The sequence below is a fragment of the Typha latifolia genome, chromosome 1 (genome assembly GCF_019914945.1).
Source record: "Typha latifolia isolate L0001 chromosome 1, TyphaL0001v2, whole genome shotgun sequence".
NCBI classification, from domain to species: domain Eukaryota; kingdom Viridiplantae; phylum Streptophyta; class Magnoliopsida; order Poales; family Typhaceae; genus Typha; species Typha latifolia.
In genome coordinates this window covers 15,815,686-16,098,246 of record NC_133086.1, presented here as the reverse complement: position 1 = coordinate 16,098,246, position 282,561 = coordinate 15,815,686, and the positions used below count along the sequence as shown (strand labels likewise).

Sequence of the window (282,561 nt, the reverse complement as noted above, 5' to 3'; positions counted from 1 at the left end):
TTTCCCTACTCTCTCTTTCTCTCCCGAGCCGCCGAAGTTTCCGTCACGGGCAGCGAGTCACCGGAGCGCCGGCAGCCAACCAAAACCCCTCACCTCGATCGTCAGATTCAGCATTGTGCGGGAAGGATCTTGAAATTCAAGAAGAGCCGACTGAATAGGAGAGTAAGACGGATTCTAGAAATACCCCAGGCAAGTATAATTTTATAATAGTCTTTAAAAATGCATGCTTATGTCATATCTTACCTGTGATAGTTAAATATCGTTTTCTTATGAATCTTATATGACATCTCATATTTGCATTTAATTACATGTCAGTTCTTACTTGTATTATTTATCACTTAATGCACATCTATGATAGACTATATGTTTGTTTATAATATCTGTTATTGTGATGATTATGTTAATTAAATAATAGAAGTCATGGCACCACGTGCACGTATCACTATTAGTCAAGTCCCAGTTAGGCAGTGCCCTTTTACCTACTCAACCTGGGGTTAGGGGTAGAGTGTATATTATATAGTATCATATTAGCGGCCTACACCCGAGGTCGGTAGCGGTGTGGAGCATTCGGGTGATTACACCGCCATAGTTGGAGACTTGACTAGTATGATATTAGAAAGATGATTGAGAGGAAAGGATTGTAGTTCTAGCGGTACCCGAGGACGCGGGGTCGGGCGTCTATTGAGCCGTGTGCTCTTACCGGCCGTATGTGATGATTTCGCTACGTGCGATAATTACTAGAACGGTGTTGATGGGCCTACGACCGGGGTCCTTAGTCGATGATGGCCACGACAACCGGTCATATGCGGCGTCGCCGAGCATGTATGGGCGATAATACCGCTAGTTGACTAGTCCCCCTCGATTTTTATGATGCTATGTGAGATATGTTATTGTGACTCGACTCTGTGTGGATTTCTATGTAAAATAAGCTATACCGATGAAAACTATTAAAAGTCATAATGTACATTTTTCCCGACATGTTATGAGTTGCATTTTTACTTATCATGTAATATTCTTAGATTATTATTAGATTTTACTTGCTGGGCCCCGTGCTCACCGCCATTTTTGGCGGAAATATTTCAGAGATGATTATAGAGGATGCGGACATCGAGGAGTAGCAGATTCATTCCTTATTTTTAGCATTTGTTTATTCTATCATTTCAGTTGGACTTGGCCCCTGTGAGGGTATTTATGTTTTAGCAAATTTGTGATGGACTTGTATTCCTAGAGGCTTGTTGAGGCCTGTGATATTATAATTCAGGATTATTGTTGAATTATTATGGTATTTCTTGACTTATTCAGATACTTGGTGAGATTATTTCACTGACCGATCACGTGGGAATCACGTGGACATGCTCCACGTGAAGAACACGTGAATTTTTGGAAGTGGGTGTTTCACTAACCCTCTCTAGATACATAGGCACTTAGGCTCCACCGAGCTTTTAGCTGTCTAGTTTCGGCTTCAAATCATATGTGTTGCCGAACAATTGCTTCAAACTAAACATCGTCGAGACTTATTCTAAGCCGTTGTGCTGCTGAGCTGTTCCTCCTACCTAACTGTACTGTCGAGCCATCAATCAAATCGAAGCCGCCAAATCACTAAATAATTTTTCCACAATATTATTTAGGGTTGGAGTTGAACGCTTGACTCCTTGATCATAAAAAAGATACCTACCAACTTTACTCGGTATTTGTAATTTTTTTTCTTCCTCAAAATTTTAATTGGATCATGGTCCCCATCTTCTCTCAAAAACAAATTGAGAAATATATGATATGTCATCCTGCGATAACTTTTTTATCTCATTTCTTTTTCTTTCTTTCTCTCTTGAGAAACATCGGCAATAGTACCCCAATTAAAACTGCAAAAGAGAGTGATGCAATGAGAGGACTTCCCCATTCCAACCAAACATACCCTTAGTAGCTATCTTTCCATAGGCATATATAACAGTTTTGTAACACTTTGAGTCAAAGGAACATTTATTAAACCATGTCTTCTTCCTCCTTCCTCTCTCCCTCTCTCTCCCTACATAAACTAAATCTGGAAGTAGGAATTTGACAGAGATAAGCATGGTGGAGTCCAAATGGAAACTGGAGTCCAATAAACGAGCTAACTTCTTATATATCAAGTTTACAATATACCTCCTATCTTGTGGCAATTCCGCGGTTCTCATGAACTCCGATGACAATTCATAATTTTTAAATATAAGTTGCTGAACCGAAAAATAACTTCTGTGAAAATTAATTTGCTACATAAACAGTTAAGTAGATTCGTTGAAAAGAGAAAAATTATTGAAGTACAGATAATTTTTATATAAATCGTTGAACTAAAAAGTAACTAATCAGTTAATTATTGAGTAAAACAATTTGCTAAGAAAAATTATCCATCCAATTTAGTGGGTTTATTGAGCTAGATACAATATCATGATATTTACTTAGGTTCGTATTTAAGATTTCAAACGAACTAAACCGTAAAGAAAAAGTTTTTGACTATTTTAAGTTTGCTACTAATTTTTTATACATTTAAAACTTAAATACGGGACTAGATATGTTCCAATTTATATAAAATTAAAAATATATATATATATATTAATTATTTTCTGAGATAATTTATTTAGAGATTATAAAATTTTCATATAAGAAATTGTTCACTAACTAATGTTTTTTCCAGCACACCTAATTTTATATTTAAATTATAAAATTTAGTGGACATGTAAAATAAATAATTTAGAGGGCTATTTTGGTAAATAAACTTAGAGAACACAGGGGAGATTAGTGAACCCAGCAGATCATCACCTCTCGAAACCGGAGCCAAATGGCACTCTCCCGTTCTAGAAGATTCACACGTGTCCTAGTTCGATTGCGTGGCTATCTAGTGGACGATGCGGAGGCTTCCCCTTTTGCCTTGGATAACCGATCCGTTGGCGTGAGGTAGTAATAAATTAGTAATACGTAAACGGAGTGAGAGCAATGGGTTAGTCAAAGAACGTACCCAGAAGTTTAACAAAGAGATTGGGTTGGTTTGGTTTGGTTTGCTTTAGAGAGAGAGAGAGAGAGAGAGAGAGAGAGAGAGAGAGAGTCTCAGTAGTGGAAAGTGGGAGTCGTCGAAGAGAAGGACTGAGGAGATATTATGCGAACGGAAACGTAACCGAAAGGTGACCCGAAAAAGTGACACAAGAAAAAGAACCACTGACCGAAATTTCATGGGTCCCACTAGTAACTCCCTAGACTGTCCTTCTTTTCAGTCCCCATAAGAGTTTCTCTAATGTGTTTTTTTTATGCAACGGTCCTTTATAAAACTGAGAATTACTAACAGATCCTTTCTTGTTTCATCCCTTTCTTTTCTTATTACTGTTCTCTGCTCTAGTGCGCTCTCTTTCTCTCTCTCTCTCTCTCTCTCTCTCTCTCTCTCTCGATCGCCTCGGAGCTACCTTTGAGGCGATCGGTTCGCCCAATTGGAGACACATTGGCCTGCGTCATCTTGGGCACCTCCATGGATGTGGAGTACGTTGCCCACAATCCAATTTGGGTGTTGTTTTCTTCGGATTTCATCTACTTTACCGTATCTTGGTTTCCCTTGTTCTTACTACTTCTAACGATCTCCATGAGCAGGCAACGGAACTCTGAAGAAAGCACCTCGGGCGGGGACGTGGATGCCATGGACGTCGCCTGGAGCTCGTCGAAGCGCATGAGATTCCAGGTGCTGCTCCAACTTCCTCTTTGTTCTATTTGTTTGCCTTCCCGTTTATGCCGCGGGATACTTCTTCCTCTTGTCTCTTTGTACGTTTAATTCCAGATTATTCGGTTAATTTTGTTCTCAAGAAATCCTTGTTGGGTCTGTAATTTTTGACTGTGGGTGGTATACCAAGTCGCGAAAAATTTGTTCTTGATGTGGGCTGAGATCATTTCCGGTTTCTCCTAAATTGGTGATCTGCATGATTGATTTGGTGCTTGGATTTTTGCTGGAATCAAATTTAATTTAAATTGATGCGTAAAAGTTGTAGTCGTGAGTCTATTTTACAGAGGAAAGATTGTTGGTAGCAGAGTTAGTACTATTTGTGTTGCCATCATGATCTGATTCTTGTAAAAAATTTAGTTGTGGTAAATCATGCATGCATGTGGGCGGTATTTTAGGTTATTTGTGTTCTTGATATTCATGGGAATAAATTGTTAGAATATAAAATATAAAAATCACTGTTCTCTAATAATTTAAGCTTTTAGAGTAATTGGTGAGTTAATATGGTATCAGAGCCAAAGGTCATGGGTTCAAATCTTGTCGTGCCCACCTTTGTTTGAAAATATAAAACTCCACTGATTTAAATTAAATCCACTTTTTGGACCGATCAAAATGATTCAACCCAGAAATAAGGGGGAGTGTTAGAATATAAAATATAAAAATCACCGTTCTCTAATAGTTTAAGTTTTTTTTAGAGTAATTGGTGAGTTAATATAAGTTAGATGAGAAGGTGGAAAGTTATTCTAACTTTGCAAGTCATAATTGAGCTCTGATTCTTTGGTTATTACTTAACTGAAAGTTGAAATTTGAATTGGAGAGTTGTTTATCCATGGAGAAATATAGGAATAGGAGAGAAATATAATCAAAGGGTGCTTCTTTTTTATATTCCCTTTTGGTCTTTGTGGACGTCTGTGTGCTGTGCATTTGTTGTGGATGCATTTTCTGATTTTGTATGGGAATGTGTGTTAGTGTGCATGCATCTGTGTGCTGTTGAGAGAGGTGAATGTACTATATCAGGGCTATGCTTCATTTAGGGGTCTCCAGTTAAGGTTGGAGAGTAAAAGAGTGGATCCTACCTACTTGAGTAATGTTTTTATTGATATTTCCATTGTTAAATGTCGAAAAAGAAAGTTGTTGCTTCAAGATGATTGAGGAACAGCTTCTAAAAAGATTCATCATTCATCTCGTAATATTGAGATTTTCCTCTATATCATCTTGTTCGCTATCATCAGATCTTTTATTTAAATTTTTCTATACTAATATGATGCACAGAATTCATGCAATGAGACAATTAGGACCGAGCAAGTAGCAAGGTTCTGGCTCTGTCTATGTATTGCCGTCATGAGTTCAGAGTTCAGTACCATCTTCTTCATTTGTAGAATCAACAAGATCTGTTTGTAGTAAATACAGACAATGGATTGCTTGTGGGCATCTGTGTGCCGTTGGGAGTGTGCGTAACCCTTCCCCACTAGCTTGTGAATGCCATAGAAGAAGGAAACAAGGGAATAACAGAGGGAAAAGAAAAGATGGGGTATCTCTTCCAGTAAATGCATTTATCTCAGGATAGTTTGCTCTAATTAGGACATAGGGATCTATTTTTGTTCTTTTGTACCACATGGAGAGTTATTCATGGGCAGTGGAAATGGCTTATCCATTATATTATGCCAATTTATATTCCATTTTTAGTGGGCTGAAACCAGAAATCTTATCTTGCTTTTGCCGGACACATGCACCCGTGTCCATGTATTACATGCATACATAATTAAATACAAAAAAAAAATTGGACGATACGAGTGACACTAACTTTGTGAAGCTTGATTTGAAACCTTCACAAAAACTAATATTTGGCAGATTGAGTGGAATTAGTTCAATATTAATCACTTGATCATCTGTATTGAACCTAGACTAGAATATTAGCCTTCTAAGAAGTAAGAAGGCTTTTACTCTTCACTGGTTCACATGAAAATAAACATTATAAATAGCAAAATGATAATTGTCCTTATTTCCCATTATCCTTGAATAAATGAATAGTGTTATACGGTCTTATACCTCAAGCAGAGTTTGGTCAGGTACAAAGATAACTAGTGTAAGTAATTGTGATCCTTGGTCTTTGTTCCATTATCCTGAGATACCGGAGCTTTCTTTTGTTGCTGAATGCATGAAACATTATAAAAATCAGTGGGATTCTTTACATTCTAACAGGATAATAATAATCATCACCAATTCTATTCACTTCTTAGGAACAAAGTAAGCTCCTATTCACTTCAAGAATTTTTTTTTTTTTTTTGAGGAATATAACCAACCCCTTATTCTATAATAATAGGTAAACAATAAAATAATTTTTTTCTAGAATACAAATACTATTTATCAAAATTATATTTTCTGTCATACAATAATTTAATTACCAATTTATCCTAAATATCTATTTCATCAATCTATTTGTTATCAAATCAAAGGGTATCTTAATTTTATAAAAAATAAAATATTTTGTTTTTCATTTTTTTTTCTTCACTTTATATTATATCAAAGGTAATTATTATACTCTTATTTCAGAATCCAATGAACATATGAATAGTTATGCCTAGAATAAATTCCTTATTTTGGCAATAATAAATAGGAATTGTTATTCCTATTTCAACCTAATTTTGCATATGAGCGAGGTCTACAAGATAGTCGTTGGGACACTATACTTCCATCAATTTAATATTGTTTAGTATACAATGCGTTCCTCCACTATAAAGTAACACTGTACGGAGAAATTAGGATAACGTCACTATAGTTTTCAAGCTAAATTCTGCTTTTTAATTGAAAGTAAGGGGTGTGCATAGGGGTGAAAACAGGTCGGATTAACTCCGACCAACTCGTTATCCGACCCGATTTGGATCGGGTTTAGATAAAAAATTTCTATCCAATTCGGATAGGAATAGAATTTTTTTTAAAAACTCTGATACGGATTCGGATATGGGTCGAATATAATTTTTAGATTCTGATACGAATATCGAATATCCGTTTACTCACATATTTTTTTGAATGATTTACAATTTTTAGTTTGCTTATTTAAATAGTGAATATTGATATTGTTACTAATTATGTCTTATATATTATTTGTAGAGATTATTTTTTCTAATTTTATATGTATTTGACATATAAATAATTTATTATTTTTGAAACTCTTAATATTTTTGTATTAATTATGTTTAAATAAAATATCGTAATTTGTCTAAATTCGATCAACATCCGTTTGAGATTCGATCCTCTATCTGAAAGTTATTTGTATCCGTTTAGTTAGGATGTGGTATTAGACATGATCATTGGGGGGGGGGGGCGGGCCGGGTTCGGACCGAGCTTTTCGGGCCAACTGAACTTAAGTATTTGTTCATGGTTCGACCCACCAATCACTCGAGTCAGGTTGGGCTAGAATAGTCTAGCCTATTACCGCTTGTTGGCCTGTGAGAGATCGGGCTAACCCGACCCACCAATCACTCGGCCCAACCCACCTTTTAGCTATTTTTAAAAAAAAATTTACTGTTGGCTTATTTTTTTAAAAAAAATTTGTTCCTCCATTTAAAAATAATAATAATAAATTTAAAAAAAATATATAAAATGGTACAGCATCAAAGTTTCTGTTGGTTTTCACTGTAGCAGAACGGGTGGGCTACTATAACAAAACGGGCGGGCTTAGTTACTGGCTGAACGGGCAGGCCGAACATGGGTAGTTTGGACTCGGGCTTGGCTGGGCCTAAACCGGGTCCGGGCCGGGCACGGGCGGGCTGAGCCATTTGATCAAGTCTATATGGTATTAAATTTTGCTATCCGTCCAATATCCATATCCGGACTAAAATTATGGATTCGGATGTGAATTGAGCATTATCCGGTCCGTATTTGATCTGTTTTCAGCCCTAGGTGTGCAGGTTTTATCTTTGTTATACTGGGAACAACTTTCTACTCAAGGATACTGAAAGAGCAACATTGGGTTCTCAAGTTCTATTTGGCTACAATTCTTTTCTATTATTGGGTTCAAAACTTCAAATACTAGTAGTAGGAAAATTCAAGGTTGTATTTTAATTGCCTCTTCATGAGATGACTAAGAATTTATATTTCCTACTTTATCGATAGGACAGACAAGGGTTGAAGATATAAACAAGTTTGTCTTATAAAAAAGGTTGAGGATGTATTTGTCCTTTTTTCATACTTACATTTTACTTGCTAAACAAGTTGGTCTTATAAATGTGGCCTGGTCATTTCAGAAATAATGTACTTATCATCTTGTTTTATGTTAAAGTTAGAAGAAATATTTAGTCCTAACTCCTAAGCAGTTTACAGTTGGACAGTTGGAGTTTTTATGTGCAAGATAGGATCCTCAATTTATTTTTTTTAGGTCTACATGATTTTCCATTGAGCCCTTTAACAATATCTAAATTATATTTTCAACTTGTATTACCATTTCTAATGATAATTTTACATTTTCCCAAAATTAATCGTACTCCTCTCTTCGTGATAAAATTTTATTCCAGATTTATCAAGTAAGAATGTGGGCTCCGTTACTTCCTATAGAAGCATGGTTTTGCATCTTAATAGTACTTTAGTCAACCATTATATTGCACCTAAGCATATTTAGGGTTATCCTTCAGGTTCACATTCGGGATATCATTGCTGGGGGTTGTTGGTTTTCTGTTATTTCTGAAAGTTGATAATAAAATAAAATAAAAAAAACAAAAAATACCTGCCCTTGCTATAATCTTTTGCTTTCTTACTTTAGGTTTTTATTATCTTGGCAATAGATTTTATTTTTCTTTTTCTTTGTTGATATATTGACTATATGTGTAGATGTGTAGTTTAGGTTGGTACTTGACTATCCAACCTTGGAATATTTCTCATTTTTGACGCCTCATGCCAAAAAACTCATAATAAATGTACTTGAACAATTCCATCGATTGAACAAAACATGTGAAGTTCAGGTGTGAATTTAATGTAGTCCATCTTATACGAATGCTTTATTATGAAGCGAACAGTTTGATAGTGATATATGATGCCAATAATCAATAATCAAGCAACTCTTTAGAAAGCTTTTGGCGGGCACATGACAACCGGTTAGGCTGGTAATAAGTAATAACTAATAGCATGAAGCAAAATTTAGCAATGTCAATATATGATATGAATTTAATTAATTCCAGTATCTAATCTAGACTAAAAATGAGAAGATGAACGGAAGGGTCATAATTACAGAAGTAGTTATAAAACTGAAACAAGAATTCAATTTAGACCAGAAGAAATCACAAAGTCAGGTGCATGCCCTTTTGTATTAGCTCTTTTTAGTCATATCGGAAACTAGCCTTGAAGACAAAGTATTGACACTGAAATCAATAGAAACATAGAAAGAAGATGAAATACCCTGTTTAGATTACCTGCTAGATCAGCAAAAAGAGGCCAAGGTTAGAATAAATCAATAACTACAACATAATGCAGAGTTATTTTCCACAATTAGAGTAATGTCAGTAAAGGAAGCTGGGATTTGATGGCAGATTCTTGGATGATTTGCTGCAGATCTCAAATTCCTGCAGTACATCAGGATTTTTCCTTCAAGAGAGGTCAAAAGGGTGGCAGCGACAACATAAAGCTAGCCTGCAGTAGAGTTTAAAGATGATAGTTTTGATAGAACAGTGTTCTAGGATTCTTTTCCATTTAATAAGAAAATACTCCTGACTCTAATTGAGCTTTAGCAGACGAACTATATCACGATGCCCTAGCTCAATTGTCATGCACAACTATACACTACAATGCATCACTTTCTTCTCCATCCTGTTTCGTTGCATGTGGAATTGTTTAGTGCAGCTACTCCTGTTTATTATCATGGCCAATTAGAGTACATCTGGATCATATATATGACATGCACCTAGTATTACTATAGTATCATATTTTGGTTTGCTTTCTTACTTAATCTGCTCATATAGTTCCTTTGAAAGTTTGAAAAATGAATGGACTTCTGCAGTTGTTCAAATATTATTGTGCTTATGTATAAGGCTAACATTTTGGGCATTTTAGGCTGTTCATCTTGAGGTAAATTATGATTTGGATCTTCTGTTCAGTGGTGAAAGTTCTTCAAATCACAAGAATAAGCAAACCGTAGCAGCCACTATGGATTGGCAAAGCCAAGTAAGGGTGCTGATTTTTGTTAGACTTTAGAAAAGAACATTTCATCCTATGAGCTAACTTCTCTTTTTGGAAAATTTCTATCATCATCTTATATGGCTTTTCTTACTGTAATATTTTTCAGGGCTCATCTTCCAATGATCATATTGGTTCTAGTGCAAGCAATGGTTTGGAAATTGATGCTCTGATAACTAACTCAGAAGCTTCTGAGCCAGAGTTACAAGATATTGACTATTTTGGTGAAGATGAGGAATATAAGTATAATGAAGATGAGGAATACAACTATAATGAAGATGATGAAGATTACTATGATTATGATTCAGAGTTGATTGAAACAGATTATAACTCTATTTTGGCTGCTAAATTTGATGATTTGGATCTACCTCCAGGTGTGGAGGCCATTGTACCATGGTTGCAGGATTCTTCCTCTGAAGGACCAAGTGATTATAAGCCAAGAGCAATAATTCAAGATGAAATTGATTCAAAATTCAAGTTATTTAAACAGTTCGATATTGTTCAAGATTTCTCAGATCATCATTTTGCCAAGAAATCTGCAGTGAAGAAGGTAAAAGTTAAGTTTTCATCCTCCTGTTCTTACTTCATTTTTTGTCTTTCCGTACTTAGTTTTCTTGTTGGCCTGTAAAATTAGCCATTGAAAGATTGGACAACTCGGATCCAACATGAGTGGAAGCTCCTGAAGAAGGATCTGCCAGGTTAGTGCTTTCTATTTTTGATGCAGAGTTGTTTACTCTTTTTTAATGTTGTCAACCAGTTGATATTGCACTCAGCCAGTTTAAGTGATTGTTAGTAGCAAATTTAATTTCATATTGATCAAAATTATTTTATACAAATTACAATAACAATATTTGTTTATTTATAACTAATGAAAACCTTTTGCATTTTCTCCCTTTTTACAGTATAGATTGGATAGTATAATTATTTATTTACCTTGAGTCTTTGTTACATCTAGGGAAAATTATTATACACTTAATCCCGGAGTAGATAATCAAACATGTTGTCATGACTGGAACTGCCTGCAACTGGAAAATGAATTGTTGTAATATAATCAGGTAGAACTCGACAGGAAGACAGCAGACATATATATAGCAGAATCCTTTTCTAATCTAAAGCAGCTAATGAACCCCACTTTAGAAGAACAAAACTGTCTAGCTCACATAGTCACATCCTTGTGGCTAGTACATATTAGATGAATATTATGATGGCCTTTTTGATATCCCATTGGAGTTGAGTATGCACAAATGCGCCTGCGCCCAACATTGGAGAATCAGAGTGTAGCTAGAACAACTTAGAGAGTCACTTAGGATTCACAAATGTGGGTAGCTTTGTTTTTGTTTCTGTTCCCCTAAAATTAGATCAGGGAGGAAGAATTCGGGCTTTGGGATTTGGGATGTTTCTCTAACAATTCTATATTGTGATGGAAAATCTTCAGGGGTTGAGGAGGCACTTTGAGATTTCAGAATATGTGGTGGCATGCATATGTTTCTATGTAATAACATTGGTTTGCTATGTTTCTTAGGTGGAGAGCTTTAGGAGAAAGCGCATGAACTGTCTCTCAACTCACAGGCTGAACTTTCATAAATTAGATCTGATATGCATGAAGTAACTCTTCAAGATTTCCTTTTTTTTATGTTTAATGTCTGAGCATGTCTCTGGGTCTCAGTTGTTCCTATAGTATTCTGCGGAACATCAACAAATCTTATGAGTGCAAAGAAAGTACATTGAAGTGATTAGTTCAATGATATTTTTTGCTATGATTATCCACCAGCTCTATTGGATTTGGGTATGAATTTCTTTTTCCAAGATCTGTCCAATTGGAAAAGTATAACTAGATAGAGTAGCTTAGTCTTAATCTACAAGATCAGTGTGTTAATTGCACCATTGCAAAGTTAACTTTATAGCATTATCCTCTTACTTTCCAGAATATTCTTGTGTAAGCTGAATATTTTTGCTGATGCTAGAAATTCCTTTGGGCTAATTTATTTACAAACGTCAACTGATAAAATTCCTCGACAGAGTCCATTCATGTTAGAGCTTATGAAGAAAGGATGGACCTGCTTAGGGCTGTTATAGAAGGACCTGCTGGAACTCCATATCATGATGGCCTCTTCTTTTTTGACATCCGGTTTCCTTCCAATTATCCTGACTCTCCTCCTGTGAGTGATTCCTCATATTCCAGGCTATCTTTTCCCCTGCATTTTGGTTTGCATAACTTTGATTTCTCTTCATTAATACCTTGTAGTTGGTGCATTATCACTCTGGTGGACTTCGACTCAATCCAAACTTGTATGAGTCTGGAAAGGTCTGCCTTAGCCTTCTGAATACATGGAGCGGCAGCGGCTGCGAAAAGTGGAGCAAATCAAATTCAACCATGCTGCAAGTACTGGTCTCTATTCAAGCTCTTGTTCTGAATGAGAATCCTTATTTTAACGAGCCTGGATATGCACTGCAAGAAAATACTTCTCATGGAAAACTGAAGTCCTTGGCTTACAATGAGGAAACCTTCCTACTATCCTGCAAGACAATGTTGTACTCACTACGAAGGCCTCCAATGGTAGGGACTATTCCTCTATTCACCAATGGCATCTAATGTTTATGGCCTTGTTTGCTTTGAGTTTGGGGATCCCTAATTTGGTTTAATAACTAAATATATTTTTATCCTTTATAATATTTAACTAAGTTCACTCTCTAAAAAAATTAAAACTAAAAAATAAGACTAACTAATCAAATTTGGAGCTTAGCTTCAAAACAAACAAGGTCATATAAGAATGAAGTGTCGTAGGTCAACTAAATTGGTTCTGGACCACGAGCTTCGTACATTTGTCTTCAGCATTATAAGCTTTAGAAAGACTCATAGCAAAACTTATTTGGCTTAATGCAGCATTTTGAGGACTTTGTTGCTGGACATTTCTGCAAACATGGGCGTGCTATACTTGTGGCATGCAGAGCATACATGGATGGTGCTCGCGTTGGGTCCATCATCCAAGAGGGGGAGGAGAAGGAGAAGCTAGAGATCAGCAACCGCTCTGAAATGTCCAACACCTTGCCTGGCAAACGTTTTGAAAATTTCAAGGCCTCACTAAAGAAGCTTTTTGAGAATCTTCTGATGGAGTTCAGCGTAAAAGGAGCTAACTGCAAAGAATTTTTTGCTCAGGAAGTCGTAGTAGATAAACAAGCTGCTGCTGGAGAGCCCTGAAATACTACATAAAGACTATTACATTTTTGCATAGGAAAACTCTATAGTTCACATCTTGTTCCCATATAATAGGAAATAATCAACAGTGTGGTGATCTGTTAATCAAACTTTAAGTGTCTGGTGGTAGTGTATGTAAATATTTGTAGCCTTGGTTTGATACTAACGAAGGATAATGTAGCAACTAATTTACTTTTAATCTGCAATACCTTTTCTGGTGGTCTTTTGAATATGGTAACAGAGCAGGAGTCCTGAGTTCGAGTTATGGGTAGACTTCCATTCATTTAATTTCATACTTCATGTGTTGTACCTTGTTGAAGAGTTATCGCATAAAGATTACGTCATAACCAATCTTGGATGGCTTATGAATGTTAGTTAACATAAGTAAACACCTGACTACCAAATTTAGAGGTGCAATTTTGAGTAAAAATCTAGAAAAAACTATTCTATATATTTTTTGTTTTCTTCCTTTCAGTTTATTTTTGGAGAGAAAAAAAAAGGTGCAGATACTTTTTATCCTCCGTTCAGTTTATTTTTCCTTTTCTTTTCTTCTATTCTCTCGTATTTCCTTTTCTTTTCTTCCAGGCTTAAAGTTATCGGGTCATCATTGGAATTGGAAGACTTTGTGGATTTGGTCCAGATCTCGTAGTTGGCTTTTATTCTAATTAAGTTCATGATGTTATCTCTTTTTCTAATTGGATTCACGTGTAGAATGACCCGCATGCACTCTTAGATCTATAGTTTGATCCCCCAAAAAAAATTGATGTTGAACTATTAGTCACATGGCTAACATCAATTTCATTCCTTTTTTTTCTTATTGAAAATTACTAATACCATAGTTGTTCATACATAGGCACAGGAACTCTCATTTTAGTAACATTTCCAAGGCCAGGGACTACTTTTTTTCCCCCTCGCAAGCTCTAGCTTTGCTAGGGTTTGGCTCAGGTCTTCCTTTCCACTAAAAGGGATTTCTCCGCTTGCCATTGCCGCCGGCAAGGTTCTTTCACTCCCCTCCCTTAGTCGACGGGCTAGGGGAGGGGTGAAACCTCCTTTTTCTTCTTCCCACTTTTCTTCTTCCTCTTCCCACTTTTCTTCTTCCTCTTCTTTCTTTCTCTATTCCCAAAAGCTCGAAATGTATTCCCTCTCAGCATTTTATTGCCGCCCCTCACCATCCAAGAAACCCCCTTCAAGCTGTTGCCGTCGTTTCCTTCCTAGCCAGCGTTTTTTTTATAGATCCCACCCTTATCGAATCTGAGGCCACTGCAACTACCCCTCACCGCTCCCCTTGCCATATCCGGTCACGCCACCTTTCCACCTCCTTCCCCTCTTGGAGGATCGGCTCAACCACTTCCTTTCCACATCTCCCCTTTTCTTTCCCTTCTTTGTGGGTTGGCTGCTACAATAGTTGTTTCGCTGCCATTAACCTATTTGGACTATTGGTGCTTGTTTGTCTTCTAGCATCACCGACATGCCATGTCAGTGCGGCTACTCTAGATGGGGAGAGGGTCCAAGACCCATTCACAATAGCAGCCTGTGCTCACAGACGTCTATGTTTTCGGTGATCTTCTGAAATTGTTTGGTTCTAGATGTCGTGTTTTTTGAGGTCTATGATTGTGTTATTTTATTTTGCCCTACTATAGATTTAGTGTTGTTCGTTTTTCTTTAACTTGTTGTTTCAGGCGGGTGATCTTCGATCTTCCTACCTTAAGAATTCTTAGGGCCATATCTTAGACTGCTGAATTGACAAAACCTATAGGTTGACTCGAGGCTCTTCGCTCCTAGAAATTTCTTGGGTTGTTTATCATTTTAATTTTCTATTATGCCCCGAGATTGATGTTCTATTTTAAAATTTTGTATAGTCTATTATAGATCAAGTGTGAGGCTTGAGCCATCGCTCTATTCTCTATATTTTTTGTGTATCAAATTGTATTGATATAACTCTTAAAAATTAATAAATTAACCCCTACGGGCTTTCTCTAAAAAGAAAATAAAAAGCTCTCATTTAAGATTGTATTCCTAGGTAGCTTGAATCATTTTACCTTAGAATTTTATATTTTCTTAATGGCTAAGTCTCTAACTATATTGTTAATTGAATTATAACCATTAAGTTTTCTAACGAAATTTAAATAGAGTTTATTGGATTGATAAGATTAAAAGGGGCCGTATTATATGACTCTATAAGTATTTTGGATTCGAATCTCATCGACATCAACTTAATTGGGACATGATCATCTCCCACTACTCTTGTGTGCTAATGATTCATGTAACCCACCATTAGAGTGGAAGCTTCTCTCTTCTGCTATCATTTGACCAAATTGCGACAAAGACTAGCATTGAGACCCACAAGTAAAGAATGCATCAGTTGTGAGATTTTTTCTTACAGAAAATTTTCCACAAAGAAGACAATAATTAAAAGATACGTTACAATAAATTATGGTTGGATTGGATGACTTGGTTTTTGGGCTGCTCATCTTTATCCTGACAGGATGCAATTGAGTCAAGTAGTGGTAGCAGATGGGAAGAAGCTTTGACTTCTAATGGTGGGTTTAAATAAAAAGTAATTCTATGAAGACATTAGAATGGAAAAAATGGGAGTCAAATAGATAGGAAGGAGTTCTAGTAAATTGGATAAAAGTCTTTAATTCAAGAAAAACCAACAAAAAACCCAAAATTATTTTAATTTTTTTGTGTTTAATATTGTTTGCATCTGCATTTTAGACATATTCCATTTTCTGTTTTAAGAACATAGTTTTCAACTTATATTACTGGTTTAAAATGGAAGAAGAGATCCAGTCAGGAGAAGCATATTACTCTCATTACAATGATACGTCATAATTAAGATAAATCCATGAACATCTTATTGTTGCACTGACACCAAATCTAGATACTATCTACCTAAAGGAGCAAGCTCATACTCCCCTTCAAGGCTTCTCCATCTCATGGGAAGCATGCAACGCCCGCCAAATCTTTGCTGCAAGTAGATCACCACTACAAAGATCACTCCTCCACAAGAAACTACGATATCCCATGCACCAGAGTATAGATCATAAACTGGACTCGCATAGACATAGGAAGAATCCCAGTGATCACCCATGAAATGCCCAGCTCTGTAAGCATCATAGACGTGAGGCATGGCTCTAAGAATTGTAGTGCCAAAATAGAAGACAGGAGTTAGAACTACATCTTTGGAGGATCCAAACAAGTTGCATATGATCTGAGGGAGAAGGAAGGAGTCGAGAACTAGTCCTGCATAGGAGATCAGATCCTCCCAAATGGAGTGGTGGTAAAGTTTTAGTTGAGCAAACCAAGCGATTAGTCCTCCTGCAATGTACAATGGCAAGCTACTTTTGAGAGCTCTCTTTTGAGCCACCCACATGGTAGCATCTTTGATGTCCGGATTTGATCTCGAAGACGAAGACCATGAAGACCATGCAAGTTGGAGCAGTCTGAATTGGAGCAGGAAAGCTATCATGGTTACTAGCCTCACTATGGTCTCATTCGATTCAAGCCACCCTCTGTTCGATAGCAGGATGTTGGATCGCTGGTCTCCGGTGACGAAGAACAAGGCCTCCAAATTGAGCACTAGAGGGATCATGTGGCCCAGAGTGAGAATTACGAGCATGGCGATCGATATCGAAGGAAGAACATGGGGATGCTTCTTGACATGGCGGAGCTGCAACCAAGTAAAGAGGCAGAGGAGGGTGAGAGAGACCGGAACCATGACGATTTCGACGCCCATTCTCTCGGCTATTGTCTCTGCCATAGATACGTACATGACGTTAGAAGAGATCGACAAAGGATCAAAGTAGAGAGGGTCTGATTTTTGTCTCGTGCTAGTGACAGTGCCGTAGAGGTTCTCATCCTTGTCTGGATTTAAAGGAGGGATGCTGAATTTGATGAGGATTTCGCAGTCGATGGAATTAGTACTCAGAGTTTTGCATCCTACCAAGCAGACCTTTCCGGTTCTCGCGTCGTAAACGCCTTCAGCCGAGATCTCAACTGATCTAGTGGTGTTAGAAATTTGCCATAATGTATAGCTTAAAGCATAGCCCACGTTCCAGATGCTGTGATCTGTATCAAGGGGAGGGGCTTGTATTTGAGGCGCAGCTTTTGGTATAGATATTTGATTGCCATTGTATGTCTCGTTTAGAGAGAATTGACTCAAATGACCCCAACCAGATGTATAGTTAGAATCTGTAACAGAGATCTCGAATCTCATATCCATGGATGGCCCATCTGGGTATCTCTTCTTCCCCACACTAGTAGCAGCGGCACCACCCATGGCGACGTCGCAGTGCTTTCTCACAAAGTCCAGTTCAGTGTACCTGTACGTAACGCCAGGAAGTGGGTAGAGAGTGGAATCTCTGATATCGATCAGAGAGACCATCTTGAAGTAGTTGTGATCTTTCGTGTCCTTCTTGTTGCTCCACATCCGGCCGACGATGGCGTGCCGGCTCTTGATCGAGAAGAAGGCACGGAACCAGAAGCTAAGACCAACAGAGCAATCGCCAAGAGAGGAGCCTGAACCTCCATGTACGTGGCATGCCACGAGGCAGAGGTGATTCCTCTTGTGATCCCAGAATCCCTCAGCGACCATGGATTCCTGTGGCAAGAATGGTTTGTCGTAGACGTAAGTCCTGTTCTTCGACAGAGAGATGAAGAGACGAACTCTTCCTTTGTCTGAGCAGTGGATTGACATCAAGGACATGGAGATGAAGCCTGAGAAAGGAGTTGGGTTGATGAGAAAATAAGACCCGTAGCCAAAGTAGTACTCCAGATGGGAACAGAGGGAAGTGGGCTCGAGGCCTAGTGACTCTTGATCAAGTTTGAGAGGAGCGCAGGACTCGTCTGCGACGGAGATCATGGTGTACTCGTACTCCTTCTGGGCATAGGCGAGGAGCGGGATTGAATCGAAGTGTCTCGCCGAGCCCACGTCATCCAAGATCTCGACCGTCCCTCTGACAACGCTGGTCGAGATGTTCGATGTCTTCGGGTAGTGGAGCTTCATAACGACGGTGAGATCGAGAAAGGTGGAACGGAGGAAGCCATGGCCAACCATGCAGAGCTTGCTGCTGGATTGAGACCAGAAGCCTGAAAGCGCAAAGATGGCTCGTTGGAGTCGACCTCCTCTAGTAGAGCTTGCTGAGCGTAGGGCGTGGCGGAGCACGGCAGAGGAGTTGCGACCGAGGGAGGAGGCACGGCCGCCGGTGAGGACGAGAGTTCCGGCGAGCTGGAAGGTGTCGGCGTCCCGGGTCTGGTGGAGATAGCGGACCGAGAAGTGGAAGGATCCGGGGGAGGAGAGGGTGGAGTCGTGAAAGAAGAGGCTGCCGCCGCCGCCGGAGAAGTAGCCCTGGGAGATGTCGAAGGAGTAGTAGGAGGAGTGGGAGCGGGTGAGCAGGGCAGTGGGAGTCGACTCGGGGACGATGGAGTGGCAGTGATCGCTGTAGGTAATCTTGGTCGGCTTAGAGGAAGAAGGAGAGAGGGAAGTGAGGAGGGGGAGGAGGAAGAGGAAGAGAAGCCATGGAGTTGCCATTGGAGTGTTTTAGGAGTCTGAACAGAGTTATTGGTGTTTTATATGCGAGTAGAAACTAGTGGGAAATCACATCTGAATTCATTTCATACCGAATAGTTAAATTAAAATTAAAATTATATTATTTTCATTATATATTTAATAATTTGAAAATACTTTAAAAAATTAGAAATTTTTTTAATATATTTATCATATTTTTATTATATGAAATTCTATTAGTACTTTTCGAGATACATCAAAAAGCTTATTCATTTTTTTTATAATTTTATCTCTTATCATAATTTTTAAATTTGACCTATAATTTGATTAAATGCATTATATTTTAGTCTAATTTAATGAGATAAATTCACACAAATAAAACTACAGAAGTAGGGGTGAAAACGGGTCGGATTAACTCCGATCCGACCCACTATCCGACCCGATTCAGATCGGATTCAAATAAAAAATTTCTATCCGATTCAGATATGGATAGAATTTTTGAAAAAAATTAGGATACAAGTCAGATATAATTTTCAGATTCGAATACGGATATTGGATATCCGTTTACCCACATATTTTTTTGAATAATTTACAGTTTTTAGTTTGCTTATTCAAATAGTAAATATTAATATTGTTACTAATAATATGTTATATATTATTTATAGAGATTAATTTATCTAATTTTACATGACATACAAAAAAATTATTTGTTGTAAAACTCTTAATATTTTTGTGTTAATTATATCTAAATAAAATATTATAATTCTTTTAAATTCAATCAATATCCGTTTAAGATCCGATTCTCTATCTGAAAATTATCCGTATCCGTTTAGTTAGGATATGCTTTTAAATTTTGCTATCCGTTCAATATCCATATCCGAATCCTTATCCGAATTAAAAATAAAAATCCGGATATGGATTGAGCACCGTTCAATCTGTTTTCGCCCCTATAAAGAAGCTTATTAAATTTAGACCTAAGAAAAAGGGAGTAAGTAAAATATAATTTCAAGTAGATATAGATTAAATAAAGAAATTAGTCATCTTCTATCAAGAGTCAAGACACAAATCATAACTGACTTGAATCATACGCATATTAAAAGAATCAAACGTATGTTCTTAGATTCTCTCAACATTCTTGTCCATTTCCAAATTCTTCCAAACCCCACTAAAAGAAAGAAAGAAGACGATGGAGTATAAGTTGGGTGACTTTGACTTTGACTTGGGGATTGGGGAAGCTTCCACTTCCGCAAATGGGGATAAAAGAAATCATTATCTCAACGATAATTAAGTTAGATAGAAACAGACCACAATAATCCACAATCATTTGAAGTTTCTTCTCATACAACAAGATGTACTTGTCATACCTCCAAGTGTACATCTGGACTTGGATTCCGACAGTTTATGTTTGAAAGAAGAAGGCAATATATTTTGTGCTGGTGGGTTATATCATGTTTTGATAGAAGGTTTGGGCTGTTCTTGTTTACTTGGATGTTTGGTAGATTGTGTTTGGATCTTGTTCTGTTTGGAATGAGACTTGATGCACTGCACATTATGACTTGATTGTTTATTAATCTATGTGAAGAATATTAATATATATATATATATATATATATATATATATATATATGCACCATTTAGTGAGTAGGAAAAAGAATGTAAACTATAAGTGATTAGGCTTTAGGCCTTAAACATATGATTTCTGGCTATATCATTAAACCATCTAAACTTTGTTTAATAGAATACACTGTTATTTAACTATAAGTTCACACGAGCTAAGCGACAGAAAAAAATAAAGTTTAGTGGGATAAAATAATTTACCTTGACCTACAAGATGGCAAGATAGATTAATGCATCAATTGTGAAACACTTGATGATTTATTTTTTTATTTTTTATTTATTTTAATGAGGATTTCTATTTATTTTGCCTTTGACTTTGAGGAGGATATGATTAAGGTTCTAACACAAGAGCTTTGGTTAGGGGTGAAAATGGATCGGATATGGACCGGATAATATTTAGCCCATATTCAGATTCATATTTTTTATCCGGATACAGATATTGGACTGATAACAAAATTTAAAATCATATCCGAACTAAAAGAATACGGATAATTTTTGAATACGGACTGAATCTTGAAGGATACAAATACAAATCAGAAACGAATTGGATCTTAAACAAATACGGATACATATTGGATATAAACTGTCATATCTGTATTCGCATTGGGATCCAAATTTTTTTATAAAAACTCTGTCCGTATCCATATTCGTATTTAGATCAAACAGGGTATTTTACCTAAATTCGATTCGGATCAGGTCGGTTAGCGGGTCATAAATCTGACCCGTTTTCACCCTTAACCTTGGTCAATTCGTGATCAAGTGCCAAACCTCATTCATGCCTAACTTCCATGTTTTGATAGAGGTCATTGAGAGCCCTACAACTACAAGCATCTCGGAGGAACCTTAGCTTTTTTATATCCCCTTCGCCTTCAAACCTATGTTTGTCAAAGTTAGCAAGACCTTGCCTCGTAGGAAGATTGACTAGCTCATTCATAACCAAGCCAGAGCTAACTTTGGTAAAACTCTCGGTGATTGCATCCTTTTACTCGGGTCTTTGTTATGAATGTGTGGATATGGACTCCCAAACCTATGGGTACGGTACGCCTACTTCTACCTTTATTACTAGAATTTTTTGGAGATTTTGGGGCAAGTAGTTCAGATGCCAGGGTTGGCTTCCCAGGAATGCTTATCTCCACTTCATCTCTCTAACCCAAAGTACTTCTTGCCTACTTTGCTTCATGCAAGGCAGTGGACTGTGGACCACATTCTCACCCGATGCCTTGGCACAACAAAAGGTGGTGCCAAGGGGATTAACCTATCAAGCTCATCAATTTTCGTTTGATCGCCATGACCATGGACCTCCATATTTGCTTCCATTAGCCTGGGCTTAGTCTAAGCCTACCTAGGAGCTTGACTGCTTGGACCAGGTTGTCTGAAGGCACTATCAAACCAATGGCAATGGTAGATAATAAACCATTGGTTTCTCATAATTTTAAAGGGTTTCTCTTAGAATCGCCATCCCCTCCCGGTTGGCTTTTTGCCCAATATTCAATGACTAAAATTTCTTTAATCTTTTTAAGTTTAGAACATAAAATATTTATAAGTAATTTCTCTTATCAAATAAATAAGGTTTGTTTTGCACTATGATATTGGAAACAATACATACTTTAGAACAATTTTTAACAATTTTTGTAAGGGTTACGGTGATTAATTAGATTTAACCGACAGGATGATACTTTTGATGATTTCGGTGGTAAAACTGTTGAAGTTTCTTCCTGATACTCCAAAATGCACTTCTGGATACAGTTACTCACTTGGATTCCGACAGTCTATGTTAACATTTTAGGGTCTCAACCTGTGAATATTTCAGCTCAGCTGTTCGATAATATGAATGGATAGATATAACAATCAGATATTAACATCCAACAAGAAATATATTTCATAATAATCAGAGAAATCTCTCTTTGTGATTGACATTCACAATGCTACAAGGTGATTGTAGGGTGAAAGTACAAAGGTTTCTTCTTCATTTTTCTATAAGACAATCAAGTTTATCATGGGGAGGCAATACCCCTGATACAGATTCTATACAAGTTCGTACGTTAGAAAAGAATTGAATACAATTTTGACGTGCATGTATTCGACATTGCAGGTAAAATCTTCACGGATAACACGCCTCTCGGTACAGCATCAAAATTACGATCAAGCATTTACAACATGAAAATCCACACCTGGAGAACTTTGTGAATTAGAACTAAACCAGAGACTCCACCAAAATAGCCTGAAGCTGCAGAAGAGTGAGTACATTTGCTACGTCCTCATGAGGAGATCATCAAATAAACCTGGGGGAGACATAGGTGGAACAGCATCCTCGTGTATGCTGGCCATTTCCAAGACCTTTCTTGCAGTTGCTTGAGATTCGCCACTACCTCCTTTTCTCAAAGTACTAGTGTTATGTGCTTGGATTCCATGAGGCCTCGAATTAGGAACGATAGAAGTTCTGTTCTGAAGGTTTTCCATCGAAGATAAAAATTTCTCTTTAGAGAGTGACTTTGCAGAAGTAACTGCAGAGCTAAAAACACCAGACTCCTTAAGACCTCGAATAATGGCCTGAAAGTAAAGTAAGCAGTTAACAATTAGTCAGAAGCAAGCAGCAATTGGGTAATAACACTACCAATTATAAGAGTAGTTACCATGGGTGCATATATACGGGTTAAGATCCCCTTCCTCATAAGCTTCAAGTTTAGCTGTTTGTCAGTCCAAACAACACGGTCACGGAACCTGAAAAGGAAACATTTATTTTACTTTTTGCAATAGGACCAATCAAGCAATTCTCCGGAAGCAATTTAGGTAGTTCGACTAAGTTTCAAGTCTTACTGAAGAAGAAAACCTAATATAATCACCTTCTAGTTTATAACAGTATCATAGCTTTCAACATTTGCACATCACTAAACACATATCATCAAATAAAGACGAGGTACAGTGGTAAAGATATCTATGTCAAATAGCAAATACCTTGGAAATGGAGCTAAGCTTATGACAATTCAATAAGTTATCAAAATTCCACTTCAAAATGAATCGACTAGGATGTGTAGATCCAGAGAGCATGTAATGATTGAGCAACCCTTCCAAGAACATTCAACATAACTGAATCATAATGCTATTGACTGTTCAGGAAATTACCAGTTTCGCATTTCTTCCTCCGTTGCAGTCGATGCAATGATGAAAGCCTATCAATAAATTGTTCAAGTTGTTAGGTATTACCATGGATAATGGACACAAAATCTTCTGAGAATAAGAAGGGAAAAAAAATTGTGTTTTTCCCCGTCCGCTGTTGGAATTTGATGAGATTTATTAATGTAGCAAATTCATCGACTTCTTTCACAAGTAATTCATGAATATTGAAGCTCCCCAGTATAAATTATTTCTTGTCACGTGATTGCAATTGTAATAAAGTCAAAGTGCAGCATATGTGATGAAATTCAATGAATACATCTTTTGTGATCTTGTAATGACTTTCACTTCTTTTTTTAATTTAAACAATGCCTTTACCTTGAATCTGATAAAGGAGTACAAACAAAAGATTGAGCAAGAAATCGATCAAATAATGTGGTATGAGAATGGAGTAATACTTGGAGCATATGTTGGCACAAGAAAATATCTACCACTCACTAATTCATCTTAATATCTGAAAATGTTAATTATGAAATTGATCGTAAAGAACAAAATCACCAATTATGTAATAAGAATGTCTCACAACATAAACTTATGACTGCTGCACCTTTCATGTGGGAATTTAGAAAGAATTTCTCATCAGAAGATCTTTCTTCTGTCACTACTGCAGATTCAAACACTACTGATTAGAAAGTGCCACACTATCCAAAATCTAACATAATTAAAAAAAAAACAACAATCTTAAGGTAAAGCTTTCTTGAATATTTTAATGATTTTCACACAAGCAAAATTACATAAACCAAAGCCACAAAGGAAATCTGTAGTTTTAGTCAAAACTACAGATATTACCAAACATTTAGTTTTGGAAACTGATAGAACTCTTAAGCTCAACAAGTAGGGTGCAGCCTTTGGGTTTTGAGTGCAACTTCATACTTTTTGTCTTGCTTAATATTTAAGATAGGTTGATAGACTGAATTATTAGTGAGAGAAGCTAGACAGCAAAGCATTCTGTAACATATATTTATCTCACCAATACAGTGAAATGGAATTCTTTTTCCCTACAAAACTTATATAAATATCAACATAGAATTATAAGTAGTCACACTTCAATTTGAACTTCAGATGAAATATAATTTCTTGACTCCAAAATACAATTTATTTGCATAATGATAACTGCAAAACCTATTCATCAAAAAGAAAAAAGGAAAACTGCAAAACCTACTATTAAGAAATTAAGGAAAACTATCCGAAGTCACAAAAATGATTGTACAAGAACACTTACAGATCTGTCAAATTCCAACATAAAGCATCTCTTGACATCTTCTTTTGTTGGTTTACACCCACATCGATCACGTCTTGAAGTTAAATCCGAGAACTTGGTGTATGTATAATGTAAAATTGCAGCCTCCTCCAGTTTGATTTCACTAAAAATAACAGAAATAAACATTGAATCAACCTTCAGAATGCACTCAGTCTCATAGAACCAAATATTCTTGAATGGTTAACATTATAAAGCTCAAACATACTCTCAAAAGTTGTGTGACTTGAGAAAGCTAAATCTATCAAGGTCGAATCCTATAATTTAGTGACAAATAAAGCTTAAAGTGAATCTTGTTACTTTGGGGTCTTCATATAATTGTGCCATCTATGTGCACCATTAGGACGAAGATATTCTTGAATTCTTGCAGCTGATTTCCCATTTCCATAAGTAAGAAAGTAATTTGGATTATCACGTGTTGCTTCCTTGTATAAGCCAAAATATGTGTCCTTTGGGAGATGGTCATAATTCTTCTTAAACATAGACACCTGTAGGCATTAATAAATCTGGCATATCAGAAAAATAAATAGCATAGTTCTATTTTCATTGGTTGCATAACTGAAGACAAATTTAAATATAGAAAAACATGGATGCACACAAATTAACATACCATAGCAATTAATAGTCGAATATATAGTGCTGATCAACCGGTGGCAAAGCTATCGAAATGCTGGAAATTAGTTGAATTCAAGATAAGATTTCAAACAAAAACCAATTTCATCCAAAACTGGTGATGATTTTCTGCTACTTTTGGTTTGTTCCAGCTAGTTTTGGGCAGATTTGGTAGTTCATACTTCATAGGCTGCAGCTTATTGAGGAATAGTTCAAATAGGCTACTTATTATTTATTAAGCTTATTAGGACCTTCCAATGGGCCAAATTATACAGGCTTGTATACAAATAGAATTAATGATAAAAAAAAGATGATGGAATTGGTTATCTTTGGACCAGATCCATACAGGATGGAAAAGGCTTATATGCTACTTGATTTTTGACGCTATGCAGAAAGAGTCAAGAATATCACCCTGATGCAGACTCAAGGCAGGTAGTTACACAACACAATGCCATTGATGATTAGCAATATGTAAAGCTCTTCATGGACATCTTCCTTTTATTCCAATAAATAACATGATATCATAATCAAATAATCAGCTGAAAATTAAGATTCTTCAACAATGTTGTGCTTTTCCTTTCAACATCATCTCAAATAATTGAATTTGGATTGTATAATAGCGGTCAAGAAATTCTGAAGATTTTCAAAAGATGTCGCCAGATTCCAACTTCCAACATTCATGTGGTTTTATTTCGTAACCAAAACATTGAAAAAGAACGAAATCCTCACAAAAATTTCAACACTCTAAAGCTCCAGGCCAGATGTGGGGGTGGAAGATGATGGCTAATCAATTCTCTAGTAACAAATCTTATGAAAAAAAAGATAGAGGGAATTGAATACTAGCTGATTAAGAGACTAAAACTGAAGTAGCAGATTGCAGGAATAAAAAAATAAAGAACAATATAAAAATGGAAAAAAGAAACTTCATGGTACTACAAATATAAATATTTCTATCTGGAACTTCCCATTCTTTTGCAGATAACATGTCAAAACATAATGCAAAAGTGACTATAGTATTGGACAGATTTAATTGATGAGGTCATCAAATCTTTCTTACCTCGGTAAATGGATTTTTAATATCATCTCGCTCAATGCTACTTTCCTGAGGAAGATAAGAAATCAGATCCAAAAGTGAGATAAAATGATATTATCTCATGTAACAGGAGTTTAAATTAACTTACATAATTTGGAAAGATAACCATATCAACATTGCTAGGAACATCTGAAAGCAACCGCCTCAGAGAGTACTCTTGGGCACCGGCAGGATGAATTAACTCGTCCGTGTCAAGATGAATGATCCAATCCATGCCAGCATCCTTAAGAAACAGTAAATAATAGCACAGGTTCATGTCTTAGAAGCAGATCAAAATACAAATTTAAGAAGGTTTACAACCAAGAATGTCAGCCAATATATAGAGAACTAACTATCTTTTAGTAGAAGCAATGAAAGCTCATACCCGTGCCATAACAATAGCCATCTCCATGTTAAGTGACTGTTTCACAAATAGTTCGTAATTGCATGGCTTGTAGAAAAATCCTGACAGCCAAGTCTCATTCCAAATACGGCTGTGAACCACCAAACACAAACACAATAGAGAGTATTCAATGTAAGATTTTAGAAGATATGGCAAGAACTCTTCATTTTCATAAACAGATTTGAGTATCTATTTAAGATGGCAGATCCTTCTGGAAAGTTCATCTGTTGAAAGCAAATGAACTGACCAGAAATCAGAAGCTTATATGGAATATAGCAGAATGCCATATATCCCTCTATGCAAGTTGCTTCAAGCATAAGAAAAGTGATGTACAAGTCTCTATCTTCTTGTAAAATGGATTGATATATCAATCTAAAACATGAGATGCTTCTGAAATGTTTACCCAAAGAAGCCAATGATCCGGTGTAGATACATGAATTGAAAATATATGCAGTTATATAACCTTGGGCAGTTTGCTTTGGCTCAAAGATAACCAAAACTTTTTTACAACCAATGTTGCAAGAGTCAGCCATTGTAAGTATATGTGCAACGCACTGACACTGCATATGAAATAGGCAGGAAGAATAGGCGAGCACACAGGTGGTCCATGTTAAGTACATTTTAAATCTTTGACAGATACAAAAGGTTATGAGATAAATAAAAATATTTCTAGATATCAAGGAGGATAAAGATCTTGTCAAAGATTAAGCTAATGCACGAAATTAGTATAACAACTATTAAAGTATTAAGTCATGAATAATAAAAATATGAAACCATAAATTTGGAAATGAAATGTTTAGTGTAATTGGTCATAAAAGTGGCAAGTTCCTATTTATTTTGATCCAATAAACTTAAGATTCAATCAATGCATCATGTAACACCACAAACATGAAATCATACTAATTCATATAATGTACTAGGCATGAGAACTAGACTATGTAACTACATATAAATAAACAGATTATAAGAAATTGATTTGTAAATGATCAGTTCAAAACTTTAGATAATTTTGAATCAACAACATGAGCATCCCTAAACTTAAAGCACAGTATTTGGCCAAGTTTTTGTCTTTATGACATGATAAAAAACTCTTCAGCACTCATGAAAAAATTTCTCAAGAGATTTGATCTTGTCATTTTGATAGTAAATCAAACCTTTTGGCCTGCCTCTCCTCAAGATCACTAGTTCTGAAGATAACTTTCACGCCCTGTCAGAAAAAATACAGCAACAATATTTCACTTACAATCGAAATACTGTGCTTAAAAATCTTCTTTGCAAAATAGCATAACAAAGTGACAGAAAATTTTTCCTTACACGAATAGATTCAAGAACAGAAGACACAGTAGGTTTTGCAGCCTCTCCTTCAACGAACAGAAAAAAGTTTGAAACACCAATGACCTTATGGTAAAATAACCATGGCAGAATTTGCTCCAGACCAGCCGAAGTGCTTGTTGTGACACATATCTGCATTGCCAAAAAGAGGACATCAGAGCCATCCTACTAAAACACTTTCTAAATAATGTTGCAATCGGACTTTATGGATTCTATCTTAATGCTTAACTGTTGCAAAAGTCCAAGAAAAGTAGCTGAATTTTCAAATTCTAAGAACTAATTATAGACTAAAGAACTTATTAAACTGGAAGGTTTAAGATTTAATACACTATCATGGTGCAAAGGAAAGATCAATTGCATTGATAAGCCATCAAAACATGATAGTACCGACAAATAAATAGCTGGTTCCTTTAATTGATAAGCCATCAAAACATGATAGTACCGACAAATAAATAGCTGGTTTCAGCGTTTCTTTTAGGAAGATTGCACTAAGCTTCTACTAATCAAAGACCAGATCCCCAAATTGTATTGCCCCTTCTACTCCCACCTACCGAATAAGTCCACCAAAAAACACCTAGATCCCACCGCAAAACGTCAATTAAAGGAAAAAAGGTACCAATTTTCTGGTAAAAATCCTACCTTTGGCCGAGGATCTGAATCGAACTCGAAGCTCCAGCCGCGGTAGAAAGGGAAGGAAGGCGACGAGCTCCTCCCGAGGATCTCCGAGCAATCCGAGGACGATGAAGAGGACGATGAAGTGGAGAAGAAGGAGGAGGAGCCGATGGGGCTGTTATCCATTCCCGGGAACTTCTGGGTGTCGGTGGGCCAGCTCGAGGCCGGATCGTTGAGGCCGCCGCGCCATTGGAGGACGAAAGCGAAGGCGGCGAGGGCGAGAGGGAGGACGGTGAGGAGGAGGAGAATTTTGGCGGCCAAGGTGGAGAAGGAGGAGGCGGACGCCTTGAGAGGGGCGTGTAGACCCGCCATTGTCGATCGAGAGAGGAGTCGAGAGTGATGGACGAACGACGAGAAGACATTTCTATATTGAGTTTAAATAAAAGAAAATACTAAACGAGAAAAGGTAACTTACAAGCTTTTTTTTTAATATAGTAAATAAAAATTCATTAATAAAAATTAAAAAAATTATAAATAAAAAAAAAAGAAGAAGAAGAAGAGACCAAGAAGTGACTAATTTGACGCCATGACTACACAAACACTTAGCGGCATTTTACAAAGTTATTTCGCAAAAGTAAAGATAAATTGGTACATCAGATGTTTTATATGTTGAAGTTAGCGTAATTAAAGCAAAATTAGCTTCCCTAAGATATGAATTAAAGTAACTTTGCTAAAAAGTTAGTTAATATAAATTTGATATCATTGATGTTCCTAGTATTCTAAGGGTAACCCCCTCCTTTTGGTGATAATATGCACAACAAGCATCTACGAATTGGTTTTTATGTGGAGATTGCTTATTCGGTATTGAGGTTGTATGACCCAACGCCTTTCTAAGTGCCCAAGCTTCATAAATAGTCCACTCATAGTTGATAAAAGAACCCCTTGTAAGTAGGGGTATCAAAATAGCTCTGCGGCTCGCAGTTGCTCGAGCTCGTTCAAGCTCTAAATAAACTGAGTTAAGTCGAGTCGAGCCAAGCCAGCTCACTCGAGCTTGGCTCAATTAGGGTTCAATGTTGTAGCTATATGTATATATATATATTTCTAAAGAGTAAAAACTCTAAACCCACCTCATGAGACCTCACCTAAATCTCCTCTTTCAATTGCCTTCGCTAGTCAAGCTATATGCTAATTTCTTGGTCAAGATTATCGAAGAAGATGGTGTGGCATAAATTAGTGCTAATCAATTTTGTTAGTTCTTCGCCAAGTCAAAAGCCTCCACCAAAACTTGGATGAAGTACAATGCAATACTTTAGCTCCCCATTTTATTCCCTCCTCTCCTCTTTTTTTTTTAATCTCAATTTGTTTCTTCTCGCTTTGATTTCTTTAGCTTCTCTATGGACTATGCTACTATGAAACAATTTGTTGAGCTACTTAGCCGAGCTCAAGCTATCTTGAGCTTGAGGCAATTTGATTTAAGCTAGCTTTATTTAGCTCATTTCGAGCTCAAGCTGAAAGAAAAACTCTATCAAGTCAAGCCGAGCTAGGCTTAGCTCACTCTGGCTCGACTCATTTACAACCCTACTTGCAAGTAGAATATTGACATTGTGAATTTTTGAAATTCGCCCTCCTCCACCGATATTGTCGAATGAATTAAATGAGCCATCACAATTCAGTTGAATCCAATTAGGCTTGGGAGGGTTTTAACCATTGCCCACAAAAGATGTAGATATCTTCCTCCAAATTGTCCATGAGGACATTATAGGTATACTTAACAGTAGACATGATCATCGGGCGGGCCGAGCTTTTCGGGCCAACCAGCCTTAAGTATTTGTTCACGGCCCAACCCATCAATCACTCGGGTCGGGCCAAGTTCGGGTCGGGCTAAAATAGTCCAGCTCGTTACCGCCCGTCGGCCTGTGAGAGATTGGGCTAGCCAGTCGGGCCAAGCCGGCCCGACCAACCAATCACTCGGCCCAACCCATATTTTAGCTATTTTTAGAATTTTTTTAACTATTAGCTTATTTTTTAAAAAAATATTTATATTCCTCTATTTAAAAAATAATTAAAATTATTTAAAGGTGTGTTTAAAATAATGTAAAACGGTACAATACTAAAATTTTTTTATTGTAGCAATGGTAAATTACTGTAGCAGAATGGGCAGGTCTAGTTGCGGGCCAAACGGGCGGGCTTTCGGGCTGGGTCAAGCGGGCAAAGGGCTGACCCGTGCCGCCCATGGATAGTTTGGGCTAGGCCCGGACCGAGCCTAAATCGAGTCCGGGCTGAGCACAGGCGAGCTAGGCCCTTTGATCATGTCTACTTAACAGTAGCATGCTCATGTGGGTCATGCACCTAGACCAACAAGTCCTGCCTAGGGATTCTAGGAAGCCGGATTTCCTAAATGATTTTACTTACTCCCCAAGCTTATATTTATGTCGATAAAAGTAGGTTTGAGAGATTTTGACGTAGAAAAACTAAAGATTATAGTAAAATAGATGATAAATTTACCATCACTGATGTTTTTAATGAAACCATCACGAAGCTTGCAGCTTGCATTAAGAATATCAAATATGATTATAAATCTCAAATAAGACTTTTCCTTTCTTCTTCATCGTCCATAAATTATATATCAAACTTATGTCTCATTAAATTAACCCAGAGGAGGTTAGGTCTACACTTAGCCGTTCTAAGAACCTAATATTTAGATCCCATCACAATACTATCCACAAGTTAGGCAAAGCATTAAAAGTTGAATTTATAAGAGTTAATATTCCCGCTTGAGAAAGAGTAGTCTTTCTTCGACCTATAAGTAATAGTTCCATGCATATCTAAAACATGTTTGATGGCAGCATAGCTAGCCGCAGAATATAGATTATGTGAGCAAATTTATATCTTCTAGAAATTATTGTAATCTTATTTTAGAGAAATATTAGAGAATAAAATTTATTATTTATTATTTTATGTTAATGATACTAAGAAGAAAATGTAACAGAACACTTGGCATTATATGAATGGTTGACTATGATACACCGTGTTTGGGCGGTCCAGCTTTTTAAAGGCAACTCGGTACATTTGGCGCCAAACGAGCGTCTTCCCGCGCAAAACTTCGTTACCCCTTTAAAGCTCTCAGCCGCAGCACCGCAAGAGATCTACAGATCGAGATCGAGAGAGAGAGAGAGAGAGAGAGAGAGAGAGAGAGAGATGGATGCTTTTGGGGGCTTCTTCGTCGACGAGAAGGCTGTGCGAGTAGAGAACATCTTCCTCGAGTTCCTCAAGAGGTACTCAAAGATCATCCTCCCTTCTAATTATTAGGGTTTCAGTTCATTCTCATCTTTTCCCACTCTTATTACAAGATTTAAGGTCGATCCCAATGCTGTGGAGCCCTTCTACGAGGCGGAGATCGAGGTCATGCGGTCCAAGGAATCCACCACTATGTTTGTGGATTTCTCCCACGTGATGCGGTTCAATGACCTCCTCCAGAAGACCATCTCGGAGGAATATTTGAGGTAAGTTTATCTTTTTCTTGGCCCCTTTGTTTTGGAAAATTCGGTTTTGATTCGAAGAAATTGTGCTAGATTCGAGCCCTATCTGAGAAACGCGTGCAAAAGGTTCGTAATGGAGCACAAATCGGGCGAATATAGAGCGCCGATCATCTCGGATGATAGTCCTTACAGAGACATCAATGTTGCCTTCTACAACTTCCCATTGTTGAAGAGGTGAATTAAGCTTTTATGAATTTACTCCTTTTATCTGGAAAGATGTTCTCTTTTCATATGTAATAAGGTGGGGAATCGGTTGTTTGTAGATTAAGAGATCTCACGACGTCGGAGATTGGGAAGCTAACATCAGTGATGGGGGTTGTGACACGGACCAGTGAGGTCCGGCCGGAGCTCTTGCAGGGGACCTTCAAGTGCCTCGAATGTGGAGGTGTTATAAAGAATGTAGAGCAGCAGTACAAATACACTGAAGTCGGTAACAGGGTCTCCTTTACCATTTCTACTTTTGCTGCAACATATATTATGTACTTATGATGCTGAATTTGTTCTTAACATGATTGGAAATTTGTATCTTGTATAGCCGATTATATGCACAAATGCGACCTGTTCAAATCGAAATAAATGGGCACTGCTCCGACAAGACAGTAAGTTCACAGATTGGCAGAGGGTGAGGATGCAGGAGACATCAAAGGAGATACCTGCTGGGTCTCTTCCTCGTTCCTTGGATGTCATCCTACGGCATGAAATTGTCGAGAAGGCCAGGGCTGGCGACACGTATGCCAACTTGCCTCCAAGTTTCTCTTTTAATAATGACCTGTTGTTTTTTAGTAACTTTAATCTCTTTTATTGGGAAATTGTAGGGTGATTTTTACGGGCACTGTGGTTGCTGTGCCAGATGTGATGGCTTTGACGTCACCAGGTGAGAGAGCAGAGTGCCGGCGTGAATCTTCTCAACGCCGCAATGCATCTGGTGCCCAGGAAGGTGTCAGAGGTCTGAAGGCTTTGGGAGTAAGAGATCTCTCATATCGCCTTGCTTTCATTGCAAACTCAGTGCAGGTTTGGATTCTCTTTTAGCTACAAGTTTGGAAATTCAACTTATTAGAATTCCTATGATTTAGTGGATTGCTTTCCTTTCATTTTTTCATTTCGAACTTAGGTGGCAGATGGCAGAAGGGATGGTGACATTAGAGATCGGAAAATTGATGGTGATGACAATGACAAACAGGAGTTTACTGTAAGTTTTAATATTCCAATAATTTCAATTTTCAGTTAATTTACTTTCTGATATTTGTGGCGTATGTCCAGAAATTTGTTGAATGGTGATTAAAATGCAGGAGAAAAGGAATTCTAACATTCCTGTTGTACTTCCAGAATTGTTTTTTTGTATGTTAGCTTTTGGACATTTAACAACCTGTCTACCATAATTTCCATCCAAATATGATGTCAACGGACAATTTCACTTTCTGATTAGCTTTTACTCCATATCATTCTCTGCATGGTGCCCTTATTGCTAGATTATTCAAAAACACATGAAAATTAGACTTGATCTTCTTCTGCTACCTGATCTTGCTTAATTTATCTTGCTAATTGCAATATTTCCTGTTGGCAGCAAGAAGAGGAAGATGAGATTATGACAATGAGGGACACCCCAGATTTTTTTAACAAGTTAGTCGACAGCATATGCCCCACTATTTTTGGTCATCAAGAAATAAAGAGGGCAGTCCTTCTTATGCTATTGGGCGGTGTGCACAAGCTAACACATGAAGGCATCAACCTCAGAGGTGATATCAACATGTGTATTGTTGGAGATCCTAGTTGTGCAAAGTCTCAGTTCCTAAAGTACGTATATTTTTCTTTATTCAGACTCTTCTTCCCCTTGAAATGAAAATCAAAGTCATGATGAGTGGAGTTAATTTGTATGTCTTGAAGCTTCACCAAAATGCAGTTGGATTATCATTATGATTTCCTTTTTCTATCAATATAACATCCCATCAGCTTATCCATGGCTAATAGAAAGAGTATCAGATGATAAAGTTCAGAGGAAAGATTTATAGGATGGTTATAAGACCAGCAATTCTTTATGGATAAAAATGTTGGGTTTGAGAGAACAACTTATTGTTAAGTATAGCCAAAATGAAGATGTTAAGTTGGATTTGTGGCATTACGAGAAAAGATAGAATGAGGAATAATAATATTCAACAAAAGTTAGGGATAGTATCCATAGAAGATAAATTACGCAAGAATAGAATAAGATGGTTTGGATGTTGGACATGTCCAATGTAGACCACATAATGCAGATGTGAGGAGTGGCTACATTAAAATAGAAGGCTCCTTAATAGGGAGGAGAAGACCGAAATTATCATGAGGGAATTAGTAAGAAAATATATCATACAACTTGATTTGGCATAAATTGATGCACTATATATACTTATATAGACAAATAGTGATGAAGAATCCATATAGCTGACCCCAAATATTTGGGCTAGAAGTTTGGTTGTCGTGTCAGATGATGAGTTTTGATTTGTCCATATAATTGGATGCGCTAATAATGTCCTAATGGTTGAAACAGCTTGCTTGTACTATTGTGGCACCGATGAAATGTTTGATTTGGCTAACTTGATTTTAGCTTTGTTGCACCATGGAATTCTGTTCTATTTGGACCTGGATGCTACTTATGGCAGATGGGAATAGCACAATCATTTTTCTTCCCTTGTTTGCTTTTTGTTTACCTTTATTGTCATTTATAATATTCTGAACTAATTGATTGTTTTTTCATTTCTGATAATCATTGAACAGATATACTGCTGGTCTTGTCCCACGATCTGTTTATACATCAGGAAAATCTTCCTCTGCTGCTGGTTTGACTGCGACAGTGGCTAAAGAACCAGAGACAGGAGAATTTTGTATTGAGGTAATGGTGCTTATCTTGGATATTTATCTCTTCATTCTTGATTAGTCATTTATCAAGAGCATTTTGCAGCTCTATTCAAGTGAAGTGACTTTCTATAAGAATTATATGGTTTAGAAAGGGTACATATTTGGCCGTACCTGAAAGGTATCATGGATCTGCTAGGTGTTGTTTAGGTAATTTTAACTCCTAAATGAGGAACTTGTGGTTTAGATTGGCTTTCCTAGAAAGCATGTTTGATTTTCTTCTGTCTTGATTTGACATGTTACACCAGTTTATACAATATATCCCAACAAACTGTTGGTTGTGTTCATATGTAAAATGATGCGATCATTTGATTGTTAGTTGTTTGCTTGATATATTTACTAAATGTACAAATTAGAATATTCTCAAGTTGTACCACTCTTTAATTCATTGTGATGTTACAGGCAGGTGCTCTTATGCTAGCTGATAATGGTATATGTTGCATTGATGAATTTGATAAGATGGACATTAGGGACCAGGTAGATCTCTACTACATGTACTTTATGAATCCTTGACCACTTGAACTGTGGAGATCTGACTTGCCTTATTATTATTAAGGTTGCCATACATGAAGCAATGGAACAGCAGACTATCAGCATAACAAAAGCAGGCATACAAGCTACTTTGAATGCTAGAACCTCAATTTTAGCAGCTGCAAATCCTACTGGAGGACGCTACGACAAATCAAAACCCCTTAAGGTAAGTCACTATAACTGGAAGGTTTGGTTCTTTTGTCTTTAGTTTGAATGAGGGCTTTCTTGTTTCCTAAATTGCAGCAGATAATATTATAATTTCGTCGTTTCAAATATAGCTGTCCAATTCCAATAAATTCTCTACTGTTGAGCTAAGGCTCGATAAATGATATCAACTTTCTACCTTTTGTATCAGTATAATGTGGCCCTCCCTCCTGCTATTCTCTCAAGATTTGACCTGGTGTACATTATGATTGATGAGCCAGATGAGAACACTGATTATCATATAGCCCACCACATTGTGAGAGTTCATCAGAAGCATGAAGATGCACTTGCCCCTGCATTTACCACTGCAGAATTGAAACGTTACATTGCCTATGCCAAGTCCCTGAAACCTCAGGTTTGTAAGTTTTTTTTTTTTCTGAGCACTTGCGTTGCTGTCAAAAACTCAAAATTGATCAAGTATCTTCTGATTACCGAACTCTTAGTTATGCTATGTTACTTCAGCTGAGCCCAGAAGCAAGAAAAGTGTTGGTTGACTCATATGTAGCCCTACGTAGGGGTGATACTACTCCTGGAACTAGAGTTGCTTATAGAATGACGGTCAGGCAGCTAGAGGCATTAATCAGGCTTTCTGAAGCCATTGCTCGCAGTCATCTGGAGAGAGTTGTAAGTGAAGTTGCATTTTTTATGATATAATATTACATGCATATTTCATGATCTCACGTGAGTTTTCCTTCAGTATTTACATGAAACCATATTAGGTATTAGGCTTGTAGCATGAATGTTATGCATTCTAACTTTTTTTGGTACTCCAATTTTTCTAGGTGGTTCCAGCCCATGTTCGCATGGCAGTAAGGCTACTAAAAACATCTATTATCAGGCAAGAACCTTTCACTTATTTGTACTGGCACTGCTCCTTTCTCTAGAACAGGAACTTATTCTTTCATCATCTTATGCAGTGTTGAATCAAGTGAGATTGACCTTTCTGATTTCCAAGATCATGAAGATGGTGATGGAAACAGAGTCTCTGATCAAGATGCTGTGCAACCAACTGAAGCAGATGCTGGTCCAGCACCAAAAAGTGAAGGTAGACCGTTACACAATGTAATATGATTTCATTGTTCATTCTCATTCAGGAAAGTGCATCATTTCTATGTAATATATTATAGGTAATGAAGAGGGGCCTGAGAACCACCAGAAGAAGAAATTGGTTATAACTGAAGAGCATTTCCAGAGAGTTACCCAAGCACTGGTCATGCGACTGCGCCAACATGAAGAAGCAGTGTTGCAAGATGGTACTGCACACTTGTTATTGCAATTAGCTTGTCCTTTTTGAATTTTGATGTCATTTCTCAGTTTTAGTCTCATTTCACATGTTTTACTCTAATTAGGATCTTAGTATATTTTTGGGTTCCATAGTTGAAAGTTGAACCTGAACTAAACTATTTCTAAACATGAAGATGACATTCAGATCATTCACTGTTGTGCGGGGTCAACTATTGTACCTAGAAAACGTGCCTTCATGCTACAAATAAAATTCTGCTGTATGAAGTAAGCTATTTTACCTAGAAAGGTCCCTTTGTATGGCATTCTAAGAGATTCATGAAAGTGTGCTGATCTTGTTCAAATATTAAATTCTGTAGTTGTATTTGTCAGAAATTTAGAATACAAAATGATGCAGACAAAGATGAACAGAGTATTCTAGATTGCCTGCACTGCACGTCTGCCTATCCCATGCATAAGTTAGTGCATCTAACTATCGGAGTCACTTTAAATTACACAGAATATACTAGAGTTCACATTCAGGAATGCCACTAATAAAGGGGCAGCCCGGTGCATGAGGCTCCCACCGGGGTCAGCTTTATAAGGGAGATGTTCGCAGCTTACCCTCAGTTCTGAGGAGGTTGTTTCCGAGCCATCTTTTATATGACAAAAAAAAGTAGACACTATGACGTGGGTTCTTTCACTGTGTTAGGCTCCTTTCTAATTTCTGCCCAACAAAGATGACAATAATTTCAGAGGGTTTCAAGTGTGCACCTTTCTAAACTCAAAATAATGCCAATTTGAAATTTTAGTGGATCTCAGGCTATTGGAAGGTAAGAGCCAGCGGAAGCTTTAAAGAATTATACTCCCAAAGGTTCATGTTGATCTCTGGAAGAGCACATCTAATTAATCTTCTGATCAAATATATACTGTTGTTGAACAATGTTAAATAATAGATATTTGACTGCAAAAAGTGAGAAAGATTGACGAGTTTATTTGTCAGTAGAATCAATGAGCTTCATCTGATACTCATTGATCAAGCCTCAAGAATCAGATAAATTAATGCTTGCAAGTTGCAAGTGATGATTTGATTTGAGTTAAATTAGTACTGTTGTGAGGTGGTTCTTGGCTTGACTTGCACTCTATTCGGAGTGCATTAAGTGCTAATATCTGCCTTTAAGTGCAATAATGTTTATGTCCTTGGGATCCTTTTCTAGTTTAAGTTAATCAGAAGCAAGTTAAGAGATGATGTCCTGTGGACTTGAACAAATTTTAATCTGATGAATTTTTTCTGTGATACAAGACTCGTGTAAATGTTATAGTAGTTCTGATACTATAGCTATTTCATTTGGCTTGATCATGCTTTCTGTCACATTCACCTATGCATAGTAAATAAATGTATTCAGTAAACTCCTTTATTTCTCCGGCATCTTACCTACCATACTTTTTAGAAAGTGATATCAACTTCAATGTGCCTCATGTCATGCTTTCTTTTATTTGGCTACTTATAAGTTTGTGTAAGAGTGTGGATACTTGGTAAAGTAGTAAACTCTTTCAAATCTCTAACAACTCCCTGCCAAACTTTGTAGGAAGTGGTTTGGCTGGCATGAAGCAAAGGGAGCTAATTGTTTGGTATGTTGAGAAGCAGAATGCCCAAGGTGCATATAGTTCCACTGATGAGGTGCGAGAAGAAGTCAAATGTATCAAAGCCATTATAGAGGTAATGCCTACCAGCATATGGATGGAAGACAGTAATTCTTGTGCTTCATAGATGTTTTATATACTACTCTTGGTTAGGATCTCCCTAAAGCATGTAAGAATGATGTCAATGCAGAGATTGATACAAAGGGAAGGTCATCTGGTAGTTGTTGATGATGGGACTAGCTCGACTGCTGATGGTGGCGAAGGAAGACGATCTTCTATTGAGAATAGAATCTTAGCAGTGGCCCCAAATTATGTTATTGATTAATATCTAACAGGAGTCTTGTTCCATTCACAACAATATGGAAGTGTTTAACTGCGATCAATGACAACTGCTCAGTGGTATCTGGAAAGTATCAGATTTCTGTCCTACTTTGAGATGCAATGCTGCAGTCTATTTTCTTCACAAGAGCTTCCAAAGTACAACTATTTTGGTGCAAGGTGAAGGAAAAGCTTGTGGTGGCTTTAACAGTGTGATACCTAGGGCCTCTGATATATGTAATTTTTGATTCTTTTAATGTTATTTGTATGATTGCTGTGTAAACAAGCTACAAGATTAGCTACTCCTTGGTTTTCTAATGTTCATCTTTCACTAAGGCCTGCTAAACTTTGCTCAATGTGCAATGAGATTTTCAATTTTAGATGGGAGATTTCTCATTTCATTAAATTGGAGGAGCAATTTGGATAAAACAAGAGGCCTTACTGAAACTACAAGATGTCTTGCTGATATGGACTAAATTCGCCACCTAACTGCAGAAACTAAAGAAAGCCACAGACTTACTTTTCTTTAAAAATTGCTTGAGATTTCTTTCAGCATCTGATGAATAATTTGCAAGATGAATTCAAATTATAGTTATATCAGTAAAAATGCACTAAAGTTATGCTGCTTCCAAAAACCTCTCATGTTTAGAAGATAAATTCAAGTGTTATTTTAAAACTGAGTTACTTAAATTTTAAGTACATTATGAATATGTGTCAAATTACTCTCTTTTTCCCTGTCCTTAGGATCATATCATAGTCCTCAGCTGGTTTTCAGCGAATCTGCTGGGTCAACTATTTTTGCAACATTACATAACTATTCTTAATATTTAATTATTTTATTATATATTCTAATGATATTTTAGTCTTAAATTTTTTAAAAATATTTAGTTTATAACATATTTTATATTAGTTTTTTTTGTGCATATATACCCCTTTGAAAAGTTTCTTATTTACTTGTATGTCTATCTGACTCTCAAGGTATAAATATTTTGCACGTGTATCTTCTAAATACTATTTGAAATTTACTCTCTAATTATAAAAAGACAAAAATATCCTTATTTTTATTTTCAAGTATTTTTATCTTTTTATATTAGATTACTTAACTTAAAAATAACTATGAATGTATCTTTATAATAATATTTGTTTTGAGAGATATACATGAAAATATATTTATTTATTTTAAAATTATTTAGATATATTTATATATTATTTAAATATTTAAAAAAATCAGTAATTCGACCGGATAAACCACCTCTTGAACTAATAACCTAATAATCTGACCTCTGACCGAGTCAATGTGAAGTCCAATTCTAATAACTATGGATCAAATATTAGATTTAACAGCTCCATGATTACCAAAGGCTAAAGAGGGGTCTAATACGCCTTCCCTCATGGGATTTTTTTCATTTCACAACCTGCATTGTGAATTTGTTTTAGTTTATATTTTTCTTTTGTTAAGGGGAAGCCCATAGGCACATGAGATGATGAGAATAATGAAAATATAAGGTGTAAACTGAAATAAGCACATGTCGTAGGGTCTGAAATGAAAAAGAACACATAAATCAAAATGACGTTATAAGAGAAGATCAAGTAGTAGCTTTCCTTTATGCGGCAATACTCGTCTCTTCCCTCTTGATCTCAAACTCAATGATGGAAGCAGCCACACTCCAAAGAAGAGTCCAAATCCTATCCGAGTCCGGCCTCTCCCATCTCCCACCCGAGTACATCCAACCCCCCGATCTCCGTCCGTCCCCTCCGGCCTTCTCCGGCGGCATCCCAGTCGTCGACCTCGACCCATCCGGCGACCCCCTCCCGGAGATCCGCCGCTCCTGCCTCGATTGGGGCGCCTTCTACGTGGCCAACCATGGCGTCCCCCTCTGCCTCCTCGAAGAGATCAAGGCTGCCGGCCTCGCCTTCTTCCAATCTCCGATGGATTCCAAACTTCGGTTCGCGTGCGACCCCAACTCGGCCGCTTCGGAGGGGTACGGGAGCAGGATGCTGTCGAAGGAGGATGGGGTGTTGGATTGGAGGGATTACTTCGACCACCACACGCTCCCGGAATCGCGGCGGAACCCTGGAAGGTGGCCGGACTTTATCCCTAATTACAGGTGCGTGAAAGGTAGTTTTTTTTTTTCTTTCTTTTTCTTATTTCTAAATTTTGATGTTTGTGGAATGGTTTGCTGATTGGAATGGCCAACTTTTACGTATTCTTTGCAGTTGCTCTCATGTTGGTTTAATTTCTTTCTTTCTAATTATGTTATTCGGTAGCGATTTTATTATGTTAATTAGACTCAGACTTGCTTTCTTTCAGGGCCAGTTAGATATGGCAAGTTTCGTTAGATGATTGTCTGGAGTAAGTAAGATTTGTTTCTTCCATGAACACGAAGGTTGAACTGTGTAACTTTTTGTTCAGTATTTCAACGGATTTTTGTATTATCGTTTACTTATTTTCTTCTTTGAATTTTTTTATTTCATATATTAATCTTTTCTGCTCCTAAATTCCTTAAATCAAATAAGCATCAGTTGGGTGTATTCTTTCTGGATACATATACATGTTGAAAGTTGAAACTTTACAATTCAATTCATCAAGGTTTGACATTACGTACAACATGCATACTTCTTGATCCAATATCAAATGCAACTTTTTACCACATAGGTTAGTGATGAAATTTCAAAAATTTTCCTCGTTTTCTTCCGTCAACAAGAAAAACTTGTGGTTCTGAAGTTCCTCATGTGGTATAATTGAATGAAGATGTTAAACTCAAATTTTTACCCAGTTCTATCAAATATCTTTTACTCAAGCAACCATCTTCTGTCTTGGGTTTTACTCGTTGATTCTTGTTTGCAATCCATAGAAATATGGTTAAAATTGTCTCTATATTTAAAATGTAAGTATAAGATCTTTTAACTTTTTCAAAAGAAAAAGTATAAGATTTCAACATGTTGATGGCTCATGTGTTTCCATCCTGAGTATGCGCTAGTTCTTCCCGAGGCATGTACCTTATCTCATCTATATACACAGGGATGTTGTGGTTGAATATAGCAACAAAATGAAAGAGCTTGCTCAAAATTTGCTAAATATGATCTCAAAGAGTCTCAATTTACCACCTTCATATATTGAAGAAGCAGTTGGAGAAGTTCACCAAAACATCACTATTAGCTACTATTCGCCCTGTCCACAACCAGATCTTGCTCTTGGTCTGCAAGCTCATTCTGATATGGGTGCCATTACACTTCTTATACAAGATGAGGTGGGAGGACTTGAAGTATTGAAAGATGGTGAATGGGTAGCTGTGCAGCCTTTATCTGATGCCATTGTTGTCATCTTAGCTGACCAAGCAGAGGTACTTCTGGCTTTCTGCTAACATTGTTTCTTGGTATAACATATATTGTGCAGAAATTTTTCTCTAATTCATCAGTTTGCACTACTGATTTTAAATCGAGTGACTATTATGATGTCCAGATTATTTCTCTTCTAGTTGTTATTGATTGAATTTGTTGAATCTCAATTCTTGACAATTCTAAATGACTTGGTTTCTGGTCCAAAATGGGATTTTCTTATTAATTATAAATTTATTTGTAGTGTGACAGTGTGGAGACCTCAATACATGTAGAGACCCCAAAATTCCTAATAATGCACTACTGATGAATGTTGTGGGCAGTTTTTGTTCATTCCTTGTCCTTTAGTGCAGTTTGATAACTACTACAAGTTTTCTATGTACTCATTACAAATGATTGTCGTGGCATTGGCATCGGGTTTATTGTCCTTAGCTCGGCACTTTACATGATGCTGGCATGTGCCATGCTAATACAGAGTGTTGTTGACACGTTGAATAATTTTGGCATGGTAAAAAGTGATCTCTAAATCTTTCTAGGGGCTTAAAATAAGCTTTAGGTGCTAAATTAAAGTCCTTCAACACTCTAATCTCATGATTTTCCTCAAATTTCTTATATCCTCTTTGTTGGGGTAAATAACTTGGGGGAAAATCAAAATGTTTCTTTGATTTCTAAAACTTGAAGTGTAATCGATATAGATGATGCATCAGAATGCATTTAAGGTATCAAAAGGATGAAAAAAACCTCAAATTAGATTCTTTAAAGTAAAATATACTCAATTCTACTGGCACATCTATGAGTAGCCATGAAGGAGTTTCAAGATACTCTCTAGTAGCTGTGCCTATAATTCACTGGCACATATGTATCGATTTGTGCCAACCGTGCCGACCAGCATGGCAATACATGCTGAATACTCTAAAGGACATAGAAGGCCTAAAATTGATTCAATTCTGAATCTAATAAACTGTTGCCGTATGCCTATGTAGAATCTCAAAGTAAAATTAGGAAACGAAAATAAAAGAAGAATGATTTGATAATTGGAATTGGTAAACCTAATCCATAAGAAAATTTATGTAATTTAGTTGTAGGACTCAAACTCCTAGAGTTCATTTTACTTTAAGGTTACGTTGGGCTGAAATTATGTTAATGGTGAATTACAATATCTGAAAAGTGCCAGCTATATTACGGGCAGTCAAGCCCTGCATAGTGCAATTGCAGTATCCAGGCACTTATGCAGTCTAGGAATGAAATCTTAACAATCAATATAAATATATATATAATCCAAGTACATAGCATATAGAAATTTTCAGGTAATAAACTTATATATAGGTAAGAATAAGATTACCTATATAATATAGCAAATGTGTCCGGAACACTTGATCAATACCTCATTTAATTACTTGCAAGGATTTCTTTTAGTGGTCCTCATGGTGAGCAGTTGCTACTTCATTTGTATTTTCTGCTAATGAGGTAACTGGAATCTAGTCATAATCAGTTTTCTGTCATGGAAATAGAAATCATATTTCCTTTATATCTTCAATTGCTCTGTGCCATTCTTTAGAATTTTGTACTGAACAATTCACCCTGCATGTATTCTTATTATCAACTCAATCTTCTTCAGATTATAAGCAATGGGGAGTACAGAAGTGCGCAGCATCGAGCTGTTGTCAATGCTAATCATGCTCGTTTATCTGTTGCCACATTTTATGACCCACCGAAGACCAGGAAAATATCTCCTGCTCTACAACTAGTAAACAAGCAACAACCGCTGAAATATCGCGAGGTTCTATATGGGGACTATGTTTCATCATGGTACAGCAAAGGTCCGGACGGCAAGCGCAACATTGATGCCCTTTTGATAGAGGAGAAATCTTCTTGAATTGCCATTCATGTATGCTGTCAAAATTTAAGTGCCAGCTAAAACCACCCAAGAAAAATTCGCTTCAAGTTATGTAACACTGAAATATGTCAATTCAATAAATATATCTTTCTAGGATTATAGAGTCACATCTCCTTGCTTATTGAATAAATATTATCCTGTGTTGTCTCAGAACACTATTTATTTGTTTACCCCTTCAAGAACCTTTGGGAAAAGGGGTTGTATTAGCCAAAAACTTTTGTCAACACGAATGGCTAGTTGATGTACATTGTACTAGCGTTATAAAGAAATTTGTACTGAATTTAAAGGAAATCCTCTGCCTTTGATTTTTAAGCGAGACCTGGATGTTGGTTGTGACAACAAATGGCCATGTTGCTGCTACTTGATAATTTAGTGCTCTTTCTCCATTTCATTTATTTATTTTTAATCTGAGGGGTGAAAACTGATCAAATAGTGGTCAACTTATATTTGAATTCATATTTCTACTGTAGATATATATTCGAATATCAATATTAATGTTAAATTGGTAGCAAAAAATTTCTGGTAATGCTGATAGGATACAAATTATATTTTAAATGAATATAGATATAGATCGAGTATTTATTGAATCTTTAATAAATTTAGATATTAATTAAAAAAAATACATAATATAGTCTAAAAAGATAAGTGTTTAAATATTTTTTTTTCTCTTCATATCAATGTGACCCAAAAGTAAATAGTAGGTAGGATCTTCATTTCGTCATTCATTACATCTTAAAGTGAAAGAAACTATGAAGTAAAATGAACTGAAAAATAAATAACTGAAGACAGTCAACTAAAAGAAATATGAAATAAAATGAACTAAAAGGAGGAACATGAAACAAACCATTTCCTTTCCACAAAATAAAAATGAAAGAAAATAAATGATAAATTGAGATCGGTAATTACATCAAGTACAAGCAAAATATCATCTTTTCCACTCTTTCTCTTCCTCTTTCCCTCTCTCATCTCATGCAAGTCCTTCTGCCTTCATGTTACCTTCTGTAAGTGGGACATTAACAACAATACTTGTTAGCCCTTACGGAAGTTGAGTTGATGCCACTCCAGCTCAGCCCCGTTCATCTCCATGACTAGTATGCCTGCCCACTTACTCCATTCAGCGGGAGATGGAGGCAGATAGAAGAGGTGGTTAGTGGAGACATTCTTTATGAGTTAGGGTTAAATTGGGTTAGTGGTCAGAATAGGTCGAATCATGTTGACTTAATAGAATTAGTTATATTTCTATAGGTAAATGGATATTCGATATTTGTATCTCGATTTATATTTATTCATATTCATGTATGTATAATTTCTCATGATGCTATCCTAACCTATATCTAGATATGAAATCGAGTTGGGTCGGACTAAATCTGACTCATTTTCACCATTTAGTTTTAAGTATGTCCTTGTATTTTTCTAAAACATTCAAATGACACCTCAATAATAGTTTTGACTTGTTAATTTTAGGATAAAGAAAACAAAAGTATGTTACAACTATCTATATTTAAAAAACAATGCCGTTAAAGTTTACCAACAAACTTTAATGCATGATGGAGTCTCCTTCGCTTTGCATATGGCAAAGACCCTCTGCTAGGGTTTGACGAGGAGCTAACTCTGCCTCCTCTCTTCTCTATCTCTCATTTTCCTTCTCCCTCTCCGTCTTCGTCTCTGTCTCCCTTCCTCTGAACCGAACAATAGGTTTAGGAGGGAAAATGTCATTTTGATATAGTTCATTTGCTAATTTCATAGCCTATGCTATTTCTTTCTCTTCCTCTTTCTTCTTTTTCTTTGCCCAAAGAATTTGTTGTCCCCCTTTTCTAACCTTAAATTTGTCATCTTCTTTTACTTTTGCCCTCATGTAGGTTGAGATTATTTGAGGATTTTGAAAATGGCTTGAGAATTTGCCTTTTACTATGGTAGAGGATCTTCTTCTAAGATTTCATGATGTATTTTCTTTTGTACCCTGCTTGGATGAAGAATAAGAGGGAAGGAAAAAGATAGTTTGGACAAAAATTTTAGGGATGGAAGGGAAAATAAAGAGAGGGAGTGAGAAAAAGGGGCTTTGATGATCACTTTTTTCTCTTAAAAAATAGAGAGAAATGGAGCAAAAATTATTTTTTTAATATAATTTCTTCTCTTCTTAGGTCTCCATTTCTCTTCTCTTCCTTTTCTTTTATTGTGTATTATGCTATGATACCACCTTTTGGAGAACTAGTCAAAAAATTATATGCAACTCACAATGTGTTTTAAAATATTTTAGAAATGTGTAAAAATGTCTAGAATATTTAATATATGAGTATATGCACAAGTCCTACGAAGGTCTATGGAAAAATTTAAGAGAAAAATAAATTTTTAGAAAGTGGTTTTAACAATTCAAGACATAAAATTTAATACAATATATTAGAAGAGTGGTTCTGAGAACTCTATAAATGGAAATGGAGAAAAATCAATTTTGACTATTGTGTGTTTGAATACACTCAATAGTATTTAAATACGCTTACGGGATTAGTAATATTTAATAAATAATAATTGAATGTACTTACATAATTTTATTTTTTTCTATTGACTCTGCGAACAATTTTTTAGAGCTATGAGGAGAAATTTAGATAGATGTATAAAAGTTGGTTTTAACCTAACGATAGGGCATGTCTTCTATTATCTTTGGAGCAACTTGTGGAGATTATATCACAATTTTGGATGCTTCGTGAAGAACATGCTGAATATGTTATCTATATTTTTCATATTCTTAAGATCTTGAAGAATTCTCTAAAGTTACTGAGGTAATTTAGTTTCTTGTATTTAGAAATATATGTGTATTAAGATATTTTTTATATTATATCTAGAGAAACAAATGACTAGCTTAGTTGATTGTATTTCATAATGCTCTATTTGTTAAATATATATTTGATTAGTTATATTTCATAATGATGTATTTAGTAAACAAATATTTAATTAGAGGAGAATATAAAAGAGAAGAGGAAATATGAGTTAGGGTTGAGAATGAAAATGAGAGGAGATAAGAGAGTTAGGTTGGACCTGAAATGACAAGAAAAATACGGATCAAGTTGGGATGGCTATTACATGACTGCATCTATTTAATCACAGTGGATACTAAAAGACTGCATATGAATCTCAAAGTCATATGAATCTAATTAATTTTTTAAAATACTATTTGTCGGACTTGGTGCACCAAACTAAACAGTGAATTTTGGTTAAATACTACATCTTTTTAACGCAGCATTTAGAAAAGCTCTTAACTAAATAACTCCTAAGATAGTAGCATTAATCTCAAAGTCATTGAGGTTGGAACCAATCATGAAAAATAATATATCACAGGCTTGAACAAGCAAGACCTTATAGATCTAAAGGCTTTGTCCTTCAAGAGCCTATTTGGACAGGTAAAGAAGGCTTTGACCTTCGTAGGCCTCTCCATATATCTTGCCTTTTGATATCTGAAGGGAGTGTGAGGATCTCCTTCTAGTCACCCTCTTAGATGTTCTTTGATAATTTCTCTACATTAATCGGCCTAAATTCTCCTCCTTCCCCACTTTTATATCTTCCTCTTTCTTTGAATAAAACTTATTTCGGCTCTGCCCACTTTTCTCAAAATTGAACTTTAAAACTTTATTAGGTTTTGGCAGATTAGATGCACGTTTTGACGGATCGAGTTTAAGCTAATAAAATCCAAACAATGAAAGGTAGAAATAAGTATGTGTAGCCAACTCGATCGGACTAGCTCCACTCGCTTTTTTCTGAGTTGAGTCAAGATTTTTTCTTTTTTTTTTGAAAAAAAAAGTCAGTTTTTTTGACCCACTGGGTTGGGCTAGGCTAAAATTTTTAAACCCGATTGAATTGCTAGTCGAGATTGGGCTTGACGACATCTTTCATAGGCTTGACTCGACCCAACCAATTATTATACATTTTTATAAATAATAAAATCAAATTATATATTGCCTCAGAGTCTCGGACCTTTTAGCAGAATTTTGTAAATTATTTGATCTTTATCAGCTCTTTATCAGGTAAACGGGTCGGGTCTAAATAGGCCGGGCTTGGGTCCGAAGTAACTAAAACTACACTGGGTCGGGCTTGAGCCTGTTACAAAATAATCGGGCTTCGAATTAGGCCCGACCCGTTGTTTGCGCAAGTCTACTGAAAAAGCGAAAGTCGACCTAAACCCTAATCTCCAAGTCGGTTCGTGCCTTCCTCCTCTTCATCTCTCTCGTCGGCGAAATCGACGACGACGGTGGTGACGGTGGTCGGTGAACTCGACGGCGGCGGTAAGGTTAGTACTCTTCCTCTCTCTATGTCACTCCGACTCTTTCCCTATTGCAATCTCTCCCTCAATCACTCACTCTCTCTCGCTCTCGGACTCCACCTCAACCACCCGCCCCCGCCACCGCCACCGCCACCGCCATCATTCTCTTCCTCTCCTATGCTTCTTATAAGGTGTGCTTCCATCTTCTTCTCTGCAACATTGCCACCTCAACCACCGCCGCTTGCCCAACTTCTCCCTCCCCCTCCCCGCGGCCACAATCTGCACAGTCCGCGCGCAGTGCACATCACTTTAAAAGCGTAGAATCTGTAGATCAGTGTGAAATTTTGAATTAATAGATAATTACTTATCATTTACCGATTATGTTGCTGTAGATTTAAGTCGTAATTACTGATAAGTAATTACTATCGTAATTGACAATTATGTTACCGGGAGTTGTAATTATCATTTATAGAGTAATGCAAACTATACTAGTATACATTATATATCATATAATTGTTTCTATTTGTATATTAAAATGTTTGACTGCATAGGTGGCGGCATATTATCTCAACACTATGCTGTGGGGTCACAGGCTGACCGCCTGCATACCGCTAGCACTTTTCAAAACATTGTTGCTGTGTACTCTTCAAATTAAATCAGTTATGCAAGATCTTCCATGACACTGTAAACTGGCTTTTCATATCCTAATCTCTCAATTTAATGAAGAAGTTTCCATTAGGAGGAGTTGAATGTATGAAAGTGATCCTAAATAGTTCAATATCATGGGTCATCATTGTTGTTGCGGCTGTTGTAGTCCTAACAAACGATCCACTGATTCTTTTTTCAAATAAATTATCTTTCTAAGAATTAAGGCTTCAATCTAGATTGGAGCATGCTGGTACTAAATTTAGTATGATATGTTTTTTCTTGCTTATGTGTTGGTAGATTAATCAATACTTAAGATGCATGCATATTTTATGAGATTTAACCTCTTTTCTAGGCTCTCCCCCCTCGGGAATATATGCAATCTGGCACTCATTCCATTCTTTTTATTACCACTTTTCTCTTTGTGTTCCCACAGATAGAGAGATGGCTTTTCAGTTGACACCTTCAAAGCGACCTTTTGAGCGGAATCCTTTAGAACCCAATGGACGGGGCAAGTGGCAAAAGACCACAGGTGCGCTTGCACAGCAGAGTCAGCTGAAAGTACCACCAGGCACTATCGTTTTCCGTGTTCTTTGTCCTGCATCCAAGTCTGGAAGTGTGATTGGTAAAGGTGGTGGTATTGTTGCAAAAATTCGACAAGAAACTGGTGCGAAAGTCAGACTTGAGGAAATTGTACCTGGATCAGAAGAGAGAGTGGTTGTTATAACTGGTTCGGAGAAAGATGTGGAAGTTAGCAATGAACAGAATAAGGAAAAAGATGAAGGTGTTAGTGCTGCTGGAGATGGTGATAATGACAAGGAAAGTGATGAGAGCAATGATGATAAAGAGGATGCTTCTGCCACAGCGAGTCCAAAATCGGAGAAGGGAACATCATCAGCAATAAAGGCTCTTTTGCTTGTTTTTGAGAGAATTGTCGAGGGTGAAGAAGGGAACGATGGTGGAGATGAAGTTATTGAGAAATCTTCTGTTTCTTTCAGATTATTAGTGCTATCTAACCAAGTTGGTTGCCTTTTAGGGAAAGGTGGAAGTGTAATAAAGCAAATGTCAGCCGACAGTGGTTCTCAGATACGAATACTTCCTAGAGATAAACTTCCTTTATGCGCTTCACCCAATGATGAAATAGTTCAGGTTAGAAATTTCTCTCTATACTTCTTCTTGGTGGCTGAACATCTAATGTTTTTTTACTATCGTTGTTTTTCATACAATGTGTTTGTATTTCAAATATTCAATGACAGCATTTCTGTAATCCATCTTTATTTTATGTTATTGCTGGTGAATATTTTTTTTTCTCTGCTGCTTTTTGCTGCAGATCACTGGAGGCGTTGAGTCAGTTAAGAAAGCTCTACATTCGGTTGCTCAGCAACTACTGGATAACCCACCTCGTGATCGTGATTCCTATCTTGCAACAAATCCTTCTGGTTCATCATCTCATCCATTTAGTTCTGCTCCAAGGGTAGATGGTATACCACCCATGAACTATCATCATCCTATTCATGGGCAACCTTTTCCCACTAGACCTTATGACATTGCTGATGCTCCACCTTTTCCAAAGTTCCATGAAGGTGTTGCTCCTCAAGTTGCCCCAGAGCTACTCACATATCGGTTATTGTGTTCCAATGAAAAGGTTGGAAGTGTGATAGGAAAGGGTGGAAGCATTATTAGGTCTCTTCAGATTGAAACAGGTTGTGAGATAAAAGTTCTTGAGACTGCCCCGGAGTCGGAGGATCGCATTATAGTTATATCTGGTCGTGCGGTAATTATTTTATCCTTTTCTTTTTACTGCAGTTGGGAGATCAAATATATTCTCTTTATTTGTTGTTTTTTTTTTTTTTCTTTATTTCCTTTTCATATGCTTCTTTTCATTATGCTCTTAGGCATTTACATGTTGCAAAAATAGGATGGGAATTAATATCTTCAAATACTTTATTCCTTCCCTTACTCTTTTGTTGTGAATCTTAAAACACAAGATGAAATCAGTGATCATTGCAGCTACCATGATCTTCGGATAGCCCATAATTTGTCTAAATCAATATGTGGAGTGGCACAAAAAACAATTTTGACCGTGTTCTCTCTTTTCCTTTTACAGGAAATTAGTCATATGGTCTTCATTTGAGTTATCTATAAATTGAGTAAGGTAGCAAGTAAGCAACAAGGTGAAAGGTAGACCTACATGAACATAGGCCATTCTCCTATCTCTTAAATGAAAATTCCGAGGGATACAGGTTTACAACCTCATAAAAAGGCTAATGAGGTGATTCATATGGGGAACGCTCCTCCCATGGGAACTTGCAACTTGATTTGATCAATTTCTCTAACTTACATAAAAACTCGCTTGAGGACCTATGTTGGCCCTTTTGTAATTGAACAACTGTTTCTCTAAATACTTCACTGATTATACTTTCTTAGTGCCATCTTCAGTAAGGAGGCTGTGCACATATTCCCTCTTCAATAACTGTTGCTCTAAATACTTCACTGATTATACTTTCTCAGTGCCATCTTCAGTGAGGAGGTTGTGCACATATTCCCTCTTCGATCCTGCACTGGTTGGAGCCGTGTGCATTGAGATAACATTTTCTGTTGTACTTTCTTAGTGCCATGATAAGAGTCAAGAATTAATCATTGCATTCTTTTCAAGGTGCTGGTAACAAGTGCAGTAAATTCCCCTTTAAGTTTTAATATGCTTATGCAGGTGTGAAAAGAATGGTGGTTGTTATTCCACTTGTTTATCATCAATCAGTTGGAAATGGGATATTGCGTACCAATAGGTTGTTAGTTAACATGGATATTGTGCCAAACGACATTCTTCATTTACATAGTTCTTAGAACTTTGAAGTACTCATGCGACCTAATCTGTTACCTTATTCTTCTTGTTGTGATTAATTTTTCATGGTGGAATCAGGGAAACTCACCCATGTATCTAATTTCTCTTTGTATTTTTAGCACCCAAGTGATAGGATCTCTCCAGTACAGAATGGAGTTTTTCTTGTGCAGCACAGGATAGTGATGGCTACACCTGATCATAAAGGGAGCAGCGTAATAGCTAGAGTTCTAGTTGCTTCAAACCAAACTGGTTGTCTTCTTGGTAAAGGAGGTGCAGTAATAGCAGAAATGAGGAAGCTTTCTGGAGCTCACATTCGCATATTGGGTAAAGGTCAGATCCCACAATGTGTGCAGGAAAATGATGAAGTAGTTCAGGTGCGTTCTTTATTTGTTGGCTATTTTGAGATGATATATTGATATGCATGTTTGCAAATGTTGATACTTTCTTTGCTGGCTCCCCTCCTTTTCCCACAATTATATAACAGAAATTAAAAGAAAAAAGAATGAAAAAGAAAAAAAGAAGAAAATATGCACGAAATAGTTCTGCTATTTCATTTTATCTGTTTAGGAGGTAAGAACAGTGACTTGGCATTTGAAACTTTTCTCTGCAGATAACTGGTGACTTTGAGGCCGTCCAGGAAGCTCTCCTTCAAATAACTACAAGATTAAGGCATCATTTTTTCCGGGATAAGATGCCGGCCGTTAACCCTAATATGCATCCTTTTTTCGGTGAGCAAGTCCCTCCCTTTGGTCCATACATAGGAAGGCAGGATTCACCTCCAAGGCTATTCTCTCATTTTCCTTCATTTCCAAAAGATTCTCTTGGTCGTCCCTTTGAGGAAAGATCTGCCTTTGCTCACCCAATGCATGGGTCTGGTGTTCCTCATGGTATGGAAAGAATGGCACCCTGGGGACCTCAGGTATCAAGCAATCCCATTTTCAATACAATCAAAAGAGATCTCTTAGGTTGTATAGATTATCAATATTTCTAAGTTTACTGAATCCTCCCTGATCATTATGGAAACCTAGTAAATAATGAGGGAATGTTATCAACGAAATTATAATCACCATTTGTTTAATATAATTATCACCTGTACACTCTTTCCAATGGATAAATTTATGAAACTAGATTTCCTTTTGTGGTATAGTTGTTGATATCCTTTAAATCTTAACAAGATTGAGAGATTACTTCTCTGCCTATACTTCTCTAACCAGAGAAGCATAAGCTCCTATCCAAATCCAAAGATTTAAGTTTTGCAGCAAGCTACATGTAATATGAAACAAGAATGGGTTTTGTTCTTGGTCATCTCCACCATGCGCAGAAATTAATATGGCTGCTTGGGCTTTGTTCATAGGGAAAGGTTAAGAGGACGAGTCTATTGGGTCAAATTTCATTCTTAATTTGACCAACAAACCATATCCAAAATCCAAAATTTAACTAGTTAAGATACTCCTAAGTTTTGGATTTTGATCTGTTTTGGAGTTCGTTCATGCCTGAACCTGACCTGAAGAGTCAATTACGAGTTTATGAAAGTAATGGATCCTTGTTCGGTTTCAGGGGTCGGATCAAGCCCAAGCCTCGGCCTTATACACTCATCTTCTTCTCTCCTTATGCATATACGGCACCACTTGAAAGTTGAAACTCTAGCCTGAGAAAATAAACCTATTTCCATCTCCCCCTGTATTTTGCAGCTTGGTCTCCTCTCTTAGTTTGCCTTTTCCTGCATTTGCCTTGACGGTGGCACCACACTAGTGCCAAGTAGCACAAGCCGTCCTGTCCGATACGTATTGTATTAGCATATCTGAGCACTCGTGTCATGATCCATAAATCCTTGTAGTACATATTATGTTGTCTAAAAGTTTCCTCTAGGCATCAGCATGTGGGGTGACTCAGATAAATGCATCTCTTCTGGTCAGTAGGATATGAGTGTATATAAGTTGGTGGTGATTGAGTTTGTCTAATGCATTTTGATGGTCTGATATGTAAAGTTAATTTTTTGGTATTATTGTCTATTACAGTCAGTCTGTATAATGGTAGTTTCATTTTAAGTTGAACTATAGGAGAGCAGTGCTCACAATTGACATCATATAATCTTTTCATTCTGTTAAATATGTACCATATACAGTTATCATTGGTACAAAATGGCAGCACTTAAAGAAAAGTTTTTCTACAAAATTCCCTACGTATTCTATCATATATTCTTTTAGTTTTCAGTTCAAATATCAGTTAGTTTTTTTGCTATGCTTTGAAGTTCTTTAATCCCTGGGATGGAGGGACTGATGTATGAAGTAGCTAGATATTTCTGTTGTACTTTGAGTCATTTGTTTTTGTTTATTTCAAGTGACATAAACATCCAATTAAAAAAATATCAAATGATGATTATTAAGCAGGCACCCGTTAGACTGCCTTTTTACTCTTTTCTTTTTGTTTTTGATTCTTTTCTAGGCAGCCTTATTTAGGTTATCTAGATGCATCAAGTGTATAATTATGTGTGTTCTTGCTTAATCCTATGAATAAGCTGCCTAACAATATTGCTTTTCTTTGTTCCTTCATGCTAATTGCTAGGGTATGAGGGAAGCTGGCGGTCCCATGGCTATGGCTGATTTTGCAGGACCACCACCACCACGAAGACATGGATTTCCAGGGTTTGCTTTTTCCCTCACTATTCTTTTATTATTTTCTAAGTTCATTTTTAGTTTACTACTGTGTTGTTTTTGCAGTGGAAGTCAGCCAGCTATTATTACAAATACAACTGTAGATGTGGTTGTTCCGCGATCTCTTGTACCTTCATTATATGGAGAGGATGGAGGCTGCTTAAGAAGAATCCGCGAGGTTTGCCAGAATATACTTGCTTAGTTATTTGTTACATGCATTTTTGATAGCTACATAATTAAACATCTGATCTCAGATCTCAGAGGCTAAAATTACGATCACCGAACCAAGACCAGAAGCTACGGAGACTGTGATTATAATATCTGGAACACCTGAGCAAACACATGCTGCCCAAAGTCTTCTTCAAGCTTTTGTCCTTAGTGAATCAGGTGCCCCTTGATGCGAACCAATGGAAATGTGATATGCTCTTTTTGCTCCATTCCCTTGTTCTGCATCTAAACTCTTGTTCTTGTGAGGGTGGTCCTATTGTGTAATCATAAGTAATGTCTTACTTCTATTTAATGCCATTTTAGAGCTTGAGAAGGCTGAAGATATTCTATCTAATCTTCGCATTCATTTTTTTGCGTCGTGTCTGCCCCAGGTTGAAGGATAAGATACCGAAGAGCGCGATGTCATGGAAATATTACTAGGTTCTTTCAAAATATCTTCAGATACTAGATCTTTGGAGAAGAATTTATTATATACTCATTTGAAATGGCAATTCCAATCTACTAGTTTGTAAACCACATCTTACATCCCATGAGCTTCAGAGAATGAGAACCAGAAATTGAAAAATAAAATAAAAAAACATTGCAATTCTTCTAGGACCAAGTTCTAGCTATGACAAGTGACTTACTTGCATAAAAGTTGTCTATTTGGACATTGTTGCTGGTGGTGGTTGCATATCATCTTTGCGTAACTAAGAAATCAATTTGTACTCTGGACTTTGCGTCATCTTCATTAAACCTGTTTCTGGTAATAGTGTTAGAATCTCATTGATGTATCTATCATCAATTTTGTCCTGCAGTTGTACAGTTAACTCGAGCCTGAAAGAATGAATCAAGCTCGACTCTTCTGGAACTAAGGCGAACACTTAATTTAGCCGATGGATACTTATTTTGACAGCTCTAAAGATTCTCTTTGCACAAAATATTCAGATACAAAAATCTAAATTAAATTTGGATAAAATTCAAGTTAAATAACCAAATTTATCAGATCCACCTACAAAGATCATTTGGGTATTTTACCTTCTTCCTTTTTTTTTTCTTTTACCAAAATTACTTTATCCTACTAAATGCCATTTAGAATGTAAAAATATATTTAATCTAATTTATTTTTCCGAACAATCGAAAACAATTTAACAGGCAACTGGATAGACTTCGTACATTCGGGGCAACAGGCGATCAGGTCCCCCTAAACTATAAGACAAAGTAAGCTATAAGGGTCTCCGGACCATACAAATGCACGGCGAGCTCACTGGGGGAAGGGTCTGGTTAAAAGATATGCTCAGAATCCGAAACAGAAGGCAGAGAAATTTCACGTGATCTTCTTTTATTTACAGACACACACACTTACGCTTCTCCTTCACTATTCCTCACTGCTTTACACGTGGACTCGATCCCTGCTCCCGGAGAAATCTGGTCTCTTAATCTGGTCACTTTCTCCGGTTGCTTTCTCTCCTCCTTTGTTTAACTTTTGAAACCGCCTATCCCCGGGAAGAGGAACAAACAACTGTATCAGAGATTGAGAGAAAATATCGGAGGAACGCAAATAAGCAACTAACCCCCTCTCTTTTCCTTTATTTGTTCTCTCTCACTGATTCGCTCCCCGCTCCCCTCCCCCTCCCCCTCCCCCTCCTCCTCCAATGGCTTCTCTTTGTTTGTCGTTGTCTCCTGCCTCTGTTCGCTGCTCGGCGAGCTCGGATCTGGCGCCACGTCAGCTTCGTCCAGGGCGCCACGTCGTCTCAGTGGGCCGGAGCCACGTGTCTCGGATCCCGAGGCTGCTGTGCGTCGCGGAGCGAAGCAAGGAGGGAGCGCCGGCGCCGGCGGTGGCAGAGGCGGCGGAGATCGGGGAGGCTCATGATCTGGATGACGCGGTTCTCGATAAGGAAGGGGTGGAGAAACTCAATGGTATTCCTTGATTCTTGCTTAGATTGATGGTTTTATACTGTTCTCGTTGGATTTTTGCTTCATTGCTGATAATGGTTAAAAGTGAGATGTTGATTATCTTTGTTTTTCTTCAATTATCTCTAAAGCTTGCATCTTTTATCGTGACTGCTACGATGTCATATGTTGGTCTCGTGTTGTTGGTTGTCTTTTTTGCATTAAGTGATCAACTCTTAGTAAGTTTATATGATTGCTGAAGGAAAAAGATTTGGGAAGTGATAAAATCTTCGAGGGCGGTGAGGGTTGGCGAACCTCAAAGACCCATTTGCCAAAATTTTGTTTACCTAAAACAGGGGGTAACTGTTTTTTTTTTTTTTTTTACCAAGAACATATTTTGAGATTTGTAAATACAGCAGATTACTGAATCATGAGTTGTTAGTGGTATCCGAACAAAAAATAAGTATCACTTATCTTTATAATAGGAATTACAGATACATATTTTACTGAAGAGAGAGTCAGTATAGCCCCTCAGTAAATTATCTTAGACGTGGCAAAAAGCATAATACCAGCATCCGTCTTTCAGAAAACGTGAGTATTTTTGCTTTAACTTTCCTAGTGGGACATTGTACATAATTTTTAAGATGGCATTTCTAGGTGAACAATGGAACACCATTTTTACCAACTACTATGTAATTATGTATACAATTGACACATTCTGGTCTACACTAAGAAATTTGCTGCTAAACATTTTGTGACATTGCATTCAGTTCTTGAGGACTGAGGTTCTCCATGAAGAAGATAAATTCTTGAGAAATTTTGGTTCTTCAAGTTCAGTAGCAATTGTAAATGGGAAGGTCAAGTTTTTATAATTGTTTGAGTTCTTTGCCAGGTAAATTTTTATTACAATTGCTTAATTGGACATGTAGGGAAACCTCAGCGCTCAGAATCTACCACTATTGTCATTGATGCTGAAGGTTCTGATATGCAAGAGCAAGCTAAAAATTTAGTTACACGTAATATCATTTTTGTCACCGCGGAAGCTGCTCCTTACTCAAAGACGGGAGGGCTAGGAGATGTCTGTGGTTCTTTGCCTATTGCTCTTGCTGCTCGTGGTCATCGTGTTATGGTAGTATCTCCTAGATACTTGAATGGAGTTTCAGATAAAATTTTTTCTGAAGCAATTGATATTGGAAGGCGCATTAAAGTTTCATGCTTTGGAGGAGAGCATGAAGTTGCATTTTTTCATGAGAATAGAGAAGGTGTGGATTGGGTATGTACTTATCTCATATATTAATTACTACCTAAACCTGTACTTATTGAAGAAACATCATGTTTGCTTGTGCATATGCACATCTATGTGTGGATATTTGCATGTGTTCCTACTTTCTTCAGTAGGTCCCAACTCTAGATGGCTTTTTCTTGGTTTTCAGATTCTTTCATTAACTTTTTAGTTTTTGCTCAGTTGATCTTCCTGACATTATTTCTTCAGATTCTTTCAAGATGTTAACTGTCTCTTATTTCATTGTCTGGACTATCCAAGTGCAGCAGGAGGATGAACTGAGCAAAAGCTGAACCTTTACTTATTTCATTGTCAGATTCTTTCAGGAAGATTTTTGCTCAGTTCATCTTGCTCAGTGGAGGCATCTCTTTTTTTTGTTAATATTTTTTATGCAAAATTTAAGTGATAATTTATGAAAAAGTTGATTTTAGTATCAAGGTCAGAACAATGTCCTTTCATGATTTGCCATTTCAAATCAGCTTTAATACATTGCAAAATTATTAATATTGGTGTGAATGATCCACTTGAAAAACAAGAATTCTGCTAAATGATAGCAGAATCTTCTGAAAGTTTTGGAGGATGCTTTGGTTTTACAAATAGTGGAACTGAGAAGTGAGAATAAATAGAATGGTTCTCTTTCGCAATGTTGAAGTTTTTTGTGGTGATGTGTAACTCTTCCTTGTAACAGTCACTGCTTGGGTATCTAACACTGAAATATTATATTATTTAATGTCGCTTGTAGGTTTTTGTTGATCATCCCTCTTATCACAGACCTGGAAATCCCTATGGTGATAATTGTGGAGCATTTGGAGATAATCAGGTATTTTTGACATTGTTTATCAGGTTCAAGTTCAACAGGAGTGCTTGTAGTATATTAACTGACAAACTTGATTGTGCAGTTTAGGTTCACAATTCTATGCTATGCAGCATGTGAGGCTCCATTAGTACTTCAATTGGGAGATCATACTTATGGCGACCATTGCTTATTTCTTGTTAATGATTGGCATGCTGGTCTTGTGCCACTGTACGTTGTCGGACTTTAAGCTTCTATTCGTCTTTCATATCTTAATATGTTATGCTAAGTTTAAGTGATTGTAATAATTTTAATGGTCATTACCTCTGCAGACCTTTCAAATTATTAGGATTGCTTAAAACGTATTATATCAAGTAATTGAAGATGAAGGTCTGCTAGTATACATAACATAGATTATGGGAGAGTAGAAATAATAATTACTTGCTGCATAATCTAGTGCTCGAGGGGAGATCTTTAATGTTAACAAAGAAAAATATGATGGTCCAAGGGATTCAGGTCAATCGTTGAAGAGGAGACTGCTAGACAAATGGAGGAGGTAAAAAGACACAAGATCTAAGTGGACAAAAAGAGGAGAAAGAGATTATCTTATAGGCTTATAGCTTTTAATTTTTTTTAAGATGATAATATGAGATGGGTGAGTTGTCTCCTGGTTATCTCTTTATTCTCATGGCATGGCTGCTTTTACTCTGATGATGCTTCCTTTTTAGGATACTCATTTTTTTGGCTGAAGTTGATATTTGGAGAGGTCAGAGTGATAAATTGTACAAATTTGAAAATTCCCAAGATTGTTCCCTAATCTTGACAAAAATCTCTCTAATGGCAATGTCAAGGTCTCTTACCCTTATTTTGCTTAAGGGATGATGATGGACTCCAAAAGACAGTCTCAGGCCGATGTGGCTGTAGGATCCATATGTTGTTGAGAACCACTTTTCTGATATTTCATGTGAAGCAAGTTCGCTAGGTGTGGAACAGTGGAAGCTTCTCTTTGTCGTTCTTTGATAGATCGTCAAGCTTCCATTTTCTTTATCTTGTTTTTAGGAACCTGAGTGTCTTACTTTTTGGTGGTATGGATGTGATTAAGGCATAGTGGGTCCTGGGGACACACCACACACGGTGGGTAGTCTTGCTTTGTCAAGTGGGCAGTTTTTATTACTACCTAAGGAATGAATTCCCTCTTAGCAATCTGAAGGTTTATATGACTGTAACTTTCAACTAATGGCATGAGAAGCCAGAAATAGTCCCCTTTTTAGCCCCCTTTTGCATCACGGGTCAAGAACATAGCTTTTATACTATACCAGCTACCTAGTTCTTGAGTTAAGATTATTGTCTTTATATGGTACATCTAATTTTCATCCTTTTCTTTAGAATCTAACTGATGAATGTCTTTGCTAATTAATTTTTATTGAGAACTTATAAAGTGTAAGTCCAGTTTCTGAAGAGGTATTTGTACGTGCATCTTAGAATTTGTACTTGCTACTTAGCTAATCAAGAAGTACAATGAGCTTTAAACAGAGAAATTCAGTATGGACCATTATAATGCTTCTTTATTAACGTCTTTTCCGTTTTTGTTTTAGTCTTTTGGGCGCAAAGTACCGACCACATGGTGTTTATAGAGATGCCCGCAGCATCCTTGTCATACATAACTTGTCGCATCAGGTAAGCACTGGCTCCTTTATTTTTGATGCTATGCATCATCAGTTTATTATTTTAGTAAGTCATACTTTTCAATTGCAAGAAAGGGGGTGGAGCCGGCAACTACATATCAGAACTTGGGACTGCCACATGAGTGGTACGGGGCTTTGGAATGGGTGTTTCCCAATTGGGCAAGGGCACATGCCCTTGACAAAGGCGAGGCTGTTAATATTCTGAAGGGTGCAATTGTGACAGCTGATCGGATTGTAACAGTTAGTCAGGTAATGTGATACTAATGTTATGTTTACCAATTTTTTATTGTTATAGCCTTTTAGGGTTAAATAAAGAAAATAATTGTAGATTGAAATAAGAAGGTAACATTCATTGTCAGGGCTATGCATGGGAGGTAACTACTGTTGAAGGTGGGCATGGCCTCAACGAGCTATTGAGTAGCCGAAAGAGTGTACTGAACGGTAGTTTTACTGATTGAATTCCCTGGATGTGATTCTTCGAAACACTTGAGAAGAAAATGAACAGTTGTCTTATTTCAATCTTCTTACTTGCAGGAATCACTAATGGCATTGATACTGGGGACTGGAACCCTGCTACAGACAAGTACATACCATTTAATTATTCTGTTGATGACCTCTCTGGAAAGGTGATTAAATGCTCACTATATGGCAAGCATAAATTTTATCAGAATCTTACAATATTTGCTTCTCTTAGCAATTGTGTTAGGACCAGTTCTCATATATAGGAGTGTTCCTATTTCAGGCTCAATGCAAAGCAGAATTGCAAAAAGAATTAGGTCTTTCTGTCAGGCCTGAATGTCCTCTGGTTAGAAACATCTTCAAATTATTCAAAAAAACAAAGCTTTTCCTTCAGTGATCTCCACATTAAGTTGTTGACTGGAATCAACAGATTGGGTTTATTGGAAGACTGGATTACCAGAAAGGCACTGATCTGATAATGCTGGCCCTCCCGGAGATTTTGCAAGATGATGTGCAGTTTGTACGTTTGATCCTTTCTATTATACAATGTTTGCTTGATTGTGCCTAAACACTACATGTACCTTTTGGTCTCGCAAAGACATCTCATGCAACTACAGGTTCTTGATAGATGGATACTTTCCAGTATATATGTGGTTAAGGGATTTCTAATACCTGTTAGTCTTCAAAATTTTAAAAATATTATGGTTTATGCTTGGAAGCATGCAATTTTACATTTATCTAGTTGTTAGTAACTTAGTTGATGCTTTGTTTACTTAAGGATTCATATAATTTGAGTTATTTTTTTGTCTGTTCAACAATTTTGCATCCACTGTCTGAACTGTAGTTCATTTGTTTTGATTGGAAGCTAATAAAATTTTTGTAAAAGAGAGGCAGGAAATATTTAAACATTGATTTTAGAAAGTGTATTGATTTCCAATATAAACTAAGTGAGGTAGTTTTAAGTCCATCTGTGGAGTATATTGAGTGAAACTTACCTGTGAATGGTGCAAATTGTAAATAGCTCTAAAATGGTAGTACAAGTGATGAAGTGATTTATGAGTTACTATCTTCTAGTTCATCATCAGACACGAACAATGTTCCCATTGCTGGATCAGCTTTCATGTCAATCACTTGTTTAGCCATGACATTTCCCTTGTCTAGATATATATTCTTTTGATCATTATGCAGACGTTTTCCAGTAGCATAAGGCCTTCTAGAACAAAAATTAAAGTTAAAAAAGCTGTCAACAATCAACTGGGAACTTGGGATCAAACCTTTAGAAGTCATTACCATTTCTTAGCAAAAGAAAAATTAGGCAAGAGGCGTACGATGTCATGTAGGCATTTGTATGCAGTTCTTTTTAAGAACAAAGCTCCAATAGGTAGGACTCCTCTTTAACCGTCTGGTCAAGAGGAGTCAAAGAGATTTAGGGAGATATAGAGATATAATTATATGATCCTAATTTCTTGGGTCAGCATAAATCACATTAGAAACATTTGACTGGGTTACTAGTTATTACCTTAGTTCCTTTCCTGATTTGCTCTACTAAAACTCTTCAAGAAAGTACCTTCCTGCTTTGACTTATTTTGGTAGCAGAGTCTGGCATCTGATAGCTGCATAAGATGTTGCCAATTAGGGTCAATCATCTTATTTTGGGCTATTGCAAAGTGGTCCCAAAGCAGTAATGTAGGATAAGCATAAAAAAGTTGTTGTCAATTAGATCTTCATATCCATTATCACATTAATGATTAGTCTATTGCTCTGTGACCGCCCGTGTAAGATCAAAAAAGAAAGAACATTACAATCTGTTAATCAATTTAGAGATTTTTGTAAGATTATTTCTCTTCCTACTTGATGATGACAGCTATGCCAACTGAAATATAAGTGTGAGATGTTACTGATGAATTTTTTTCTCTCAAATTGGATCCAAATACAGAGAGTTACTTAGTTCCAATTATCATCATTTACCAAGCTTTGCTTGAACGAGTAAGAGGTCTAATGGGATTATTAGATCTCCTTGAACAATTTATTGATTTACATTTGGCATTGACTGGAACTAAATGTAGTCTTTCGATTTTACTTCTCCTCTTTGTTTTTATTCATTTTCTCTTTCAATTCTTGCTTTTTAGGTCTTCTTTTTTTGACAATTTATGTATGTGATTTTTCCTTAGTCATGCTATAAGGAGCTTAATAATTAATACTTTTATTATGTTGAGTTTCTTTGAGTAGACCACCATATTTTTATAAATATAACATATGCTGATTGAGTATTCATTTTTTTATGGCCGATTTATTCCTATCAAGTTCAACTCAATTTTGGTAGTGGGTTTTCTTAGACCAAATTTGTCACTTGATTCCAGAAAATCAGTTTATTCTCATACTTGAATTAAGAAAACTGGCATGTCTTGCCTTTTTCTAGCATGGGAAGCTTTTTGACTCAACATGCTGGCAAAATGATTATCTACAGGAAGACTGCTATTCGTGAATAAGCTTATGCTGCATTTACCCATTCATATATATTTTTTGCCATAGTAATATCTGCATTTGCATGGCATTTTTATTTTTGAGTTCCTTTGACTCAAAAGGTGTATCATAGTTGAACATGCACTATCTCATCTCCATTGTTCTTATCTGTGTTGTAGGTCATGCTTGGATCCGGGGACCCAGATACTGAAGAATGGATGAGATTGGCCGAGTCTACCTACAAAGATAGGTTTCGTGGTTGGGTTGGATTTAATGTTGCAGTTTCTCATCGGATAACTGCTGGGTAGGATAAACTATCTGCTTGGGATTAAAGACTATAATCTTGAGGCAACAGATTAAACTTATAGATCTCTGAAATCTACAGATGTGATATATTGTTGATGCCCTCCAGATTTGAACCTTGTGGTCTGAATCAGCTGTATGCTATGCAATATGGCACTATTCCAGTTGTTCATGGCACTGGTGGCCTCAGAGTATGATAATCATAGTAAATACTGGCTTCATGTAGCTGAAGATTAGTGATTTCTTAGTTTGGCTTCTGTTATTTATATTGCAGGATACAGTGGAGACTTTCAATCCTTTTGCTAATGAAGGTAGAGGGCAGGGTACAGGGTATGTATTTTTCTGATAGTTTCAAGGCTCGAGGAAATCTTTACTTTTGGATTTCACAAGATGTCATAGAAGTCATTTGATTCAAAAGTAACTTAGCTTGAGATTCTAATACAGTTTTAAAATGTTGTTTGTGTGTGCTTTTATAGACATCATTGTGAATTTAAAGGCACAAGCAGGCTTACTAATGATATTATATTGTGCAGGTGGACCTTCTCACCCTTAACAAAAGACAGCATGTTATGGGTAAGTGCATTTCTTGTTTGTAAACGCAAGAGAAATTGAAAGTAGTTCTCTGACACCTGTTCTTATTTGATCAGTTTAGAGATGGAATATGTAGAAAGATAATGTTAAGCTTCTGGCAAAGGATAAGCAAAAGAGTGTCAAACCTCGAATATGACAATTTTGGCTCTACCCTAGCAGCAGTTGCTTCTGGCTTAAGGCATTAAAACCACATCACTGATAAGGGTAGCTGTTGACTCATGTTGCCCTTCTCAAACACCACATTGAAGTAGCCTTGTGCACTTTGACACCATCTTTTGGCTGAAGGATAAGAAAATACCAAAGCTAAATTCCATATAGCAGAACTAATTAATTACCTATCAGAAATCCATATACAAGCTGCAAAGCATTTGAAGACAGCAATTTAGATATAATATGATAAAGTACCATGATGGCTTCCATTCTCTCCTTTTCTTCATCATCTTTTTAAGAATAAACTATAAAGCTCTAGTAGATCCATGGTCCTATTTTCTCTAGTAAGACAATTGCATAAGCATGCCTTAATCTGCAAGTCAGCCAATCAACACTAATGAATGCTCAGTACAGTGCCAAATTCTTGACAACAGCAAGGCGTCAAATATATTTGTACACTTAGTGTTTCTGTGTAGTTTTTCTACTTACGCATTTCTATCTATTAAACATAATCTTTGTGCTATTTTGTTACTCATATAACGATCATCCATGTGATGATTACTGGCAGGCATTAAGAATGGCGGTTAAGACATTTAAAGAACACAAGGCTTCATGGGAGGGTTTGATGAGACGAGGAATGAAGAGAGATTTTACTTGGGACACTGCTGCTTCCCTGTATGAGCAAATCTTCGACTGGGCTTCAATAGACCCTCCTTATGTCAGATAGATTCCCTCCACTGGCACTTTTGTTCAACCAGATTTCAGCTTGGGTATAATATCTTCATAACTCATTAATATTTTTTGTGGCCTAAAGGTCATATTAGAAGAAAAGGTTTTGGTTGGAGCAAACTTAATTATATGTTTCTCAATCTTTTGCATAATTTAGTGATACAGCTATACAAGGCTATGTTGTGCTGAATTGCGCAGTTGTTTTTTGTTTATTCAGTTTATGAGATTTTGACATGCAGAATAATGTACTAATTCATTTAATCTTTTTGATGCTAAAATGGTTTATTGGGTTGGGTCTATGTGAGAAGTTGTAACCCCAGAAACACTCTCCTGCTTAATCAACTCTGTAGTATAATTAGTAAACTCTGATAGTTTTGCGGCATTTTTGCTTTAGCATCCCTTGCAATATATAAGATGGTAGAAATTAGACTAGTAGTACAAGATCAAATTTATTATCTGCATGGAATTACCTCTCTCTATGAAGAAGTCTAGTTGAGTTTTACAGTGGCATTTGATAATTACCTTTGAACTATTTTGGTACAGTGATTAAATTATCTGTGAACCGTTTGATCTTGTCCTGGCATCTTTTACAACCAAAGCATGCAATGATGTCTCAAATTAAACTGGTCCCATTGGGAATGAAATTCTCAATGAGTTCCTTTGATCATTTGAGCACTATCTCAGACAGGCGGAAAACCTAATAGTTACAACTTAGTCAAAAATTTAGGGGAGAAAACATTGTTGACTAAAAATATTAGGGTAGCATTATGATACAAAACAACGTTCGGTAAAGTGATTTTCATTCAAATTATGGAGTAAATTGTGTATTTAACCCTTTTTAGTATGAGGGCATATTTTGTCTTACAAGCTACAAGCAGCCAAATTTGAAGTTTAAGAGGGCCTATTGAGCTCTACTGGGACACAAAGAAGCCTGTCCATTGAGACACCTAAAAGGTCTTAGGCTTTATCTTGATGCAGATAATTATTCTTTTAGCCACTTTATGCTAAAGCACAGATGAAAACCTACTTAATGGGATCCTTTAATGGTGATAGATGCTAAATGTTACCTACTAATAGAGTCTAATATGCAATCTTATCTTCTCGGACTGTGCATTCTTAGTAGATATCAAAATTTCGACATTTATAAGACTCTCGTTCACTTGTAGAATAAGTTTAATACTTGTATAGTTATGTTAATTTTTACTACGATAGCTTTTTCTAGTATAAGTTAGTTCTTTATTTCATTGTAAATTAGAATACACTTCATAATTGATGAAGAAGGAGGGGAGAGAGAAAGTAATTAAGGTAATAATTAATTTAAATTAGTAAAATAATAATGAATAAATATAAAAATATTAGATAGAGATAAATGATTATTTACTTTCTATATTATATAAGAAAACTTATATCAAAATAATATCTTTTTTATTTTACGAGCGAACGAAGATTTAAATTACAGTAGGTAGCATTAGCTTGTGATTCTTCAATTTATCTTGCTGAAATGGATTTTTTTATTTCTCAATTACATATAGATGGCTATTAAATTAATTACCACTGGGATTATGATTTATTAACATACAAGTTGGGAGTTTTTTTTTTTCTAAATTTTCTTTTGATGCTGTTGGTTGCTACATAGAGATGAAAAGTAGATGCCCAACTAGATGATGCAATGTTGGGTGATGAACGATGACCATCAATGAGCTCCTAATGAGCTTCTAGGTTGACTGACCAACTCCTCTCACTCTATTTTAACATCCATTGCATCTGACTAATAATTAGATTTTGTTTTAATATATATTTAGTTTAACTCTTTTAAAGTTTCTATTATATGCCACTTGATTTTTTAACCTCAAAACTCTTGAGCTTGGCATCAAATATTTCTCATTAGCTAATGTTACTTTGCTAGGTTTTAGGGAAGACTACCAAAGCTGAGTTAATTTTATCATTTGATCCATGTACTACAGGTTTAATCTTAAAAAAAACTCTAAGTTAAAACCTAACCTGATCGTAGCCGATGGAAGAATATTCTATTAATTTCAAAAATAAAAGAAAAATTAAATACCCAAATTACTAATTATTTTATACTAAAATCGGTGGTAGAGGAAGAGTAGAACGATAAGAGCACTTTGATCATTTTTCACCTACAAATAACTTCGCAAATATATATGTTTATTTTCGATTAAGAAAACTAACATTTGATGTTTTGAGGATTAAACCTATAATAAATAATAATAAAAATAAAATGTATGGTACTTTTTATTAATCTTTTTATTTTCTAAATCTTTTATTTAGGCATATATATATATATATATATATATAAAATTTACTGTCAGAATGTATAATCCTCTTTAAGAGTATCTTTTCCTATTTTCTATTTGACATTCCTTCTCCATCTTCATGTTAACTTTAGCTCAAAGGTAAAATACAAATAATAAATAATAAATATCTATATAGCAAGGTGTGAATGATAATAAAATCAAATCATGGGGTGTTTTTACTAAATTTCCCTACTTCCACTAATCAAGCATATCTCTGTGGCAATGGATATGGGACTAAATTTCACAATAAAAAAATCCAATCTTATTTAGCTTTCCAAGAAAACCATAGCTCTGTGCTACCAAAATTATATATATATATATATATAACAATGTAGTCAAATAAAGCGACAAATAATAATAATAATAATAATAATAATAATAGTAGTAGTAGTAGTCATCATGTAGAAATTTAGGGAGATATATTTTCTTTGGTCGTTGACTAAGTGGAAGGAATCCGAATCCATTGACATTGGTGATATTCTCTTTGACTGACAAGATAATGACCTTCCATATATAGTAACAGTCCTTTGACTGAGATGCCATTTATAATGTATGTATTGTATAATAAAATTAGAGGACGTGTGCAAATTAAGTGGGTTGCAAAAAAATATGGCAATTTTTTTTTTTAATGTGATATAAGACCTAGATAGACTACATTATTTGTGTGGCATTGATCATAGGCACACTTTGTTCATTTTGTGATTTTGGGATAGACTCTAGCACACTTGACTTAAAAGAAAAATTAAACCTAAAGCATATTCGCACTCTGTATAATTTAGTCTCATTAAAGTAGAAAAGAGAAATATAGAAAAATAAGCTTTCGAGTATCTAAATGACCGAAGCGCTTATGAAATTTCAGATTCATAAACTTTTATATCAACGATTTCTTGCTAGCTATCTTATTCTCGTAGAACCTTTACAACTTCTTATGTATTGAGATCTTCATTAATATATGAGAGTAGGGGTGTAAATGAATCATTCCAAGAGATGGCTCCTGTTTAAGTTTGGCTCGAAATTAAATTTGAGCGTAGCTTGAGATTTAGGCTCGGCTCAGCTCAAGTCGAGCCAGACCGAGCTTGAGCTTGAAACTAGGTTTTTTTTTAAAGTCAGGCTGATTATTCAAGCCGAATTAAAATTAAGCCTCAACTGCGAAGTTTTAAAATGAGTTAAGAGCTATTCAAGCTAAGCTAAAAACATACATACATATTTATATATATAATATTAATAAATATTATCGAGCCTATCAATGGAGTATAAGTGAGCCAGCTCCAGCTCAGGATTAGCTCAAATTCAAATTGAGCTAAAAATAAAGCCTAAACTCGACTCAACTCAATGGAAGTTAAGCTCAAGCCGCTCATTTATTATGACACCCCTACACATGATGGAACAAATTGTCATGCAACCATTATTGAATCTCTCTAATAGCTTTGAATCTCTCATCTGATATTTCTTGGATTTAACTTTTCAACTTCAATAGGGGCATGCAGACTTTGCAGTATAAACTCCATCCACAACTTCCTAGTTAGTTAGTAGTCTCTATTTAGACTAGTCAAGACTAGTTAGTTGTCTTCATTTATACTGGTCAAGATTAGTTAGTTGCCTCTGTTCAAACTAGTCATTCTCATTCTAATCTTGAATCCAAAGTTTCGATGTCACTTATTTAGTGTAGCCTAACGCCAACCGTCGAAACTGTACTCACACTTTTTGTATAATTGAATCATATTTATGACTTTTAAATAATGTTTGGGCTTAATTTCACTTAGCCTTTTAACTATCACTATTTTTTATATACATTATCTAAATTTTTTGTTACCCACCGACATATACTCCTAAACTAAGAAAAATATTTACATACATCACCTTGAACCAAGAAAAAAAAAGAGTAACTATGTTGCCCTAAACCAAAAAAAATTTGTTCTGGAGTGTACATAGTATAAAAAACATTTAAAGAGTGTATGCGAAAAATAGTGATAGTTAAAAGAGTTGTCTAAGTGGAATGATCAAAATGTTTATTTCACTAGTTAACTAGCAATTTAATATTGAATCACACTTCCAAAAAGCATTTTATGCAAAATTACTTTTTGGGAAAGCATTTTTGATACACACTTTATACTAGAAACTGAAACTTACAAAATAAAATCTGGTTTCAAAGAAAATGAGTCAATTTGGCAACTTAACAATATGAAACTTAGCAACTTAACAATCTGCTAATAAAAATTGGGAACTTAACAATATAAATTCCCAACATATGAAACTTACCATAAAATCATAATAGTATTTAGCAAAAGATTTAAGAAAACTAGAATGTATCATAACTCCCCAAATATTTACAAGAATATACTAAAAATAAAAATAAAAATAAGTATCATCGACTATCTTCTTAATACATAAAAACGAATGTGTGATGGTTTCTTTCTCTTGTAAACAATAATTTTTCGTATAGATGGCTCTTACCTCAGCTAGGATGTGAAGACCTCTATCTCAAGAGCCTCTACCTCGGGGGACATCAATTTCCTCTTACATTAGTTGGGGTATGGTGACCTCAATCTCGGGAGGTATAGCGTCATTATGAACTAGAGGCGCAACATTCTCGTGAGCTAGAGGTGCAACATCCTCCTGAGCTAGAGTTGTAGAGTCATCATAAGCTAGATGTGCAGCAAGACATCGTGATTCATCAATCATATTTAATGTTGTTGCATATATATTACACATCTCCATCAAGCCCTCTATTAGTACTCCACATTCGTAATACATTTATACCTCTACCGTGAATATCCATCAAAGTACGAACTTATGAGCAAAATGCAAGCCAAATATACACAATACTAGATATAGTAATTTAGTTGTAGAAAACTATGCATATCATAGTCTCGGTGATGCCACTAGATGGATGAAATCGCATTGGGTGGGTAGGGGGGTGATAAGATAAATGAGAAATAAGTTGTTAGGTGATCGTTCTATACTACTCCATATAAGTGTTGACAAATCTTATCAATCCAATATGTGGGGTGTCATTCACTACTCATTCATTGCTCCCACATATCAATTATGTATGTTGTATGATGTGTCTGTTAGTGATAACTGCTCTTTCCATGCTTATCGACCTCATAAAGTGCATCCTCTATATACATGGAATTGGGATATGGTGTATGTGACTATACTGTCGCATAACATGATTAGGAAAATACCACTCCACCTCCTTAAAGCATATGAGGGGAGCTCTTGTCCTTCAAAATATAATTATCTAATGTGCATATGGCAAGTAAAGTAGCCATGACATCCTTAGTATATGACTCCCATATTATCTGCATTAAAATAAATAGGAATAATTTCCTTTTCATTCCCTAACTATCACCAATTTTTATAATGACATCTTAAACTTTTTTTTGATACACAATGAATCCCTAAACTATCAAAAATATCCCCGATTCCGTTGACCAGAATCGATGAATTGATCAAGTTATCCCTCCACTTATAATAGCAGGATACTTACGTGACAGAGCTAAAATTAAATATTATATTTTTTTAAATTCCTTTGTTGCCCTCTGCCCTAATCCCTTTCTCTCCCAAAATTCCTTCGTTCCTCACCTTTCTATCTCACCTCCGAGCACATCCCACTCTGACATCTCCTTCGACCTCTTCTCTCCTTACTTTTCCTGTGGCTCTAGTCACTGGACCCAAAGTTGTGCACCCTTCCCGCAACCTCCAACCAGCTCAGCCCCGTCTGCTTGTGCACACCACAGTTTCTCATCGCCTTATAGGCACAAGCTACATCGATGTACCTCCCTCCGATCATGTACATGCCGCAAAGCAGCATGTGCACGCCGGAGCTATGCTTCCTTGTGGATGCAGCTATGGCTGAAGTGCCTGCGTCCTTATGGATGTGGTCTCCACAGCCGGTTTGCAGCTATGGCTGCAGTGGCCGCATCCTTGTGGATGTGGTAGATTGTTAGAAGCGCGCCCTAGACGGACTATGTTAGCTCTATTGGCATTCTTTCGATGAAGATAATAGCCTCAAGAATGCTCGGGCCACCAGTATGTTGACATTATTATAAAAATACACCTCCTTTTTCCAAGTATATTTGTTTAATCTGTAAACAAGGGAAGGGTCTTCTGCAACAAGGCTAAAGTATAGGTGTCGATATGCAAAAGGATAAAAGAAGGGAAGGGGTCTTCTGCAACAGTATAATCCAAATGTTGTAAATGGAAAGAATAAAAGAAGCTTCTCTTATTGTTGGTTTAATCTTTTTCTTTGTCAGTTCCTTGATCTATGGAGTCAAAACCCGGAGTTTGTAATTTTCTTGAGAAAAATAAGAACAACCCAAATCTAAGGGTATTTTGGTTATTATAAAAGTCAATTTTAAGTTATCATATGCATATAAGGATATTCTAGTCATTTAGTTATCACGTGATCAGCACATTATAACTTATGGACAGAAATAGGTAACAGAACCATAACAGAAGGAGTCAAGTGACATATTTCTGATAATTCGAGAGGTCACTGTGTACCAAAAAAAATTTAAGGGATCATTGTGAAAATCAGTAATAGTTCAGAGGGTGAAAAGAGAATTATTTCAATAAAATAATTGGTAAACATAAAAAAAAATTCACTTTTTATTATTAAATATCAACTACATGATCATCTCTTTGTTGATCTAGCTGATCTTTGTAGTATCGCAATACATGTGGCGTCGAATTGTGCTCAAAATTCAAACGGGATAATCGCTATTTTGCACAAGTGGATCTAAAGGCAAGAGCTCCTAGGCCTTTATAGGTGGGGGTGGTACTACATAGTGGGCCTTTACGGGTGACTGGTCACCCTGGGCCTCATGCTGCTCAATTTGATCACCAACTACTTCGATAGAATGTGGGAGCCAGTCTGGTTATCCAATATATAGGCATCCCATGCCCAAACCTAATTTACAAATATATATGTATCTTCTTACAAATATAAAAAAAATATAGATGTAGATTATACCCGTAATAAGACAAGGCGGCCAGTATCTCTAATGTATTGAGGCGAGAAGCTCAACAGCTCAACATATCTCTCGATAAAGTACTACTAGTGCCGCACTACCTCAGATAATGGTACTAGTTTCCTGCAAGTCTCGTAGTAGAGGAAAATATATCAACTAGACCACAACTTCTGACCTGTCAGTAAAAATATAGTCTCCTAAAAATGATAAAATATAGGCCCAAGCATATCTTCATACAGTTTAGCCATCAGCATCTATGGATAGCATCATAAATGTGTCACGCAACCATGAACCCTGCATGGCAGTCTGAATAGGCGTAACTCCTAAAAGCTCTAGACACAACTTTGATTAGATATAAAATGTGGTACTAGTGAGAATTGGACTACGAACACGTAAACCCATAAGTATTGCCACATCCTACAAAGTCATGGTGGCCTCCCCGACTGCGAGATAAAATGTGTCTCTCTCGCTTCTAATACTCAACTAGAGTTGTAATCAGTGTCTAATCAGTGATAATCTTTACTGCTATGTAGGTAAAGTAGAATCCCTTAGACAAGAAGGCGAAGAACCCATGAATTTGGCACCCACTATCTCAAAGACCATGTAAAACGATGTCGACAAATGAGGCTACTTGAATTCTGCAATTTATAAAAATAAAAATAAGTAAATCATATGAACCAAATATTATAATAAATTAAGTTGCATAATAAAGATTATTTTTATCTCACCTCTCCAAATAACCTCAAATTTATGTTGTTTTTGTAACATCAAAATAAATCTATCTATAGGGCCTAGATTCTTACGTGCAATCATGTGTTTATAACAACATGAGATTACATTTATAAGTATGCTAAAATTTATAACATAAAAACGTAACATGACATATAAGATTGTAAATATACTAAATATTTAACAAAGTGCATGAATATTCTAATTAAATAATATTTGTGTTTAACTCTTCATTTGTAATATGGCAAGTTCGTCGATTATGTTCTTATTGTTTGCGGCTCTCACATGTAATTTTTTGATGCCCTTCTTGTTCATCTATCTCATTATGAATCATTATCATTTTTGGCTGCCCTTTACTAATCTATTTAATTAATGTTTTGGTAACAAGGTTAGACTGTTATACTCAGGTCAATAACATTGATTGTTACGCAGTATAAGCTTAGGTCTCCATGTATTCAGATATATTTAAATTGTGTATATCTTATCAAGAAATTACATCCAGGCAAGCTAAAGATACTTGCAAGCGGCAAGCAGATAGGTGCAAGAATACTAATATTGTTGTCATTTTTCACAAATACAAATATTGTTGCTCAAATCAACTATTTAATCGTGTTCATATTCACCTTTTTTTTGTACTTTGTTAGGGTTAAATACATTTTATCCATATGCCAAAAATTATTTTACTCCTTATATTTTAAAAAAATCTCAAACACAATCTATGTACTTACGACTAAACCGTTACTTTTTCTGTTCATGTTAATCGGCCACGCGTAAAGAAACGAAATACTGAATGTCAGGCTAAATTCCCTTTATTTTTAATTTTCCCTTTATTTTTAATTTTTTAGAACAAAAATGTCATTCCGCTTTTATAGAAGTATTATTTTTTCTTCGAAGAATAGTTAGTACTTTCCCACCTATGAAGTTTCTAAGTTGTGCCAACTATATGGTAAATACCATTAAACTTAGGTTTTTATAAAGTTTAGTAGTTGAATCGCGCATAGGAAGAAAATGAAATGGGTTAAACAAAAATTAGGTTAAAAGCCTCCTATATTTTGCCTAATAAACACGACGGGTATTTTGACCATTTGAGCACGCTAAAAAATCATCGGTCTCACTTTAGTTATAAGTAAAGGGACTGGTTTGAAATTAAGGGTAGAGAAATTTTACTTTCAAAAGAAAGAAAAAAAAATAAAGAAAAAGAAAAGATGATCCAGGAACCAATCAAGATCTTACAAGTATGCCATGAGCAGGAGATTCTTGCATCTGGGGTTGGGGCCAGAGGAAATGCGGTCCCCATAATCTGTGGTCCTGGCCACTATTTGCCAATCAGCAAACAAGGGAATGTGTTTAAAAAAAAAAGACTTTCACTTTGGGCTTCGCAAAATCCAATCAACCCATGATTGCTAATCCTTGGCATGATATATACTAAGTGACTTTGTTGCCGAGGGCTCAAAATTTTATATAATAGCTTGAAAGAGAGAACATGGAGGTGGTGGAGAAGGTGGTTGAGAGAAAGAGAGAGAGAGAGAGAGAGAGAGAGAGAGAGAGAGAGAGAGAGAGAGGTGAGCAAAAGGGCAATGGATTCTCTATTGCATAGGTTGCATAGAAACTTACAACCATATTATATTTAGTTACTGTTGTTCATGTCCCTCCTAGGGAAATATATCACAACCTGCATAATATCAACTGCAGCGCACTTGGTGTGTAATTTGTTTTTAGAAAAAAACAATCCCCTAATTCTTTTTTATTTTTTTTATTATTTAAAAGCTTGAAAACTATATATAAGCTAGACAAATAATCAATCCTCTTTTAATACAAAAATAATTATACCTCGCTAAGCTTTTAGCTAACAGATATAGTCATCAAATTTAAGTTTTAAGTCATTATGTCATTGAGCTATTAAGCCATTGCTACTAGCTGCCGTGCTATTAAACTACTCCTCTAAGTCAATACATATTATATTTTTTTTTTCCATTTTTATGATAGCCAGTTGTAATAATTAGGCTACCCATTTAGTTGTACGAATTTCGTACAACAAGGTTGATATAGAAATCTCCTTTTGAAGTGTGGTGGGTTGGCAAGGCTAAGGCTTTGGCTTTGGCTTTGTGGGTTGCCACCACTTAGAGGCATCTAAAAGAATTAATCAAATATAGAGATCAATCTTGGTCTCCACATGGTGGCGTGCATCCAAAAATATATAACATTTCTTACATCACCAATCATCTCTAGGTTTTATTAATATAGGGCAAGATGGTGCAAACGAGGCAAAGTATGCACCTTAGATATTACTCGGAATTAAGTGCCATCGAGATGTCATTTCAAGCTATTGAGTCATCAACCGAGTCGACAAAAACTATTGACTAACTTTATTAAAGTTGATTTGCTCTATATGTTTACATCTCTAGGTTTTATTAATATAGGGCAAGATGGTGCAAATGAGGCAAAATATGCACCCTACATATTATTCGAAACTAAGTATCATCGAGACATCGTTTCAAGCCGTCGAGTCGTCAACCGAGTTGACTCAAGCTATTGAACTAAGTCCCTAATATCTCAAGCTATTGATCTAAGTCACTAATATCTCTACCAACTTTATGAAAGTTGATTTGCTCTATATGTTTACATTATATCTATATGTGTCAAATTACCAAACTAGCTAACCCTTTCTTTTTGTCAAAAGAAGAGAAAAAAAAAGCCAACACTTTCTTTCTTAACGCTAGTACATATATCTATATATTTCCCATATTCAAGTGCATTGAATGGGAGAATAATATTCTTCAAGATTCCACAACAACACAACAAACAATGAGAGAGGATGATGATCACCTGCCAATAAGAGAAGAAACTTATACTTATAGCCCTTTTGTTTCAAAGCTTAAAGTTGCGAAGAAAACTTAGATGGGTTGATCACTAACTCTATCGTTTCAAGTTGACATACATATTTACATATATACATAGATATATACTCAAAGTACTCTCAATTATGGTAGCACAAGTTGGCTTACCTTAGCCTCTAACCTTTACCTACTCCTCCTTATCTTATCCTCCTTAGAGTTAAACAAAGATTAGAATAAATGAAGGAATAAAAACAAAGCAGCTAGCTTGGTCTCACCTGTACCTGAGCTCTTTTGAGAGAGCAAAGTAGTAGTCTCACTAGATAATTATATATATATTTCCTTTCCAAAGTTCATTTATTTATTGGGAGTTGCATATATTCTTATTCTTGTGACAAGGTTTTACCAAAGGTGATGATGATATGCTGTGCTTTCTAGACTTAGTCTACTTTTAGATATATTATCTCCATTAGTAGGCTAGCTTGTCTTTCTAAAATATCATAAGGTTTTAATTAGTTGTTGAAAGATCACCACAGCTTTTGAGCTCTTCATGCAATGCATTAGTATGCCATTAGAGCACTAATGTCTTTGCAAATCTTTGCAATTATCTGTTACATGTAGTTGCCATTAAAGCATTAATTCTCTCTTCTCATTGCCAATATAGTGATATATATTTTACATAATGTTGTTAACTATATAAACTGAATAAGAGACATAAGCCACATAATTCTTGGCAAAAATATGACTAGGGTGGACATTTTTTTTCTCAAAAGCAAATATAAACTATATGACAAGATAAGGAGTATATAGTAATTAAAAACAATATTGATTTTGCACCAAGACATTATTTGTTTCATTATATTTATATAGATTTATCTTGTCCCACAAAAATGGGTTGCACTTTCATGTCAAAATTTGCAATTAGTGATTATGAACTTCTCCACTATTCATTTCTCATGATTGAGAGAACTATAAGTTTATATATTTCATCAACAAAATTCACATTACAATGAGCTTGCCTTGCATCCTAATATTCATTGCATTTGAAGGCTAACTAGGGTTATATAAATGATGGTTTCATGGTTTAATCCTAGCTATTTGCCTCCTAGTATTGTAGCTTGACTATGATTAATGCTATGTAATTAACTAGATTACTAGCTATAGGAGCTTACATAGTGACCAGATATAAGCTTTCAACAATATTATTATGAAATTATTTTATCTTCCAATGCTTATATGAGAAGGGCATGTATACTAACAAAGAGTTTCATATTATTGCAACAACTGATAACAAAACAAGCCCTACTATATTCGACAAGAAATATGATAAGCTTAATTTTATTAATATGTGAACCCGTAAGAAAGATAAAGAAATAAATATATGCATAAAAAAGAAAAAGAAAACAAAAGAGAGTGATAAATACCAAGATAGCAATATATATATATATATATATATTATAGTATATATATGTGGTGAAAAGATTTTGATATGAGATATCTATCAATGATGCTATTTATGATGATATCTGTATTGCATAAATTATTTTAAATTCAGTTAAATTATATTTAGGCAGGAATTGTAAAAGTAATTATGAGTAGATAATATAATAGTTGTAAATTAAATTACAAATATCTATTTACATTAATTAACCAAGGAAAAACTAATAAAATCAAACCTAATCATTTTTATCCCTTATCCAAACAATCACAACTAAACACTATATTTATATAATATATCATAATATTTATCCTTTTTTTAACCAACTAAAAAAATAATGGAATAGCATCACCACTTATTAAGTGATAAGTTCATATATCATTCATACACTAATCTGTCTTCTCCCTATACTTTTTTTTCTTTTTTATCACATTATTGTTACAAAATACCTAGCTAATATCATGGACTTCTTGGGTTAGAGGTTGCTGAGACTGGCATTATTATTAGAATGAAGATAGATGACATAGGGCAAACTAGTTGCATAAATCATAACATCGACATGGCACTAATCTATGGTATCAAACAGTAGAATATTACAAAGAAGAAGACATTAGCATCTATATTATATTATCTGGGGAGGGGGGAGGGGATTTATAGGTGCCAATGACCAACTGCCAAAATGGTATTTATATCATCAAATTAAAGTGCAACAGGGGCAATGGTGTCTCTATAATATTACTTTGGAACTTGGAAGTGTTACAATAAATGGATACAAGGCTTAGACTATATTCCAAAGTGTGCATGTCTTAGTTTTTCTCTCTTTAGTTGAGCTAACAGACAAGAGACAAGCTAGTCTTCAACCAATAAAAGAATCTGAGATAAAAAACATTCAAAATAAAAGAATTCGGTATCAATTAATTGTCTGGTACTTGGAGCTAAAAATCTCTTCTGACTAGGCTGATGCACTGTTTTCTTTTTTAAAGATAGTGGGAATTTATGGCATCCCAATTTTGTAAGTGGAACTAGTTTGGTGTTGTGGTGTATATCATATATATTTTTAAGATAATCATTTGGTTTATGGGTCTCATCAAGTATGGGAGCTTTTGTTTGATGTTTTGTTTTGTATTGAGCTATGTTATTATTATTATAATATTTTTGGTTATAGTTTAGGTGATCTTTGATCTTCTTTTGGCATTTTGTGTTTCACATAATTATGTCTTGAAATATTAAATCTCCATGAAACTTTAGACTGACTTGAGGCTTTTAGTTTCTGTGATCGTTCTAGAGTCGCACTTTGTTTTTGCTCTTTGACTTGATGCTTTGCTTTTTTTCCATTGTGACGTTTAACGTAGGTTGGACGCTTGTGTTAGAAAATTATCGTTTTATTCTCCCCCTCTTCTATGAATTAACTTTCTGTCATAAAAGAATAAAAAAAATAATGTCTCAAGATGTTCCGACTTATAAATTTACTGTTGATATTACAAATTGAAGAGGAATATAATGAGTATTCATTGTAGACGTTGTTTTCATATTCTAAGCGACATATGTAAATACAATATCTTGAAATATATCAATTGGGTTGCCCCCAAATATCTCAACCATTAGTATACCAGTCAAGACACAATAATAATAAATTGTTATATTATCTGATGTGACAGAGATAAAAATATAATTTTAATAAAAAATAATAATAAAAATAATGTGAGATTAATTCATATTATGTGCGTGTGTGAAAAATTTTCAAAGATTCTCGAAGGTTGAATAATACGGGATGGTAACCCAAACATCCACATCCTATATATTAAAAAAAATATTAGACCGTTTATTTAATCTGTGATTGGGCTATACACTCATACTCAGTAAAAAGGAAAGATAGATTAGATTTAAGAATTTATGTTTCACTATATATGTATATATAGATATAGTTACGATCCAACTTTTGTACCTCGAGATTCGAGCTAATGATGACACGGAGACCAAGAAATCCGGAAGGCGACAAGGAGGCATACACGTGGCGGCGTGGGCCCCGCTTCCGCCGCCGAGCCACGTCCGTCGTGCGTGGTGCTTCCCGAATGCTGACGTGTGCGCCGGTCTCCTGGGGACCACATTCGGCTCCCACGTGTGAACTGTGGGACCCACGCGGATGGCAAAGACTCGTAAATTACTCCAAGACTGAGGGGGTTTAAGAAATTGAGGAAATGAAACGGAGGAGCAGTTTCCTGGAGAGACCGAGGGTGTGGGGGGTGGTCGACTGAGGGCTTGTCTGCCGAAGGACAGACACGTAGGATGACGACGTTAGTTGACGGCAACTCCAGGCCGTTACGGTGCTGGTCTCATTTAATTTCCAGCCCCGCCGTTACCAGGCCGGGAGGGGGGGGCGGGGGACGGTGTGTGTGATTACCTATAGGTGACGTTAGGGTAACTTCACCGACGAGAAGGAACGGCCTCTCTGGCTCTCTCACTGTTTCTTTTTTTCTCTCTTTGGTCTTTTTACGAATGCCCACCTGCATTTTGATTTTATTGCATAAAAATGCCATAGGGTGTAGAGGCACTAGAAAGGGGAGACGAAATTACCATCTTTGCCTTGGAACATATGCCAATGCGGCGGCAAGCCGGCAATGCATCGTGGACATTGATGGGGATATGAAGCATATGGTTCTATAATGGGTCTTTGGCAATAAGACTAAATACAAGGGGTAATTTGTTAAAAGCTCTACCTTTTTTTCGGCGGGGAGGCCTTTTGGGAGAATGGGTCTTTGGCAATAAGGCAAAATGAAAGGGGTAATTTGTAAAAGCACTACCTTTTTTCGGCGGGCATGCCTTTGGTAATAAGGTTAAATGCAAGGGGTAATTTGTAAAAAGCACTACTTTTTCGGCGGGAGGGCATTTTGGGAAGTGAACGGTGTGTCTCCGTGGAGTGGAGTGATAGTAGGAGCGCCGGTTTCCTTTCTAAAAGAGCGTTGTTTTGATAACAAGGGAGAGAGAGAAGGAAACGTTTGGGAATTCGTGGGGTGAGCAAAGGAGTCGAAGCAGCACTGGGGAATTCGTGGGGTGAGAGAGAGGGAGAGAGAGAGGGAGAAAAAAAAAGCTGTCAATAACGCCGCCGTTCTCTCTTAGACTACTCTTCCTAGTTTCCCTCCGCCGCTTCTTTAATGACGGTATGGAGGCAACTACTAATAGAGGCCTAAAAGAGTAAGCTTGGTGATCTTCTCGAGATGTCGATAGGCCATTAGCTTTCAATCTGAAGAGGAGTTGGAGTTCTCCATGGAGAGCACGAGGATGGAGGCAGGTGAGTAGGAAAGGTTGCTCCTTTCGTCCTCTTTGGGTCTTTTTCTCACTTGGGTCATGATAAATTTCGATCCTCTTGTGCTCCTCCTTGTTTCGTTTGGGATTTTTCCATTGGATTTCAAGGTTGCGGAGGAGGCAAGGATCTGTACGAGGAGCTATGGAGGTCTTGCGCAGGGCCGCTTGTGGAAGTACCAAGAGTTGGAGAAAGAGTCTTCTACTTCCCTCAGGGTCATATGGAGCAGGTGAGGAGGATAACAGAGTTCATAACCCCATGTCTTCTTGTTTCTCTTTATTAATGTGTGGTTTCATATGTGTATGTGTATATAGTTAGAGGCTTCGACGAATCAGGAGTTGGACCAGCAAATTCCTCTCTTCAATCTTCCTTCCAAGATTCTCTGCAGTGTTCTTGACATCCAATTAAGAGTAAGTGAGCATTCAATTACTTGATCAATTTTTAGAAGGTTATTTAAGTGATATAGGTGAATTTGGTTCATGGCAGGCCGAACCTGATACAGATGAAGTTTATGCTCAGATTACGTTGCAACCTGAGCCAGATGTAAGAAACCAATTGATTCATTTCTAAATGTTCTCAATTTGTGTAGTCTTGGATTTTGACAATTTGGGTATATGATGAATTCCTTGGGCTCATGAATGGAAAATTATCCTATTTGGACTTGATCTTGATAGCAAAATGAGCCTACTAGCCCCGACCCGGTCATCCCCGAACCGCCGAGGCCGACGGTCCAGTCCTTCTGTAAAATTCTGACGGCATCCGATACAAGCACCCATGGTGGATTCTCTGTTCTTCGGAGGCATGCCACAGAATGCCTTCCTCCACTTGTAAGTAACCATATTTTGTCTTACTGGTTTTTTGTATTCTTGATTTAGGTGATTAGTTTCTTGGATGCTTTCATTCTCTTATCAGGACATGTCACAGCAGACGCCAGCCCAAGAGCTGGTTGCTAAGGATCTCCACGGCTTTGAATGGAGATTCAAACACATTTTCAGAGGTATAGATGATGTTTCTTATTGTTTCGTTTGACAATTAGGAATAAATCTCTCTTACATCAAGCTACTTTCACTGTGAGGAAATTCTTGTTGTTTTTTTGTTTAATGTCCAATTGCCCCACTATCAATGGTGTAGGCCAACCGCGTAGACATTTACTTACCACTGGATGGAGTACCTTTGTTACCTCCAAAAGATTAGTTGCTGGGGATGCATTTGTTTTTTTAAGGTTTGTTGAGCTGTTTTTCTTATTCTATTGGTGAATTTGGTGTTAAATACTGTAACTTGTAAGCAACTATGAGATTTTGTAATTGTACAGAAGTGAGACTGGAGAGCTGCGTGTGGGAGTAAGGCGTCTCGTGCAGCAGCAAAGAACTATTCCAGCATCGGTGATATCAAGTCAGAGCATGCATGTTGGAGTGCTCGCCACTGCATCGCATGCGGTTGCAACTCAAACTTTCTTTATTGTCTATTACAAGCCAAGGTTCGAAAAGAGAGGGTACTTTTTTCAGTCTACTTCTGTTTCGTTGGATTTTTGTTGTTTTCTGTTGAGGAAATTGTGTTTGTATTATTGATGCATATGAATCAGGGCAAGTCAATTTATCATCAGTATGAACAAGTACATCGAAGCTGTTAAAAGTGCTCTGACAGTAGGCATGAGATTCAAGATGAGATTTGAAGATGAAGATGTCCCTGACAAAGTGTTAGTTGCTTGTCCATGATCATATGTCTGATTTCTTGCTTTCCTGTATGATTCATTGACAAGTTCTATTGATGAACTTTGCCAAAATCTGTGATTTTATTTTTCATATGTTTTTATGGTTTCTCTGTTAAAATGTTTGTAGGTTTTCTGGAACTATAGTTGGGGTTGGCAATATTTCTTCTCAATGGCCAGGTTCTAAGTGGAGATCATTGAAGGTTGAGGAGTTCCTATTTTGTTCTAAACACCTTGTTTCTTCATGCTTGCGCCTTTTCTCAGATGTCTGTTTGCCTCAGGTTCAATGGGATGAAGCTGCAAATATTTCCCGACCGGAGAAGGTCTCTCCATGGGAGGTTGAGCCTTTCTCTGCCACTGCACCTGCTTTAAATGTTCCTCAGCCGCTGCCTATCAAAAACAAAAGACCAAGGCAACCCGTGGACATTCCTGATCTACAATTCCTTGGTAGACTAGCTAACACGTTTACTTTCTGATAATATTCTGCAAAAGTATAGGATAGATTTTCTTTGACAAATACTTTGTCCTCTTCTTTCTAGGTGTAGAACTTGTTCCAGCATTCCAGTATTCAGGAATGACGCGATCACATGATCTAACTGCATTAAGTAGTACCATTACCCAAAACAGTGAGCCTCATGTTATCTGGCCGAACATGCAGAATGAAAACAGGGGAAATGCTACAATTAAAGATCCAAGCACTCATGATTCACTACTATTGGATGGCTGGCTGAAGGACTTCCATTCTCCGTTCAAGAGCTCATCATCTTCACCGACCGAAGTTCCTCTAAAGCTATTTGAGAACATGAATAAAGAGACAAATTTTTCTTTATGGCCTGTTATCTCTGGTGGTATTACTGAGGACCCTAAGGTGATGTTGCACAATGGTTTAGAAGAAGAGAAGAAATCTGGGAGTCCTATCAGCGGTTATCGTCTGTTTGGAGTTGATTTGTTGAATCACTCAAACAGCACTGCTTCTGCTGAGAATGCATGTGGTGCACCAGTTTGCACATTGCTAAATGGTGCTGAGGATCGTCCTTCTAAGGAGACTGGTTCTACTGAAAACATGGACCAGCAGTCAGAACTTTCAAAAGTATCAAAAGAACAGAAGCAAAGCCAACAGGAAAGTCCTAAGGAGATCCAAAGCAGATTGAACTCTTTGACAAGAAGCCGCATTAAGGTAAAAAAGAAACTTGAATTTTATCCCTTCGGCACTGCAGTGCATCACTCAGTCTTGTGCTATTAATTTATGAACTCCAAAATGATGCTGGTGTTTATTATAGGTTCAAATGCAAGGCATTGCTGTTGGCAGAGCTGTAGATTTGACAATTCTGGAAGGGTATGCTGAACTGATTACAGAGCTAGAGCAGATGTTTGAGATAAAAGGAGAGCTTCGACAGCGTGACAAGTGGGAAGTGGTTTTCACTGACGATGAGGGTGATATGATGCTAGTGGGAGATGATCCTTGGCCGTAAGATTTTATTAAGCTTTTCTCTTTCTTTTTCTGTCCTGTTACCCTATAGTTTGATCGCATTCTCAGTTTATGTTAAGATTAATGCCTAATATTTAGAATGTCATTGCTGCAGGGAATTTTGCAAGATGGCCAGAAAGATCTACATCTACGCAAGTGAAGAGCTGAAGAAAATGATGCCTAGAAGCAAGTTTCTTGCTGCTCCATCCGCTGATGAGAACAAAGCAAGCAGCAGGATTGCTGCTACTCTTGTTCAACATGAGCCTAAAACTGAATTGTAAATGCTTAGCTGCAGCACTGGGAGGTGGTTATTTTGATCCTTCCAACTGCAAATTATTGCTTTATCATCCTTAACATATGATGGTTTGGTTGATGCATTAAAGAAGCCAACTACAAGCAGCATCACTGCAATCTTGTTCTTTTAGGAGAATCGTAGGATTGACGGCACTTAGTTTTACAGAAGTAAAGCTAAAGGTGGGTGGGTTAGCTCATTTCCAGTTGCTTTTAGGATTCAGGAGAAGAGAGCAAGTGGAGCGAACTACATCGAACACTGTGTTTTAGGTTATCCGATGCTTGATTTTATCATTATCTTAAGTTTCTGCTGTCATCTATTAGGTTAAGTTTTCCTTTTATATGCTTGATCTATCCATGTAAAAATATATGATTGCAAAGTACTGTTTGGAGTATGGTTTGCTGGTTAATAGAATTTTGTTGAGGATATTGTCTTTCAGCTTAATTATATGTTTGCCATTATATAAATTGTGTCAATCTTTGTAATATTATTGATATCTTTTGTTAAATATAGATTATAAAAATTATCGTTCTCCAACAGCTAGTTAACTTGGTATCAGAGCAGATGTTCTAAGTTTGAAAATCCTTATCCGAATAAATTAAGCGCACTTCTATGGCTTATTAAAATATCTCCTCAAATGTGAAGGAGAGTGTTAAATATAAAATATAAAAATTATGATTCTCTATCTAAGTTTTTTAAAAGTAGCTGGTGAGTCAATATCTTTGACTTAAACAAAGAAAATCATTACACTTTCTTATGGACTTCTTCACGGAGGAAGGAAACCTATCCTTTTCCATTATCATTGTCTCCCTCATGCATTTATCAACTCCATGGACACCTCAAAGAACTTGTCATGAACGGTGCTTGCATCTCATAAGATCATACTTTTAAAGTTGATAGACTGGATTCTGATAAGGAACATCCATCAGAACAGTCAGTAGATGATTACTGTGTTCTTGTATCTCCTGCAGTTGCTCTCTAGTTCTTTTAAGCTGCAACTGGAGGTCCTGAATGCACTTCTGCAGGTAAGAGATGGCATTGGTGCATCCATGGACAGGGTCTCTTAGCCTTTCATTGGCTTCATACACCATGCTCTTTACTGCATCTTCTCTCTTTTCTTGATCTACCATCTGTTTTCAACCAAATTTTTGGCATGTTAGGAATTTTATACTATTTATTTTGTAAGAAAAAAATCTAATAAATTGCAATCTAGTCACAAAAATAAAAATAAGGAGAATTTATTGATACTTAAAAGAAATAAGATCAGGAGAGAGATTTTTGTCCAAACTATAGGGGTAGTTTGTGTTTAGCCATTCTGTGAAAGAGAATAGCAGTGACTAAGAAAGAACACTGCTCACCTGAAGCATCTTGATCACATTGCTTGCACCAAACACCTTATGAACACTAGCAAACTTCTCCGGCTCGCCGGCCGGGAAGTAGAGGGCCAGCGTGCAGTCGCGGCTGCACTTCCGGTGAAGCGTCCGGCACGCCGCACAGGGCAACTCAGGCTTTGGACTTGCCCAGACTGCTGAATCCATGCAGATAGAAAGAAGGTTAGTTTTAATTGTCACCCTCTCATGGGACAACCACCAAAGCAACCTCATTTAGGGCTTATATAGGAAGTCCAAGTAGTCATGAGATATTGATCATATGGGCAGAGAGAAACTTCTAGTGTGATGATGACAATTATTCAAAGTTGGAGACTCTGAATGAGAGCTAAGCTACAAGACACCCTAATAATTAGGCACTGAAGATGGAATGAGGGTAGACTTTAGTGTACTTGACTAGGTTTGGTTCTGTGTTTTGGATGGATCTTAGCTAAGGTGGAAGGGGGAGAATGTCAGCTTGTTCTAGGACTAGAGCCTATATGAACCCTTAATTACCTATCTCCTGACCTTGTTAGGCTTCAAGCCTGCCTAAATCATCAAGTTGTGCTCTCTAACTAATGAAGATGGATGGATTCATTAGCAACTAATTGTAGTTAAGTAACAATCATCATGTCATTAGAAGAAAAAAAAAGGGGGGGCATAGTGTCTATGTTCATGATATTGCATGCATGCACATAGTACAGTACTTGGGTACTTACTACTCTTTCTAAATAGATATAAATCAATGGCTATCTACGGTAGGATGACACTTAGACTCCATGCGTGCATATTGGTTTTTTATTTACTTTAACTATTATTTTGGCTAAGTTATGTATTTCTTTTAAAGAAAGTCCGATAGATATTTCATTAAGCATTAAATTATGGTTACAACGTGATACACAAATGAACAAGAGAGATGGGATAAGATTCTAAAATAAACCCCACTCTTGGCTAAAGACATATTGATCAACAAAAGGACCCAAGGTATCAACATGTAACTTAACAACTACTCATGCAAGAAGAGTATAAGAGGGGATAGGATATCAACCCTAGAACAAGCCCCCCTCTTTGCCATGGAAGGCAACCCAACAAGCAAGAATGACTCTTTCTATCCAAATTAAACCCAACACACATAGAGACCAACTAACCCAACAAACCAACTAAACAAAATTACCAAATCAGGCCAAGCCACAAGAGATCCCTAAGAAACACTTACTAAGCAGCGGCAGATCTACTGTTGGGTAGCCATAGATCCGGTAATAGGGTAGGGCGGCTAAAGGAGACAACAGCAGCGGAGGGAGGCAGAAAGGGATTACTACCTGGATCTCTTGCTCACCAGAGGGGCCAGGTAAGAAGAATGAGAGAGGTTTCAATAGAGGAGGAGGCGACGAAGGGCAGAGCAAGGTTCTAGCGGAGACAAAGACGGAAGAGAGGCGGAGTGAGGATTCGACGGAGTTGGAAACAAGGGAGTGGATCTGGAGAAGAAGATGGGGGGCGATGAGGAGTGGCGATGAGGAGCGACGACGGACGCGGTGGAGAGTAGCACCGACAAGTTAAGGGAGAAGAGGAAAAAAGAGGGAGAAAAGAAGGGGAAAGGGAGAAGAAGAAGAGGAAAAAGAGGAAGAAGAGAAGGGGGGAAGGGAGAGGAAGAAGAGAAGGGAAAAAGAGCATCCCCTTCCCTAGCTAGTCAGCTAGGGGAGAAAAGAGAATAAACCTCATCGACAGCTACGACGAGGGAGGAAGGGAGGAATCCCTTTTAGAGGGACAAAAGACCTACACCAAACCCTAACAAAGCTAAACATCTATGAACTATGAGTTAATATTACTTGTATTACCGATAAATAAATTAAAAATATGACACCTTAAGATTCCCTAAACTATGGCATACATTGATAGATGAAGCTTACAATCGGGAGAGATTAAGAGATCATTGAGCGTGAGGAGAAATGATGACAAATAAGAGTAAAAAAATAGTTACATATCAATTTCAGATTAAACAAAAAAAAATGAAAGTTGACAAAATTAGAAGATGGAATCATTCTAAACAACTTAATTAATCTCGTGCTCCACGCGATTGACATGTAAACACCGAGGAAAAAAAAATTTAAAAAGAAGAAAACAAAAAACAAAAAAAAACAAAACTGGATGTAAGAAAAATCGTGCTGAGGTGACAATAACCTACCCAGTTTTATTCTATTTTCCTCCTTTGCTTGGATGCAAGCATGCATGTAAACGGAAGGGAAGAAAAAAATGCGTCCAATGCCACAAATCTTCAACGCTTGAAAGTTCGAGGAATTTTGGGGTCCACCTTTCAAGTTTGTTTGAAATTATTATTACTGTCCCCAACTCTTTCCAACTTTGTTCTTAGGCTGGAAGCTTCATGTACTTTAAATTGGATATGTTTTATTTATCATTCATACACCACATTCTTTTTTAATTGTAAATTACTGTGGCTCAGGTCGTTCAAACCTCTTTCCAAGAACGCTCATGGGTATCAGAATGTTTGAAAGTTTGGAGATCAAAGAGGCTTTTGTAATTTAAGTGGATATATTTTATATATTTTATACCTCTATATGGGCAGTCTATACTAGCGTCTATTATTATAAATCGAAAAATATAGAGTAAATTTGTACTTCTCTATTAATTATTAGTAATTTCTCTAATTGTCTCCACCGTACATAGAGTAAAGCCAAACCACATAAACTCTATTGTTTGTGATTATTTTTGTATTTGTTTGGTTTGGTCTTGTATTATATTTGTTGATCATGGTATTTGTATCATATTATTTGGGTATACTCAGCATAATTATGCAGCTTTTATACACCACTTCAAATGCAGACAAATTATAAATATATAGTATATGCAACTCGTTATATCACACTATAATAAATGACAGAAAAATAGAGAGTTAAAATATATCGCCAAAGTTAGAACTTAGATATCATTTTATCAGATAACCCATTAATATAAAAGCTTTGACTATTAGCAACAATATATATTAGTATATCATAATATTAATGGTTAGAAAATAAAAATGGACTATTAAGGTTTACACATGACCTCTAGGAAATGCAGGTCGAATTCCATACTAAATAATTAGTTGAACCAAAACTATAAGATATTAGATAACAACTAACCGTGTATATTATGCCAAAAACTCATTAAATATCTTAAAAGTTAAAATTATTGAGTAACTGATCAAAATTTGGGTTGAACATTATGACTAGGGCTCTCAGAAAGGCCCATGGGCTCGTTTAGAGCTTGGCTCAAGCTCGGCTCAAGCACTAAATTAGCCGAGTCAAGCCGACATTGGCTCACTCAAGTTCAACTCGATTATGCCCGTTTATTATTTTTAAACCGTTGGATCTTAATCCAAGGGATGATACTATGTGTATATAAATAGAAACCCTATCCTCTCAAATATCCATCCACAAACTCTCTCTCGTCTCACCATCTCTCTAATATTCATCCCCAAACCCTCTCTAATACCCAAGCGACTGTCGCCCTCCCACTCCTCTATCGATCCCTTGTTGTGGGACGTCCATCGTCATCAGAGACACCACGTGGCAGATCGATGCATACGAGTCCAAAAGAAACCAACTAATCGCAGGAGCTGGTCCTTTGGTGCATGTATGTTCATATTTACATAGTTCTGTTTGTTTGTATCCTTAAGAAGTGTGGAGAGGAACGGACTAAGAGGCAACAAGTATTGTTAAAAGGGAAGGAAAAAAATGGCATTGTAAATCCTGACAATTGTGGTGGATAATTGGAAGCTAGTTGCTGTAGATAATTAGAGGCTAGGGTGGATAATTGTGGATTATTCATCGTCGCTGTGTAATCGGAAGCTAGTTGAGCTAGAAGCTTCTTAATTTTTCTCCGCCGGTAGTGGGAAGGAATTTGCCTCTACATTTTGTGGATTGCTTATGAGCTGATGAGTCGAGCTCGAGCAAGAAAAATCTACATCTTGAGCCGAGCCGAGCTGGGCCCAGCTTGCTCAAGCTCGGCTCATTTACACCCCTAATTGTGACTTTGTTTATTCTATATAAGATTATTTTAATAATAAATTTATGTACACCTCTTAAATAAAAATTAGATATATCTATAACTTTCTTTCATAGTTTATTACTTGATTATAAAATGTAATGGTTACTAAATTATGAATAAGTATGCTAGCTGTAATAAAAATCTTACTTAGAAAATAGGGTTAATTACGTCAACATCTTCTAAACTATACCTAATTTTTACGAAGGGACCATAGACTTTGGATGTAAGTGAAATGACAAACGATACCTCTAATAAATATATCACATTATTAATTTTTAAATAAAATAAATTTAAAAAGTAAATGACATAATTGTCCTCAACTAACTTAACCTGCTTCCTCCCTCCTCTCTCTCCTCCCTCCTCCCCTATCATCATTCCCTCGAGATTCGCGCCTTTCTCCCCTCATCTTTCCTCCCTCCTCCCCCGTCATTGCTCCTCCTCTCCCTCTCCTTTAATCTCCATTTCCATCCAAGAGAGCTGACGTGACCAAGGTAGTGGTCACGACCACGACTAGCAGTTTCATTCTCTCGGCACTCATATTCATCGCCCTCTAACGATGCTCTGCACAATAGAAGGAGATGAAGTCGCTGAAGAACCCTTACCACTCTGATAACAAGAACATGCGACTCGAGAAGCTATGGAAATGGAGCTAGTTTCTACAATCTCAGCTTTCTCAAGCGATCCAATGGTTAGGTCAGCTGCACCATTGTCTCTGCTGCTTTCACTGCCACTAGGGAGATTGAGTCCAACTCCACCGCCATTTAGGATTCCATTGCCACCATTGTTGCCTCTATTGCCTGCTCAATCAAGTCTAGCGCCGCCGCCACTAACGTCACTAGCACTGGAGCAACTAGTCTTAGCTGTTAACGTCATGGCTCGTCCGCCTCCATCTCCACCACTTCCTCCGCACCTGGTCGACCAATTCCCACAGCATCACAGCTACCAACCCTGCCTCCTCCTTGGGGCACACCATCTCCTCCTCTGCTTGGTCGGCCAAGTCTAGTAGCATCATAGCCACCTCACGACCCACCACCTCTTCCAGCTCTAAAAGGGTCACGCCCATAGTCATCGACGCCACTGCCTCCGTTGCGAGGGATCGAAGTGCCGTCATCGTCAAGGCCATTGCACCTGGTGATTGTGGAGGAGGGAGGGTAGAAGTCGGTGATGGTGAATGAAGGAGAAAAATGATTTAATATGATATAAGAGTTGGAAAGTTAAATTATATTAATATAAATTATTTTATCTTAATTTAATTAAATGGTCAAATAAAAGTTACGAGAGTATTTTGGCCATTTCAAATTATGACTATCATGTAAGCTAACTCATCTAATTCTTTTGACGGTACACTAACGAAAGGATGACATTGAAATTCTCAAAAGTTTAGGACGAATATTGTAACTTAACAAAGTCTGAGAGGTCTCCGTAAAAATTAGGTATAGTTCATGAAGTGTTAACTTAATTAACCTTAGAAAATATATGTAACTTGATCAACCCTTCTATCAGTAATAGAATTTTATGTATAACTTATCGTGCGACTTATCTTATACAAAATTTGACAAGAATATATGTGAATGTTTAATTGTAAAATATATTTAAAAAAAATTTAATTCATAAATAATATATCTCTTATACACAAACCAAACACTACCTATATCTAGTTTCAATCCATTGGGTTAAAAGTGAAGCCAAATTGTTTTAGACCGTAAACTAATTGAGTTGCTATAAATTTTGGAGACATAAGTAATCTCGCATTAAGTGTGAAGAGTAACCGTGACATGCGGCATGTGATTCCCTAATAATTTGTTGGAGTGCAAAATCTTTCAAGGTTAAAAGATAATTAATCCATGATTAAGACTAATATTCTAAGGTTTATGTCATTGTTCTTGGAGTATTATACTTAAAAGTCTCCTTCAAGTCTCATCATACCACTTTGTATCTCTTTGTTTTACAGACTTAATGAAAATATTAAGTTAAGTATGAATATATTGTCTAATACGTCGTCTTACTTTATCCTTATACAATATCCGGAATAATATTTTAAGTCTCTGTTTGGCTCTCCAATATATATATATATATGTATATATGAAGGGTTCATTATCCATGGAATAAACCCCTCATTATTCATGAATAGCAACCCAACGGGTATAAGGGGATTTATTATTATTAAAAGTAGTTCTGATATTTAACACAAATTAATTGCCTATTATAAATTTAATATATTATAATGTTTATAAAAAAAAATAAGAATTATTATGGGACCTAAAACATAATTCAAAGCCCATGACTTTTAGTGGGCCAGGCCCACTAATCCTCTCTCGGTGCCTGAATCTGACGGCTACTGTGCTCCTCCCCTTCCTCAAGATTCGCGCAAAATTGCCAAGTAAACAGAGACATTTGCATTTAACGTCCTGAGTTTTATAATTATTACGTTTAAAACGCTGACTTTTTCTCACAATAGCATCCCCTTGTTTCCATATTATAAATATAAATCTCTTGGATTTATCAAATCTTATCTAAATGAAACCACAATTACTAACTATGTAAAATTGCAAACCACCAATATCCATTCACTTTTATTGCTTCTATTAAGAGGATAAAAATTGGGTCAGCTTAAGATTTTGGATAACATAATTATTAGATCTCGTAAAAGCCTATAGGTTAGGATAAGAGCGCAAAATCTCTAGATTCAATATGGGCCGGGGTCGATCCGCACACAATATAAAATTTATGTCAATGCATCGATTGTGTGTATTTAATTAATATGATTGACTTCCGAAAAAATATATATTGGGTTATAAGATATAAGCAAGTATAATCATCGATTGTGCACAATAGATATATTTGTATGCATATGTGTTGCCCCGACACTAAATCACAATCCGGCCTTTATTTTTCTAGTAAATAATAGAATTTTACTTAGGTATTAGATTTAATTATATTTTACTCCTCTATATTTTATCTAAGTATCACTCTGCGTACAAATCACTCCCGAGAATTTTGAAAATCTATAACTAAACTCATTTGTTAGTTTATCATCATACTAATTAGACGAAAAAGGTCCCATGACTACCTTGTCTTTGCTAAGTTATATTCATATAAACTTAATTACCTTTACGTTGGTGAATAAATATTTGTTTGCATCTTCTTTCTCATCCATACTACCCAACTCCTAATTCACTTTATAAATCAGAAGGTGAAATATTATTCCAATGATTAGTGCGTAAATATGTCATTAATAGTATACATAACTCATAGTATATAATCATATCAAACGTAACAATATATAATAATCATTCAATAGTTTTGTATGATTATAAAAAAAAATTTGAATCAATGCATCATCATAGATATAGGACCACTATCCAATGCTTTCTCGATTAGAATGGGTTCATAACATTCATACTCATTGCTCAGATCCAATTCAAAAAACTGAGATACGAATAATGTGTTTATCTATACTTATCTCTATATATAATTATATAATCATGCTAAGAAGCGACAATAAGATGCATACATATAAAAATTACATAATATCCCTTTTGAGAAAGCTATCTAAGGATAAGGATAAGACTACTTAACTAATTCACTTCTTAGAGCATCTCCTCTCTAATCCACCGGGCTCTATATTTATTATTTAATTAATATAATAAATATATTTATATATTATATTTTAAATTATTTAATAAGTTCTTTTAATATTATTATTTTTTAATAAAAAATATATGGTTAGAAAATTTTTATTGATATCTTTATGATAAGACTAATATTCACTAGTTTCAGAAATAATTTTAATTACTATTTTTTTATTTAAAAACATTAAAATTATATTATATAAAATAAAAATAAAATATTTAAAATAAAATTAAATAATTTAATATTCTACTCATTTTAAAGGTCTCAATGAGAGCATTCTAATGACACTATTTTTGTTAAAAATTAATTAGTAAAACTAATTATATATTTATTTTAATTAATTAGATTATTTAATAAATGATACAGAAGAAATTTAAATTTTCGGATTTAAACTTTTGTATGACAAAATTGATATTTTTAAAAGTTAAATAGTATTAGAATTGGACTCTAAATTTTTCTCCAAATTTGAAGCTCTAATGTAGTTGGCTTCAAATTTGGAGCCATATTTAGAGTCCGATTAGAGCTCCATCGGGCTCGGGCTCCAAATTTAGAGTGTTGGAGCCCGGTTGGAGATGCTCTTAAATAAGTTGTGAGTAGTCTAATCCCTGAGAGAGCACCCTGAGAGAGCAGGATGGAGATGTCTAGGTGGGTAACCTAGGAGAGACGAGTTTGAGCGGAGAGGGATGGAGATAAAGAGGATGAGATAGGAAAGGAAAATATTTTCCAAAAGGGTTTAGGGTAAGTCAACTGGAGGAGTAAATAAATAAATATATAAACAAGATATCATCTAGAAAAGAAAAATTTCTAGTACTCATCTCTATCATTCTTTATTATAATTAATATTGTTCTTATTATTACTACATGTATATATCATGTTAATTAATTCTAACTTTAACGTCATAATTACTATTACTATTATCATTTATTTCTCTTTTATTATTATTATTATTATTTAAATAATATTTACTCGTACTAGTTTATTATAGCTAATATTGTTATTACCAGAGGGGTTAATATTGATACTATTTTATTTTTATTTTTATTTTTTATTTTTATTACTGCAAAGGGTCTCAAACATAATAAGTGATTTTTTTAAATAGAAAATATAATAAGTCAAGAAGGCAGGATGTTAAATACAAATTTCCCTATAAAACTGGCAAGACGCATGTATACTTATTGTTCCGAAACACCTCCCCTTTCCTCCGAACAGACTCGAAGAAGAGATCAAAACTCCACCTAATCCCCATCTCGATCTAGGGTTAGGATTTTTCGCCATGCCCAAGAACAAGGGAAAGGGAGGCAAGAACCGGAAGCGCGGCAAGAACGAGGCCGACGACGAGAAGCGCGAACTCGTGTTCAAGGAGGACGGGCAAGAATACGCGCAGGTGCTCCGCATGCTCGGGAACGGGAGATGCGAGGCGATGTGCATCGACGGCACGAAGCGTCTCTGCCACATCCGCGGCAAGATGCACAAGAAGGTGTGGATCGCCGCCGGCGATATCGTCCTCGTCGGACTCCGGGATTACCAGGATGACAAGGCTGATGTCATCCTCAAGTACATGCCCGATGAGGCGCGACTGCTCAAGGCGTATGGGGAGTTACCTGAGAGCACCAGGCTTAACGAGGGCATCGCCGGGGGGCTTGATGAGGAGGACGACGGCGCCGGGGATGACTACATCGAGTTCGAGGATGAGGATATTGATAAGATATGAAGATGGAGGAGAAAGGTGTGATCTTTGTTTCTAATCCATATAAAGAAAGGAAAGATTGATTTATATGAACTTCTAATGCTTGCTTCTGTAGTAATTTTGGAAATCTAGGGTTTCTTACTTATACACTTTTATCTGCAGTATGGTATTTGATAATTAAGGTAATTTCTCATGTCAGGATGTGATCACTGATCACAAGATATATGAATGGAATTTGCAACACTTGTTCTTGTTTTTTCTCACATTAATAAGTGGAATACAGGGCAAGCAGTTGTAATCACCTAAATCACTAAATTGGAGCCCACTTTATGAGGAAATGATCCTCTTTTGTAGAAGAACACTGATCGTCTGATCTTGTCCTGAGTTGCAATATTTTAGGGAATTAGAGCAAAAGTTGTTTATTATTTTTCTCTTACTTCTTACTGTTAAGGGGTTATTTTCCTTCTTTTACCTTCTCTAGGTACAATATTGTTGTTTGGGTTCTTTTTCTTAAGATTGCTTGCTTTTGATAATATCTAAACTTAGTTTCGTTCCATTAATAGATTTATTTTTTACTATGTCTGCTTATGTTGTTCAAGAAATCTAGAGCAGTTGCCTGATTCAGTGAGCTACACTTGTCTGTTAGCTTCTGCGATATGATCTGTTTTGATGCGAAACTAGGAAGTTTGTTTTTTGGTTGTTCTAGTATAAGTCGACTTTGCAGCACTATTTTATTGAAAGACTACTGTGTTAGGAGCTTCAGTTGATTCTTTAGAATATGTGATAGAACTATAGAAGTTTGTGATTTTATATTGTTGCATTATAAAGTGATATTGTTATTGTAATAAGTTTTAACTTATGATGCTATGTGTTGGATTGTAGAATGATCCATGGGACAAATTTTGTTATTTATATATATCTGATGTTTGATTGTATATGATAGTTGGTTGTACTCAGACTTACTCTTTTGGGTTGGGGAACTGTTTGAAGTTTGCTTTTCTTTGTCGTTACTTTTGCAAACTTAAGTACATGAACATTGTATATTTGTTTCCTTTTTGTGCTATTCAGTGAATGTATCCAACAAGTATACCTGTTCCATCTCAAGTTTTGCTCTTCTCCTGCTTCTAATTTCAGAGCTCAACATATCTCCTGCTGTAAGTCAATGAGAATATGTCTTGTTGAATGTCATGAAAAGGTGTCATTAGGCTTTCAGATATGGACAATACAAAGGTCATTCTATATCTTTTAACATGCCTGGTTGACGCCAAATAGCATACTTCAATTTATTTTTTAATTAATTTTTGTTCCATGAAGATGGAGTATTTGCGGGTGTTTGAGAATTATCTTAGTTACTTTGTTATTGCAAAGAGTGTCCACTGTGTTGGAGATAATCTGCAACTTGATCATATGTGTCATATGGTTGTATTGGTTCTTTCTTTTATGCCAATATCTTACTTGAAAGTATTTTAGCATTGATATTTTTGTATTTTTAGAGCAGAATTCTCATACATGTGATTTAACTTGTTCATTACAAAGATCAATGAGGATTCTCATGATTACAAGTACATTTTACCACCAAAAAAGAAAAAAGTGTCCTGTGTTAAGAACTGTTGTGTCTGGGAGTTAATGGAATATAAGAGTAATGGTAAGTTTTGGAATGATTGGACTGTCAACTAACTTCAGTCCTTATAGTGTTTATATTTATCATGATTCATGTTTGGCCACTAGCCACTGGTCTGCTCAAAGTGGGAGATGACTAAATGAGTGGGACAGGGACAGCCAGGTCAGACAGATGTTTAAAGGTTGACCCTGCCCAAAAGTAAAATACTAATGGTAATAAGTACAAAAAGTCCATTGATAATATATGAAAAGAAGTAATTGTATTGTGACAAACAATACTGAATTAATTAGTATACAACACTTTTTGTGTCTAACACTGACTTGAATTTGATCCAAAAAGCATACTTAAAATAGATTGACCAATGAGGAGGCTTGGCTTGTCTTTCTTAAAGCTTTACAGATGGTGGTTTTGCCGCTGATACATTTGATAGCTTATTGATTTTCTCAGTGACTTTGGATGCCTCTAGAAGCCTATTTTATCAGCCTCTAAATTTATCATTGATTTGTCTCCTTGGTGCAAAATCCATGTGTCAGTTTATATCTGCTTAGAAGTTAGAACTATGTGCGCAGCAAGATACCGGCATATATATTATTGAATAAATATCTAAGTTTGTTAATGTTTTATATTTTACTGCTTCATTTGTTTCTTTGTTATTTTTGTTATTGCATATCATTTTTACATTGTCTGATCATCGCAGGTAAACTTGATGTAGACTGAAGAGAGTATACAACCACAAGAAAATTAAGAAAGAAATGGATGCGTAAATTCTTGCAAGAAACAAGCAAATTGTAAACAATTTTCCTCGATCTTGTGGGTTTTGGGACTCCTAAGAAAATAAAGTTTCCATTTGATCAGTCTGTTTCAGTTTTTGAGTACCTTTAATTATTTTATGCTTACATTTCCATGTATGCTGTTTGTTAAAAAGCCAGTTTTGCTACCTCATCTACTTTCTGAAGTAGTTGTTGCATCCTTTGGGTTCTGTACTGCCCATATATTTGAAGATTGGTAGAACTGGAAATTTTCTTGAATTCTCGAATACCTGTCAAACTCCAGCATGCATCTATCAAGGAAAATGGATGGTATTATTACATTAGGTAAACGGTCACTTTCTTTCCATGTAGCATCATCTTGAATTTTGTTTTCTTGGGAGCTTGGGGGAGTATGGGATATTTGAATGTAATAATTTCCTTTAGGTTCTGCTTGTAATAGAGCTTATAACACCTATGACCCTTTTATTGATTCCTAAAGTGCAGTGTAGTTACAGTTTTGAGTACTATCCAACTCTCTGCATGGAAATATATTTTTCGCTCTTCTTTTACAAAAATGCTTTTGAATTATTACCGCGTTTCGACATTAATTGTGGTTGTCATCTCCATTTCTCCAAAAGTAATTTGATCACTAAAACAACCTTCTCTTCTTTGCCTTCTTTCTCCTTGTAATTTAGGGTTTATCTTGCTACTAGCAATATCTGCCAGGTGCAAGGCTGAGTAAGATTAAAATTATGTAGACAAAAAAACAACTAGTACTACTAGAGCTAAATGTTACTATCTAGTACTATTATGCACCATTTGTATGCCTCCTAGACTAGTTAGTAGTTAGATGGTCACCAGTAGTGACCACCACACTGTTCACATGACCTTGTACTAGATATGAATGGCTTTTAGAGCTAACAATAAATAGGATGCAGTTATTACATGCAATGGCGTGGACTATGTGGAGAAACCGTGAGCTTTTAGTTTCATGATCAATTTTTTTTCTTTTTACATTTATGTCTCGAGAACTGGAGTACATATTAATTACTAGTAAATTGCCTCTCTACTTTGGCGAGGAGCAACAAGTAAACTACATGCCCCCTTTTCCTTTGTTACTTTTTTTTTATTATATATTTTTGCGTCAAAGGAAGTAATGGAATTTAATTGGATAAAATCCAACCTGATCTAATTCCTTCTCTGAGCTTGGTGGGATATGAGTTAATGTTTTCTTGTCCATCTTAATATTCAAATTTGTATATATATTCAAATAGTCTATACAGATATAAATATAAGGTGAAGAATAATATTCAAATATATCTTGTGTAGTTAAAATATTATAAAAATAGTGATATAAAATATTGTTTCTTTATTTTTTTTCATAAATTTCTATTATATTTTTCACATAAATTTACTGATAAATTTTATTAATATCACAAGTTTTTATGGTTCAAAAAATAAATATGAATACATCCGCTATTCCATCCATATTTGTATTTTTACTTAACAAATATAATAATTAAATTTATTATCTGTTTACTATTCCTATTCATATCTATATATATATATATATATCTCTCTCTCTCTCTCTCTATATATATATATATATATATGGATATTATTCTCACCCCTTATTGTAGGAATTTGATCAGATCCTGATCACAGACGGGGTCTTACAATAGTCACGTGCAGCTCGTGACAGTCGTACGAATTAATTTTCGCATGGAATAGTTTTAATTCGGCTTTACGAAACTACCCTCCGAATCCGAGAGAGAGGTAGCGAGGGTCATCAGACACCCGAAAGGAGAATATGACAGGCGACAGGCTGTTCGATTTAAAGGGCATTTTTGTCCCTGCACCATGTGCCAAGGCAGTGGGTATGACAGCGTGGACGCGAACATTAGTAGGTAAACGATAAACTATCCAACTACCCTTCTCGCTCAATCCCGTTCCTCACCGTCCGATCTAAATCGGAAAGCTAGTATGATGTGAAGATCGGTGGCGTCCTCGGAATTAGAGAGATAAGATAGGGGTAGTTTAGTAACTTGACGCACGAGGGCAGAGAGAAGAATCAGGCGGCCAGATGGGCCTGCGCAAAGAAAGGAACCCGTCCTCTAAAAAACAGAGGAAGCGGAGGAAAATCTACGGAGATTTTATAAAAAAACCCCATGGTTTGTCTTTATTACTATTTATTGTACAAATTTTATTTTTATTGTCTCAAAAAACTCTAATATTATTCTCTTAATTATAATTATCATATAGATGAGGTAAAATAACTATAGATCTAAAATTATCTTAAAACTCTTAAATGTATTTTTTTTCAAAATAAAATAAGAGTAAGATTTAAAATCAAATGAGAAGTACTTTAGGTTACTTTAGGTACTTTTATTTTTAAAAGTAATAATTTTTTTTAATTTTGTCACTTATTTTGAGGTTAAGTTAATCCAACATATTTTAAAGATATTAAAATCAAAATATAAGGTTAAATGACAATATCTACAGGATAGAGTGTGAATTAAATAATAACAAATTGTAGGGTGTTTTAGTAAATTACCTAAAATTTTATTAGAAAAATAAATATTTTATTCCATGTAATTATTAGGAGAGAGAAGAGAATACTTACCTTCCAAGCGAGCACGGAAACGGTAGCGAGTGAGTAATCTCAGGCAAATAATTCCGCCAGTTTCCTCTCCTTTTTCTTCTCTCTCTTCTTTCATCGTTTCTGCGACTAAATCCGCCGTAGCCTTCCCGAATTCCAATTTGCCGTCTCGGATCCCAAACCCTAGCATATATAATTAGATTTCCTTCCTCCTACCGCCATGCCGGGCCTCGTCGCGCCGCCGGAAGCGCCGCCGCTCCGGATAGCCGTCCCCGACGCCGGCGAAGGTCAGATCCGGCGACCTCGGTCTCCGATCCCGAGGAACAAGGCCCCGGCATCTCCCTCCCCGTCTTCCTCCTCCATGCGACCGAAGCCGTCCCCGGGGAAGAAGAAGATGTCCCCGGCGGCTGCGGCTGCGGCGACGGCGGCGACGGAGGAGTCAGCACTAGATAATCCGGATCTGGGGCCGTTCCTGCTGAAGCTGGCGCGGGACACGATGGCGTCGGGGGAGGGGCCGGGGAAGGCGCTGGAGTACGCGATCCGGGCGTCACGGTCGCTGGAGAGGTGCGAGGGGGCGGAGCTGGAGCTGGCGATGAGCCTGCACGTGACGGCGGCGATCTACTGCAGCTTGGGGAGGTACGGGGAGGCGGTGCCGGTGCTGGAGCGGGCGGTGGCTGTGGCGGAGGCAGGGGCGAAGGGCGAGGGGGAGGGGGAGGGGGAGGGGGAGAAGAAGGGATCGGAGCACGCGCTCGCGGCGTTCTCCGGGTGGATGCAGCTTGGGGACACGCACGCGATGTTGGGGAGGCTCGACCAGTCCATCGCCTGCTACGCCAAGGGGCTCCAGATCCAGATGGAGGCGCTGGGGGAGAACGACCCCAGGGTCGCCGAGACTTGTCGGTGAGTACTCTTTTGCTTCGCTTCGCTTCGTGTTGGTCTCTCGTTAGAGACGGCGACGTCGCCTGCGTACTCCGTGATTCGTGCTTCGCAACGTGACGGTTGTCGCGGTCATGTCGGAAGGTAGGGTGATCGGCTGCTGGATCGATCGTGATCGCCATCAGGGAAGGAGAGGAAAAATTTAATGCGGCTCACGCTAGTGAGACCGGTCGCGGAAGGTTAACTTGCGCGAGATGGTGTGTAAGCCGTGGTAATTTTGACTACTGTGCGCCATAGGATCTTAGGAGACTGGTTGGCTTAGGATCGTAGTTCGAAATTTCGTTTCTGGTCGGGTTTCAATTTGGTTTAAAAAATAAATACTTCGGTCTAAATTTCGTTTTATTGTTTTTAGACTCTTTTTCAATGCGTCATACAAAATTTAATAACATTAAGCATCGAGTTCTGTGCAAATTAAATTTAAGTCAAATCGAATTTAAAAAAATTTATTATTGTGATTATTTTAGTTGGATGCTAATTTTCGGATAAGAGTTTTCAGTTTTGGATGGGATATAGTTCATAGAATTGAAATGCGAGACGTTTGGCGCAGTTTTGGACGAAATTTATAACCCTTTGTGATTAGCTTAAAGCAAGTTAGCATATAATGATTTATTGCCGAAGCTGTCGGTGGCCGCCTCCATTTCCGGTCCACATCAGTGGTAAGTGCTAAAATGCGCTTGAGTCTGATTACCAACCTACGGTGGAGTTGTTGTTGGTAGAAAAGATAATCTGAAGTGCAAATTATGTAATAAAAATTAGAGAAAATATGATTATTAGCTTATATGTTTTTGTTTTTGCTTTTGGAAAATAAAAATATAAGATTTTGGTCAGGTACTTGGCGGAAGCCCATGTCCAAGCGCTCCAATTCGACGAGGCGGAGAAGCTATGCCGGAAGACACTGGAGATCCACCGCGAGCACAGCCCCCCGGCCTCCCTCGAGGAGGCCTCCGACCGACGCCTGATGGCCCTCATCCTGGACGCGAAGGGTGACTATGACGGCGCCCTTGAGCACCTCGTGCTCGCCTCCATGGCCATGGTTTCACACGGCCGCGACACCGACGTGGCGGCCATCGACGTCTCCATCGGCAACACTTACCTCTCCCTCGCCCGCTTCGACGAGGCCGTCTTCTCCTACCAGAAGGCCCTCACCGTCCTCAAGTCCTCCCGCGGCGACCACCACCCCTCCATTGCCGCCGTCTTCGTCCGCCTCGCCGACCTCTACCACCGCACTGGCCGCCTCCGCGACTCCAAGTCCTACTGCGACAACGCCCTGCGAATCTACGCCAGACCCGCCCCCGGCGCTTCCCCCGACGACGTCGCCGGCGGCCTCATGGAGGTTGCCGCCATCTACGAAGCCATTGGCGAGCCTGACGAGGCCCTCAAGCTTCTGCAGAAGGCGCTCAAGATGCTCGACGAGACGCCCGGACAGTGGAGCACCGTCGCCGGGATCGAAGCGCAGATGGGCGTGATGTACTACATGGTCGGGAGGTACGCCGACGCGCTCGGATCCTTCGAGAGCGCCGTAGCCAAGCTGAGGACCAGCGGGGAGAAGAAGTCGGCGTTCTTCGGCGTGCTTCTGAACCAGATGGGGCTGGCGTGCGTCCAGCTGTTTAAGATCGACGAAGCTGCGGAGCTGTTCGAGGAAGCGCGAACCGTGCTGGAGCAGGAATGCGGCTCCTCCCATCCGGATACTCTCTGGGTGTACAGCAATCTCGCCGCAACTTATGATGCCATGGGGAGGTACACTTTCTCTTTTTTGTCAACTTAGATTATGATCATTTCTTTTCAATTTAGGCTTTGTCGTATAAAAACCTTTCTAGATCGCTCGTTGATTTATAGGTGATAGACAATTAGTTTTGTTTGACTCCACGTGTTTGGGATTTGTCAGAAGCGAGAAAAACAACTCCTTTTGTTGCTGAATTCATATTCCTCTTCAGGCAACGGTTTCAGTGCTCCCTTCCCACCTTTTCTCTTTATCCTCGACAGAACTGGAGACCAAGCACATCTTTGTTCATAATTTGTTTTCTACAATTGAATGCGGAGGTTGTGCCACATGCTTTCTAATAAAATGCAGAAGAACTTAAATAAGATTGCAAGTTCTTGAGAAAAAGAAAAAAAAAAAGAGAAAAAAGATGCAGCAGAGCCCTTAGTGATACTAGAGCTCAAATAGTTGATACATTTAGATTGTTAGACTGTATCAAACAGATGATAAGTGTAGTGCTTCTATTGCAAAACCACAAAGTTGATATGGCCAAAAATTTATATAATTGATGATGTGTAGATTACTGATCGAGCCTAGAACACCAAAAGGCGCTGAAACTGAAAAATCTAAATCTTATTGTCTCACCTAAACTGTATCCAGGATCTGTTCAGAACCTATCTCTTTAAAGGAGTAAAAGAACAGAGGCAGCAACACAATCTGTTCAGAACCTTTTTTTCTCCTTTTCTCTTAGCTCCAAAAGGATAGATTGACTGAAGAACACAGGGACATATATATGCTCTTTCTTTTTCCAATTCTATTGGTAATCTCTACTGCAAATCTTGTGTTCTTCTTTTTGCTTATTGACTGAAGATGCCTTGACATGTATGCTCTTAAATTGTGTTAGTCTGTACTGCATATGTTGTGCATTTGTTGCTAATCTATTTGCAACCTATTCTCGAGAAAAGGAAATAGTTTAGAAGTACTACTCTTGAATTTTATTGCATCTTAGCTTGAGATTACTGTCTCTGAATCACTGTGGAAATGTGAATTGTCTATTCATCTCTCACACCTATGGACAACTTACTGAATGAACAAACCTCTCTCCATTTGCATTTCTTTTTATTTGCACTCTCAAATATCTCTTGATTCTCAAACTTAAGAATCTATGTTTGTTCTGTGATAACAATTAGGATTTCAGAAACAGACGGCTAAAGTTTTCTTCTTTTTTTCTTGTAAACTTCTGTGTAACAAACCTCTCTCCCTTTGCACTTCTGTTTATTTGTACTCTCAAATATCTCTTGATTCTCAAACTTAAGAATCTATGTTTGTTCTGTGATAACAATTAGGATTTCAGAACAGACAGGCTAAAGTATTTTCTTCTTTTTTTCTTGTAAACTTGTGTGAACAAACCTCTCTCCCTTTGCCCTTCTGTTTATTTGCACTCTCAAATATCTCTTGATTCTCAAACTTAAGAATCTATGTTTGTTCTACGATAGCAATTAGGATTTCAGAATAGATGGCTTAAGTTTTTTCTTGTATACTTGTGTTATGACAGGGTCGAGGATGCAATAGAAATCCTGGAACACGTGCTCAAAGTGAGAGAAGAGCGGCTTGGCACGGCAAACCCCGAAGTCGAGGATGAAAAGAAAAGATTAGCCGAGCTATTGAAAGAGGCAGGCAGATCCAGGAACAGGAAGCAAAAGTCACTTGAGAATCTTCTGGTCACAAACTCACAGAGGGTAAAGAATACGAGAAGGTGGTCAGGCTTGGGTTTCAAGAGCTCATAGAGAGCCTCTTCCCTGCTGTATCTGTGCCATAAGAAAAAAAGCATGTGTAAAGATATCAGATTAGGAACATGGTGATCTGCTGCTGTTTGAGCTTCTAATTACCCCTTTTCCACTTTCTTTATTTTGTTGCTTCCTTTTAACCCTTTCTTTTGCTTCTATGTTGGATGCCTTGGTGTGCTATTGTGTATTTGTATTGCTATTTGAGCTGTTTTCTTATGGATTATTTTTGTTATTGTGGTGAATAAATTGCTGACGGGCCTTTTCTAAGACATTTAATTTAGGTTCACTGTACTTGTAATTGAAACTTCTTTCTTATGTATAGATGAGTCGGAAAGTTAATCGAAGGCGTTAAACTAATGTACCGGCACGTGACATGAGGGGTACCGCACGGCATCTCTCCTAAGAGTGCTTCGGTCTTCATTGTCGTCGCTATCGACCTCATCGTCATTCATCATGAGTGAGCTCAAGGTCGTCGCTCCGATGCGAATGCTTCTCTCGAGGAGGGAGATGACTCAAGCCAAGGTTAGGACATTTGCGTTGGGGCGATCAGTTCCTTCATTGGTGACCTTGGACAATTGAGCAACAAGTAGCGGGTGAATGGCTATGACAAAGGTGAAGAGTGAACCAGTACTAATTTTTCTTCTCTTTTTCTCTCCTCTTGTGGCACATACCTTGCTTTATCAAGTGGTCAGCACTGCCATCCTTTTGCTAAACAAATAGCCTTTCGCTAAACAAATAGTCTAATTCTATTTGACATATAAATTGAATAACTAGGTTAATTATTTTAAGAAACTAGCTACAACTCCAACAGAGAAATTCAAAAGAGAGATACCTGCTGTAATTAGAAGTTGAATAAAACTATGCTAGGACCTCAGAATGTAAATCAAATTGTTGACTAGGATTTCGTGCCTATTTAAATGCTAGGAAATTTGTATATAACACTTTGAATTTAATAAAATTATGTTTTATCCCCTATATTTTTACTATTTATAAATCAAGCCCACTAAAAAAATTAACCAAAATATTCTTAACCAAGCCACACTAAGGACATTTTAGTTATTTTAAAAATAATAATATTCTACTTAACTGAATATTTTATTAGTTTAAATCTAATATAGAATATTTTTTGTATATATTCGTTAAATTAAATAACTCGATTTGTAAATAATAAAAATGTAAGATGTAAATTATAATTATGCTATAAAATAGAATGTTATATATAAATTTACTTAGAATTTATTTCCGACTATGAGATAGCAATAATTAAGCCTATTTCATGTCAAAACTAATTCGTGATATTAAATCATGCTTGATATTAGTCATATCAAGCTCTTAAATAAGAGCCTAAGCAAGCAAGCCTGTGTGATTAAGCTCGGCTCAAACTTAATCTCGAGTGTTGAGCCTCAACGGGTGCATTGAGCTCGTTTATTTAGAACCAAACCGAGCTTAATCGAACCTATTACCTATATCGAGGAAGCGGATCGGATCTGCCGGTGCTTATTTATTCGGGTTGAGATCCGTAGTCGGTAAAGAAGAACCCGAAGGCAATCCTTCCTTCCCTCTGGCGCTCGGCGCGCCACCCTAACCCTAAACCTAACCCTAAATCCTTAATTCTAGATACTTCTTCCTCTTCTTTCCCCCTCCGTTTTCTTCTCCCATGGCGGAAGTGGAAGACGCAAGCGACGGCCTAAAGAAGCTTGAGTACCTCTCCCTCGTCTCCAAAGTCTGCACCGAGCTCGAGTCCCACGTCGGCTGCGGCGACAAGGTCCTCGCCGAGTTCATCACTGAGCTCGGCCGCGACTCCGAGACCGTCGACGAGTTCGACGCCAAGCTCAAGGCCAATGGCGCCGAGATGCCTGATTACTTCGTCCGCACCCTCCTCACCATCATCCACGCTATCCTCCCTCCAAAACCCCATGCTAACTCCGGATCCAGTAACAAAAAGAAGCCCTTCTCCGCCTTCCCTGCCCTCTCCCGCCCCGATGATCCTGATCACGCCAAGCAGCTCCGCCTCGAGATCGAGCGCGATGCTGAGGTGAGAGAGGAAGCTGATGGCCGCTCCCACCGCGACGGTGAGGACGACCACCGCCGGCATCGACGGGACCGAGGCCGTGATCGGGATCGTGAGCGGGACCATCGAAGTGATAGGGACCGGGATCGGGGTAAGGAGCGTCTAGGCGACAGAGATTGGAGCCGGGAGCATCGGAATGATCGAGATAGAGATCGAGATAGAGATAGAGACAGAGACAGAGACAGAGACCGAGACAGAGACAGGGATAGGAGCCATACAAGGGATAGCATGTATGACAGGAATTCTAGGGCATATGATGATGAAGAGGAGGAGGATAAGGGATCGAGAAACCATAGTACTAGTCACCGGCAGTCTGACGAGCTTGAGCTCTACAGAGTGTACAAGGGCCGGGTTTCTCGCGTGATGGATACTGGATGCTTCGTCCAGCTGACAGATCTCCGTGGCAAGGAAGGGCTCGTCCACATATCACAAATTTCCAGCAAAAGAGTTGCGAACGCAAAGGAAGCAGTGAAGCGTGACCAGGAGGTGTTTGTCAAGGTGATCTCAGTGTCTGGGCAGAAACTTAGTTTGTCGATGAGGGATGTCGACCAGAAAACTGGAAAGGATTTGCTTCCCATGAGGAAAAGAACAGAGGACGAAGCATTGAGGGCGAACCCTTCTAGCAGGAGCAATGGGCCGACAATGAGGTTGGGCCTCTCAGGGATTACTATTGTGGAGGAAGATGAGAGTGGTTCATCAAGGCGTCCGCTTAAGAGGATGAGCTCGCCAGAGAAGTGGGAAGCAAAGCAACTGATTGCATCGGGGGTGTTGGATGTCCGGGAGCACCCAATGTTTGATGATGACGGTGATGGAATGTTGTATCAGGAAGAGGGGGCGGAGGAGGAGCTTGAGATTGAGCTCAATGAGGATGAGCCTGCCTTCTTGCAAGGTCAGAGTCGGTTCTCTATTGACATGTCTCCAGTTAAGATTTTTAAGAACCCTGAGGGCTCCTTGAGCCGTGCAGCGGCTCTCCAGTCAGCTCTTATTAAAGAGAGGAGGGAAGTCAGGGAGCAGCAGCAGAGGACTATGCTGGACTCCATCCCGAAGGATTTAAATAGACCGTGGGAGGACCCGATGCCAGAAACTGGTGAGAGGCACCTGGCTCAGGAACTTAGGGGTGTGGGTTTGTCGGCCTATGACATGCCTGAGTGGAAGAAAGATGCATATGGGAAGGCTTTAACCTTTGGGCAGAGGTCTAAGCTATCTATTCAGGAGCAGAGGCAGAGCCTTCCCATCTACAAACTGAAGAAGGAGCTGATTCAAGCTGTGCATGATAATCAAGTACTGGTTGTTATTGGTGAGACTGGTTCTGGAAAGACTACACAAGTGACCCAATATTTGGCTGAGGCTGGTTACACTACAGGGGGGAAAATTGGGTGCACACAGCCTCGTAGGGTGGCAGCGATGTCGGTCGCCAAGAGGGTTGCTGAAGAGTTTGGGTGTCGCTTGGGGGAGGAAGTGGGCTATGCTATTCGATTTGAGGATTGCACTGGGCCAGAGACAGTGATCAAGTATATGACTGATGGTATGCTCCTTAGGGAGATTTTAGTTGATGAAAGCCTTTCTCAGTATTCTGTTGTCATGCTGGATGAAGCTCATGAAAGGACTATCCACACAGATGTTCTCTTTGGTTTGCTAAAACAGCTTGTGAAGCGCAGGCCTGACCTTCGGTTGATAGTTACTTCTGCTACCCTCGATGCAGAGAAGTTCTCTGGTTACTTCTTTAACTGCAATATTTTCACTATTCCAGGAAGAACATTTCCAGTGGAGATCCTTTACACAAAGCAGCCTGAAACTGATTACTTAGATGCAGCTTTAATTACTGTTTTACAGATCCACTTGACAGAACCTGAAGGTGACATTCTTGTCTTCTTGACGGGCCAAGAAGAGATTGATCATGCTTGTCAATCTCTATATGAGAGAATGAAAGGACTGGGGAAGAATGTTCCAGAGTTGATAATTTTGCCTGTCTACAGTGCTCTTCCTAGTGAAATGCAGTCGAGGATTTTTGAACCAGCTCCTCCAGGGAAGAGGAAGGTCGTTGTGGCCACTAATATTGCTGAGGCATCTTTGACGATAGATGGAATATATTATGTTGTTGATCCTGGTTTTGCGAAGCAGAATGTGTATAACCCGAAACAAGGGCTTGATTCACTGATCATTACTCCAATCTCACAGGCATCAGCCAAGCAACGAGCTGGCCGTGCTGGGCGTACGGGTCCCGGGAAATGTTACCGGCTATATACTGAAAGTGCCTATCGTAATGAAATGTCACCAACCAGCATTCCAGAAATCCAACGGATCAATCTCGGGGTAACGACACTCAATATGAAGGCTATGGGGATTAATGACCTTTTATCTTTTGATTTTATGGACCCCCCTTCACCTCAAGCCCTCATCTCTGCAATGGAACAACTGTATAGTCTTGGAGCACTAGATGAAGAGGGGCTTCTCACAAAATTGGGTAGAAAAATGGCTGAATTTCCACTAGAGCCACCTCTATCAAAGATGCTTCTGGCCAGCGTGGACCTTGGCTGCAGTGATGAGATTCTGACTATTATTGCAATGATTCAGACTGGTAATATATTCTATAGGCCAAGAGAAAAACAAGCCCAAGCAGATCAGAAAAGAGCAAAGTTCTTTCAGCCAGAAGGGGACCACTTAACACTACTTGCTGTTTATGAGGCTTGGAAGGCAAAGAATTTTTCAGGACCTTGGTGTTTTGAGAACTTTGTGCAGTCACGATCCCTTAGGAGAGCACAAGATGTCAGGAAACAGCTTCTTACTATCATGGATAGGTACATTTCTACTTTTTTACTATTTTATCCTGGCATTTGTATTATTAGTGTCTTACATTTTGCATTAAACAGTTAGGTAGTTGTGTTCATTACTTTATGTTTGTTTGCAAGTAGTATTGCACTCTGACGTGATGCGTTCATATTTAACTGTTTATAAAGTTTATGCTTCTAATTACTAAAGTCTTACAATATATTTCACTTGTTAATTCTTTTTGGCTATTGCATTACATTGAAAAGAAATGGAAGGGCAGATTGCCCATGCTTGCTTGTGTTCTGCATGCCAAATTGTATTACGTGTTCCTGGTTTACCTGTCCTTTTATGGAACCTTTTTAGCAAATAGTATCTGCCAATTGTTCTGTCCTGATGTCAATCCATTTTGACATATTTGTTATTTTTATATCGTGTTCTACCCTTTAGCTTCATTAAGTATCAATATTGACACTTGTATGCTTGCAACCGAAGGAGATTATCTAGCTGTGTCATATCGGCATAGAAACTTCTACATTTTGAGCAAGCTTCTGATTGTGATATCATGATAAATTATCTCGCTTTGGAGTTGTTTCCTGTCCCACAACTACTGCATTACTGTTGGCAGCTTATACTGCCAATTTTAGGGGATTGTTCTACCATTGGATTTCTAGTAAAGAACAACTGAAGTGGGAGAAATTGAGACAGGAGAAACTGAGAAACATAAAGTTTGAAATTGCTTTATTTTGTACTGTTTTCAGACATTCAGTTGCTTCAGCGATTTCTGTCATTGTGGCTTTATAGATGATATTATTCTTTACACCCTCCTTTAAATAGGTATTTGGATCACTAGTGACTGAAGTGTTTGTTTTGCCATGATCTTTTTAGAATATTTCATTGTGATCATAATCAGTATGGTGAGTGAAAGAGTGAGAGAGAAAGAGAAGAGTGAGAGCGAGAAGAAAGAGTGAAAGAGAGAATTTGGATCGGGCTTGGATCGGGATCGGCCAATCCAGCAAACCATGATATTTATTTTCATAGCATCGTATTGCAAATTTATTTGCATAGCATTGCAGTTTATATTTATCTCCATAGCGTTGTAATTTATATTTATCTCCATAGCATTGCAATGCATATTTATCTCTTTAGATTGCATATATAATGCCTTAATCTAGCATTACATATGTAAATTCGAAACATTACATATATAAAATAATTAATTAATTTTCTATCTATTTCATTAATCTACTTTAAATCAAATCAAAGGGTATTTCAATAATTTTTTTTACTTTATATCACATCAAATATAATTATTGCACCCTTATTTCAGAATACAAGTAAATATTGGAATAATTATTCTTAGAATAAATCTCTCATTTTGATAATAACAATTCTTATTTGTTATTCCTATTTCACATCCAATTTTAATGTGAACAAGGCCTTATTAAGGTAAAATAAGCTTAGAAGCAACCTACTAAAACCTAACCTCCTCTCCTCTTCTTATCCATCCAACTATTTTACATTTACCAACAACGTCCAATTACCATTATGCCCTTGAAAAGACAACACTTTAATTAACTATCACTTCAATCCTTCTTTCCCTCTCTATCCTCTCCTCATCTATATACTATAAAGTGTATTTTGGTCATTTGACATAAAATATTTCTTAAACCCACTACTATTTCATATTACATTAAAGGTAATAGTGACACTGCTATTCTAGCTTACACTAAACACTCAATTTTTCTAAATGCTTTTAAAATACCTTATACAAAGTAAAGGAAAGAAAAAAGAGTAACCAATCTAATTTTGGATATAAACTCTATCCAAACGGATCTAGAGTACTACAGAGACAATTATAAGTTAGGTTCCAAAGGTTTGATTTGTGAAAAAAATGTTGACCATATAAGTTACTATGTATGTAATATCACAACAGTAAACAGTGTGACATACTTTTGCATCTGGGTAACTAATATTTTACGCATTATACAAGACAGTTTGCCATGAAAGTTAGTTTTATTTTTGGTTAATGAATGAGTTGTAGACGTGCTTGGATATATACTCTTATATGTTACTACACCACATTCTCAATTTTTGTTTATTTTGGTTGATAAATTGTGTGCTACATAAGAAGCAAGTATGGACACGGGATACAAATACGATATGATACAAAAACTGGAATAGGAGAGACATTCAGAAAATAGGGCATGACATATTTAAGACATGGCAAAATTAATAAATTAAAATATAATATATGTAGTTGTTATATTTATTTATTGATACATCTGGAGATATTTTCTTAACTTAGAATGTATATAGACAAGTATGCAACTATGCATAATCTGTTTAGGGGAGAAAGTCGAGGTGTGCATAATACCACAAAGATATCTTAACAGGTCACAAATGATAATGCTAATATGTATCCCAACTCCCAAGAGTGTCCGAAAGTGTCCAACACAAAGATATCTTAACAGGTCACTCAATTTTGCACTTTTGTTTCGTTTAATGCATTTGTTTGAATTTCCATTCTAGGTTGGTAGATTGCTAACATTTCATGTATAGCCCATTGTTGGATTATATATCTAATATAACTTCCATGTTTTCCAGATATAAATTGGATGTTGTCTCTGCTGGCAAAAACTTCACCAAGATCCGAAAGGCAATAACAGCAGGATTCTTCTTTCATGCGGCTAGGAAGGACCCACAAGAGGGTTACAGAACATTAGTCGAGAATCAGCCAGTATACATTCACCCGAGCAGTGCTTTATTCCAGAGGCAGCCTGACTGGGTGATATACAATGAGTTAGTAATGACGACCAAGGAATACATGAGGGAGGTGACAGTCGTCGACCCCAAATGGCTGGTGGAGTTGGCCCCAAGGTTTTACAAGTCTTCGGATCCAACGAAAATGAGCAAACGGAAGAGGCAGGAGCGTATTGAACCTCTGTACGACCGATATCACGAGCCCAACTCTTGGCGTCTGAGCAAACGTCGAGCTTGACCAGTGTATCATTATGTATTTTGCTGTTTGTATTGTTTAGTTGTCCAATTTATCTCTGGGCCCCCATGATCTTAAAATCCTAGGCGAGATCTTTTGAACATTGTACATATATCTACCTCGGGATGACTTAATAGAGAACATGGCACACAGGGCTCGATGGTTAGATATTATTTTTGTTGAAGCCTTCCAATGTCATCTCAGCTTCTTCATACATTTCAGTTAACCACAAACATCCAGAGAGTTTTGTTTGTGACGTTTATAATTTTCACTTTTAGGTTTATCCAACCATTTGGATATATAGGGAAAATGCTGTTAACTTTTTTGGAGACTATTGCCTTAATTTGCTGCTATTGCTTTTAGGTTAGTTTTGTCTATATTATGGAGATGCAGTCACTTCAGTTGTGCGACATTGAGTTCATGAGAATTGTTCTACTTTTGGTTGTCGTAGATGGTACTTTCTTGCCTGCTCTCTGTAGGTATTGAGATTGTGATGGAGGACTGGAGTGAGTTACTAGCAACTACTACTGTCCATTAGATATGCAATATTTTTGCAGTAAAGCATTCTATTACCTTTGCACTAGGGCTTGTTTGGTTGCAGGAATGAGAGAAGAGGAATGTTTTATCCATTCACCTGTCTTCTAGGAAGATGTTGACATATTTTGTGTACATATGCAGAACACCATCTACATCTACGACATCTTGAGTTTGTTCAAAAGGAATATTTTTGGTACATTGACCAACATGCTTGTTTTTGTTGAAAAAAGAGACTGTGGATTTGGGTTTTGTTAAAAAGCAATATTTTTGGTACATTGACAAGATGCTTCTTTTTTCTTTTTCTTTTTTTGTTGTTGTTGCTGGAAAAAGAGAGTGGATTAAACCCCAACTCAAATGATAGAAATCTGACCAGATGATAACAAGCGAAGCATACACGAGGAAATACATCAGCATGCAAAATAATTTAGCACATAAAACTGGGATGACTTACGAGACAATTCCACTTTATATTCACATTAATATGTGTGTGTGTGTGTGTATATATATATTAATAATAAAATAAAATTAAAAAAAACCTAAGTTAGCTGTAAACAATTCTACTTTGCTTTTATTTAAGGGCAATACATTTTTTGGTAAGCAAGAGAGAGTGGAGTATCGCATGCATTATATATACAATAACTAAGGTCTTGGAAATCCCTGAACCTTATTGGTTTGAGAAAACTAACATGAAAATATATCCTTTGATTTCTATGGTCCTTATATTCAATTTCACAAAGGATTCAGAATCATGTCAAACAAGCCATCAATTATCATCAAATCTCAAATTTCACATAATCTGGTACCTCATACATCTAATTTTACTCAAAAGCAGAATATACTAACAGAGGATTTGAAATAAAAAAAAGAGGCCCTTAATGTGAACTTTAATGCATCACTAATTTGAAGGTATCCAATAATCAGACATGATCAATTTGTGTCAGAATCTTCCTACAGTTAAGGATTTTTTTGTCTCCGACCATCCACATCCAAGTCGCTGGATGGTTCTCTCCAATCTAATATGTGTACAGTATTGAGATTTCCTTCCCATGATGAAGTTTGTGGCAGTCGAGGACCAAACTTACGTAATAGGATATGAACATGGAAATCGAACACTAGAGATGATAGACATGATCACTATACATGTGGGCTGTCATATTCAGGGACTGAAGCATAGCTTCTCCTCTTCTGTTGAAAGTGAAAATAGAAATGCCACCATTATGCACATCAATTGCACGAAACCTGTGTCATCAAAATAATTGAACAATAAGTAACAAGATTTCCTCTTTTCCAATGTCTATGACAGCATGATGCCCTTCACAAATCACAATTATATCACAAAGCAAGATATATTTGTATCAGCGCGTACTAAATTATATGTGAAGATCTTACGGTAACTCAATTCGAAAAGTACTTGTTATCTCAAAGGGTTTAGAATTCTATAAGAATGATATCATGTTCCTTGTATATGACTCCCAGTTTCAACTCTGACAAAGCAATCCAATGAACTTACCTCTCTGGGCCAAGTCCTAGAGCTGTGCAGATGAGAGCTCGCAGAATGGATTTGTGGGTAACCACCAAAAACCTTTCTCCCTGATAATAAAAGGAAAGGGGAAAAATGTGACACTAGATATCCTGTGTATGCTTTAACAAGAACTTGGAAGGCCTGAGATACTTACCGGCGTCAACAAAATTTTCTTCCAAGCTTCCCTTGCTCTTCCCCACAACTTATGGATTGGATAAATATCATCAACATGAAAATTAGCAGGATCTTCCCTCCATTTGGTATATAATTCTGGGTACTTCTTCTTTGCTTCAGCTGCCTCCAAGTTTTTATTATGAATACATTGAATTGCAAATACACAATGAGAAAGGACAGAGAAAGCAGATGACCACCAAGCTTACCATTTGTCATGCCTTCTAAAAAGAAAAGGTGAGCCTCTTTCAATGAATCAAGAAAAGTAAGTGGTTGCTCCCTCCCATGCCATATGATTTCAGCAGTTGACTGTATTAAAAACCTACAACTAAGAATGGATAACATTGCAAATCCATATTTGTTCTAAAACTTTTCATTTAAATAGAAGGATGAGCATATCCAAAGCTGTCAGCCAACAAATTAATGACCCAAACCTTTGCTCGTGATATAGGACTAGCAAAGCAGACGTCAAAGTTTATGTCAATTAAAGCATTGCGACATCGCTCAGCTTGCCTTGCTCCAGTTTCAGTCAATATGGACAAATTTGAGCTTCCCTACAAATATGTACAAATTCAGCTAGAAAATCAAGATAGTACCATTAATAATTTAATATCTATCATCCTCTTTTTCCACCAAAGTACAAATTATTCCATTTCTATCAGGTATCAGCAAGAAATTTCTCCATGGGTTGATGAATGGTTAAATAACTTGTCAGTAGAAAGAAGATGTTGAGCTAAAGTGGTGCACACCAGCTAACAGAAGTAGTAAGCAAGACTTGGAGAACTATTGTCCAGATTTCCATGCAAATAATAAATATCTAATTTTCTATGCAGGATTGCACGTAGACAGGAGCATCTAACCAACTTCTGAGAGATTGGCACATAACTAAAAGTTTAACACAATAATCCATTCAAGGGCAATTAATCAACATGTCCAGTGTAATGAGAGGTTTATTAAATGGCGGTTACCAAGTTATTACACCATCAACAAAAGAATATCCCTAGGTCAATATCAAGGCAAGCTTACATGTACATGCACAAAATAATCCACAGAATGTACAATATGAAGTTCAGTTTGGAAGATGTCTAATCAAAGTTGGACAATCTAAGTCTCTAATTTCATATAGATTTTCTGAATTTGGGACATTGTTCTAAGCCTCGAAGAAGCCCCGGTTGTAAGAAAATCCATGAATTTGAGGTCTAAAAGCATACTAGCCTGGAAAGATCAGATATTTCTTAGGATACCTTATCAGATATGAACTTGGGAATGCTAGATGGATACGTATTAGACACTTTCTTTAAATATTAGATTTTTTAAAATAAAGGTGAAAAAAATGAATATCTCTCAGATACTTCTAGGATAATTTCGAGAATACTACCTTAAATTTCTTATTAGGTCAAGATGATTCTATCTGCGAGTTGCGACAAATATTGATAGAACTTATTTAAGGAGAATTTTTTATGTACTTCTATGAGGCTTAAATTATGAGTTGATGCTAGAAAGTCAACTATTTTACAAAATAGAGGGTTTTCTGTTGCTTGCTTTTCTTCTCAATAACTAACAATATTTTGGATAGTTTGTTACGAATTGCTAGTTTTCCTTACGAGAAAAACTAGAGATGTGGTTGGACACATACTTTTACATGTTAGAACAATAAAATATTTAAATCACACCTGGTTAATTTTGCCAAATAAGCACTATCTATATTAAGTTCACCCTGAAGCTAACATCAAGTGCACATTAATAGGCACAGGCTGCAACTGGCCTATAAAATGCAGGGAAAGAACTGACTGGCATTTCACATAGTACACATAAACAAGTTCCAAACTGACCTGGACACGGCTTTCCTCATTCCAAGAGCTTAAACCATGCCTCACGAGAGTAACCTTCTTCGAAGAAGATAAGAGCTCATCTGTGAGTGATATTGTTGCTCCTTTGAAATCAAATGCAGTACCAGTCATTGGAACTTGACTTTCAATCTGGTTTTCTGTAGATACATTATTGAGGCTTTTATGGATAGCCAATGTGAAATGTTTTCCTTTGCCTGCACAAGCATAGGAATGAGACATCCAAATAAGGACAGGCTATTATAATGAAACATCTCAAGTGTGGGTTGACGAGTTGGATCTAGGACAAGGGTTGGCACTGGTTTGCTATCTCACCTAGCCCAAATCCAAGCCCAGTCTGACTCTATGAACATTGCCTAAGAGATGTAAAGAAAGAAGATATAAGTGAAAAAGGTAACAAAGAAATAATAACTTAAGAGTGATAGGAAAATGGAGACCGGCAAAAGCTTGCTTCAAATCAACCTCCATTACTAAAAGTTTTAAATTACATCAATTTCCTAGCCAATATGTTACTGCCTAACTTCAAGTAAGACTCTCTAAATAAGAGTAAAGCTGATATATATATATATATATATATAAATTCTGTAAAAATCCATTCCAAACAACTAGGAATACAATATATTAGTCTCTATGGGTGTGAACAGTATGCATACTACAATAACTTCAATATTGATCCGGAATCTCACTCTTGAATACTCCTCAACATAAGAACCAAGAAATTTAAACCGAGATTTGCTATATTTTAATTAGTACTCGATTCCATCATGACATCAGTTCTGTTACTAGCTTTCTAAAAGGGCTTCTTCTAAACTACCACGGGCCTTCATCAATGGCATCTAATCTCCCACCTTCCTTTCTTTTTGTTGACACTTGACACTCTGGAGAAGAATTAGCCGGAAAGTTGTCTGAGAAAATTACAACTTTGACACGTTGAATTATCTATCTCTAGCATTTTCTGGCGGCATTCTAATGATTCTTTATATATTATTCTATCAGAATATCATGACAAGTAAAGTAACCCTTCTCTTCTACAAGTGCATTAAATCATTTATCTCTAACATGATATTTGCTTTTCACTCGAATAGTTGTCATTAAATTATGTCAAAATAAGGGTATTTACTATTTAGCTATAAGGAACTACATAGTCTCTAAACTTCTATTCAACAACCAATCTCCTCTGATACCATCCTTTAATGTCTAGAAGCCAATAATGTATTGAAATAACTAATAGAACATAAACTGATTCCCCCTTCATGTTCCTTCCCACAAAGAACTACCTAAATCCCGAGATGGGTTTTCTCCGGTAGCACCTCAGGATCACTAGATGACAAGTCTTTCATTAAAATATTTCCGTTGTATTGAGAGAAGCTGAGAAAAGAGAAGACCCATCTCGGATACCTCGAAGATGAAGATGGAGATGGATTTAGATGTGGGGAAAAGGATGAGAGGAAGTACCGCTGCTCTTGGAGAGGGTGGAATTGGAAGAGAGGAGGCGCGGCCGAGCTCCGAGAAGCCTCAGCTTGGACATGGCGGCGAAGCCTGGCGGTTGGGTCGCGACCAACGAAGCGCTACCCATTTGGAGGTCCCCACCCAGACCCAACTATCCTCGGTGACCACTCTTCTATTTTGATTGGATAATTACACCTACATCCTTATAAAAGCCCATTTCTAAGTAGACCCCTAGTATTTATTTTTGGGTCACATGTTAACTACTTAACTCTCTTGATTTTTAGAAAACCTCTAAAATATTATTTTGAGATAAATATATTTTATTCCATATACTTATGCTCAAAATTATTTTATCCCCTATATTTTTAAAAGTCTCAAACCAGTTGGTTGATATACTTATGACTAAAGTGAGACTATTAGTTTATATGTTAAGCTTAACCGAGTATCACGACTATTTTGATAATTTTACTCTATTATATCAAATTATGCATATCTTCTTAGACAAACACAATATGAGCATTTTGATCATTTTGATGTCATTCTGTTAAATTTAATTGAAAAAACTAACGGTTTTATTTTAGTCATTAGTATAGGAGTATAGGACTGATTTGAGACTTTTTAAAATACAGAAGAATAAAATATATTTAACCTAACTATTTTTATTAATTGTACCATAAAAAATAGCATTCGAGTATAGACCCTACACAAGAATTATTTTGTTTTTAACATGCGAGCATTAGAAATAAAGATTAATCATTCCAGACTCACTCCAGAAAGAGGTTATTAGAAGAAGATAAGAATGACAATAAAAATAAATAAAATAAAGAACGTATGTGAGGAATAAAGACGGTTTTCTTAGAATTGATTTTTGATCACTGATTAATATTTTGTAGCATAATTTAGATAAATTAATATGATTAATTTGAACAAGGATCTATGAAATAAATTTCTATATAGGAATTAATTAAGCAATTTTTATTTCTTTAAAGTGGTGCAACAAATCTATATGATTAGGCCAAGTTTAATTATATACATTAAAAATAACATAATCAAAACAAATTATTAGAACTTAACTTGACTTAGTTTCCTAATTAAGTTTTAATTGATTTAATTAGCAGTCTCTTATCAACTTTTTATCAAATTTAGGTTCTTTTTTAATTCTTTGGAAAGATAAATTAAAGATTTACAACTTTTATCTTTTGTTATTACTTCATATTATGTTGTCTTTTGTGTCAGAAATTGGGAGCAATGTTATTAGGATTTTTCAATGTTATCTTAGAGGTGTGCAAAATTATAATATTTTATCCATATTTGTTCATATTACGTTTGAAATTTGAGAAAAAGATACAACAAAAAGTAATATAAATAACGGTCTCTAACAATCTACCTGACAATAAAATAGTTTTTCGATCATAGATTCCTCGTACGACCCTCTGATTGAGGTGATTCTAAATTATCTGAAAAGATGATGTAATGATCTAAATCTTTTATATTTATTAGAAGAAATTATATCTCCTTATCAAAATAATAGAGTGCGAGGGAGAAAAATAGAAGATTCCAAGGGTGACAAGGAGCTTGACCACTTATTATCAAATGAATAAGAAGTGAGGTTAAAATGATTACATACATATGTTCATATGTCATTCACTTGTCACCTTATTTATGCAATTATTTATAATATTAGTTTATGCATGAAATGTGTACTTTGATTACTCTTACTCTTATAAATTTTAGACTATTATGAATTATACTTGCGGGGCGGTGAAAATAGAGAAAAGGGAGAGGGGGCGGTTCTTCCCCTCTCTAGAGTAAGACAAGAGTAGGAGGATGACGACGACTATTATGGATTATACTTGCTGGGCAGTGAAAATAGAGAAAAGGGAGAGGGGACGGTTCTTCCCCTCTCTAGAGTAAGGCAAGAGTAGGAGGATGATGACAACGGTGAAAATAGAGAAAAGGGAGAGGGGACGGTTCTTCCCCTCTCTAGAGTAAAGCAAGAGTCGAGGATGACGGCAAGGTGAAAGATGGATGGCAACGAACAGAATTGTTCACACAATGTCGTCTCCTATCCGAGTAATAATCTTTCAATTGTTAAGAGATATCAACCCATAATATTTTCTGATTAGTGTAAGAAGACATACGAAATCTGGAATGGGAATGCTGAAATACAAATATCCAACAATCATGAGTAGCAGCAGCATGCCATTTTATAAAGAGTATTTCCCCAGTAGTTTAATTAGGCAACGAATAAAAACGAATGAGGAGTACATACAGTGACAGATGAGGAGTAAAAGAAGCAAAAATAAAAATAAAAATAAAAATAGGAATGGGGGGGAGAAACTAAGCGAAGTTAAAGTGAAGTGAAGTGAAGTGAAGTGAACAGTAGGAACACTGTAACACGGTTGAGTGCCAGAGCCGTTCAACAGCCCAGCCCCAGCCCCAGCCCCAGCCCCAGCCCCAGCACTTCGGACAGGACGTAACAGAGACTTCCCCCACCCCAAGGTCACTACGATGTGACGTACCACTGACTCCGTAGGGCCCCACAGACCTTATCTAACGTGGCATCCTGCGTCCATGCATGCGGGTGTAGTAGAGATATTTTTGCTTTTAAGTTAACGGTGTTTAAAGATGCAGGAATTTACCATTTAACATAACCAGTACTATATAACTAGATAAGTCATTACAGCAAAAGCTTAGGGTCATCTGGGTCATTGAAACAGGGGGGGGGGGGAACATCGAAGTGGCCACAACAACAATAATAATAATAATAATAGAGCTTGGCTACCTGCAGGTCCTGGAGTATTAGAAGGTCCAGAAGCAATCCAGCTCCGTGGGACCCACCACAGCCTGGGCCCTCCGATCGAGATCGGACGGCCAGGAAGCATCCCCTATTGAGGCCGCAGAAACGGCAGCTACCGGCGGCGCCGCCGCCAAGCCCGCGAGGAAGACCGGCAGCTGGAGGTTCTCCTGGAGCGTGCGGAGGCTGGGGAAAACCGTACCGCCGGGGGATGCGGTGGCCGAGCTCCGGCCGAAGAAGGGCGGCGCGGAGGGTAACGGGAGGTAGTGGCCGATGCCTCCGGCGACGGTATTGGTGGAGAAGCAGGTTACGTGCGGCGGCTCCCTCTCGTTGCAGCTCTCGTAGGAGCAGCTGTCCCCGGCGCCCGCGAAAGCAGACATGTCGGTGGCCGGCGGGAAGGAGGCGGAGTTCGGGGAGTTGATGACTGAGATGGAGGGGACGCCGGAGAGGCCGAGGCGGGTCTTCTTGCCGCCGCCAGTCTTCTGGAATACACGAGAGATCACCCACTCGTCCTAGGGGCGTACGATCATGGAGTTTGGAAGTGAGTTTAACACAATAAATATACCAAAATGACCCAAATAACCTCCTCTACGTCAATCACAAACAATAATTAATCAAAATACTATGCCCTCGTCGACGCAAAACAAGGCTAGTTGTTTGCTATGTTAGACATCGACGTCCAAAAAGACAACGAGAAGTTTGACAGTAACATGGGAGAGAGTTGACAAGAAGACTTATGACTAAGTAATAATCGTGTTCTTTTTCTAAGACCAATTTAAGTGCATTAGTTGTCTACTATAGCTTTGTTGTACCACAATGAGCTAGACATGAAAGGACATTTATGTGAGTTATATATCCTTTCATGGATGCTTGGCATGATTGGTTAGTGACGCAAACTAGTAAAAAAGAGTCTACAACTTAATCTAATCCTTCGTTGAAGAGAGATAGGAAGGAAGATCTCAACAGCTCCATAGATCAAAGGATCATTAATGATGCATTGATTAGACTAAATACACAAACTACTAAGATCTAACCCCCGGTGAAAGTAGAAGCTCAAAGCAGCTTAGTAGATTTAAATTTGAAATCTTCGCAGAGAATAACAATAGCGAACAATTCCCGAGAAAGAAAGAAAGAAATTATGAGGTTGTCAACAAACAGCAACTTTTTACAGTTTACATGTAAAAGGAAACCAGCACTCTGCATGCATACAGATTGTAGAACAACAGAGTGGAAAGCAAAAATCAATGACGACAAGAGAAAAAAAGAAGAGAACAAAAAAAACTTTTAACAGCGAAATAAGTAAGATATGCACATTACCTTGGAGGATCTAGAGATAAAATGATATGCAAACTTCCCCTCCAATCTATACTCATGCATCACCCAGTTGCTCTTCTCCCCTTTAGGAGCTCTCCCTCTGTAGAACACCAGTGTCTTCTTCATCCCAACAAGAGAGCCAGTCCTTGAACTATAGATCTCCCTATCCTTCCCAGTTGCCTTCCAGTACCCAGCATCCGTAGCTCGATTCGTCCTCAGCCCAGTTGGGTACTTCCTGTCTCGAAGGCTGAAGAAGTACCACTCCTTCTCCCCCATCTTAGCCTTCTCTACAATCCCAGAAAGAAGAAAACTATATTAAGTAGTTATAGTTGAGGAAGTAAAAGAAGAGAAAATTTGGCATCTTTTGTGGACCTGGAAGTTCCCATGGCTCGCATTTGTTGAGATCAATCTCCGCAATGGCTCGACCAGTGAAGTTGCTGTCGAGAACCTTCTTGAGGAGGTAGTAAGTGATGAGCTCCTCATCCGTGGGGTGGAACCGAAACCCAGGAGGAAGCTGCCCTTCGCTGCTCTCAAAGTGATGGGCATAGCTCTCCATCCTAAACGAGAAAAAAAGATCCAAACTTTAATGATGTTAGAGAAGATAACAAAGAGAGGGTAGCAGCTTCCCCTGTGTTAATTGCAGAGAGACCCAACAAGAAGAACAAAGAATAGAAGCATCAGGATGGGGGACCAATATGTCCAGTAGCAAACAAAAGGAAGACAGCTTACCCTGTTGCAGTGGTGTAGCAAGGAAGAAGAGGAGATGGGGGTCTCTTTTATATTGGTGGTCTTGTGGTAATTTAATTGGGATTCGACGAATCAAAGGTGTGTCAGTGCAAGGGAAAGGTAGTAGTAGTGTGGGCGGAAGGAGAGGAATAGAGTTATAGAGATGGATGATTAATTTCTTTCTTGGTAAAAAGGAAGGTCTTTGTCTCTCTCTCTCTCTCTCTCTCTCTCTCTCTCTCTCTCTCTCTCTCCTCTTCTTCTTCGTCTTCTTCTCTGCCTCTGGCCCTCTGTTATGGTCTGCTGTGGTGCAGGAAGACTTATGATATCCATGAGCTGGGATGGCAGAGAAGGGGAGAGAGGAATGCGTGCGTGCGTGAGAAATTGTGCAGGTATTTTCTCTGTCAGTGGAGAAGAACAGGGAGTAAGTATTAGAGAGAGAAGAGGAGAGATTTTTGAGGTGATCTGCCATCAGAGGGAAAGCTGCTTCATATCTCAATGTGTCAGGGGAGGGAAACAGTACAAGATTAAATAAATCATGAGACAGATTGCATCACATCAAACCTCTTTTTCTGGGGCCCCTCTGTTCTGCCCTTCTGCTTGTTTCTTTTCTTTTTGGGTTTGTTTTGCAAATAACTACTTGTATTTTACTCTTATTGTAAAGTTAAATTTACAAATCCACTCCTTTAAACTCGCAACTTTTGGCCTAATATGGTAGTTTGTTTATCGGTCTCACTGCTTTAAATGAGTTTAGATTTAATATAATTGCGTATGAGTCGTAAATGAATTGATGTGCTTAATTTAATTATTAAATATATTAATCTATTTAAACTATTCAATTTTAACACGTTTATAACTCATCAATATGTTTTTGATGGGATAATTTGATTATGATTTGAATAGTTTATTTAGAGTTTTTAAATACTTCTGTATTATTGATAATTCGTTTATTATTAAAAAAATAGAAATTTTGTTAGTTTTTTACACACAAAAAAGTCATCTTCCTTTCCTCCGCGAAATATCGATAGAAACCATTCGAAAGATGTCTTACTTTTTGTATCTCCTGTGTTGGCCTGGTTCTGGGAGAGTTTGACACAGTCTTCTTCTCCTCTCTTTTATAGGGTTTTTCATTATTGTCGTCAGCAATATTCTCTACTGCTCTCTCCTAACTCATGTATATATAGGAGGAGATAGTTTAAGTATCTAGGGGAGCGAAGAGACCTACCTCTCTATTTTCTTTTCTTCTCTTTCCCCTTTTTACCTCTTCCTTTTGCCATCAGCGAGATCCCACTCCCTCTCCCCTTGTTCTCCTAGTGCGAACCAGACAAGGTCAGATTACATCATGAGAACATTAGGCTCAATGAATCGAGTTTATTTATCTTTTAATTATTCATGCTTATGTAAGCCTTTAAAGCAAGTCTAGTTAACTCATGTAAGCCAGTAAAGTAAGTTCAATTGAGTTATATGAGCTAAAAAAGTAAATTTAATGAAGTCATATAAGCCACTAAGGTAAGTTCAATTAAGTTACGTAAGCCTCTAAGATAAATCCTAGTTCGAGCCATATAAACATTTAATATGATTCATTATACCCGACCTATATATATAGAGGAGCTATGATTTTTAGTTTATTAATCCAAATATCCAAGTATTAAGAATTAATTGAGTTTAGTTATTTCTTATTATCTTATTTAAAGTTTTTATCGTAGTCGTTCGATAGTTTTATCTTTTAGGAGTAGATTATAACTGTAAAATCCTTCCAGGCACATAAACCTTAGCCATTACCTTCCTCAAACAACCGCCCTAACTCTATTATACGACCGTCCATCACCGCTCTTGGCCGTTCGCCACCTTCCGACGACCGCTGCAATGTCGAATATTTACCATTCTAGCACGTTTTGATTTTACTCCACTGTTTTAATTATATCTTTTTATCCAAATATCCGACTGATGTGAAATTAGAGCTATTAGGATCCTAACTCGTGAAGCTACCGCTATATAAATTTTTATACTTTTCTTACGTTCGAGATCATTCCAGATCTGGTTCATAAAATTGGTATCAGAGCCGACGTTCCTCATAAGCATGGCACTATATTTAGTATATAAGAAAGAATCTGGTTAATTATTTATTGTTCAATAATACCTTGTGAAATTATGATTAGGATTTTTTTTTTCTTCAGAAAAAACTTTGAATTCGATTCCTTCTTGCAGCAATGGAGCAATCTATTCAAGTATTGTGCATGGTACAAATAATGAAGCTAATTTGAGTCTTATATTCGAAAAATGTTAATTTTATATATTCTGACTCACTTAGTTTATGAGTTTGAATCAAAGAAAAAGGAAAAGAAATTATCAGTGAGTAGCTGTGGGAGTACACCAATGTCCACCAATCTATTGGTATCTAGTTTGACATTATAAAAAGCCTAGGAGTCTATATTTGATTCTTTTAAACTTATAAAATCTACAACATATTTTTGTATTTATTATTATTCACAGTCTATCGTATATATATTTATCATCTGCTCTTAGTAGTTTATTTTTAATACCTCAAATTAAAATACCTTGTAGTTAGTTTTTCCAATGATCAGTTACCGTATAAATAATTTAAGTTAATTATAATGTAAAATGCTCATTGTACTTTGAGTAAGTTTTTTTAAAAAATAAGATCAAAATTAAAAGAGGAACCAAATTTTGTAAGTAAAGTGAGAAGTATTTTAGATATTTAAATAATTTTGTTTTAAAAGTAATAAAATATTCTCTATTTTGACGGCTGGTATTACGTTAAAACTAAATCAAGATATATTTTAGGCATTAAAAATAAAAATATAATAGTTGAATAATAAATATTTATACATAAGAGGGTGCCAATGATAATATAACTACAATTTGGTTATTTTCGGTGCATAAAAAAAAACTTATTTATAAATTATAATTTTATTAAATATATTTTATAACTACATACTCATTTACGTATATTTTGATAAAATCTTATCGTAGATAGAATGTGTGATAAAATTATACACGTTTTTTAAGCAAAATTTTTAGTATAATTAACATACTTATTTATAATTAATAACAAAACTTAAATTATTACATAAACTTATTTAAGTTAATTATTAAGTTTTACAGCTAAATAATTAAATATAAGTAAAGTTTTAAATATACCTAATTTATATTTAAAAGGTGTGCATAAAATTATGCTTAAAATTTTTCTTTTTTCTCTTAAATGTGGGTCTAACAAAGCTGTTTTTTTATTCCTGATACTCAACTATTCATGCACTCATATATTTATAAACTCTCCCACTCAAACGGTAGAGTATTATCTCTTCCACGCCTTCATCTCTTTTCACTAGTTACTGTGAAATTAACCATTTATTCCGAGTTCATGCGCTAATCTAAGAAAAAATATATATGAAAACAAAAGGAGAGAAGAAAAAGAAGCAAAGCTGGAGCAAAACAAATATAGAATCTCAGAATCCTTTTGATGGGAGATTAAAAGAAAAGAAGAATCCAAACAGAGAAAGCCAATGAAGGATCGCCGCTTCCATCAGTTATCTCGTTAAGTACAAGAAAAGATCGACAGCCGATGGAGGAGTTCATTTCATCTCACGAACTATAAATAGTTAAGCCCAGCCTCCTCTTTCGCTGCCATGCATGCCCTCACGACCCATTGGCATATTTGCCATGAATTCCTCCTTGCATGCATGCTGCTGTCTATCCACCCATCCAGCCAATCTCCATTATGGCATTGATGGTGATGAGATCTTGACATCTCCTGCTCGGATTTTGAGATGGATGGCTGATGGGAGAGGATAGTTTTAAAATCACATCCCATCCATCAAATCAAAATCCTCCTCTCTTGTCTTTTTCTAATCCTTTTCTTTCTCCTCTCTACGTATGACATGATATGATATGATATCTCGGATGAGTCAGTCAACTATATATGTTTAACAGTCAACTGCGGTTTCATATTTGAAGGCTAGTTGACGAGATGTAATAATACAATAACGTTAGAGAAACTTTGCAGCAGTTTACTCTTACCATTCCCTTACTTTGATGATCTTATAGGAGCTCTTCGTAAGGAGTTTGCAGTGAAGGATTTTGATACAATTCGTCATTTTCTTGGTGCTAATTGAAGTTATCAAAACAAAACATTGGTTTGCATCTTTCACGAACTCACTATGCTCATCCTGGAAAAAAGGCTCAAATGGTTGATTGCATACACCCATGGAGTCCAAAACAAAAGACCTTACACTCATAAGGCTTCATATTTCTTTTAATCTAAACTATGTGTCAAACCAATTTATGCAATCAACACCCACTGCGAATCTCAAAATAGTTCAAAGAATTTTAAGGTATATCAATGGTACAATAACCTAGGGCATGCATACACTACACTAGATCTTTGTGCCTCTTCCCATGTTCTCTCTACTGCAATAACCTTTCTAAGGCACAATCTCATCCCATGCACGCAAGTAGAATATCCTGCGATGGCTCACAAGATGCTTCTAATTTTAGGTACAACCATATAGAGCTAATTTGTAATTTACTCTTAATTGTATTATATAATAATATGATTTTATACATAAAACATAGGGCTGAAATTTTTATAGCCAAAAGATTTGTGTGTAGAATAAAGATAACTAATAGTTATGCCAAATAGAACATTGATATTTATGTAGAGGAGTACAACCTAGCTTGTATAAAATATAAACTAGTTGTTTGCATTCCAAATAATGGAATTAGCTATGTCATTTATTAGAGAAATACTTGAATGTGCTCTAGTACTGTGTTGCCCTTGATGTACTTTGGAATAGCCAAAAGATTGTCATGGAAAGTTAGAAAATACATTGTGAAAAGAAAAAAAAAATGTAGCAGCAATAAAAGATGCATATGTTAAAAATTATGTTTTAATTACACTCAAACTTTCTAAATTATTGCATATTTTTAGATAGACTCTCATTTATTTTTCAGATATCTCCTATCCTTTAATGGTGTAGACAAAAGAAATATATTAGATGATCATTTTTCTCACAAACTTCTTTTTCTTTTTGTAGGATAAGAGTAAAATTGTCCTAAGGAACACTGAAATTTGATCACATAATATTTTTTTTTCATAAAGAATATCAAATGAACAACTAATAAAAGAGACAATATGCTACAATAAATAAATAAGGTAAATAATGTAAGATGTTTAAATATAATATTTCCTAATTACGTGAGTCACATTGTATAATTTATAGGCTAGCTAGACAAACAGACTAACTTTATATGATATATTAGTTTAGACATCTAAACTAACCCTCTCAATATACAAGTCACATCAAACCAAGTCAAATGCATATAACATAATTCAAAATTTATTTATAGGTTTCACAATACCTCATAATACGACAATGTAGTGTTTGATCGCCAAACACTTAAATTCTAAATTTTAGATTATAAATGCACGCAAACAAGCCATAAAAAATTTGGTAGTCATTTTTAGTTGATAGGTTATTTAAGAAAGAAAAAGGAATAGATAAAATAAACACATAAACACATATCGGGAGGTGTGTCTTCCAAATTCCATTAAAAAAAATAAAAGAGATGTTTCCCTTTTAAATTTTTAATTATTTTTTATTATCTTTTTGAGAGCAAGTAATAAATGGACGCGTCTCCCGCTAAATATTCTTTTTTTGATAGCCCGAAGGCTAGATATGGGCTGAATAAAAGACCAATCCTCTCTATATACAGAGATATTTTTAGGTCTCACCGAGATTTTAGCTGTCTAGTCTAGGCTTCAAACCATATGCATCGCCAAACAATTGTTTCGAACCAAACGCCGTTGAGACCTGCTCCAAGCCGTTGCGTTGTCAAACTATTTTTTCAAGCTAATCGTACTGTCGAGCCATCAACCGAATTGAGTCAAGCCATCAAACCACCAACTACCAATCACCAAATAATTTTTCGACAATATTATTTAGGGTTAGAGCTGAACTTATGGCCACATTGGTCATGAGCAAAGTATAGAGTTGGGTGTTCGTCTCCGGCTAAATTTTTTTTTTTGAAAAGCTGGCTATATTAGACTGACCTATCCGCTGCGCGGGGATCATGGCCTCCTCCAAAACGAGGTTACATAATTCCACGGGGATAGAGTCCGTCGGCCCCAGCCGAGCGGCCCCCAGACCCCGCTTACCACATTTGGCCGCCCAGTCGGCCACTTTATTCCCTTCTCGCCTTACATGTCTCAGGCGACAACTTACAAAAGAGCTGAGTAATGCACTGCACTCAGCAACTAAACCCCTGATTTCCCAAGGGCAGCTGACTCGATTCTGCATGATCCTAACTAACTCCAATGAGTCGGATTCAACTTCCACCTTGGTGTGGCCTGCCGCAAGTCGCAGTCCCAACCGAAGGGCGTGTCCCTCGGTTCGTAGCGGCGACTCACCCATAGATGGTTCCCATGCTGCTGCGACCAGGGTACCATCTGCAACCCTTATTACCGCTCCCGCCCATCCGAGACGATCCTTCCCGGAGAACGCACCATCCACATTGACCTTGATCCACCCTTCCGCTGGGTGTGTCCACCTTGCCTCCTGCAGCCTCACAAGAGTGGACCTTGACCGCCCTTCCTTTGCATAGTCCTTAGCAAGTTGGACAGCTCTCCGGACTAGCATGTCAATGTGCATCTCGGCGCCGCCAAAAACCCTAGCATTTCGCAGCTTCCACAGCAACCACAACGTGGACGCTATTTTTGCCTTGCATTCCTTGTTTTCCTTCAGATCAGCGGACCATGACTTGGTGATCCAGTCTGATGTCAGTGTGGATGGCCACTCGTCACCCCATCCTTGGCTTGTTGCCAGCGTTCGCCAGATTTCTTTCGCAACCCTGCACGTGAAGAACAAGTGTACAATGGTTTCTCGATGTATCCCGCACATGGCGCAGTTCTCGTCCGGTCCGACGCGCATCGCGTAGAGGCGCTCCCACGTTGGCAGCCTTCCCCATAGCAGCTTCCAAGCAAACAGACGCACCCTCGGGGCCACCCGCGGGCGCCAAAGTTCAGTCCGTCCCTCCCAGCTGTCATGTCCCCTCGGATTGATGAAGGCGTAGATGGATTTGGCCTTGGGTTCTCCAGCTCGCTCCGCCACCCAGATCCACTTATCCGGTCCGATCTCCTCCGTAAGCTCCGTGGTGCCAATCTGGAAAGCCAGGTCTACTCTGGCTGCCCCAACCATTCGGTCCACCTGTCCCCTAGCCTCAGCGATGAGATCGCTGACGAGCAGTTCTTCGTTCATCAACCTCGGGTGCATTTGCCGTGGCTGTCGGTTCCACGATACCGATGATAACCAAGGTTCAGTAGCCGCCTTGGTTGTTCTTCCGTTGCCTATCAGCTTGCGACATCCGCCTCGAATCATTACCGCCGTGTTAACCTTCCGTTGCCAACCATTCGGTCCACCTGTCCCCTAGCCTCAGCGATGAGATCGCTGACGAGCAGTTCTTCGTTCATCAACCTCGGGTGCATTTGCCATGGCTGTCGGTTCCACGATACCGATGATAACCAAGGTTCAGTAGCCGCCTTGGTTGTTCTTCCGTTGCCTATCAGCTTGCGACATCCGCCTCGAATCATTACCGCCGTGTTAACCAAAGCCCGCCACACCCATGAAGCCCTAGCTGGAACACTAGGGCTCCAGGGGTTAAGTTCACCGTACTTCGCTCTCAGTAGCTTCACCCACGGGCTTTCCTGCCGGTTCAAGACTTTGAATACTAGTTTCCCGAGGAGTGCCGCCTTCGCCTCCTTCAACTTTCTTATCGCCAAGCCCCCTTCGGCCTTCGAGCTCATCACCGTGTTCCAGTTCTGGAGGTGGAGCCCCCGTCCTGCCCCGCTCTCCCATAGGAATGACCGGGCTTTCTTCTCTATCGCCTGTAGGATAGTATCTGGCAGCCACATGCATCCCAACCAGTACGTCGGGATAGCCATGATTTTTTTTTTTTTGATCATTCATGAGCCCGAAGGCTAGATATGGGCTGGACAAAGGGCCAACCCTCCATAGATACATAAACACTTTATGCCCCACCGAGCTTTTAGCTGTTTAGTCTAGGCTTCAAGCCATATGCGTCGCCGAACAATTGCTTCGAATCAAATGCCGCTGAGACCTGCTCCAAACCGTTGCGTTGCCAAGCTGTTCTTTCAAGCTAACCACACTGCCGAGCCATCGAATCGAGCCAAGTCACCAACTACCAACCACCAAACAATTTCTCCACAATATTATTTGGGGTTGGAGTTGAACTCATGACCTCCTTGGTCATGAATACCTACCAACTCTACTAGAGTTGGTTGGTGGGATAGCCACGATTAACTCCAACGGTCGAACTTCCTCCTCTCCGAGAAACCACTGCAAACTATGCAACACCAACGTCTTTCAAAGCATGGCGACAAACAAGATTCAGCCAGTTGTGGCTTGCCACGTAATTAGTTGGATAATATTCCTACATCTGCCCCCCCCCCCAAGGCGACCTCAAATCCCTTTTTCAAAAACCAGCGGAATTTAGAGCTTCTCTTCACTCTTCTCCCTCTCTCTCTCTGTATCGCTTCCTCTTGCGGCGGCCCCCCAACAAAAGAAACCCTAAATCCTAGGAATTCGAGATCAAAAGAAGAGCTCGGGCTCCAAGCCATAGGTCTTAGGTCCCATGGAGGACGACGTCGCAGTCGGAGAGTGGAACTTTGCGCCCCCGCCCAATAGTGCTCTACTGAACGCCTCCTCGCTCTCCGTTCGCGGCGTCCTGGGTAAGATCATGGCCAACGTAAACGAAGACGGAGGGGATCTGAGGCCTCGAATTCCGCTCGGACACGGCGACCCTTCGGTCTTCCCGTGCTTCCGGACCACGCCGGATGCGGTGGACGCCGTCGTCGCTGCTCTTAAATCCTCTCAGTACAACTGCTACCCCCCCTGCGTGGGCCTTGCCCCTGCAAGAAGGTGAGGTCTTCAAAGTTGCTACCTTTTGTCTAATTAGAGTAATTTACGTTTAGGAGGGTACTAATTTCTTTGAGTTGAACTTTTTGATCCCAAATTTCGCTTAATTATGTCTTCTTTTCTCTAGTCCTGATGGTTAAAGATCTATTTCATATGTAAAAAAATGTTTGGTTTGCACTAAGGAAAAGGTTAGAACTTGTTCATTTTCTAACAATCGGTTGTTTTTACTCTTCTGTGGTTAATAAGTTTATCATTTTACAATCATCATGTAATAATTAATCATTGGATTTCAGGGCTATTGCCGAATACTTATCCTGTAGTCTTCCGTATAAGCTATCTCCTGATGATGTTTACCTCACAAATGGCTGTGCTCAAGCAATAGAAATCATAATCTCTGTAGTATCTCGACCCGGTGCCAATATTTTGCTCCCTAGACCAGGTTATCTATTTTATGAAGCACGGGCTTCTGTTAATGGGTTAGAAGCTCGATATTTTGACTTACTTCCAGAAAATGGTTGGGAAGTTGACCTTAGTGGTGTAGAAGAACTTGCTGATGAGAACACTATCGCCATGGTCATTGTCAATCCTGGAAATCCCTGTGGTAATGTTTTTTCCTATGATCATTTGGCTAAGGCAAGTATTTGTCTCATATAGTCTAATATTAGTAGACGTACAAGTATTTCATTTTTCTTATTATATAAGCCTGAATCCCATTTTTCAGGTTGCCGATACCGCAAAGAAGCTTGGGATATTGGTCATTTCTGACGAAGTATATGGTCATCTGACTTTTGGGTCTCGTAGTTTTGTGCCAATGGGTGTTTTTGGCCAAACTGTTCCGGTCCTTACACTAGGGTCGATATCAAAAAGATGGGTAGTACCTGGCTGGAGACTTGGCTGGATTGTGACAAATGACCCTACTGGCATATTAAAACAAACCAAGGTTCATTATATTCTCCTTTTCTGGTTCCATATGATAATTGGTGGACTGGTAGGGACAAAGATGACATCTTTAGAGAAGCAAGGTTCTTAAAAAATGACAGTTTGGTGAATGAAAACAAACCAAAGTTCCTACAAATTGTATGGTTTGCATTACTTTAAAATTAAGATCTTTAAAAAAAATATATATATAAGCATTGAGTATCTAAGATTCACCAGGACCAAAGATAAGTATGTTAAAACTGAGCTTAATATAGCCCAAGTGATAGAGTTGGTTCAGAAGAGTTCTATTTAGGAAATAAATGCTTTGGAGAGGAATACTGTCTTTGATTTTAAAGTTGAAAGATATACCACACCAAACTAGTTTTAGCTCCTTTAGCTTTTGAGAACTATGTAAGGAAACATTACAATCCCCAACTCGATAAAGTTTCAGAGAATACTAAGAGAAAGTTTATTTGCTGTTGTTTCAATAGGAGTCTAGGAAAGGAAGCATGATGAAACTCGGATATGGAATTGGATCAGATCCAATATTATCCTCCCATTTTACCCCTAGTTACTCATCTAGTTTTCTTCAACTATATCCGCATCTACTGATTTATCCAGACACGGATAGAAATTGGGATAGGAAGATGGATTGGCAAATCTAAGTTTATATCCGATCAAACTCGGATATGGAACCAGATCAAATTGAATATTAGCCACCCATCCCTAAATACTTATCATTTGTTTTTATTCAATTATCCAGCATTTAGTGTGTTACTTTTTTCTTCTTATCGGCATATATCCATAGTATGTGTTCAATTTTTATTCAAGATATTGCAAGAAAGTTATGCTTATTTTCGTACTCGTACTTGGATTCCGTGAGCTTCAGATTTCTCCTTTCTTTCACTAATTACCTATTGATTTGTCTTTCTTTATATTTCAATCTTATTTGGGTGAATTTGGAATGATTTTTTATGCAGAAGCTGTGTTTTGTGGACTCTGTATATTAAGCATATCTTATTAAGTTTTTCATTGTCAGGATTATATTCCATATGTGTTTATTCTTGTGCCCTTTTTGTAGGTAGTGGAGTGCCTTAAGAATTACCTTGATATCTCGTCAGATCCTACAACATTTATGCAGGTTAGAACCTGAATCTTTTCTTATTTTAAAGATGTTCTCTTAGTAGTTTATCCTGCATTCCATGTCTGGTAAAAATTTGCAGTGAGTATGGGATAGGAAGAATCAGATATAATTTATGTATATACACATTGTTGAAGGTGTTACATTATCTATAATCAGATATAATTTCCACATCACAAATGGCTGCTCTACATGATTCTTGCCTAAAAACCTCAACAAGTCTATGTCTATGTCTGCCTTCCTGAATACATTCTTTGTTCCTGAGGAAAAGTTTTCATCCCAATCTCTTTTAATTGTTTTGCCTCAGAATGAATAATCTGTTCTACCTTCTTAAATTACAGGCTTAACAAAAGGTTTAGCTGATAGAAAAATGATAAACTATGTTTTTTGTACTCTATTTACTTCTTGCCACATGCGAGCTAAAGACACCAAAAATGTGCAGCACTTTTTTGAATTGAATGAATTTGAGGTTTCAAAATTAATGTAACATAGGATTGGCATCGGTGGTGTGATTTGTACCCGAACTGTTTCATACCATGCTAAAAACAGATTTCTCCGAGAGCTTCATCAAATTAAAAGTACTGATTCATATCTTCTATGTTCTAATGTCAATTAACTGAAAAATTATTTATAGGGAAATTGACCCTGCATTTTGTTTTTATTATTATTTATACCCTACCTTATAGATATTTATCAAGATTTCAAAGCTCGATATTGGGATCAGCCCAAGAGCTTCATCAATTAAAAGCACTGATTCATATCTTCTATGTTCTAATGTCAATTTACTGAAAAAAAAAAAATTTATAGGGAAATTGGCCTTGTATTTTGCTTTTATTACTGCCCTACTTTATAGGTATTTATTAAAGTTCCAAAAATCGGTATTGGGATTGGCCGTTTGAAAAAATAATATTTCTATATATTTTATTTTTTTCTCCATTTTCTCCCTCTCCCTTCACTCCCCTCTCTCTCTGCTCTTCCCTCTCCCTCTTATTGCTGCATCCCTCTCTCTCTCTCTTCCTCCCCCCTTCTTGCAATAAGAAGAGAGAAAAAAGAAAAACTTAAAAAAAATTTACCCAAGGTCATTGGAGGTCGAGGCCGTTTTGGATCTTGGTTGGAGAACAACATCGGAGGTTGAGGTCAACCGTGGTGGATTCGTGGAAGAGGTGAGAAAGAAGAGAAAATAGAGAGTGAGAAAGAAAAATAAGAGAGAAAGGGCTAGGAGAATGGAGGGACCCGGGTCAGACTCAACTCAAATTTGACTCTCGTAGCTAGTTTCGGGTTGGGATTGATCGATTTGAACCCGCAACGACTTGGGTACCAGTCGATACCTCAGCCGAAACCAGCCAACGAGGATCGGGATCGGCTGAGACTCGAATCCATGGTATCTATCATTTGACCCCCTACATTTTAGGTTTAAATATTGAAAACGCCTCAGCATTACTTTTTTAACTAAAGATAATCATATACATTAGTAAACTTAACTTTAGTATAAATGACCAAAGTGCCCTTGCTAACAAGTCCAAAAAAAGAAAAGATATAGGATACAACTCTTGGTGTTTTTGATGAGGGGTAATTTAGATATTTAAATTTTTAATTTTAAAAATAACAGAATATTTTTCATTCCATCAGGTTAATTTAACTCAGGATGCTTTTGAGGATTAAACCCATAATACCGGGGTTGAATGATAAATATCGATAAGGTAGGGTGTAAATGATAATAAAAGCAAGGGTTAATTACATTTTACATCCTGTACTTATGTCTAAAATTATTTTACCTCTTTGTATTTAAAAAATTTCAAACTATTCGCTGTATTTACGATTAAAATGAGACTATTAGTTTTTTCATTCAAATTAACGGAGCGGGCTGAATTCTCTCCATTTTTATTTTTTATGGACAAAAATGCCCTTCTTCTCTTATATAAGTATTTCTTTTTCTTTAAATAATACCCACATATTTTCTTCTCTTATTTTCTAGATTGTGCTAACCATACAGTAAGTTTATTTAAACCTATTTTTTTATGAATTTTAATAATTATATCACATCTAAGAATAAGATAAATATGGGGTTAAAAAAATTATATAAAGAACTCATCTATTTTGTTTAATAAACACGACGGGGGTATTTTGGTCATTTAGGCGTGTTTCATTTACTTTGACAAAAAAATAACGGTTTTAGTTTAATTGTAAGTACAAGGACTAATTTTAGACTTTTTGAAGTACATAGGGGTAAAATGATTTTGGACATAACTACAAGGAGGTAAAAAACATTTAACTCTAAAAGCAAAATGTATGGCGTTTTCAATCAATTTCCCTTATTTACATTCTAGAAGTTCTGATGAAGCTCATTAAGTCTACTAGTTTTTTTCGTTGTATTCTAGCCAATCTTCTGACACCTATCTCAATATGATTTCTTTCAAAATATCTATTTCTGCAATCTAAGTATTGACAAAGTTCAAGGTCTTAATTTCAGTAAGGCATTGTCCTGTCAATGTTTCATCAGATCTACATTTTGCTAAAATTGTGGGAGTAAGCTGATTTCTGGTTAAGATTCATCATAAGTTGATTTTTGGTTAAGATTCATCATCTCTCTCTTTCCTAATTCTGTATCCAGATGCCATAGAACGATTTTAGCTCATTGATAGTATAGGATTTGTGCTACCTTTTACTTTTCCCGGAAGTACATTCCTCTTAATAGTTGAACTAGATACTGATAATTTCTTTTCATCTTGTAACTTAGATAGTATAGGATTTGTGCTTCCTTTTCCTTTTTTCCACAAGTATATTCCTCTTAATAGTTGAACTAGAAACAGATAATTTCTTTTCATCTTGGAACTTAATAATCCTTCCATATGATTTTTCTTCAAAAAGAACATCATATCTTTTGCAGGCACCAATTGGATGGTGTAATCGTTATATTTTTCTTTGTTACTTTATTTCATTTCTGTGTCATTTACTTTTCAGGGGGCGATACCAGAAATTATACATAACACAAAGGAAGATTTCTTCAACAAAACAATTGACATTCTAAGGCAAACAGCAGACATATGTTATGAGAAACTGAAGGAGATCGACTGCATCACTTGCCCAAGTAAACCCGAGGGCTCTATGTTTGTGATGGTAAGGAATATCACCCCCTGAAATATTTGCTAATTCGGTATATTTTGGTATATATTGCGTCACATCTGCTCAATATATTTGTCAATTCGGCTGATCGGAAGTGCAACATACTTGTTGCAGGTAAAATTAGATATCTCTCGTTTAAATGACATACATGATGACATGGACTTCTGTTGCAAGCTAGCAAAAGAGGAATTAGTAATAATTCTGCCAGGTAAGTACCTCTTAGTGGTACTAGTACAGCTTTTTTGTTGATGTTGAAGTATTACAAAATTAGTTAAACAGTGGTACCTGGTCTGTGTGGTAGTTATCAAAGCCGAAAAATCTTAAATTCCTCTATTCCTCTAATAATTGTATCTTCAAGGAAAATAATAAACTAGTCCTTTTGGTGTGCAACACTTCAGAATTACTTCCTCTGATCTTGTAGAGATCTGCATTTAGTTCTTCTGGATCAATTTTCTTCATTGGAATCCCTATGATTTGCTATGGTATGGATTAAGTCCTTGCAGTTTGCATGTTTTAAGAAATTAATCTGTATAGTAAATCATAAAACCAGAGAATGATCCTAAAATTTGCAATTCACAGGAATATAGATGTGATAAAAAGGAATCTTATGAAGTAATTACAGAACGTCCCAAAGTAAAGAATTAAAATGATACACATGGAGTAATATTAGAAAACTTGCAAAACTGAGGAGCTGATAAGGTATTTTCCCTTTATCTTCAACTGAAATTTCTACTATATTGCGCTGTTTGCAATGCTTTGACAACAAATAACGCTTGACAAAATCCTAACTTCACCCCTTAAAAAATTAAAAAAAGAAAGAAAGGTCACAGCATAAAAGATCTTCTGTTCTGCAGCACACAAAATCCTAACCTCTATAATCACACCATTGTTTCTGCAGGGTGTGCTGTCGGATTTAAGAACTGGCTTCGTATCACCTTTGCTGTTGGACCATCTTCTCTCGAAGATGGGCTAGAGAGGCTGAAATCTTTCTGCCTTAGACATGAGAAGCGTATCAAATGAAGGTTGCACTTATAAATTTCTGATAGTGTTCTGCCAAGCAACATGGTATCTCCATAAATTCCTCTCTGCTTCATAGTATTCACATATGAATGCTGTCTTCTAATGTAGCTTTCCACTTTGATTCCTACTTTCCTGGTATATTTAAAAGACGTAATATATCTTGGGAACTTCTAGTCTTCTTTAGTTACTGGTTTCTTTTAATTGAAGTTCCTGTATAAAATGTATGGACATAGCGAATCTGTCATCAATAAAATGGCTATTTCCTATTGAGTGCTTTCATAGCGTTACTAGGATGCCACCAAAATTATTCTTCTTATGCACCAAAAAGAAAAGATCATATATCGTTGTAATTTGTAAACATGTAAAGCTAAAGCTTGTTTTCTTTCTTTTCTTATTATTTATGTATTTAAGTTGGCTGATGGCTTTCCTGACAATTGAAAACTCTTATAGATTAGCCCAAGAATAACTGGGTTCACTTTTTTTTTCTTCTATGTAGCAATGTCTAACAAGATCCGAGTATCATGCTCATTCAGATGATGGCTATCACAAAGGAAGAGAAAATAGCAAGACAAGAATTTCAGGAACTAATGAGATTTTTAAGAAGAAAACTATAAATGTGGTGAGTTTGTCATTGCAGATGATTTAAAGGACAAGCTTATAATTCAAAGTAATCAACCGTTGATCCTTTGTCAGTAAGCAAATATTCCATAGGAGATACTTACAAAATTCTTCACCCAGGTTTCCATGTATGAATAGACACAGGACTAGTGCATCAAATACCTTTCTGATTAAGAAAGCCTGAGCATCACTGCATCACAGCATCTCACCTGATGGAACAATTTATATCCTCACCAATTTCCAGATTACAAGATCACCAGATATAAAACATGTTTTAAATGTTATTTCTCAGGGCTAAGAATTCCTTGAAATATTAAATCAATGAGAAGGATTAATTAGATAGATCATAAAATTGATTGCTAATGGTCCATTTTGGTGATAGTAGTCCATCATTACTTCTTTAATCTCCAAAAAGAGTGGAGAGAAGCAGGAGTTGCATGAAAGTTGCTCTGACAAAAAAGGGAATTAAGTGGCTACAAAAAAAAAAGGTTCCAATTTATTAGATATCATTTCACAGCATATTCTCTTGGTTATTTGTGTCTATGGTTTCAGCAATTTAAAGCTCTTAATAGTGTGTGCTTTATGATATTAACATGTTTTAATATTATAAGAAACCTCCTCCCATTCAAGTTTTGCTCTTGCCCCTGAAAAATCCTTCTATTTCTCTCTAGCCAGATCATCCAGATCACACTAGCCATCCAACTTCTCCATCAGCAATTACCAGCTTCTTCATACTTCCATTAAAAATCTCTGACACCTTTTGCCATCTTTATCTTGTCAAAGAACAGTGACATCCAATTATATATATATATATATATATATATATATATATATATATATATATATATATATATTTACAGCAAAATCACATCATAAGAACAATTAATTAACTGTTTCATCATTGATGTAGAAACACAGTTCTCCCCTCCAATCTAATGGTTAAGAATTTTATTGATTGGCCTCACTTTGACAGGAAGCTTAATCTTCCAGAGATTTTGTGATACCCTGGAAAGCTGCTCCTCATTATTAAGGAAACCATACAACTAATTTTATCTCTTCTCTTCCCTCATTTATCTGAATATTACTGCAATTAAGCATATTAATCAATTGCTGCTCCTCTGTGCCTATATTATTTCATGTTCCAATTATATATTGTGATACAGTTTAGGAAGTTGAGTAATATGCAAGCTTGATCCAAATTTTCAACTCAGTTTCCTCCAACATTTCCAATAATTTCATTTAACAAACATTGAACAGTGAATAATGGGGAATGGCTATATTTTTAGTCTTTGATGGGAGGAGTTGAAGAACATATACATGGGAGTTCATATAAAAGTTACCTCTCCATTAGATTTTCAAATATAAGTGGTTCTAAAAAGTTCTGAATCAAACCTACTGACCTAGCTTAACCTATTAATTGAAAAAAAAAAAAATACGAAAGAAAATTATGTATATATATATGTAAACGCAACATTGGTGGAAGGGAAAAACACTTTAGGCATGAAAATATTTCAGTATCCAGTTAATAAGACTTAAACCCTTGAATGTGTTTTTCCTCTCATGTTGTGCTGAAAATTTTCAGCCCAAAATTGCCTAGCCAAACTTACTCTAGAATAATTTGCACAAAAGATTCACTTCATTTTCAAATTTGTTACCTAAGGTCAAACAAATTTTATTTACAAATGTGGGCTCATACAATTTTCCTGATTGAAGTGCCCTTCCATCGCCCTTTGCTTTCTCCTCTTCCATTATGTTCCAAAGTCAATATATTTGAATATAACATAGTTATATGTATAATAAATAAGCTATCCATGTTAATTAAGTAGCTTCATATAACATGTGAAATAAATGGATTATGTTCGTATTTTCAAACTCAAATAGTTTATTAAACTAGTCGCATGCAAATTGGTGTGTTAAGGTTCATATTATGTAGTCTCAATTGCCACCCCTACATATAAGATTTCTCACTATGAAACTCCTCACATTTGAGATTTCCATTATATCACCCCAAGCTTTCGATCTCACACCATAAATATTTGCTAATAGGTTTGTGCTCAGATGGTTTTGAAAGAAAAAAAATAAATAAAAGGATTATATTTGCTAATTGGATCTTGCTCAGATGGTTAAAAGAGATTTATATTGTACATGTATTTTTGAGATTAAATTCCAACATCACTGATTTAACTGAGAACACTGTTGAAAAGGACTGTGCACACTTGAAAGAGTGTTTTCATGATAAGAAAAAATTACTTTGAAACTTGAGATGGTAAAAGACTTTATCATTGAAAGTGCAAAACCATTCCAACACATTAATTACAGTCGTCCCACTATGTAATTGATTGCAGAAATTATGACGCATAAAAGCACAAGGCCTTTGAGGATGATATAAATCCAAAATAACCTTGTGGAAAAAGTTAACGAGCCACAATTGATTGCAGATCATCAAATCAAATCTAAGTTCTTTTTACCAAAAGAATTTCAAGCTTTCTTATCCTTATCTCCCAACAGGAAAGAGCACTACCTACTTGTGTAATTCCAGAAAATATTAGCCCTTGAAACATAATGTAAGGCCATGCTCAATAAGCTCTAAAAACAGCATCATACTCGCGCAAAGGAAATTTGACTAAGAAACTAATCAAAATATTATTACATAATTATGTGAAATTATTCAAGTGTTGCACCACATAGATATCCAGGTAAGTACAATGACAGTGAATGGAATAAATTCTGTGATGCTTTCATCAGTTCAATTCGATGAAGAGAGCTTATAAGAGGAGCCCTTCTTGACTCAGAGAATAAAGAAAATACCACCAAAATTCTCCATACATCAACCCTTGAGGTCAGAATAAAACAGACAATAAAAGAAAGAAGGGAAAAACATCTAAGAATGCCTGGTTACTGTTACTTTGAAGAAAGAAGATTGCAAAACCTCATTGCATATCTCTTGATTTCCTTTTGTCACCCATTGAGCTATCAGTATCTCAAAAGTACAGGTAGTATTCTGAACGTCTTGACTTGGATAAACTGGATATGCATCATACATCATCATTTCCAGCTGTTTGAACCGAGGATATTAGTAACTCATTTTGATTTTTCAAATGAAATAACATGCATAGTACCCTACAGCTTAAATCATGCGATTCTATGAATCAACTCTTACCATATATTATTTACTTTTGCACCTTTTAAAGTAAATATGAGCTGATCATAAATGTGATTTTAACTACCAAAGGAACAGACACATTAATGCAAAGAAAGTATAGCTGACCAATATATGAACAATTTAAAAAAGCACAAGTCCTTTTTCAGAAGTAGCATAACTTGTCAACCATGGAATGCATCAATTCTACCACTGATCTAGAAATGAAACTTCATGACATGTTTCAGCCCAAAAATAGTAGTTAGATAGTACTAGAAGACTGACAATGCCTAAATGTCAATGTAGAAGTCAAACATGGGAAAGATGCACAGAATTCAGTTTAATGTAACTAGTTACAAATATCATGTAATAAGAAAAACATTGAGGCTAAAAGAGCAACTCGAGAATCACTCATGTAAATAAAATAAAAAATCACACTGTTACAGTAAGAGAAACAATAGAAGTAGAGAAATCCTTATTCTATGTGCATTTCCTTCACAGCATCACACCTTTAGTCTATACATGCATGACATCAAAAAGATTAATCAAAACAAATCCAAATTTCTCTAATAAACAAAGTAATTTACTTTGTAATTTTAAGAAAAAAATGTTGCTATACCCATATTGTTGGATCTTGGAAGTTGAAATGGCATGCAACAGGAAAAGATAGAAGAGATATATCTCCAACTTAGCAGTTGATTTAATTTTTAAGTTGCACTTCATGTTTGTTGCATACAATTTGATTCAAACATGTTTACTACAAATTTCCAGCATTTGGTAAAAAATAATGGTGATTATCTGCCATGAGAACCGTTTCAATTTTTCATGACAGTTAAACAGAAAGCATGGAGCCATGGACCAGTACCAGTCAGTGGCTTCACCATTGTTATCTCACTAGTCTATTAAAAACTTCAGTCAATTTGTTACTGGGGAGCTCATCTGAGTAAACATCGTAGAGAAGTTGGTAAAAGATTTTGCATATTCCACATAGATGCTGTCACACAGTTATTGTAGATAGCAGATCAGTACTAAGAGTTAGGACAATCCTTTTCCCCGGTAGATATGATAATCCAAACTCTTGTTAAACATAGATAATAAGTTTTAAAAATCCACAAAATCTAAGTACTATCAACAAGAATTAAAATATGAACAAACAACTAAATGTACGCCATATACATTAACTCTCTTCCTAAATTGAACTAGCACAGTCTCTCTACATGATGACACTCTAATCATAATGCCTAACAAGGCAGCGAAGCTCCTGCAAATACCTTCTGAAAATGAATTATCACATAATACCTTCTCAAACTTGATTGATAAGACTAGTGTATTTATGTGATAGGTAATGATCAGAAAATTCTGAGGTAATGGAGCTTGCAGCATTATAGCTAGTATTTGACAAAATATAACTATTACGATTTTCTGGCTCCCTTTTCCTGCTCAGAGCCTTGACTACTAGAAGTCCAAAGAGATCATGTTGCATTTGAGCAATGTAGACATGACTAAGATAACATGACACCAAGATGGAGAGTGACGAGTTAAGAAGAACAATATTTGCTTAACTGAATGTATTTATGCTCCCTTAAGAACTTCTTTCTGATATAACCAAAACCTAGTACTTCATAAAAAATGATGCGGCATAAAGACCAGTTGTTGCTGTGAAGCATAGAGGATCTAATGGAGCATGCCAAACTACTAAGAAGCAATTCTTTTTCTGCTTTTATAAAAAATTCATATATTCCAGTATATGGATGTTGGTGTTAGAAACAAATTCAGAACCTAGTGCTTCAAAGAATAGGGCATGCAATAAAGCCATAAAGACCAATTCTTACCGTTAAGCGTATTGATGAGGTATGACATATCCTAGGAGAAGCAATTGTTTTGCTGGCTTGCTGCTATTATAATTTTTTCTTTGTATTTTCGTGTTTGCGTAACATTTTCGTGCCGGCCAAGCACAGGGTGGCACATAAACTCTTGGGACTTACAAATTGGTCATTGCCAAGAAGTCAGATAAAAATAATAGAAGGCAGCATGCTGTAGTTCTTTGGTGCTCTTCTAGGATAGCTAGGCATTCACCATTCAAGTTTCACTGATTTAACATCCATATCCTCATTTCTCATAGATGATACGAGCAGCAAGAAGCAATGAAGAAGCAACAGATTTGGACAAACATATAATGTAGACGAATTGCTTCAAAATATACGACTCTTCCTATTATTGGATAGTATAATTCCTTTTTCATGAATTTAACTATATACTGTCAATATAACTAATTTACGAACCAATGGATATCGCTCACCTTATCCCTACCATTTGCATAGACCAATCAGTGGCTCCACTCCAACCGAAGAGACTCAAACCCAACATTCTAACTAAATGAAACAATCTTCTATCTACCACTTCAACTTTAAAAAGAAAAAGGAAAGGATTGGATTGGATCTTTAAAGTTCCCAATTAGTTGATAATCTATAAGAGAGCGCATTTGAGAAGAGATCCACCAAGTTGTACCTTCGGAGAGCGCAGCGTATCCCTGACGAGAGACCGCGAGCATCGAAGTCATCAGAGCGGCGGCGGTGGCGCTGTGCAGCGGCAGAAGCGACTCGACGGCGAAGCTCATCTCCACCGGAGACCTGACCTTCCAAGAAACGAATCTTAGAGAGACCCCCAATGACGTGAAGAGAGAGAGAGAGAGAGGGAGGGGAGACTAGGGTTTGGTGGTGTACCTGAGGAGCCGAGGAGGAGAAGATGGACGCAGCTTGGGGAGGCGTAGAGGTGTCCGGGCGGCGGCCGACCTCGGTGCCACGGCGGCGCTACGGATGAGGGGAGATGACCGGAGGATAGATCTGGCGGCGGTGGCCATGGTCGGCCCTGAGTTGGGCGTGTGGCGGTGGAGAGGTTTTTGCGGGGTTTTTTGTAATAAGTTTAGAAACCAAAACCAAACTCGTAGATCATTAGATAGACTCAGGATATTTTCAAACTTGTTACAGAGTTGTACTTCGGAGTTAGGAAAAAATATTTCCAAAGAGAAGCTAAAATCAAAGTTTTGTAAATAAATTTAGCCATCATAGATAATAGAGAGGTCGTTTCCATGAAGAATAATAAAAGGTTATGTCTAATTTTGTTATAATATTATTTTAATCCGTGTAAAACCCTGGTTTATTTATTTATTTTTTTTGCAAAATTAACCTTGAAGATAATTTTTTTTAATTAAAATTGTTATATATTTAACCTTTTTTTTTAATTTTTTAATGTAAAAATGAGAAAAGTATTTAGAGAAAAATTTGAGATGAGAAAAGTATCATGAAAATATTTAGAGAAAAAAAATTACTTTTCTATTAATTGATGTAAAATAAAAAAGAGTCTATTAGTTATTAGTTATTTTATATTAATATTAATATTTGTTATGTAGTAGTTGGATTTTTACAAGGGATTAAGTAACACAAACAAAAGTTTAAAAAATCACTTTAAGTTTGGCTTAACTATGAGATTATAAATTATATTTGTTCCTAGAAGTTAATAACTAAAATGCTATTCTTATTATATACTAATATTGTAATAATTAGACCATAATTACCTAATAATTGGATTGGTGCATAATTAATACATAAATAAACTGATCTAAAAATCAGCTGATTCATATGTGCATATGTGGTTAACTATCGTTCATTTGTTAGTATCCAAGGGGTTCTTTATGTTTGAATGAGATTTCCTACTAAAATCAATATGCATTATAATTCAGTATCATATTCAAAAGAGTTCTTTGTGTTGAGAAATAACAGAATTTTTTTTAAAGTGAAATGCGTTATATTTTTGTAGTATTATTAGGAGTAAATTTTGTGCTTCTTTATTCTTACGGTGATATGATATACTTTAAGGCCTTATTTGGTTGGTATATAAAGTTTTTTAAGTACAACTTTATACACATCTCTTAAATATAACTTAGGTATATCTATAACTTTACTTATATTTTATTGTTTGGTTGCAAAAATATTGATTAACTTGGATAAATTTATATAAAAATTTATGTTTGATTACTAACTATGAATAAGTATGTTAATTGCACTTAAATTCTTGCTTAAAAAATATGCATAACTTTATTACGCATTTTATCTCTAATAAGATTTTGTGGATAATTTGTCACATGACTTCCTTTGTATAATGTTTGACTAAAATATAAGTAAGTGAGCTTTAATTGTAAAACATATTTAAGAGAGTCTTAATTCATAAATAAATATTCTTTATGTACGAACCAAACGTCATCTAAATGTATAATTAATATAAGTTACCACTAACACTATAGTCTAGTGGTTGAGTTCTAGTGGTTGATATTTAATAGATCTTTTACTATAGCACTGTATACATAGGGTTTGATTGATTGTGATCAACTGTGTTTATCGTGCTATTTTTATCTCAACTTTTAGGTGTGATAAAAATAGTGAGATGCGATAAGATAATCAAGTGAGTTATCTTATTGAGAAATAGTCATTTTGTCGAGTTATTATTGTCGTTTGTTTTATTATATTTCTCATAAATTTTATTTATATATTATTTATGGTGATGTATTATATCATTTTCAAGATTAAGTTTATTTGAAACATTATAATACAATAATAATATATTTTATAATATTCACGTAGTAAAAATAGGTGGACATGAAATATCTATTGGATACTATTTGTGATGATATTTGTATCGTGTAAATTATAATGTCAGTCAAACTATATTTTAGACAAATTTTAAAAATAGTCACGAGTATTAAGTAAGATAATATAATAATTATAAAATTAAATTACAAATATATATTTATATTAACCAATGAAAGAGCAAGAAGATTGATGTGATCATTCTTATTGTTTTGTCACTGCTATTGTAACCTAACACTATTATTATTCTTTAGAAAATTTTATAAATCAAAATCTTATATTTATATACTTTGTAATTCACACTTCGTCTTTAAGATTTTTATAAATTCACCCCTTACTTTTTCCTTATAATTCTCATTTAATACACTTCGTTAATTTAAACGGTACTAACAAACAAATATTCCGTTATAATATATTAAATAATTTATAAATACCTAAACTACTCATGCCTTCTTCAAAGGAGGAGTAGAGAGGAGGAAAGATAGTAGTGTGATATTTTAGTAATTTGATCAATATCAATCAATCAAAATAACATCAGAGTGTTAAATTAGAATTATAGAGAAAAATAAGTGGTCGGCATATAAAATAGTTGGTGTGAATCATAAAATAGTTAAAATATAAGGTGTGATTTATAAAATACTATATTCTTTTATTTTTATTTAATATATTATTATACTTATTTATTTTTTCAAACCAAACATAAGAAAAAAAAAACAAATAGATAGCAGTATCCGGTGATAAATCTATGTTTTATCTCTATTTTTGTACGGACACTTGGTCTACCAAAAATAGTAATAAAATATAAAGTAGATGGCTTAAGAAAGAAGAATATTATAATACAGCCGCAATTAGGAGATCCCCTTTAAACCTGACGCGTGTACTTTCTTCTCGAAAGTTCTACAACCTCACCACCTTGGATCTCTCTCGGTCGGCGGTTCCCTTCCCTTCCTCTCTTCTCTAATCCGCTACAGAGGCAAGGAAAAGCTCATCTATTCGACGATCACACCGCCAAAATTAGAGAAGACGAGAGGAGAAGGAAGAGAGAGAGCTGCCATCAAAGAGCGGAGAAGAGGAGGAAGGTGAGCAGCAGTGACATGGGAGTCGATTACTACAAGATCCTCCAGGTCGACAGGGGCGCCAATGATGACGACCTCAAGAAGGCCTATCGGAAGCTCGCCATGAAGTGGCACCCGGACAAGAACCCCAACAATAAGAAGGAGGCGGAGGCCAAGTTCAAGCAGATCTCCGAGGCTTATGAGGTAATTCCGACTGTATTCCTTCGTTTGCGAATAAATCCGCTTCGTAATTTGTCACAAGACCGGTTTATTTTTATCAGTCTTTGGCAGAACCCACGTAGTAAATTCTTCAAAGATCACTTTTTAAGCCATCCTTTGCGCTTTTCTAGGTTCTGAGTGATGCCCAGAAGCGTGCAGTCTATGACCAGTACGGGGAGGAGGGTCTAAAGGGTCAGGTTCCTCCTCCCGGGTACGGGGGAGCCGGCGGTGGGACCACTTTTTTCTCTGGCGGGGGCGGGAATGGACCCACAACGTTCCGATTCAATCCGAGGAGCGCCGACGATATATTTGCAGAGTTTTTCGGTTTTTCGAGCCCATTTGGGGGCATGGGTGGACGTGGTGGGGGAATGAGAGGTGGATCAAGGTTCCCGGGTGGGATGTTTGGTGATGACGTCTTCGGGTCAGGGTCAGCGTATGGCGGAGAGGGGTCAGTTAACTCGCAGAGGCCCCAGAAGGCGGCAGCCATCGAGAACCGGCTGCCGTGTAGCCTAGAGGACTTGTACAAAGGGACCACCAAGAAGATGAAGATCTCGAGGGAGATTGCCGATGCCAGTGGGTGAGAGTCCCTCTTCTGTTAATTCTGCTGAATTAATTGCTAAAGATTGATTTCTGGCCCCTGTTTATCTTTTGTCATTGTTCTAGTAAATCTTAGGTACTTTGTGTGCATTGCAGATATATTATGGCTAAGTTTAAGAGGGAGCACTTATATTGTGTTATTTAGTTGACTACTAGTAGGAAGCAAGTATTTATGCCTGTTGTGAGTAAAAGTTGCTGCTTCTGTGATAGGTTCATGTTGTCTTACTTGATGGCAAGGAAATATAAGATACAACCGTAGTTCTTTGCTTCAAGTAAATTATAGGTGGTTTTCCAGTTACCAGTAGAAGTGGTTGAGAATAAGTTTTGTCTTGTTAAGATAGATTAGATAGTCTAGTTTCATCTCATCCTGAGAGGTATGGCATATTTGATTACCGTATGAAGTGCGAAGGCTACAGCTTAATTATACTTGTAAGCTTGTCTAATTTAAAGTTTATAGAATGCATTAAGCTTTCCTTGGGTGGTTGAGGAAGAGGCTTAGTCTTAGAAATGGTTGGAGAAAAGGAGACAAATGGCAGAAATTCATTTAGTTCCTACAGAAATTTCAATTTGTTGGATGGAATATTACTTTTTTCTAGTTATTGTCTGCGATATCACTAGTTGCAGCAAAGATGCCTTTTTTATGAACAATATACAGCAAAAGACCCTGGTATAGCCTCTCTTGCTAGCCACTATTATTGAAACTTACATAATGTATTATCAAATGATGTTAAAAGTTCTTAATTAAGTATTTCAAAAGAAATGTTAATAGTTTAGGTTGTTTCTAGGTGCAAGTTTTTTCAGAATGCTATCCTTTCAGCTTTTCATGTGCAGGGGAACAATTTAGTGAAAAAAAAGAGTAATTTCAGATGGACTTGTTTTCACTTTTGATGGATGTAAGGGCCACAAATCAAATTATTGCAGAAATGAATTTCTATAATTGTGCTGTTTGGGGCCAATCCTATAACTCAAGTTTGTAAATCATCAACAATGTCGAGCTTGACAATGGCTTGAGTGCATCGAGGTGTCAAAAATGATTATATCTTGCTACTCTGTTTTCGATTAACTTAGTCTATACCTCTGATTTTAACAGTTATTCAAGTTCATGAGGTTCTTGCCTATTTGGGGTCTACTGTGGAGAAATGTACATGACCTTACTCTCATTTTTTAAGGAGATTATTTTGAAGACTTGAACATACGACCTCTTAGATCAAGGGGCAGGCCTCACAGTCATACAAAGTGATGAGCTCATATCAAATTCCTAAGTGTCCAAAATGTTATACTTGGCTATGGCTTGAGAGAAGTACTTATCATTATTTTGATGCATGTATATATCTTATATAATAATAGTTGGGTGGCAAACCTAAAACTGTTTACTGAACCATATAGCTGACCAAACCTGATTTAATTGACCCAACTAAACTGATTTAATTGTTCCTTACTGTATCCAGCTTAAAATAAGTAAATAACCCTATCGTCCCAGATTTTACTGGATCTAACTGCTGTCTTGATCGAATTAAGCCAGTCCTAGTCAGAATTGATATACTCAATCCATTGTAACAAATAGTTAAGTACGAGAATCTTCATCACTGTGTTGACTCTTAACAACCAAAATTTGGTGTGAACTAAATCGACTGAAATGTAGTGTGGTACACCTTAGGTTCAAACAGTTCTACAAGCTTTGTGGCTCCAGTAGAAGGAAAAACTAGATCTCATATGTTTCTTACATAGATATTTTCTTTTATTTTACCTGGGTAGTGTTTCCTCCAATAACGATTGCTAAAGAAAAGATTTGTGTGCTGCCTAACATTGTATATGCCAGTTGGAAGTCTCATGCTAGTAGGAGAATGATATCAACAATAGCTATATCGTGCCACCATCAGCATGGCACGGCACTCTTGGTGTGCTAGTGGGATGCCCATTGCGACTAGCACGCATTTAACATATTTTTAATAAAAATTTTATGATATTTAGATATGTTTTTAGATTTCGGTATGTCAATTTGGTTTTAGTTTAAATATATGTATTGAAATCTATATTATAGTATTTTATCTTTAGATTATTTTTATAAATGACATATTTTATTAAAGATAAAGCAATAGTTAACTAAAACATTATTCAACATATAATAAGATTAAATACATTCATTAAAATAAATATTAATGATTAAATGCTCTATAATATAATTGAATATATAATAACATTCAACACATAATATTAATTGATAATAATTTAATAATTAAAACTAATATCTAGTTAAATGTAAAATGATAAGGAAAATTAAACACTTCATTTGATGATGAACAATGGAAAAAAGAAAATTTAAAAAAAAAAAATTTACATCAGCACGGAGATCGGCGCGCAACCGTGACGGCACAGGAGGCACACCCCGTGTTAGGTGGGCAGCACAAGGCGTGCTGACCGGCAAGAACATCCTTAGATAATTTCCAAAACTTGCGGGGTGTCGCATGGTGCATACTTGTCCACTCTTTTGCTGTACGGTGTGTGCTGTTCACTGACTGCAGGGATTAGGACTTAGAATTCCAACCACAAAATGAGAAGAATAACACACTTAAAACTAAGTCCAAGTCTGAAGTAAATCTGATAAGTATGAATCTCAATTGAACTACTGTTGCAACTGGGCTTTTGATCGTAATAACTTGGTTAAAAGAGCTGGTTGTCAACCTTTTCCCTCACAGAATTGTATGTGGGCATTCAGGTGAACTTAATAGCTGATTTTATAATATTCAGCTGTTTTTGTCTTGTTCTTACTTTGTTTTTCTGTGTTTTGTTATTCATCTGGTTGTCTTTAACAGGAGAACTATGCCGGTAGAGGAAATTCTGACGATTGATATCAAGCCTGGCTGGAAGAAGGGAACTAAAATCACTTTTCCAGAAAAGGGAAATGAAGCTCCGAACATAATTCCTGCAGATATTGTATTCATTATTGATGAGAAGCCACATGATGTATTCACAAGAGAAGGGAATGATCTGATCATTACGCAAAATATCTCTTTGGTTGAAGCCTTAACTGGCTACACTGTCCATTTGACTATGCTGGATGGCCAGAATCTGACTATCCCTATAAATTCAATAATTCATCCTGGATATGAGGAGGTTGTCCGGCGAGAGGGCATGCCGATACCGAAAGATCCTTCCAAGAGGGGTAACCTACGAATCAAATTCAACATCAAATTCCCTTCAAGGCTGACACCTGATCAGAAAGCTGGGATTAAAAGACTCCTGAGTTCTTAGAGCGTCTCCAACTCTCCATGCATTTAAATACGCACAGAAGTTAGTTGTGAATATATTTTGTTATCTATACTTCAGACTGCTCAACAGATCAATGTGCTGGTAATGTAGTCCATATTTTTTCTTGAAAATCTTATCTAGGTTTTGCATTATATAGTACAATAATAAGGTATAGTTAGCCAGCTATGCCATACTGGTTGTCTCTGGATGGAAGAATAGACTCACAACTTGCGATTAGGATTTGTTTTTATTCAGCTTTAGATCCACTAATGTATATATTTTTGTACATGCTGAGCCCGTTGAAGCAAACAGCAGGCTCACCAGGTGTCCTGGTTGAATTATTGCTTTCTATTACAGGAAGTTTTTATCATCTTTGGGAACGTTTGATGCCTCTTTGCTTGTTTTTCTGCTTGCTGAAATCTGCAAATATATTTCTAGAGTACTGTATTCGACTTTCTTCTTTTAGCGTACCTTATATGCTAGCATGGTGGATTTGAGGAGGTATCCAGGGGCTGTTTGGTCGCTAGTATCAAAGCTGCTTCAGATGGAATGTATAGGATTAAAACGTTGCATCTTATAAGAGTTTTTGACCAAACTAGTTCTGTTTTAAAATTTCTTTTTATTAAAATGAATTACCCCTTTTAACTTATAAATATTTATAAATCTCTTTAATTTAGTCTTTCAATTGAAGGTAAAACAGATCTGACGACAAAAACACTGATCAGATTAATGTTTTTATTAGAACCACAGTATATTTGATCCTATTTAATAATAAATTTAAATAATAGTATATTTTGGTAAAACAAAATATAAAATGGGTCGAGTTTGGTCAAAAACTCGAGAATGAACTATTAACTATGCACACTTTGCATTGACACTATTCCTAGTTATCTATCAGACCCGGGCAGAGGCTCTTTGTCGTCATCGATTTCTGAGTCTCGTCGTCCACCCTGACATAGTATTTGGACCCTGACATAGTGTTTGGACCCAGACAGACTAAAGTAGCAAGACTTTTTAATGAACAGCAGAAGGCAGGTAAGAAGTTAAAACTATACAGACTGGTTGTTAAAGAATCTTCTTGGTTGTTCACGTCTACCTTCAGCAATAAGAACCTAAATAATTTAATGTTTACTTGAGATAAAATAAGATCCTAAATATCACAATAAAGAAGCAAAAGAAAGTATAATGTTGCATGCTAATATGATTAACGACAACTCATCAGTAGGTATCTTTATTACATGCCAAAAACTAAATCATACCTCTTTGTATGTTGATTGTCTAAAACGATTCCTTTAGCTGGCATGGGAATAAGTTGCTGAGAATTACAGCACTGTAGAAAATGGAGATATTCAAATAAATAAATAGTGAAACAACTTCATGCTTCCACAATTGCAAGAAGAAAGGTCTGCGACATTGTACTCTTCATTTTTATTCTACATATATACCCTGCGACTCGCCATGAAGCTTCTTCGCAATAAACAATTATTACAGTTGTACAAATTGTCGACAGACTCTAGTCCAAATGAAAGAACAGCAGAGTAAATGAGAGAAATGGGAGGTAACACAAAGTGAGATTCAATTGGTTTACACCCATGCATAGTTTTCTTTTCCATGCTATTGGCTTCTGGAAGAACATACAAAATCTACCATGACATCTGACCTCTCTCGCCGCAGCTTCCCGTTCATGCAGTTTTTGCTTTCTGCACAAAATTATAAGAAACAGTGAGTTTACGTAGACTTATAGTTCTAGATTAGAAAGTACGACTCCAACCAAAGTCAAGTGAAAGAACTTCCATAGGACATAACCCAGTTCATTGGTTCTTCTTTTTTCCATTAAAATGTAATTTCAAAAGGTAGATTTATTGTTAAGTATTTCAATATTGTGAGTACTCAGTCAACAGTTTAATAATAAAATAAATCAGTTACTTATAGAAACGATGCAAAGGAGTTGAACATAATTGAACCGTTGATTTTATAATTCATCCACTCTCATGTTGTTTCTAGATTTTCTAGATGCTTGATTCTCGAACTTACCCTTTTTTCCTCTTCCATTTGGGCTTTAATGTATGAGTAGATAGCAACTCCTGCAATCGCAATGCAGGTACCAATACCTGTTTGTGTTGAGATCTTGTTACCTGCCAGAGAAAGAACAATCAGAAATCGTTAGAATCAAAGGACATAAAATATATACGTGAGAACAATATTTCAAGGTAAACCATTTACATTTAGAATGCTAACACCTACCAAATATTATAATTGAGAAGCCGATCACAAAGACACGCTTCAACACATTCCCAACTGCATGGGTGAGGGGAGCCACACGCTCCAAGGTGTTCGTTGCCAACTGTATTATCCATGGACGTTATCAAAATTGTGTAGTGGCAATCTAAATAAGGTTAATGCAAATGACCTTGATGAAAACATAACAAGCTACATATTTCCATCTAAGATGCAGAACAATTCTAATAGCATCTAAAAGGGAAGACATCATCTATTCATGTATTATTGATTTACATCTACAGTAGGACAGTAACTAAGGATAAGATATCCATACTAGAGTAGTCAAGGAAGGACTTGATTATTATATCAAGTAGAAAGACAAATAACATCTTTGCCGCATAGGCTAATTTAATAAATGGAGCAAGAATTTGTATCCAAGGAAATATCTTGAGAATTCAGTTTTTAGAGTTTAACTTTAGGCTTCATAAAGTAGGTTAAACGTGTCCTAACATAGTTATATGCTCATGACCTCTTAGAAGATAGTTGTAGGAAGTAGGAACTATGTAATCAGATGGCATAACAAATGAGAAAGTCAAAGTAGAGCATGATCCTACTTATGTAACACACTGGAGTTCAAGACAATGAACCAAGCTGGTTCATAATTTAAAATACAGCTTTCAGTACACTAAAATTGAAAGCCCCCAAAGCACCCTGATTGTACCCTTTATAGGGATGCTTTGCAGACAAAATGCTATTTTACTTATCCATCTTATTAACAACCCAAACAACTTGAATTATTAAAACCTCTCATAATCATAAATTTTACTACCTTTTGATGTTTATTGCCTACAAATACACAGATTTCACGTGACCATTATTAGAAAAACCAAAACAATTGGATGCTTGTGGTGACCATGAATTGAGAGAATTAGTAGACACTTGAAACGACTACAGAGTTGCACAAGTACCTGATTGTAGAGGTGATAGAACATTCCCACCCAGAACAGATCTGTGATGAACTTTTGTAATCCTACTTTGGCAATCGCATCCTTGAAGCCAAACTGCATCAGCTGGGGTCCCTCAATCTGTGAATTAGAAGCAAACACAATAAGTTTAGAGGAGAAGATATAGTGGTTCTGGATATTTTTCATGTGATTTTACAAACTTCAGAGAACTCCAGAAAGTTTGCATAAGTAAGCAATCCTCTGTGGTAACTTAAGAGAAAAAAAAAATTAAGCTCCCACTATTCTTTGTTACAAATTTATATGCTTAAAAGACTTCAGAAAGCTTGCAGACGAACGGAATATGCAAAACTTTTAGTTACGTTTGCAAAAAATGTAAGTTTGAACTACTCTTCTAGACCAGTGCAAATAAGATTCCTACTCCATAGTAGAGATATGTACTTATAGAGTATCAATCACATTCCAATTTAATATCTAATTAAGATGGATATGGATCTCAAGAGTCTTTCTTTAATGGTGGCAAATAGAGGTCACACCATAAACCAATAAATATATCACAAGAAGCTTGTGGATGTAGATTAGGTTATATTATTGACACGGTCTAAACTAGAGAGCTTTTACCTGGATACATATTTAACAAAATGTTGTAAATTAAATGATATACAAACTTGACTTGAGAAAACATCTGACAAAACATTTCTTGCCTACACGGGAGTTAAAAGATTTAGAATTGATAACTATCATAATTTGATTATAATAAAAGTAAGAACACAGTGACTAGCATATAGTTTATAGTAATAAAAGGAAAAAGAAGAGATCATGTCGAGGCTAACTGGTAATACCCATTTCACATCAATGAGGAGCTGATTTATAAATATCATAATTGACATGTAAACAGTTCAGAGATAATTTTGAAGAAAACATAAATGCTATTACAATGGCAGCCAATCAGGCAAATACTTACAAGGATTGCAGGGGGAATGCAAACGAAGAGAGCAATAATTGAAATGTATGCATATACATTGGTACTGTCCATGTCAGTCTGCAATGATCAAATGAGTCCTCTTAGTGAAGGAACAAAGGGAAATAAGAAATGTGCATGACAGAGGGGAGCGGGAGCAAACCATTGCTTTCTTAGAGTAGATACTCCTGTAAGTGAAGGAGATGTTAGAAATCATGGCACTAATGAAGCCAACCCAGTTAAAAGACAGTTCCGTGAGGGATGCCATTGAGACACCTGAAAATTTCCATATCAATGTATTAAAATAGAGAATAATTTGGTAGACTTCTGGTAAAAAAGAGAACTATAATCATTTTCTCCAGCTCTATATTTTTAACTTTAAGATCCTTTCATATGACCCTAGTGACACGCAGCACTATAGACTTTGAGAAGAATATTATGATTCTTTCTTAGTCAAATTTATACCTTTTACCAATGACTTGGTCAAGTTTTAAGACTTTGACCAAGTAGTCAGTGAAAAACGATGTAAATACTGAATAGGCTAACATTTCTTTTCAGCACCAGATTCTCAATATGCTATAATAAATTTATTACCAAGCACAACTGGAGCTAGAGATAACCACAGCGTCAGGGGAATTTGTTGTCCAAGGATGAACTGCGAAGCTGCCGCATTGAAGAAGGGCTCCAAGGCTGACATGGAAGTATGAGAAATGTAAACAACTTAATCAAACTAGTAGAAGAAAGATAAGTTAAGAAGTAACTATAGCATAAAAGCCTTAGATGAAAGTACCTTTGATTGTGTGGGTGAATGAGACTGCAACGGCAGCAAAAGATACATTGCTGGTCACATGACCTAGGGCATGGCATACTGCAACTGGAACAAGCAGCTTCAGGATATTTGAATCGATGGGCTGCAAGAATATCAACTCTACTCACAATATATTCTACACTCTCAGCAAGTAATCACATATAATGAACAAAACTAGGTATGGTATGGGCTTGCTCAAGGCTTGACAAATAAGCAAAGCAAAAGCTTCCAGTCATCTTAGCTCAGTACTGCATCTGTTGACATGAAACCAAAGGGCGAATCTAATCATATATCTATTAATCCATCATAGTACATATTATGCCTTGTTGACACGGGCTTTAGCAATGACCATTTAATTTGACAGAGTACACATATAAGAGGACTTATCTATATTGCGTGAAAGAACTCTCCATATTTTGAAAAAAAAACATTCAAATGCTATTTATCCAACTCTTTACTTTACGTAAAATGACATAGCCGCCGCTGGTTAAAGGTGCAATTAGTTGGAAAGAGCATCCAATGTATCTAAGTAGTTGGCTCTAAATAAATTAAAGCAGTGGCCGTGTCGCAAGTTCCACAGGCATTATGTGACTAACGTCATCTGGAAAACCGAAAGCTGTCTTTCAGGTTTAGATACCCTTAAACTCACGGTTTGTTTGTGGTCCTGAACCGGCCTAACCACCTGATCCACCCACTCCATGCTTTACACGTGGCAAACGACCAACCGCAGTATGTTCTAATAAAAGTAAAACGAATAGATAAACATATCCTTATTTTATGGTAACAGCATGGCTCCTCATCCACTTCGCTGCCAATGGCATATTGCCACGTGTCAAACAAAAGAAAAACATTATCTTACCACGAAAAAGACTATTTTTAAAACTGCATTAACAAAATATAGAGTTTAGGGAGTAGGGTAGAAAATTATAAAGAACTTCAATTGGGTATCGTGCAACGGGGTCCGGGAGGTAAAACTTACTGCGCGCTTCGGTAGTCCCACCGCCCAGCTCACTAAGCAATAGACCACCCCGACGAACAAGTGGATGACCGACACGAAGCTGCCACAGGAAAGCGGTTAGTCCACCGCGGTTCTACGAATCATTAACTTGTATTCTTGTGGGACATTGCCAAAAAATCACACGTGCCAACTTACTAGGGGTAAGGAAAGTAGTTGTAGATCTTCTTGTTGAGGATGTTAAATATCACGTTCAAGAAGTACCTGCAATGCAAGGCACAACGGTAATTGTCGACAGTAGAGGTAAGTTTACCGGATCTTTACTGGAGCAGTAACCTTACCACATGAAGAAGAAGAAGCCGGTGACCAGAGCAGGGTACTTCGCTGCGAAGCCCACAGGACCCACCTTCGCTTCCCTGAAAAGGAAACCGAGTCCGAAACTTAGCGCAAAAAATCTAATCCTTTTGCTAAATGAGGAAGGAAATGGGAGGCACATGAGGCGGGGGGTGGGGGCGAGTCGAACCGGGCCGGAGTGGTCCGGTCCGGTTCGACCGGCCGAGTCGCCACGGAGGAGACGGACCTCACCCGGCGGAATCGCTCCCTTCGGCTGGCGACGATGAGGCGGCGGCGGGGACGAGGCGGACGAGATCCCGTCTTCCGGCGGCGAGCCTCGCCGCCGGCGAAGCGGCGGCCGTCCGCTCGAGGAGAAGCGCGGGCCGGAGCTGCCGGCCACAGATTAGATTTCCGCCGTCGGAGACGGGGTAGGATGGGAGACGGGAGGTGGAGAAGGAAGCGACGGCCGGCGCCGGACGCTGGCGGAGGCGAAGGCGTAGGAGGCCGGAGATGCCGCCGCCGGTGCCTGAGAGGGTTCCCGCCGACGCCATCGCTAGCTTAGGGTTTGGAGTCGATCGAGAGAGAGAGAGAGAGAGAGAGAGAGAGAGAGAGTGAGGAGTCTTCGATGAGTTATTGGGGGGAAACGGAGGAGATTGGGGTATGGGAATATAGGATGTAGTAGAGGATCTTTGTTATCGTGCGCCGGGAATTTGGTATCCTGCGCCTATTGGCGGGCTACTTTGGTGACGATAGAAACGGTTTTATCCTACGCATTGACGCCAATGTACGGTAGAGATGGATGAAAACGCTGTTTCCGTAGAGCGGACGGCTGATCTGAGTCCAGCATAGAAAAAGTTATGCGGGCACTCATAATCACATTAACTTTTTTTTTTTTTTTTTTGTTTCCATTTCTTTGGTATGGTATCAATAATACGGGTTAAATAATACGGAACCAATCTCATTTGGATACAAAGATCTAAATGGGCCTTATCACATGAGCCACATAAAAAGTCTTCAATCTCTGCCCATCTTCTATCATTCTATAATAAGAAGAAGAAAAAAAAATTAATTTAAAATATAAAATTAATAGCATTAATGCTTTCCTGCAATAGGAGATTGTTGGGTTGAGCGGCAGAAGAAATTAGGACTGTGTCTATATACAATGGTCATGTCTAATTTATTTATTTATTGAAAAAAATTAGAATTTATGTTTAAAATAAATAAAAAGATAAATGATTCAATAAGAATTCATTCCTAACTGAACGATTGTGATAAATTAACTAGAAGTACCGGTCATTTTTCTAAATTATAAGGATAAATTAATCATATTTTATTTCTCTCTTAGTTATTTATTTTTTATAAAATATAAAAATAATAATAAATGAGTAGAAATTGACACTCCTATTATTAAGGAAACAGTTATAAGGATAAGCAATAAGAAAATACTTAAATTCTAATTTTTTATCAATTAATTTAGTCACATATGTAAAATATCTTATATACACTTTAATTTATCGATAAAAAATATTTTATAACTAATTGATTATTATCGAATTGCTCAAATAAAAAATAGGTATAAGAAGAAAAAGGAAGGTGCGAGAATAGCAACTAATAATTGATTTTGTTTTCTCTTTATTTATTTATTTATTTATTGAGAAAAAAAAGAAGATGGAAATTGGTGTGGGGCAGCTCCTAATCCTATTCCTCTTATCTGGAAGGAAAACGAGAGGTGTTTGGAAGCGCGCCAATCTTGTCCAGTGGATGGGTTTTGTGTTGGCTTCTCTTATCTCTTTGTCCGCAAGAATAAGCCAATAAGGATTGGGGATGGGCGAGTCCACTATAATAAAAAGGACTTGAAAAAGAGAGTGGGTTAGCCTTGTCTTTTACTCTATCAATGTTGTTACAATCACCTTCAACGAGTCCATTCTTGGTCGGCGCCGAAGGCAATGCTTGTCAATTTACCTAACAAAAATGAAGCTCCACCTTCCATCTATTCACCATTAGATATTTTCCCAATTCTACCCAATGCCTAATTGGAATTTATGTAGGTTTAATTTTATCTAGACATTCTTAACTATAGCTTATTTTCGCATAAATTCTCTTAATTATTTTGTGTGTGTCATTTTGACCTCGTCAACTATGTAATATCTCGGCATTACGAAAAATATTAAATTATTATTTTTTTCTTAATTTTTTTCTTTCAAATAAAGATAAAAATTACCTAGGTTTTATATAATTAGACATGTCAACGTGTTAAGAGTAAAATTATTCTTTTTTTTTTTAATTGATGACAAGTCTATAGATTATCACACATATAATGTTTCCACGAAAATTCTAGGAAATATTAACCCCAATATCCATCTAAAATGTTGAACGTATTGGCTATGCTCAATTATTGGGCTAAATCCTTGCTTTGCATAATTATTATTTTAAGCCAAGTTGGATATTCGATATTATAATAAAAATAACAACGAAAAGCTAAAAGAGTCATTTGCACTCCAAAGTCAAAACCAAAATAATTTTCATTTATTTTATATTTTATTCCCATAACCACTCAAGCCTAGTTTGCTATCTAAGAATTCCATAAATATAATTAAAGAAAAAAAAGAATTTTACAAATTATATTTTATATTTTATCTATCTTATGATTCACACTTTGTCTTTTAAAAATTTGTAATCCGACATTTTATTTTCTCTATATTTTTTATTTAACATTTTAGATTAACTATATCTAAATAATATAAAGGAAGATTCTTTTATAATACAATGAATAATTTATAGATTATCTAAATTACTTTATCTCCTTCTATCTCATATTTTCTATCATCTTCATTGCTTCATCATGCTAAGCCTACAATGGGAGGAGGTGGTAGAAAAAAAAAATAAAGGTGGGAAGTGGGTAGAGAGGAGGAGAGGAAAGGATGATGATATTTTAGTAATTTAATTGATGACAGTTAGTTAAAATAATATTATGATGTTAAAAAAATTATAGAAAAAAATAAGGGGTCAGTTATAAGTTTCTTAAATACAAGATATAAATTATAAAATAAGCAAAATAATAGAGTATTATTTATAAAATTCCTTTTAAAAAAGGAATATGCAAATACAATAGGTGATATATAATTGGATTCCGTTAAAGTAATAAATCGTAGCGCCATTATAATCCACAAGTGTAATGCATTATATGGTGGGTTTGTAAATAATTATTTGACTTAATAATAATTACTATATTCTCATGTATTAAGCCCAAATAATCATTACTATATTCTTATATATTATAAATAAAATAAAAACTATGATTTTGCAAAAATAGAGAATTATTTTAGGTTTTTTTTGACCCCGTTCATAAGTAGGGGTATCAAAATAACGAGCGGCTTGAGCTTGGCTCGACTGAAACTCGGGCTCGGCTTGATAGACTCACTATTAAACCTAAAGTGTAAATCCCTAAACCTTAATTCTTCCAAATTCTCAAATCTCAATTCACACAGTCATGCTCTCCTCAAATCGCCGCTTCATCCTTCTCTTCCAATCGTTAGCAAGCTCAACAAGCCTCCTCCTCCTCCTTCTCCACCGTTGGCCTCCTCCTACATCGGCCTTCTCCTCCTTCTCCACCATCGGCAAGCTTGACAATCCTCCTCCTCCTCCTCCTACAACTATCGACAAGCTCGACAAGCCTCCTCTTTCTCGACCGTCAACAAGCTTGGCCTCCTTTGATCCTCCTTCGGTCCTCCTCCTCCTCCTCCAATTGTCGGTAAGCCTCCTCTGCCTTTTCCACCGTCAATAAGCTCGACCTCCTCCAGTCCTCCTCCTCCAACCGTTGGCAAGCCTCCTTCTCCCTTGGGACTTTCAATTTGATTGACTTTTGATCTAATTACACATGTTAAGTTTTTAAACTTTAGCTTAATAGGTTGTGGCTTGATTTAGGCTCGGTCCGGCTTGGCTTAAATAAAGCTTGATAATAAGCTCATTTCAAGCTCGAGCTCGACATGAGCTCTGTTTGGCTCGGCTCAAGCTCAACTCAAATTGAGCTGAGTCGAGCTTGAGCACAGTTAGAAGATTCGAAATTAATTCTAAATCAAGCCTAAACCGGAGCTGGCTCACTCAGGCTTGGTTCATTTACACCCTTAAAAATTTTCTTCATTTTTCTCTCCATTCCAATAAAGAATTTTCTCCTCTATATTTTCTTCTCTTCCTCTTTCTCCTCCATCTTTTTTTTTGTTTTATTCTCTCATCAAATCTCTCGCTTGGTTCTTTGGTGGGAGTCGATCTGTGCACCCAAACCTTCTACTTTTTTTCTTGCTTTGCTATAGATTTATTATAAGTTGGTGATAGGGGCCTTTAATTGCTGGATTGCAATGGCTGCAGACTAATTTAAAACTTTTATGTCTGCGAATCTATCATGGTCATGCTTTCTTTACTATATTTTATCTATGTTATTGGACTTAATAAGTTGTTTTCTTTGTGCCAGTGTTTATTGTAGCTGAGACTTGTATCAAAAAAACTATCACTTAATTCCTTCTCTTATTTTGTATATCAGATTATAATCATTGTATCAATGAAACTTACTCTCTATATGCCTTATCTCAACAACAAAAAAAACCTTTCTGCTCCTCTTTTTCTATGCAACACTTGATCATTCCTAACAATGTGAATTAATTAGTTCCTCAACTTTTCCACCTCTTTGTCACAATAAGATTCTTCCAATAAGAAGGGATCAACCTTGTTGCCAGGACATGACAAATTGGCCATACTCTGGTTAGCATTTAGAGAGCAAACAGGAGATAATTCCAAAGCCGTTAAGAGTTATAAGAGACTTTCTTACAGAAACTAAGCATAGACTAGATATTCCAGTCTCTGATATTGATTTATACCCTCTCTGACTCTTAAGATGAATGCAATTTCATGAGCATATATATATATATATATTCATTCTCAAATAGAGTGCAAAGAATTCTCTAAAATTAATTGATTCTATTACACACATCATATACATGTACTCATAGTATTCATTTATGATAAAAATTTATTAGAGATGTGTATGTCCTTAGCCAAAAGAGGAATCGATATATTCTTACAGGACTTTAGACCCTTATGCTGACAAAGGATTTAGACTATATTTCCCTCTTTAAGCTTATGTGTATTAAGTATGTAAGATTTTAGATCTTAATAAATTATTTCCCTACATGCAATCTCCTAAAAATAAAAAATTAGAACAGCATAATGGAATTCATGTGCATGGATATTCTCGGACCCGAGCCGAGTTGAAAAATTAAATTAAAATCTAGCTCATTTATCTTAGTGAGCTATGTCAATTTTCAAGAATTACATTGTAACACATATTTTCATCCGTTTCCTTTTAAATTACCCATATCTCACCCCTTTAGTATCATCTTCCAGAATAGACAATAATAGTTATGAATTTGTTGGTCTGATGGGATTTGGTATTTGGATATAATTTGTGTTCTGGAAGTTTAATTTGATCCTATTTTGTTAGGCTTTGGTTCATCATCATCAAGCTATTTTAATGGTTTAATCTTATTCTACATTTGATATTTGTTAGCAAATAGAGAGATTTTTTTTTATAAATAATAAAAAGGGAGAATTTTATTTATATTATATTTAAAATAAAATAAAGGGTGTTATTTGTAACTTTCTCTATCATTAATCTTTAGCAAATAGCAACAATACATTATGTGGAGGCTTTGCTATTATTTCTTTCAGAAGAGTTGATACCATATTGGGTCAGTAAGACAGAAAGAAAAAGAAAAGAAAAAAGAAAACCTATTTTTAAGCCCAAGACCAAGACCGAGCCCAAGACCAAGCTCAAGCCCAAGACCAAGCCCAAGCCCAAGCCCGAGCACGAGCCCTCCTCACGTGGTCACTAATTTTTCTCGTGCTTTCTTTAATATTGCCAATGTCTCTCACTTCTTTTCTTTTCTTGAACCGGAGGATTCCTTTCATTCCCTCCTCGGTGCCAAAAACCCTCCAATGTCACCTCCTCCTCTCCTCCTCTACTCTCCTCCTCTCCCTCGTCTCATCCCCTCGCCCCTCTTCTCCCCTCCGTCGTCATACTCCTTCCCATCCTTTCAATCCCCGATCCCTCTCCTCCACTGCCGCCGCCCTCGCCCTCGCCCTCGCCGCCGTTGCTTCCTCTCCTCCGCTATCCCCGCCGCCGACCATCACCTTCTCCAGGCACTCGTGAGCTCATCGGATAATTCCCATCTCCCCGCCGTCCGCTCCTACGAGGGCGACCTCTCCTGCCTCACCCTCACCGGCGCCGTCTCCTACGACCAGGCGCTCACCGCAGCCGCCGCGGACGGCGGATCCGCCGCGGAAGAGCACCTCTCCTCCGGCGCCTCTGCCATGGTCGTCGAGACCGTCTTCCCCGGGAGTCCTGACGAGCACAGCACTGTTTCTACCAGGCTTGTCAGTTCTTGATTCCTACCGTTCTCAATCAGAATTTAGTTTTCAGTTCAATGTCGCGTTAAAAGTTGCTTCTTTCGCAGTTTCTGCCAGCCAAGAATGTGAAAGAGAAGGCTAAGCAGCTAAGAAATACTTTTTCTGCTGATTTTCTATCAGAAAATTCTACCATGTCGAAGAACATACTCGCGATGACCTTCAGACAAGTCGTGCTGGAGAATCTATGGAGCTTTAGCCTCGTCCTGTTCTGCCCAGGGACGAAGAGGGACATGAATGATCTCACTAAACCAAGAGAGGTGTTTAATTAGATTCTCTAGGTTTATGTCTATACTACTCTTTCTTCTTTAGTTAGGTTGCATTAATATGCCGACACGTTATTCAATTAGCAGGCTGTAACAAAATTTAGTGTTAGCTCGTCAGATGAAAGGTTCCTCTCCTCACTCGCTGAAGCTGTTTGTTCCTGTGTTATTGAGAATACCCAAAAGTCTCACCTTGGAAAATTGGGCGGCCTGGCATCAAATAATGCGTTTGGTTGGTTTCAGAAGCCTCAAAGTATCTGCTCGGCTGATTCTTCCATCTTTATAACTAGATTGTCTGAAGGTGAGATAGTGAAGAATGCAAGGAAGCAGATGCAGAATTTTAATCTTCTGCAGGGGAATTCTTCAGAAGGAGATAGGAAGTTAAAGCATAGGTGGTGGCTGCCGCCTAATTCTAAGAGGCTGGAGAAACTGGGGGGCCCTGGATTTGTTGATTGGACAAATGAGTTCATTACTGCTTACAGGCTGCAAATTGACGCCAATATATATAACGATGCAAAGCTTGAAGGGTGGCAGGAAGTGAATGAGAATAGGTGGGAAGTTCTTTTAACCCACTTCCAAATGGTATACTAATTCTTTCCTCGAACTTGTGGTTCAGTGTTCTAGTTCCTGTAAATTTTAATTTTATGCAGCTTATATGATTTCTGCTGAGCCTTAGATAACTGGTACATCATGCTATTCACCTAGTCTATCCCATTAGATCAATAAAGGTAACAGTTTTTCTGCTATTTTCTGATTGTTTCAGGTTTAACCCTTCCTAATGATCCTCAAGATACATGAGGCATAGCTGTTGTCTGAAAGAGTGAGAAAGATGAGACCTTTTTGATTTAGGGGTTTTCTTCTTCTTTAAGTCACACTTTGGTCAAAAAGAAATCTGTTAAAAACTTCTACATGCTTCAGTCCCAATTAATATCATATTGCTTATTTTATTAATATTGGGTGGTTGTTCACTGTATTGATAAGATTCCTCGATTATCCTAGAGGTATTAACCCTTGTATTCCGTTGTTGACATGTATCATGCTATATAAACACTTGAGGATACCTCTTCTTATTTAAATTTTACTCTTGCAATTCTGATGTTGATTTTGGCTGCAAAAAGATATAAATGAGGTACAAAGGATAATTCCTTAGATTAGATGGAGCTTCCTGTGTAAACTAGGTTTGATGGATATGACAATTCCAGATTCTCGTGTATCCTGGTGTCATGTCTGCCACTTTTATGTTGAATCTCTGTGCTACTGTAAGTTTTTTAAATTGTTTACAGAGATTGGCAATTATGTGCTAGTAGTTATACTGCATTCTTTTCTAACATAATAAACAAATTTAGGTCATCAGATATTGTATTCTTAAGCATTTTGTTGATCAAATGATAGTGTTCCTTTTAGAATCAGGTTTTTAGTGAAGATAGTTCGAAAAATGTTCCACAAGCCTGCTTTGACTATCCAATCATATCTAATTGCAGGTGGAATTGGGTAACATTCTTGACATGTATTATGAAGATCGATATACACTGCCAGAGAAACAACTTTCATGTGGCTTGATTTCAGAATCATTGAACATCACAAAGAGTAATGTAGGTTCACACCTTTATTTAAGCTATTTGCTAAGCAAATTTTATTTACTGCACTAATCCAAGAAAGCTCGAACCTTTATGTTTATTTTCTTTAGTTGTTAGTAGAGGTGTAAATGACCCGAGCTTGAGCGAATTGGGCCTAACTCGACTCGGCTCGATTCAAGCTGGAAAAGTTTAGGTCGGCTCGACTTCATCCCCAACTCGATGAAGCTCGAGTCGAGCTTGACAGCTCGACTACTACTTCCTTCATTGTTGGCCTTTCTTCTCCACTGATACTTAAGCACGCAATTGCTAGCTTGGCAAATTTTTTAATTAACTTCATGTCTTCTTCAATTATAATTTGATTGTCTAGAAGTTCATGGAGCCGATCCGCTTTCATGGCAGATATGAAATTTGATGAGAGGCTTCTCTCTTTCTCAGGTGCTGCAAAACTAAATAAGCTGAAATAGAGTACCATTAGGGACAAAATCATAGACCAACATGGGGGCTTCTAGCTCCAAGCAACAACTGAGAAGCTTGACCACATTCCTTAGGGAGGGTTTGGGCGGGGCATCGATGAGGTGGCGGAGGAGGGAGAGGGCCTCGATGATGGTAGGAAGAGCTTGCTGGAGGGTTCAGCCCGGTCCCTCGTCTACGCCCTCTGGTTCCTCTTCTAAGCAAAGCCTTGGGTTGGAGTTGAGGAAGCGAAGGGTTCGGTCCTCACCGGTGATGGAGAGAGCTTGCCGGAGAGCAGAGTGGCAGAGGGTTCGACTGGAGGAGTCTTTGGTTCTTCACAGAGCTCTCCATCCTCAATTGAAAAAAACAGTCACACTCATTTCCGCCGCGACCCCGCAAAAACCCTCGTCGAAACCCTAGCCCTACCCTTGGTACCGCTCTAGGCTCAACCTCCAAACTTTGACAAAGGGACGGAGGGAGAGAAGAGGAGCGGCTCCGGTGAGGATGACAATGGTTGAAAACAAAGAACTTAAGATTTGGGAAAGAGCCTTTATATATATATAATGCTACAGTATCGAGCCTAATTAAGCCGAGCTCGAGCAAGCTAGCTCCAGCTCGGCTCGGCTTTTTTGACAGCCCTAATTGTTAGTATATCTACAAAGAATTGGGAGCATGAAATTTAAGAAATATTAATATTATATTATTATTTTTACTTAAATAATCTTTAAAGAGAATTGTCGAATACTATCTCAAGCATTTAACTTGTTTATCATATATTTGCCAATAATAGAAGTTGTTGGATTAAATTAAGATTTATTAAATTAAAAAATGAAGAGTAAAAAGAGGATGAAAAATCTCAACTACCTCTAAGTATGCTTATCCTCCTCCCACATTTTTGTAGGAGGTTGCAACAAACTAAGTAAATTAAAATAAAAATAATAATTATAAAAAGAGTATCTATTACATCTCTCTATTATCTCCCCCCTATTTTCGATTATATATCAACATAAGGAGTATGAGTTCATAGCCGGTCCGTCGAGTTGTGCCCTCGCCGGACCGTAGAAGTTCTACGACTTAGGTTGGACCTTGGGACACACCATGACGAACCGTCCTGCATGAGAGAGCAAATGTTTTCTTTAGGGAAGTGAATGCCATGCCTTATAGGCTAGACAATTTTAGTTCTTTTTACTTTATTTTTCTACAGCTTAGTCATATCTCCTATTAGTCTAATTTATTCTCTAAGAGATTAGTCTATGTTACTATATCCTCGATTCACATACATATTGGTTGTCTAATTTAATTATGTATATATGTTAAATAGTGATTATCTCGTAAAACTTTCCGATAGAAGTTACTCCAAAGAACATGCAATCCTAATCAATGAGAATTAATCTTCCTTTCTCGCAGAGTTCCCTTCTGAAGACAATTTTTGCTATCTTAGCTGGTGGCTGCATCGTTGTTCTTGTTGGTATTGTTGCTCAAGTATGTTGGCCAAACCTTCTCAAGGACAAAAAGGCTTCAGAAGGAAATACTTTTGTTTCATCATCTGAAAGTTATTGCTGCCATCTCCATTCTATTGATGCTGTTGAGGTATGTTATGGATCCTACTAAAAATTTTATATTATAAATCTTCTAGTTTGTCTAGAACAAAATACTTGTCCTCTTTTAAGAAGCTCAATGAAATTGTCTATTCTTTTGAAGTTAAAAATATAATGAGAGTAACTTTAAAATAGTAACTTAAGTAGGAGAAACTGAGAAAGGTTTATGTACAGAGAAACCCACAGTCAATTTAACAAGGAGGTCTTAAACTCTATGTGATTAGTCAAAGTGAGATTGGCTTTACAGTAAAATAGTTCAAGTAGGATAAAGATTGTGTACAAGAAGACTACCTGTAGATTAAACAACAAGGCCTTAGACTCTATATAGTAGGTGAATCTGCTGAGAAAGCCTATTGCAGGTTCTTTGGGTGCATAAGCTGAAGATGATCTGTTAATTACTTTTAGGAGAGCTGTTTCCTCTCCATTAGTAGCTTGATCATGGTAGCTTTCGTTCTTCAAAAATGGTGTAATGCTTTAGCCATTTTGACAACTCTAGTTTGGTTTTTGACTATTTTGTTTTTTTTTTCTTTCTTATGTGAAAAAGCCAGAACATGATGTACAATTCAAAAATAATTATCAAAATTTAGAAATGATAATGAAAGATCAGGATTTACTACTACTTTAGGCTGGTGAAAACATCATTAAATGATTAAAAATCACATATAACTTCTAGGTAAACCGTGCAAACACAGGTGGTCATTACAATTATCATTGCATTGAATGAAGAAACTACTGCTAAGCTGGGTGATAATGAGGTGGTCCGGTGTATCTAAATAATAAATATCAATGTCATCATCTCGGGCATATCATATAAAGAGTCTAATGATTGTTGCGCTATTCTATTTCCACCAATTGTCAATCTTCAAAATGTTGATTTTGGTCTTGGGGATATGAAGTGTATCACTGTCTTGGCTGTCTCACTCTTTGTTTTGTCTGTTTTCGTCTTGGTACTTTTTGTTCATAATATATAAAATGCTCAATACAATTGATATAAAATTTGAAAAATGTCAAAAAGTCAGAAATGACTTCTTTTGTTTAAGTTCTCAACAAGATAATGGTAGTTTGTGATTATAGGATTTTTAGTGAAGATCCATCAACACCACATTGTTCTTTGTCAACAACATTAAATTAATTGCATGTAACATGGTTCAAAGTTTTGATAGAAGCTGATTTGTTTCAGTCGACTGAGACGGTCTTTGGACCAAGATAAAATCTTCTATCTTGCTGATTTCAATCGAAATCTGTATGGTTGATGACCAAGAGGTAGATCATTTATCATACATTAACAAACTAAAGGGTAATATGATCAATTCTCTAACATAAAACATGTATTTCAGGATGAACCTTTACTCCAGATAAGGAAAAGAACTAGATAGCTAAAGTTTACTTCATTCTAGTTATAGAAGCCAACTGAATCCAGTCACCTTTTCTGTAAAATTGTTCCTCATCTATTAAGCTATGTAGTCCTTTTATTAAATGTACATATTCTAGATGACTTGTTTAGCTGTTCTGAAGCTTAGCATATTTTCTTAATGACTCAGAGAGGGTAATCTTTGATGTGATAATCTTTCCTCGGCAGTTAGAAGCTTTTTGCATATCTGTTGTCAAGAAGATACAAGATGCACTCGGCTGGCCTGGTGAAATAACCGCTGATGCCAACATTGGTGCCTGGATTGGAGTTCTTCCTGGTTACTTGAAAAACAAGAATCTGGTGGTGCACTCTGCTTCTGGTGACAGAGAAGAAGATAACTCTTCTAGTGGAGAAAATATAATCCATGCTGAATTACCTACTAGTACAGCTTCTCATCTGATAACCGACAATTCAGATACTCAAACAAATTTACTGGACATTGCTAGTTTTCAGGTATTTTGATCACAAACCATTTTAATTTCTTCAAACAAGTAACTCTATCTCTTCAAACATTGTCATTTACAAATGTGCCGAAACTTTACCATAGATTGATCTTATTCTTAATTGTCATTTTCTAGTCCAGTAACATTAATAGTTTGGCTCCCATGAGTCATGATGCAACTGGAAGGAAGATGTTTGAAGTTAAATCAAAATAATTTCTGATGTGCTTAGCATAATTGTTATTAGAAGTTTATAATTAAGCAAATTTACTTTTTATTATAACGCTAAATATTGTTTGATATGGATTAATAGGATAAGTATTAACATAAGGTAGCCATTAAATGACTTAAGGCATGAAAGTGCAAAATATTCAACTTTTTAATATACAAGGATATCTTTAAGGGAAAAATTCTAACTCCTATAGCTTAGCCAAGATTAAAGGCTTCTCACTGAACTTTTGTGACACTGAATCCTCTTATAGTTTTCATCCGTCTGTAATTGTCTTACAGTTGTTAATTTTAATATTTTATTGCAAACATATCGAGATGCCCTATTTGATTTATAATAATCCATCAGAAATTTTTTTTTTGGTGAAAATCTATGGCTTTTGCACTTCTTTCACCCAAATTCTACTCATTTCTAAATTTTGGAGATTGCAAATATCTCAAAAAGAGAAATGATAAAGCGTACAAATGTCACGACTTAAAAAGGGAGTCATGACTGGTCATGTATCTCAATACACTTGAGATACACGAAGCCTTAACAAAATTGGGTTAATCCAAACCTAATGCTTGGGGTGGGCTGTAATTGGCTTGCAGTCCATTCAAGCCAATTCATGGGATGGGTCTAAGGCCTAAAACCCAATAATTCGCGGGCTGAGCTATGGTTAGCTCATAGTCAACCCAAACCTAATGAGTGGTTTGGGTTTAAGACCCAAACCCACAATATTCATGGATTGGGCTGTGGGTTAGCCTGCGGCCAATGAACTAATAATTCGGTTGGGTCCTTTGGATTCGAAATCCAGGCCCGAACCCACAAATAAAAGAATAGGGCGAGCTTGGTTAAATCTGAGCTCACCATTCTCGATGAGTCCACCGGCGATGGTTGCAGAAGATTGCCGGCAATCCCTGTTGTCTGTAGTTTGTCGACAGCACCGACATCTTCCTCGTGGCCTCAATGACCCAGACGAGGAGAGGATAGATCGGTCATGGTGATCGGCGGTGCGAGGGACCCAAACATGGTCGATGATGATCCGAGCCATGAGGGCTCCAAAGGAAGGCATCTACGGCTCGAGGTGAACGACATGAAGCTTTGGTACATGAGAGGCAGCGACTTGAAGTCGTAGGCTGGCTAGATCTGCCGATAAAGCTGCAAGCACAATGAATTTAGGTACTTATAATCTAACTTATTCAACTTTAATTAAATTTGTGAAAGTGGGAGAGGATTGACCGATGAGTTGTGTGGTGGTCTCTGATTACTCCGGCAGTTTGATTCCACGACGTGACTCCGACGAGAAGAAAAGAAGAAGAAGAAAAGAGGGAGAAAAGGGGCTGAGGTGAATAAAAAGAAAAAAGGATTTAGGTTTGAGGTTTTTTTTTTTTTAAATTTATAGGGAGCGACCGAATTGAATTCAAAGTGGCCAAAAATTCCGTGGCCACTACTCTCGTCGCATAATGATGAAGGAGAGGGCACATGCACCCACTCTCTTTTTTTTTCAGTTCATACGACAATTGTCAAAAACTTACAACTTTGACAAAAAATAACTCTCGCTGTTATCTTTGGGCCAAATTTACAAGGAAGTAAAATATATTTTTTCCTATCTTTAATCAAGTAAAAGTATTTGTTAGCTGTTATTTAACTTTACAATTTTTACTTTCTGAAAATAAAAATGTTGTGATTAGTGATGCTTGGTTCCATCGTATTTCCTTTTTCCATTCTATCACTTGGGTAAAAGAGATTGAATATGTTTTCATATAAGCTAATTAAAACTCATCGTGGTATATAAGTTATATTTTGTCAAAAGTTGGGTATAAAATGCCTTAAAAATGAGCTTGCTATTTTAGAAGTTAGCTTAGAAATTGGTTAAGCATGCATCCATGGCATATTATTCATTTGTCTTTCTGTACAAAAATTCACTTCCTCAAGCTCTTATGATTGGTAACAATATTTTTAAAGATCATTGTACATACTACTAGTTATTTACTTACAGAAATATGACAAGTTATGATTAATAGTACTTGAATCCATGATTTAACATTTGTCCAACCTATCACTAGGATACAAGGGGAGACAACAGCTACATTGGAATTAATCAAACAATCTATGGAATAAAGTTTATTAAGTATATCACATTTTTTTTCAAAAAATTTATTGACAAGTTCATAGAAATAAGAAAACATGCTTTGGGTCTGTAGTTCAACAATCCAACTATTACTTTAGCTTGCTACTATTTTATTCAAGTATAGAGGATATTCTACTCTTCATTCAATTAGCTCACTGAGTACTTGTTTTCTTCTAGGTGGTATTGTCAGGAGATGGTAAGATAGTAGGTTTTCAGCCAACAAGCCGCACGGCTGTCAATCATTGGGGATCCAATCCCCTAGCAAAGATTTTATATGATGGGCAAAAGCTTTCTCCTGGTTTGTTCTGTGTTTATAATTGCAATATTATTTTCTGTTAAAATGTGAAATTCTTCAAATATTTTCAAACTGGATTTTTGCAGGTCTTTTGGAGCCAAAACTTAATATTCCCCTTCCAAGTGGGGTGATTCTGATTGAACTTCTCATGTCTGTAAATTCCGAATCCTCTTTTGCACTGGCAAGGCCAGTCCAGCAGATTCACTAAGTGATTATCTTATAGTGAGTTCCTTTTCTAGTAGAATACTTCCTATTTGGGTCTTCCGGCTAAGATTCCTTTACTGCATCAGTATCTTTTACTCTCAGCTATTAGTTCCTTCTTTTATTAATTTTTGCTGCTGCTTTATGCCATCACATATACCTTGCAGGAATCACATACTATTATAAATCGAGGCATTACAGACCGAAAGAAACATTGTGGTTCGTAAGTTATGATCTGCTGTCTGTAATCGAAAGGAGAAACCTCACAAACGAATTGTTTCTTCAGCTGACTCCTCAATGTGTAGCAGCTTGCTGTCGTTCTAATGATGTTTGAAGTTCATGAGATGAGCAGGGTGGACATCAGACTGCCAGGATCAAGAAGCTGGATTAACAGTGATGCACAATTGTTCTTATTTTCATTTGGCATGATCCTGAAAAATCTGGACCATCATTTGGGTTCTGGTTCTCAAAAAGACAAACCACACAAAGCGGGAAACACCTATTATATAGATGGGATGGAGTGTCAGTTTATCTCCTATACAAAGCGACGTAAAGGTGATTACAGATTTATCAGTTTGGCTCAGATGATACAAAGTTATTGGCTTTCCTTTACTTGTAACTTTTACTATTTAATTCCACGATATATTTTTTAGATCAATTGTACTTTCATCGTGGACTTAGCTCATTAACTCATTCCACCATACAATTTAAATCTTACAATTGTCATGAACCGTGAGCTCGACTAGACATTTTTGTAGAAAATATATATTCAAACAGTTCTAAGAGTGAGATATCCAATCTCCATTATGTCCTGAGATGGTGTAGCCGTGCTGAATACAACAAAATAAAGAAAGATTGGCCATTTGACTTGATGATCCATGTGATATGTAATCTAGTTTTAGAGAGTGGAAGTGTAGAAAAGATGTATAAAGTTTTAGTTGCCTTTTTTTTTTTCCTTTTTTTTTTTTTGAGAGAGCCCTGAGGCACATAATTCATTCAAACTTTAAACAAGGCTTAATGCACAACAGGAGGAGACTCTTTGACACTTGATTATAATGTTTAGCTTGACAATGAAAACTAAAGCCTCGTTCACTTGTAGAATAAGGATGGAATAAGCATAAGTATAAGTATTCTAATTTTTAATACCAAAAGAAGAGATTAATAGTAGTATAAGTTATTGTAATTTTTAGTTCAATACTAGTATAAGGTGTAATAATTATATTTGATGTGATATAATGTTGGTATTAAAATAAGGTAATTGTATTAGGAATTGGTGATGTTTTAAACCCAATGACGAAAATATTCATGTGATACACTTAGTTAGGATCTTTTCTTATTGCATTAAGTGTTTATTTTTATTAAAATAAAATTCATGTAGGTTGCGTTTGAACGCAGGAGGGGTTGCGTTCGAACGCCCTTGCGAACGCCTGCATTAGATTTGTAAATATAGAGAACGCATATTGTGTATTGTGCGTTCGAACGTAGTCGGGCGAGTTCGAACGCCTACATCGCGTTCGCACATCCAGAGATGGAGCTTTTTGAGTGCGTTCGAACGCGATCGGGCGCGTTCGAACGCGATCGACGAGAAAGTTCTAGAATTAGGGTTTCATATTGTTTTAGAACTTGTTGACTAGCCTATATATATGTAGATGATAGCCAAATTTATTATGCAATTAGATTATTAATTTTTTTTGCCTCCTATCATCTCTCTAATCGCGCTCTCTCCTCCCTTCTCACCATTTTTCCACTTCTACTGTTGACAAGGTTTCTCCTAACTTCTAACCTCCCTCGATTGTCGAGCCATCCCTATTCTTTGGGATCTCGACCACTTCTTTTTCTTCGTCTACTTCCCTTAATCACATTCACAATCCACCCTCATCTCCATACCTATCCATAACCCTAACATCCACTCCACCTGTCACCATCACCATCACCCACGTTATTCCGTGTTTTTGTCCTTGCTATAGTTCGAATCTATGAAAGGCATAAATACAAAAATTGTACATCAAGTTACAGATCTAATCAAATTGGTTTCGTAATTTTTTAACTACCGTAAAATACCTGACGAATATTTTCTTAAGGTTGCGCAGACTGATTCCTGTAATACATTCAGATCTTGAAGGAATCGTTGTGTACCCTATCTTTGGTTCCAGACCTTAACAAATTGGTATCAGAGCTTATCATTGTGACTATATGTTAAAAAATAATAGTAAATAACATTTTTCTAAAATAATATTATTTTTTATTAAAAATACGGATTTAACATACTCTATATACCCACACTATAAATAAATAACTATATCTTGCGGGATAATACAGGGTTATAAGTCCGCACTACAGAAATAACTTTGTACTCTTTATATAAAATAATCATGCACTAAATAAGAAGGCATTACGGGGTTATAAGCCCACACTAAAATAACAATGCATTAGAGACTATAAAGAGGAATTACGAGGTAACGCGGAGTTATAAACCTGAACTCTATATAAAATAATCATACACTAGAATAAATGAATAGACACTGTAGATTAATACAAGGTTATAAGACCGCATTTGCGGTGTAATGAGGGGTTATGAGCTCATACTGCGGGAAAAGTGTGCGAGCTTAATATTTTTTATTTTTATTTTTGCAGAATTTACTAGTTCAGAAAAAAATCTCAACAGTAAGATGTTTAAAATTAAAAAAAAAGATAGATGAGAGAGAAAAAATAAACTGTTGCTGAGATGACCGATATTTAATAGAATAGATAGTAGAAAGAGAGAATCTCAATTATAGCTGAGATGATTTATAATTAAATATTATCTAATTTAGAGGCAAAATAATAATTATGAGTATTATTATATTATTTTCTAAATATTATATAGAATAAAATAAGAGAAAATAATAAATTACTATATCAGAATAATGTAAGATGTTGTTTAGTTACTACACCAGAATAAAGAGACTTATTTTAAAATAAGCTTATTCTATGGGGACTTATTTTAAAATAAGTCACCATAGATACGCACTCAAAGTACCTAATGTCAACCTATGACTCCATCGTGATTTAGCAGTTATAGGTACACAACTCTGTGCTCTACAAGAAAAATAAAAATAAAGACATCTGTAGAGAAGGGAGGGACAATGGAGCAAGAGTGGTGATGATGGGTTGGGAGGAGCGGTGGGAGGAGGAGAGAGAGGCTTAGAAAGAAGTAGAAAAGGGGGAAAAAAGAAGGATCTCAAAAGGGGAGGAACATGCCAGTGGTAGCGCCAATGGGGAGAATGCCTACGCCAAACCTTAGCAGAGCTAGGGTCAGTGCAAGAAAAATATAGTCATCCTATTTGTTTTCCCCCGGTGTGTTCTTAGGGATTAGATAGAGATAATTAGTTCTCTAATGAGTTAAAATAAGTAGCATACTGAATAACTAATATGTTGCTATGGATAGGTAAAATATAAAAAAATTAAAGCATAGCCTAGACATATTTATAAGAGTAGAGAGTGTTGAGTTAACTTGTAGCTTTCCTCAAACCAGCAGTTTAAGGCATGCCCTTGAGAATATCTAAAGGTAGGAGAATCGGAGATCAATCTACACTTAATAGACGGGGAAGAGAAATCTACGACGCACTAACTCTACAGTAAGGCTAAACAAAGAAAACCAAACAAAAGCCACAAAGGGCACGATGCCTAGATCTGGGCATCAAGAGGCAAAAGGAGATGGGTTGGATTAAAGCACAAGCGACACAATAATGGTAGCTGAAAAACACTCAACAAAAACTGAGCATGACAATCATGGAGAGACAATGGAGGGTGTGGTAAGTGACCATGAGGGAGAGGGGGTGATGCAAGGCGGTGGCAGAGTGACAAGAAACAACAAAGCGATAAGGTGGCGACAAGGGTTAGAGTCAGATCGAGAACAATAGTCACACAGAAGGGGCGAAGTTAGGGAGGCATCTCACAAGAGAGGCAGCTAGGGGCAAACCGAGAGGAGAGAGATGGGGGGTGGAGAAGAAAACTATACGGGAGAACTCCTCCACTTCCCAGGAGGAAGACGCCGATGACGAGAAATCCCTCTAGGAGGGGGAAAGGAGGTGATCGAATAATAAATTATAAGACAACTTGCTTAATCCATGTGCCATGAATCAAGGACTTTTATTCTACAATTGAGTTATTATACATTTCCAGCCTTGAGATTCTTGCAGGATACAGATGATAACGAGTAAAAGAACAGTGTTCTCCTTCACTCTCCGTGAAAATCAACATTGCTGCAGATTCCTAACCATGCCGGCTGTGGAGAGTCGGCTAATTATTATACATGTTTATGGAAGCAGCAGTCGCAAGTGGAGTTGAATGATCAACTTATTGACAGTATTTGATGAAGTTTGAGATGTTGGCTTGAATCTCATCTTTGGTTAAAGGCAGTGCAGAGAATCGTTCTCTATTCATTACTTAGAGATGACCATGAATTTGCTTCAATCCAGTCGAATGCAATTGGACTCAGGAAAGCATCTGGAATTCCAAAAGAATTCACAATAGCAAACGCATGGGGTCTTATATCACTGCACAGCGTCATGACTTCTTTCCGTACGGCAGCAGCATTGCCCACTGATAGGTATCCGTATCGAAGAAAAGATGCAACCTCTTCTATGCAGATTAAGGCATACATGGACCTTAGTAACCCCAACACATCCTACAAGAAATAAGCCCTTGGTATAATGATGTATACATGCTTAGAATTGCACCATAATAGCAGTTCTTTTAATAGTTATGGGGCAGAACGCTTGCTAATTGAGAAATGATACATGATTAGATAATGTCAGTAAAGTAAGCAAGTTAAAAATAGATTTACCTTCAAGGGACCAGCCGGTAAAGTCATCTCAGCCTCCAAGACTATTTGCAATATCGTGCGCTCAGTAAATGCTCTAGCTAATTCTTCAGCAAGCTGATAACTCTGATGCACGGATAACAAAGGTAAAATGCTTCAACAAAAAATTGGTTAAGACAGTTATAACAGATGACTTGATCGAGCAATAAAAATCTTACAAGCATGATTGCATTCTCCTTGCTTTCTCCCCGAGACTGATACTGAGAAACTTCATCAGCAAAGCGCTTAAGCAAGTCCCTCTCTCGCAAGCAGAATATGTCGGTCTTAAAGACAAATAAAGGAGTTAGATCACTGATGAGGTCCTCTTATGAAGCTAATTATAAGAGGCAGTATAAAGTACCTGGAAAGTGGAACTCCTCAATGTAGAACTTGTTAGATTCTCAGGAATAACAGGACAAGGTGTATTCATGTGCTCCAACCCCAGTCCTTTAAATGGTTTCTTCCTCTTCTGGACTGCCATATATTCTGCTAGGAGGGCTTTGCTAACCTGTCTCAACAAGCCTGAATTAATTTCCCTACGCTTTTAATTAAAAGGAAAACAAAACTTCCAACTCAACATGTAGAAACAAATACCTGCTGCATTAAAACATTATTGTCGCCCTCAAAGGTGGACTGCACATCAAATTCACCTTTTAAAACTCCTATACGGTTCTCTGTCTTCAAGCCTTGGCCACCACAGGCTTCTCGGCATTCCTGATACAAGTAAAAGCATCTTTAGTTAAGAATTCTTTCACCGAATGAAATAAGAAGGTATACGTAGTAACTGTAGTACCACCTGAAGAGTAGTCATGTTTTGCCAGGTAAGTGTAGCTTTCAGAGCACTAGAATAAATATGTACAGCTTTGTTTGCCTCTGGAGTCCTCTTCAGGTATATCTGCTTCAGATAATTGCTGGCACAACTCATGGCACATCTGCAGGTAAAAGAAGAGTTATGTCAATAGACTTGTAAACATGTCCTGCTAAAGGAATGTTCAAATTCACTTATCATCATCTGTACCAGTGTTCCCTGAAAACTGAACTGCAACTATAATTGTATATATGTAAAAAAAATTCTAACTTGTCTAATAAGCAGAGGCCATAACTTGCATAAGACCTCAAGTTGCAACTATTCTCTTCAATTCAAAACAATGTTACTAGCTAGGAGTTCAAAAGACATCCAAATATCAATTTGGCAAGGTTAACAATACAAAAATGGACCAGAATAGGCCAAATTAGGTAAGATCTAATTCAGCTTGGTGAATATAGTTCATTAAATCTAGAATAACCACCAATTGATCTGATTAAATTGAATCAGAGATGCCTAAACAGTCAACAGCCATTTTAGTTGACTGTTTAGTAAAACTTAAAACTCCGGTCAAATCCTGAATTTCAAGCCAGTGCAAACCTTAAGATAGCACACATATAAAATTAGGGCAAACAATTGAGGAATAAGTACTACAAAGTTAATCTGATAAAAAAAACATTACGTCTTTGCAAGTAATGGCAAGAGACGCCGTTGATGACTAGGATAGTCTAGCAACAAAACTTCTGGACTATTTGGTGAGATTGAGAAAGCCCGTCTTGACAGAGCATACCGCACTGCAATTGCTAATCCTATCTGACAGCAGAATAATGACACGAGTTAGTAGCAAATGTATGACAGAGTCACGCTGTTTCCCAGAATTTGAAGCACAAGACAGAATGCACCATCCTTGAGACTCACCTTTGATACATAAATTGAACTAACAGCAATGTTTACACGACCAAATGTCAGTGGTGCCATAAAAGCTGCAAACCTCTGGAACATAAAGGCCAGCATTAAGAGCGGAATCAAGTTCTTAGTTACAAGATTACATTTGCCATGCACTAGAGGTGAAGCAAATTTCAAATGAAACATATGAAGAAAGTAAGTTCATAAATTTCAAGTGTTCACCTGATCTGGGTCCTTTATTGAGCTTATATACTGACCATCTTGCAATACATCAGCAACTGAGTTTAGCAAGTTTTTCCGAGGTACACGAATATTGTCAAACCTAACAAAACTCATGTGGTTATATAATAGATAGTAGACACATGGCAATTCTTAATATAATAGACATCCTAATCTCAGAAATGTTATGACTCACCATATACGGCCATTATCAACTCCATTCAGTCCAATCTTATGACCGCAATCAGCTATACGCACGTTAGGGCATATGTTTCCATCTGCATCTCTTATTTGAGCTATGAAAGCGTGGACTCCTTGGTTTTGTCCATTCATATATAGTTGAGCAAAGATAACTGTGTGTGTAGCATGCTGACAAGAATAGATGAACATTTCAATGCAAGAGTAGGATAGGTTGACACTTAACACACAAGTGGAAGAAACATCAGGTACATCTTGTATCCACATGAAAATATAAAATTGCTTAGTAAAATCATATAACCACAGAAGAACAATCAGTCATCATTCTTACATTAGCAGCCCCTCCTATCCAATATTTCTGAGCTGACTCACAAGGAGTGTTTATGACAAATTCTCCAGTGTTTTTGTCATAGTCTGCAACTGTCTCAATTCCCCGCACCTTGATGCACATTAAGCATATAAATTAGAAAAGGAATAGAAGCAGAGATATTAAGAACCATGACTGAATCAAATGATTTGACTAAAAAATTGCCACGTACATTGCTCCCATGGCCCAATTCAGTCATTGAGAAACAACCCTTGACTATGTAATTCTCAGTGTCCTTCAACCATTTGTCATGATGACGCTTGGTGCCTAAAAACTGGATTGCACCACCCCTGTGGTTCAACAGAAAAACCTTATAAAAAGTTCCTAGCTCCTCTTCGCTATCAAGAAAAAACGATGTGGCCTAAAAGAAGGCATAAAAGACTTTCTTTCTTTGAGCATCATACCATACCCTACCTGAATTGGGAACAAACAACAATAAGCTGATTGTACAGAATCAAGACTATGGAAAGCCTGTTCGGAAATGTACATGGCCCGAAAAGGGAAAAATTCTTCAATAAAGAAATGAACATGTGTCAATACATTTCAAGGAAAATTGTCAGACTTCTTTGGCATAGGTTCTATCCTGCTTGTTTTTTTTTTTTCTTTGCCACTCTTAATTCTCACATATCCTTGTATAAATTGTCTAGATCGACACAATTAGAACTTATTGTATAACACATGTCAAAATAACTAAACCAGTTCAGAAACCCAAATAACTACCGGTCAAAGGAAGTTACCAGGATTTTCTTATCCGACCTAAAGATTCAAGAAGTTGGAATAGGACTCACGATATGGTAAGGCCGCCATTTTTTCCCAACAAGTTGGTAAAGAGAACCGGCATATCCTATGCATAAAAAGAGATTTTTTTTACTGTCTTCATGTCAAAGAACAACCAAATTATTATCTTTCATGGTATCCATTTGTACATAATAAATAAACTGCAGAATAACAAAAGCAAGGAGAATTGGAATCCCAACAATTTTTACCAGAGAAAGAAGTGGACCCCAACTTTGATCGCCAGCGAGTGATCGTAGATCCCGAGGCACTCCAAGAACGCCAACTTCCTCATATCATCCTCCTCGCTCTTCCCCGTGAGCCATCCATTGAAGACCCCTCGACTCGTCAAGTATCCGATCCGCCGCATCGTCATCTCCCTCTGCTGCTCCTTCGTCTGGTTGTAGTCCGGCGAGACAAAAACCCTTCCCCCGCGCCCTCGCGGCCGGAACAGGGTGCTCCCCTCCATCACGCGGAAGAGCCAATCCCGCGCCTCCACATGGTGCCCGTCGAGAAGACACCGCAACTCCCCGGCGTCGAACGCCGGAGGCCTCTCCGAGATCTCCGGAGGCACGTAGTGGAGGCAAGGGGCGGGATCGAGGGAGGCGGTGGACGGCGGAGGCTCATGGCGGAGGTGGCCTGAGATGACGGTGGCTCGCCGGGCGACGCGATCGGAGAAGGAACAATCCATTAGGGTTAAGATACAAATCCAACGAGCGAAACTAACTCGCGCGGGGTTTGTTGTTGTCCTCGATCGGACAAAGTGTGTATTTATTATCGGGGTATGGGAATTGGATAGGAATGAACAAGGTATGGGCAATGGGGGGGGATAGGACGACGGATAGATAACTATAACTATATTTAGTCATCTTATCAGCCATAGTAGGAGATAAGGCGCGGTGACGGACGTTGAGTATTCCGCTAGACAACTAACTACGCATGCTAATTTATTTATTCACGTCAGATAAGGTCACAATCGGATTGAATAGTTTATCTGGCTTTTGGTCTCTAGTTTGGTCTCGGGTGGCGCGCGTAAGGTTTTTGTAGGTCTTTTTATGCGGTGACGGCAGTAATGCGGTGTTTGGTTTGACCTGGTCGTTCGATTCCACCAATGGAGGAGGACTTACCATGTGAATAATTTTGGAATTTGAAGGTAAATCCTTGACCAACCAACCTGTAAGTTCGGTAGATATCTTCTCAGCAATTAAGAATCATAATTAATTATTTAGGAAAAAATTATTTGATCCCAAAGAATATAGCGAGAATTTTAAACTATATCTCGACGGTATTTAGTTCAGAGCAATAGCTCGATGTCATACACAGTTTGAAGCTTAGACTGAACGACTTTATACGTTGGCTAGAGCTTGCTTAATAGAACCTAAGTGTTTCTGTATCTAGAAAAAATTGATATTTTATATTTTGACTAAATTTAATCTTCCGACTCTTAAATGATAAAAAATTAATAATTGTTGTACTTTTTTATTTTACTTGTTAGGAAAAAGCTCATAGGTAAAAATATCATTAATATTATTAAAAGTATTATAAACTCGATACACAATATAAAAGGGAGAGATCCTTAAGTAAGCCTCATACATTATACGAAGCCTAGATGACATCACAAGCGCAGAGGATTTAGTGTTTGATAGCTCCGTAGCGATAACTACATATCTATGCACGTATAACTTTAGAGAGCACTCAGAGAAAGGGTCAGTAATGCGGACACTATTTATCACCATCAATAAACTAATTAGTTGAAAGAAAGTTAAACAAATTAAAATGAGAGGCAAGCTAGAGAAGAAAAACAACAATCCTCTGAGATGAGCACAGAATATTTGATGTGGCTTAGTTTTAACATAGGTTCGACTCCATGAGAGATGTGGTTAGATATTTCTTTCAGAAACTATGTACATAAAACTCTATTAGTTGAGGGAAACTCATCGGTTATACGAGATAACATATTAACTAATCCAAGTATCTCTCAAGTGTATATCCGACATTCATTGAGCCTAGTCAATTTGAGTCGGTTATTGTTTTAGAATATTTCTATTCCATTGAAAATTTTCCATGTATCTAGTAGGATACAAGGAAGAAAGTTGCTCGTTATTATATAGATAAATATTTTCCATGGAAATCTCTAGTGCGTAGAGATCCAAGATATGGAGGCAGTAACTTTCTCCTTAAAAAAAGTATAAATTGACATCATACTACTACTATGTTAACACATAAGTCACAAATTGGTATCACACCAGGATTTTTGAGTTCTACCTTGTGCCATTTTAAGATTTCGTACATCTCGCTTGTATAGAGTTATCACAAGCATAGATTTCTAAGTTTTATTTCAATCTCTATTCGCTATTCCTGATTTTGGGATTTTCTTTCGATACAACTCTAATTTTTTGTTCTCGAAATATTTATTTACCGAGTTTATGATTAAATGATATGTCACATATATCATTTAATCATATTTATTTATGTAAAACTAAACGGTAAATAACATGATCTATTTTCTATAACATGCGCATGGTTCATGCTGATATTTAATTTGATTACAATTTTGAGTACTACTAATGAAATATGCATAACCATATGCATGTATATCTTTATAATTTTAGTTTTAATTACCACTCCTATGACTTTGGAGATTTTAGAATTCAATTTGACAGATGTAAATGCGCAGTTATAATATAGGTCGATGGATCAAACACATTATATATTTATTACCATCTAATAATAGCTACTTTATTGTAATATAAAATGAAACATTTTCACAAATCAAATATTTTAATCGACTTGAGCACGAGTATTTGACTACTTGAGTAGAGAAAAAAAAAAACTAAGGGCTGAATTATTCCCTGGTTTTTGCTAATCTAACTTGCCATGGTCAAAGTATACTTGCTAAATTGATTGAGGTACTTTACAAGCTTTCTCAAAAACTTATTTTGCATTGAAAATAAACTTAGTTCTTAATTTTATCACCCATGCCTACTTTACGCTTTTATTACATGTTAAGCTTCTTTTTTTTCTTTTCCAACTTTGCTCGTAGTAGTGAAGAGATAAAATTCTAGGCATATAATATAATTTGACCTTTTTGGTAAATCATATAGTTATGTTATTTTGACTCCCACAATATTAAATTATGAATTGCGTAATAAAACTGTAAAATTTGTAAGAAAATATAAGTGTTCAATAATTATGAATTACGTAATAAAACTATTATAAACCATGTCTGAACCGAAAAGCTTGAAAAAAATATAAATTAGATTTTAGTAATCTTTTTTAGAAATCGAATAAATTCGTCTTATACAGAAGGAAGGTAATAAAAAAAGAAAGAAGATGAGTAGTTCTTTCTTTTATCACTTAGGAGTCATGTGAGATGTTGAATAAGAGAAAGAAATGAGGAATCCTCTTTTCAAATCTAGCTCTCCTATTTTAGGCGTTGCTTTTCTTTCTGTTACTTCGAAAGTAGCTGCTCCAGCTTTAGCCACGTGTATTTTTAATATTCTTTTTTTTTTTAATTTCTAATCAAATGAATGACATCTTCTTTTAAAAATCCTAGCTATTCTTAGTATGATATTGGAGCATTTCGTTGTTATTACTCAAATAAATAAAAAGTTTATAGAATCATTTACTTGTCTCTACTTTAAGAGTATTCATCCTTCTAATTTCATCCATACTATTTTTGACAAATATTTAGACATTGTTGAAGTAAATTATTACTAGTTATTAGTGATAGTGAAATAGATCATTAAAAGTTTTGAATATAATAGTATAATCTCTCTCACTCTTTATTTTTCTGACTTTAATTATAGTTATCCTACATAATGTACAATTATTTATACGTAATTCACAGTTATATTTATAAAATTAACAACTATTTTTACACAATTCATTCTTTATTTTTTTTTCAATGTATTCGTTTGCAGTACTAATCCGGATTCCGGCAACCGCTTCTCCCCCTCCGCTTAAGTTAGGTCAAAAAATAAGTAATTTGTATCATGACTAGGTCAAACTTCAGTCAGATAAGGATTCTCAGTCAGATAGGCAATTAATTATAGAAAGAAAGAAAGAAAGAAAGAAATACAACAACGTGCAACTGCACGTTACTTTGCCGTCCGCCAAAAAATTGTATCCTTATCCTTCTAAATTCGAATCCGTTCGGTAACTTTTACAAAAAGCCACCAAGTTTAGACAATATTTAGAAGCAACAGTCGACAAAAAGTATCGACGTTCCGGGGCGGGCATCGCTAACTCCTCCCCCATATCTTCTCCTCTTCCTGGGGTATCGTACTCCTCCCGTATGGAGAAGAAATCGGCGCCAGATCAGCCGCCGGAGCACGAGAGATCGGCGGGATGGGGAGACCTCGAGTACCAATCCGGATTCGGCAACCACTTCTCCTCCGAGGCGATCCCTGGCGCGCTGCCACGTCGGCAGAACAGCCCCCTCCTCTGCCCTTTTGGCCTCTACGCCGAGCAAATCTCCGGCACCGCTTTTACCGTCCCTCGCAAGCTCAATCAGTGCAGGTCACCCGATTTTTTTACAGCTCAACTTTAGTGATCCTATATTTATTTTTTCTTCTTAAAAGATTAAGATTGAAGTAAAATATTGGAATTATGAATAAGTTTCTTGAAATTTTGTTCATTTGTTTTGTAGTTGGTTGTATCGTATAAAGCCGTCTGTTACGCATGAGCCGTTCCACCCTCGTGTTCCCGGTAATGGCAGACTAGTTAGTGAGTTCAACCAGTCCACAAGCTCAGCCACACCGACCCAGCTGAGGTGGAAGCCTGTAGATATTCCTGATTCGCCCGTGGATTTTGTCGATGGGTTGTATACGGTTTGTGGAGCAGGGAGTTCTTTTCTTCGCCATGGATACGCGATCCACATGTAAGTATGTTAAATTTTTACTCCTTGCTGTGTTCTTGAAATCATAGCTGTTTCTTTGATGCTAAAAGTGACGGCTTTCTTTGTAATTCATTATGTAGTAGTTTATATTCGAGTTGCTAAGTTGTAGTACTTCTGTCACCTGGTTCCACAAAAATTACTTCAAGCATGTGCATCAAATGGTACCTGTTGATTTCTCTTTATCTACTCTTATGTAAGATGACTCTGTGAACATGTAGGTATGCTGCTAACAAGTCGATGAATGGTTGTGCCTTCTGCAATGCTGATGGTGATTTCCTAATAGTTCCGCAACAAGGAAGTAAGTGGTCTGACATCTAGTGAAGTCCTCAACAATATTTGTTGTACTGGAAATCGACATATTCACAAGGGCATTGTTGCTTGGATGTTGATCGATATTTGCGTATATGCTTTTGATATAGGTCCCTTATGACAAGAATCAGTTTTAAGAGGGAAGCAGAAAAAACTATTAGTTGTCACTGCAGTCAGAGAACTGAGAAGTCTATGAAAATTACAATTTCTTTTATCATTAAAAGTTTAAAAGTATCAAGACACTTCATGGCCTTATTATGAAATATGAATAGAATTTGCTGCTGACACTGCCACTAGGACATGCATCTTGATACAGATTTGCTTAGAAATTTTATCCGCCCAGAGCATTTCTTCTAGAAAAAGATGCCCCTTGTTTGGAGAAGCAACAATTGTAGTCATAATTGAATTGTTGGCTTTTCATGTGAGGCTATGAAACAGTTTTAAATTACAAGATTATCTTGACCCTTCTTTTTATGTTAAATATACAATTTAGAAGAATTAAAATAGAAAATTTGCTTAAGACGCACTTTGGGTTCATGGCGCACCATCTGTCGGTTGCCATGAAATCTATTGTCTTCCATGTACTTGCCAAGTGCCTTTTGGAGCATTGCTTATTCCCTTTTCTGCCTCTCTTCGAAGGTGTTATGTTTTATGGCTTTAGTATCATGGACTGAAAATATTGACTTTGATCAATCCTAGCCAATCATAATGTTTTCACCCTAGATAGCTGTGATTATGAAACTTTATTACGAGGGTATACTAGCCTCACGAATAAATTTTTAGCATCTGTTGGCAGTGCTTTTTTTTCCAGTTTTTGGTAATCAAGTACATGCCAGTGAGACGCTTGAAATTTCTGCTACACATTCTTTTGAAAATGTAATATTATTGATTTTTGAAAACAGAGCAGAGATGTTTCCCTATAATGTCAGCAAGCTTATGACAACAATACAATTACTGTATTCTGGTTTCTCAAAATCAGAATATAGATGGAGGATTGCAAGAGAGGTGTTGTGATAGGATCATGATTCCTAGTTTCGGCCGATCCCGAGTGGGATCGGCCGATACCCGATTCGTTTCGGGTCGGACAGCCGATCCCGCTCGAGACGAGCATGGGTAAGAGAGAGAGAAAGAGAGGGAGGAAGAGAGAGAGGGAAAGAGAGGGAGGAAGAGAGAGAGGAAAGAGAGAGAAACAAAGAGAGATGGAGCAAGAGAGAGTGAAAGAGAGAGAAGGAGAAAGAGATAGAGTTTGTGGGTTGCAGCAGTAAGAGGGAGAAGGAAGAAGAGAGAGAGGGGAAGAGGAGAGAGAGAGAGACATGGAGAAAAAATAAAAATTTAAAAACTATGTTAAAGAGGTGGTAGTTGGTGAGGGAGAGGAGGAGTTTTTAAGAGAGAGAGTTAGTAGGAGAGAGAGTTAATTAGAGAGAGAGTTTGATAAGAGAGAGTTAGTGGGAGAGAGTTTGATAAAAAAGAGAATTAGTGGAGAGAAGGTAAGATTTTTTTTTAATTTGTGTGGGAGAGAGAGAGTGTGAGTGGTAGAAAAAGGGAGAAATAGAAATTGAGAAAATAATATTTATTTTTTAGTTTTTAGACTTTATATATGAATAATTTATATTTATATCTTATTATTATTTTTCTAAAATAGTACATTCCGATACGGACGGCTGATAGTGCCGATACCGCCGATACATATCATTTTTTCAGACGACCGATCTCGATCCCGATTCTGATACTTGAAACCTTGATTTGGATTTATGGATTATTCATGCATATATTGTATGTAAAGAATTGAGAATTTTGATAATTTTATATATGAATAATTTATATTTATATCTTATTATTATTTTTCTAAAAACTTAAGAATTTTTCTGTATTTTAAAAATTATTTTAAAATACAGTCCGATACGGACGGCCAATACCGCCGATACGTATCGTTTTTTTAGACGACTGATCCCAATCCCGATTCTGATACTTGGAACCTTGGATAGGATCTGTCTTTTGGTTATGACAGACATTTATTGTTCTTGATACTCAGGATGTACTACAAAAATATCTTCTTAACTGCCAAGTAATAGTTGTTTTCCGATTCTATTAGGCGATTTATTAGGATATCTTTATAGTATTAATCTCCCGAAAAAAATACAGAATCTTCATAACTTCCCACGTTGTCTATTTTCTTATCAAGCCCAGGGCTGTTGATCACTACTGAATGTGGAAAATTGCAAGTGTCACCTGGAGAAATAGTTGTTATTCCTCAAGGATTTCGTTTTTCTGTCGACTTGCCTGATGGCCCTTCACGTGGTTATATTGCTGAAATTTTCGGAACCCATTTTCAGCTTCCTGATCTCGGTCCAATTGGTATGAGCTTCAATATTCAGCTTTGTATGACAATTAGTAACATGCTCGTATATGCTTTTTCTTTGCTGTAGCCTACCACATTTTAATATAAGATTATATGCTTATATGTTGTTTAGGTGCTAATGGTCTGGCTGCTGCGAGGGATTTCCTTGTTCCCAGTGCCTGGTTTGAACAAATGTCACATCCAGGGTACACAATAGTGCAGAAGTTTGGTGGAGAGCTGTTTACGGCAGTGCAAGATTTTTCTCCATTTAATGTAGTTGCTTGGCATGGGAATTATGTACCATATAAGGTACATACAAATGCTTCTATTTATGCTACCTGCTGCTTGACTATCTCTGCCTTCTTTGAGAACTAGAAACAGTGAACATGTTTTTCCTTCTAGTTGATCTCCCATTTGGTGTCTTTTCACTGTAAGTCACATTTATTAAGGTAGATTTACTAAATTCAGGAAGAACTAGGTTACATCTGTTGAGTAGGTTCTTTGGCACTGTATTTTGAGTATGAAAATCCCGTATGATAGTGGAAGTAACATGGGCAAATATTACTTTAGATGGGTATATATATATATATCAAATGTTTATGCATGTGTGTCTATTATAAAAGGAGTAATAATCACATACTTACTCTAGTGAACTCGACTTATGGAAAGGGTTTGTGATGCATGATCTTGAATGATACATTAATGATAAACACTTAAATATTATGTTTATAATTTCTTCTGTTAAATTAAGCGTAGAAACTGCGCCATCAGACTAAGGTGATAGAAGATTAACCGACGGGGTTGTCACTAGTAGATAGTAAGAAAATTAAATGACAAAGCTCCCAGGGGAGAGAACAATTTTGACAATTTTCCCTGATTCCGAGAATGGATGAGTATAAACCAGGAAGCAAGTAAGAACACAGGAATAAGCCTCAAGTAGAGCCTCATAAAGGCAAGTCTTAATACTTTTTTCAGCATGAACTTTTGATTCAAAATTTTTAAAGGCCACCTTTAAGCAGAATGCCTCTGTTAAAAGAAATTGCTCCCATCCATGTCTATTTCATCAATAACTCTTGGAGTTACTTCTTTTCAGTATGATCTGAGCAAGTTTTGCCCATTCAATACTGTCTTGTTCGATCATGGCGACCCTTCGATAAATACAGGTGGCTGAACTTAAGGCTAAACTATTTAGATCCTCTGAATTTGCCGTTGTCCTGGTTATATGCTCCATGATTAATACCTTCTTTTTACTCAATTACAGTACTGACCGCATCATCTGATAAAGCTGGCGTAGCATTGCTTGATTTTGTAATCTTTCCACCTCGTTGGTTGGTTGCTGAGAATACCTTTCGCCCTCCATATTATCATCGCAACTGCATGAGTGAATTTATGGGCTTAATCTATGGGGTGTATGAGGTACTAATTGTTGATCTCTTCAAAGCCGTATATGAGAAGTACTCTTTTAATTGTTGGATGTTCTGTATACTTCATACAAGATTCTTGTAGGCTAAAGCTGAAGGATTTCTCCCTGGAGGTGCTAGTCTTCACAGCTGCATGACACCACATGGACCTGACACTAGGACATATGAGGTTATATCTGCTCTTAGATGCCTTATCTGTTCTTCAACTAGGTCTTCCTATTGATCAGTTGTTTGCATGACAGGGAACTACTGCTTGTGGCACGGTCATTGATCCGTTTAAAATTAGTGGAACCCTAGCCTTCATGTTTGAGTCTTCCCTCATTCCCCGAGTCTGCCGATGGGCTCTCGATTCTCCATATCTCGATTCTAATTACTACCAATGTTGGATTGGGCTAAGATCACAATTCTCATATAATGGACAAACAGTGAGCAAGAACATTGACGATGAAAAAGTCAACGGTGTTGATGCACAATGATCTAGAAACAGTGGTTTAAACAAGGTGTAGACTGAGATGCAAATGGTTTGTACATCATGAACTATCTATATTCTAATAATGATAATGATAAAATAATGTGTAAAGCATTGGCCGGTTGTCCATACAATTGCAAGGTATTGTTCTACCAACAAGGGAGAGGTTCCCCATCTGTAACTATATTTATTCTTGCTTCAGGTGATCAACCAAGGGCTAATATGCGGCCAGTTAGAATTATAGATCTTTTGCTATTTTATTGCATTTGATTTTTCAAGTTAGCATATAAATGTGAGTGCATATATTTTCTATAGTAGATGCATATTTTATTATAATAAATACACACAATTTATATACTGTATATTGGAGTCTATTATAATAATTTGAAAAACTAAATGTAATTAAATTGCAAAAGCCCTTTAAAATTAGTCACGTTATTATCTTTGTTAGAAGGTGCTGCTAAAATTCTTTTTTGTAATGTAGCATTTTTATTCTTCTGCAACAGGCCACTTGAAGGTTCGTCTCTGAAAGGGAGTGGCATACTTAGAGGCTATTATGTACTTCGTTACATTACTGTGAGAGATCAAAAGATAAAAGATATCAAGATGAGAATCAGAAAGCTATGGTTGATATGTTTGAGACCCCTTACTTCGAATGCAAAAGGTGATAATCTATGAAGCACCTCCATTTGAAAGGAAGGGCCATCTTTTGTGAGTAGGGCTGTTAAATCTCTTTCGTTGCGGCAAACAGCTGGTGTTGTCTTAATATAGCTCATATATATATATATGGCAAATACTTGCAATATTAATTTAACGGGTATAATAGACAGTTTTTATACAATAATACTAATTTCTATAAAAGTAAAATGTATGATATTTTTGATAAATTTCCTAAATAATTGTACATGCATGAACGGATTGCACATGGGGAGAACAAACCTCTAATGAATTCATAAAGCTCGCTACCAAATGGTTAGCATTTTTGGCGAGCCAAATTCACTCGATAATACTAGTCTTTATGTATTTTATTTTAGATAGAATTATGACTATTGAACGTGCACAATTAATAACATTAACGTACATCCGATAATATGCCTGAATTGATCCGAATTGATCAGGCCATACCTAATTTTCTCACTAGATAGTGAGACCAGGCAAGTTTCAAATGAGTGTCGGCTTAAGATTCGAAGCTAGATGTAGCACTTGAGTGCAACATATTGTGACAAGTTTATAGTCATTCCTAATAGAATCTTTATAAGGGGCATTTGGTTTCTTATATTTAGAAATAAATGTGTACTAAAAGAGATATTTTCTCTAATCGAGAGAAATAAAGAGATTGTTTGGTTAATTATATTTTATAAAGCCGTATTTGTTAACATATATTTAGTTTGATGTATTTTGTAATTGTAATGTTTTATTTGTACTCATATAATTAGCAAATTATTACTTTAAACATAATTTTATTCATAAAATATGCCTAGATTTTATGTATAAGCCATAACATAATAAAATATATTGAAGTGAAAGACGAATAAATAGTGCCAATTAACAGTGTCTATGAAATTGATGAACAGTGCCGCTGAACAGTGTCATGTTCAAATGGTGAACAGTGCGTTCGAGCGTATTTTGCCGAAAAAAAAAAAATCTTAACAAGGTGCGGTTTGCACAATGCATTGGAATGCAATGCAAAGTGAGCGGATTTAAGCTTGGTGTGCATAACAAGCTCAGAATTAATTTCAAATTAAGCTTGATTATGAGCCAGAGCTAGCTCGATCAAATCATCTCGTTTATATTAAAAATAATAATATACTATATAATACATATGACTAATGGAAGGTGAGAGTGAGAGTTACCTTAGTGATTCGAAGAATAGGGCTGTTAAAATAATCGAGCCAGCTCGTGTTTGACTAACTAAAGATCGATCAAGCTTGGCTTGAAAGTGAGCCGATTTAAGTGCGATGTGCATAACAAGCTCAAAATTAATTTCAAGTTAAGCTTCATTATGAGCTGAAGCCAGCTCAATCAAATCATCTCGATGATATTAAAAATAATAATATAATATATAATACATATGACTAACATTAACGGTTAGATTAGTATCAAAATGATCATCACATTATTATACTAGTTCTTATACCTTCATCATTGAATCAAGCCTTATTTCAATCCAGTTTTATTCAATACAAGCTTGATTAGCTCGATTTAGGCTTGAATTGATTCAAGATTGAAAGCAAGCACTTAGGCGATGCAACAGTGAAGAAGATAGAGCAATTATAGTGGAGGAGAGAAGAGAACACTAGAAGAGAGGAGATGAGATGAGATCAAAACAAGAGGAGAGGAGATGGGAAATGGGTTAAGGTTAGAGATCCAAACAATAGGAGAAAGAAATGCATCAGGATTGGGAACAGAAATGGCTAGATTTTCGGATTAGACGATGCAAGTAAGAAAACTAGTACATATGCAGTCTTTTGACATCCAATTTGATTACATAGATGTTAGTTAAAATGTCATATCGAACTCTAATTAGGTTGTTCTAAATGATGTATTTTAGGTTTATTGCATTAAATCAAACAGTGTTCTTTTAAGTTAGATGCTGCATCTGTTAGTGCGGCACCTTAGAAAAGCATCCAATAAAAGAGAGCGCTTAAATGCGTCATAACCTCTTTGCATTTATCACTCAAGTTGAGCTTCACCTCTCCAAGCTCGGTTTAAAGTAAATCTCTCATTCATGCAGCCCAAAGGTTAATATCCGAGCAAGAAAACCTTACAGATGCCAACAAAACCCACCAAACGAGAAAGTTGAGAGTGAGGAAGAAAGCGAGAGATAATGCGAAAATGATTGTGTTTAAAAGTATTACACCTATCCCTTTCTCCCATCACAGAGTAGCAGATAGATTAAGAAGAAGGGAGTGCTGAGGAGTTCTCATCATCCTGATAGTGTGCTGTAGTGCGTATAGGATGGCATGCATGGAGAGGTGCAAAGAGAGAGGGAAGGAGCTGGTGCCTCCTCAACACCCCCAATATCGCCGGACGGCGCACAGCATGTCGTCGTCGTCGCTGCTGCGGAAGAGGTCCGATCAGTTGATGGAGAGCAAGGCCGGATCCTTTCTCTCCCTCCGCCGCAGTCTCCTCACTGACCTCCACGTCGTCTTCCTCGGCACCAAGCTCTTCCCTCTCTTCCCGGCCGCGCTCCTCGCCCTAGTGGCGAGTTACTTCCATTTTGGCGTGGTAAGTTTTATTTATTTATTTAGAAAATTGTATTTTACCTCTCTCTAATTTAGCTCAATTTCATAAGTGGTATTAACTAAAGTATAATAGTTATTTTTTTTAATATTATATTTGACTAAATTTCAGATTGAATTTGTAAATATTTATTTACCGTAGTTATAGTGGATTGAATAAATTCTCTAATACATTTAAAATAATACTAAAAATAGTAAATTTAGTGATAGATGTATATTTTTATAATATATTTATTATTTAAAATTTAATTAGTATTATTTTAAATATATTAAAAAAAATCTATCCAATCCCTCTGTAAACTTTTTTATTAGTGTGTATGGTTGATGTTGAAAGTGTTTGTTCGAAAAGAAAATTAGGGTGAAATATTAGTTTCTCTCCTTTTCTAAAAACCATTTAATTTTGACTCATTCTATCTTTTTTTCTAATTATATTTTTGTTAAAATTACTCGTTTCGGATAAATTTTTATATATTTTATATCAAGTATGGTAGCCATAATTATACATTTTCATTTTTCAAATAAATAAATAAATAATCTATATTCATGAAACACTTTTAATTTTATCAAATACTAATAAATAAATCACGACTATTTACTAGAAGTGATTTAACTAAAATGTTTCACTACATTCTTCTCTCTATTTCTTATTAATCAAACACACCCTATGATTGTATTTGAATCTTAAAACTATTGCCGATTTTGACGAAGAAAATTTTTCCTTAATATATTTTTTTGGGCTCTCCTGTGATCAATTTTAAACATTTTAATGAGGACTGTTTCACACTTACTAAAAAATAAAAATAAAAAATAAGTTAAAGAATAAAATAACAATTTGATTAATTTTACCAATATCAAGATACTTTACTCGATTAGAGAAAATAACCATACTACTCATTATTTAGCTGGTCTAACCATTCAGAATAAAATTTGTAAGAAACGAACAGTAAGATTTAGTGTATTAGTTGTTGTGGAATGAATTATATCTATGGATTTTTCTTTAAAAAAATGGAGATATTAGATAGTTGAGATCTCGAGGGAGTCAAATTGTCATAAAAAAATAAAAATAAATAAGGGGTATTATGAAATAGGCCATAGTTTAGAGAGTCTATGTAATTAATCTATGAATTTCTCCTCACAAACTAGATCTAACTATAAATTAAATTGAAGGTTCATTAAGTACGTACCTACCTTTTGAGACATTACATGTTGAAAGGTGGTCCTACCAATCCTAGACGAATTATAATAGAATATTTTCTTGTTGTGTGAGATCCACAATCGAATCCTAGATCTCCAATTACAAGCCTAAAAGAGCAAATATTAAACTCAATTCTCTATGTATCCTGAATCATTCTGTAATTCATAAATCTATCTATCTTACAGAGTTATTAATTATGAGACCCTTTCACTACCTACTTAGGCTTTTATTATGCACATAACTAATCCAATTTATCATGTGTCCTTAATTGGAATAGTTCTTGCTTGTGGATACCTACCTCAGACTACTTATTAATGTGGGTGTCGTGTTGCATTAGAGAATATTATTAACGGCTAATTCGCGGAAATAATAAAAATAAAACATAAGATTGAGAGATCATTTCCACTTCTATTGTTTTCTTTCTCAATATCATTTCGCTGTGATAGAGGAGAGAAGTTTCTATTGTACATTTAATGCGGTGTGGTTTTTTCTGGTCTGAAAGATATGGTAGGATAATAAATACTAGCTCCTCCTTTACTAAAAGATGATTAATTACGTCAATTTTTTTATAGACCATACAGGTTAAATTCATATATAATCCTAATTAACTTGAGTGCGAAATAGATCTGATAAACATTCATAGAAGTTGACTTTCTCTTTTCTATGATGCATTATGTAATTTGTTTAACAGATTTGCTAGTTGAATTTACGTAGATTTAAGTCTGGATTAGACCGGATAAACATTTAATGTAATATAAATTTATTTTTCTGGTATTACGTATTATTTTTATGGATCAAACTAGATAAATTCCTTATATACATTTGCTATAAGATAACTATCTTTTCTACAATGTATTAACTTTGTTTTTGTCAAATCATGATATCTATGATCTCGTATTACATAAACTTAATTAGAATTATATGTGATTAATACTCTCTACGAGATGTATTCTTAACTTCTAAGTTACGTAAAAGTGCACAACAATCAGAGATATCTAATCTGCACGAATAGACTGTAGTTCATAATTTTCTAATGTATCTCAAAGATTTATTTTTATTAATTAGGAAAATTCATCTTATTTCGTCTCTAAACTTATTATCTTTTATTCTTTTAATTGGAGTAAACAGGCTTGGGTATTTGCCTCAAGTATGGTAGGCTTAGCTCCTCTTGCTGAACGTGTGAGTTTTCTCAGTGAGTAAGTAAATATACATCTAAATTAAACCTCTTCAGGATTTAATCATTCTTTCAAAAATTAATTTCTTGTATTGCATCTACTAATCTCTTCATATGCTTCATTGATGTCACAGGCAAATCGCTTATCATGCTGGCCCGACCGGTAAGCCAAGCATCTCAAAACAAACACATAAATCACTCGCTATGATTTTATTAGTCTTTATGTATTGCATCTACTAATCGCTATGATTGTAAAAGAAAATTTTTATAATTAGTCTTTATGTTTTTAGGTTATTGTGTCGTTTGCTGTAGAGTCTTGAGAGCGGTTTCATATGGGTTGATTATGTACTTGTTAAATATATATATCAATGTATTAATCGTGCATATTCGATAACTCTGATTACATTCAAAATTTGAACGAGTATGAGTCAAATGTTATGTTAATGCATATCTTTTTATGAATCTCATGCTGTGCAGTTGGTGGTCTGCTGAATGCCACCTGTGGGAACGCACCTGAGCTAATAATCGCACTGTTAGCTCTCCAAAGATCCAAGCTACAAGTCCTCAAATGGTCTCTCCTCGGCTCCATCCTTTCCAACCTTCTCCTCGTCCTGGGCTCTTCTCTCTTGTGCGGTGGAATCGCCAACTACACCAAGGAACGCCTCTTCGACCGTGTAAGTTTACCATGCAACTATTACTTTCTTTTGCAAATGACTACATACATTACTAGGAGAAAAAGAAAAGTCTCATAAAGGACTAAATTAGTAGCTAATCGAAATAATAATCTTGGTTTCTACTACTGCAGAGACAAGCGGACGTGAATTTAAGCCTACTGCTGCTGAGTGCTGCTTGTCACATTTTGGTGTTCACTTATAAATTTGCTGCGAGATCTGGAGAGTACGAGTCTTCAGATGTCACTGCAGTGGGGTTATCGAGAGCTTGCAGTGTTGTGATGCTTGTGGCGTATGGTGGGTGCCTCCTCTTCCAGCTCAAGACCCATCGCCAACTCTCGGAAATCCAAGAGGTTCAGAATCTTGTCAAGCCCCCAAGTAATCTCGAGTTCAAAACTTGCCAACTCTTTATTGCTGACTTATGTTTCCATGGACAGAATGAATCTGATGAAGATGATGACAGTGTTCCGGATACTCCAGAGATTGGGTTTGCAAGTGCATTTGCTTGGTTAGTAGTCATGACTGCTGTGATTGCAATTCTATCAGATTATGTTGTTGGTACTATTGAGGTAAGTAGAAAAACCTTAACAAATTAACTCGTGTTCATATTGACATTTTTTTTTTTTTTGTACCTTATATTTCTACAACAATAAGTTTCTCCTAATATTAGGCCACATCAGAGTCATGGGGTATATCTGTTAGCTTCATCAGTGTAATCTTGCTGCCTATTGTTGGAAATGCAGCTGAACATGCAGGTGCAATTATCTTTGCCTTCAGAAATAAGATTGTAAGTTGAGTTCTTGATGCTTTATCCAATCTTTTGGCATGGCTCATCATATCAAATAATTGATCATAAATGTATCAGGATATTGCTCTGGGTGTCACTTTGGGTTCTTCAACCCAAATCTCCATGTTTGTGGTGAGAATTCAGCAGTGTCTTTCCAAAATATCTCTAAAGTTTATCCATATATTTATATATATATATATATACATCTTTGCTTATCTTTTTTTTTATCTTTTTTTATTTTTAAACTATTGATTGATATCTTGCATAATATGAATAGATTCCACTAAGTGTAATTGTGGCATGGATGATGGGAATCGACATGGATCTTGACTTCAAACTGTTGGAGACTGTATCATACTTTTTAGCAATTGTCATCACTGCCTTCTCTCTTCAGGTACATCAATCACCATGTTGCTTTCGTAGAAAATTCCATTATTCTCAAGTGATTCTTGAGACTGCTGATGAGAGGATTTAGCTGAACTAGTACTCTCTAATCTTACAAATTAATTTCTTCTCGTATTTTTCTTTGCAGGATGGCACTTGGCACTATATGAAGGGATCCGTTCTCCTACTTTGTTACATTGTGATTGGTTCTTGCTTTTTTATCCTAAGATCTTCTCTAGGCAAGTATTGGTTACATAATATATAATTAATTAACTTCAAACTAGCATATATAATATGATGCTTTATACATATGTCATTCATCCTCAGCTTCCCTAAAAGCACACTCACTTTTGGCCTACGATTGAAATGGCAGATCAAGGAGGGTTCATTGATTTGGACACTAAGAAGATACTAACACCCAAGATGATCATGAGGGCTTAGCATGGAAGCTTGGATTTAGCTGAAATGTGCTTGTGCACAAATTGTGTGTATCATTCCATGAACTCATGCACACTAGTTAATGCATGCCCGGAAAAATTATTTTTGCTCAAAATCTAACAGGAATCTTAAGTTTACTTCATCGAAACTGCTTTACTGAAGTCTTCATTTGCATGTAAGATATTGAAAAGGTTTGAGAGGTCTAACTTTGTAATACTTTTGCTGGTCTTATTCTCACTTCGTTTGTTTAATAAAAAAAAGGTGGAAAGTAGCAAAACTGGAAAGCTCGGATTCAATTATGGAGAGTTTTATGTTTGAGATAAAGCAGTAAGCACCTGCAACATTATTGGTTTACATCTTACGTAAACCGCTGTATCGAGCCCAGGAGATAGGAGCTGAAATATTTCAAAATAGACCTCTTCTGGATGATCAATGGATCATTTTAGTAAATGTTCTAGATAATAAATTTCATTTTACTTGATACTGCATGGCTATAGCTACTCTATTAACAAGGGCAAATGCAATTCAATACCCATCTCTTATGTAGATTCCTAATCTAATGGATACGATGGCCCAGAAGTACGACTAAGAGAGAACTTATGTCGTAAGTATTATATGTAGTGGTTGAGTGTATATATGAAAAGATAAGTAGAGATAATTATAGAGTTAAATTATATTTAGTGGGTTCGCTAACAAGAATTCTCTTCTAACTATATTTAAAGTACATTTTCTGACAAATCATAACTGATAGACATTTTTTTAATGTTAATTCCTCGGGAATAGTAACTAAATGTTACAACTAAACAATAAAAGATTATAATTAATCATAACATAAAATCTTTAACATTCGAAAATATTAAATAACTAACTGATTAAATGTGTTTACTATTTCTATTAATGCGACTAACTGAGGACTGAGAAGTGAATGTCATTTAAAAAAAAGTTTGTTGACTGGATGTTCATTTAAAAAAAAAGAGTTACAATTGATTTCCGAAGGTGAATCTATGCTCTTTGGTCAATTGTTGCACCTCGTCGTCCTGACATGGATGGATGTCGATTTCTTTCAGTGTGATAGAGGCTCCAAGTAGCCTTTCTCGCACTTGCCCTTCTTCACTCAATCCTTCTTCTATGTTGTTGCCGTTATTCTGAACATATCATTCTTCATTATTAAAGTATGGAAAATGGTTCTTTCACAACCTGCATTAGTCCTAACGCAAAATTTTTTAATCTGGTACTACAACAATTGTTTAAAGAGGAATGGAGAAAGAAGGTTAAATGCAATATCCACTTTTTGACGACTTTCATTTAGGATTGCTACCTTTATAACGAGATTCTTCAAGCATCTGGAGTGTTGATTACCGAACACAAGAAGGGAGCAAAGTTATTGAAAGTGAAATCATCTCCAACGCCTGTGAATTAAGCTTGACAAAAAACTACTTAGTCGCGCTCATCTGGTTCAGGAACCTCTAACTTGGTTCAATAATCAAACATCTTTTTATCTTTTTTTATACTTAATTAAATTTACTTTCTAAAATATAAGACCAACTAATCAAGTTCAGAACTTAGCCTTAAACTAAACAAGCTGGGCAACCATATCTATGGCAAACACTGAATGGACAAGAATTACTATAAGACATGACAAAGAAGCAGATGAGATCTAGCACAAACCCAAGTGGATTGCCTGAGTTAAGAAAGCCCATCAACTCTTAGTGAGATAATTCAGAACACTAAGACACAAACTTCCTTCTCCAGAGAATGGCCAAGGGCAAAACACACTGATACAAACTTTATTATTAAAGAGAGTTTAGCCTATAATATGGCAGGAAGCACGTTTATAAGATTCTATATTTGAGTTGTACAATGAGAGTAAAATGTATAGGTTCTTGAACTGGAAATCATCAATGGTCTCTCTCGGTGCCTCAACATGTGTTAGCCCTAGTCCAACGAGGCGATTGAAGCCATTAAAACCAAAAGGAAGCCTCAAGGTGCAGCCTGCAAGAGACAAGATTATGAGAGCATCAGAGGCACAGAGATGAATCGGGAAGAAATGTTTTGCAATGTTGTAAAGTTTGAGGAGATGCAATCCTCCTTTATTGGAAAAGGTGTGGAGGAAGCATGCGACTACACAAGTGTGGCATAAGTCGAGGCTGGCCTGGATGAGCTCAAAGCTGCAGACAGTTCCGTGATGGCACAGATTATGTCGTAGATGTCGCCCATCCAATCTCAGGTGCCAACCACAACAGATGTGAAAGGATAAGGAATAGTAGAAGTAAATTACTTTGAATGCTACAACTCTAAAACCATGAACTTTGAGGGGACAGACCTAGGAACATCATGATTGCTATGAGACGATCTGGGAATAGATGGTATAGGTCCATACATCACACCAATGGCAGGAGAGGACAGAGGTTCGAATGGCTTGGCAGAAGGGGAGGACAGACTCATTCTTGTGGCAGGTTGCTGATGTGGTCTTGCATGACCATCGTTCTCTTGCTCTCCACTGTACCTGATCTTGTTAAGATAAGAATATATATCAGAAGAAACAAGTCTCCGTTAGTAGATTGAGTACGACAATCTAAACGTTTTTATTTTATTTACATGTAGAAATGTATTAGATAAGAGATAATAAATATGGATAGCATATGAACATTTAAGCCAGTCTACTCAGCCTTTGGATTTAATCATTTCAATTCTGATTATCTTCAGAGTTTTTGACTATATTAAGACCATTAATTTCTTCCAAGTGGGTACACGAATTTTCACTTTGTCGAAGATCAAGCAATGCTACTCAATGGCTTAAATGAATGAACATGATTGTCAAGAACAACCAAGTTTTAGACAATTTATGTCATCGACACAGAAGAAGAATGCTGTATTAAATGAAATAGATTGTTGAGAATTTTCGCCTTGTGCAGAAAGCGTAGATATTGTTATGCCAAAGATAACATATATTCCATGATAAAAAAAAGTTCACATGTTTCCAAAGAAAGACGGAATTCCTCTTGCTTAGTTTCACTCTTCTAGTGTCAGCAATCCTTGGATGCAGAGGGACATATCAAAGAAACAGAAAGATCTGTTACTTTCTTTATGGACCTGTCACCAGACTACACCGAACCCTTCCCATCTCACAAGTTTGCTTGTATAATCTCCCTGCTTCTATTTGAGTTTAAGTTAATTTACAATATAATAACTAAAAAGATTATATTTGGCTGAAAAAGAATATCAAACTCGAATTTTTTGCTTCCTAACTCTTTTATCTAAAGCCTGATGAAAAACAATTTATCACAGTTCATATTGACTTTCTATAATGGCAAAAGATACACATTTCTTGCAACCTCTGGCCAACCCTTTGAAACATAGAATCTCTTCCAACTGATTGACTTCTAGACAAATTTACAGTAGTCTTTAATTTGAAGTGAAATCAGTGATTGAGTAGCAATTATCGACTTAATCATATTATAGTTGCAATTTTCATATCATTCAGTGTGATGAAAAGGATTGCAATCATCAAAAGTCATATAAAGAAAAGAAGAATCATTTATATCTTCAAACCTTATAGGGTCTTAATATCTTGTTCCTAACAATACATTTTGCAAAAATAGCACTGAAGATGTTTGCATATATTCTCTTTCATTTATAATGTGAAGATTTTCACATTATGGTCTTGACTCATGCAGACTGAAGTGCTTTGTAGTTTGCAGTTTACGCCAACAGAACTGCAAAAGCAAAGCCAGATCCTAATGTAATGATCAATGATTATAATTTGTGTCCATGTGGCATTATTAAGCTTGTTAATCAGTGGAATTGTAAACAAAAGTAAGGATTAATTTAGAACCAAGAAAACAATCGGTTGTGATCACATTTAAATTGACAAATATACCTCAGTTATAAACATCTGAACTTCATCATTTGTTTCTTGCATGGCCAACAAAATGTTCCACGAAAGCTGGAGTTTTCTTGATGTACCTGCTCTTGCACTTCTTCGGATGCATTAAGCATGTCATAGCATAAATCATTCAATAAATATGTTCATTCAGAACAAGGCGTTCTAATGCTATAGATTCAAGTAAGGGAAATAACCATTTCAAGAATAGAGCAAAGGATGCTTGCATTTTAATTCCTTCTCGGACCTTCCATTGGTGGAGCCTCATACACTAGGATGCTCTTTTTGCCATCACCACTCAGAAGCAATAACAAATCTGTGCACTACACACAAACGGACAAAGAACTGGCTACCAATAATCTCCACAAGAACATAGGCCATTCTTGAAGTGATGGAAGCGTGTTGAATCTCTCAAAATAATCTCACGGCGAACAATTTCCGATATAAGTTTAATTGCAGAGTGACAATCTCCACACACACGGAGGTTCTTCATAACCCTAATTGTACTGCCATCTACAGTACTTAGAAGTCCAAAGGCAATCGCGAGCTTCTCACTGTGGTATGTCAGTGCAGCCTCCTTTTGTTCATCATCCACGTCATGCAACACAAATTTCTTGTCGCATACATAACCAAATTCTTTCAGTTTACTACCAAGCCAATCCAACTTTCTATATATCTCTTGCGTCATTGTGTGAGACCTGTCTCCACACACAAATTCGTGCCTTGATTCTTTTATTGTTATCCAACTATATCCCGGTATCTTCAAAATTCCTTGGCATCTCATCATCACCCTAGTTTGTAAGACATCATTCCATCGACCAGAAGAAGCATATATGTTGGACATCAATACATAAGATGCACTATTATATGGATCTATTAGAAAGATCTCATTTGAAGCTCTTCGAGCCACTTCTACATTGGTATATAATCTACAAGCACCAAGCAAAACTAGCCATATGGTGACATTGGGTTTCATTGGCATGCTTTGTATGAACTTCTCTGCTTCCTCTAACTTTCCACATCGACCCAGCACATCAACCATGCAAGCATAGTGCTCTAGTTTCACATCCACCAAAGGGTCCTCTTTCATCAGTTGGAAAAAATATCTGCCCTTCTCAAGCATCCTAGCATGGCTACAAGCAGTCAACAGGCCTATGTAGGTAATCTCATCAGGTTGCACGAGGCAATGACCCATGTCATTGAAGAAATTGTGGGCCAACTGCACATAGCCATTTTGTGCACATCCAACTATGATAGAGTTCCACGACACAAGATTCCGCTTACTCATATTATGAAACACAATCAAACCCTCATCTATACTCCCACATTTTGAGTACATGACAATTAAAGAATTCCCCACAAACACATCAAGTTCCAATCCAAGCTTAACTGCACTAGCATGAATCTTCTTTCCTCTATCAAGAGCTTCCAGCCCACTGCACGAGTTCAATGCACTAGTGAATGTGGATTGGTTTGGCCTAATCCCAAACACTATCATTTTCTTGAATTCATCCAGTGCTTCCTCATGCTTACCATGTAAGCCATAAGCAGTAACCAGAGCTGTCCAGGAGACCACATTCCTATCCCTGTTCTCGTCAAATAATTTCCTAGAATTCTCAATTTCCTTGCAGTTTGCATAGAGCATGACAAGGGAAGTAGAGACGTAGGTATCATAAAGGTGGCCTACTTTAACAATATGGGTATGCAGCTGTTTGCCTAATGCTAAATCAGACACATTCACACAAGCCGTTAGTACAGAAGCAAAAGTGCTCGAAGAGGGCTTGACCCCTGAACAACACATCCTGTAGAAGAGGCTCAATGCTTTTTCACTTTCCCCATTCTGATCATACCCTCCAATCATTGCGGTCCAAGAGATGACATTTGGGTGCGGCATCTTCTCAAACAACGTATGAGCTTCTATGACTCGTCCATTGTTACAATACCCAGAAATCATCGAATTCCATGCTGCAGTATCCCTGTCCGGCATCCTCCAAAACAATTCTTCTGCCTCACCAATTCGACCGGCCTGCGCAAGTCCATTTATGACAGTAGTCCAAGAGATCACACTTCGCTTCGGCATTTCATGGAAGAACTTAAGAGCGCCTTTTAGATCACCGCAGTCTAAGCAGGCCTTTATCATTGAGTTCCAAGAAGCAACATCTCGTGTAGGCATTTCACCAAACAGCTGAAAGGCCTCATCGATAAGCTTAACTCGCGAGTAGCCATTGATCATCATGGTGTAGAGGTGAGCATCTGGGGATGGGATCTTGGCGAAAACTCGACGGGCTTCATCAATTTCCTGGTTCTGAAGGAGACGGGATAGGATGGGCTTCCAGTAGAGAATCTCTTGCTTGGACTTGTCCTTGTTGCAAATGATGGGTTTGAAAGATTTGGGGCAGCTGAGGTGCTTATGAATTGAAATTAGGGCGGGAAGTCTCTTCCTACTTTGAATAGAGCACATGATTTGCCCTTAGATAACCCAAGGTTTAGCTTGTTCTTGTGGCATGTTTCAAGAAGAGGAAAACAATGTTAGTTCGATCATTCTTGAAATACATACGCATAATCACATATGAATGAAAAGATGTATAATATTGTAAAAAATTAATTAGTTACCAAACTTAAGAGTGTCCAAGTCAAACAATGTCCAAATAAAAGCTTGCAAATTTTGGTCGAATATTAATCTTGAATTTATTTGATTAAAGCTTAACATATCAAAGTTGAATCAAGCTTAATTTTAAAGATATTTTAAGTTTATCTCAATTATTGCTATCAAGCTGCTTGACAACTCGAATAGGTACGAAATTGAGCTAGAATTAAAGCTAAATAAATCAAGCTTTCCCTATTTTAGTTAGCAAACTATTGCCCACATTACATGGATGTATTATTAGGGGAAGTCAATTGAAAATATAAGACGTTCGATCTCAGCATATCTCTTAGACTTAAGCACTGAATCCAATGTGGTTCAAATCAAAGTTGCAACTGCAAATTTCTTTCATTCAAAACTAATGGCCATAAACAAGTAGCTAAATGACCACCGAAAGACCCAGTCTGGAACTAGCAATCCAAGGCGCAAAATTGAAGAAATGTCTCACCTTTCTTCGGTCAATGGAGTGGACCTCCGTCTTGTAAGCGGAGACCACAATATCCTTAGAGGAGGGCCGGAACGAGAGGGAGACGGAGGGCTACGGAGGTCGAGAACGGAGGGGATGGAGAGGTGCTGAGTCATGTTATTTGTCGGTTAGGGTTAAGTGGGTCGGGTCGGATCGGATCGGACTTAAGAATTAGTTATATTTATAAATGGGTATCCAATATCCCAATCCGGATCCAACTGATTTATAATTAAGCGTATCTGGATATGGACCCAAACAAATTATGAAAATGCTATCCGGACCCGAATCCGAAATAATCTGACCATTTTCACCCTCGGTTAAATGGTGAAAATATGAGGACAATGGGCTAAAATGCCAAGCTAAAGCACTTTAAAAGGGCTCTAATATTCCAAAGTATCCTGTGCTCCTAAGGTGAAACAGATACGGATTGGGCAGTGCTCAACTCATATTTAAATTCATATTTTTAGTCTAATTTAGATACGGATATTAGATAAATAGTAAAATTTAAAACTGTATCCTAACTAAATGGATATAAATAAGTTTCAGATAGAGAATCAAAATTTAAATACATGCTAATCAAATTTTAAATAAATTATGATATTTTAGTTAGAGATAATTAACATAAAAATATTAAGAGTTTCAAAAAAAAAAATTGTATGTCAAATAGATATAAAATTAGAAAAATTAATCTTAAAAAAAAGCAAACTAAAAACTAAAAATTATTCAAAAAATATGTGGGTATACATATATATCCAATATCTGCATCCAAATCTAAAAATTATATTCAACCAGTATCTGAATATGTATTCGAGTTTTTTTTTTCAAAAATTCTATTCATTTTCGAATTCGTATTTAAATTGGATAGAAATTTTTTATCCGAATCGAATCAAATAGCGAGTCAAGTCAGAGTTAATCTGACTCATTTTCACCGCTGTGTGCTCCTCGTATCGTATGGGTCAGCCTCACTTGAAGTTCATATAACGGGTCCAAGACAATAGTCTCATACATATAAATCAGCATTAGACATACTAAAAGATACAAAAAATATAATGTCGTGATATGAGGATACTGGGCTAGCAAGTGTGTGCATAGTACATTCTCTTGAATGTATGTGCAACATTTATGTTCAATAACATACGCCTCAACAATACTACATCATAATTAAAAACACAAGCAATACATGTTATGATAATGAAAGTAGATGCCATGAAGTATAAGCAAATAAATAATAAACATCGATAAACATGGAGATAATACTATCACATTTGCCTACTATGGTATTAGGTGTTATACACACTTGGCAAGTGTACTAGAAAATAAACTATGGTAAATGTGATTTATATTGAAAGGAAGAGGGATATCCGCTTGCCTGATGACCAGTATGTCTTAATATAATGGGATGGTGCAGCTACTACTCGTTCCTGCAACCCCTTGATTTCCATGTCTTCAACAATAAATCAAGGTCTTAAGGCCATTTGAATTTTGGATACCTTTCTCTCCTTTAACCTTCTCTCATCTTACTCATATATTACCATATCCGACTTCCTCACTCTCTACTTCTATCTCTATCCTCTTCCTTCCTCTACATTCTCTTCATGTTTACTTTCCTTGCTCCTCTCTCTCAACTCTCTTCTTTCTTTCCTCTCCACTTCCCCTATCATCTCCTTCACTCTCATTGGTACCCTTCCTCTTTCCTCCACTTCTCCCCTCTAACCGCCATCCCATCTTTTCACTCACTCTCTACTTCTATCTCTACCCTCTTCCTTCCTTTACATTCTCTTCATGTTTACTTTCCTTGGTCCTCTCTCTCAACTCTCTTCTTTCTCTCCTCTACTCTATTGTGCAAATACTCAAATGGGTGAGGGAAGCGGAAGCAAAACCCTACACCCTCAAACAAATCTAAATATAATAGCAATAATTTGGGGCAAACCAAATATTAGCAAAGCTAATATTAATATCAATGTGAGAACTCCAAATGCAAGATGATAGTTGTAGAGAACTTCAAATACCCAAAGTAATCACAAATATGAAAACCAAATTAATGCAAACCATAAAGAGAAAAGAGGGAGAGACACGATTTACGTGGTTCGTCGATGTGCCTACATCCACGGGCGGAGCAATCTTTAATCCACTATACAAATCTTTAAATACAAAAAGATTACAACTCTAATCTCTCTCTAAACAATGGTGGCTCTCCCCTATAAGCTTTTCTCTCTTGCAAAATGCCCACACAAAATCCTAAAACTTAACATTTTTATTTATAGGGCCGGTTCAGATTGGGTTTTTTCGCGTCGCGTTCGAACGCGCCCATATCAAAGTAGTAGAATCAAAGGGGCGTTTGAATGCCCGCTGGGCGCATTCGAGCATGCCTAGTGCAAATGCAGACTGGCGTTCGAACACTGCTGGGGCCGTTCGAATGCCTACATCACAGACTGCTTTTTGCTTGGAGCCCGCATTCAAACGCCCCCAAGGCCCGTTCGAACGTGCGGCACAAAAATGCTGATACTTGCTGAATTTTTTGCTGAAACTGAATTTGAGACGATTTTTAATAATTCTCCACCTTGGCGACAAATTCACAACTTCACCAAATCACTCTCCACCACTGCAAAGTGACTGCAAATCCCAAAATTGCACCGCCTGCAAATTTGTGTCAAAAGACACTAAATCCAAACAATTTCTGCAAACAAATTCAAAATAAACTCCAAATGGTCTTCACCATTGCAAAGTGAGTGCACCACTCCAAAACCCAAATGCAAACAAATATGATGAGACTTAAAAGATGCCAAACAATTGTCTCCACCAATGCAAAGCGAGTGAGTGCACCATGCCAATGCCAAGTAGTCAAACATGCAAATAATTGGTCAAGTCCAAGCAATGTTGGACATTGACCCGAGTCACAACTGCACTGTCGTCATGAACAACCAAAAGTGCATATGCTATTCTGTTAGTACACCATGCAAACTTCTAGGTCTTTCTTCTCAGTCTACTAATTGCAATTGATTTTTCTTTCTGCAAAATTTTCTGAGTTTAGGTCTCCACCTTATGCAAACATGAGTCTTCTACATCCAAATTGGTAGACTTTGGCGGAGCACCAAAGATTTCATCCTCCACCTGCTGCGAAAAGTCTTTGCCTATGTCATTCTGCAAATTCTTCTGATTTAAAATAGAAGACTCTTCAAAAGTTATAATTATCTTAGAGACTTCATTCTTCAAATTTGGGCTTTGTGATCCATGACCATGTCTACCTATCACAATCTTACCCTACAAAAAATACAAATTCATTTTCTGAAGGTCTTTTATCACAACTCGAATTTCCAATGCAATTTTCAAAATTTCATCTTTCATTGTGATTGTGAAGCCTTTGGATTCCAATGCGCTCAATGAGATGAGATTCTTTTTCAAATGAAGGACATATCGTACCCCGTCAACTCTCTCACTGATCCATCATGCAACTGCAAACGAACTGTGTCAATTTCTTCAATTTTACAGGTATTATCATTACCTATAAAAACAATGCCATTGCTTAGTTCTTCAAAAGTGCAAAACCAATCTCGATGAGGACACATATAATAAGTGCAACCCGAATCTAAAATCCACTCATTTGTATGACATGGTACAGATGAACTGCTAAGTGCAATATCTAGATCCAAGTCATCAAACTCATCTTCAAGATCGGCCACATTTGTCTTTCTCTTATGTTGATCATTGCCATTCAAAATCGGACAATCCTTTTTCCAATGCCCTTTGTTGCGACAATATGAGCATTCATCTCTAGCAGGAATGTTTCTATTGGATGATCCACCCCGCTTGCTAAACTTTCCAGTTCTCAATCTACCACCCACTATCAATGCTTCAGATGGAGAGTTCGTATGAACCTGCTTATCCATCTTGCGATATTCATTATTGAGCAATGCATTTGCAATATCCTCATAACGAATATATTCTTTTCCATACAGTAAGATAGTAGTCAAATGATCATATACATCAGGCAACGAATTCAATAATACCAAGGCTTTGTCTTCATCCAAAATTTTCACATCCAAATTTTGCAAATCCGCAAGTAACTTGTTGAAGGCATTCAAATGCTCGGCCATAGGCGTTCCAACCTTGTACTGAAATCAGAAAAACTTCTTCTTCAAATAGAGCCTAGTCTCAATGCTTTTAGTCATAAACTTATCCTCCAATTTCTTCCACAAGCTCTTCGCCGAGGTCTCCTTCATTACAAAGTACTTTTGATCCTTTGCTAGAAAAGCCAAATGGAGCTGCAAGCTTGCCAGTTTACTTTCTCCCAATCCCTCTCGGATATATCTTCGGGCTTCTCCTCCAAGGTGATGTCCAACTTTTGTTAAAACAAGACGTCCATCACTTCACATTGCCATATTCCAAAGTTATTGGTGTCATCAAATTTCTCTACGTCAAATTTTGCATTTGAAATAAGTTTCCACAATTTGGATGATCCCGACATATTTGCAAATCAATGCTATCCCCAAATTCAAAGCTATCCCCAAATTCAAAACCCAATGTTTGAGACCTTGAAGCTCTAATATCAATTTGTTGTGCAAATATTCAAATGGGTGAAGGAAGCGGAAGCAAAACCCTACACCCTCAAACAAATCCAAATAGAATAGCAATAATTTGGGGCAAACCAAATATTAGCAAAACTAATATCAATATCAATGTGAGAACTCCAAATGCAAGATGCTAGTTGTAGAGAACTTCAAATACTCAAAGTAATCACAAATATGAATACCAAATCAATGTAAACCATAAAGAGAAAATATGGAGAGACACAATTTATGTGGTTTGGCGATGTGCCTACATCCACGGGCAAAGCAATCTTCAATCCACTATACAAATCTTCAAATACAAAGAGATTACAACTCTAATATCTCTCTAAACAATGGTGGCTCTCCCCTACAAGCTTTTCTCTCTTGTAAAATACCCACACAAAACCCTAAAACCCAACATTTCTATTTATAGGGCCGGTTCAGATTAGATTTTTTCGCGTCGTGTTCGAACGCCCTTGGGGGCACGTTCGAATGCACCAATATCAAAGCAGTAGAAATAAAGGAGCGTACTAGGCGCGTTCGAACGCGCCTAGTGCAAATGCAGACTAGCGTTCGAACGCCAAGGCCCTGTTCGAACGCCTACAGAAATAACTGCTTTCGGGTTGGCTCGCGTTCGAATGCGGTTGGGGCCGTTCGAACGCCTGCATCACAGACAACTCTCTGTTTGGAGCCCGCGTTCGAATGCCCCTAGGTTCGAATGCGCAGCACAGAAATGCTGATACTTACTGAATTTTTTATTAAAACTAAATTTGAGCTAATTTTTAACATACTCTTACCCTATCATCTCCTTCACTCTCCTTGGTACCCTTCCTCTTTCCTCCACTTCTCCCCTCTAGCTGCCATCCCATCTTTTCACTCAATCTCTACCTCCACTATCTCATTCTCCATCTCCTCTTCACTCTTACTCTTAGTCCTCCCTGAATAATTGATTGAGGAAGGCACTATCTCATTCTCCATCTCCTCTTCACTCTTACTCTTAGTCCTCCCTGAATAATTGATTGAGGAAGGCTTGACCCCTGAACAAGAACATGCTCAATGCCTTATCACTTTCCCCATTCTTTCTTACCTTCCAATCATTGCAGTCCAAGAGATGACATTTGGGTGCATCATCTTCTCAAACAATATATGAGCATCTATAATCCTTCCATTGTGAAATCATCAAATTCCATAACGTAGTACCCTTGTTCGAGGCATGACTAACATTCAAAGGGAGATATTTGACTGAAGTCAAATCGATCTCAGTTCACATTCTCTCTTATCAACTCAAAACAAAACCTTTTTTTTTTTTTAATTTTCTAGTTCTTCTCTCTCTCTTTCATTTTTATATTTCAACTAATATTTTGATGCAATAATGACTTTCACAAATAAGTTAAGTGGCATTTTCTAATACATCATATAAAACGATAAAAAGAACAATACTACAAGAAATATATGAATGCACGGTGTCAAATTGAATACTACCAAAATGGCTTTAACATTATATACGTGGTAGCTATCTTCATTGATCTTTTCACAAAAGAAATATTCGAAGATAAAACTAAGCCAAAATATTTATTGTGAATTAAATTTGGACAGATCCAGAAGTAAAAAAATTATAAAAACTTAGATAGTGATAGCCTCAAAAGTTATGATTCTAATGGTTCTAGTTTTAATAAATCGGAGGTCGGAATGAAAAGATATAAATAAAATAGTGGAAGAATAATATAAAACAGAATATGACAGATTGGTAGGTGGACAGCCGTAAGGTAAGGTGGCTGTTGGAGATGATGATGGCTATGGGCTACGGGTTAGAGGTAAAATTAGGTTTTCTAACTTAGATCTACTCCTAGAAAAATAAACAGCTATTATTAACTTAGATCTATTCCTAGGAAAATAAATTACTATGATTAACTTACTTCTACTCCTAGATTATCTTACTCTTACTCCTAAAATAAACTCAAGACTAAAATAATTTTTCAATGCTTAGATGGTTAAACAAAGAAGCCTAGTCACTCTATATATAAATATCAGGTATAATAAGTCTTACTCGGGTTTAACCCTAAAGACTTATACGATTCAAATTAAGACTTACATGACTTAATTGAATTTGTCTTAGTGGCTTACATGATATAATTAAACTTGCCTTAAAGGCTTATATAAATATGAATCAATTGAAAAATAAATATACTCAATCCATCAAGCCCAATGTCCTCGTAATTCAATCCGATTAGACTCAGATTATATCAATATTAAATAGTAAAAATCAATCTATTAAGAAAAATATCTAGAGAACTCCATAAGACATTGCCCACACTAATAATGAATCACAATAACTATGATGAGCAAACAAATAATGTGACATAATATTTTTAATAGGAACAAGATACTTAGAAATGATATATCAAATTGTCATATATAGGTGACTAACACTTTTAACATGAACTCTATAATATGACAACTTAGTATCATAATAGTCATTTTAATTCAAAATGTGCATCATTTTAAAGTTTTCTCATTTTTTATTTATTTATTTTCAAGATAGGCAAATAAAATAAAAATGAGAAACACGAAACAATTAAAACCAACTAAGAGTTGCCTAAGGGTTAGATCCAAAGTCTTCATATACCTCCTCTAAGAATAGCTCAAAGATGTCATTCAGACATTTACGAACTCTGAAAAATTAGATATGTGCTCGTGTTTTCGAATCACATATTATAAGATCAAACAGCCTCTCAAGAAAACTCATTTCACTCCCAAAGTTGTTAACCAATCTTCATGCTTATACACCAAAAATTCTCCAACTTTTTTAGGTTGAACCACTATAGCAAAACTACCGAAGATTTATATATGTCTTTTTTTTTTTTGCAAACCAATGTCATGTATTGAGATTCTTGATTTCAACCCCAATTTTGTACCATAATATTTTTTTATCAAACATCTTATAATTTGTGCTAAACTTATATATAGAATCTAGACATATTACATAAATAAAATTCTATTTATATCATAAATTATTAATTACAAAAGTACTAATAAAATCTTGCATAAATAACATGAGATTAAGTGCTTAAAATTAAAATATACATGAGCAAGTTCAATTCCAATCAAACCCCAAAAAGTAAACAGTTACTTATACAAAATATAATATTATTTAGTAGAGTTTTAACTAAAAGTATGCATTGAATTAAAATGACAAAGGAATGTAAACTATAAGAAATTCTATAGTTTGAAAGATTTTATACTATGTTATATGGGAGTTATTTTGCAAAACTAAAAAAGTAGGTTCATCTTGGAAAGACGACTGAAGATATTTGGAAGAAAATTTAAATCAAAGGCCAAATAGTGCTATTAATACAAAATGTTTGCTTTGCACTTGCATCGTGTTCCAGGTTGCGTCTCTTATAATACTTTTATGTGCCCTTAGGCTGGATATAATATATGTTTAATATTACAATGAATATCTATCAAGTTGTGAGGCTCGTTTTAAGGAGGTTTATAATAGTTTCACTTCGAGATAGATTTAGATTTAGATTTAGATTTGTACATCAACTCTTCCTCATGTTACTTGTTGATTATTCCAGAATCCGAAGATATATTTTCTAGTCAAAATAATTTATATAGTTTCTATTAGTCGCTTTAAATCCGTAATTTACCCAATTTAATTAATAATAAAGAATAAGCTGGACAAATTGTTTCAATTCAGTCAAAATGGACAAAGCCTACCCCACTTCGTTGTACTTACAAATGAGGTTGAGGATGACCCGACCCACTTGGCTAAGGCTATGTGCTCACTATGATTAAAAAGGAAATTTTTTTTATAAATTAAACCTTATATTTTATCTATTTTGTGTTTCACATTTCGTCTTCTGAGATTTTTATAATCTGACTCTTACTTTTTTGTTATAATTATCATTATGATATTTCAGTAATTTGATCGATATCAGTTATTCAAAATAACATTAGGGTGTTAAACGAGAATTATAGAAAAAAAAATAAGAAATGAAATTATAAAATTATCAAAAAGAAATATGAATCACAAAATATATAAAATATAAGGTCTAATTTGAATAATACCCTTAAAAAACCAGCATAAGGAAGTAAGCCAATGTCCATTCTGCACTTAATTCCAAAGAATAAAATGATTGCTTAGAGTTAATCAAATCCGTATCTCACTCAATAAATAATATTTTATTTCCATACCTTCTAAAATGCAATTAGTTCACACAGCTTTATAGACGATACCTCAACTACTGTATTTTTTTATTATATTTAATGTGACTAAGAGAAAAATACTTTTTAATAAAATAAATGACTAATTTTATATTAATTATTTATACGCGTTAGGATAATATGAATATCCTCCTCTATGCGCCAAAAATTGTTATACTACCAAAAAAAATTGTCACAATCTTATTAAGAAAAAAATAAAGATATCATTGTCCCGGGGAAACAGTGAGAAGCTGTAGGAAGAAGTATCAATTTGACTTAAATATTTAGAGATTAAAATTTTTAAGAGAAATTTATATATAATACTTTATCTTTTAGCGCAATTATGATTTACATACTATGTAATTATTATTTACAAATCGAATCCTATAATTTAGTAAAATGATACAGAAAACACTGTAATATTAGGTCTATTAGTTAAACGTAATTAAATCTCTGGATTAAGTTAACTATATATTCTCGATCAAATTATACTAAGGATATTTTAGTTATTTTAGAAAAAAAAATATTTTTACTTAATGGAATATTTTTACGGTGTTAGTAACTCAAACACATAATAACTACTCTAAAATTATATTTATTTATTAACTACTCTAAAAATTTAAGTAATTAAAAATAATATTTTTTATATTCTGTGAATATGTAGCTCGAGCTCAGCTTAACTTAGGCTAGATTCAAAATTAACTAAGCTGAGCTTTGACAAAATTTTAAATTTTAAATTAATTTCGAGGGTAGCAATAGCAATTAGCAATGCTAGCTCTTTGTTAGGCACCCCAAGCACGAAGAGATTTAAATTGCCACGTCACAGCTTATAATTACACTGTTAGAAGATAAGATTACTCGTAATGACGTGCTACCCTATCCCAGCATTAGCAACTAGAGGTTTACTCCCTCTCATACTTTGAAAGCATATCTTAATCACCCACCAAATCAAGGCCAAATAAAATAATTAAGGAAAGGGTTAATAGATTAGTCACCGTAATCCGCGTCATCCGAAGCAGCCCAAAGGCGGCATAGCAATCGAATCAATGATTAATTAGGCAACGCCTACCTTTGTACTTAGTCTAACTCAGTTCTTTATTTATGTTTTTGTTTATTTATTTCAAGTTTTTTTTTATTTAATTTTTTTTTATAACACCAGTCCGTGTGGTTTTAATCTTCATTAAAGTATTCATGCATTGCATTAATAAGATTGGGAAAATTACTAATCAGCCCCTATGGTTTTTCAAATTTATAGGATAAGTCCTTGTGGTTTCAATTTCATAAAAATGTGAATGTGGTTGGAAACTTCATAGATAAAAGTCCCTCTAATTTAATACTTGTTAATCCTTGTGGTTTGTTACCTTTTCTTAAATTACTTTGCTTTATTTATGTAAATTTTAGTGTACAACCTAGTTTGGCAAAAAAAAACTCACTATAATCGTTAGGATAAAATAGAGCAAAAAAGAATTAACTAATATAAAGAAGTAGAAACTATGGAGATATTTTTTTTTTTACAAGAATAAAATAACAAGGAGTGATTATCTAAAATTGCAAACTACGGGGAGCAATTTAAAAAAAAGAATGTGAGCCAGGGACGTATTTTGTATTTCCTCTTTTTTGAGATTTATTTGTGCAGTTGTTTAAGATATATTCGTATAATAATAGTTTATCGGCTGACAAGGTGAGCGCATTAGTGTCAACGGACGCGAATCGCTTTTCCAATACAGCGAAATCGGGATATGAGCAGTATATTTCTCTCTCCCTCTCTCTCTCTCCCTCTACTACTGTTTATTAGTTTTCTCTCCCTCCAATCACCGGCTCTCTTTCCTCTTCGTCAAATAATAGAGGGAAGGGTAGGCGAAAGACGGCACTTTTGCCTAGATTTTTCGGTTTTGGTCGCAGAGCAATCGAAGGATCTTGTAGATTGGTGTGCGCCACTTTGGTTCCTTGTCTTCTCGGAGCTGTTTGAGGACCATTTAATCTGAATTTGGAATTGTTGGAGTCGGTAAGCGGTTCTCGATTCATTGTTTCGGTACCTTCGCTTCTGGGGTCTTCTGAGATCACGATTTAATCATTGGAGAGTTATGATCTTTTGCGGTGGCTGAAAAAAGTCTTGTTTTTCGTTCTTTCTTTCTTTATCAATTTTGGATCATGTTTGTGCTTGCTTATATGTAATTATATCGATTGTAGTTCTGCTGAGGGGTGACGCTGGTTAGGTTGGAGTTTTACTGTTTGTTTTGTGATGTCAGATGAAAAGATTTGATCTTGACCAAAATTTCTCTCTTTTTCCGTTGCCTAAATGTTGTTATTTGACCAATTGAGTTCTATTCTCATGCATAACAATGAACCTTGGTAGATTAGTTAAATTAAATATTTTCTGAATAGCTTCTGTTATATACTGCTTGGGCCTTATTGGCTCTGGAATGACATCTGGTTGCTGCGCTTGGCTGAGTTGAATTGGAGGAGATCATCTAATGTCTCTGAGCTATTTAGGATGTTTTTTATGCAATTTATTGCACAATTTTTTCCTACATTGGATGATAATATCATTCGGTTCTTACTAACTCCTCCTTTTTCTTCCTCCCTAAACCTTCTTTTTGTCATATCAGGGTCAATGAAATGGATAAGTCTATGGACAATAGAAATCCATCAGGTAGACTAGTAAATAAAATATTCATGGGTTTTCAAATCGGGAATGAACTTCCTTCCATCTGAAATTGAGCTTTATATATGATTTTGTTTATAGATCCATCAAGTATTCCGTCTGTGAAGACTCATGAGAAGGTTGGAAACAGCACACGAGGAATTACATCAGGACTTTTTCTTCATTATGGATCCAGTGATGCTAGCCTTTTCTCAACCTCGTTACCAGTTCTTCCACATGAGAAATGTATATAAGTTATCTTCTTTGAGTTTTTAATATTTGATAATTATTGCCAGCAGCTGTTTGATTAAGTTCGTGCCTTCTTTCTTTCTTCCATCCAGTAAAGATCGCAGATTCAGAAAATGGTACTCAGTCAATGGATGATTCTTCCTCCAAATTTAAAAATTTTAACGATGATACGGATGGAAAGGATATTATGGATTATCTTGATCTCCAACAGATTGGAGATTTGTTGCCTGATGATGATGAACTCCTAGCTGGGGTAATTGATAACCTTAACCATATTGAATTGCCAAATCAAGTGGAGGACCTGGAAGAGTATGATGTTTTTGGCAATGGAGGAGGCATGGAGTTAGATTCAGATCCTACGGAAAGCATCATTGCTGGTATGACAAGGGCGGGCATAAATGATGGCTACACAGGAAATGTGATTAATCAATACAGCCTCTCAAATGGTGTAGGAACTGTTGCTGGGGAACATCCATATGGGGAGCATCCTTCTAGAACATTATTTGTTAGAAATATCAATAGTAATGTTGAAGATGCAGAATTGCGTTCTCTATTTGAGGTAATTAGTTTTAGATGTAGCTTTCATGTCAGATTGCCTTTAACTTCTTGCAGCATAACAGCACACCACCTTTTCTTTTTTCTGTTTTTAAATCAAGCTAGTATCCAACTAATTCAGTTTTCAGGTGTCTTACTTGAAAAGATTTGCAGAATCAATTTGCATTCTAAGTTCAGCAGTTGTGAAACTTTTTTCTTGCTGTTATAGTAGTCCATCTCCATCATGTATCTTTCTATCTGAATTTTAAGATGAATTGTTGTGCATTACTACGCGTAAAATGATCTTAAGGCTTTTCTTAGTTTAGTTCTTCTATTTTTATAATTTTTATGTGACAAATGGCATGATATTTGTTTCTTTTTACCAGCAATATGGGGACATCCGGACTCTATACACTGCAACCAAACACAGAGGATTTGTCATGATATCTTACTATGATATTCGAGATGCTCGAAATGCTATGCGTTTATTACAGAATCGGCCTTTAAGGAGGAGGAAACTTGATATTCATTTTTCAATCCCCAAGGTCTCTTGCGAGATATGTCTCATTGATTTGGCATTTGTGATATTCGGTATATCTTTGTTAATTATTGTTTCAACTTCTTTCCAGGAAAATCCATCGGACAAAGATATGAACCAAGGAACTCTTGTGATTTTTAATTTGGATTCGTCAGTCTCTAATGATGAGCTTCGTAAAATTTTTGGGGCTTATGGGGAAGTAAAGGAGGTCAGAAGCTGTCCCTTAAAATTTTCTACCTTCTATTGCTAGTAAAGGAGGGTGTCACTTGGTGTGACAATAGGTCCTGGAAACAGTCTCCTCAGAAGTGAGGGTAAGGTTCCGTACATTCCCTTCCCCCACACCTCGCTTAGGTGGGAGCCTCGTGCATGGGATGCCTTTTTTGTTTATTACTGCTAGTTACCATTATAGACTGGAAACATTTAATTTATTCATTTACTAAATCTGTGGGATTTCATTCTTCTTGAATACAGATTAGAGAGACACCACACAAACGACACCATAAATTTATTGAGTTCTATGATGTTAGAGCAGCAGAAGCTGCTCTTAGATCATTGAACAAGAGCGACATAGCTGGAAAAAAGATCAAGTTGGAACCTAGCCGTCCTGGTGGTGCTAGGAGAAAGTATGTATATGGTTACTTATTCATTTTCTTTCTTTGTTATTGCAATTAGATTTGTTACACCTGTTGCTTCTTCTATTAAGTAATTAAATTTTACATTGTTTGATAACATATGTACTATATCTACAGTTTGTTTTATTGTTTCAGAATTGTCATTTGTATCTAAGAACTTTCCTGTCTGTAACAATCTGTATAAACATTGGGTGGCCTTGCTATAATTACAATCTTGACATGCATGCAAAGAGCCATTTAGGATATTCTACTTCTGAGATAACGACTCAATTTCATTCAATTTCTGTTTATGGATGCTTGAACTTTCATTGTTTCCAAGTAATTGAATTCATTTTCTACTCTTTTGTATATTAAAGAGTGAAGGAGGATATTCTTCTTTAGAGAAAATGTGAACTTCTGTGTTTCTTATATTGTCTTTTCAATCTGTATCTCAAAAATGTAAGTTATGACATTCTAGTATCAATATACTGCACGCCATTTTGGTTGAAAGAAAGCAATGCCCGATGATCTTGTACATGCCCTCTTGAAATTCAAGTTTGTTAATTTTACTTTCTTTAGCAAGTTAGTTTTTATTGCCATGCATTTGTGGATCGTTGCTCAATATACACATGAATTGCGGTAAGTATTTAGCTTTTGACACTTTCTTCCCCCAGTTGCCTATTGCTGTCATCTAAAGTATGACATCATCAAATTATTTGTTGGAGCACTTGTTTAGGTCTTTCGGTTCTAACTAACATTAGGAATCAACTAGGTGGACAACCATGGAATGAATGGAGTGTAATACTCTCAAGGACCAGTTGGTTTGAGAGAAGTGATCTTATATGCGTGTCTATTACAACTTATGACCTTTGAAACATGGACACTTCAAATAGCATGTTGTCGGCACCGACACTCGTCTCGGACACTCGTTGGACACGTGTTGGATACTTCTACGACATATCCCATATTTAAAATATTATATAATAAATTCGGATACTCATTAGACACTTTTAGACACTCTTGAGAAACTTTTTGGACAGAAGATTTATCATATACTATAAAAGTTGATAATATAAATTATCGATTTTAGGAAATTCCTGCATATGCTATAGAAATATAATACAACAATCAGAAGTTAGTACATACAAGAAAATTAATATTAATGCAAATTATTGTAAAATCACAGATTTGCCTAGGCCATCCACTGTAGTTAAGTAATGGTAGTTAGTTATTTATTCTCAGGTAGTTAGAAATTTATTCTCATAATATAGAATTGTATTATCACGTATTAGCATTATCATTTTTGGCTTTGTAGTATTGTGTACGTTTTGTTTTTCTCTTATGAATAATTTATGCATGCTTGTGTATTTATACTATAAGTTTAGAAAAATATTTCTTTAAACGTATCGATAATATATATATAATGCTTTTATTTATTTATTTTGCAGTGTCCTAAACATATCGAGTCTTGTTTTTTTAAGATTTATCGTCTCCCCGTGTCCGTATCGTGTCCCATATCCATGTCTGTGCTTCTTAGCTTATGACCAACAATAGTGAAAACTTTCTTTCACAAGTTAGATATACTGCATAAGGAAAAATCAAGAGAATGATTCTCCAATTGTTGAGTTGATATGGTGAAATAGATTTACGACTGTACTTTGATTAATTCTGCTGCATCAACATTTTCATCTGATTATCAAATTATCAACCAGAGTAACTTGTTAACACCTAAATAGTCATTTTCTATCCGCATAAGTCTGTATGACCTCTAATTTATAACCTTTTCTCGAACCAAACAAAAATTTGGAGAATGCTTATGTGATGTAGGCATAACATTGTTATCATGAGTTCATGACTATGATGCAAAATGGATGGCAAGTTTGTTATCTTCTGGAAGAATATTATCTTCCCAAGTTGTTTTGTATAGCCTATCTTATAGTATTTGTTGATAGGGTGTAAATAAGCTGGGCTTGAGCGAGTTGAGGTTAGCTCGCTCAGCTCGAAATTGGGAAATGTCTAGCTCGACTTGAGCTCGAGATTGAGAAGAGCTAACTGATGTGGGCTCGAGCTCGGCTCACCCAAGTGTCGAGTTGGCTCAATTTTCAAAAGAAAATTATAATATGTACCTTAGTACTTTCTAAGAGGTGGGTAGATATAAAAAATATTCTTATCTCTTAGTTTCTCGATGTGAGACTGAATTTGATCTAATAATTAAAAAAATTAATTCTTTTACATTGTAAAACCTAGAATTTGAATCCAGATCATATTATTTGACAATGAAGCACATAACCAACTATGCTAGAGCACATCACTGTATATTTTAAAACAGAAAATAGGTATTATATGATGTTAAAAAATATATATCAAGCTAATTATAGCTGAGCTCGAGCAAGCCGAGTCTAGCTATTTTGAGCCAAAAAATTGAGCTCGGTCAGTTCGTTTAGTGTCAGCGAGCTATTTTGAGAGCCCTATTTGTTGATGTTAAATTGATAATATCCATATGTTGTACAGATGCAAACCTTAATTGAGAACGTTGCCAAATTACATTTGCATTGTAAGTTGCTGGACTGAAATATTTATGTTCACAATATCTGGACTCTGGAGGTTGTCCAATCTTCTGGACCAATGTTCGAAAGGATAATGAGCGCTCCCTTCCTATAAATTTAAGATAACATAAAATCAATTTGTATTTTTTTATTATGTTGTAATATAAAAGGCAAAGATGAGATGTTCAACTAGGTTATACAAATATTTAGTTGTAGTTTTGTATGAGAAGATAGGTTCCTTTTGGAATTTTTTATTTCTTTCAAATACAAAACAGACTTGTCTTTAAAATGAATATTTTTTTTTACTTCGTAAATTCAGCTTGATGCAGCAACTGACTCATGAGTTGGAATTAGACGATGCGAGAGTTTATAGACATCCTGTTGGTTCACCTATTACCGCCTCTCCTCCAGGTACACATCTTTTTCATTTTCCTAGCTCCTAAGAAATAGCCATTGATTTCCATCTTATCTTGCTTTGAGCTGATAGCATATTTGTGTAGCAAATGTGCCATATACTGATCTGAGGAGACTGCCTCTTTTAATGACAGGGACATGGGCTCAATATAGCAGTCCAACTGATAACAGTCCATTGTTTGGAATGTCTCCAAGTGGGGTAGCAATAAGTCCTATTGCTAATAATCATTTTTCTGGATTAAGTTCAGTACCGCCCCTGATGTCAAACTCTGTGAAGATTGCACCAATTGGAAGGGACCCAAATAGGATTAACAATTCTGACCAAGTATTCTCTCCTAGCAATTCATCACTGCATAATGAAATTCAGCAGTCTCGTTCTTTTCCAGGGCATAATAGTGAAATTATGAGCTCAAGTCCTGGAAGTCGATCTTCTTTTGGTCCATCAACTTCGAATACGTCGGGCATTGGAATGTTGACTGGACACCAGTTTTTATGGGGTAGTCCCAAAAATCATCCAGAGCATTCCCAAAGTTCTGCTTGGCAGTCACCACCTATGGGGCATTCATTGTCATCCAATGGCCACGCTCCAGGCCAGGCTTTTCTCTATGGAAGTCGTCAGACCACCTTCTTTGGTTCATCAGACCATCATCATCACCATCACCATCATGTGGGATCTGCTCCTTCTGGTATTCCTTTTGAGAGTCACTTTGGCTATTTTCCCGAGTCATCAGAGGCATTTATGAGTCAGGTCAAGTTTGGAGGTATGGGTGCCAATAAAAATGGACGAGGCCTCATGATGAACTTAGGTGCTTGTGCAAATATGAGTCCTGCAGTTGCTCTAAGTGGGAGCTTGCCAGACAGTAGCTCACCAAATTTTAGAACAATGCCATCACAGAGATTGGGTAACACGTTCTTGGGGAAGGCTCCATATCAGGGACCGAGTTCCATTGGTTTTGACAGTTTGCTTGAGCGTGGCCGAAGTCAGCGCATCGACAATAGTGGGAGTCAAGCAGATAGCAAGAAACAGTATCAGCTTAACTTGGAGAAAATTGTCAGTGGAGAGGATACTCGGACAACTTTGATGATAAAGAACATCCCAAATAAGTATTTCTCATAATATTATTACTAAATAATCTTATTTTTGTAAGGTTAGACTATTACTCAATCTAGGCTTTCCAGGTATACATCAAACATGCTTTTAGCAGCCCTAGATGAAAACCATGAGGGAACTTATGATTTCTTTTACTTGCCTATTGATTTTAAGGTAATTCCATTTAATTCTAAACTTTATTTCATTTGTCATTTTTCTGGCACACTTAATAATTATTTCGACATCTGCAGAATAAATGCAACGTTGGTTATGCGTTCATAAACATGGTATCCCCTGCACACATCATCTCCTTTTACGAGGTGCTTTTCCCGTACTGAGTATTGCTTTTCTTTTGGCTTTACTATAGAAATTCCATTTATGTTCCAGTTAAGAAACAGATTCATGTCACGTTAACAAAAATATCTGAAGAAAATGTCAGCTATTTTATGTTTTACTTAAACCCATATGTTGAGATTCAAAGAAAATAACCTATTAGAGAGTTTTTCTGAGTCTTGTAATACATGCACAGGCATTTAATGGGAAGAAATGGGAGAAGTTTAATAGTGAGAAAGTAGCGTCATTGGCATACGCCCGAATCCAGGGCACAGCTGCACTTATTTCACACTTCCAGAACTCAAGCTTGATGAATGAAGACAAGCGATGCCGCCCTATTCTCTTCCACTCTAAGGGGGTGGAGGCTGGCAATGAGGTGAATGAGTTACTTGAAACTTTAATTACAAATTATTTACTGCAAGAAAGGCTGGGAATGAGGTGATCTGTTTTTCTCTTTCTTCCTTGGTATCAATATTCCTGTCATACTCTTTTCCCTAGGCCCACAGTATCAAACCAAGTGCATGCTGTTCATATACTGTAATCTCTTTTGAGATTGTGTAAGGTAGATGTCGCAGTGACTGCAGCATATGCATATCCCAGTATTTAGATCTGATAGTAGAATTAATTTGTTATCTAGAAAAGGCACGAGTATCTTTTGAAATAATCTGTCTCTCTCTGTAGACACATACCTAGGTAATACACAGATGTATAAAAATGTAGCACTAACTTCCAATATTAAATTGTTCTACTGTAGAAGCTTTTTGTTGGTGTACAGATCTAATAGAGTTACATTACTTTTCATTTTGCATAACATTTCTTCTATGAGAACAAAATTATTTAAAGCAGAATAATGTTTGATACTTTTCCTGTATATAACTCTAAACCTCTATTTCTTATTTGATTTATGATAATGACTCACAAATATTAAATTGCTCTCCTTTTTTTCCTGCCCATTTAATCCATGTTGAGTGAAGAACCATCTTGTGTATATAAAAGATTTGATGTCCTTTCCATAACGCAGGATCTGTTTCGATCTCTAGACATGTATTTATGCATCTTGATATTCTAGACACCTGGTCGGTGTAGGATGCTCTTATGGATTAAGGGGACACATTAACAGAGGGAGTCCTCAGTGAGTCGGTCCCATCAGCATCATAACTTGATTGGCTTCTAATCTTCTTTCATTAATAGACAAATCTAACTTTATTCTTGCTAACTTTGACAGTACTTTGGTTTCTTCTGTTGGATAACTTATATTAACAAGCTCTTTATAGGAACCATTTCCGTTGAATGGCATAAACATCCGTGTGCGCCAGCAAGATGGTACCATCATAGGAGGGTATTCATCTGAAAGTTCAACAAACGGCTTCCCATTGGAGAAACTGGAAGCAGGCAACTTACCTGAAAGTGGCTTGGACGGGAAGTAAATAATCTCAGATACCGGGTCATCTTTAGGTGAATATTCATATTGGTATTCAAGTGTACAAAGTGTAAATCTGAGGAAACCCTGCTATTGCAATTGTAAGATAACGTACATCTAATTCTAAATCGATTGATGCACGAGGCGTAAATGGGAACTGTAAAGGGTAGCTAAGGTTTATTAGTGCTCACATTTTGTACAGATTGAAGATATTAGAGGTGGTGTAAAGAACAAAAGTAAGATGTATAGTGTCAGATTTCCTATTTCTTGTTGATTTTTGGGTTTTGCTGGAGTCCTAATATATTAGCTGTAATGGGAATACTATTTATTAGTTTGTACAGTTGGAATCCACTTGTTTCGAGATAACTTGTGGAATTGCAGTGATTTAACACTTTTTTTATCTTATTTTTTTTAAGAAATCTTCTTGTTTGTTTTGCGTGTTAACCTCTAAATTTTTTTATTTACAATTGTTCGTTCTAAATTTCATATTTGTATGTATCATTTCTCAATCAAAAAAAAAATTAATATTTGTATATATAGTTTTTCAAAAGCTATGACTTCTTTTGTAGATATATTTTATTTATTGAATTTTTCCTATTTTGTTTTGAGAGAACTGGGTACTTAACAATGTCTCAGTTAGAACGATGTACTCATACGTTATGAATTCTTTTAGCTATCTGACCATAATCTTATTGGCCTTTTAACGCGTAAGTTCAAATTTTAGTAATTTAGCATATGAAAAGACAGAAAACCTTCTGTAATGAATATATGTAAACAAGAGAAAGAGTATTTATATATTTTTTTATAATTTAATTGATAAAATTTTAATACTTAGGTAGCTTTGATAGTTATTCAAAGCAATGGTTTTTAAATATCTTCTGTTTCTTTTTTTTTTTTTTCGGGTTTGGAGGGCGACTCAGGATTAGGCTAGATAAGGTTACAAATGGTAAGCTTGGTCTGAGCTCGAAATAATATGGGTGGCATGGGTTAAGCCTTAACCCGACTCGGCTTGTATATCCACCTGCAGCTCGAAATGATATGGGTGGCATGGGTTAGGCTTTAGCCCGACTCGGCTGGCTACATCCACCCGCTCTAATCTGAATACCGTTCATTAATCTCACACAGCAGTTGAAGTGACATTATTTATGCATCTTATCAAGAGCCTTCGTGCTCTTATCTTCCACCAGCTACTCTAACATGTGATAATTAGTGTTGTTTTCATGTTGTGCAATCCTGTGTCTTAGTTCTAGTCAAAATATATAGCTTTGGATTATCACTTCGTTCATGAAAATGTTGCCTCTTGTCATTTACGTGCTTGCTATGTTCAATTCGAGTTCCAAATTATAGATTTAGTACTGAAATGTCTCCCGACTTAAGTATGCAATTTTGAGGTCCAAGCCCAATGCTATTCTTAATTCCCATGATTAGCTTGCAGGGTGAGGAACAGAGAGTATATATTCCTCTCCTAATATATATATATATATATATATTATATCAGCCTTTCTCTAGCCACTATTGTGTGAAATATTATGTGTAAGATTGTCTCCAGGAAAATTTTTTTGTATTTGAACATTAACTTTATGTAAGCTTTGAGCCAAAAATTTTGTGAGGTTCATAAATTATTAATAATGGATTAACAGTAGAATTTAAAGAGCTCAAAGAGTATTTAATGTTATATATTCACTAATTTAAATTTATAAAGTGAAGTGAATAAAAACTGGTTTTAAAGTGCCTGTTATTGGTAAGAAAAGATAGAGAGAACTGAGTTAATACTATATTAACTATTTATAAAATACTAGTAAGATATATAAAATATCAAGTTTTACTTGGGATTTGAGGCCCAGTAGATATCCATTGTAAAAGAATCTATACAAATCAATTCACATATGTGTGCCATTTAGTTGGTGCACGAGTCAAATTATTAATTAACTCTTTATTTAATTAAATAATAAAATTAATACCTTTACATAAATTCAATTCCCATATTAATTTTGGAGTTGATATTTAGTACATTTACTATAAAGCATTACATATTGAGTTTAGTGTGCTTATTTCTTAGGAGGATTAGTCTAGTTGTCTAACCTACATATAAAGAAGGGCTAACCTCTTTATCTATTATATAATTCACCTACATACTTATAATCTACTAATAAAAAAAATAAATAAAGTTTAGATTGAGTAAGTCTCTCATCTTCTGCCAAGGACATGATTTGCATAATGCAGTTCTTGGTTGTAAAATTTTGGAGCAGTAATTCAATACAAACTAATTATTTATTAAAAAGAATTATTTAAAGAATTTTATAAATTATACCCTGTGTTTTACCTATTTTGATTCACATTTCGTCTTTAAAAATTTTGTAACTTGCTTCCTTATTTTTTTTATAATTTATATTTAACACTCTAACATTATTTTGACTAATTAATATTAAATAAATTACTAAAATACTTTCACCGCCCCCACCGCACCTCTGTACCACTCCATCATCTTCATTCATCTTCTCCCAATCAATGCATCCCAGTGTCACCGTTGCCACCACATTTTCTTGTCTTCCCTTTCCCCTTCTTCTTCTTCTTCTTGTTCTTGTTCTTCTTCTTCTTCTCTTTTGCCTACTCTACTAGGTGGTTGTTGGAGAAGATGGAGCGAGCCGAGCATTTCAGCCGACTTTGATTTGACAATCAAAATCTCTCACTTGAGCATGATAAGACAGTGAGGATGATGGGAAAGATGAGAGGATAAAAAAGACAAGGATAATCCAAATATTCTATAAATTATTTAATATCCTGTTTAAGTTAATCCAAGGTGTTAAATAAAAAATTATAAGAAAAAAAGAGGGCCGAGTTACAAAATTCTTTAAAATGATGTGTGAATTATAAAATAAATAAAATATAGGGTGTGATTCATAAAATTCTTTTTATTTAATAATAAATTAAGGGGTATAACAGACAATTTATAAATGAGCTAACTAACCGATTAGTAACATAGAATTTAAGCATTTTCTTATTGCTTATCCTTATAATCTCTCTTTCTTAAATAGCAGGTCATGTGGAAAAATTTATACCTGAGTACTAGTCCGAATAACATGGACCTCCATAGTGATAAGAGCTATGTTGAGTTCGTACAAGCCCAAACGCTCATCCAAAATCATGTTTTCTCTCAATCAATCTCCTCAACTCTTAAGTGCGATGTCGGGCTCGACATTGCCGATCACATCCATGGGCTTGCCCACCCCCACACACATGTAGGACCCGATGCTCCATCGCCTATTGCTCCTTCTAACAAGCAATGGAACCTTCGGTGCAAAAAATTGATGGCATCTACCACCTGACGCCTTTCTCGCGTCTCCTTCTCACCAATGGCTTGAACATGCGCACATTTGTGCTAGGGTTGGATGTCAATGTTGTTGATTCATGGCATTATATAAGTATGTAGTTTAAGACTATTGGCTCGACTTCTTGCGAGACAGCGAACGACCAGAAGGCAATTTGGAACATATTAATCAAGAACTAGAGTGTCCATGCCACATCTAATGAGGCCATGGCAGGATTAGTGAAGCAGGTAGTGAAGAGCATGACCTTGGAGCATCGGGAGGTGTTCCGGGGGCTGAAGTCATAGTGGACGTGGGAGGAGGGAACAGCGCGGCAGTGAAGTTGAGCGTTGAAGCCTTCCTAGATGTGAATGCATCGTCTTGGACCTTCCTATTGTCATTCCTACTCCGTTGTGTGAGAGTTTCGATGCTGTTGGATGCAGCACGTTTGATTATATTCATTCCACTAGCCAATGCACTCCTCCTCAACGTAAATGAATCTTGACAATCTCGACAATTCAGATTGAATGACCTCTCTATTTTTGTTTTCATATGAGTGAATGAATGGAATGACCTCTACAATCCTTAGCTCTTGTCGATCCTTAGGTTACCCTAAAGGGATAATATATCCTTAAGATTATTAATCCCATATTTTAGTTTTAGTCTTCAAACGATAACTATATAAACTTAGACTATTATCCTCGGAAAAAAAAATAATAATACTAATTTTTATTTCGGTTATCGCAAACTTAAATTATAGGCTTAATTACATTTCACCCTCTATACTTTGACCATAAATCACTTTGTCCATTTGTACTATAAAAGCGTATAAATACCCTCCTAGATTTTTGAAACGCTACAACCCCTTAGACGTCATTAATAGAATCCTAAAATTATTTTTCTATCCCTTTAGTTGGGGAAAAATATTAAGGTTTATTAGCTAAAAAGTATAAAATTACCTATCTATACTTACTTATCACCAATTGGACTACGCTACTTCACACGGTTGCACCACACCCAATGCCATCAACATTGCCGGTTGAGAGAAGAGAGAACGAGAGAAACTCATCTTCTTCCCTTCTCATCCCATCTTTTTGTCTTCTTTCCCTCTTCTTTCTCTTTAATCCGCCACTCCCATCTCCAGACAGAACTTCCCTTGAACTCTTCCTTTTCAAGGATGTTAAGGTACTCAAGCATCGGAGAAGACACAGAATGTCAAATATCAGAGAAGATCGAGCAGATCAGAGAGTTTGGAAGGTTTGCCCACTTAAAATTTCTAATTTTATAAGGCATAGAGTTTCCTAGAGGTATATTATAATATTAATTTTTTAGTTCCCATACTAAATTTGGGGTTTTTCGAGGGCTTAATGAGATAGTGAATATAATGAGCTTGTTGGTGGTCCCTCTAATCTATATATGGTCTGCACTTTATAAGCACATTGAATCTGTTTGTTTGTATAAACATTGAGTTTGTTTGTATACACTTTATAAGCACATTGAGTTTGTTGTCAGCATATAGATACATTCTAATGTATGTTTTATTATAAATACAAGTTACAGATAGGTTCAAAGAATACAGTAATAGTGAACTTAGTCAATGAGTCAAGTAGAGAAATGCATATTAGTACTGTTAAAGAAAATAGTAGACATAACAAATTATCCGACCATATGCCAATGCTTACTAGTACTATTAAAGAAAATAAAAATATTGCAAATCAATTATCTGACCAAATGCAAATACCTAACCATAGAGAGTATAATTTTGTTATGTCTATATGTTCATATGGAGATGGCGATGAAAGTGTTAGTACTAAAAAATATATTGACAATAATAAGGGTAGTGATAATGATTTTGAAATTGATAGAGGTGAATTTTCTCATCCACGAGTTGATACTAATAAAAGTGATGATAGTAGTGATGAGCTAAATGAACTTAATTATCCAAAATTTAATCATGACAAGAAGCATATGACTAAATATGTGCTAAAGCTTGGGATGATATTTCTTAATGCACTCATTTAGAGACTTATTGAAAAAGTTACATATTAAAGAAGGATATGAATTCAAATACATTAAAAGTAAATCTTCTAGAATCACTATTGAATGCAAGAAGGGATGTGCGTTTAGGATGGATAATTCTCTATTGACTGGCACAAAATTCTTTCCATATTAAGAGTATCAAAGCACCACATAAATGTGGAAGAGTTTATAGTAACAAGACAGCTAATTCTATTTGGTTGGCGAAAAAGTATATAGACTATTTAGGTGATAATCCTGATTGAAAAATAAATTCAATAAAAAGAAAAATTAGAAGAGATTGTATGCTTAATGCATCAAAGATGGAAGTGTATAGAGCTAAAAGAAAAGCTATTGATGAACTAGAAGGTGACCATAAGCAATAATACACTAGATTATAGGACTATTATGAGGTTATTAGAAGACAGTATTCAGGGAGTACAACTATGTTGCATGTAGATAGGCCAATTATGAGTACTACACCAAAATTCCGAAGGATTTTTTATTATGCATGTTTCACAAACTAAAGGTTTCTTTGAATGTTGTAGACCTATAATCTGATTGGATGCATGTAGTCTAAAAGGATTCTTTGGAGGCTAACTAATACATACTGTTGGAAGAGATGAAAAATAATCAAATATGATGTTAGAAGAGATGAAAAATAACCAAATGTACCCATTGACAGCTACTATTGTAATAGCAGAGTGCAAAAATATTTGGACTTGGTTTTTTGAGATTTTAATCTCAGTCATTAGGAGGCGTGAAGACAAAGGATAGAAGGTATAATTTAATTATATATTTATCTGTGTATTTATTTCTTATGCATATTAATTGCTTGACTAACTATTGTTGTAGCACCCTACAAATTTAAAAAAAAAAACCCGATGCACGCGCCAAGAACGTGCGTCCTAGCCTGCCACCCCCGTCCTTCTCCTCTCTTTGTTCTTCTTCTCCTGCCATGCACGCCACCCAGCCCCCTCCTCTATTTCCCTCCACCCCACCATCTCTCTCTCCCTCTCCTTCTCTCGTGTTGCCGACGCCGAAGCTGACGAAGCCAGCCGCGACTCCCTCAGTAAGCCCCTACCCTGCCATTAAATTCCAGTAAATCAACTCCTCCCCCTCGTCGTCATCGGAGTCCTCGGCGGCCGACAACTTCGCGTCTAGCTGTCAGTTCGAGAGGTCCAGTGTGGGGGAGATTTCTCTAGATGGGCTTCGGGCCCTTAGTGAAGGGAGGAAGGACCTCCATGGCCGCCGGCCATGGAGCGCGCCTCGTTGCCCCATCGGCCACTCCGACTATGGGGCGAGCTACTCTCACTCCCCCGTAGGTGTGGAGGATAGATGGCGACTCCACCGCGGCTTAGGCTACGCCTCGCCGCCGTCGAGCCGAGCCCTCCTCCTCCTCTTTCCCCTTCCTTTCCCTCCGATTCACCACCCCCCCCCCCGGGTGAAGGTCACGGGCCACCGGCTCGAGGGCAGGCTGCCGGCGACGTGGGCGCCGACAACATTAGGCCCATTTTCCTCCCCATTTGTCTCCTTCTCTTGGAAGGAGATGGTGAGGGAGGGTGGGGGTTAAACAACCCCCACCCACACCCTTTGGTGGGCTGCGGTTTAGACCGCAGCCCATGAGCTATTCCACCCTTGCCCTATTGGGTTGGGCTCGACCTATGCACCAGCCTAGGCCTAATGGGGTTATTTGGACGCTATAGCCCCATTCCTATCCTCACTTGATTAATTAGCCTAACCACTCCCTTAAAGATAAATTCTTATCATCTAAATAGTGTGAATTATAGGATGACATAGAACTCACCCTAGGGAACTCTTGAATCATGTAATATGCCTAAACCTAAATTATCTAATAAGATAATTAATTCTATTAATTCACTAACCTTACATATGGCCTTACTTGCATGAATTGTTAGGATCAACACTACGCAAGGAGGATTTTGGGATTCCGGAGAAGTTGACTAGTTGAGGGGAAATTAGAGTACTATGGAGACCCCAGGCGAGTAGAATTTATAAGTCTAGAATAATGTAGTTGCTGCTATTATACCTTTCATGATATTATAGGAATGTTAGTATTAACACATGCATCTAATGTACCATGATATATTTTAACATGTGTAGTTATTGATAGTATACTCATCATGATATTATGAGAATGTTAATGTTAGTGTATTTATTAGAATAATTATAATCTACATATATCCTAATATGAGAAACTTTTACGTAAATATCTGTAGTGAATATAAAATGTAATGACTATGATGACTATGACATAACTTATACACCCATAGACACTGCACCACTTCCACATATCATTAGTAGTCGGGTTCTGACTAGGCAGTGCCCTCTACTCACTCAATCCGGGGTTAAGGGGAGAGTGTATCATATATGACTTATATTATTAGCGACCTACACCTGAGGTCGGTAGCCTGAGTGGCATTCATGTAATTATACTCATAGTCAAAACTAGATTATAATGATAGTAAGAATATGATTGTGAGGCGAAAATATATCTCTAGCGGCATCCGACGATGCAGGGTTAGGACGTCCACTGATGAGCTGAGGGCTCGTGGCTATCCCACTGAGGCGGTGATGATTTATAGATAGTGAGATATGGGCCTACGACTGGAATTCTTAGTCTGATGGCCATAGACAATCGGTCACATGTAGTGTCGCCATGTATGTTTGGATTACATTATCGCTAGATGTGTATATATCCTTCCTCGATGTATGAGATAGATGGATAGTTATGTGATGGATGATTTTTTGAGAATATCTACATTATGTGGTAAATGGCTCGGTGAATTATGATAAAATATGATTAATGCCTTGGTGAGCATGTAATGACTAAACCTCCTTGACTTGCGTGAATACGAGAAAAACTACTCTTTTTACTTCTAAGTATAACATGTAAATGCTACGATTGAGATTTGTATGATTAAGGAATTGTATCAAGCTTTATACTTGTGTAGACTTATCTTGATATGATTAGGAGTTGGCATATTCCAGGACAGTGACGTGTACTCTTTATCAATTGCATTGATTTAGTAACTCATTACAAGTTATTTAAATAAGCTTATTCTATTGCTAACAACTATAGGCATGCATTGGGATATGCACCTATAATTTCATTGTTATAGATTGTAACTCGTTGGATTGTGTGCTCACCACCTCTTGGTAGCATCATTTCAGAGTTAGGAGAAGCAGGTGCGGGTAGCGAGGAGTAACTGCCTTTACTTTATTTAGAATTATTTATATTAGTTGTATTGAGCCCCTACGAGGGTATTATAATTGGAGTTGTATTTTGGATGTGTATCTTTGAAGGCGTGTTGTGGTCTATGAAACTTATATCCGGACTCATATTGCTTGAGATTATTTATAGAACCTATATTTTTATGTGCCTTGTGGAAACATATTACTAACAGGTCACATGATACACTGCGTGGGAGGATTTACCCACGTGGTATACACATGTATTTGAAGATTTGTGTGTTTCAATTGCAATAATGTTGTATGCTAGGGCCTTGTTCAAACTTTTGAGTTGTTAATGCCGAATGTGGAGCATAAATTTTGTATTAGATATATGTGTGCCAATTTTAGCAAATTATTTAAGGGAAGGGAATATAAAGATTTCATGTGAGCTGCTTACACATTACAAGATTTTGAGGCTGCAATTAAAAGATTAAAGGAATTGAACAAAGAAGCTCATGATTGGTTTACACTTGCCAACTATTTAGCGCCTTATATTGAAGTTAAAGGCACTAGTAAGATTGGCGATTTATTTTTTAACTAAACCATTGGATATGTCAGCGATATATATCGATTTGACGCGATTACTTTCATAGTAATGTAAGGATTTTAACTAAAGAGTTCGTATAGATTAAATGTTAATAAATTTAGCACTTTAATTATAATGTAAAACAGTAACAACTTCAGCAACTAATTTATTATGCCATTATATTAATTTTGTCAGAAACTTGCATTTTAGAGTCAAGATTAAGAATGTACCGTAAGAGTTAGGCACACATATATTCCATGGCAACCCCTTGTTTTATCCCAATAACAGGTAGAGATAGCAAAATTTGACATAACCCGATAATCCGACATAATAATCCGGCTCTTAATCGGGTTTGGATTTAATATAATCAGGTTCGGGTCGTAAACGAGTCAGGTCAACATACGCTTAACCCGTTTAATAAATGAATCATGTTTGGATTTACAAAATTGACCCATTTGACCCGTTTAAGTATACGGGTCGGGTCGAGTCAACTCGCCAACCCTATATATAAACCCTAACCTTACCCTCTCTCTCTAATCTCAATCTCTCCACTTCCTATTCTCCAACCACCTCAGCATTTTTGAACGAAAAAAAAATTGCCCTGTCTCTCTCAAGCACCGCCACACCTGCCGCCTCCCGCGTCTCGGCCTACGGCCTCCCGTGTCTCCATCTCCACTTACCGTTGCATCTCTGCTCCCCGTCTTAGCCTGCCATCCTCGTTTCTTGTCTCTGCCTGCTGCGATGCTTCCTTCCTTGTCTCCGCCTATTATGATGCACCCGTCCCCGTCTCTGCCTGCCATTGCCTCTCCATCTTCGGCCGCACTAACCGCCTCTGACCTCTCCCACCTCATCTTCCTCAACATATCCAGAGCTCATCGCCATGGGAGCCAACTCCTGGAGCCTTGCATCTGCCGCCGCCACTTCGCCAACTCCGGCGATGCCTCCCCCGTCGGAAGTTGCTGAGCAATTTGAATTTATTTTTACTAAATATTCCCATAATATTATAAATTTAATGGATTTGTGTAAATGTGTAATATTTTTGTTAAATGGGTGTTGTGTTAAATGGATGTAAACTAATTAAATAGGTTGTATAAATGGGTTAAACAAGTATAGATGGGTTAAACGGGCTGTATAAAAAAATATAAAATATTTATTAAACGGGTCGTGTCAGATTAAACGAGTTGTATAAAAATTATAATTTATTAATTAAATGGGTCGTATCTGTTACCCATTTAATAAACGGGTTATGTTCGTATTTAAAAAAAATTAACTCATTTATTAAATAGATCATGTTTGTGTTAGTACTACTTTAATCCAATCTGAAGCAGACTAATCTGACCAGATTGTCACTCCTTGTAACGATATGCAGCAAAGTTTATTTCTGACAGTATTGAACATATATGCCAATGTCTTTTTGACCGGTCTAAGTAGTTTGGAACCAAATTAACCAGGAAAGTCAAAAGTGAAATAAATGTTCGGTAACATAGTAGCATCTCGTCAAACATAAGATCAGCATGCCATTTATTGGAAACAAATAGTTTCATAGACTGCCAATTTCAGTACCAGGATTCCAGGAGATTCCTACAGCTACGAGAGCTGCAGTCTGTGAATAAAGAAAGAGGTTAGCAGTGGGTAAACGGGATAGACTTGAAGTAATTATACGTTGATGATGGCTTTAATTAGCTTCTATGAAGATAATTTAACTACTAGACTCTGTCATATATACCGTGTGATCGAACATGAAACTCCCCAGTGATGTGGTGGAAATCTAGTTGAAGCTTTAGCAAAAGAAAAGCAAAAAAAAAACAAGCACAAACCCCAATGAACAAACCAGCAAGGTTTAGGCCTTCTTAAACCACGGTAAACAAACATCCAGACAAAGGAAAGGACATAGATCAAAGGGGACTTTATAACATATGCATGGGAGCGACAAAGAGGTTAGCAGTGGGTAAATGGGATAGACTTGAAGTAATTATACGTTGATGGATTTAATTAGCTTCTATGAAGATAATTTAACTACTAGACTCTGTCATATATACCGTGTGATCGAACATGAAACAAGGGAAGATATTGGAAATGTGCGAGATCGCATGAAGGCGATATGTATAAATAACATGATGGGAAGGATATGCATGGCGGTTTAGTTGTATATTTTGCACGTATGTGGCCAACGACTACAACTGTATTTTGGGACCATTTCTGCAAGTGTAATTATAGCACTTGTACATGCTGTGCTAAAGGCTTGAACTCGGCTCAAACTTTGCTTGATCAACTTAAGCTCATTTCATTCAAACATTCATATAAAATTATTGCTAGATGCAAACTTTATATTAAAAAGTTTGACCATGCTTGTAGCTATTGAGTATTTAAAAGTAAGAAATGAGGATAGCTACCCTAGATTTTTTTGCCATTAACTGTAAACCAAATGAGGCCTTACTGAATGTTTATCTTTTATATTCAATAAAGGAAGGAGATGTATTTCGGAAAGAGAACGTGCATACATAACTACTTCTTAATGACTTTCTCATTCTTAAACCCCAAAGTAAAAGTATACTGAAATTAAAATCAATATCTTCCGTAAGATTAACGTTAGGAATTAGGATTTGCTTAAATAGTTTTTGTATGCAAGTACATAACAGTAATCATACCCAAACAAAACAAATCTTCTTTTGTCTAATTAAGTTTTTCCATCTTTAGTAGAACGGCCAAAGTTTGTTTGTTCTCATCCTCATCAGAGATAGAGTCAGAGAATGCAGACGTATGTAGACTTGACATTTGGAGGTTGATCACTTTGTTTACAATTTCATATGCTATACAAACTTATCCAACCAAATATACAAGAAGTTTTGGACGCTAAATATTCACATCGAAGTTAGATATGAATTCTGCATAGATCTGGTCAAACATTGTTATGGTGCTTAATGTCAACGATGATGAGAGTATGATAGATAGGCTTCATTATGTACCCATGTCCCCATGTGCATGCTTTAATTTCGAAGACGCAACTTTATTAGCAGTACTGCTTGGAAGCCTTGGATACCTCAAAATTCACCAAATATTGAGGATGACTGCGATTTCAAATTTGTCTATGACAAAGACTCGTAAATACCGAATCTATGACTTGTGAATGGCCCCATTTTAACTCATTCACATGTATTTCAAACATAAATACTTAACCACATTTGGTTCACACCAAGTCACAATTGTTAGCTATCCATTACGAGGGATGTGAAAGAATTAATTATCCCCAAAGAAATATAGTCTGATTTAATAAAAGTAGTGATAATCTCTCGGCCCTTTAGCCATTTACTTATCGTGATGAACAATATTGGTCTCAACCACAGAAAATTAGAGATAAATTAGAACTGAATCAAGCTAGGATATTTTATGGGGATAACCCATCATCGATCTTCTCGTGTACTAATTATCCTCTTACGTATAAGCAGTAGCTAGCCTCAAGAACTTTCTCTGGATGAAGATGTCATATTCCACCCTTTCATTGCTGTACCCTCGCCTACCAAATCTTCTTTGAAGTTTCCTATACTTTTCCTCATTCTAGTCTTCTCCTGTTCCAACTTCTCTTCTTCATTACGTACGTAGTTTTAATTGATCTCCTTGTTCTTTTGTCAAAGAAACAGATAGATAGGTACTTGTTTGCAGAAGACAAAAGGAATGGTCTACGAGATCATGGCTTATTTATATAGATATTGATCTCTTTTCTATTTTTCCTAGTCTATGCGTTTCAAAATTACGTCGGCTTTCACTTACTGGTCCAATAAATCAGCCAAGCTGGCTAGGAAGACGTGCAGAAGATTTAATGGAGGGGTACGTACTTGATTAAGACGTCTAGTGTTAAAAGAGAGTACGTTCACACATCTCCCAATAACGTTAGATTAGGGTTCTTTGCTACAAAAAGGATGGAAATTAATTTCTATCAAGTTGTTCCTTGTGGTGCATGAACCAACGAACGAGTAATAGACAGCATGCAACTTGTCTTCATCCTAGCGATTAATAAATATACAAAATGGAATCCAATTCTACCTAGAGCTTAACAACTAATTGCACGATAGATTAATCATCTATATCATACTTTTTCTATGAAAATTTCGGCCTGTTAGGCGCCAATCTTAATTAGTATAATTGATAGGAGGTCATACTAAATAGTAAGAGGTTATAAGTTCAAATTTGAATGTAGCGTGTTTAGAGATATTATAATAGATAATGAATTCAGCTGCCTGGAGCTTGAATGAATTCTCAACGCCCTGGTAGACTGACTACATGCAATAATCTTGTCGAAAGATTGCTTGTAAACTATTTGGGAACATTTCTATTTGAATATCCAAATCAACCTCTTTTATTCTAATTAATTATTATCGAAATTAGTCTCGAGTTAAACAAAATTTGATCTATGTGCTATTATAATGTTCTTAGAGTTATCTTGACAAAATATTTTAATTCTTTATTTGATACTGTTGAAAGAGTTTAAATCATGACCCAAGGTCAAATAAAATTTTCTCATTATTCTTCAAGCTCCTCCGCATCCTGAATGGAGATTCTATTGCCTTATAACCAAAGAGGAGAGAGAGAGAGAGAGTTTAATCTAAATTATTTTATATCTTACGGCATCTCTGAGTAATACCGTGTTCTTTTCTTAATACGTGACATAAAATAATATAGAAGATTAAGCATCTAAGTCATCTCCTACGTGAATTAGAAGATTAAGTTCTTTAGATAATTGCGGCGGGGAAAGAGGTCTCACTCTCAGATTCATTCAGATGACTGACTACTTGATGACCAGATCCACCAATTGGGAGTAAACTTTCAAACGGTTGTGCTCCCATTTTCCAACCGTACAACGTGCGCAACTACAAGTTTAATCCTATCATCTCTCTCGACTAAATTATCACATTAGGGTTGTTGGGAAATTGGTCAACTCAAAGTGATCGAATTGGCCCTCATGAACCACCATCCACCGTCAAACTTTTTCGTTTATTATTTTTCTTGCTTAATGTCAATTGAGTATAGTATACGTATGTATCTGTGGTTAATTATTATTTACATTGCTATGATTAGGCCTACGCCTAATTTTAATCTGATCATATATATTTTTAAACTTAAGCACTTAAACTATACACGAGGATGTAGTGAATATTTGGTTTTGAAATGAAAATTTTAGCTATTTCCCAAATTCAGATAAGGTAATTAAGTTTAAAGTAAAGTGGTGTAATTAAAAATGGGCTAAACTATAGCGGAGTAAACTATAATTTGCTCATATTTTCTATGGCTTGCTAGTTTATTGAGGTTAACACACATGCTCACGGTTAATTGCATAAAATTGTAGAAAAATATTAATAAGTGAGTAGTGCTAACTTATCAATTACTAAATCTAAACCAACTGGCAAGGGAAAGATCTCTAGATGCAAGCTCTTGCCTAATGGATGGCTCCAAAGAACCATAGATGAAGTAAAGGAGAGCTACCCCATCCCCATGAACTACTAGAGCTCAGGGAGCAACTCAAGGAGTTGATTGATGCCTCTGGCAATTCATTCAACCTTGTTTGATTTGAGACTAAATCTCAAACTTAATTAGTTAATTTTATTTATTAGTCTTAATTTTTTTAAGAGTAAATTTAATTAGATATAAAAAAAATTAAAAAATATATTTAATTGCTAAACTAGTTTAGTAGTCGTTGACAATTCAGAGAGGATCCCTAAATTCAAAGCAAACAAGGTCTTCACTAACTAGGGGAGGCATTCACCCATATTCAGCCTGCTAGGGGCAAGATTCGGTAGGTCATTGTCTTTCATTTGCCTTTCTTATAAACATTAATTTTAGTAAAAAGACCTAAATGCAATTATATAGAATAATTTTTTGTGAAAATCTTATAGTCTTGTGACTTTCTTAAATCAATATTTCTCACCTTCACATTATGAAAGTTAAAAGTCTTCTCTAAACTGATAATATACAATTACAAAAAATTTAATAGTTTAACGAAATATCACCTTCGAACTAGGTGGTCACACTAATGAACCAGTTAACCGACCACCAAATTGGTTTAATTTTAGGTTATAATATCCCTCATAAACTTTAGAGAAATTTTAATGTCACCCTTTTATTAGTGTGTCATGAGAAAATTTGGGCGAGTCAAGTTACATGGTAATCATATCAAACATAATTAACTCTGAAATAACCTAGATGCCCTCCTTGTGTATTTCAATCAAATTAATAGAGATTTAAGTATGACTTTACTTTTTGACTCTTTAATTAAATTAATATAATTAATTTTTCTTATCATTTTCAATCCTCCCTAAGCCGACCACCACCTTCCTCTCCCCACCTCACCCTCGACAGCACTAGCGACTGCACGTGTAGATCTCGAGGGGCGAGGACGAGGGCTGAGGTGGCGGTGCCAGGCTCGGCTCCTCACGACTCCCGTTGATCCTCCCCACTCCTAGTGAAAATCAGCCAACTCGACAGTTGAATCGGTATCTCTTGAACCTGATCGATTTTTGGCGAACGCATCTCTTATTTTTAAAAATTATCTAAATTATCTATAATTTTTAATTATCCTATTCTTTATCTTAAGGTACTTTAATCCTAAAATTTTGAAATTATTGAGTTAGTAGTATATCTATGTGTTTTAGAACTTTGTGATTATTAATTTATAAATGGATTGACTTCTATTGTTCTATCTAATTTTATGTATCTTGCTAATAAATTGTATTTATGCACCGAAAATACTTAGCTAACATATTTTTGTGTTACCATTCATGAATTGGTTAATATGTTGCTAGCTACGATATACAAAGCCATAAGTTTTAAATGTTGATTTGTTAAATATAAAGGCTAGTTAAAAATGGCTAGGTAATAGAAGAAATACGATTATACTGCTTTATAGATGCTTTTTAAAATATTCTTTTAAAAAAAATTAGTGATATGATTGGATGAACCACTGGTTAATTGAACAAATAATCCAATGAGCTGATGTTTAACTGGGTTAATATCTAGTATGTCTGATTCTAATAACTATCCTTACAAGTACTTGCTTCTAGAAACGTACTAAACAATACTCACTACCAAACAAATGTTCAATAAAGTATGTCTACATGTATTATCTCTGAAGTCGTCTATAGAAAACTATATATACATATATATATGTGTATGATCCTGACTGGCGTTCTTCCCCACTTCTCTCAAAAAGTAAATAAAAAATAAAATTTTTGTCTCAGAGTATTAATTAAAGCCACAGGATTTTAGTTAGAGGAACAATGATCGATTAAAAATGCATCGGAGTAGAAAATGATATAATTTGATACCGTTTCCTAACTCTTGTTTGACTACAGGTGGTCTAAGCTAAAGTCGGTCACCTGGCCAATTTAATTAATGATCAGTTTAATTTGGTATCGAGTGTGGAGATTTTATTTGAATAAAAAAAATCCTCTCTTTTATTTTCTTCATTTACTTCTGTTTAATTATTTTTATATATGGTTGGAAAAAAAAATAGAAAAAAAAAAATGGACGCCTTAGACTTGCCGATTTTGTAAAATTAAAACCATCTCTTCTTTCTTTCTTTCTTTCTTTCTGTTTTTTAACTGGTAGAGACCCCTCCTTTAGCATTTTAAATCACCCAATGTAAGACTAGATTAACATCATAGTAAAGTGTGATTAAGTATCATATAAGAGAGCTTAATCCCATATAAGAAAACGTAAGGCTTTGAGTTAATTTTCAAGATTTTTTTAATTGATCTGATTGGAGTGAATATTATCTCAACAAGATTAGGTTAGTGTTTAGTATTTAAACCCTTTGTTATTTACATAATTTCTTTTTATTAGCGAACCACTTCGGAGAAGTGGATCTAATTTACATATGTAAAGTTTTATATTTTCAAGCAAATTATGAGTAGGATAGAATTTGAATCTATGACCTATGTTAATACACTAATTAATCTAAAAACTTTAGATATTAAAAAATAATAATTTTTATATTTGATATTCTAATATTTATTTATTCCTTTTTTATCCTTCTCTTTGCTGACGGACTATTCATAAGGTATACAAATTAGAGGGTCAACGCACTGATATGCAACATTTAAGATCCATGACATCTAAATCATTATCTTGGGCAAAATGTGTTAGTGTAATTTCCCTTACAAACTCTGTGAGTTATAGTGATTCTGTTACTTCTCTAATGCAAGTTCTAAAAATACTGACAGCGTCTGAAATAATCTCCATTCCAACCAAACTCCAAAACACCTTGCGAGTTTTTGACTATTTTAAGTCACTCGCCAGTACTTGAGAAAATTAGTTCCAAACTAAGATGCTTTTAATAAATATGAATGCCATATAAAATAATTTATACAGGTATACAAAAAAAACACTGTCCAAGTTATTAATTTGTTACGGTCTGAGCACATAATTTAAGTCGAGTCAAATCAAGTCAAATCAAGTTAGTTAGTTATTTTTATCTTATTATTTTAAATTTTAAATAAATCGGATAATACACATGTGTATTGTGGATCTGATACGCTAGGGATTTTTACTCCTATAAATAGCAAAAATATGTTAATAATCATTATGGAATGAATTTAAATTTAGCTAAATTAGTATTTTCGTCTTTTCTTTTACCATAGCCATTAGATCATTTTTATCTTTTTAGGAGTAGATTATAACTGTAGAAGCATTCCGATCTTCTAAACCTTTGCTATCTTCCTCCACCAATAGCCACCCTACCTTATAGCGCCTAGCACCCTCTAACGATCGCCGTAACATTAGATATTTACTGTTTTATTGTATTTTACCCTACTATGCTATCTTATTAATATCTTTTCATCTAAAAGTCAAATTCTCATAAAACTAGATCCATTAGGACCTTAACTTTAGAGGCTATCTCTATTTAAATTTTTATAATTATTTTGCAATCATATCGCTCCATATCTAGTTCGTAACATAAATTTATTTAATATAAATCACTTTCTCTTTCTCTAAAAGTATATATATATATATAAGCAAAAAAATAAATGTATAGAAATTACTGAATGGGTGAGCAGTGCAAGTGTGCTTACATATGTTCATATGTTCATATGGCGTAGAAGTCACCTACACGGTAAGTTTAAAACAATATTTGATGAATATAGTGGATTGTTCAAATACTCACTATTGGACCCGATCCAATCCAACCCAATCCAAACCTACCCAACGTAGCATATCTCACTTGCTTCTAGGCACACGCACAGCAGCAACAGCACAACCGCCAGATACGTACGAAAAAGGAATAATTTAACTGATCCCCATTGGATGCTCGTAATCCGTTTACGCCCGGTCAAAAGCCCCAGAAACAAACCCACCTCCCCCTCCCCGTCGGCCAATCTAAACGCCGCTCCACGTGGGGGGACTGCCCGCCAACTGTGGGCCCCGCGCCACCTGTCGTGCCCCCTCACGGTCCCGTCACCTCCCTCTGCTCGAGATCAGAAAGGGGTCCGAGTCAAAGCTGTTGACGAGTTCTCCAACGTGGTATGCGCCTGCCCAATCGGAGGCGCTGGATTCGTTGAATTAGTCCCTTTCAACTTGACTCTCTCTCTCTCTCTCTCTCTCTCTCTCTCTCTCTCTCTCTCTGAGAGATCGCATCTATTCTCGATAGAGAGGAGAAATAGAATAATTTATCTAGACTTTGACAATTCTTTACCCTGCACGATAAGATTAACAAGTAATTCTGGGGAAGGGTTGGATTTATTCCGTTCCTGGCTCACGCCCAAATAAGAGTTGACCCGACGAGAGCTCGCTAAAATTTTCGATCAGGTCGTCACAAAATTAGTACTCTTACGGGTTAGCCATCGGGATCCCACCAACCGTCCCCACTGACGCAGCGTCTGATGTCACTCCATCCAAGTCGCCGATACTCTTTTTAATGCCCATCCCATCCCACCGGTAAAAGACTTCAAATTTCTTTCTCCTCTCTCTCTCTCTCTCTCTCTCTCTCTCTCTCTCTCTCTCTCTCTCTCTCTACCTCTCTCCCTCTCTCTTCCTTTCTTGATTAATACTCCGTTCCTCTCGTCCCGATAAGAGTCTTGGTCGATTTATGGAAAAAGGTAGTTTTGATTCTCGAGGTGGGCTCACGTTCGACTCTTCAAACTCGCTTGGGTTCTTGGCGAGAAAGCCTTTGTTATTCAAATCCAGTGATTTTGGCGGTCTCAAGCGTAGATCTGTCATGGATTCCGTCGAGATGGACTTCTTCTCCGATGACAAGAAGAAGAGTAATACTGGTATTCGTGTCGACGAGCCCGATACCGATCTCAAGGTCCCTAGTTTAAGTATCAAGAAGGAAGATCTCACCATCAATGTTAGTAGTAGGAATCCAATTTATTTCCTATGCAATTATCTAATTTTCTCTTCTTTTCAATCGATATAAGATAATTGAATTTGATCGATTTTTTATTTGTTTTGCAGACTGGCCTGCAGCTCCTGACTGGCAACACAAGGAGCGACCAGTCGACGGTGGACGACGGCGTGTCACCTGACGATAATAACAGAGAAGGCAAGACTGAGGTAATTGGATTTGGAGTTAATCTCTAGTTTTTTTTTCAAAAAAGAAAAAGAAAAACTCATGAGATTGCGTTTATGGACTAAATCGGTTTGTGGCGATTCAGCTGACGGCGTTGCAGGCTGAGCTCGGCCGGATGAATGAAGAGAACAAGAGGCTGAGGGGGATGCTGAACCAAGTGACTACAAACTTCAATGCCCTCCAGATGCATTTCGTCACTCTGATGCAGCAGCGGAAACAAAGGAACGGAAACCAACCTGACCATGAGGTAGTAATTAACATCTCTAATTAGATTTTTTCTTTTCTTTTGCGTGTTACTCAAATTAAATCAATATAAACATATATTCTTATTTATAGATCTATATCATGTTTCAGGCTATGGAAGATAAGATCACGGACGTCAAGAAGCCCGAGCACATCATGCCGAGGCAATTCATGGACCTCGGTCTCGGTCTCACTGCGGCTGATGCGAACGATGAGCCGTCGAATTCTTCGACAGAAGCCGGCAGCGGGCATCGCTCGTCGCCGACCAACAAGGAGATAGTCTCATTTGATAGGTCTAGCAGAGAAGATAGTCCGATCCTACCTTCCCATGACTGGATTCCTAACAAGATACCCAAGTTAGTGCCTTCCAAGAGTCCAGAGCAAGCCCAAGAGGCCACCATGAGGAAAGCTCGTGTGTCAGTTCGAGCAAGATCCGAAGCACCAATGGTATGATGATGCTAAAGCATCATGCATCACATGCGTCGAACTCTTAATTTATCGTCAGTTGTTACATAATTATCATAATTAGTTTTGATCTCAAAGTATTTAATTGTCTGATCACATGCAGATCACTGATGGATGTCAATGGAGGAAGTATGGTCAGAAGATGGCGAAAGGAAATCCTTGCCCTCGCGCTTACTACCGATGTACGATGGCAACCGGATGCCCAGTCCGCAAGCAAGTAATGCTCCTCTACTTCTTTAAACTAACCATTATAGTTTTATCGATCTTATAGTCATCGAAGAATTCAACTAATTAATCCCTTAATTTGCATCATGAACTTAGGTCCAAAGGTGCGCTGAAGACCGCTCAATCTTGATAACTACATACGAGGGTACTCACAACCACCCTCTCCCACCAGCGGCCATGGCGATGGCATCAACCACTTCAGCTGCGGCATCGATGCTCCTTTCCGGGTCCATGTCGAGCACCGACGGTCTGATGAACTCCAACTTTTTAACCAGGACAGTCCTTCCTTCCACGTCAAGCATGGCGACGATATCGGCGTCGGCACCTTTTCCTACCGTCACCTTGGATCTCACCAACTCCTCCTCCTTCAACCCACTTCAGTTGCAACGGCCGCCGGCCCAATTCCAACTCCCATTCTCCGGTGGTGCTCCGGCTTTTGCAGCACCACCTCAGGCGGCGGCGTCCCTACCGCAGATTTTAAGTCAGGCTTTGTACAACCAAACAAAATTCTCCGGCCTTCAGATGTCGTCGGATTTGGACGGCGCACAGTTCTCGCACCCAAAGCCACCGTCGGCTGCACAACCCTCTCTAGCTGATATAAGCGCCGCCACCGCAGCGATAACAGCTGACCCCAATTTCACGGCTGCGATAGCAGCTGCAATTACTTCGATCATCAGTGGCACTCATCAAACAAGCAACAATAACAACAACAACAACAACAATAATAGTAGTAGTTCTAACAAAACTACTACCCATGACAACAGCAGCTAGCTATTGGGCTTGTTCCGATTTTTTGGCCATCCACAGATGGAAGCTGTTATTATTTATTTTTTCCTTGATTTTTTTTGTTTCATCATAATTCATTTTTCTTTGTGGAGAAAAGTTTATCATGTTGAATATTATCATATAGGATACATATCTTGCAGAATATGTTAATTTGGGGAGATGGGTAAAAGACAAAACTGCATACTTTCTTCTATCTTCTTTTGATGTTGTTTTTAATTTGCCTTGTGTATAAAGACAATATAAACGAAGATGTCCAAAGTTTCAGTATTGTTATTCTTCTATTCCTATTATATATATATATGTATATATATATCTTTGTTCCTTCCCATAGAAATCTCAAAATGTTATGGAGCGAGTCAAGGAAAGCTCCCATGCACGTTAACAACGTGAAGACTAGTTTGACACGGAAATGGGTTTAGTCATACGGACTGCATGTTGGGGTCTCAAAAAGGGGCTACGTGTCGATTGGTCATCTTTTGACTTAGAAGCCACCGGTGTGCTGGTGGAGTAGCAGATCCGTTGGTATCGAGATTAGTATATATATTTATGTCCGTTAACTTAGCTAAGAATGGGCTACGAAGGAAGATTCGCGTTTTGACGCAAGTGGGCGTTGAAATTAATGGAAACGAGGATAGAGTTTTGGAACTGGAGATCACGACGACTTCATTTTTGCCAACTAGAATATATTTACGTGGTCTTCCTTTATTTGGTCCTTTGTGTGGCCTACTATTGAATATTGTAAAGATAATGTTGATGATGAAACTAATAATAATAATAATAATAATAATAATAATAATGGTTGGCGAATGGCATGACACAAGGGAGGACTGCAACTACTCCAAAGGGGAGATGATAACTAACTAGATCATACAACTTGTAGCATCTCCTGCTTGTTTTTTCTATTGTGAAATGTTGGTTCACACCCTTAATTTTATTCATATCACTGTTCACACCGTAAGGTTCCCCAGTCTATTTTTTTGACCGGTCAAATATTAAGGATAACCCGTGATAAATAGAGGGATATATATACATATATATATATATATATATATATATATATATATGAACGGACAGCATCAAAGATTACCTCTCATAATTATTTTAATCATATTACGGTTCACACTCAATATTGTTTCGTTGTTTACATAGCAAATCTATCTTCTTCTTCTTCTTCTTCTTTTCTTTTTTTAACCTTTATCCAGTAAAAGACCCTATGGTTAATTAGTAGATGTGGTATCTAAGCCTAACCCAAAAGGCTATTTTCAACAATCGAGTCAAACTTACAGGATAGACCATTATTGGTTCTCTTTTAGTTTGAAAATCTTGCTTATGTTTGACTGATTGATGCATGCCTTTGGAGCAAACCCCACTATATAATGTTCAGATTTACAGTGTAGCATGACGATTGCTGCAATTGATGTTTGTTACTCTCGTCCGTGCCTCTTAGTTCACTTCGTTTTCTACTCTCCTCCTCTTCCATTTTTGGCCCCTGTCTTCTTTTCCGAGTTTCAATTTGGGCTGTTCCATTACAATTAGCTGGGCCCAAGGCGAGTTCGGACTGAGCTTTTCAGGCTAAACAGGCTTAAATATTTGTTCACGATTTGACCTACCAATCACTTGGGCAGGGCCGGGTTTAGACCGGGCTAGAATATTCTAACTCGTTACCGCCCATTTACCCATTAGTTATTGGGCTTGGGTTAGGTAAAATAGCTCTAACATAATTGATCAAATATAAAAAATATTATATTTTATTAAATCGAGTTTAATAGACTTATATGAAGATATTTTAGTTATCTTTCGTAGGAACGTACTTATATATTGATATATAGTTTACTAAATATCCAATATGGGACTAAAAAAATTATAGGAATATGAGTTGGCTATAGATGAGAGTGGTGGATCGGGCTTTCGGGCTGAGTTGGGCAGGCAAAGGATTAGCCCATGTCACTCATTACCATCTCGGGCTCGGGTCAGGCCAGGCCTAAATCGAACACAGGCCTAGCTTAGCCCGGTTAAAATTGGACGGGTTCGGGCCGGATTTGGGCGGGTCAAGCCTAATGATCTTGTCTAAGCCTAGCTCATGGGTTTTTTGAGCAATTGAGGTTTCTCATAAGATGAACCCTATCTAAGCTACTAGGATAGGAGTTGAAAACCATTTTTTTCATTTAACCATTCAAGGGCCGAAAGCTAGATATGAATTTGACAAATGACTAACTATCCCTCAATATGGACGCACTCAAGTCGCACTAAATTTTAACTAATATAATAAGCTGCCTACTTTAGATTTTAAACCATGTGCATTGTCGAGATATTACTCTGAATTAAATTAAATGCTGTCAAGACCTACTCCAAGCCATCACGCTACCGAGCAGCTTCTTTAATTTAACCATATTATCAAACTATCAACCGAGCTAAGCAATATTTACACCCAAATATATACAAATATGAAGAAAGCTAAATGCACGAGACAAATGGAACCATAATAATATGTGTGAATCATGATTCACCCATAATGTGGCTATATTCATGAGCATAAAGAAAAATCAAAATCGCTATTAAGAATATAAGACATAAGTAGAGGGATGTCACAATCTCTACTAAGATGAACACGCAACTTTTCAAGAGAAACCCTTTTAATTGAGCTTCTCTTAAATAAATCTTGCTTCCAAAGCATTAGTCACCACTTTCAACCGAACCCGAAGCGACTAAAATTACACCTAAAATATAGAACAAAAGAAAAGCATCCCTTGCCTACCAACTCTCTCGTTTAGGTGCATAATGTTAGAATATAAAATATAAAGACCATATTCTCTAATATCTTAAAGTTTTAGCATAATTTGTGAATTAAAATGACATCAAAACAGAGATCATAAGTCTAATTCCGCTAAGCCAAATTGATGTTTAAAATATAAAATCTTTCACACTTATTGGCTAAGGAGATTGGAACCTCCAATAAGATGAAAGAACAAGAGGGTTCACTGTGGATCACCAGCCTAAGGCGCCACGTCATCAACGAAATCTAAAAACGAGAGTATTAAAATTTAAAGCACAAAAGAGAGAAAGAGAGAGAGAGAGAGCAGCGATGGGCGGCCAATGAACGAAGCTCACAGAGGCAACAAAAAATGATTCTTTGTAAGAGCAAAGGTCAAAATAATCCAAACTCATCCTCAATGCTTAAGAATCTTTTTTCATCCTTAATATAACGTCAATCTCAACTTACACGAGAGCAAGATTGAAGTGAGAAAAGCACGAGGGTCCAAAAAATCCATCCTCAGGGCGTAAGAATACTCTTCATCCTTAATAGGAAATTAATCTCAAGCTACTTTTAAACAAGATTAAAGTGTAAGATTGAATTTGAGAATAAAATGAGACTCAGAGCGAAATCCTCTTAAATCTTTTATATATTCTTTTCAAAACAAAAAAAAAAACTAGACGAGAGAGTGAAAGAAAGAGAGAACAATGGAGGAAGAGGAGAGGGAGGAGTGGAGGGGAGGCGAGGCGAGGCGAGGAAAACCCTAGCAGAGCAAAAAGAGGATAAGAAGTTGGGGGCAGTGGCGACGTAAATAGAGGGTGTTAGTTCGCCGATTAGGAAATCCTTACAGGAGTCTGAGCATTTGTCGGGAGACTAGTACTTTTCTTCGGGTACAAGTACTCGATCGCCAAGAGGATAGCTCAATTCAGTTATCGATACGTATCCGTGGATATCTAGTCTTGATCCTCGAAAGCGCAGTAAGCGGCAAGATGCAGGCTTCGTTGGACTAGTCCATGGCCGGCGCGTCGTCGCCGCCGCAGTATCAGCTCCACGCGTCCATCTCCGTCTCCATCTCCGTCTCTCTCCTCGCTATTTAAAGTACTCCAACCCAATCAGGTTCTAATTTATTATTTGTTATTATATTAATTATTAAGAAAAAGAGGGAATGGAGTCCATTTGCGAGTTTTGTGGGACCCAACGAGCCCTCGTATACTGTAAAGCCGACGCGGCTCACCTCTGCCTCCTCTGCGATAGCTTCATCCACTCCGCCAACGCCCTCTCCCGCCGCCACGCCCGTGTCGTCATCTGCGACCGCTGCTTCTCCCACCCCGCCGTCCTACGCTGCCTCGATGACCGCCTCTCCCTCTGCCACGTGTGCTCCTCGCCGCATTGGGCCCACCACCACCACCTGGTCACCGGCTACTCCGGTTGCCCCTCGCCGGACGAGCTGTCCTGCCTCTGGGCCAACGCCGACGCCCCTCCCGCGCACGGGATGCTGATGACTATCAGCGAGAATCTCGTGAGCGATTGCTGGGAGGACGCGGCGGGCCTGCCCGGGATTCCGGCGGCGGGCCGGTCGGGAGGCGCAGGTGGGTTTGATTCGTGGATGGCTTCCGCTTTTGCTATTGCGTCTGTGACTTCTTCTTCCTCGGTGGTGCCGGAGGCGGTGGATAAGCAAGAAACCGATCTTCCAGAGGTATCCATTTCCTATACTTGCATTAATGCGACGTGTAATTGTTAATAAGACAATATTAGCATTACACTTGATTGAAAAATTTCTGCATATTATCACCTCTATTAAGTACCATTTATCTTTGCTTTACAGTTGGCTTGTCCTCGTATCTTAGATCCTGGAATATGCGACGATGATGATGATGACCAGCTCTCCGAATGGTTTAATAATGGTTATGCTGGCCTAAAAACCAAGAAAGGCAGTGAGATATTTGGAGGTTTGCAAAATGTTCCTAAGTATCCATTGAAAGATGTTGGATTGGATGGCCTCCCTTCAGAAAGAAAAATTTCAGTTGCAGATCCAAGTGGTTGTATTGAAAATGCGTTAGAGGTACAAGTACAACTTTTTGTATCTCTGCTTGAGATTGTTTAAATGAGATCACAACTCAACGCTCCGCCAATTTGATCGGCCAGCAAGGTTGAACAGAGTCGGAAATGAGCTGAGCTCAAGGCTCCTGAGAGAACAAGGACTATTTAACACCCTCCCTAATCCACAATTCAGTCTCCTTTTGATAGAGTGATACTCAACTAATACCAATCCACATAAATGAATTGCAAATTAATAAGGAGTTCAGTGAAAGTATCGAAGGACACCTTTTTTGGTGTTGGTATTGAAGGATTACCTAGCCAATCGTAACCTGACTCTATTCACCAAAAAAGAACAGCTGCTAGCATGTTTACTAGAGTAGGATGTCAATTGGAGAGAGATTTTATTTCACATGCTCTTTATTTTCTCTAAAATATTATGGTCTCTTTTCTTCATTTTTTTCAAGTCTTTCAACCTTTCTTTCTTGCATAATTCACATTCTTTTATAGAATATTTTTCTACTTAATTGTCTAGATTAAATCAGATCCTCATAGCAAATTAATCTCATATTAGAATTGGCAAGATCTGCCTAATAATCATTGTTAGCTTCATTAAACTCGGAATTTAGGAGAGCTATTTCATTGATAATTTCCTGCAGTATTCCCATGTTTGTCTCTAAGTTGCACGCCAAAATGATCTAAACTACAATCAAACACTTTCTAGCCCCAATCTTGCTTGTGCCTACACATTATATTGTTTCTTATTATTATTCTTTTTCCCATTCATATGTGACCATCTTAATTTCTTCATGTGGAAGCAACAATCAGTAGAATAAAGCACAACAAGACATGACAGTATGCTTCTTTAGCCATCAGTGTAGCCCATAATGAATTTTACTATATCTGTAGGCATGTTGCTCATATGGAATCTATGCTGCAGCCGTCAATCCTACTAATTATAGATTTAAGTATACTGAATGACTTACCGATCTTTTAAATTACTCGAGATTTTGAAACCGTTTGATGTTGATGATCTCTCATTACTACAGGCATCCTCTTCAGTGAAATATGATTGCAGAACACCTCCATGTTGTCAGCTACTTGGACCATCCAATGCCATGCAGTCTGTGAACAGCACTGCAGATCATTTTCTGTTAAATTTCAACTGCAACAGAAATGTCAGCCAAAGTTTTCCTCCGGCCAATGTTGGTCGTAATATTTCCATTTCATTATCTAACGTCACCGGTGAGAGTAGTGCTGCTGATTATCAAGATTGTGAAGAATCATCGTTGTTTCTCACAAGTGACTCACCGAGGGACTCTACTCTGGAAACTGCTCAACCACAGGCAAGGAATGAAGCAAAAATGAGATACAATGAGAAAAAGAAAAGCCGAATGTATGTGGTTGCATCTAACATTACTGATTACCCCTTCTGCATGCCATTTTAGTATGTCATTTATAGCCTTCTATATGCTGACATGCTTTTCCTACAAGTGCAGACTAACCATTGTTTCTCAAAGTTACTTGACATGCGGTTTAGTTAGTTAGAAACTTTTTCCTATAATGTTATAGTTGGATGAGAAAGTTGTTCCAGACTATGTCCAAAGAGATACACACATGAAGCAGTGCATTTAAAGAATTAAATGAATCTAATATATCATTATATTGTCGAGTTGATTGTTTTAATGTCGCTTTAACATGTCCAAAATTATTGTTTTAATGTCTCTTGAATCTTGTCTACATGAAATATTTTGACACGTAAGGATTTTTTTTAATGTAAAATTTTTTCTGCAATTTACTATTCGAATTGATTTCTTGCTTAATTTCCATGTGACCATTGTTGTCTTTCCTTATATATAAATGTGTACATATTTAGACACACACATGGAGAATATCTATATAGGTAACAAAATAATAGGATGAAGGCTTCTTTGAAAAGAAAATTGCAACAACGGAAGTGCTCTTCTACTATTTTTTGTAAGAGAATATTATTTGAGGAAGGATAAACTTCAAACAAAGCATCTCCATTTTATCCACACGACAAGTTGATAGATCTTTTCAGGTATTGTTCTGCTAGTTTCATGTGCGTTGAGGTATCTTAGCTAAGTTCATCCATCCCATAGAGTCTCAACAGTTTCAGAAAATCTTTGTACGATGGAAGTTCATCCTTAGATCTCCATAGTTGATAAACTCTATGCCCAGCTCATATGTAGTTAATTGAACTAACGGTTTTTGCGGATATAACTGTAATATCATGTCTTCTATTAGCTTTATCACTTTACTCTCAAGATCTGTTAATTGTAAGTTCGTAGTGCACCTGCAGTATGATTTATACACTCATGATGAAGTCATCTATCCGTGGCTTACAACGATTTTTTTCTGTTCATTTTTTGTTGTCACTCAACTTCTTTTTGCTTTTAGTCCCTATTTTCACTACATAAAGAGGCTTCGTATGACTATGCCCAACTATTCATGTGAGTCATGGACAAATTGGAAACAACCACTTCAAAATTCAAATGAGGGTAAGGGCCTCCTTGGATCCCACATCATGGAAGCCTTATGCACTACTTTAGTACTTTCTTGATTTTATTCTAATATTTGATCTCTCTCTATATATATTCTTTTCTCTTAAGTGTTTAACTTGTTGGACCTGCCAGTTCTCTAAATTCAGTTATTTGGTGTTCACTTTGTCTCCCAATTCTTGATATGATCTGGATGTGAAGTGATATTGAAATTCCTGTCTCCTTGATAATTACTAAATTTTCTTATTCCTTTAAATCTTTTAGCTCAGTGTTATTCGTAGGGCGATCTTGCTTATCCGAAGGTTCTGAAATTTTGTTGTTTTTTGCTGCTGATTTTGTATGGTGCACCTACTCTCCTTTCTTAGGAAGTTGCATGGTCTTCTTTGCCTCAGCGTATCTGCCAACATATTCTAATGTCTCGTTGCCACCATTAGGATGGTTAGTTTGAATCTTCTAATTTCTATTCTTTCATCCATAGGTTTGGGAAGCAGATAAGATACGCCTCGCGAAAAGCCAGAGCGGATAACAGGAAGCGTGTGAAAGGTCGATTTGTCAAGTCTGATGATGTTTACAATTATGCTCCTCTTAGAGAGGAGGAACTAAAGAAAATCTGAGGCACTTCTTCCTGAGGATCACACTGTTCTCATTTTTGAACAACTTCTGGATAGTATTTCGAACAATTGAGACTGGAGATTGGCAGCATGAACTCAGAGAGCTGTCTCCTCAGGTGCAGATTCGTAAGTAACGATATAATTCAAGACAATTACACATATTTTCCTATACATCAGAGACTTTCATATTTCTAGTGGAATAATTTTCGGATCAATAAGTTTTGTAGGGAGTCTTATTCTTCCGCGAGTTTTTTGCAATCGGGAAACATTGCTTTTGAAGGGTTTCTTTTTTTTTTGGAGAGAGAGAGAGAGAGAGAGAGAATGGGGATTAAATCCCAATTAAAATAAGTTCATTCCTAGCATAATTTACTACTTTATGAAACATCTGTAGTTGGAAAGCTCAACCTGCAATGGCTACATTTTTTGGGCTGCTGTTATTTTTATAAACTGTCCTTTGTAAATACACACCAAATGTTTATTGCATTTATTCTTTGTTTGTATTTGCTGGTTGATGGACATAATCATATTTCTTAGTGATAGTTGTGATGCATCCCTTTTTTTCTTCTGAAAAACAAGATAATTATATAAAAGGACTCGAGTTATATGTGATTGACTCTGTACTTTCTAAACTAACTGAGTGCTTAGCTCTAATCCAGTGGTTGCTTCTCGCTAGGCTGTTAATTTATTACACACTTCAAGGAGGTCAAAGGATCATTGTTGTTCTTTTTACAAATTATGCAATTTTGAGCTTAATATTGAATTTTAGATATGTTTGTTGAACTTTAGTATGGAATAAGTTGAATATCAGATAAGTTTACATTTCTTTAATCGCCCAAATTACTTGGGATTGATTTTGGTGGATTTTTAGCGAAGCTCCTCCAATACCAAAGGTTGATATCAGTTAATTAAATAAATCATCCCCACATCGATAATGTACTCACAAACTGCTCCAGATCTGCACACCTCTTGCTAAAATATTAATTTGTTGTTCATTACAAATTTACAATGCAATTATCTTCGAAGGGGAAAATAAAACCGAATTAAAGATAATCTGAAAGCAGGAAAATCGAGCTTCTGTTTTTTTGTTTCGCCATATACATCTTTTGAACGTTTAACACCGAGAAAGACTACACTAGGTTGTACAATTGAGTTTGGCATTATCATTTATTCCATCATCACTACAGCAAATATGAATCCTATCCATGTCATGCATGATCTTTAATCAGCATAGCTACACATCCCATATCTGCAGAAGCTACCCTTCTTGCACCTCTTCTTGCATCCTCCGCAGTTGCTCCGATCATACATTATGCTCACACATTTGCCACTGCAACACGCCCACCCATATCGGCATCTCTTCCCGCATCGTCCGCAGTTGAGGTTGTCGGTCTTTACGTTCACACAACGCTTCTTGCAGCAGTCGTGCCCGGGGCTTCCCTTCGCATGGCAAATTCGCGGATACTTGTTGCATGTCATGGTGGCTCTCGCGTCGTACTGCCAAAGAAAGCGGCTTGTTACCATTGCAGACGACGCTGCTGCTGCTGCTGCTACTTTTTCTTCTTCTTCTTTTCTAGGCTGGTTGTGATCATTCATTTCGCTCTCAGTAGCGGCGGAGATGAACGAGATGGCCAATGCCATGGCTAATGCCACGAGGAAGAGAACCCTTCTCATCATTCCGTAATGGTTGATGAAGATCACCTAGAGGATATATATATATATATATATAAATAGCGAGCTAGAGGGAGTTGACCTAATAACTAATACTTGTGAAGAACTCAGTTAGGTCTAGTTATGTACGTGTACAGTGAAGTTAGGCTCTCCAATATGAATTATCTAAGAGAAACTTGAGAAGTCTACAAAACATTAGGTAGAATTCGGTACATGGCAGACTCAAATATTCTAAGCGAATTTTGATATATCTCATGCAATGCTGGATCAGCTCGACGAGTCAAAGCTATCTGTATTCAAGTATAATCTATATATATATATATATATATATATATATATATATATATATATATATATCTTGGCTTATTCTTGAAAAGATTGAGTAGCATATAACAGTGTTAGGTCTGTGGGCCATTAATATTCATACCAGGGATGGATTTCCTTTGCTCGCAATGGACATTAATTGGTGGTAGGTACGTAGGTGGTGATTATGAGTCAACTAAATAGCTAGGCATAGAGATGTATGTGCGTGTGAAAGGGATTATAGACTTCTAGTGCCAGAATTGTGTGCGAGGTACGCCTGTATTCGGCTACTGGCAAGTTAGGCTTAATAAGAGTCAACTGATGCTTATCAGCAGGCCATGTGTGGTGTTCTTAAAGATTTGAGGCTCATGGCTTGAGTCTTTTAGTAAGAGGGACTAGATCGACAACAAAGATTCACAGCCATTAATTATCTAACTTATTAGTTGACCATTAATGTTCATGCATGTGCCTTGTTTGTATGTGCTAATTAGAACTTATATGAGATCATGGGTGTCGAGATTGTTATTTGAAATAGTGTATTGGTCAAGCTAGTTTCCCACTGTACCCATAACTGTGTGCCCATACAAATCAGCTCATAATAATGAATTGCTTTGCACTCAATCAACGAGTTACACAATTTTTGGCAATTGTTAAGTTGATTAATGTGATATAATATACAGGACAAGATATGGCTAAACAATCTATTAGGGTATCTAGATATTTTGAGACAGGGATTTGGTGCATGTTAAAGACAATCATATGTGCATAACCAAAGTATTGACATATATCTAACGACACATTCAGATGGAATCCGGTCATGTTAATGTACATAACACCAATTAGTTGTGGTCGGCCACCCAAGCATATGCACAATGTATATGCGCTATTTTTCCCCCTTCCCTCTCTCGTAATGGTTACAAGAGAGAGAGAGAGAGAGAGCTCCAACTTCACCAGGTATGTCGAGCAGGAGTCGGGACTTGTTCAACTTTACTCTTCCCCACGTCTCCCTTAAAAGCCCTACGTCTCCTTCCCTCGTCAGCCATTCTCCTCTCCTCTTTTTCTGTCCAATCTCTATCTGTTTCTTCCTTGGCCATTGATATGCTGGATAAAGTCTATGGATTATCGGAGCACTATCCGAGCAAGGCAACTGTGCTATTCAAATTGCAAACTAGTCTCCTCTCCCTCCTTACAGGTAATTTGTTTTCATCAAGCAAATTATAGTTTAATTATAATTTTAGCTGTTCAAACCACAAACTAGTCTCCTCTCACTCATTACAAGTAACTTGTTTCCATCAAGCACATTGTAGTTTAATTATAATTTCATTATTCCAGCTTCATCGGAGAAATTCATCGGCTGATCTCATGTTGACCTAACACTAGTTCAAGAAACTCCGCCTTATCACCCTCTTCCCGTCGGTACCATGTATGGGTACACATGGTGTGTGTGGGTAGCTGCACTATATCACCTCCCACTTTCGGTTCCCTAGAATGAATTCGACCATTATAGATAATCTTGGTCAAGTTTCTCTAGTCGGTTTGGTTTTCCTCCACCAAAGAAAACTATCGATGCCTTTAGCTAGTGCTCTCGTAGCCTAGATGTGATATAATATATAGGACTAGGTATGCTAAACTAGCTAGGATATCTAGACATTTCGAGGTTGGGATTCAGTGCATGCATGATAGGACAATCAAATGTGTGTAATCGAAGTATTGGTGTACATCAAACGATATATCTAGTTAGAATTTGCTCGTGCTGACTTCTAATCCAACAATTATCGACATTCTATCCAAGTTATTAATCACTAGTTGGGCCTTTCATGTAACCTTGTCCTTATAGTTGGATCCTTACTCCATTAATTAGCTATTACTGAGTTTGTATTCCATTCGCCTGTGTACATCTAATGTACACACAGGAAGGAAAGGAAATGTGCGATGGGCATCGGAGCAACGCTACGTGATTTGCTCCATACTTTCTTGTGAACGTCGTAGAATGCATGTGATTTGAGGGCCAAAAGCAAGTTGTACATCCGAAGCTAGCAATTAAGCTCCATCCTTCACATGGCCATTCCTTGGCTCGAGAGGATTTTCTACAGCTCTAGCTGCAGGAATTAATTTAACGCCTCTATATTTTAGCACAATTTTAACTTACACTATCTCTTCTGTGGTTCAAACCAAATTACGAAGTGCCATTGAATTTTCTATCCAAACTAATAGTATAAATGGTTAAACTACTCCTACGACTATCTCTATCATCTTCAAATCAAACTATAATTCTGTAGAAGTAATTTAGTCTTTTCATATTTTTGTTAACTTTTGATTAATGATTGTAACTTAGGACTAGATGAGGGTTAAATGTTTAGTTCAAAATACACAGAGAATAAGTTGAAATCGATTGGCCAGACCACAAGAGGGTTAAGTTAACTGTAATTAATCCAATATAATTTTAGAACTTGAAAAAGGTTATCATGGGCTGCCAATTACTCTATTGCAGGAAAATTGTAGAACTTTCCTATATACAATTATAAAGGACGTTCCATTACTTAAGGAAGATCCAAAGATACTTCTTCAATTAATTATGTCAAGAAACGTATAATAAAATAAACTGAATTGAAGTCAACTAGGTGATTCGAGTTTCTCTTAATTAAATTAACCAGATGGATGGAACTTTTATTCCTCATGAAGATTTCCCATTCCCAACAAACGTAGAAATGGGCATGGTCCATGAAAAAGAACGACCATCCTTGATTTTAAAATAATTCTTCAATTTTGTCCTAGATATACTCCTATTTGAACTCAACATCTTATGCAAGATACTTTTATACACCGGGTAGTTTGTAGGATATTATCATATCATCATCATATATTCGTTTCTGAGAAATTATTATCATCATCATATATAAATTGAGTTTTGCTGATGCTACATTGATAGTAGCTGTGGAAAATAAAAACAGATTAGGCTCGGATCATATAATGATCAATGTGTCAAAAGGTCAACGAGCTGATTCAAAGTTCAGATTGCAAGACCTATATCCCCTAATGTACTCCAGATGGGAAAAACATAATGGGGTTTACTAATTGATTAGTATATGTATTAAGCCATTCAGGTGGCTTGCCACAAAATAATTTGTACATATCTACAAAGCTTATTATCCTATATAGTGCACATAAAAGTTTCAGTGCCATGATACGCAGAAAGAGATATTACTAATGACTTGATAATATTACAGTAGGTACATTAGTATAGTACTCAACAACCCATGATAACAATTTAACAACACATATAAGTAATGCAATACAAGTGTGTATATATAGATATAATAACCTTATCTTCTGAATATGGAGATGAACAAAGAAACAATAATATGAAGCCTTTATTTCCATGCTCTATAGCATGTCTTCATGCCGAGATGCATAATTATTCTAAGCGTAGTTACACAGCCCATAGAAGCATCGCTTGGTGCACTTGTTGAAGCATTGCCCACAGTGCCTCTTGTCATAAGCTAAGTCGACGCACTTACCGCCGCAGCACGACTCCGTAAACTTGCAGACTTTGCCACATTTCCCGCAGTTGAAGACGTCGCTCAGGGCGTCGACGCATTGTCCCCCGCAGCAGTCTGGACCGGGACTTCCCGCCGCCAGACATAGCGAAGGGTCGATGCCGCACTTCTTGGCGTTGGCCTTCAAGGAGGCCAGGAAGCGGCTTCTCCTAGGAGGAGAGCCCAAATGGTTGCTTGACATGAATGCAAATCCTTGAGTATCTCCCATGGCATCAAGAGTAGTGGCGAAAGCTAAGGCCATTATTGCCATGAGGAAGATGGTTACTTCCCTCATGGTGATAGGAGGATGGTGGGGATTGTAGTATGTGGGGTTAGAAGTGGAGGGCTAGCCAGTTTACATATATTGAAGGGGAGGAGGAGTGGGAGTAATTAAGCCCAAGGTTGAGTTCAAATAGTGAAAGCCTTAAGTAAAGGGAGGGAGTGTAGCTTCTAAGTATTTGGGAATGCAAGGTCTAGGAGGTTTTAATAAGAAAGTTCTCAAGGCAACTCACAAGTATCTCCGCCACCTTGCATGAAATGGAAGCAAGTGCCACCCTTGCATTAGAATTTGAATTCAAAATTATTGGCTTTCAATTCATCTACTTGTTTGGATGGCCAATTTTGAACGTAACAGGGAATATATGCATGCAAGCTTAGATGAATGACTTCAACAGTAGTCATACATCTCCTCTAGTTAGAAAGGGTAGAAGAAGTTAAATCACTCGGGGTGATTTCAAGCCTTTTAAAATTGGTCCCTCTGACTTTAATTTTATAAAAGGGATCCTTGTGGTTTGCATCTTTACGCCCAACCAGGTATGAACCAACCAACGCCAGTAGATATCCTTCTTTTATTTACTTTTATCACTGTTTAACTTCTCCCTGCAGAGGATTAACACTCGAAGTGGAAACCCTCATCCCAGGAGGGCATAATAACAGAGCAACAACTTTACTGGACTCAGCAAGCATGTAGAAGATAAGAACTCTAGGAAATTCACTGGGAATACTTGTTTAACTAAGAAGGCTAATATACAAGCCCTATATGTCAAATATCAACAAGGACCGAAGGTAAAGTGCTATACATTTCCGATACTAGCTGACATCAAGATAGCTAGAACTAGGATTTTACAATGTCCTTTGCGTAACTGGATTACCATTTTGTTGGCAAGGAGGAAAACAACTGGGTTTCCATGAAGTAATAGCATCTAGTAGCGCTATTCAGGTGATATAGTTTACCATCTTCTTCCTGCTGCATTCTGGATCTCATATCTTGATTAGCAGGCAAGGGGCAAAATTGAAGAGTAAAGTACCACCACATTATTGAGAAAAGGACTTCAAAAATTCAAACCCAGTCAATGAAAAATCTCATCTTCTAACATGCTGTTGAGGAAACAGGGTTGTTAAAGAGATAAATCATCACCAACCAAGACTTGGGTTAGCATCTTGGCTGCTGCTGCGTTTTCTGCCTCTTTTAATCTTGACTTTAGTTCACCCAATGTTATAAAAGTATTACCTGAAGTTTCGACTTGTACTGAACACATGAATTTTTTCCCATGAGCAGGCCCCTGTTCTTTCTCCACCCTGTAGATTCAAAAAGTATGAAAACATGAGATCCTACAGACATGAGGAAGGATGTAATTATGATAAATAATTCCTTACGCCTTCTTTTCTGTGGCATCTCAAATTTTAATGACAAGAATACTTTATCATCAATATTCAGGGAAAACCATCCAAAGATGATAAGAAATCCATTGCAGCATCCAAAGTAAATATTGTAGCATCACAACAATGTTCCTCTCAAGTGATGGAGAACAAAATTCATGGACGATGAATAGGATGAAACCTGCATGGAAATTAGAAGTCCAATTTTATTTGTTCTGAAATTTGTTTATTTAGATTATAGTTATTTCAATGTACACTGATTCTTTTAATGTTAATTTGTTTATTTTGTTCAGTTTGTATCCTCAATTTCCATTTAAGTTAGATTTGTGCCTGATATCAATCCAATTTGGAACACTATTATAGGTCGAGGACATGGTCAACAGGCCCCATTACGGATAATAAATGAAATGGCTTCCCTGGGGGAGCTCCTATTCCCAGTTGAACTGAAAAAAAAAAATCTCATTGATGCTGGCTACAAACTTTGTTGTATGTGAGGCCTTCCAGAGTGAATCTGTTATCCTATTTCATTCTTATTCTTCTCTTTTGATTCTTCTTCCTTTTTCCATTTTGTTCTCTTTTTTTGTTACTTACTGTACAAAGCCCCAGGGCAAATCAGGTATTTGCCTATATACAGATCCGACAGCCCAAGGTGCTCATTGAAGATCTCCAATGGCTTCTTTTACAAAAAATGAAAGTCTATGTGCCTGTGTTATTTACAAGACCTAGAGCATGTATGCACCCACACTAATAACCGCATCAAGACAACCAAAAAGACAAAATAGAATCACAAAATAGAAGAGCACAAAGAGGATATTGGTTATTTTATATAAGTAAAATAATTGGCAAAATAAAAGTACATCGTTTTAGTAGTTTAACAAAGCTCATACCCATGGGTAGAGCTTGATTCAGTCTGATTCTCTTTATGCCTGACTAAAACAAAGGTGTCAATGGGGCCATTTGTGTAGCAACCTATCCAATAGGGATGACAATTTTTGACTTGACTCTGTAACCCTACACAGATCTGGAGGCTTTAGACGGGTTTGGGTTATAAACAGGTTGATCTTACTAACTCGATTACTACCTCAACTTATGATCCGATATGCCAACATGTTTATGACATGATAACCAGAATTATGACCTGAATAATCTGTTTATCACCCGAATAACCCGTTTATAACACACAAAACAATTATAATATAAATAAACTCGTTTACAACCTGAATAACTTATATAAATTCAAATAATTTATCACCTGACAAGCCATTTATGACCCATGTAACTCGATTAATAAAAGGATCGCATTCATATTTAGAAATTTTGACCTATTTAATAAACGAGTTGTGTTCATATTTGCTTTACTTTAACTTGATGCAAACCCGATTGCCACCCCTACTACCTAATCCTCACAAGTCCACATGGCCACAAGAGCCGGTTAAGCTCATCATGATGCAATTCCTTCATATAGCTTGTAGAGCCCAAGCTGTGGCAGATCAGGTTTTCGATATGGATAACCTAACAAACCACTCTTCTAGACCTAGATGACTGATCCAACTCAACCAGTAAGCTACATCATAAGCCAAAGTAACTAAAAACAACATAATCAAGTTTATCTAGAGGTAATATTAGAGGGTCTCCATACATTGTCAAACACTCTAACCACAAACTAAATCCATTGAAGGACAGCAAACTCCCATGTCAATTGGCATGACCTAGTTTACTCAGTAAAAGATGAACAATGTTAAGACGGCTATCACTATCATTGTCTTGCTCGCATTGATGGAAAAGGCACAACGAGGTCTCACACAGGCTAACCAAGCCAACAAAGCATGAACTTGCTCAATCAAGTTCTATTGCTCACAAGTCAACAACTAGGTCTTTTCCTCTTGTTTTGTTCCTGCCACGAAATAACACACTGAAGAGCAATGGTATAGCCAATATGTGGAGGATCCCTTGAGAGTGTTCATTGTCCCAGTAGGGAATAGTATCTATTGTACTGGAAAAGAAAGGTCAGCGCTAAGGTTCCCTATTGTTTGATCCAATATTGATTGGGGATGAGCCTCGACATCCATAGGTCCTTGGTTAGACCTCCCACGGCAGTCCTTTCTTTTATTTAAGAAAGCTCCGTGGGGCCAATATTTTATATTTGCTCAGTGTGCCTTTAAGTGTAAATACTTTAAAGTGCCCAATGTGTCCACAATCCCAAGTGATTTTAATTTTCAGCCAAAATGGATTAGTTTCAGCTGAGGTCCAAAATCAAGACCAAAATCTCACTATACAAGGACAAAAACAGAAAATTGTTGGTTTAGACTTTCATTTCGAGCTGATCCCAGTGGAAATTGATCTATTTTGCCGAAACACCTCATTTTCTTCAAGGGCCAAAACCGAAAAGTAAAAGAGAAAGACTTCAAAAAGTTCACTTATGGATGACCTTAAGCATTTTTGGTTACTAGATGGTAAGATTCTCCATATGTTTAATTGAAGTGACAATCACCCCCACAACTATATTTCAACCTAACATGTGTATACAAGACAATCTGATGTTGGGAACATCCCTCTATAAAATCTAAAAGCTTCACCAAAACTAACTAACACCCAGATAACTCAATATGAAGGTTTGAAAGAATTTGATTTTCGACACATGAGATTCTCATGACATGGAATAATTTTAGTTTATTGCAACTATTTAGTTGTTAATTGTAAATTGTTAACTTGCTTCTTCCCTTGGTTTATTATTCATTATGAAGCGACAAACAGGTATTCTCTTGGTTACTATGATGTCTTTAGAGAACATCTACAATAGAAAAAGAAAAGGTAATTTCTTCATGCTCATGGGTGAAGCTATAGGCCTCATGCCTCAATGTTGTCAGCCCACATAGTATGTAGTTATCTACTTGTATAAGCTACCATATTTCCGACCTTAAAGACAGATATAAGCAGATTAAATATGAAATGTAGATGGCTAGCCAATAAACAAATGAACATCAATTTCCAAATGTAGATACTTGTTATCTTTATAGTAATTCATCATCTCAAAATAAAAACTGCTTTCTTGCATAAGCTTACTTGAAAGTTGAAACTTTACTATAATCTTAATATGCTACAAAATCCTAAAATAATTGTCTCCATTCAGTGTTCACCATACAGTTTCAGATAATTAAAGTGTCCTAACTACATTAACAATAAACAATATATCTGCTTGCACAGCTATCATATAAGTTATATGTGGTACCTACTTTGCTTGCATATCATGGCCACCTTTTAAAACATCGATTTGTAACATGCTAATGATAGAAGCAAGATCTAACTTTCATTATTAGATTGCATAAATGTAAGGTTATATAATCTTAGAAGGTTATACTATTACTAAATAATAGTAAAACGTACTATTAGAGTTCTACAGCAAAATAAAATAGAGCCTACGAGCCACATTATATGATATGCACATCTGAGGTGAGATGTGAGTCAGATAGAAAATATGCATAATAATTTCAAAGGAAGACTTTAACACTCATTCATTGGTTGCAAGCAATTCCAAAGAACAGTCAAAGATTGCATTAGATTCACACTAAGATGAAACACCATCTAAACACACAACCAGAACATATAGTACTCAGACAATTTATACTTTATATGTAAATAGAAGGAAGTAAAAGCTTACTTGTAAATCGGCTTCGGCCAATTCTTCTTGCTGCACAACTCATTTAGCTTCTGCTTATATTCCTTCTGTTCCCCAGTTTCACCATCCCCGGACAATAACTCTGTAGTCATTAAGAAATCAAATTTAGAGCTTGCTAGCTTCTCTAGTGCATCCCTCGCTGCATTGAGCTTTGCGATCATCTTATGCTCTGAGGATCCCATTCCAACAAGCTGCCCATCCACAAATACATTAAAGACATTCACATTATTCTTTTGCCAGTTCTTGAACATGAAGTTTTTCCCTTGCTTCTGGCAAAGCTCATGAAGCATCGTCACCGGCTGCTCGTTCAGCGTCTCTGGCGTAATAATCGGCTCCAAGATTCCTCTAAAAACCTGTTCATATTCCCCCCATCTTTAAATCAAAATGCAAGGCGTACTACTAGGAGATCAGGAGAAGAGACAACAGAACAAGTTGCCAAACCATCCAGAGAATCTCGAGGTTGAAATTGCAATCAACATAAACAGCCGCTGCGATCGCCTCGACGACATCGGCTAACACCTTGGGGGCCTTCATTGTGCTACCTCCGTATATCAGCCCTCCGAATTCCTCCTCCGATTCCTGCATTACCAACTCTGTGAACTGATTCACCTGATAGGAGAAGAGAAAGATACAATAATGCGATTAACTAAGAACGATCTGCATATAATTATTTCAAGAAGAAGAATTTGGGGGGTGAAGTAGTGAGTACAAGATTGTCGAGGCTGGGGGAGTTGCGGCGGAGGAGGGGGTATAGGCGATGGCGTACAGCGACGCGGGCAAGCTTCTCGGTGGAGATGTTGGCGGCGCGGAGGTCGGAGAGCGGGCCGGGGCCGAGGTCGGGGTTCGCAAGGTATAGGTAGTTAGATAAGGCGAGGCCGAGGGCGGCGTCGCCTAGGAACTCGAGGCGTTGGTACGAGAGTTGAGAGTCGGAGAAGGAGGAGTGGGTGAGGGCTTCATTGAGGAGGGAAGGGTCGGAGAAAGAGTAGTCGAGGAGTTGCTCCACCTCCGCCACGGCGGCAAGCATGGAGGAAGCGGAGGAGGAGGAGGAGGAGGAGGAGGAGGAGGAGTGGATGGAGTCGGCGGCGAGTCTAGGGTGGCCATGGAGGGTTCTGGGGTGGAGATGGCGGGGCTTCGCCGGCTCGTCGGCTGGCTTCGTCATGGTAGACGGACAATAGTGCGGCGTCGGATGTAGACCAACCGAACGAGGATGCGTAGTTTTAGCTTTATGGAGTAGGGTGGCAGTCGGGTCGGGTTTCCGGTCACAAGTCAGATAACAGGTATACTATCCGACTATCCGTATAATAAACGGGTTAGAATATCAATGAGAAAGATAACCACTAACCCGTTTTCAGTGGGTTGGAATATTTATTATTAAATAAGAACATAGTTGAACCTGTAACCGATTTAAGAAATAAGTATACACCAAAAGATTGGAGATGTCAGCTAGACTATATTTAGCCGTTCACTTTAGGAATAACAAAAGTCTTTATTCCAGAATACAATCCCTTATTCCAGAATAACAGCTAAATATCATAATAGACATATTCCAGAATATAAACACTTTATTAAAATTATATTTTATATCGCATACTAACCCAATTACTAATTTACTCTTGATTTGACTACAACATCTCTTAAATATATTATTATAATTTATCATCCATATCTTATCTCTTTCAAACATCTTATCATAATTCATTACTCATCTCTTATCCCCCTCAAACATCTTATCAACATTTTATCATAATTTACACTCCTCTCTACTCTCTCTCTATCACTTATCACATATCTATTAGGAGTCGCAAAATTTGACCCGACCCGATAACCCGATACGATAACTGGCTCTTAATCGGGTTTCGGTTTAGTATAATCGGGTTCGAGTCGTAAACGGGTCAACCCGCCTAATCCGTTTAATAATCGGGTCATGTTCGGGTTTATACTACTGACACGTTTGACCCGTTTAAGTATACGGGTCAGATCGGATCAGGTCGGGTCAACCCGCTAACCCGTTTAATATATATATATATATATAAACTAAAACCCTAGATCTAATTATCTAATTACATCTACCCTAACACCACCTCTCCACTCCAGCCGCCTCAACGAAAAAGGGGGAGGGGGGGCAGAATTCTCCTGCCTCCACCTTAGCCTCCGTCTGCCACCTCCGCTTTCACTCGCATCTCTACCGCCTCCACCTTTGCCCCTGTCTCTACCGCCTCCGCCTTTGCCCTCGTCTCTACCGCCTCCGCATTCGCCTCCGTCTGCTGTCTTTGCCTTCGCCTCCATCTGCCGCCTTCGCCTTCGTCTACCACCTCGGCCTTAGCCTCCATCTGCCGCCTCTGCCTTCGCCCCCATCTCTATCGCCTCCGTCTGCTGCCTCTGCCTTCGCCTCCACCTCCGTCTACCGCCTCTGCCTTTGTCTGTCGACTCTGCTTCGGTTTGCCGCCTTCGCCTTGTTATAGAAGTCGCCACCAACAACTTCTCGATAGACAACAAGCTTGGAAAGGGTGGATTTGGCCCAGTTTAGAAGGTCATTAATTCCTTTATTTAGCATCATAAAGATTCAAATATGAATAAGTAAGACAAATTGTAAATAGTTTACAAGGTCATTAATTCCTTTGATTACAGGGTCAACTAAGGGAGGGAGAATACATAGCTGTGACAAGACTCTAAACTTCAGCTCAAGGCAGCGATGAGTTCAAGAATGAGGTCGTGTTAATCCCATAGCTGGGAGCTTTGTTCCGTTCTCCCCGTCGACTTCAAATCTAGTAACTCCTCTTAGTGGCTATCGTCGATGCTCCTCCCGAAGCGGCGGCTGCTCTTCTTTGTGCTCGGGATCTAGCTAAAATTAATAGAACTATAATCTTTATGTTTGAATGAGTTTGATGATGAAAGTAGGTTAATTTGTTTGTTAAACGCATTACTTTTATAGAATAAAATTTAAATTTTATATAGGGTAATCGGGTTAGACGGGTCGTGTTATTGTGTTGTGTTAACACGACTCGTTTATTAAACGGGTTAGACGGGTCGTGTCGTGTTACCCGTTTAATAATCGGGTCGTGTTCATGTCTAATAAATGTAACTCGTTTATTAATTGGGTCGTATTTGTGTTAGGATAAAGTTGACCCGACTTGAATTTGACCCGACCCGAACCTGCTTAACCCGACCCGATTGCCACCCATAATATTTATCTCTCTAGCATTGCATTGCATATTTATCTCTCCAGCATTACCTTTAAGCATTACATATTTATTTTTATAGCATAGCATTGCATTACATATCTATCTCCCTAATATTGTATTGCATTACATATCTATTAGCATTGTATCGCATATTTATTTCTCTAGTATTGTATTGCATATTAATATTATTATTAAATATTATTTTAATTTTATATACATAAATATAAATATAAATATTATAGAATTATTTAATATAGTATTTAATTGATATAATAAATTTTTTCTAAATTATATTATTGATAAAATAATTTTTATATGTACTAATAACATCAAAATTATAATATTAATAAACTAATATTTTATCAAATTAAATATTAACTCATAGATAAAATAATATATTTATTATTTAAAGTATGTATTAACATAATTAAATATTTCTTTCTTAAAATGATAACATAAGAAATTTTGGAAAAAAATAATATAATATTATTAGTAATATCATGTTTTAAGCTAAAATAAAATATATGAAAGTGTAAATATTTTAATATTATTAACAATTTTGGAAAGATTATTAAAAATATATATTCCATCTAAAATAGAATTTTATTATTTTTTACTACAAAATATAATAATATTTAAAATATTATATATAATAATATTTAAAATATTATTTTTGACCATAAAATATGTAGGATTAAATGTAAAAAAAGATAAATATTAATAAACTATTATTTTATAAAATTAAAATATATTTAGATTACATTGCATTGCATATTTATCTTTATAAAATTGCATTGCATATCTATCTCTCTAACATTGTATTGCATTGTATATCTATCTCTCTAGATTACATATATAATGACTTAGCCTAGCATTATATATGTAACGTAGCATTGCATAGGTAACTTAAAGCATTATATACGTAAATCTAAGTATTACATACATAAAATATATTAATTTATTTACCATCTATTCTATCAATCTACTTTAAATTAAATCGAAGGGTATTTTAGTAATTTTTTTCTTTACCTTCACTTTATATCACATCAAATATAATCATTACACTCTTATTCCAGAATAAATATAGGTTTATGTATTTCTAAAATAAAATCATCATTTTAGGAATAATAAATTAGGTTTTGCTATTACTATTCCTCTCTATTCTAGATGTGAACAAGGCCTTAAGATTACATTATCCCAAGTATTTTTTATTTATTTATTTATTTTAGTCTAAGCTAGATGTCCACATATATATGAGCTGAATTATTTTTTTTTATATGTCTCTTCACAAAAATATTTAACTTGATCATTGATCATATATATATATATATATATATATAGAGAGAGAGAGAGAGAGAAGAGCTTCATCTTGTTTGGCTGTTTCATTCCTCAGCCTTAGTTTCTTTAGTAAGGATTTTGGACCCAAGGTTTTGCGTGCTAATCTAGATTAGCTACTAATCGTTACCATAAAACTTTTAATTAAACTAGGATTAACTGATAAGTGCCTGTTATCCGCATTATAACTGCAATTTTAAGGTGCTCAAATTTATACTCTCAAAACTATATGCTTGTGGAGTTATGGGCAAGCACTACTTTGGATGCAAGTGTATGACAAATAAAAGTCAAGGCTATCAAGTTTCATTTTGCTCTTCTGATAAGTCTAGCTCTATACTGTAATGAGATGTTCATTCCAAAAGACGGGGGGTTTCAGAGACACTTTCTTCCTCCCATTATTTAACACTAATATCATTTGCTTAAGATGAAATAGAAATTAATTAGTCAGTAAGCACTTCTACTTAACACTGCTCTGTTCTAGAGGTGAGAGAAACTTAACTTGATTTATTATGGTGTAAAATTCAAGATTTACTTTTAATGTTCTTTCTTCAGAATAATAACACTTGGAAAAATAAACAAGTTAAGACAAGTAGGCAATGAAGATGGTTGCAATGGGAAATATAGAGTACTTTTAAAACTAACAAACAATATAGAGTACTTTGGGGTGACAAGAATATATGCACCTCATTATTAATCCTTCTTCTATACCTCAGTATATTTCATGAACTATTAATCCTTACAATTTGAAAACGAAAAATAGATTACCACAAAATTGTGAAAAATTATGAGCAAGTCGCTGACCTTTTGAGTTTGAAAACGCGGCAATGACCAAACTGTAGACCTATTTATAGATTTATCCACGTCTTTGGATAATTTATCATATCCATTAAATAGTCGATCTATTTGAGCTTAGACTAATCGACGGTGTTGAAGCGTATGAGGAAATTTGGAGATAGAGACCTATATTTAAGAGAATTATTCACTATCTGAAAATTATACCACGTCTTTCCATAAAATTTTCAATACAACTTAACCATTGTTTCTAGCATCTTATTAATAAAACAACGTTATAGAAGCCGTAAACAAACGAAATATCTACTTGTTTATGCCACATGCATATGCTCGAAGTTTTTTTCTTATATATTTATTTTATGGAAAATAACAGATTTGTAAATAATAGGAATACAGGGTCTGAAATGTAAACATCCTTACATAGGGTGTAACATGCAATTATCCCCTGGAAAATGGAATATAAGTTGCAGAGCACTCACATTACAAAAGACTCGACTGTGAGAATTGTGGTAAGATAGTTTTCGCGCTTCCAATCCCGCAATGGTGTTGAAGGAGGAGAAGGAAGAGGAGAAGAAGGTGTACGTCGCTGTGGGGAAGGATGTGAAGGAATGGAAGGCAAATGTCCTCTGGGTGTTGCAAAACATTCCACGGCACAAGAAAATAGTAATCCTTCACATCCATCGCCCATCCAAAACTATTCCTCTTAGTATGTCTTCTTCCTTTGCCCCTACCTTCGAAAACCCAATTTAGAATCGTAGAAACAGTCAACGATTTGGAATAAAAATCACATTTTCCGTTCGTTTTCTGATATTTCTGATCGGTCTGGAGCGTACCCATGTTTCCGTTTTGCGAGTTGACGCCACGTCTCCATGGAAAGGAGAGTTCCCTTTGTTGGGTTTCAGTTCTTTATCTTTTCTATTTCTTTTTTGATATGGAGAACAGGTTAATGAGATTAGGAGCCTTGATTAGTAATATTGCAAGCAAGGTTTTCTCCAGCGGTTTACGGGGAAGATAGATAAGGGAAAATAACAATTCTTGTATTGTTTTTTCAAATTCTAAGTAATTCAATTATGCTCCCTTTTTTCTCTCGTGATTTTACACTGAGAACAAATTCGATTTTTGCTTCTCTATTCCTTGGCTGTGTTGCAACGGGGAGAACTTTTAGTCGATTTGTTCTACCTCTATTACCTTAGAATATGTTTATTGTACATTATCTGTTAAAAGTTGTTTGAGTAAATCATTGTGGAGTTCTAATCACAGTGGGAGGTTGGTGTCCTGCGGACCAAGTAAACGAGCGAGAAATTGCAGCATTCAGAATGATTGAGACCCAGAAGATGAATCAAATCATTTCACACTACCTAATGTTATGCACGCTTTCAAAGGTCCATTTGCTCTTCCATATTGTTCACAATTTTCCCTTTCATTATCTCATATGACCGTCAATGAGTTTGGTCTTGATTAACTATGAATGACTATGGTACCCATCTCTTTAAATATGAATTTTAAAGTAAAGATGAATCGTTCCTAAAACAAGATGCATCCACTTGTAGAAACTAGAAATAATCTCCTAATAACCTTTTGATGTCCCAGGTGCGAGCTGAGAAACTAGTTATCGAGATGGATGATGTTGATAAAGGGATAGTTATGTTGGTTGCGCAACATGGGATCACTGAGCTTGTTATGGGAGCAGCAGGAGACAAACATTGTACAAAGTATGCATAGTAAATAGCCTTTCTAAATCATTTCATTCCAAAGAGCTATCAGATGATTCAGACATTTCCAGTGTTAAAAACTGAATTATTTCGTAGAAGAGTGCTATCGGAATTTAAGAGGGGTTTGTGTGAATTGATGGTTTTGCTTATTTTAATAATAAAATGCAGACAATAATGTTAGCTCACTAATAAAATGTGGAATTTTGGTGCACAGTGAAATGAAGATTCCATTCTCTAAGACAGCATTCAGTGTGCAGCAGCAGGTAGATCCATCTTGCAAGATATGGTTTGTCTGCAAAGGAAATCTGATCTACATTAGGTATGCATGTAGTAGAATTACTAGAAACATATCTGGTTTGAGTTTTCCAATTTACTTTTGTCATTATGGCATTTGGCATTTCCAATATTGATAAAGAAAATTGTTCAACTTTGCTTCTAACTGTTGACTTTGAAGCAAAAGTTTCTCCACTAAAGTTACCAGTTACAAACTTTGATTCCTATGAACCATCCAAATTCATTCATGCTCCATTTTAAGCTTTATCATTCGTCTTGCTGAATACTGCATGTTATGGGGTTTTTGTCAACAGGGAAGCTTGTCCTAGTGGATCCAATACGGCAGAGTCACACGAAGCCAGACCAATTTCTGCAAACAGCCAATCTGGAAAATCAATTTCAAGATCCTTACCTCAAGGGCAGGTTAAATCAATTAATTTGATGTATGGCCCTACGCAAGAGGTTATAAAGCATATATCTGTCCAATATAATTCAAAAGGAGGGACAAATGGGGAAGCTTCTCCTCATGAGGTAGGCTAGAGAAAGTTAATGAGGAAACATCAGAAGCAGCTAGTAATCATAAGTTTTGAGATTTTAAAATACATTGACCAACAAACTGATAACAAGGGTATCCGCCAAGTTTTATATGAGTAAATTATGATTTTGCTTCTTGATAGTGCCTTAGTGAAATATGCCTAGAGTATCACAATGTAATCATTTCCAGTTGAATAGTTTTAGGGTATATTCTACTATATTGTTTCTGCAGAAGGATGTTGGAGCAGATAATGCGAGGCATAACAGTTCTCGACACATCCTTAAAGAGGTAGATAATGTAAAAGATGAAGCTCATCTGGAGTCTCAACGGCATCAAATAGTTGAAAGAGATGTTTATGAGACTTCCAGACACATGCGTACCGTCAATTTTCTCTGGTTTTTTTAGCTAATGTTAATTACAACTTCATCATTTTCCACAATGTACCAATCACAAATTCGAAGATAAATGTGAGGTTCCAAACACAATTGACTAGTGTGTGGTTATTGGTTAACTGGTCATAAACAGTATAAACTACCATAAGTCATTGCATGAGGAGAAAAGGATGGGACAGCATAAGGAGCATTGTTCTATAATCTCATACTTGCTGCTCATATTGCACAGGTAAAAGAAGCAGATACTCCATACACCAAAGAGATAATACAAAGGATAAAAACTGTGGAAAGGCATACAAGAGAGACAATGGAAATTGAACTTCTTATAAGACAGAGACATGAGATATTTGAAGAGCACCAAAAGGCCCGTGAGCAGAGGGCTGCTTTGGAATTTCAAGCCACCAAATCCACACACATTGTCAACGATCTCCAAGATAAGCTATCGATGGCCCATCGTCTCCTCCTTACACTCGAGCAGGAACAGGAGGATTTATGCCAGGAGCGAGACGATGCAGTAAAAGAAGCTGAACAGCTTCATCAAATGGTACAAGAGCTGGAAAGCATTGACCTTTTAACAGAAAGTTTCTCAGAGTTTTCCTATGCTGAGATAGAGGAAGCAACTAACAATTTCGATGAGTCACTGAAGATAGGAGAAGGTGGATATGGAAGTGTCTACAAGGGGTCCTTTCGCCACAGAGCAGTGGCTATAAAGATATTGAATCCGCAAGGCATGCAAGGAAAAGCAGAGTTCTACAAAGAGGTGAATAAAATAGTTCCAAAATTGAATCTTACAAGTAATTTACTTGTACACTTGCAGAAATGCTACTGACTATACCATTATATTGTACTATTGCCTTCATTCAAGAATGTGCTATGACACAGTTGAAATGTTCATGTTAGCAGATGGATGTTCTTAGTAGAGTAAGGCATCCAAATCTTGTCACTCTCATTGGAGCATGCTCAGAAGCCTGGGCTCTCGTCTATGAGTTTCTCCCCAATGGAAGCCTGGAAGACCGCCTCTGCTGCAAGGACGACACACCTCCTCTAACTTGGCAGGCACGCATGCGGATTGCTGCTGAAGTCTGCTCTTCACTGATCTTCCTGCACTCAAATAAACGTCTGACCTTGATACATGGAGATCTCAAGCCGACTAACATTCTCCTTGGCACAAACCTTGTAAGCAAGCTTGGTGACTTCGGTATCTGCCGTCTTCTAGAATCCAATGCTAACACAATCCTTTTCCGCTGCACAAATTCTATTGGCACATTTGTCTACATGGACCCTGAATTCCTTGCATCTGGAGAGCTTACTCCATCCTCTGATGTGTATTCCTTTGGTGTAATACTTTTACGCCTTCTGACCGGAAAACCTGCATTGGGGAACATCAAGAAAGTACATGACTCACTGGAAGCAGGACGTTTGAGTGAGATATTGGATTCATCTGCAGGTGAGTGGCCTTATGAGCAGGCCAAGCAGTTGGCGGAACTGGGTTTGAAATGTTGTGAGATCAAAAGAAAGAGCCGTCCAGTTCTTGCTGATGGAGCTCAGGAAGTCCTGGAGCTCATGATGAAGGTTGCGTAGTCCATTATTGCATGTTCCTGCTCTTCATTAAGGTCAGTTCCCGAGTACAAGAAACCTTGTATAATCCTACTTCTTCTGTCCATTAATTTAGTTTCGCCTAGACAAATTATTTGTAACGTAAACTTGCACGTATGCTGTATTTGTATCTTGACAGGATGAAAAATAAAGAAGCACTAATTGCATTGCCTAAATTATTACCATCTCGATCTCTGTTTGGTTACATGGGGATTAAAAGGATAGAGAAAAAAAGCCTCAACTAAGAAGGCTCGTCTCATGAATTGAAAGAAACATCATAAATTCATTGGTGAGGTTTTAAAATCCATAAGAAAAAGAATAAAATTTGAGTTCGTGGAGACGAACAAACACTAGAGAAAAAAAAAAGTGGTAATTTTCTTTTATCACCTGTGAATTAAAAGAATCACTTTTTAAGGAACAAATGAGGACATATCAATCATGCTAGTGGAAGAGAAGGTTAGAGTCGAAGTCGGCGTGGGATAACAGGTAGGCCTGTTTCCCCACCGGATTAGGGATCCAAAACCCATTAGCGAGGAAAAGCAAAAATAAATCGGAAGCCACTCTATTATCAGAGCCAGGTTTCGATCCTGGGACCTGTGGGTTATGGGCCCACCACGCTTCCGCTGCGCCACTCTGATTTGTTAATAAATAGAAGAAAAGAAACCATGAGAGATATGCTCGATTGAAGCATCCTTCTGATTTGAGTTGATTAACTAGAGGAGTTACCCACCATAAGTGAAGTCACTCATCTCCTCCATGCAAACTGTCCAATTTTATGGAATGCTGCATCCACGAGAGTGTAAAAATTAAATATATTTAGGTTCTCTTCTAGGGAAGAAAGTGGTCGGTAGGTTAGTTGTTGCTACTAGGTGTAATGAAACAAGGAAGGTGATCTAGAAGTTTGCTAAGAGGCAGACAGGGCAATTAACCAACTGTTGTTAAAGTTAGACCAAAGTTTTATATTCAATTTTAAAGGAAAGTTCATTTTTTATTTTGTAAAAAGCCCTTCAACAAATCCTATGAAGTTTGTAGTCATCTACAACACCATAAAGAAATATACAATCTTAAGCTCAGAGAGCATATAAAAATATTATAATATACACAAATCACACTATGTCGCAAACGTAACTTTTAGTGACTCCATCATGACCACTATACAATTCCATGGAAAACAAAGAAGAAGCTATAGTGGGACTATCAGCACGGATGCTAGATATCATTATTGACAATCCACCAGTAGAGAGAAAGTTAAACAAGGGAAAAGCGCAAAATTAAGCCAAAAAATGAAAGCTACAACAAGAGTGGCATAGAACGCTCAAAATAAAACAAAAAATAAAACCAAAAACAAGATTGGGCACGAAAAACCTCAACTTGCTAGATCTCGACAAGAATGCCTGCAAAAGCATCCCTATAAAGCTCTCAAAATTTTAAAATTGTATCCTCCCATAAAGGGAGAAGCAAATATAGTCTAACAAGGAAGAGAAGAAGAGTGATAGATGAGGAGGAGAACAAAACTAGATTAGGAGCAAAGCATCTCCCCTCCTAACTAACATGGCAAGGAGGAGAAGAAGGCTGGAAAGGAGTTCCCATGGTGCTCAAGAAATATGAGAGGACGAAGAGGTTGAGCAACTTGTGACGCTCAATCAAAATTTTGGTCGAAATCAAAACGTCAAGTGTCAAGGATGTCCAATAAATAGGCAAGACTAATACTTATTTGCTACTATATTATTAAACGGATGAGTCGTAGCCTCTTTTATTGGCTTTGAGAAACAAAAGCCTCACTTGTGATCTTATCTAGTTAGATGGGATATTTAAATGCCTTGGTCTTATCTTTAGCTATAACAACCCAACCTTTAAAAAAATATTTTTTTGCATGGCACGATGTGGCTGGCCATATTGTGGCCGGCCTCGTGCCATGCTGCTGGAGCGAGCTGGGGGTGCCACGCACTCCCAGCAGCGGCCAACCAGGCCGGGCAAGCTAGCTCCGGTGGGCTCACCGGCGCCGCAGCCGCAGCGCCGGCGTCCCCACCGCCTCTCTCTCCCCTTTATATTTCTCTCTCTCACTCTCTTCTATCTCTCTCAAACTCTCTTCCTCTCTCTCTCTCTCTAACTACTATCGCCGCCGCCTCGCCGGCCTACCGACCGGTGCTACCTCCCATGGAACTGCCGCCGCCACCGGTGAGGTTTCTTACTTCCCCTCTTTCCTTTTCTCTCCTCTCTATCTTTCTTGCTTTGGTCTCGAGCTCGTCGAAACCGAGCCATCGGCGAGAGGCCGACAGCTTGCTGGCCACTAACTACCGGTGCCCTCCTCGCTGGCCCGGGTCCGCACCTCCCTCCCCTCCTCTCTTCTTCTTCTCCTTCTTCTTCTTCTTCTTCTTCTCCTCCTCCTTCTTCTTTCTTTCTTTTTCTTCTTCTTCCTTGGCTTCTCCTCCTTTTCTACACAGTGTTGGGCTCGGCCCAGCCAAGCCCAGCACTGATAGTAGTGTTTTAATTAATTAATTAATTAATTAATTATTTATTTATTTATTTTATTGATGTTATTTATTTAGGTTTTTCCTTCTTAATTAATTTAAATAGATTATTTAGACATTAATTATTTTAATAATAATATATATTCTTCAATATGATTAGTATTAATTATAATTTGTATAATCAATAATTAATTAGGTATAAATATAGGTAATACTCATATTTATTTATTTATATCTCTATTAGATTAATATATAGATTTGTAAATTATAATTATCAAATTTATATACTAATATTTTTATGAGATACAATTTAAATAATTCTAATAAGTTATTATACATTATTATTTTGTAACAAATAAAATAATCAGCTTATGTATTTATTTATTATTTTATAAAGTAATGACTACATAGTCCCTAATTAATCAAGATATAATTTAATTATAATTAGGTTTTTATCTATATTTTTATTTTTATTTATAATTAAAAATTTAGCTAATAATAACGATAAGTAGAAATTCTAAAACCTAATAAATCATCATATATTACATGAACGGATTTTAATTAGATGAACGGCTAACTTCATGCTACTTAAATATTTTCAAACTCCGCATCTCCTTATTTGAGACCCTGTGGACCTTGCTAGCGATGAGTGTCACTCGGTTGATTGGCGGATATAAGGGATACGTGGTTTGCGTCTTCGATCCAGTGTGAGTAGTCTTATCCCCTAGATGCCTTTCTCAAATTAGGATATATTATATCTTATCTACATGCATGTTTTGACCTCCAACATTATTATATTACTTTATCTAGAGATAATTTCAGTCGAGCATATTTTATCATGCATTTAATTAAGTTAATTTGAGATATGAGTACATTGGTGATATATATAGATGATGAGAGATAATTATACTGTTATAATGTTATATCTAGTTGATCTATAGCATGAGTATGCATGTAATAGATTAGCATGAGTATGCATGTGTTGACTACATGGTTGGAGATTACATTGCATCATTTTTCTCTTGATTCCTATTTCATTTAAATTCCTATTATGCATTGACTTGTTATCGCACTGGATATATGCATATGATCTGTCATTTAGAAGGAAAGTATGAAATGTGATTAATAGGATAGTTGATAGAAAGCGTGAGGATATCCGAGTGGGCGCGAGGGTTAGGACGCGCTTGGTGGATGATTGATCGCTTGACATAGTCGCGATCATGTGGCCTTACGTCCGAGGTCGTTAGTCTGTGTGCGCAGTAGACATTCGAACACATGCTGTTCGCTAGGGCATATGTGGCGAGTTATCATCACGAGATTTTTATCATCTAGAAGGGTGCCCGGTATGGATGGATGTTGATACCCTTAGCGGATGGCAGATTATGGATTATATTTGAGATACTCCTTGTGGATGGCAGAGTATGCTCTGAGCCTTCGGGCATGATATTGAGATCGAGTACCGGGTGTTGACTGTGCATAGTTGTCTAGTATGATGATGACATATAGAGCTGACATTGATGTAGATGTTGAGAAATGCATATGATTTTATTATCATTTGATTACCTGATTATCGAGTGGTCAATATACATCATATATGGTTGTATTTGATATTATAGGATGGTCATTGTCGGCATGCAACATATATCATATTTGAGAGAGAGTTATAATGATAGTATGATATAGAGATTTGTTTACTCATTGTCGAGGATTATATACTTTTTATCAATTATGACATGTTATATACATTTCAATTATATATTATTGAGGTTACATTCAAACACTCAATCATGACAGGATGCTCTTTCTGATTCATATTATCGAGTACATGATTTACTCTTTGTTTGCCTTCACTAATTCGGGGTAAGGTCTATTCACTGAGCCCTTTTGCTCATGATTCTCTTTATTTCTTTTCTAACCCTTCAGATATGTGGTACGTGATAGCGACTTGAGATATCTTGAGAAGATATTTTAGAGCGATGATAAGGTGAGCTATAGATGCAATATAGTATAGATGATAGTTTATATAGCAATTGACTTATACCAGTATTTAATATTTGTACTCGTTTGTATTATATGATGACTTGTATAATACATGTCGAATCATAGTGTACTCTTATATTAGTTGTTTTAGTTATATCTTGATGGTTTGTTATAGCCTGTGTGGGTCTTGCCAGATTATATAATGGTCTAGTATATATTATTGTGGACTTGTATATTTATATGTTAATAGGTTTATTTGGTTAATAGTATGATTTATTTGGTGATGGATTATGTGATCAAGATAAGTTAGCAGGTTTTATTTGATGATGTCATGATTATATGTGCACAAGAGAGTATCTGTGCGTGACGGGCCCCGCACGACCTATCGTGTGCGCCACGCGTACCTTGTGGGCGCGTGAGCGTGCACGTGCCCGTGCCGGGCGGGGGGCATTACACTGGCCCTCTAAATATCTAAAGTAGATATTTAGGAGATTTAGTCTTATCTCTTAGCCTTTTAAATATCTTAGAAAAGATATTTATGAATCTTAGTAGCTAAGTTTCCTTTGGCTTATATAAATGCTTAAACATGTACTTGTAAAAGAGATCTAAAATAAGTGAATTAAAATAGAAGTGAGAACTTCACAAAAATTTGTATCTTCTCTAACTTATTAAAGTTTCTTTCCCTTTTCTTACTTCTACACTTTCTTTACTTTGAGGCTTACTTCATCTTGCAAAAAATATAGAGTATTGCATAGACTAACAACATCAAATTTGAAGAAAATATGTGAGCGGTAGAAGAATGCGTCTAAGCTGCGATGGATGCTTTCAAATCTCAATTTTGTGAGTTTAAATTGAACTTGATCGACAAAATAATGAGAAAGTTGTTGAGGCAACTACCTATTAAGAGCATCGATCCAAAGTCGACTAGGTCAATGGTCCCAAGTTGAGAGTAAGTCTTTTAGAGATGGTTGTCTCGCATGGAGGTGATGTTGCAAAGAGCACACCTATGCTGCATATCTTGGAGCTACGAGTGTTCAAAGACATAAGCAACACAAAGGAGGTTGAGAACATCCTTTGAGGCATAGCACAGATACCTTAAGGCATTACGACTTGAGAATAAAAGCAGGGAAGTCCAAACCATATTTATGTACTTCACTGACGATCTCATGCTGTGGTGGTGTTGACGCTCAACGGAGATTCAAAAGTGTCTTTGCTATATCAACTCTTGGGTGGACTTGAAGTGCAATCTAAAGGTGCAATTCTATCTCAAAAATATCAAATTCTTGGCTCGAAAGGACTTGCAAAGGTTGAAGCATAGCGGGACTCTTGCCGATTATGTCAAGGAGTTTACCTGTTTAAAGCTGTCCATCTCAAATATGTCAAAAAATGATCGCGCATTCTTCTTCCTTGATGGATTGCAACCATAGGTGTCAAAAGAGTTGGTGGCTAGAGGGGTTAATGACCCGAACGCTACCATCTTCATTGCTGAAAAATTGCCCAAGTACACGAGTAGAGAAATGACCACATTGCTAAGCTAAAACCATTGCTGTTAGGCGATGGCAATGGTAGACAAGAAGTTTGTGAGAAAGGTGCCAACGAGACCTTCGAAGAATGCAACCAAGGGTTGACGTCTCAGCTTCAAAATGCAAAAATTTCTTGCTATGATTGCAGGAAAAACTATTGGGCATGTGATTGCCAAATTGAAAAAAACTACATGTTGTCCAAGTCATGGTGAAAGAGGATAGCAGAGAAGAAATGGTGGTTGAAGCCATTCAATGCATCAATGCTATCCATGGATCGACTTTGGATGGCAAGCCCTTTGAGCGAAAGGGACTTATGTACATCGACATGATAGTAAACGGTGAAGCCACTCGAGCGTTGATCAATATCAGCGCAACCCACAACTTCATGCCACTTGTAGAGGTCAAACGACTTGGCCTCAAGCTAGAAAAGGAGGACAGCCACGTGAAGACGGTAAACTCTAGTGCTTGCTCAATCTTAGTCATTACTAAAGATGTTAAAATCAGACTTCATGCATATAGAGGACATATTAACATAACGGTGACAAACCTTGATGGCTTTCAACTTATCGTCGGTTTTGAGCTCCTTATTGATGCTAATGCCACATCTTAGAGGGGTGCGAATCTTGGATAAAGCAATGCAATATGTGATTTAGACCAACAAATGTTAAAAGAGGCAAGACATCAATGGCAAGAAGTGATGAGGGCATACCTGAAAAATTACGAATGCACAATAGAGAGATCACACATTAGATGTGAAAGAATAAGACGTCCTATCAAAATTTTGGTTGAAACTAAAGTGCCAAGGATATCCAAAGGTCGAAGTCAACGTCAAGCGAAGCTAGACACGAGGGACACTACAATAAATATGCAAGATTGATGCTTATTAGGGGTATAAATAAGCCGAGCCTAAGCGAGCCGGCTCTAGCTTAGGCTCGACTCAAAATTAATTTTGAGCCCTCTCAAATTGTTTAGGCTCGACTCAACTCAACTCTAGCCAAGCTTGAGCCAAGCCGACCCGAGCCCAAGCCGAGCCCGAGCTTGGTTAGAGAAGGAGGAGGAGACGGCAGTGCGGCGACTTGCCGAAGGAGGAGGAGGAGGCGATGGCTTGCCAAGGCCAAAGGAAGAGGATAAGGAGGCCAGATGACGAGGAGAGGGCCGATGGAGAGGAGAAGGTGGCGATGGCTTGTCGATGGAGGGCTATGAGACCAGATGATGAGATGAATGAGGAAGAGGAGGAGACGGCAGGGCACCAGCTTATCAACGGAGGACGAGGAGGTTAGATGAGGAGGTGAAGGAGGAGCACGACAAGGAGGCAGAGGAGGAAGATGAGGAGGCGACGCCGGGGCCGACGACGATAGAGGAGGCCGACGTCGTTATCGGGGCCAACGTCATTGTCGAGGCCAACGAAGATGGAGGAGGCCGAGGCTGAGCCGATGGAGGAGTAGGACCACGGATGAGCCGGTTGAAGAGAAAATGAGCAGGAAGAGTGTGGTTTGTTGGGAGTTTTTTTTTATTAGATTTAGGGTTAGTATTAGATAGGGATAGGATAATAATAGCCATTGGATCAAAGATCTAATGGTTATAAATATATTTATATATAATATATATTAATATATATAATATTAATAAATATTATTTTTAAATGAGCCAATCGAGCCAAGCTTGAGTGAGTCGACTCTAGCTCAGGCTCGACTCAGCTCAAACTAAATCGAGCCGAGCCCGAGCCAACTAGCAAACCGATTAAAATGATTAAGTTCGTAACATACTGCTTACTTTTATCCATAGGTTTCTTCCAACCAAATGCTAAAAAAATAATTTAATAAATTGCCTTGATAACATTAAAGGCCTACTAGGACTAATCAAAAGATAACAAAGAACATCTGTCCCGACTAGATCCAGATCTACGTCTGGTGCAATAATAATAGGTTATTCATCAATTGATGATTGGCATGATCAATTGTTCTAAACTTACAAGATTCACGAACATTGATCACCTAAATATTTCATTAATTGTAGGATAAGGTATTATGAATCTCAAGATGTATCAAGTGGCGACAAATTGTCCTTTCTCGGATATTTAATCAACATGATCTTTGTAATCTAGCTTATTTAATTAAAAAGATTATATCTTTTCAGAAGATTCAGCATTAACAGCTTTGACAGCCAGAGAAGAGTTCAAAAAGACCCATTAGTTCTTGCTGGGGTCGTTTGAAGAGAGCTCATGCAAAATATCTAACAATAATGGCTCCCAAGCCGCCCGAAGGACCTCCTACATACCCTAGCGCATCCGACCAACAAACCAGATCACCACCATCCATCGGGTTGGGCACGTAGTGTTAGCTACGTGTCTTCCACAGGGCTCACACGGTGATAAACACGTAGCCAATGAGCTTCCTAGATAGATTGTCCGGACAATCTCCCCGATTGGATCCTCCATTGATCTCGATGATACCACCAATCAATCGTAGCCAGCTCACGATTCATGAAGAGATGCTCAATGATTTCAACCTCACAGGAGGGAG

At 36.7% G+C, this 282,561-nt stretch overlaps 29 protein-coding genes, 1 long non-coding RNA gene and 1 other non-coding gene across 55 annotated transcripts; 19 read left to right on the top strand and 12 right to left on the bottom strand.

The window, feature by feature from the left end:
* Positions 1–3,320: 3,320 nt before the first annotated feature.
* Positions 3,321–13,326, top strand: LOC140798644 (putative ubiquitin-conjugating enzyme E2 38). 4 transcript variants are annotated; one of them, XM_073152613.1, is made up of 8 exons: positions 3,321–3,501; positions 3,610–3,697; positions 9,776–9,886; positions 10,008–10,448; positions 10,533–10,596; positions 11,918–12,057; positions 12,144–12,455; positions 12,783–13,326. In XM_073152613.1, exons 1-8 carry the CDS (start codon positions 3,491–3,493, stop codon positions 13,095–13,097), a joined length of 1,482 nt encoding a protein of 493 aa, XP_073008714.1. In that variant the 5' UTR covers positions 3,321–3,490; the 3' UTR covers positions 13,098–13,326. The 4 variants fall into 4 exon arrangements, with proteins under 4 accessions (XP_073008714.1, XP_073008724.1, XP_073008732.1 ...); XM_073152623.1 differs by having other exon boundaries at positions 3,324–3,501; positions 9,820–9,886; XM_073152631.1 differs by having other exon boundaries at positions 3,366–3,526; positions 9,820–9,886.
* Positions 13,327–15,887: 2,561 nt separating this feature from the next.
* On the bottom strand, positions 15,888–18,656 carry LOC140791813 (uncharacterized). The gene has a single exon (XM_073142477.1). The coding sequence runs from the start codon at positions 18,625–18,627 to the stop codon at positions 15,982–15,984; it is 2,646 nt and encodes an 881-aa protein (XP_072998578.1). The 5' UTR covers positions 18,628–18,656; the 3' UTR covers positions 15,888–15,981.
* A 3,419-nt stretch (positions 18,657–22,075) lies between these two features.
* On the bottom strand, positions 22,076–29,109 carry LOC140791823 (glycosyltransferase-like At2g41451). The gene is made up of 11 exons (XM_073142488.1): positions 28,711–29,109; positions 28,054–28,203; positions 27,894–27,946; positions 26,722–26,830; positions 26,446–26,580; positions 26,322–26,366; positions 24,953–25,140; positions 24,617–24,758; positions 23,344–23,390; positions 22,854–22,941; positions 22,076–22,770 (listed from the first exon to the last, which is right to left on the bottom strand). Exons 1-11 carry the CDS (start codon positions 29,053–29,055, stop codon positions 22,471–22,473), a joined length of 1,602 nt encoding a protein of 533 aa, XP_072998589.1. The 5' UTR covers positions 29,056–29,109; the 3' UTR covers positions 22,076–22,470.
* Positions 29,110–31,837: 2,728 nt separating this feature from the next.
* Positions 31,838–39,375, top strand: LOC140782083 (DNA replication licensing factor MCM6). Its single transcript, XM_073128453.1, has 18 exons — positions 31,838–31,958; positions 32,034–32,186; positions 32,256–32,396; positions 32,486–32,648; positions 32,758–32,951; positions 33,038–33,233; positions 33,334–33,411; positions 33,787–34,016; positions 34,974–35,088; positions 35,514–35,588; positions 35,668–35,808; positions 35,998–36,201; positions 36,309–36,470; positions 36,629–36,684; positions 36,764–36,891; positions 36,974–37,099; positions 38,657–38,787; positions 38,902–39,375. Exons 1-18 carry the CDS (start codon positions 31,882–31,884, stop codon positions 39,034–39,036), a joined length of 2,505 nt encoding a protein of 834 aa, XP_072984554.1. The 5' UTR covers positions 31,838–31,881; the 3' UTR covers positions 39,037–39,375.
* Positions 39,376–40,641: 1,266 nt separating this feature from the next.
* On the top strand, positions 40,642–44,581 carry LOC140788969 (jasmonate-induced oxygenase 4). The gene is made up of 3 exons (XM_073138531.1): positions 40,642–41,137; positions 42,052–42,373; positions 43,987–44,581. The coding sequence occupies exons 1-3, from the start codon at positions 40,677–40,679 to the stop codon at positions 44,242–44,244; spliced, it is 1,041 nt and encodes a 346-aa protein (XP_072994632.1). The 5' UTR covers positions 40,642–40,676; the 3' UTR covers positions 44,245–44,581.
* Positions 44,582–48,388: 3,807 nt separating this feature from the next.
* Positions 48,389–55,497, top strand: LOC140788950 (RNA-binding KH domain-containing protein RCF3-like). Of its 4 annotated transcripts, XR_012109120.1 has the most exons (10): positions 48,407–48,544; positions 49,599–50,311; positions 50,493–50,936; positions 52,124–52,378; positions 52,615–52,732; positions 52,820–52,923; positions 54,570–54,649; positions 54,725–54,836; positions 54,913–55,156; positions 55,258–55,497. XR_012109120.1 is itself a non-coding variant. In XM_073138514.1 (9 exons), the coding sequence occupies exons 2-9, from the start codon at positions 49,607–49,609 to the stop codon at positions 55,054–55,056; spliced, it is 1,962 nt and encodes a 653-aa protein (XP_072994615.1). In that variant the 5' UTR covers positions 48,389–48,544; positions 49,599–49,606; the 3' UTR covers positions 55,057–55,220. The 4 variants fall into 4 exon arrangements, 2 of the variants coding, with proteins under 2 accessions (XP_072994615.1, XP_072994603.1); XM_073138514.1 differs by lacking the exon at positions 55,258–55,497 and having other exon boundaries at positions 48,389–48,544; positions 54,913–55,220; XR_012109119.1 differs by having other exon boundaries at positions 52,615–52,923.
* A 904-nt stretch (positions 55,498–56,401) lies between these two features.
* Positions 56,402–65,491, top strand: LOC140780409 (soluble starch synthase 1, chloroplastic/amyloplastic). 2 transcript variants are annotated; one of them, XM_073125941.1, is made up of 15 exons: positions 56,402–56,785; positions 57,688–58,031; positions 58,783–58,860; positions 58,940–59,064; positions 60,429–60,510; positions 60,594–60,767; positions 60,878–60,959; positions 61,053–61,144; positions 61,261–61,323; positions 61,408–61,497; positions 63,620–63,744; positions 63,826–63,934; positions 64,018–64,073; positions 64,277–64,316; positions 65,053–65,491. In XM_073125941.1, the coding sequence occupies exons 1-15, from the start codon at positions 56,521–56,523 to the stop codon at positions 65,209–65,211; spliced, it is 1,884 nt and encodes a 627-aa protein (XP_072982042.1). In that variant the 5' UTR covers positions 56,402–56,520; the 3' UTR covers positions 65,212–65,491. The 2 variants fall into 2 exon arrangements, with proteins under 2 accessions (XP_072982042.1, XP_072982044.1); XM_073125943.1 differs by having other exon boundaries at positions 56,544–56,785; positions 58,945–59,064.
* Positions 65,492–80,422: 14,931 nt separating this feature from the next.
* Positions 80,423–84,721, top strand: LOC140780546 (auxin response factor 18-like). 2 transcript variants are annotated; one of them, XM_073126171.1, is made up of 14 exons: positions 80,423–80,797; positions 80,920–81,038; positions 81,124–81,219; positions 81,296–81,352; positions 81,484–81,636; positions 81,722–81,806; positions 81,941–82,031; positions 82,122–82,286; positions 82,392–82,505; positions 82,648–82,720; positions 82,799–82,964; positions 83,057–83,694; positions 83,798–83,985; positions 84,101–84,721. In XM_073126171.1, exons 1-14 carry the CDS (start codon positions 80,773–80,775, stop codon positions 84,264–84,266), a joined length of 2,136 nt encoding a protein of 711 aa, XP_072982272.1. In that variant the 5' UTR covers positions 80,423–80,772; the 3' UTR covers positions 84,267–84,721. The 2 variants fall into 2 exon arrangements, with proteins under 2 accessions (XP_072982272.1, XP_072982271.1); XM_073126170.1 differs by having other exon boundaries at positions 82,122–82,301.
* Positions 84,722–84,986: 265 nt separating this feature from the next.
* Positions 84,987–85,855, bottom strand: LOC140801587 (LOB domain-containing protein 4-like). The gene is made up of 2 exons (XM_073156765.1): positions 85,636–85,855; positions 84,987–85,407 (listed from the first exon to the last, which is right to left on the bottom strand). Exons 1-2 carry the CDS (start codon positions 85,813–85,815, stop codon positions 85,165–85,167), a joined length of 423 nt encoding a protein of 140 aa, XP_073012866.1. The 5' UTR covers positions 85,816–85,855; the 3' UTR covers positions 84,987–85,164.
* An 8,630-nt stretch (positions 85,856–94,485) lies between these two features.
* On the top strand, positions 94,486–97,484 carry LOC140780442 (eukaryotic translation initiation factor 1A-like). The gene is made up of 2 exons (XM_073126008.1): positions 94,486–95,048; positions 97,328–97,484. Exon 1 carries the CDS (start codon positions 94,596–94,598, stop codon positions 95,031–95,033), a length of 438 nt encoding a protein of 145 aa, XP_072982109.1. The 5' UTR covers positions 94,486–94,595; the 3' UTR covers positions 95,034–95,048; positions 97,328–97,484.
* A 2,492-nt stretch (positions 97,485–99,976) lies between these two features.
* Positions 99,977–104,668, top strand: LOC140786386 (protein KINESIN LIGHT CHAIN-RELATED 1). The gene is made up of 3 exons (XM_073134780.1): positions 99,977–100,875; positions 101,740–102,648; positions 104,166–104,668. The coding sequence occupies exons 1-3, from the start codon at positions 100,199–100,201 to the stop codon at positions 104,395–104,397; spliced, it is 1,818 nt and encodes a 605-aa protein (XP_072990881.1). The 5' UTR covers positions 99,977–100,198; the 3' UTR covers positions 104,398–104,668.
* A 1,272-nt stretch (positions 104,669–105,940) lies between these two features.
* LOC140794429 (probable pre-mRNA-splicing factor ATP-dependent RNA helicase DEAH5) lies at positions 105,941–112,416 on the top strand. The gene is made up of 2 exons (XM_073146457.1): positions 105,941–109,266; positions 111,842–112,416. The coding sequence occupies exons 1-2, from the start codon at positions 106,055–106,057 to the stop codon at positions 112,233–112,235; spliced, it is 3,606 nt and encodes a 1,201-aa protein (XP_073002558.1). The 5' UTR covers positions 105,941–106,054; the 3' UTR covers positions 112,236–112,416.
* A 1,102-nt stretch (positions 112,417–113,518) lies between these two features.
* Positions 113,519–117,941, bottom strand: LOC140780404 (probable 2-carboxy-D-arabinitol-1-phosphatase). The gene is made up of 7 exons (XM_073125935.1): positions 117,765–117,941; positions 116,295–116,506; positions 114,897–115,016; positions 114,672–114,771; positions 114,446–114,585; positions 114,280–114,359; positions 113,519–114,008 (listed from the first exon to the last, which is right to left on the bottom strand). Exons 1-7 carry the CDS (start codon positions 117,883–117,885, stop codon positions 113,882–113,884), a joined length of 900 nt encoding a protein of 299 aa, XP_072982036.1. The 5' UTR covers positions 117,886–117,941; the 3' UTR covers positions 113,519–113,881.
* Positions 117,942–120,395: 2,454 nt separating this feature from the next.
* On the bottom strand, positions 120,396–123,094 carry LOC140780403 (protein CUP-SHAPED COTYLEDON 2-like). The gene is made up of 4 exons (XM_073125933.1): positions 122,599–123,094; positions 122,242–122,426; positions 121,873–122,156; positions 120,396–121,067 (listed from the first exon to the last, which is right to left on the bottom strand). Exons 2-4 carry the CDS (start codon positions 122,423–122,425, stop codon positions 120,561–120,563), a joined length of 975 nt encoding a protein of 324 aa, XP_072982034.1. The 5' UTR covers position 122,426; positions 122,599–123,094; the 3' UTR covers positions 120,396–120,560.
* Positions 123,095–129,985: 6,891 nt separating this feature from the next.
* LOC140793027 (uncharacterized mitochondrial protein AtMg00310-like) lies at positions 129,986–130,549 on the bottom strand. Its single transcript, XM_073144390.1, has one exon. The coding sequence runs from the start codon at positions 130,547–130,549 to the stop codon at positions 129,986–129,988; it is 564 nt and encodes a 187-aa protein (XP_073000491.1).
* Positions 130,550–131,110: 561 nt separating this feature from the next.
* LOC140780497 (nicotianamine aminotransferase 1-like) lies at positions 131,111–138,011 on the top strand. 2 transcript variants are annotated; one of them, XM_073126100.1, is made up of 7 exons: positions 131,111–131,546; positions 131,837–132,176; positions 132,265–132,483; positions 133,543–133,602; positions 136,564–136,719; positions 136,840–136,933; positions 137,624–138,011. In XM_073126100.1, exons 1-7 carry the CDS (start codon positions 131,260–131,262, stop codon positions 137,743–137,745), a joined length of 1,278 nt encoding a protein of 425 aa, XP_072982201.1. In that variant the 5' UTR covers positions 131,111–131,259; the 3' UTR covers positions 137,746–138,011. The 2 variants fall into 2 exon arrangements, with proteins under 2 accessions (XP_072982201.1, XP_072982211.1); XM_073126110.1 differs by lacking the exon at positions 137,624–138,011 and adding an exon at positions 137,305–137,424.
* A 2,970-nt stretch (positions 138,012–140,981) lies between these two features.
* On the bottom strand, positions 140,982–144,491 carry LOC140802707 (protein NUCLEAR FUSION DEFECTIVE 6, mitochondrial-like). Its single transcript, XM_073158261.1, has 3 exons — positions 144,226–144,491; positions 144,011–144,132; positions 140,982–141,418 (listed from the first exon to the last, which is right to left on the bottom strand). Exons 1-3 carry the CDS (start codon positions 144,360–144,362, stop codon positions 141,399–141,401), a joined length of 279 nt encoding a protein of 92 aa, XP_073014362.1. The 5' UTR covers positions 144,363–144,491; the 3' UTR covers positions 140,982–141,398.
* Positions 144,492–147,009: 2,518 nt separating this feature from the next.
* Positions 147,010–151,645, top strand: LOC140793198 (uncharacterized). The gene is made up of 3 exons (XM_073144554.1): positions 147,010–147,404; positions 147,551–147,996; positions 150,830–151,645. The coding sequence occupies exons 1-3, from the start codon at positions 147,240–147,242 to the stop codon at positions 151,266–151,268; spliced, it is 1,050 nt and encodes a 349-aa protein (XP_073000655.1). The 5' UTR covers positions 147,010–147,239; the 3' UTR covers positions 151,269–151,645.
* A 982-nt stretch (positions 151,646–152,627) lies between these two features.
* LOC140802706 (triose phosphate/phosphate translocator TPT, chloroplastic) lies at positions 152,628–158,224 on the bottom strand. 2 transcript variants are annotated; one of them, XM_073158258.1, is made up of 12 exons: positions 157,757–158,224; positions 157,513–157,587; positions 157,370–157,435; positions 157,196–157,274; positions 156,199–156,319; positions 156,003–156,098; positions 155,572–155,684; positions 155,412–155,489; positions 154,454–154,570; positions 153,510–153,609; positions 153,300–153,400; positions 152,628–152,965 (listed from the first exon to the last, which is right to left on the bottom strand). In XM_073158258.1, the coding sequence occupies exons 1-12, from the start codon at positions 158,053–158,055 to the stop codon at positions 152,948–152,950; spliced, it is 1,263 nt and encodes a 420-aa protein (XP_073014359.1). In that variant the 5' UTR covers positions 158,056–158,224; the 3' UTR covers positions 152,628–152,947. The 2 variants fall into 2 exon arrangements, with proteins under 2 accessions (XP_073014359.1, XP_073014360.1); XM_073158259.1 differs by having other exon boundaries at positions 157,752–157,809.
* A 5,226-nt stretch (positions 158,225–163,450) lies between these two features.
* On the top strand, positions 163,451–173,409 carry LOC140780682 (uncharacterized). Of its 2 annotated transcripts, XM_073126383.1 has the most exons (9): positions 163,451–163,930; positions 164,011–164,220; positions 164,314–164,805; positions 165,705–165,815; positions 167,658–167,840; positions 169,428–169,712; positions 172,219–172,339; positions 172,423–172,558; positions 172,705–173,409. In XM_073126383.1, exons 1-8 carry the CDS (start codon positions 163,493–163,495, stop codon positions 172,542–172,544), a joined length of 1,962 nt encoding a protein of 653 aa, XP_072982484.1. In that variant the 5' UTR covers positions 163,451–163,492; the 3' UTR covers positions 172,545–172,558; positions 172,705–173,409. The 2 variants fall into 2 exon arrangements, with proteins under 2 accessions (XP_072982484.1, XP_072982485.1); XM_073126384.1 differs by lacking the exon at positions 165,705–165,815 and having other exon boundaries at positions 163,455–163,930.
* A 3,240-nt stretch (positions 173,410–176,649) lies between these two features.
* Positions 176,650–181,507, bottom strand: LOC140780401 (acyl-coenzyme A oxidase 3, peroxisomal-like). Its single transcript, XM_073125929.1, has 13 exons — positions 180,862–181,507; positions 180,048–180,165; positions 179,840–179,947; positions 179,507–179,679; positions 179,314–179,413; positions 179,104–179,178; positions 178,868–178,998; positions 178,177–178,312; positions 177,975–178,094; positions 177,742–177,888; positions 177,560–177,664; positions 177,366–177,467; positions 176,650–177,206 (listed from the first exon to the last, which is right to left on the bottom strand). The coding sequence occupies exons 1-13, from the start codon at positions 181,338–181,340 to the stop codon at positions 176,955–176,957; spliced, it is 2,046 nt and encodes a 681-aa protein (XP_072982030.1). The 5' UTR covers positions 181,341–181,507; the 3' UTR covers positions 176,650–176,954.
* Positions 181,508–184,822: 3,315 nt separating this feature from the next.
* LOC140780349 (homogentisate 1,2-dioxygenase) lies at positions 184,823–190,895 on the top strand. 3 transcript variants are annotated; one of them, XM_073125825.1, is made up of 10 exons: positions 184,842–185,170; positions 185,301–185,531; positions 185,768–185,847; positions 188,046–188,213; positions 188,330–188,505; positions 189,290–189,359; positions 189,458–189,612; positions 189,703–189,786; positions 189,860–190,117; positions 190,593–190,895. In XM_073125825.1, the coding sequence occupies exons 1-9, from the start codon at positions 184,947–184,949 to the stop codon at positions 190,091–190,093; spliced, it is 1,422 nt and encodes a 473-aa protein (XP_072981926.1). In that variant the 5' UTR covers positions 184,842–184,946; the 3' UTR covers positions 190,094–190,117; positions 190,593–190,895. The 3 variants fall into 3 exon arrangements, with proteins under 3 accessions (XP_072981924.1, XP_072981926.1, XP_072981925.1); XM_073125824.1 differs by having other exon boundaries at positions 189,860–190,138; XM_073125823.1 differs by lacking the exon at positions 190,593–190,895 and having other exon boundaries at positions 184,823–185,170; positions 189,860–190,327.
* A 1,909-nt stretch (positions 190,896–192,804) lies between these two features.
* LOC140796225 (vacuolar cation/proton exchanger 1a-like) lies at positions 192,805–198,260 on the top strand. 2 transcript variants are annotated; one of them, XM_073149157.1, is made up of 11 exons: positions 192,810–193,314; positions 195,652–195,719; positions 195,832–195,860; positions 196,175–196,371; positions 196,503–196,721; positions 196,806–196,937; positions 197,039–197,155; positions 197,234–197,287; positions 197,433–197,549; positions 197,688–197,778; positions 197,913–198,260. In XM_073149157.1, exons 1-11 carry the CDS (start codon positions 193,045–193,047, stop codon positions 197,978–197,980), a joined length of 1,362 nt encoding a protein of 453 aa, XP_073005258.1. In that variant the 5' UTR covers positions 192,810–193,044; the 3' UTR covers positions 197,981–198,260. The 2 variants fall into 2 exon arrangements, 1 of the variants encoding a protein (XP_073005258.1); XR_012110424.1 differs by lacking the exon at positions 197,913–198,260 and having other exon boundaries at positions 192,805–193,314; positions 197,039–197,123.
* A 1,473-nt stretch (positions 198,261–199,733) lies between these two features.
* On the bottom strand, positions 199,734–205,070 carry LOC140780351 (pentatricopeptide repeat-containing protein At5g46460, mitochondrial). Of its 9 annotated transcripts, none has more exons than XM_073125828.1 (4): positions 204,953–205,070; positions 201,858–204,356; positions 200,301–200,483; positions 199,734–200,199 (listed from the first exon to the last, which is right to left on the bottom strand). In XM_073125828.1, exon 2 carries the CDS (start codon positions 204,319–204,321, stop codon positions 202,210–202,212), a length of 2,112 nt encoding a protein of 703 aa, XP_072981929.1. In that variant the 5' UTR covers positions 204,322–204,356; positions 204,953–205,070; the 3' UTR covers positions 199,734–200,199; positions 200,301–200,483; positions 201,858–202,209. The 9 variants fall into 9 exon arrangements, with proteins under 9 accessions (XP_072981929.1, XP_072981928.1, XP_072981932.1 ...); XM_073125827.1 differs by having other exon boundaries at positions 201,858–204,364; positions 204,953–205,067; XM_073125831.1 differs by lacking the exon at positions 204,953–205,070 and having other exon boundaries at positions 199,734–199,969; positions 200,130–200,199; positions 201,858–204,946.
* A 10,472-nt stretch (positions 205,071–215,542) lies between these two features.
* LOC140795809 (protein MEI2-like 2) lies at positions 215,543–224,379 on the top strand. The gene is made up of 13 exons (XM_073148601.1): positions 215,543–215,731; positions 216,336–216,379; positions 216,473–216,616; positions 216,712–217,178; positions 217,540–217,698; positions 217,783–217,899; positions 218,163–218,314; positions 221,168–221,259; positions 221,397–222,366; positions 222,442–222,526; positions 222,604–222,672; positions 222,882–223,061; positions 223,960–224,379. The coding sequence occupies exons 2-13, from the start codon at positions 216,346–216,348 to the stop codon at positions 224,110–224,112; spliced, it is 2,622 nt and encodes an 873-aa protein (XP_073004702.1). The 5' UTR covers positions 215,543–215,731; positions 216,336–216,345; the 3' UTR covers positions 224,113–224,379.
* Positions 224,380–243,110: 18,731 nt separating this feature from the next.
* Positions 243,111–245,751, top strand: LOC140781778 (probable WRKY transcription factor 31). Its single transcript, XM_073127984.1, has 6 exons — positions 243,111–243,543; positions 243,651–243,749; positions 243,851–244,012; positions 244,120–244,455; positions 244,577–244,690; positions 244,795–245,751. The coding sequence occupies exons 1-6, from the start codon at positions 243,283–243,285 to the stop codon at positions 245,467–245,469; spliced, it is 1,647 nt and encodes a 548-aa protein (XP_072984085.1). The 5' UTR covers positions 243,111–243,282; the 3' UTR covers positions 245,470–245,751.
* Positions 245,752–249,361: 3,610 nt separating this feature from the next.
* Positions 249,362–253,735, top strand: LOC140783172 (putative zinc finger protein CONSTANS-LIKE 11). Of its 2 annotated transcripts, XR_012108106.1 has the most exons (5): positions 249,362–249,932; positions 250,062–250,298; positions 251,323–251,669; positions 253,274–253,532; positions 253,634–253,735. XR_012108106.1 is itself a non-coding variant. In XM_073129961.1 (4 exons), exons 1-4 carry the CDS (start codon positions 249,402–249,404, stop codon positions 253,407–253,409), a joined length of 1,251 nt encoding a protein of 416 aa, XP_072986062.1. In that variant the 5' UTR covers positions 249,362–249,401; the 3' UTR covers positions 253,410–253,735. The 2 variants fall into 2 exon arrangements, 1 of the variants encoding a protein (XP_072986062.1); XM_073129961.1 differs by having other exon boundaries at positions 253,274–253,735.
* A 2,454-nt stretch (positions 253,736–256,189) lies between these two features.
* LOC140780455 (uncharacterized) lies at positions 256,190–260,889 on the top strand. The gene is made up of 2 exons (XR_012107513.1): positions 256,190–256,569; positions 256,710–260,889. It is a non-coding gene; the product is annotated as an uncharacterized lncRNA (long non-coding RNA).
* Positions 259,895–265,447, bottom strand: LOC140780454 (ribonuclease 3-like protein 2). The gene is made up of 4 exons (XM_073126027.1): positions 264,958–265,447; positions 264,690–264,857; positions 264,231–264,601; positions 259,895–260,491 (listed from the first exon to the last, which is right to left on the bottom strand). Exons 1-4 carry the CDS (start codon positions 265,405–265,407, stop codon positions 260,311–260,313), a joined length of 1,170 nt encoding a protein of 389 aa, XP_072982128.1. The 5' UTR covers positions 265,408–265,447; the 3' UTR covers positions 259,895–260,310.
* A 4,598-nt stretch (positions 265,448–270,045) lies between these two features.
* Positions 270,046–274,241, top strand: LOC140796637 (U-box domain-containing protein 33-like). 2 transcript variants are annotated; one of them, XM_073149718.1, is made up of 7 exons: positions 270,046–270,263; positions 270,818–270,939; positions 271,148–271,269; positions 271,484–271,588; positions 271,857–271,965; positions 272,699–273,229; positions 273,373–274,241. In XM_073149718.1, exons 1-7 carry the CDS (start codon positions 270,098–270,100, stop codon positions 274,048–274,050), a joined length of 1,833 nt encoding a protein of 610 aa, XP_073005819.1. In that variant the 5' UTR covers positions 270,046–270,097; the 3' UTR covers positions 274,051–274,241. The 2 variants fall into 2 exon arrangements, with proteins under 2 accessions (XP_073005819.1, XP_073005812.1); XM_073149711.1 differs by having other exon boundaries at positions 271,857–272,073.
* Positions 274,242–274,631: 390 nt separating this feature from the next.
* TRNAM-CAU (transfer RNA methionine (anticodon CAU)) lies at positions 274,632–274,703 on the bottom strand. The gene has a single exon. It is a non-coding gene; the product is annotated as a tRNA-Met (tRNA).
* Between the last annotated feature and the right edge of the window lie 7,858 nt (positions 274,704–282,561).

Coding starts and splice junctions, on each gene's coding strand:
- LOC140798644 (XM_073152639.1), top strand. CDS start 3,491: ATGGATGTGGAGTACGTTGCCCACAATCCAATTTGGGT. Junction 3,529..3,609: donor GCCCACAATCCAATTTGGGT/GTTGTTTTCTTC, acceptor CTCCATGAGCAG/GCAACGGAACTCTGAAGAAA. Junction 12,456..12,782: donor CACTACGAAGGCCTCCAATG/GTAGGGACTATT, acceptor GGCTTAATGCAG/CATTTTGAGGACTTTGTTGC.
- LOC140791813 (XM_073142477.1), bottom strand. CDS start 18,627: ATGGCAACTCCATGGCTTCTCTTCCTCTTCCTCCTCCCCCTCCTCACT.
- LOC140791823 (XM_073142488.1), bottom strand. CDS start 29,055: ATGGCGGGTCTACACGCCCCTCTCAAGGCGTCCGCCTCCTCCTTCTCC. Junction 24,759..24,952: donor AATTATATGAAGACCCCAAA/GTAACAAGATTC, acceptor TGTTATTTTTAG/TGAAATCAAACTGGAGGAGG. Junction 23,391..24,616: donor TGTTGGAATTTGACAGATCT/GTAAGTGTTCTT, acceptor ATTTATTGATAG/GCTTTCATCATTGCATCGAC.
- LOC140782083 (XM_073128453.1), top strand. CDS start 31,882: ATGGATGCTTTTGGGGGCTTCTTCGTCGACGAGAAGGCTGTGCGAGTA. Junction 35,089..35,513: donor CAGGAGAATTTTGTATTGAG/GTAATGGTGCTT, acceptor GTGATGTTACAG/GCAGGTGCTCTTATGCTAGC. Junction 36,202..36,308: donor CCAAGTCCCTGAAACCTCAG/GTTTGTAAGTTT, acceptor ATGTTACTTCAG/CTGAGCCCAGAAGCAAGAAA.
- LOC140788969 (XM_073138531.1), top strand. CDS start 40,677: ATGATGGAAGCAGCCACACTCCAAAGAAGAGTCCAAATCCTATCCGAG. Junction 41,138..42,051: donor GACTTTATCCCTAATTACAG/GTGCGTGAAAGG, acceptor CTATATACACAG/GGATGTTGTGGTTGAATATA. Junction 42,374..43,986: donor TCTTAGCTGACCAAGCAGAG/GTACTTCTGGCT, acceptor AATCTTCTTCAG/ATTATAAGCAATGGGGAGTA.
- LOC140788950 (XM_073138502.1), top strand. CDS start 49,607: ATGGCTTTTCAGTTGACACCTTCAAAGCGACCTTTTGAGCGGAATCCT. Junction 52,379..52,614: donor AAAATGATGAAGTAGTTCAG/GTGCGTTCTTTA, acceptor TTTTCTCTGCAG/ATAACTGGTGACTTTGAGGC. Junction 54,650..54,724: donor CGAAGACATGGATTTCCAGG/GTTTGCTTTTTC, acceptor TTGTTTTTGCAG/TGGAAGTCAGCCAGCTATTA.
- LOC140780409 (XM_073125941.1), top strand. CDS start 56,521: ATGGCTTCTCTTTGTTTGTCGTTGTCTCCTGCCTCTGTTCGCTGCTCG. Junction 61,324..61,407: donor TCAGGCCTGAATGTCCTCTG/GTTAGAAACATC, acceptor TGGAATCAACAG/ATTGGGTTTATTGGAAGACT. Junction 64,074..64,276: donor GGTAGAGGGCAGGGTACAGG/GTATGTATTTTT, acceptor TATATTGTGCAG/GTGGACCTTCTCACCCTTAA.
- LOC140780546 (XM_073126170.1), top strand. CDS start 80,773: ATGGAGAGCACGAGGATGGAGGCAG. Junction 80,798..80,919: donor GAGCACGAGGATGGAGGCAG/GTGAGTAGGAAA, acceptor TTGGATTTCAAG/GTTGCGGAGGAGGCAAGGAT. Junction 82,721..82,798: donor CTAAGTGGAGATCATTGAAG/GTTGAGGAGTTC, acceptor TGTTTGCCTCAG/GTTCAATGGGATGAAGCTGC.
- LOC140801587 (XM_073156765.1), bottom strand. CDS start 85,815: ATGGATTCAGCAGTCTGGGCAAGTCCAAAGCCTGAGTTGCCCTGTGCG. Junction 85,408..85,635: donor ATGTGATCAAGATGCTTCAG/GTGAGCAGTGTT, acceptor GGTTGAAAACAG/ATGGTAGATCAAGAAAAGAG.
- LOC140780442 (XM_073126008.1), top strand. CDS start 94,596: ATGCCCAAGAACAAGGGAAAGGGAGGCAAGAACCGGAAGCGCGGCAAG.
- LOC140786386 (XM_073134780.1), top strand. CDS start 100,199: ATGCCGGGCCTCGTCGCGCCGCCGGAAGCGCCGCCGCTCCGGATAGCC. Junction 100,876..101,739: donor AGGGTCGCCGAGACTTGTCG/GTGAGTACTCTT, acceptor GATTTTGGTCAG/GTACTTGGCGGAAGCCCATG. Junction 102,649..104,165: donor ACTTATGATGCCATGGGGAG/GTACACTTTCTC, acceptor GTGTTATGACAG/GGTCGAGGATGCAATAGAAA.
- LOC140794429 (XM_073146457.1), top strand. CDS start 106,055: ATGGCGGAAGTGGAAGACGCAAGCGACGGCCTAAAGAAGCTTGAGTAC. Junction 109,267..111,841: donor CTTCTTACTATCATGGATAG/GTACATTTCTAC, acceptor CATGTTTTCCAG/ATATAAATTGGATGTTGTCT.
- LOC140780404 (XM_073125935.1), bottom strand. CDS start 117,885: ATGGGTAGCGCTTCGTTGGTCGCGACCCAACCGCCAGGCTTCGCCGCC. Junction 115,017..116,294: donor ATGAGGAAAGCCGTGTCCAG/GTCAGTTTGGAA, acceptor ACATATTTGTAG/GGAAGCTCAAATTTGTCCAT. Junction 114,772..114,896: donor GTCCTATATCACGAGCAAAG/GTTTGGGTCATT, acceptor TTTTTAATACAG/TCAACTGCTGAAATCATATG.
- LOC140780403 (XM_073125933.1), bottom strand. CDS start 122,425: ATGGAGAGCTATGCCCATCACTTTGAGAGCAGCGAAGGGCAGCTTCCT. Junction 122,157..122,241: donor CGAGCCATGGGAACTTCCAG/GTCCACAAAAGA, acceptor CTGGGATTGTAG/AGAAGGCTAAGATGGGGGAG. Junction 121,068..121,872: donor TTATCTCTAGATCCTCCAAG/GTAATGTGCATA, acceptor GTACGCCCCTAG/GACGAGTGGGTGATCTCTCG.
- LOC140793027 (XM_073144390.1), bottom strand. CDS start 130,549: ATGGCTATCCCGACGTACTGGTTGGGATGCATGTGGCTGCCAGATACT.
- LOC140780497 (XM_073126100.1), top strand. CDS start 131,260: ATGGAGGACGACGTCGCAGTCGGAGAGTGGAACTTTGCGCCCCCGCCC. Junction 132,177..132,264: donor CCTATGATCATTTGGCTAAG/GCAAGTATTTGT, acceptor CCCATTTTTCAG/GTTGCCGATACCGCAAAGAA. Junction 136,720..136,839: donor AGGGCTCTATGTTTGTGATG/GTAAGGAATATC, acceptor TACTTGTTGCAG/GTAAAATTAGATATCTCTCG.
- LOC140802707 (XM_073158261.1), bottom strand. CDS start 144,362: ATGGCCACCGCCGCCAGATCTATCCTCCGGTCATCTCCCCTCATCCGT. Junction 144,133..144,225: donor TCTCCTCCTCGGCTCCTCAG/GTACACCACCAA, acceptor TTGGAAGGTCAG/GTCTCCGGTGGAGATGAGCT. Junction 141,419..144,010: donor ATACGCTGCGCTCTCCGAAG/GTACAACTTGGT, acceptor CGGTTCAAACAG/CTGGAAATGATGATGTATGA.
- LOC140793198 (XM_073144554.1), top strand. CDS start 147,240: ATGGGAGTCGATTACTACAAGATCCTCCAGGTCGACAGGGGCGCCAAT. Junction 147,405..147,550: donor AGATCTCCGAGGCTTATGAG/GTAATTCCGACT, acceptor GCGCTTTTCTAG/GTTCTGAGTGATGCCCAGAA. Junction 147,997..150,829: donor GAGATTGCCGATGCCAGTGG/GTGAGAGTCCCT, acceptor TGTCTTTAACAG/GAGAACTATGCCGGTAGAGG.
- LOC140802706 (XM_073158258.1), bottom strand. CDS start 158,055: ATGGCGTCGGCGGGAACCCTCTCAGGCACCGGCGGCGGCATCTCCGGC. Junction 156,099..156,198: donor ATTCACCCACACAATCAAAG/GTACTTTCATCT, acceptor CTTCCATGTCAG/CCTTGGAGCCCTTCTTCAAT. Junction 155,685..156,002: donor TCTAGCTCCAGTTGTGCTTG/GTAATAAATTTA, acceptor GGAAATTTTCAG/GTGTCTCAATGGCATCCCTC.
- LOC140780682 (XM_073126383.1), top strand. CDS start 163,493: ATGTCACCTCCTCCTCTCCTCCTCTACTCTCCTCCTCTCCCTCGTCTC. Junction 164,806..165,704: donor TTTTAACCCACTTCCAAATG/GTATACTAATTC, acceptor ATCTAATTGCAG/GTGGAATTGGGTAACATTCT. Junction 165,816..167,657: donor TGAACATCACAAAGAGTAAT/GTAGGTTCACAC, acceptor CCTTTCTCGCAG/AGTTCCCTTCTGAAGACAAT.
- LOC140780401 (XM_073125929.1), bottom strand. CDS start 181,340: ATGGATTGTTCCTTCTCCGATCGCGTCGCCCGGCGAGCCACCGTCATC. Junction 178,999..179,103: donor GTTCAATTTATGTATCAAAG/GTGAGTCTCAAG, acceptor TTCTGCTGTCAG/ATAGGATTAGCAATTGCAGT. Junction 177,665..177,741: donor TGAGGAGTTCCACTTTCCAG/GTACTTTATACT, acceptor TTTGTCTTTAAG/ACCGACATATTCTGCTTGCG.
- LOC140780349 (XM_073125825.1), top strand. CDS start 184,947: ATGGAGAAGAAATCGGCGCCAGATCAGCCGCCGGAGCACGAGAGATCG. Junction 185,171..185,300: donor CGCAAGCTCAATCAGTGCAG/GTCACCCGATTT, acceptor TTTGTTTTGTAG/TTGGTTGTATCGTATAAAGC. Junction 189,787..189,859: donor CTGACACTAGGACATATGAG/GTTATATCTGCT, acceptor TTTGCATGACAG/GGAACTACTGCTTGTGGCAC.
- LOC140796225 (XM_073149157.1), top strand. CDS start 193,045: ATGGCATGCATGGAGAGGTGCAAAGAGAGAGGGAAGGAGCTGGTGCCT. Junction 196,722..196,805: donor AACTCTCGGAAATCCAAGAG/GTTCAGAATCTT, acceptor TTCCATGGACAG/AATGAATCTGATGAAGATGA. Junction 197,550..197,687: donor TCACTGCCTTCTCTCTTCAG/GTACATCAATCA, acceptor TTTTCTTTGCAG/GATGGCACTTGGCACTATAT.
- LOC140780351 (XM_073125828.1), bottom strand. CDS start 204,321: ATGTGCTCTATTCAAAGTAGGAAGAGACTTCCCGCCCTAATTTCAATT.
- LOC140795809 (XM_073148601.1), top strand. CDS start 216,346: ATGGATAAGTCTATGGACAATAGAAATCCATCAG. Junction 218,315..221,167: donor CCTGGTGGTGCTAGGAGAAA/GTATGTATATGG, acceptor TCGTAAATTCAG/CTTGATGCAGCAACTGACTC. Junction 222,527..222,603: donor ACTTGCCTATTGATTTTAAG/GTAATTCCATTT, acceptor CGACATCTGCAG/AATAAATGCAACGTTGGTTA.
- LOC140781778 (XM_073127984.1), top strand. CDS start 243,283: ATGGAAAAAGGTAGTTTTGATTCTCGAGGTGGGCTCACGTTCGACTCT. Junction 243,750..243,850: donor ACAGAGAAGGCAAGACTGAG/GTAATTGGATTT, acceptor GTGGCGATTCAG/CTGACGGCGTTGCAGGCTGA. Junction 244,456..244,576: donor CAAGATCCGAAGCACCAATG/GTATGATGATGC, acceptor GATCACATGCAG/ATCACTGATGGATGTCAATG.
- LOC140783172 (XM_073129961.1), top strand. CDS start 249,402: ATGGAGTCCATTTGCGAGTTTTGTGGGACCCAACGAGCCCTCGTATAC. Junction 250,299..251,322: donor GTATTGAAAATGCGTTAGAG/GTACAAGTACAA, acceptor TCATTACTACAG/GCATCCTCTTCAGTGAAATA. Junction 251,670..253,273: donor GAGAAAAAGAAAAGCCGAAT/GTATGTGGTTGC, acceptor TTTCATCCATAG/GTTTGGGAAGCAGATAAGAT.
- LOC140780454 (XM_073126027.1), bottom strand. CDS start 265,407: ATGACGAAGCCAGCCGACGAGCCGGCGAAGCCCCGCCATCTCCACCCC. Junction 264,602..264,689: donor ACCTCGAGATTCTCTGGATG/GTTTGGCAACTT, acceptor GAATATGAACAG/GTTTTTAGAGGAATCTTGGA. Junction 260,492..264,230: donor TGGCCGAAGCCGATTTACAA/GTAAGCTTTTAC, acceptor TTGAATCTACAG/GGTGGAGAAAGAACAGGGGC.
- LOC140796637 (XM_073149711.1), top strand. CDS start 270,098: ATGGTGTTGAAGGAGGAGAAGGAAGAGGAGAAGAAGGTGTACGTCGCT. Junction 270,264..270,817: donor ATCCAAAACTATTCCTCTTA/GTATGTCTTCTT, acceptor TTCTAATCACAG/TGGGAGGTTGGTGTCCTGCG. Junction 271,589..271,856: donor GGAAATCTGATCTACATTAG/GTATGCATGTAG, acceptor TTTTGTCAACAG/GGAAGCTTGTCCTAGTGGAT.